This window comes from Lycorma delicatula, chromosome 2 (genome assembly GCF_047948215.1).
Source record: "Lycorma delicatula isolate Av1 chromosome 2, ASM4794821v1, whole genome shotgun sequence".
Lineage (NCBI taxonomy): Eukaryota > Metazoa > Arthropoda > Insecta > Hemiptera > Fulgoridae > Lycorma > Lycorma delicatula.
Window position 1 is genome coordinate 202,872,225 of NC_134456.1, and position 274,255 is coordinate 203,146,479.

General features: G+C 30.8%; 5 protein-coding genes across 7 annotated transcripts; 4 read left to right on the top strand and 1 right to left on the bottom strand.

The window, feature by feature from the left end:
* Positions 1-10,400: 10,400 nt before the first annotated feature.
* On the bottom strand, positions 10,401-89,894 carry MED16 (mediator complex subunit 16). The gene is made up of 14 exons (XM_075357037.1): positions 89,693-89,894; positions 74,202-74,348; positions 71,544-71,742; positions 66,641-66,884; positions 60,430-60,585; positions 57,876-58,051; positions 51,001-51,159; positions 49,642-49,810; positions 45,762-46,112; positions 39,558-39,728; positions 34,543-34,740; positions 19,863-19,972; positions 14,876-15,021; positions 10,401-10,695 (listed from the first exon to the last, which is right to left on the bottom strand). The coding sequence occupies exons 1-14, from the start codon at positions 89,752-89,754 to the stop codon at positions 10,575-10,577; spliced, it is 2,409 nt and encodes an 802-aa protein (XP_075213152.1). The 5' UTR covers positions 89,755-89,894; the 3' UTR covers positions 10,401-10,574.
* Positions 89,895-90,132: 238 nt separating this feature from the next.
* On the top strand, positions 90,133-126,279 carry LOC142319583 (activating signal cointegrator 1 complex subunit 1). The gene is made up of 9 exons (XM_075357038.1): positions 90,133-90,504; positions 107,546-107,674; positions 110,243-110,351; positions 111,673-111,782; positions 113,325-113,476; positions 115,583-115,743; positions 119,946-120,109; positions 120,807-120,943; positions 126,099-126,279. The coding sequence occupies exons 2-9, from the start codon at positions 107,557-107,559 to the stop codon at positions 126,210-126,212; spliced, it is 1,065 nt and encodes a 354-aa protein (XP_075213153.1). The 5' UTR covers positions 90,133-90,504; positions 107,546-107,556; the 3' UTR covers positions 126,213-126,279.
* LOC142320035 (CD2 antigen cytoplasmic tail-binding protein 2 homolog) lies at positions 90,663-91,466 on the top strand. Its single transcript, XM_075357715.1, has one exon. It carries the CDS (start codon positions 90,663-90,665, stop codon positions 91,464-91,466), a length of 804 nt encoding a protein of 267 aa, XP_075213830.1.
* An 18,901-nt stretch (positions 126,280-145,180) lies between the features above and the next one.
* On the top strand, positions 145,181-207,523 carry LOC142319584 (uncharacterized). Of its 2 annotated transcripts, none has more exons than XM_075357039.1 (4): positions 145,181-145,697; positions 164,810-164,994; positions 169,944-170,128; positions 203,324-207,523. In XM_075357039.1, exons 1-4 carry the CDS (start codon positions 145,613-145,615, stop codon positions 204,363-204,365), a joined length of 1,497 nt encoding a protein of 498 aa, XP_075213154.1. In that variant the 5' UTR covers positions 145,181-145,612; the 3' UTR covers positions 204,366-207,523. The 2 variants fall into 2 exon arrangements, with proteins under 2 accessions (XP_075213154.1, XP_075213155.1); XM_075357040.1 differs by lacking the exon at positions 145,181-145,697 and adding an exon at positions 159,632-159,828.
* Positions 207,524-228,358: 20,835 nt separating this feature from the next.
* Positions 228,359-255,459, top strand: eIF4A (eukaryotic translation initiation factor 4A). 2 transcript variants are annotated; one of them, XM_075357042.1, is made up of 11 exons: positions 228,359-228,513; positions 236,077-236,194; positions 237,472-237,619; positions 240,924-241,033; positions 242,387-242,552; positions 244,959-245,068; positions 245,609-245,717; positions 247,289-247,461; positions 248,169-248,338; positions 254,360-254,521; positions 255,184-255,459. In XM_075357042.1, the coding sequence occupies exons 1-10, from the start codon at positions 228,488-228,490 to the stop codon at positions 254,502-254,504; spliced, it is 1,275 nt and encodes a 424-aa protein (XP_075213157.1). In that variant the 5' UTR covers positions 228,359-228,487; the 3' UTR covers positions 254,505-254,521; positions 255,184-255,459. The 2 variants fall into 2 exon arrangements, with proteins under 2 accessions (XP_075213157.1, XP_075213156.1); XM_075357041.1 differs by having other exon boundaries at positions 228,360-228,513; positions 255,368-255,459.
* Positions 255,460-274,255: the final 18,796 nt, after the last annotated feature.

The window sequence follows — 274,255 nt, forward strand, 5'->3', positions numbered from 1 at the left end:
ACCATTTTTTTTCACTATTTCGATGTAAACAACACAACAGGATTTTTTTATTTTTCTAATTCAATAAAAGTAGGAAAAGTTATAAAACCAAACTGCCGTAGCAGATTTTTAAAAACATAGACTATATTTTTTAAATCAACAACCATAGGATGGGGAACAGATGGTACGTACTGGAAATCCAGTTCATACATTCCTGGGTGAAATATATACACTATTTATTTTTGTGAATAAAAATTTAACCAAAGTAAACAAATTCATAGTTACTTTGGCTACATTTTATTAAATGTTTTTATTTTAAAATTATAAATCTGCTACAAGGTTGTTTAAAAGTCGTTTTATTTGATTCGATTATTATTTAAATAGGGGTTTAATCTACAAATTTCTACCAGGGATCTCATTTAAATATTTTAAACCCCTCTCTCTTCTTCCGTACATAATACGATACTGGAGTTTATTAAATCCCCCTCCTACTTTCACATTAACGTAATTGACGGATGCACCAGTAATCATCACATACGAGTAAGCCTAATTTAATTTATAAATATTCGTAACTCTGTTTTTTATTTAATTTATTAATATTTCCATAAATAGTGACTATAGCCCAACAAAATTATATTACTTTTAATGGTTTTTGAATGCAAGTTTTATTGATCCAAGATGTAAGTTATTTCAACATCAGACCGTGAGAAGCTGCTGACATCAGCTAGCCACGAAGTGACATGTGACTCAGCACACAATAACGATTAAGATGTTTTACTCAGGTAGAAAACCTATTATTTTAAAACATATTACTAAAAAAATTACAACCATCTAAAAATAAAATAATTATTACTTTGTTTGACACCAGCACTAATAATAATTTTTATTTTGAGCTCTAGTACTTCAAATTATACTTATAACAGTGCAAAAAAAGTTTGTAATTTAGAGACTATCATAATTCATAATCTATTTAATTCAATAAAATTTTAATTCTTTATTTTTGATCGAGTTAGATTACATATTCTTATTTAAAATTAAATTTCCTATAGATAGGTTTTGTTGGCAATTTAACAGTATTTCAGTTACTTTTTAGACTAAATTTACAAAAACCTATCTTTTTAAAAGTTTTTATTAATTTTTATAAAAATTAACCAAATTAAGCTAAGGTTGTAAAACCCCTTTTATTTCATTTTTCAAGATTTGTTTTTGATAGAAAAATTTTTCGAATTATATTTCCCCCTTTCAGCCAAATATGGACCAACTTTAATATTGTGTTTTTTCTTTCCAGCCAATATTTTAAATCACTCACTATCCTTTATTCTGATTATTTTTCTTCTGTCATTACATATTGTAGATTCTTCTTCGTATAAAATCCTCTTTTTCAAGATTTATTTTCATTTTTTTTTTAAAGGGCAATGCGTGTTTAAAAGAATGTGAGCCCGGAAAAGAAATTCCAGATTAGCATTCTTTTCGAGATATTCATCCTTAAAATGTGGTTTATGAAAGTCAATTTCATCTTACTAAATATTTCTTTAAATTTCTGGTTCAGAATTTTGTGGAAGACAGTTAGTTATTTTTTGTATAAACGGTTATGCAAAAAAGAATATCGGAGTTTTAATTGATATAATATCTCTTGATGAGGTACACAGTGTTGACTTAAGGCAAGATCAAACAGCAAAAAAGGACAGTTTTAGTTGTTGCATGGCCGTAGATTGATTCCGCGGTTTGCTAAATTTGAATCTGTAGTTATAGTTCAACATGCGTTCCGTAGAAAGTTTGTGTTCCTCCGAGTGATAATAACATATCTTGATAGTAAAATCGGTTATCTGTAGGGAAGAGTATGGAATGACTGAGGGTGCTAGAAGAAACTTTTGAACGTGTCAGAGAGTCTCCTGCGCAGTCATAAAATATCTATTATTAAGGCAAGCAGCGAACCATATCGATAATGACAGTGTAGAATGTTTAAAACGCTTACATATGCATCCATACCGTTTACCCGTATCTAGGAGTCAAAAACTCTTACCCATGTCGAAAGGAACTTCCAAAAATTAAATGTTTTCTGTGCAACATCTCGACAGCAAGTTTACAGGCAGCGTTTTTTTTTTTTCGCTGAAGCGAGCGAAACGGGAGTTGCTTATTTGGATTTGCTGCATGCGTGGTTCTTTCCTCAAATGGAAGATGGACCAGAGAATGTTATTTCACACTAAGATGATGTACCCTCTCGCTGACAAACTCTTTACGAGATCGGTTGAATAATGTTTTTCCCGATCGCTAGATCGGTCAGCATTAACTCGATAATAGAGCTTGTTTGCGGTGGTCCTCAACGTCACCCGATGTGAACTTTTCCTTTGAAATTTTATAAAGGATTTTGTGATGCTCCTTCTTTACCTATTCTCTTCCCGATTTGAGGTAAAGGATTGAAGTATCTGTGCTTCCATTACTCCAGACATGCTGTTAAGTATGGGATGAACTCTCTTATCGGTTGGATTGTGTCCCATGACAGAACGTGCTCACATTGAACACTTGTTAGGAAAAACTGTAATAATCTTTCATTTTATTCGTGCTACTGTAAATGAAAGTTAAGACAAATTAAATAGCTTTAAAACGATATTAAATATTCTTTTTGAATAATTAAATATTCAAAAAAGAATATTAAATATTACTTTCTGTACCCTGTATAAAATGTATCGACCTTTATAGGACCAATTATTTTCCTTAAAAAACCTCTTTTCTTTCTTTAGAATTTCTTCTAAAAGGCCCGTGTTGATCATCTCCAAACATTCTACAGAGTGCATCGCTTCTGGACGAATCACCGTATTCCCCTGCCTTAATTTCTCATTGGTAGAAATGATACTTTTTTATTCATGTTCCATATTAGACGGTAGGCCAATTTCATCTTGTTCGTCCGAGTTCTTAGGGCTAGTTTTTCTAGGCCGTTCAATTCTACAACTTCTCCCAGATAAACCGTTTAAACAAAGTTAAAACTGTTATAAACAGTTTTACTTTTTTCTTTTTACATACCTGATTTTTTTTAAAAAACTGGACATCTTGATATTTATCATATACTGAGTTTTTCAAAAAATTACAGTAGGCCTGTTCTTTCAATTTATTTATAACAAACTATTTATTTATTTCTAGGCAGAATTTCATGCAAATAAGCTGGGTTTACTATTTTACAAAAGTATTAAAAAAAATAATCAATACAGAATGATTCAAAGAAACAGGAAATTTAAAAAATTAAATAAAGTTAATGAAACATTTTTTTTAGAAAATGAATTTTATTTCATGTACTTGTACAAATGTTGCCATTTTAGGATACATACATTTTAGTTTATTTTTTAAAGATGATATCTTCCAGGTGACCTCCTCTTCTACGTAAACACTCCCGAAGTCTCTTCGTTAAATTGTTCATGGTTTGACGTAACATCTCAACTGGAATTCCGCAATTGCTTCTCGGATCTTTGCCTTCAATTCTTCCGTTGTAGCAGGTCACTTTGTTTTTAAGGTGACCCCACAAAAAGTAATCGCAAGCTGAGAGTTCAGGCGATCTGGGAGGCCATCTAATGTCACCATTTCGTGAAATGACACGGCGTACAATTCCAAACAATCGGCGTACAGCTGCTATCGATATTCGTGCAGTATGTGACGTTGCTCAGTCTTGTTGAAACCAGGCTGTGTTAAGAATCGGTGGAAATCTCTTTTGTTGTTCCACAACAAAGGTTTCAAGCATGGCTACGTAACGAGCCGACGTCGCTGTAATCGCAAGACCGTTGTCATCCTCAAAAAAATAAGAGCCTATAATACCGTAAGATGACATAGCACACCACACGGTCACTTTCTGGCTGTGCAACGGACGCTGGTGTAGCTGCGTAGGATTTTCTTGTGCCCAGTAACTGAAATTTTGCTTGTTAACAAATCCACTGAGGTGGAAATGCGCTTCGTCTGACATCCACAGTTCGTGAACAAACTCTTCGTTATCATTTATCTTCTGAAGCATTACATTACAGAATTGTGCTCGCACAACTGCATCCTTCGGTTTCAGTTCCTGAACGATCTGCAACTTGTATGGATGGAATTGCAAGTCCTTCACTAACATTCTTCAAACACTTGAACTATGCAATTGTAAAGATGTTGAGAGACGACGGATTGACCGATGTGGACTTCGTGTGACAGTATCTTGTAAAGCTTGAACATTCTGTAGTGTAGACGGTTCGCTCACGGCCTGGAGGTTTCTTTTTCATTGCCGAACCGGTTTCCTCAAAATTGGATATCCATGTTTTAATTGAATGTGCTGATGGAAAACGGTCGTGCCGTCCCAGATTAAAATAACGGCGAAATTCTCTACGCGCCCCTCCACACTGCCATTGTTTTTGTAAGACGGTTTGATAGCAATGCACGTTGCGCACCACTCCAAGGATCCATGACAACTAAATGGCATGTTAGGTTAGAGAGGCTGGCGCCACTTATCAAGTGGTACCAATCGCCCACGGCTACCAACACAACTTTCAAAATTTCCCGTTTCTTTGAATCACCCTGTAGTTTCATATCACTAAGAACACCACTAAATCATTGAAAAAGTTATGTAGCTTTTTTCCATATAAGATGAAAGGTAAAAACAGAGAGTAGCAGGCCTTTCACAATAGGTAACATGCTTATTAAAAATGTACAGTTAATGATAATACCTTCATTATTTATAATTCAATAATATGTACTAGGCAAACAGATTTTAAAAGAAATTTAGGTACTCTTAGTTATAATATAAAAGAAAAGGAAACTAGTAGTATGTGAAATTCCATACATCAGCATTATTATTTATAAGTCATCTTATGTTAGGAATTAAAAGTTCATAGAGAAATTACCAAATGAAATTGGTACCTACTATGACATATTACAACAAAGCAATTAATAAATTATTGAACATGAAAATATAATGAAAATTTAATTTAATCCTATTAGTTATTCAAAATTTTATAAATGGTTAATGATTCAGAAGAAAAAGGAAATAATTTAGGAATTGACTCTAGAGTATGAAATAAAGAAGTGTTCATACATATTAATAACTTAACGAGCTAAAGCTAGTGAAAAATTTTGTCTGGCTCCTCGGCCCCAGTTAAGTGAGGTCCTCCTCTGAAGAATTATCTTAACGGTAGTTACCAGAGGCTAAACAGGAAAAGAGAGAGTTAAGTGAGGTCACATTGAAATTTTAAGATCTTATATAATGGGGTAAACTTGGTGGTTTCTTATATTTTTTAACTAAAAAATTGAATAAAACAGGTCCCAGATCTTTATCTCCCATAGTTTTCATGATATCCAACATAAAGCAGAAAAATTCTGTGACAAATATGTTTTTTAGGTTTGAAGTGCAACAATAGCATTGTTAAATGACTAGTAAATGCACAAATTTTATTATGAGGACTTGTAGAGAATTTAATTCTGAGAAAATTGATACAAACAAAATTCTTATAAAAAAAAATCAACTTTTATTATTAAAAACTAAACTTCACAGAAAAGTGTTATGAATTTGTAAAAATTAAAAACAGCTGTTTTGAGTACAATAAAATAATCAGATTGCCATTACTAACCCTATGCTTTAATTTGAAAACTGCTCATTGTTATAATAAAACTGTGATTTGATGTTAACAGTAAACATCAGGCAGTTAAGTTATTTTTGACATAATGTTAATTGTGTTTAATTATTTTTGAGAATCAAGGAATGTAGTGTTTTTGTATTTGTTCTCTAAACTGTACTTACATTTTTCCAATTAAACCTGAATTTAAATTTTTGTTGTTTTGTGACACAAACATTTAGATAATAAATTCATATAGTCATGTGCTAAGAATAAAATATGTTGACAGAATCATTCCCCAGTATATTGGTGGACAGAAGACATCGCTCAGAATAGCAGGGAGTGCCTTAGGGCTAGAAGGCTCACACATTTTCACCATTGAGGAGACTACAGCAGCAGTGAAACAGATGCCTCTGGATAAGGTGCTGGGACCAGACCTTTGGCCAAATTTGGTAGTTAAGGTGGCTGTTGGGGTGGACCCTGATACCTTTTTGAAGATTTACAATAACTGTTTAGATAAGGGGGTTTTCCTCAGGGGTGGAGACGGCAGCGCCTGGTCTTGGTTCCCAAGCGGTGGAGGGGCCCAGTGTTTCTGTCCTCTTATAGACCACTGGTGATGATCAACTCCTTGCCAAAGATACTCGAACGCATGCTGCTCCAGAGGCTGACCAGAGTTATTGAGGATGCAGGGGGACTTTCGGATAAACAATTCGGTTTTCACAGAGGAAGATCTGCTTTGAATGCAGTATTGGAAGTTGTTGATATGGCAAAGAGAATCATTGGAGGGAGGAAGATATGCATGCTCATGGTGCTTGACGTTCATAACACATTTAACTGTGTTACCCACGATGCCATTAGGAATGCGCTGGAGAGCATGAGAGTCTCCCCATATCTGAGAAAGATAATTCTCTCCTATATCAGTGAGCACAAATTGATCTGTGAAGAGAAGGATGGAGCGGTTGAACAGTGCATAGATAGAGACTTCTACAGGGGTCAATCATTGAGCCGGCCCTTTGGAATATAGTGTATGATGGCGTATTTCCCACTCCTCTACTGCCAGGTATCACTCTCATAGGTTACGCAGGCAACTTGGCCCTCGTGGTGCAGCCAACTACCCTGAGAGAGTCCACTGCTCAGATACAAGGCTCATAAACAACAATCAAAATCTGGATGGCCAGAGTCGAGTTAACTATGGCTCCAGATAAGATGGAGATTATTGTGATAACCAAGCGAAGGCCAACATTGAAGATGGTGCTTGAGGGCCAAAGGATAGTTTCAAGGACTGTGATAAAATATCTTGGAATATGGGTGGACCAGGATGCGTTTCGGCTTCCACGTCTTGGAAGCCTGCTTGATGGCCGAAAAGGTCATGCATCTGGTTGCCAGATGCATGACTGCCAAACTGTGGAGAGGATCAGGCAGCAGAGGAGGAGGCTGCCGTCTAGAGTAATATACTTCACGTTACTTTACAGTGCCGAGATATGAGGAGGGGCCATTAGATACAGCATATATAGTGGTGCTCTCAAACTAATACACAAAAGGAGCTGCTCTGTATTACAGCTACACATCGCACGATTTCTCGAGAGGCAATCAAAGTGTTGGCGGGACTATCTTCTTGTCGATCTGGAGATTACCCGTAGAAATAAGATTAAAGAGCAACAGGCATCAACACCTGCGGAAAAAAGCAGAGTGGCTAGCTCCATCATGGAAGAAATGAGGAAAAAATGGCAGATGCAGAGAGACACTAGTGATAGAGGCCAATGGACACACCACAAAATTAGACAAGACACTGCAAAATTAGTAGACGAGGAAGAGAAAGCATATCATGTCTTCTTTTGCTGCCCCCAATTTGAGGATGCGAGGAGGGAAATATTGGACACCATAGATAAAAGGGAAATGTTCCTCCCAGAGGAACTGCAGCAGATCATGTTGGAAAGTGCGGAAAACTGGACGGTTTGCTAGGAAGATCATGGAGGAGCTGTACATCTGGGAGGGGTCTCGCAGGGGTAGAAGAAGGGGTTGTAAAGGGTGTGGGACATGTGGAGATTGCCTGGGTGCGGTGAGGTTGCGGGCACTCCTCTCCCACGTCCAATGGTGACCTGTTAGATAAGAATACTATAGTGTTCGATTGTATGTGAGGTGTTTATGTGATTGGATGTGACTGGCTTCGATGTGATGTCTGGAGTGTGCGGCGTGAGGTATGTTTTCTGAATGATGATTGGATGTTGTGGAGTAAGTGATGCAATTTAGTCTGATGTTTGGTATCTTGTGGGTGTGATGTCAGTGTCTGTTGATTGTGGTGTCTGAATGTGTGTGAAGGGATATTCCCCCTTCCTGAAGTAATACACACCAGCTGTACCAGGTAGGGTGGGTAGCCAGGTGTGGAAGCTTACTCGATAGTGTGCAGGAACACAAACGCATTTAATAACATCTTGCAGAACCTGTTAGTGAGCCTGACACTGCCCAGGCACCCATAAATGGGGTTACTCCACCTCTTAAGAATAAAATAATAAAAACAAAATTATTTTTATTAAACACAGCAAAATAAACATAAGAAAAATTTTCAACTGAAAAAAAAATGTATACATCTTAGTTAACATAAGAAAGCAATTGGTTGATAAACAGTGATGATTTAAAGTGCAACAATGCTTTTATAAATGCTATAATCAAATAGTTGCAGGCAACCTTATACAAATCATACTCAAAAACTGGACAATTTTTTAAAAATAACACGCATAACATTCCAGCCTTATTAGGAAAGATGAGAGGTAAAGCAGTTTGGGTTTATACTGAGCTAAATTTACTGCCGCTCAACAGCACACAAAATGCATGTTTTCACTTCTGTCCATAGAAAAAATTTGCTGTGTAATGAAAATCGAAGATAGTAACTGACTAGTGATTGTCATACCTAAGGCAATTTATATGTCACAGTTACATGAAACAATAGAACAAATATTATTAAGCAACAAAATTATTGTAAACTTTCTGTCTTGTAACAATACATTCTACCATCCTAACTCTGTTCAGTAGAAAAATTAGATTTGATAACTAAAGTCATTATAACAATTTAATTTGCAATTAAAATAGTAAGCTTTCTAACTTAAATCTTAAATAGTAATTATACTTAGGTTTTTTGAACAGTTGTTAATCAAAAAATAAATTTTCTCCAGTTAAATAATTTTTTTTTCTGTTCTACATACACATAATGCCTAGTTTCTTTGTCCAAAACTTAAGTATAGTATACTGTCCTCTAATCCATTCTGAGCAAGTTTTATAATAATTCCAGTAGTATGTATAATGAAAGAGCCATGCTAACACTTTAAACTGTTTTTCAAAGTTTTCAAAATCAGTAATAAATTTAATATCACTGCATAAACTTACCTTTAGGTTCAGAGTAAAACAATCATCAGCCGATCCCTTTCAGCCTCATGGTTTCACAATACTTGAATGATTCAGTGAGTACCATTCTACAAATTGAAGGATAATAGGTAAGGGCAAATGCCAATCACCAAATTTCACTGGGGCTAAGCTGAGATGAAAGAAGGAAGGACCAGGAAAAAGTTAAAAAGAGTTTAACTTCTTAACTTCTGGAGTTTGAATCCAGAAATCCACTATTATTATACTGGCCAGCAATATTCCAACTTCCACATAACTGGTCAAACTAAATGAAATTATGTTATAAAACTGGAAGCCACAAGAAGCAATCCACAAGCAAAATTTCTATTAAGCAAAAAAATCTGAGTCTAAGTCAAACTGTCTCAGAATGTTCATAAAGATTTTGGTGATAAGACTATACAGGTATAAGACTTCAGGTTTTCCTGAAGCTAATCTTGTTTCTTGTAAGCAAAAACTTTCCCATTAGATTACCACTTCCTAAAAGACACACCTCAAAGATGTGGAGCATATTTTTTTTTAATAAAATTAGTTTGAAAAGTAATTAAACACAGAAAAAAAACACAATTGGGTCAAAAAAATTAGCTGTTTGCATCAAAGGAATTGCTAAATAGAATCCAATTAGTACAGCCGCTTAAATTAAAATTTTCTCTTACATATATATACATCTGACTCACCAAACATACTGCACTAAACTGTTTGCCATAGCCATAATAATTACATCACATTAGATCTTTACTATAGACATCTGAACTGTGTGGTTTATATCAGACACCCATATTCTTGAATGCTACGATTTGGCTACACTTGGTAAGAGGTTTTAACAGAAAAAATATTATTTCTAATTACCAAGTTTCACATGTTTAGAGATCAGTCTGTAGTCACACTTTTAGCCATGTTTTAGAATGTTATAAGCCATGCTTTCTCAGTACTTCTCATCAATATAGATTGAATTACATAGCACTAAGGCAACACAGGAAAGTAAAAGAGCAGACTTGGACAAAACCACGGGATCAATTACGTTTATTGAACCTGAAACAGTATATGTGACAGAGGATTTCTTATTAAAATTAAAATATATAAATGGTGTGTAAAAATGAGACACTAGAGAGCCTTTCTGGGCCTTCGACTTGTCAACATAGAATCAGTGGCAAACCTATACCTGGTTCTTATTTCTGTGGACAGAACTGGATCATAAGGGTTACAGATCTAATAAAATTGGATATGTAATAAAACTGATACCTTCTGATAGATATTATATGCAAAATTATAAAAATTAAAATATACAAAAAACAAAATACATGATATGTATCCCGTGTTTTGTAATGAGAAAGTTATCAATCTTTAAATCTTGACATAGGATTTAAATCTTGTAAGGATACTGAACTGTGCCAAAAGGCACATAGGAGAAAAATGAGGCTGAGTATTTTGGTAACACATGATCATAAAAAGAACTTTTTTCTACTTGAAACAATTGTATTATTTATTTACAATTATACAAATATTATTTTTACAATTTCATTAGAAAACAGCAACTATTGTCACAAGAAACACAATTAAAAATATAAATATAAAATTGAAAAAATAATCCTTATTTTACAATACAAAAATAGTTATAAAACAGAAGTTTGGTTTTTAAGATAACTTGTGAACTCTCCAATGGCCACCACACCTACATGCTCTAGCCCAACGTTGGTCCCAGGCTCTTATTGCCGCAGTTCTAGTGCAGCTCTGCAATTGTGCTTTACCCCCACATCTAAACAAAATGTAATGATATTTACTAAAAACTCTGCAATGTTCAGTAACATGCATAATACTGTTATACAGGTACATATATTCCTAAAATAAATTCTTTATATATTGTAGTTAAAAATAAACTAATCTAACTACATATACAAAGATAATAATATATAACTACGAGTTGATTAAATTTTATATTGATTTAATATTTTAATAATTAAAAGTTGAAATTGTTATTTTCTTCTGTTCAAAGCATGTGCATAAAATATATTCATAGCTTTGTTTCAGTAGTAAAATATTTATTCCAAATTTTCTGTTGAAATCAGTTGCCCTGTTCTCAAAAACCCAGACACAAATCATTGATAAACAGAGTGTATCACGTTCTCCCAGGATTTTCATAAGCTATTCTTCTTGTGAAAATAATGAAAAAAGTTCTTATGAAACATGTCCTAAAATATTTTGTTTGCAGGTTAAAGATAATGAAAGATTTCGCTTGGACTTCTAGTAGCTTGGTGAAATGAGGTCACACTGAAATTTTTAGGATGTTATTAAGAATTAGCAATTTCTTATGGTTTTTGACTTGAAAATTGAATAAAATATGTCCCACAATCGTATCTGCAGTAATTTTTGAGAAATCTCTGGTGAAAACCAATAAATTCTTAAAAAGACAGGGTTTTTTTAAGAATGACCTTTTTAAGTAAAACTTGTAGAGAATTTAATTCTGAACAAAATGTGGTGTGAGATAAGTTAAATAAAATAAAGAAAGGTTAAAAAATTAACTTACTACAACTTGATGTAAATAAAAACCAAATTCTTTTTTGATGATGTGAAAAAAATTGTAAAAACAAAATTTACTGATAAAAATTTTAAAAACTGCAAATTACACAACTATTGTACTATAAAAATTAATTAATTTCTTTATTAATGACAGAATACAATAAATTATTTGAAAAATATTATTTCAAAGTTGGCAATAAAATTGCCAACTAATCAATAATGCACAATATTGCATTAGTGGTTAAATCATTCTGTAAGTTACTTTAAGTATATCTGGTACTATGAATCAACTGTGCTTGTTAGCAAGAGGTTTTCTGTGAATTTTAGTTTGAATGTGATCATTTGCCATTGATGTAATGCCATACTTAGTTACAACAGAAGAATACGCTGATATGGTATTCATTTTGGGTGAGTGTAGTGGTAACGCAACAACTACTGCAGTAGAATATGAAATACATTTTCTGAATTTCAGGACTCCAGATCCCAAAACAATCAGCACAATTTTTCACAATCTTCAGAAAAGAGGATCTCTACCTAGAATTCATACTACATATGAACAATCTGTCCAACACGACGATGTTATTGATGAAATTATTATCGATGTAGTTCAATGTTGTCAAGGCATCAGTACACAATTTCTATCTAAGTGGATCAGAGTTTCACATTCAATGGTTTGGAGGACACTTAACAAAACAAGTTTAATCCTTATTGTAAACAGCCAGTTCAATATTTACACCCAGAAGATGGTCCACCTCGCTTGGAGTTCTGCAAGTGGTGGAATACAAATCGACAACTCAAGTATGTTTTGTTTACTGATGAGGTAAATCTCACTTCAGATGGCTTCAACAATTTACACAATGGGCATATATGGACAGAGGTAAATCCTCATGAAATAAAAGGCAATTTTCAACACCAATTTAGCATCAATGTATGGTGCAGCTTTCTTCGCAATCAGCTGTTTGGACCATTCATATTAGCTGACCGCTTAATCCTGAGGTCTACTTGCACTTTCTTCAAGAAGAATTGCTGCAGCTGTTTGAAGATATTCCTCTCAACACTGAAACGCAAAAAGTATATCCAACACGATAGTGCACTTCCCCAGTTCTCTTGTGTCATTTCCACTCACTTATATCATTTCCCTAAGAAACAGATTAGTCATGGAGGTCTACATTCCTAGCTACAAAGATTACCTGATCCAACACCTTTAAATTTTTGCATCTGGGGATAGATAAAAAATATTATACACAATACAAAAATATTGTCGTGAGGAATTAATTGTCCACATTATGGATGCAGCTGAACAACTTAAGGACAGCCCTGAAGAACTAAAAAAAAGCAACAAAGCAGTAGAGAAGCAAGCCAATAATTGTGTAAAACAGCAGGCTCATTTTTTGAACATTTATTATAAACTGGCACATAAAATGCACTTTGGTCTAATGTGCCATTTCTAAATAAAATTCAAATTTTTCTATCTTTTCTTTGTTTTATTCACCATTTTGTTCAAAATTAAATTCTCTACAAGTTTTGTTTAACAGTTTTATGTGTTTATTACCCATTTAACATTATTGCACATAATTACTGCATACAAAGTTCTGAGACCTACTTTATTCAATTTTTCAGGTCAAAAACCATAAGAAATCACTAATTTTGCCCCTTAATTGTGTTCTAAATATTGCAGTATGACTACATTTCATCGGGGTAGCTGAACTCTGAATGAAATTTTACATTAGCTGTAACTAGCAAAAAAGCATTTTAGCACATATGTTTATACAAACTTTTACAGTTATTTTCATGTGTAGAGTAGGTTGTTATTAAAGTCCTGGAAGAACTTTGTAATACACCCTGAATATTATTAATTTATTGTTTACATATATGTAAACGAAATAGGCTAAAATGAATTAGAAATGCTATAGGCATTAACTCATAAAATCCCTAAAATCATATTATTTCCTTCTCTTGCACAAATAAAATAGGAAATGGTTCAGGTATATCAGCAAATGTGAGGAATAAATATAGGGTATAAACATCTTAGAAAATGAAAATAATAATTTACATGAAAATTAATTTCAATAAAAATTTCATCCCAAATTTACTTTAAAAATCAATATTACCAAATAAGCTGTGAAAATAAATCTACACAAATAAAATTCAAGTAGTTAGGAAATAACTACATTCTCAACTCAGATCAAGTTAACACAAATGGCCAAATATACAGTTTAGATTATATTTATTTTATTTTATTTTATTTTCTACCTCCATATTTCAAACAAGACATTTGACAAATCTTTTCTTTTTATTGTTGGGATATATTTTGTAATTCATAATGAAAGTGAAGATTCTCTCAATTTTCTAATCAAAAACTTACTGCAAGTTAATAAATTCAAATTAATGTTTGTACTTAGAGGATGAAAGTGACTGCACATCATATAATATTAAAATGTTACATTTCAAACACCAATAAAAATTCCCCGATTCATATAAAATTTGTACTTTAAATACATACTTACTGAACTTGTAAGCTTTAATAAAACAACACTGGCATAAAAGTTTACTAAACTTTATCAAACTTCACTTAATTACAATGAAATTGCAACTAAAATTGCAATGGCCTCCTTACAAAAAAAAGGTTTTACAAAATCACAGAATGAAGTTCTGCAAGATAAATTAATAAATATTCTACAAGACAGATTAACGTTGTATGACAGATCCCATAACTGGAAGTGCTGTAGATATTCTGAAAAGGCTCACTAATAGAGTACAGTGGCCATTCAATCACAAGAATAACATCAACTGTTAAATAGCAACATCCCATGCCTGGCTTTCTAAATAAAATAAAGATAATGGTTTCCTATTGTGTTCTTCAATGCGCCAAATAAATAGCTGCACATCACTATCCCGAGCTCACTGAAATGCAGGCAATAATCACATGCTATAAATGATTTCACTTTGATCACTAATAACTGGGTGTACAATGAACATTGTTGCTCTTAGAGAAAGAAACTGACAACTGCAAGAGGCATCTCTTGCACTTCAGGTCTGTTCTTACAAGAAACAACACTTACATGTTGTATATGTTCGCGCGCGCGCCCGCGTGTGTGTATATGTGTATATATATATATGTGTGTATGTGTATGTGTGTGTTGTGTGTGTGCATATATACACATAAATACAAATAAAAAAATATAAACAATAACTAACAATAGAAGTACAAATTTAATTAATACACTGGCTTCAATAAAGCCATCTACATATAAAATAAAGGAGATATATCCTTTAGATAGTATTTGTACATGTAGATGTTGACTAAAGTTACATTTAAGGTAGGTAGCAATGTGACACATCATATTAGTTCTTCAAAAATCTTTATTTTAATACAAGGGGAAATGTACAGGATAGAAATATATAATATATATGAATACCTGCAGCACTGTTTCACAACAAGGGGTTGTTGTCCAAGATATATGTGGCGAATAGTGTCTACAGTCTGTTCAAGAGCAGTTGATCCTTCCAATGGATTCAGTTCAGGTATAAAAAGTAGACAATCTGGTTCAACTCCATACTCCAACTAAAAAATTACATCATATTTGAAAATTAATTTTCAAAAATATTTAAATATGAAAAAGTTTGTCAAAAACAAAAAAAAAAACAGTTATCCAAACAAATCAAAGTTATCACAAGTAAAGCAACTGACATAATAAAATGATTATTTTTTTATACACATATTTCTACAATTTTTTTGTTGTCAGCAAAACAAGATATAATGAAAATATTTAAAACATTTTCCAACAGAATGATCCTGCTGCAACACGGCCATCTGGAAACAACTATTATACCTGCACAGTAGGCTAACCATGTTATTTTGAAGAAAAAGTGATAAACAAAAAAAAACCCAATGCCAATTGAGTTAAAATTGTAACACAATTAAAATATAGCCTAATGTTACAGTTAAAAATTAGAATATTATGGAATAAAATAAAATGTAGAAAAATAAAAGTACAATACTGAGTAAATATTGTACAGTATATTGCACAGTACTGTACTTTCAAGGATATTTTATATCTAATGTTTTTGTCAATAGTGATTTACAATAAAAATGAGTTTCATCGCAACTGTGAATCTATTTGTCACTGTAACTATTTTCAGCTGTAATATTTTGCAAAGTTTCAGAAAATTCAATGGCTGCTGGTGCGTTTGTTAAACAAGATTCTCCTTTGATACTTATTTTGTTTATACAGTGACAGATTTTCGACTGAGATAACCCATCCACTAGATCCATTAAAGTGACCACTGTTGACTTGTGAATAAAATTTCAGGGCTTGAGCTTTAATAACAGGACCAAATAAAAATACAGCTTTACTACACTTCTACAAAGACCAAAGGTACAAACATTCATCAACAGCATTAATATCATGAAGATTTTTCCTATCCTACTTTTTCAGCACAAAAGAATGAAGTTTATCTTCTTCTTTCATCCAGTCATGATAGTTCCTGCAGGTACACCAAATTCCTGTGATATGCTAGCTTTAAACTGGTCAGCTTTAACTTTACCGATGATTTCCAGTTGTCTTTAACAAAGTAGGTTTTGTTTTAAAAGACATTTTAAAATTACAGAAATATATAAAAACAGAAAATTAAAATTCAGTATGAAACAAAACATTAACTAAAACATTGGAAAGACTACACTGTACATGGTTACTACCACGATTGTCACTTATACGGCTTACTAAATTAATTTAACATTAACAAAAATCTAAAAAAGAAAAGCTTTGAAAACAGAACTATAAAAGAAAAAACAAAAACATCAGCTGCAGCTGTAAATGATTCACAAATTTTACAAAACTGCACTTATGGTAGTTTAACTATGACAGTTGAATGTGAAATTGCTTTTAATTACCTAGGTGCATCACATCCTGTATTTTTACCAGATATTAATCATCAATGAAACATTTCTAATGAAATAATATCAAGACTATAAATATGAACTGTATTGAAAGCTGTCAGCTGTCATGTGGTAAATAATTTAAAAAGGAAATGCAGATAAGGAAAAAGATTAAGTCAACATAAATGTTTGATATCGTTATTTTATGTTTCTATCTTCCTGCTCTAACAGCACAGCTACACGTAAATTCACAAAGCTAAAGTATTAGATTTATTTTTTTCTGTTCAATTTATTATTAATTGCATACACACGCATATATATATATATATATATATATATATATATATATATATGAGTTGAAATGCATTTCTGTAATCTACTAAAAAGTAAAAAAATTTTTATATTTGATAACAGATTTTTTTTTTTGGACATTCTTCTATTCGTGTTACAATTATATCTGCATTATTTTCAATTGTGTTACAACAGGGTCATACTGTGGTTTGTGTTTCCTTAAGACATCTTCACAGTTGTGACAAGTTCATCAGTGGTGCTTACCTTGAAATGATTAAGAAACTGTTTCATATTTGGTCAAATACAAGGATCGTTCAACAATTAAAGAGAAAAATAACTGTAAAAAAAGAAATTATTCAATGACAATAAAACTAACACTACCTTTTTAACGTAATCCCCAGCTAAATTTAGCCACCTGTCCTATCTTTCATTGAGCTTTCTTATTCCAGCAATAAAGAAATGTTTACCTTGGTGTCTGAGACATTTTTGTACCGGCTCATTGTTGTCAAACTCAGTGCTTTATGAAAACTCTGCGAGAGGAACAAACAAAATTCTGATGGTGTGATATCAGGACTGTAACGTGAGTATGTGCAACACCTCCCAACCCAACTTCTGAACAGCTTTCTGTGTTGTTTGAGTGGTATGGAGCAGAACTATTATGCAGAAGAAGAAAACATTATGAGTGAGAACGAGAACCATTTCCTTCTTACTCCACTTTATTTTCTGGCATATCACAATAAATTGACCAAAACACTCAACATCACTTTACCAGCTGACACATAGGTTTTGAATTTTTCCTGGTGGGTAAACCCAGATGCATCTTGAAAACATTTTACAGTAATTCAGTTTATAATGGATAATGGAATGAACATGGCAATACTTGAACCAAAATTTTTAGCAATTTCCCAAATTTTTATAGTATCATTGCAAATAAGATTAATTAATGTGATTTTACAAAGCATCAGTCGTCAAAAGTTTTACTGGTCTTCTGCAATGATAAAAATAAGTGACACTTTTTCGGCCTGATTTAAATAGCTTAATCCACTTATAAAAATCTGCATCCATAAGTGAATGCATCTTTTTAAGATGTTAAAAAGATGCATTATTCTTCATCCTTTTAACATCCATAAGTGAATTTTGGTCAGATATACACCTTCAAAAAACAAAAACTTTTTCACAGCACACTTCCATGGTTAAAGTTCAATGAGACAATATTTTACAATAAATAAAACAGGTTCTAATAATGCACAGCCAATATTTTCTATGCCAGGGAAGGTAACTTACAAATTAGCTATTTTCTCTTTATTGTATGCATAACCCTTGTACTAAAAGTAATACGAAAATTTTTGTGTTTTTTCAAGTATGTTTAGTTCATGGCTTTACATGTTTTATTTTATGTTATAATTAATATTTTTATACATGTATACATTTTTATGCATGTACCCAAATTGTTCAGATGATTCTGTTACATGTTAAGTTTAAAGTGCTTTGTACCTATAGGTAAATATGAATCTAATTTGCCTTTCTTTCTTTCTTTTTTTTTCCTGTTTAGCGTCTGGTAATTATCATTCAAATAATACTTCAGAGGATGAATGAGGATAATATGTATGAATGTAAATGAAGTGTAGTCTTGTACAGTCTTAGTTCAACCATTCCTGAGATGTGTGATTAATTGAAACCCAACCACCAAAGAACATCGGTATCCACGACCCAGTATTCAAATCTGGTGTAAAAATAACTGACTTTACTAGGACTTGAACGCTGGAACTCTCGACTTCCAAATCAGCTGATTTGGGAAGACGCATTTTCACCACTAGACCAACCCAGTGGGTTAAATCTAATCCTAATCTTTCATTTTCTGCATTAAATCCAAAAGATGTTTTTATTTATATAATTCTACTATAATTTTGTGTATCACACATACGACCTGTACTTATATATAATTTGTATATCAGTCAATGTTAATTTTGGTTAATAAAATAACACTAAAAATCTTAATTGTTGTCTATCAAAAATTAAAAAATATGAAAATATGTTATTTTAGAAAATTTTAGGGGGAAATCTGAGACTGTATGAGTGATTAATTATTTGTAGTTGAATTCTCTCTGTTAAAAAAAAAATTGCTAACAACATAATATCAATATAATGAAACTGAAAAACAGAAATAAATACACTCAAACGTCAAATTACAATTTCAACAACGAAAGATGACAGTAATAACAGCTTTATAAAATATTTGTGTTTTATTGACTTTTTTTATTTAGAAATTTAATTTACAATTCTTACTCTCCTAAAATATACAAACTAACCAGCAACACAAGTAAACTTCAATAAGAAAACTGAATGACAAATTATAGAACTTTTTCACCACTGAATAGCTATTGCATTTTACTGACAAGACCCATTAGCAGAGTTTATTTATGGAACATGTCTGAACATATTTTTGCTAAGTAACATTTACAATGAAATAGTAGCACACACTTTTTAATGGCAATTAAAAGTAGTGCAAAAACAATTTTGCAGTTACCGTTCACATAACACCCCCACTCCATGATTTTCTCAAAATGTTGCTCACTAATGTTCACTAATTGAATTGTCACACAATGCTTATTTTTATTAACATTTTACTTACATTAAGCCTATAGTTTAAAAAAAAAGAAAGAAATCAAGACTACATTTGAAGCATTCTTCTTATTTGTACTGTTTATTATACATACATATATATATATACTTTATATAGTCGAAGGTATAAAGACAATAAAGAAAAAGGCAATAAAAATATATTGCCTTTTTCTATACTAGTATAGTATATTGCCTTAACTATACCTAGTATTTTTAAATAATTATAAAAATAATGTTAAGTCTAATAATATAAAATTAATAGTTAAAACAAAGGATCCAGTTTCTTCATGGACAGTGTTCATACAAAAGATTCATAGCAAGTTATGCTTTGATCAATCTTCTTTCTTCATCTATTTGCCGCAACACCTCTTCATTTGTCACTTAACAACCCATCTGATTTTTAACATTCTCCTATAGCACCACATTTCAATATCTGACTAATATTATCCACAGGTAGCTTTTCCTTTGATACAGTATGAAAAACCAATAAAAACTAACTATGATTTTTTCCATAAGACAAATGATATCAAACTTGCATGAATCTCACAAATTAAAGATGAAACTAAAAAATAATACATTAATTTATGTATTGTTACATTAAAATTGTTACCAACATGGATTGGAAGAGCTTGATAAAATAAAGAAGGTGAAGTGATGGCAGTTATTGCAGTTGCAGTGTTCAAAGGAGGGATCATCACTTGACTGGGAAGTAGACAGCATTCATCTAAAATTATTAGAAATCAAACATTAAGAAAAAAATCTGTGAAAACAAAAAACAAAAATGGCTCTACAGTCACTTTTTAGAGACTATTTTGAATTTTTTTAAAAAAAGGCTTTTATAGCCACTAAACCCACATAAAACAGTCTGTTACAAACTAAACAAAAACAGTCATAAAAAATAGCATCAATATTTTAATGTAGTGCCCAATGGTACTAATCCTAAGTTTTATCCTTATTTTCTCCTTATATTTTTCCAAATGAAACCCTCAGAATGTCCCATGTGATAAAAAAATGAAAATTTGCAATTCTACATGTCTTTTTGATTGAGTTCATCTTTTTCCCATGCAATGGCAACACTATCTATAATATACAGTGTTTCTAAAATGGTAGGCTAGCTATACTTTTTTGGATTCTACTTGTAAAACTAATCAAAAAATACCCTTAGGTAAAATGGCAATTTCTCCTTCATTCTTCCCCTGTCCATCATTTTGTTATTTTCATATAAAAATTTATCTTGAAGTTCAGATAGAGGAATCGCATTAATATTTGGTAAGCATTTTGGTAATAAAGTTTTAAAATTAGCAAAAAATCAAAACTTAAATACCTTCCAAAATGGCGGCCATGTTTATTTTTCAATCCATTATATCAACATTATATTAGTTTATCAAAATGTATGTTATGCTAAAGTATTAAGCCTTTTATTTTGAACAAAATGTCATTTTATTTTTTTTTACATCGTTTAACAAATAGCAGAGTTATGGCAGAAAATTGATGTAATTTTGTGTCTGTTTTCATATTCTCCATTTTACATTTAATTCGATTAAATATTAATTGTTTTTATTTATTGTTAATTTTAGTATTGAAAATTAGCATCAAATTAAGTAATATCACAATAATTATCACAATATTTATCACAATAAAATTTAATATAAATTTTAGGCTTATTTTAGCTTATTTTAGGCTTTGTCGGGCCTGGTTCTCTGTCGGGGGGGCTTGAGGCAGGCACATTAAAACAAAAGATCCAACCGGGGAGGCTGACCTGCTGTGCCGGACGTACAGCCGGCGGGTGGGGAGGCCTCCTTTGAGTTTAAAGGACACTTTCCCGGGCTGCACATACTTGAATGAATACCCGGCCCGGGGAAGTAGGGAGAAAAAAAAAAATTGGTGCAAGCATTTATGAATTTGTAATTTAGCATCCTAGCAGTGTGTAATAATTATAATCAATAAATAAAATAAAAAATATCACTTACTGCTTATTTTTCTTTTAAAAAATGTTTATATTATGCGCTTTCACATACTGCTGATATATTAAAGAATGTAATAAACAATATAATTTATAAGAAAGGATGTTATTTCTTCTTAGTCAGATTGTTAAATATTAATTTGAAGGAAATTTTCATTGATAATAATGTTTACTGCTACCTGTTAAATGAATTTATAATTTTTCTTTTTGTTTTCTTTCGTTTGACTGGTTTTATGCAGCTCTCCAAGATTCCCTATCTAGTGCTTGTCGTTTCATTTTAGTATACCCCCTACATCCAACATCCCTAACAATTTGTTTTCGATATTCCAAACGTTGCCTGCCTACAAAATTTTTTTCCTTCTACCTGTCCCTCCAATATTAGAGTGACTATTTCAGGATTCCTAATTATGTGGTCTATAAGTCCTCTTCTTTTAGCTATATTTTTCCAAATGCTTCTATCTATTTGCCGCAACACCTCTTCATTTGTCACTTTACCCACCCATCTGATTTTTAACATTCTCCTATTCTCCTCCACATTTCAAAAGTTTCTAATCTCTTCTTCTGAGATACTCTGATCGTCCAAGTTTCACTTCCATATAAAGCGACACTCCTAACATATACTTTCAAAAATCTTTTCCCCACATACAAATTATATTTCTGATTGAAGGGTCATTTCACCTGTGTTATTCGAGATTTTATATCACTCCTGCTTCATCCATCTTTAGTAATTCTACTTCCCAAATAACAAAATTCTTCTACCTCCATAATCTTTTCTCCTGCTATTTTCACATTCAGTGGCCCATCTTTGTTATTTCTATTACATTTCATTACTTTCGTTTTGTTCTTGTTTATTTTCATGGGGTAGTTCTTGCGTAGGACTTCATCCATTAGGACTTCATTCATTGTTTCTTCTAAATCCTTTTTACTCTCAGCTAGAATTACTATATCATCAGCAAATCATAGCATCTTTATCTTTTCACCTTGTACTGTTACTCCGAATCTAAATTGTTCTTTAACATCATTAACTGCTAGTTCTATGTAAGGATTAAAAAGTAACGAGGATAAGGAACATCCTTGTCGGACTTCCTTTCTTATTACGGCTTCTTCCTTATGTTCTTCAATTATTACTGTAAATGTTAGCAATTGTTCTTCAATCTCTGTACTTGAATCCTAATTTTTTTAAAATGCTGAACATTTTATTCCAGTCTACATTATCGAATGCCTTTTCTAGGTCTATAAACGCCAAGTATGTTGGTTTGTTTATCTTTAATCTTCCTTCTTTTATTAATCTGAGGCCTAAAATTCCTTCCCTTGTCCCTATACTTTTCCTGAAACCAAATGGTCTTCTCTTAATACTTCTTTCACTCTTCTCTCAATTTTTTTGTATACAATTCTAGTTAAGATTTTTGAAGTATGATGAGTTAAACTAATTATTCTGTATTCTTCACATTTATCTGCTCCTGTTTTCTTTGGTATCATAACTAAAACACTTTTTTTAAGTCTAACGGAACTTCCCCTTTTTCATAAATATTACACACCAGTTTGTATAATCTACCAATTGCTTCCTCACCAGCACTGCACAGTAATTCTACAGGTACTCCGTTTATTCCAGGAGCCTTTCTGCCATTTAAATCTTTTAATGCTCTCTTAAATTCAGATCTCAGTATTGTTTCTCCCATTTCATCCTCCTCAACTTCCTCTTCTTCCTCTATAACACCATTTTCTAATTCATTTCCTCCGTATAACTCTTCAATATATTCCACCCATCTATCGACTTTACCTTTCGTATTATATATTGGTGTACCATCTTTGTTTAACACATTATTAGATTTTAATTTATGTACCCCAAAATTTTCCTTAACTTTCCTGTATGCTCCGTCTATTTTACCAATGTTCATTTCTCTTTCCACTTCTGAACACTTTTCTTTAATCCACTCTTCTTTCGCCAGTTTGCACTTTCTGTTTATAGTATTTCTTAACTGTCGATAGTTCCTTTTATTTTCTTCAACACTAGCATTCTTATGTTTTCTACGTTCATACATCAACTGCAATATATCGTCTGAAACCCAAGGTTTTCTACCAGTTCTCTTTGTTCCACCTAAGTTTACTTCTGCTGATTTAAGAATTTCCTTTTTAACATTTTCCTATTCTTCTTCTACATTTTCTACCTTATCTTTTTTACTCAGACCTCTTGCGATGTCCTCCTCAAAAATCTTCTTTACCTCCTCTTCCTAAAGCTTCTCTAAATTCCACCGATTCATCTGACACCTTTTCTTCAGGTTTTTAAACCCTAATCTACATTTCATTATCACTAAATTATGGTCGCTATCAATGTCTGCTCCAGGGTAAGTTTTGCAGTCAACGAGTTGATTTCTAAATCTTTGCTTAACCATGATATAATCTATCTGATACCTTGCAGTATCACCTGACTTTTTCCAAGAATATATTCTTCTATTACGATTTTTAAACTGGATGTTAGCAATTACCAAATTATACTTCGTGCAAAACTCTATAAGTCGGTTCCCTCTTTCATTCCTTTTGCCCAGCCCCGTATTCACCCACTATATTTCCTTCCTTGCCTTTTCCAATGCTTGCATTACAATCTCAAACTATTATTAAATTTTCATCTCCTTTTATGTGTTTAATTGCTTCATCAATTTCTTCGTATACTCACTACCTCATCATCAGCATGGGCGCTTGTAGGCATATAGACGAAATCATTGTCGGTTTAGGTTTTGATTTTATCCTTATTACAATGATTCTATCGCTATGCATTTTGAAATACTCTACTCTCTTCCCTATCTTCTTGTTCATTACGAAACCTACTCCTGCCTGCCCTTTATTTGAAGCTGAGTTTATTATTCTAAAATCACCTGACCAAAAGTCGTTTTTCTCTTCCCACCGAACCTCACTAATTTCTACTACATCTACATTTATCCTATCCATTTCCCTCTTTAAATTTTCTAACCTACCAACCTTTTTTAAACTTCTATCCTTCCATGCACCGACTCGTAGAATGTTATTTTTTAATTTTCTGGTGACCCCTTTCTTAGTAGTCCCCACCCAGAGATTCGAACGGGGGACTAGTTTACCTCCGGAATATTTTACCAAGGAAGGAACCTCCATTATTGCTGTATGAAAATGCAGAGAGCTACATTTTCTTGGGAAAAAAACAGCTGTAGTTTTCCATTGCTTTCAGCTGCACAGTACGCAGAGGACTGAGTGATGTTGATATGGCCGTTTAAGTCGTCCTGACTTACGCCCTTAACAACTACTGAAAGAGCTGCTGCCCTCTTTCAGGAATCATTCCTTAGTCTGGCTCTCAACAGATACCTCTCCAATATTTATAATTATTTTATTATATATAAAATTTTATTGTATATTTATAATTTATAATTATATGTACTCTAATATGCTGAATCCATTCATCACACACCAACTTCAACCAGCTCATTTATAATAAATGCAGAGCGATTATAAAAGAAATCCTAGGTTTCAAGTATTATTTAAACAGCATTATATTACTTACATGAGTAAATATTCTGAAAGGATTAATTCTGAAGTTTTATTGGTGTTTAATACACTTTGATATGTGCACCATTTGTTACCCTGCACACGCCTAGATGGTAATCTAGCTCTTCCAATGTACTTGCCAATACGTTGGGTGTAATGTATGCTACTGCAACAATCCTCTTCCGCCTTGATGTCACAGGTTTTCTCCAATTAAACAATGTTTTTCACACGCCCTTACAAAAATAAATCTAGTGGGGTCATGTCTGAGCTACTTGGTGGCCATGCGATCAGCCCTCCTCTTCCATCAACTGTTTTGAAACCAAATGTTAAATGCAGCATGGACATGGTTAATGTAATGCAGCAGAGTACCATCTAGCTGAGAAAAAATTAATTTAGACCTTTTTCTTTCTTCAATGTCGTCAATCTGTGGAGAGTTACATTCAAGCACATCACAGAAAATATCCCCATTAATTGAGCTTACTACAAAAATGAACAGGCCTACAATACAGTCATTCATCAGTCCGCACCAAACACTGACTTTGGGAGAGTCACGGTGATGTTTGATAATTTCATATGGTAGCTTTGATCCCCAAATCCTGCAATTGTGCTGAATTACTGACTTACTAATGTGGAAAGACACCTCAGCTGAAAAAATGACATTTTTCAGGTAGTCCTCAAGTTTCATCAATGTTGTTAAGCATTAAATATACAAACTCCAAAATTTTCATTTTGTCATTGGGTTTGATTTAGTGTAAAAATTGTATTTTACAAAATTATAGAACCAAGCCTCTTATAATCACTTTGTACTGTAGATTTAGGTATCCCTAACTCTAAACTGAGCCTTGCTAATGACTTTTTTAGGCTACACATACAAGATGCAGATGGCCTGCCTGGTGACTTCCCCTTTAAGACACTGCCAATTTCCTTAAACTGATTAAACCACTGAATTATTTTTTATTCGTAGCTACAGCACTACCATATTCACACCGATTACAATAAACTGTGATACTGATCTTGTTTCAATAAACCAAATCATGCTCTGAGCTTTCTGCTGCAATGTCATCATGATTGAGAGCGAGACTGCTGACCGGATATGCAGTGAAGGTCAAACAGTGATGCCAACCATGACAAATATTTGCGATGAAAAACTTAATAATATAACAAATATAAATCTGAAAACAGGTTGCTTTTAACTGATTCCATTATTTCGTAAAGAAAGAAGTTATTTGTAACAACCCCCCACCCCCTTATTAAATCACTGTTTTTTATTATATTTATTTTTTCAAAAGACTGTGTTTTTAATTCATTATTATTTTATAATAATTTTATGTCCAGCAAATTTGAAAATATACATTTTGCACTTTATGTGATCAGCATAGTTTGATTTTTGTTAGTTTATTTAAATGGTTGTAACTGTCCTTCAATTTTTTTTTATGTTCTATTTGTCATATCTATATAAAATTTCTTACAATCCTTATTACCACAATTAATTCTAAATACACCTGGTTTATCATAAATATTTTTATTATCTGATTCATTACTATTAATTTTTTATTTCTTGTTATTAGATTTAGGAGCTCTTTTATAAGTGAGTGAGATGTTTTTTCAAAAAGTAAAATTTATTATTATTAAATGTTTTAGGTAGAAAATTTTTATTATCACTAATTAATAAGTGTCAAAAATCTTTTGTTCACTGCTGTATTTGTATTTATTTGTTACATTATTAATGATGTTTTTATAGTATTCATTTTCAATTGTTATACAAGTATATATAAATTAAACTTAATCAATTTTTTAATATTATATAATCATCAATGTATTGTAAAGCTCTGTTTATCATATTATTGCAGGCAATAATTTTTTGATGTAATGGATGAATGGAGAGTTTATTATAGCTATTATAAAATTATTATTGTAAAATTGGTTTCTAATTTTAATTTTCCTTTATCCTTTTTAATAATTATAACAAGAAAATGTATAATATTATTATTTACAATCTTTACAGGATGTGTTATATTTTTATGAACTCATTAAGTTAATTAAGAATTATTATATGTTCCAAAATTTATTTCTTTATTAAATACTACGAAAATATCACCTAAAATGTTATGTAGTGAATATAACATAATGTCTTCCATATTTAGTAAAAATATTACTTAATGGGGTCTCATTGTAAAGCTTCTTCCTGTAAGCAGAATTCATTATTAAATGTACAATAATTATTGTTTAGGGTGAGTTCCAGTCATGATATTAACTGATTTATTATAGAAATGTTTTATAGACACAGAACAATATTCTGAAGTTAAACCCAACTATGGAACAAAGAAATTAATTAAAATAGGAGTGAATCATAATGATATCATAATCGATAAATTTATAACAAAAAACTTTCAGAAGTATTAGAAACATAAAATTAAAAAAAACTAAATGTTATTTCTGTGAAACAGAAAATAATTAATGTTTATTTTTTTTATTACATTATTTAAATGTAAATTATTTCAGCTAATAAATACTAAATAAAAACAGAATTTAACAATAGCTTTTTTAAGTTTTTATTTTTTTTTAATATGAAAGCAGTATAAGTGGAGCATGTTTAATTTAAATAATTTTGAATACAAATAAAACCTTAGAAAACATCTGAAAATCCATAATTTTTTTTTTATCCAACTTAAACTAAAACCTGTAGTACCATTTACACTTTAAAAAACTTTTCCACATGTTTATAATCTTCACTAATCATAGATTTCCAACTTACAGTAATTTACAGAACGTAAACACTGCAAAAAGAGAGGGATTATTGAAATTATTTATCAGCTAGAGGAAGCTCTGAAAGCCTTTTTCATGGAATGAAATGCTGAAGCTTAGCATGTCATCTTTAGCTAGAAATGCATGGTGTTTGTTTTAAAACGCAAACCAATTTAAAGAAAAATAATGTGCTACATTTAATGTGATAAATTACAAATATTACAATTATTTGTGCAAAACAATACTGAGATCAATTTTTTTATAACAAATGCTGAAAGTGTCTACCATTTTTATCAATGCAAGCCTTTATCCTCTTTTTCATAATCTGTGCAACCTTTGGAAGTGTACCTCTTCCAATTTCTCATTTCTTGAGATACGTTCTTCAATAGTGTGTGGGTTATTTTTTAATACACAGCCTTTTAAATATAACCAGAGAAGAAAATTTGTAGGAGAAAGATCAGACCTAGCTGGCAATAAGCCAGAAGAAATAAAATTTCTCAAAAGGTCCATTGTTGCTCTTGCTAGTGACATGTGACCCCATCTTGTTGAACAACAATCTTTCTACTTAATTCTAAATTTGCAATAAATTGTGTTACAATTACTTTGTAGAGGTCAGCATTAAGTGTTTTTAGAAAATACGGGGCCAATTATTCTTTGCCTGGAAATTACACACCAAACACCAATTTTCTGTGGGTGTAAAGGTTGTGAATGGATGATGTGAGTGAGGATTGTTAGACCTCCAGTAGCAACCATTCAGACTATTAATGAAACCACTCAAATGTAACCAAGCCTCAACTGTAAAAAATACATTATCCAACACTTTAATGCTCTCTCAAACTGATTAAATCATTGACAGTTGGAGCCTAGCAACATAATCAACTGGGTGTAACTCATATGACACATGAATTCGGCACGGCTTTAAGTTAAATAGCCAGGTAGCTTTAAAGGAATTGTTCAGAGATATTCCTTTTTGTTACAAAAGTTTTCATAATGGTTTGATAAGCAAATTAAAAAAACGTACACTAATATTTTCCAATGTTTCATCATTAAGTACTGAACGTTTCCAGCTATGTCACTGATGGTAAACAGAATCAGTCCCTCTACATTTCTTTTTCAAATGACAAATTGAAGATTTATTTGGTACATTCTTACATGGGAACTGCAATTGACAAAACTTCTTGCCACAAAACAAAAGATTTAGTAGTTGAATAATTTTCCACAATAAAAACCCTTTCTTCCATGTTCAAATAACTAACTAAAAATAACTAACCATTCACAAAAAAATAAATAAATAAAAAATTATACCAGCTGATTACAAAACAATTGGTAGTGCTGCCAACAACCTCTTCACCTGAAATAATTGTATTAACTTTTCTAAAAAGTATTTTACTTATGTTCCATTATAAAATAAACACCCAGTAGATGACCAAATACAAAGAACTAGCTGAGACCAAAAACAACATCTACATAGCTTTAATACTTAGCAAGTGTCTACAACATAGGGATAAAAACCAAACCACACTACAATATTATGAAACTGCCTTATAAGTCTTCGAGCATTAAAAGTCCCATTCATGTTACTTTTTTCCTTATTTAAGACTAATATAACAAAAAATAAATAAATAACATAAGTTATCTTAAAATTTAAAATAAATATCTGAAAACCAATTAATTTTTCCTTACCTTGAAAGCAAACAATGAACCAAATAGAAGTCCTACAGAAATCTTTAAGTTATCAGCAGCAAAAGCTGAAGGCTTATTCAGTTACATATAATGTAAAAATACTATCTTACAAAAACGACAAAAAAATTAAAAAGCAGGCACAGATTCAAATGTTCAGAAAAAAAAAATAAAAAGATAAAATAAAAGAATATAAAATATTGTTTCAATTTTTCTTCACACCATTAGTTACATACAATCCAATTTTACCACTAAAATAAATTGGACATCTAAACTAACACTGATATTTATCACTTTTAACTTGTCAAATAACTAGTTTTAGAAATTAAATTACTAATTTATTACAAAAATATACAAATCATAAAACAGGTTTCCAACAAAACTTTTAAAAATCATAGTAAATATAAATCAAACTCATAAATAAAGCACATGAATAAGTTCCTTATAAATCTGTAAACTTAATTAGAATGTATTTTTAAAAAAATATTTGCGAAATAATTATTTACTGCTTGATAAATCAAACGGTAAATCATTTTGCTTGGTATATCATTTTTACCTCTGATAGAGGTAAAAATTTATCATCATCAGAAAATATATTTCCTTTGTTAAAATCAGAATCAACATCATCCACTTCTTTTGACTGAATTTCCTTTTCAATCCTTGCTTCAGGAATAGTTTCTAATTTATTCTCAGACTCTTTTTTATCTTTTAAAATATTTCCTAATTCAATTGAAGACCTACAACCTGGTTCTAATCTTTCCTGGGCTTCAGGTTTTTCTTTCTCATCAGCCAATTTACAAAGATCAATAAAAAACATTTCTCTGGGTGTTAATGGTGAATCGAGTGTAGCTAAATGCAGATAATTATCAAACTGGTTTAATTCCTGTAACCCACTAAAATTATCTTCAAAAGATTGTTTTCTTGATAATTGTTCTTTTTTTACACTTTCATCACAGGATACAAATTCTGAAATGTTCGATACACTCTCAACTTTCAAAATATCATCTTCCCACATTTCTTGTGTAGCAGAAAAAGTCGCACTTCTCGTTTTAAAAGCAGATCGTTTACTATCTGCATTGGAAGGGAATGATTTTAAAGAATCTTTTCTTTCATTATAAGCATCCAAATAGTATGGTCTGGAATAATTTTTTAAAAGTACTTTTTCATCTTGAACATCAAATGGACTCTCTTTAAAAACCTTTCCATCATTACTTACTTCCTTACCCACAACACCATCCTCCACTTTTTTAATTCCATTGTCAATAATTTCAAAAGAGATTTTCATAAAATATGTAATTGCAACATAAGCTATTAATATCCAAATTATTAAACAAACCAACCAAAAGGCAATATTTAATAAAAAAGAAAAATACCAAGCATTGTAACTACTGTCTTCTAACAAAGTTTTTGAATCTAAATACCACTGACCCCATATCCATAATACTGATACGCACGGTAAAAAGCCAACAATTAATACTACAACTGCATATAACACAAATATTTTCATTACTTTATTTTTATTATACATGCTGGCCTATAATAATGTTTTTCATTCACAATAACTAAAAAAAGACCTGTTTAATATTGCATAATAACAGCAAATACACTACTTTAGAAATTAAACAACCACAATAATGACACAACACGTAGAAGTAGAAATAAACAGTGCATCATGCACGTTTCTGTTTGTAAAAAAATGGCTTCATTTAACAAAATTAGTATGAAATACTGTAATATAAAACCAATAACATTTTATATTAACAGATAAAATAAGTTATCTAGCTCAACAGTATTTATTATTAATAGTATAAAAGGAAAAATATCAATGCAATTCCTAACCACATAATTCATATCAAAAGGAAATGGTTAATAAACAATATTTCATTATTCTGACAATTTCCTCAGTAACTGTATTGATTACCAAATAATAAATTTAATAAAAATTCATTAAAAGTAAGGCTGCTTTTTAATCAATGTTAACACAAAGTTTCCCCAATTATAAAAAATTAAGTATGAAAGAACTTCCTTCCTTTTATAATTTTCATTAAGAAATTTAAAAATAAAAGGATTAGTTATATAAATATATGTAAAAATTTTTAAGTAAAGCAAGTAAATCTAAACAACACAATAATTTGTAAATAGGAAACTTGTAGGAAAAAACAACATTAATACTGAAACTAGCTAATCTGTATTATTCAACAACTTCAAGTATTTTAATGAACCTATCATAAGATATGGATTGCAATTATACCATAAATGCATCTTTCACTTAGAATTAACAAGCTTCTAATACTTTTATGCAAAGGATTGGGGAAAAGGTTTCTTTGTATTTTAATGCAAAAGTAAGCAACGTTTTCTTTTATATTTCAAATGAAGTTTATTACACCTAATACGTATGATCATTTTGATTGACCACCTTTTGCCATTTTTGAGGTAAAATCACAGTCCTGTTACTTGTGTTTTCTGGATGAGTAACTGTAATAAGGGATTTTCACATCCTCTTTTGAAGCCAACTTTATAACTTTAGAAGTTCTGTAGGGATGGAAACAAATAGTAATCTGATGGTGGAAGACTATGTCTGATAGATGCATCAAAACTTCCTGAAAGACTATGTCTGATGGATGCATCAAAACTTCCCACCCAAACTGTCAATTTTTGATAGGTCACCAAAAATGTGTGGGCTCTAGTGTTGTCGTGATCGACAATGACACCTTTTCTATTGATCAATACTGATCACTTTTTCAGATTGCTTGGCATAATGTTTCTAGTTGTTGACAGTAGTTGTAAGAATCAATCATGTGACCAAGCAACAATCATAGTGATTCCTTTTCTTTCCAATCCAAACACATACACTACACAATTTTTGGTGTCAATCCTGGCTTTTTCATCATTTATGGAATTCTTTATATCCAGCTTTTTTCAAACACTGTTCTGTATTCAATTTTTAGTTTGTTGCTGATATCACAACTGCTAATGTACCAGTTTTTTTTTTACAAATATTTATCAATTATTTTAGTCTTTGGCCAAGCAGAATGAGGTACATCACTGACATCAAAATTTTCCAGATTTAAAACTGAACCAGCTTTGTTCCACACACACTAATACTGCAAGAAGTCCATAAACATAAAAAAAAATTCTAACAGGTTGAATAACATTCTTCCCTTTTTTGTAACGAAGTTTTCAAAATGTATCAAATTTCTTCGTACTTTTACTCATTTTCAAAACACACTAACATTTAAACAAATTAACTAATATAACTATAACATTTCTAAAATACTCAGTATAAAAATTATGTCACCTGCGGAGAGAAGAATTTTTTCCCCAACTCTAAAATATATAAACATATATATATATATATATATACACACACACACATATTAATATATAATATCATGCACATTAATCTGAACACAGATTTTATTTAATAAAAAGTAACTTATTTTTAAAAAAATCATTCCTGTACAAATGTGAATATCTAGTAAATAATATGGCCTCCTTTATTCTTAATCACTTCACGTACACGATTTGGCATCGAGTCAACAAGTGTACTACATATTTTCTTATTTATTTCATCAGGAGACCATACTGATATTATGACTTTAATGAGGTCAATTTGTGTGGTGCAATTAATTTTTGAGAATGTATAAGGAAATGTATTGTGTTGTATTAAATAATTAATTTTTTCAGCATGTTTTCAATTAATTTACTTCAATTTTACACTAGATTAATTTTGTTCACGAGAGAGATAATGGTACTGGATAGTAAGAGTACACGGGATAAGGATAGAGTAGGTTAGGTTACCACTGGATCCAGCCAACTAAAACATTGTTTTACCTCTCCAGAAGGTCAGTGATGGGTAGTTCTGGGTAAGCGAGAGGTACGGGTCAGAATGAGTTGCAGTGTTCCACAGGGCTTAATGTTGGGGCCAACATTATGGAGTATAGTGGTGTATGATGAAATCACATCCATTACACACTTTCTGTTGGGTCAGTCTTAACTGGGTTCACAAATGACTTGGCACTCATGGTGATATAGCGAGGTCAGAACAGGCAGTGATGGACACTAGAAATGAAGTGATAAATGTTATTGTTTTACATCTGCAGAAGGTTGGACTTCAGCTTTTGCCAGAGAAGACTCAAATGATCATAGTCTCAGATAAGCATAAGCTAATCCTGATTTCATTTGGGGGTCAGTACCATAAGGTGGACCTGGTATCTCATGTTGTAGATGGGAAGGGGTTTTAATGAATAGGCCTGCACAGGAGAGTCTCACACTATTATGGGGTACAAGACCACCAAATTATGCCTACAAAAGGTTTCCCCTCTTCCAGTGAAAAGAAAAACTACAGAACCAGTTGATGGCACACTGCTGTTACATAAAGATTACTCAATCACAGATAATATTTAAAAGTACGTTAACATTTTTGCATTCAGAGACTATTATTCACAGAATTTCAAAAATGAATTTCTTTGATAAAGTGTCATAAGGTTCTTGTGTTCTACTGAGAACTATTCAAGAGAAATTTAAATGACAAGAACCATTCAATTGGAGGCACCCAGTACTTACCACAGCAACCCAAGTTCACACAAAAGGGAACCCAATAACTAACTCACTAAACTACTAAACTAAACTAATTCATTACAAAACTGTTGAAAATTAATTGACTTCTCATGATTAAAATGTACTTTCTGCAAAGTTGAACCTACATTATGGTACATTAAATTTAAAGAACCAAAAAATTAAAATAACTGGACACATAAATTAAAATTTTGTAAATAATTAAAGTTGATATGAACAGTTGGTCAACAAAGATCACGGGACTACTGAGTCACTATTCACATATTCACTAACATATGGCCCAAATGAATGAAATTTAAATCAGTTTATTTTCATAATTAGCCCTTTCAAAATTCTGTTGTTTATGAAGTCAAGAAACAGCTGAGTTTTACTTTTCATAAAATTAAAATACACTAATAAGCTTATTTCCTTCACTCCCATGAAAACCTTTGCAACAATTTACTGCACTTCAAAAAAATAAACTTAAAAATAAGATAATAAAAATATATATCATAGTTAAAAAAAACTTTGCTAAATCCTCATAAAAATATTTTTTTACTGAATAAACCAAGAAGACAGTAAATAAAACATCACAACTTTCTGGATACAATAAAGGCATGTCATACTTGGAGTTACAGATTATCTATAGATAATAACAGTTACAATTTCTCATTCATGCAAAATAATCTCTCAAAAAAATAAAAATTAATTCTAGAGTAACTATCTACTTGTTCACTATCAGGAACTGACTAGATTAGAAATTTAAACTAATGAATCCTTAACTGAAGTTATTATTTAAGGATTGCAAACTGACAATCAAAATCAAATTTACTGACCAATAAGTGCATCATCACTTTCAGAAGACTGAACAAGACGAGAAAGTAACTTGAATAGAAGTCCCAAAACATCAAGGTTTTCTGTACTGCGAACAAATACAGGAAGGCAAGACGTTCGTAACAGTCCCCAGATTCTGATGATAACAAGAAGTTCTCTTAAACAATTTACAGCTTTATAATCTCGTACAAGCTCATAACCTGCATTAAAAACAAAAATATAGATAAATAATCTACATTATTAACCATTCTCACCATTAACAGAAATCGTTAACACCACTCTTATTACAGAAATCAAAAAACATTTAGTTATATTATTTTTAATATTTTTGTGGTAAAAATGTAAAATTATTTGATTAAGTGTCTGACACATGGCTTTAGCAAGTCATAAAAAATGCAGGATTCAAATAAAGGACAACTTAAAGAAAAAAACTCTTTTTTCAAGAAAACTGGTAAAATTTTGTAAAAATTCTATCAAAATCAAATTAAATAATATTCATGTATAAGCTAACAAAAAATTATTTTATACACTGCATATAACAATAGAAAGAATACTAGCAAAATAAAAATAGAGTAAAAAACTTAGTTGATGAACAAAACAATGATGAACAGACTCCTGTTGCTAATAACCAAACACTTACAGATTTACCTTCTAATATTTTGTGGACATCAGTTCCACCAAATTTGAAAAATATCCAGTTAACTTTCATTAGAATGGTTAAATTTATTTTTTATATTTCTATGTAATCTGTTTGTAATTAGGATTTGTATAAAAAAATTATAATCTTGAACATAATGAATAAATAATAAAAGTAATTGTATGTATTTATAATTTTACATATTTTTGATTTGTTTGCATAACAGTATTCAATAGTTTTTTCTGTATAATTATACAAAAAATAAAAGTGCTTGTTTTATGTGTAGATAGGTCATAATAACAAATAAAAGCGTAAACAAGCTTTGACTAATCATTATAATAATAATAATAACAATAAGCAGAAATACAGTAATAATAAAGAATAAGTTATATTGCCAACCAAGAACTACTAAACGATTGATGCCACATGTTTGACCACCTGCATAATTCTGTTATTTTATTTTAAACCAAGCGAATATATATTTTTTTTCACATAAATATACTTACTACACATAAATAAATTAAATTATGATAAAAAATCAGTTTGGATTTTTTGAAGACTTCAAAATATTCAAACCAGCACTAAAAGTGTTAAAGAACAAAAACAACTGAAACAATCCAGTTGTTTTAGAAATGTAAGAATAGCTATTACTTATACTGTATCAAAATCAAAAGACTGTAAGGCATCATATTTTTCATGATACGCTACTCTGAGACAAATTTATTCAGAATATGCTCTAGATTTAAAATATCACCTTGATTGCTTATGTTTCAAACTGGAACAACATATTCTAAATAATAATTCACCAATACTTCATACAGACATTACAGTGTTAGTAATTACAGATATGGCATTTGTTTATATCTAAAGAATAAACAAGTTCTAAGAAAGAAGCTAAATCTAACTTGACATCTCAACATACGCACAGACCTTCAAAGCAGTGTAAAAAGTAACTTCACCCTCAACTGCGCTTAGATAAAAAAAAAACCCCAAGTCATGTGGTACAATCTGTGCACTAATCATATTTACATAAGTTCTTTTTACATAAAGAATTTAACAATTACATATTCTATTTTACTTACATTACTTTGCCTCTTTTCCATCTTTAATGAAATTTATTCAATTAATTTACTACATTTGACATTTTTTGAATAATACATTTAATGAAATCAAGAGTTCAAGAAATAAAACATATTTCTAATACCATAAACTGAATAATATGAGATGTGATCAAACAGTATTCCACCTTGGCTCACAAAAACAAATGCTTAAATGCTATTTAGTTCAATGACTTTTTCTCTTCAAAGTAGGTCTCCCTTCTGATGTTAGCACACATATCCCAGCAATGTTACATTGTTGGAAGAATTTTCAAACTTACTTATAATGAGCACTATACCATAAGTCCTCTTGTCGCATTTCTTTTGATCTCATCTTTGTTTTCAATCTCTTTTTTAAAATGAATTTTAAGCTTAGATAAAGTCAAAAATGCTATGTATGGTGAAGTTATTTGATCCTGAATTTTGACAAGAAACTCTAGATAAGTTATGAAGCATGGGCTGCAGCATTGTTGTGATGAATTTTCCCAAAGCTATGGTCTATTGCATTCAGGGCCTCATTTACATGTTTTGCGCCAACGGGTCCAGGCAAAATTGCCTGGGTCATTCTGACAGACATAACCTGAATCTAAAAGTTCTTTATCTTACATGGCCTTGCTTTTGAAAACATCTAAAAAGTCTGATATGTGGATTCATTCACATTCACAACTCGAGCCTCTTGTTTGGCAGTAGACATAACAGGATCAACAAAAGTCGTTTCAACTCCATAGCGTTTCTTCATCAACCTTGAACTTTGTGAAGGTGTTGAAAAAGACTGGAAAGAAGTTTTCTCTGTACTAGGATTACTTTTAAAAATAGAATCTAATTTTATAAATTTATTTATTATTTCATTCACTTTATTTTTCCTCTGACCTGCTACTTTTCAGTATTTTGTACTACTAAGCATTTTGTATCCATTCATTTTTTTGGTTAGAATAACATAACCAAACATAACTTTAAACCAAAAGTGTACTAAATAAAATGAACAGAGTACTCACAAAATAAGTGCACTAGAGAACATGTACAAATACGATTCGAACTGTTAAAAAATATTGTAAATGTTATACACATGACAAAACTTTTACTGAAATAGCAAAACAGTGAAAATCGGAATGGCTCAATAATGACAAAACACCAAACACCCGACAGTCAGCTTCAACAGACAATAGACTTGAGGCATTTGTAACAGCTGACAGTAAGCTTTCTAGTTGGTAAAGATGCTTGGCTTGTCGAATGTAAGGAATGAGGCTCAAGGTGGTGGCCCATGCAAGCCAAAGCACACAGCATGCGAGACAGCATCTCCCTCTGTGTATGGCACCGTTCTACCCATGCAGAACATCATCTGCTGCTGCCTTCTCCAACAGATGTATGAGTAGCCAATCATACACTTACTAAATTTTTTCACCTTGGGCCCAGGCCCGTGTGGCTCATGCCTAAATCAAGCTATGCCTGCACTGAACAGCATCTTAGCTGATGAAGATCAGTTACATAGTTAAGTAACTATTTGACAGTTTATTTTAACGGTTATTTTTCTTTCTATTAACAGTTAATTCTTGAGAAGCATACTCATAATAATCAATAAGCATACTCATGATAATAAATGTGAAGCATAACCTTCTCACATTGCTGCATGATTATCCAGCTTTCTTTTGTTGCGGATAACTTTGAATTTTCCAATGGGATGACTGTGCCTTTGTCGAAGGGTCACAGTCATAGACTCATGTTTCATTTCCAGTTATTACTTTTTTCAAAAAATCAAGGTAACTTATTAGCATAATCCAGCATGTCCAGCATTAACATCTCTTCTTTTATGCCACCAAGTTTCTGACAAAATTTCATGTAGATATTTTATTCAACCCTTTTAACCAATTTTGAATAAGAACAAAAACTCAACAAGCACTACTCATATGTTTTATTTTCACGGCTGCTAAACAGCAACTGGTTGAAATGGCAGCAAAACAGAGAATCATAAACAACCAATAAGAGCCAAAGTTACCACAATGAAAAAATTCTCAAGATTAATGCAATAAGCTACAACTGGTTATCATAATAAAAAATAAAGTTTGATACTTTTTTATCACATCTCATCAATAACAAATGTAACAAAGACAATGTTATAGCATGTATGTTTTCATAGATCTCTAGTTACAGAAGAAAATCTATTCATTAAATAATAATATATTATGGGAATCAAAAATCCTTTCTGATTTTAAATGGTACCATACTTACGTATCACCTAGAGACAGTTTTTTTTGTGTTCTAACTTCAGAAAATAACTAAACGCACAAATTAAAAAAACAATTGGCTGTATTATTGTTTTCGACATTTTACAATAATACACATTACATGTTATTTTCCAAGGAATAAATAATAAATAAATTTATTGATATAGCAACAAATAACTCACAAGACTAAATTTATATTATACTTAACTCATTCACCAAATAAGTAAGCAAATAAGTTAAGTTATTTCTTCATATGTATAATACAGAAATAAGTAAACAGAAGTGCAAAAAAGTTAGCATTTTACAGAAACTTTTTTTTCTTTTATGAATAGATGATTTTATTTTGATAAGATTTTTTTCAAATGACGAGAATATTCTACAAAAATTTTGTGGCATATGAAAAATGTCACATAGACTAAGATTTAAATTTACACACTTCCAAATGAAACATCAAGATACTGCTTCTCTGGTAATAAAGTCAGCACAATCAAATGTAATAAGATCAAAGACATCAGCTCCGTATCTGATGTAACAAATTTTAATCATTTTAATACTTTATTAATACAGTTTCTCATATTTACTCACAAACTTCACAATAACAAGAAATCAGACATGAAAAAGAAAGACAGTTTTGTTATAAAAAAAAAAAAAAACAATGTTACTAAATAAAGTTATTTTGTTTTCATTCATAATCCTAATTTAACAATGCAAAAAAATTCCAGATTAAAGAAATTAATAAATAATTTAGACTATGAAACAGTTTTCATTAGCAAGTATTAGAAGACTGTAAAACAGACAATCTTCAGAACTGAACATTTGACAACAGATTATTTTATATGCAGTACATTACCATGTTAATACCTTTATTACCTTTATTATTACAAAAGGTATTGAAAAGTAGGTAAGGAATCGTAAAGTACAAATTTCTTTATTTCAACCAAAAATTACTTGAAAGTTTCATAGACAAAAGTAATTCCGTCTCTCTGCACAGCTCACTTGTAAATTTAAAATACCATAATTAAAATAATTTTGATTAATCAATATTACTTCTGCTTACTAACCTGCAGACTTCCTCTGTTCAGGTAATCGAGCCAGTAAATTTAGTGCAAGATCAGCAACCCACTGTATGAGCTGATGTAGTGACTGCAAGGTGCTTGGCTCAACAGTAAACTCCTTTGCCTCAAGATGCAAAAGAACCTTATCAACGTCAGTTCCTGTTTCACTCATCACACCTAAAATTAATTACAATTAAAGACACCAGGAGCAAAATACAAACATTTAGAATTCATTGATTCCATACTTATAACCTAAATAAAAATGTTTCAACCTAATGAAAAATTACACTGTGACACTGTATAAGCTACCAAACGTCAATGGACAACATAAAAAACCAATTCTATACAGAGAAATCTTATAGTAACATAACTCTATTTGTCTTCTTTTGTCCCATCAATCTGAATAAGTACATGTTAAAATAGATAAATAAATACACGTTAACTTAATTTTAGACCATAATTAATGAAACTTTCACAGACAGTAAACAGCCTGCATAATATTTCTTAACAATGTCATCAAAATGCTTCTACTCTCACACCAATTTAATTTTTGCACATAATTATAATTCAAATCTTACTTGGTTTTTAACAATTTATGATTATTTAAACATCAATACTTACAACATCTTTGACAAAGACTCTTTAAACAAAGTGATTTAATATTAAAAGTAGATAAATGAAAAAATAAACTTGTTCAAGATAAAACCTCTGATATCTTGATTAAATATTGGTTGACATATTCGAGAAATTAAATACCTTGAATCTTCAACACAAAGGAGCAAATACACTTATATTGGACACAAATGATAAAGTTAATGCTTTTTGTGTAGAAAATTGGAATTGTGAGGTAGAAATTTAAAGCAAAAAAACCGAGAAATGTTTGCAAAGGTGAATGAATGTGTTAAAATTTGTAACAATGAAGAACATGTGAAAGCTGTTTTTGTAACCATTGAAAATCATTTAGCCATGCTGGCAAAGAATTTAAAAAGTATTTTCTTGCTGATGACAAATTGGTAGAAAGTTATGAGTGGGTTAGGGATCCATTTCAAAATATTCTCAACTGGTCGAAGGGCTCTCAACTGCTGAAGAAATTTTAATAGACTTCACAGCTAGTAGCAAAATCAAAAGACAATTTAGTAATAAATCACTCTGAATTTTGGGCAGGAGTGGGTGATGAATTTTCTGCACTGAAAACAAGAGCATTTCGAATACTATTACCATTTTCAAAATCCTATCTTTGCAAAACCAGATTTTCTGTGGTGACTGCTTTGAAGACAAAATATAGATCTCAGCTATTTCTAATGAGTGTCTATTTCTAATATTAAACCTTCCTTTAAAAAACTTGTCCCAACAGAGTCGCTAATAATCATTAAAGTTTTTTTAATTTAATACTGATAAGTTAATTATTAATACATTGTGTGTACTGATATAATCATATTTATAAGTGTATTATATCAGTGTAAATGTATATACTATTATTTATTATGTCAGAATGTATTTTATTTTGCTTTCCTTTCAGTAAATTAATAAATTGTTTTTAATAATATTTTCCTTTCGATATCCCTGTGTCCCCCATTTGGTGTTATACCCTTTAGGGAGACTCATCCCACAGGTTGAGAAACACTCCTGTATAGGTATATTCCTCTCATCAGAATAACGAAAAAATCTCACATCAAAATCTCACGGAGATCTAGAGATGCTTTGTTTTAGAGTAACAACTAGCAAAAATTTCACTACTAAAATGCTTTGGACACAAATAATTAGTGGTTAAACACAATTAGTGGTTTTATATACAATTTTACATGAAAAATTGAAAACAAAATGGTCCAATAACTGTAATTCCAATACTTTCTAAGAAAATTGTAAAAATCGTAAAAAAGCAAATATATCGTAAAAAAGCAGACATTTTTAGGTTTAGCATAAATTTATATTTCATTAAATTAAAACTGAAAACAAAATTTATAAACAATTTGATTTTGAGAAAGTTGAGTTAATTGAAATAAGTGAAAGGCAAATAACATTTCTTTTAAATTAATTTTTATTGAAAACCAAACTACAACAAAATTATTAAAATTTGCACTACAAATGAGTAAAAAATTATTTCTACCACAATATATCTAATTTTTTATTGTCCTTTAGTAGATTGTTTAGTCACTACGAGCAATAATCAGCAAAATATTAATGGCCTACGTTTCACTGCTGAATGCAGAACTCATGTTAATTAGGTTGAAGTTCAATATAAAATTGAAAAGTATCAACTTTTATCAGCGATTTCAGTTTTTGTTATTCATATATTATCAGTTTTTGTATTTTTAAAATTATTGATAGTGATTTGGAAAGATATGGAACATAGAGAAATGCTCTAAAAATTCACAAATGAGGAGTAAATACATTTTATCTATAGTTCTGCAATGACAATGCTAGAAGTGTTAAGGAATAACATCAAAGATCTACTAACCAAATTACTCTCAGCACACAATTATTTATAGATATTCTTTTAAAAAAGTGAAAGAAAAAGGGTCATTCATAGGAAATTTATAATGAGGAAGTGATAGCTGTAAAGAAGATTGTACACAAAAATTATTTAGATTATTGTACTTAAAAATTTTTTGCACATTTGCAAGTTCCACACATTAGCATATGTTTATACCATGAAGGTTTTGATTCATACAATCTTTGGCTTGTAAAAGATCTGGAAGAATGCAATTAAAATCAGAGAATCAATTAATGCTAATGGTTATTAAAAAGTAATGCATTAACCAAGCAAATACTCTTCACTTACAAAGCACATTTACATGTAATCTGTTAACAAATCCCTCTCTATGAATCATGAGACCTTGCCGTTGGTGAGGGGGGCTTGAGTGCTCAGGGATACAGAGTAGCTGGACCGAAGGTGCAACCATATCGGAGAGGTATCTGTTGAGAGCCAGACTAAGGAATGATTCCTGAAAGAGGGTAGCAGCTCTTTCAGTAGTTGTTAGGGGCGTGAGTCACAGTGACTTAAACGACCATATCAACATCACTCAGTCCTCTGAGTACTGCGCAGCTGAAAGCAACTCGTTGACTGCAAAACTTACCCTGGAGCAGACATTGATAGCGACCAATAATTTACTGATAATGAAATGTAGATTAGGGTTTAAAAACCTGATGAAAAGGTGTCAGATGAATTAGTGGAATTTAGAGAAGCTTTAGGAAGAGGAGGTAAAGATGATTTTTGAGGAGGACATCGCAAGAGGTCTGAGTAAAAAAGATAAGGTAGAAAATGTAGAAGAAGAACAGGAAAATGTTAAAAAGGAAATTCTTAAATCAGCAGAAGTAAACTTAGGTGGAACAAAGAGAACTGGTAGAAAACCTTGGGTTTCAGACGATATATTGCAGTTGATGGATGAACGTAGAAAACATAAGAATGCTAGTGATGAAGAAAATAAAAGGAACTATCGACAATTAAGAAATACTATAAACAGAAAGTGCAAACTGGCGAAAGAAGAGTGGATTAAAGAAAAGTGTTCAGAAGTGGAAAGAGAAATGAACATTGGTAAAATAGACGGAGCATACAGGAAAGTTAAGGAAAATTTTGGGGTACATAAATTAAAATCTAATAATGTGTTAAACAAAGATGGTACACCAATATATAATACGAAAGGTAAAGTCGATAGATGGGTGGAATATATTGAAGAGTTATACGGAGGAAATGAATTAGAAAATGGTGTTATAGAGGAAGAAGAGGAAGTTGAGGAGGATGAAATGGGAGAAACAATACTGAGATCTGAATTTAAGAGAGCATTAAAAGATTTAAATGGCAGAAAGGCTCCTGGAATAGACAGAATACCTGTAGAATTACTGCGCAGTGCAGGTGAGGAAGCGATTGATAGATTATACAAACTGGTGTGTAATATTTATGAAAAAGGGGAATTTCCGTCAGACTTCAAAAAAGTGTTATAGTAATGATACCAAAGAAAGCAGGGGCAGATAAATATGAAGAATACAGAACAATTAGTTTAACTAGGCATGCATCAAAAATCTTAACTAGAATTCTATACAGAAGAATTGAGAGGAGAGTGGAGGAAGTGTTAGGAGAAGACCAATTTGGTTTCAGGAAAAGTATAGGGACAAGGGAAGCAATTTTAGGCCTCAGATTAATAGTAGAAGGTTGGCGTTTACAGACCTAGAAAAGGCATTCGATAACGTAGACTGGAATAAAATGTTCAGCATTTTAAAAAAATTAGGGTTCAAATACAGAGATAGAAGAACAATTGCTAACATGTACAGGAACCAAACAGCAACAGTAACAATTGAAGAACATAAGAAAGAAGCCGTAATAAGAAAGGGAGTCCGACAAGGATGTTCCCTATCTCCGTTACTTTTTAATCTTTACGTGGAACTAGCAGTTAATGATGTTAAAGAACAATTTATTCGGAGTAATAGTACAAGGTGAAAAGATAAAAATGCTACGATTTGCTGATGATATAGTAATTCTAGCCGAGAGTAAAAAGGATTTAGAAGAAACAATGAATGGCATATATTAAGTCCTACGCAAGAACTATCGCATGAAAATAAACAAGAACAAAACAAAAGTAATGAAATGTAGTAGAAATAACAAAGATGGACCACTGAATGTGAAAATAGGAGGAGAAAAGATTATGGAGGTAGAAGAATTTTGTTATTTGGGAAGTAGAATTACTAAAGATGGATGAAGCAGGAGCGATATAAAATGCCGAATAGCACAAGCTAAACGAGCCTTCTGTAAGAAATATAATTTGTTTACATCAAAAATTAATTTAAATGTTACGAAAAGATTTTTGAAAGTGTATGTTTGGAGTGTCGCTTTATATGGAAGTGAAACTTGGACAATCGGAGTATCTGAGAAGAAAAGATTAGAAGCTTTTGAAATGTGGTGCTATAGGAGAATGTTAAAAATCAAATGGGTGGATAAAGTGACAAATGAAGAGGTATTGCGGCAAATAGATGAAGAAAGAAGCATTTGGAAAAATATAGTTAAAAGAAGAGACAGACTTATAGGCCACATACGACTTATAGTCGCTTTAATATTGGAAGGACAGGTAGAAGGGAAAAATTGTGTAGGCAGGCCACGTTTGGAATATGTAAAACTAATTGTGATGGATGTATGATGTAGAGGGTATACTGAAATGAAACGACTAGCACTAGATAGGGAATCTTGGAGAGCTGCATCAAACCAGTCAAATGACTGATGACAAAAAAAAAAAAAAACTGTTATCAAAACAAGAAACAGTCTTGTTTGGAATGACAGCAACCCTCACATCCAATCTCTGAATCAAACTTCCAATGTAATTTTTCAATAAATATCTGATGCAGTATAAAAGGAAATATTCTGATCATACTTCTTGTCTTCAATTTTATGGAATGCAAGTAAATTTTCTTAAAAATAAGTTTCTTCAGCTTTTAGATGTCCTTTCCAATAATATGAACTTACATGTAATTCCACCAAGACAAAGAACATTTTTCTTGAGTTTGGATTTCAATAAAAATACTTTTTTAAATTTTACTTGGTTTTTATTGGATTTTTTATGTCTTTTCCCCAGATTTTAAATCATGTATAAATTTTATTTGGCTATTGGCAATTTAACAAAGTAAATTTACATCAAACCTAAAAATGTGTCCTTTTTAACTCTATTTTTCGAATTTTCTTGGAAACCAACTGAGCTACAGTTCTGGAATCCTTTTTTACAATTTTTGAAATAAACATCTATATAAAACCATTAATTTGTGTCCATAGTTTTAGTGCAGTATTATTTGACCTTTAGAACAGAAATCTGAACAACACAGCCAAAAGCAGAAACCAAAGGATTACAGACTTACACTTATATCACTCACCCAACCACTTGTGCACACACACGTGTGTATTTTCCTTTGGTAGATATTATCACAAAATATCATCAAAGGTTATGGATATAATCTGAATAACAAACAACAATTACAATAAAAATAAGGTCCTAATCATTTTTATAAAAAAAATTCCAATGAAGCAGAGATCTCTGGATACTTATGTAGATAACAAATAATTGCGGTAAGTGATAACATAAATTGTTAATAAACTAACCATAATACAACTTAAAAACCTTCTAAAGGCCAAAATCTCATTGAACTTTAACAAAAAAAAAAATTTTACAGGAATAAATTTTCAACAAATTTAATATCTACATTAAAAGAATAAATATATATAACACATACTCTGAAGGCTTTCTGCAGGTCCTTTATCATGACTAACTAAATCTGATGGCCGAAGAAGAGATTTAAATGCAGTAGCAACAGAATGTAACATAAGTAATGCAGTTAGATCCGCAGCACGAGGCTGTCCAGATAGACTAAGGCGGTATAAAGCACTTTTCAGGGCTAGGTATGTAACATAATGATACTGCTGCACAGCTGCAGGCTGACGATTAAAGTTTTCGGTAAGTCTATCACATACTGCATCTAGTATATTAGGACGTAACGAAATTAGAATATCCCACCAATCAAGTCCAGTAACAAGACAATACTCCAATAATGTAGTTGCTAATTGTATACTCATTGGTCCACCACCTAAGCATAATTAAATATCACACAAATAATATAAATAACATAAACAATCAAAATTAAAAACTTAATGAAATGAAGTACACAAACAACATTTACTACACATATAAATATGCAAAAAAATATTTACATACAGCAAGAATAAATAAATTTTAACAAAGAAGTAAAAAAAAAAAACAAATTTTAAAATGTTGAATCTATCAAACTAGATAATCAGAAAAATTATTAACTATAAAGGAATATAAAATTTAATAAACTTTAATTACTATATTTTATTCATTATTTTGATAACTTAACAAAATCAAAAGAAATGTAACCATTTAAGAGCTATGATAAAATTAAAGTGAAATCTCTCAAAATGAAAACAATGAAGTATGAAAATTGTCTGCTATGACGTGATTCTATTTCATAGACTGGTTTGAAGAAAAAAAAATCAATTAACATATTAAACAGACTGAAAATTGTCTAATTTATTTATTATCTTGTTCAGCTAAAATTTTACAACAGTAATTTAAAAGCTTACCCACAATGTACATGTTTTAAAACCATTACACTTGAATGAACAAGAGGATATAGATCAGCTGCTGTCACAGCAGGTTAAACCCTATGCTTCGAGGAATAAATACTGCTGAGGGCTAGGCAAGTGGTACAATGTGTGATAACATTCAAAGACAGCGTGCAATAACAGTTTAGCATATGAGCAAAGAATGTCTTATACATGCATATTCTGATTTATGACAAAAGCACGAAAGTGTTTCGTTCCATTGCCAAGTACAACAAACTCTTCAATGAGTTCATTGTAAACAGGGAACGAGTCATTATTCATTAACAAAAATATAAGCTATTACCTTTTTAAATAGTTTCTCAACCTCAGTTGGTGTTTCTCAACCTTTCAGTATTTGCGACCCAATTTTCAATCATAAATTTCATAGCGTCCCCTCCTTTTCATGCAATAACAATGTATACAATAATAATGTATTTTGAGTATATTGAAGGTAAAGCTACCCTACGACCTTAATTACAAAACTTACAAATTGCCAAGAACAAGTAAATTTATTGATAAATGGCAAAAAAAATATACTACACTGACAAAACCAGAATCATGCCTCTCTATTGCTCTCTTGTCTTATGTCCACACCATATCGAACATTCTTGCAGCTTCACGAGAAGTTCCAATTTGTCTCAAACATTCTGGAATGTCTGCACGACCATCTACGCAAATGTGTGTAAATGCTACACCTCACTCAATTCTAGCCAGTCTCAGTCGAGTCAATACTTCTATCGCTACTGAATCTTTTGTGTTTCGTGAATGTGTGTGTTGTAATTTGCATGTTATTTGCAATTCATGGTATTAAATATTCACGGCAATAGATTGACACAGAATGATAGATAAATTTTTAAGTGAGCATAAGCAAGCATTCGATAGTGAACCATCAACAAGTGCACAGAAAAGTATGGTTCTGAAAATATTCCCAAGAATATATTTTGGGTTTACCAGTACTAAAGTAAATGAAGAAGGAAGGCCCCTGTGTGTCATCTGCTCAAAAATTTTGGCAGCAGAAAGAATGAAACCTAATAAACTTAAATGAGATCTGGAAACACTTCATAGTGAGTATGTTAACAAACCCCAAGAATTCTTTGAATTAAAATTAAAATCATATGAAAAACAAAGAAAACATCATTTTAAAAAAAAACTTTGTGAATGAAAAAGCTTTACCTGCCACTTACAAAGTTTCACATAAAAAGCCTCATGCAATTAGTGAAGAGCTTATTTTGCCAGCTGTAATTGAGATTGTAACTATGTTTGGAGATAATTTTGCCAAACAACTGCAGTCAATACTTCTATCAAATGATACTGTTGCTCGTTGAATTGGTGATATAGCTGAAGATGTTCAGAATCAACTTTTCAGATAGTTGCATGACAAATTTTTTTCAATTCAGCTTGATAGGACACAGATATCAATTAAGACACTCATTTCATTGCCTATGTACGATTTTGTGAAGGTATGTCAGCAGTAGAAGAACTACTTTTCTGCAAACCAATAGAACTCAAATCAACAGCAAATGCATTCTTTGCTATATTAAATGATTTTATAAAGGATGCAAACATGCAGTGGAAAAACTGCAGTGGAAAAACTGCAATGGACTATGCACCGATGGTGCTCATTCAATGTCTGGAAGATTCCAAAATACACAAGTAGTTGTGAAATAAATATCTCCACAATGCATCTGGAAACATTGAATGATCCACAGAGAAACTCTGGCTTCCAAAGAAATTAGTCCTGGTGTAAATATTGTGCTAACGATGGTTGTAACCATAGTAAATTACATAAAAATGAGACAATCAAGAATCTTTTCTGCATTTTGTAAAGACATGGGTGTAGTACATTCAGCATTACTATTTTATTAAGAAGCACTCTTAAATTCGATCACTCTTTGAATTTTGGGCAAGGGTGAATGATGAGTTTTCTGCACTGAAAACAAGAGCAATTCATATACTATTACCATTTTCGAAATCCTACCTTTGCAAAACCAGATTTTCTGCGGTGGCTGCTTTGAAGACTAAATATAGATCTCAGCTATTTCTAATGAGTATCTATTTCTAATATTAAACCTTCCTTCAAAACCTTTGCTCTGCAAGACAGACCCAACGGAGTCGCTAATAATCATTAATTTTGTTTTTAATTTAGTATTGATAAGTTAATATTAAATACATTATGCGTACTGATGTAATCTGATTTGCAAGTGTGTTATATCAGTGTAAATGTGTATTCTACTATTTATTATGTCAGACTGTATTTTAATTTGCTTTCCTTTCAGTAAATTAATAAATTTTTTTTATTAATATTTTCTTTTCGATATGCTCGTGTCCCCCATTTGGTGTTATCATGCCTCCTAGCGGAACGCACCTCACAGATTAAGAAACACTGGCTTAACTAAATAATCCTTGTATGAGGTTTATTATTGATTTTATAATTGTAATTTCAGTGCAATACTCACTTTTTAATTTTCGTATAAATTTTGATTAGATATTATAAATTTTAGAGTAGAATCAGAATTATCATTTGTGGTGTAAAATTTATTTATTTTTTCAATAGTAAGATACTAAATAGTACAAATTGTGTTTGAAGGAATTTTAATATATGTAATTTCTCAATATGCTTTTTAAACTAATAATGCCCAGCAATATAACTTTGTAGTTGTAAATATAAAAAATAGTGTGCTACATATTAATAAATACTGCAGGCACTAACTGTTTATCATTTTATCAATTACATAATTACAAAACAATCAGTGTCAGTAACAAATAATTTTCATTTAAGTCTTCATTTCTATCCAGCAGAAATGAAACAAATAGTCATTAGAAAAGTTGATAAAACAACTGTTGGGTTATTCTACCGAGCAAAAATTCTCATTACATGAAAACAACCAGTTCTTTGTGAACAGAAAATTGTGAAAACCACTAAAATTCCGTATATTTTATAGCATTCTGAATTAAAAATAATACAAAAATACTTGTACATTAAATCTATACCTGGTTCAGAAATAGGATGCAGCCTGTAGACATAAATTTGACCTTTCTTATCAGCTACTATAAGAACACTGCTTAACCAAGTAAGGTCCATTGCTGCAATACTAATACTAAGTCTTTGGTGTTTAACTTCATCTTCTCTCCAACCAGTGACAATTGATGTAGAAGCCATCTATAAAATGAAAATTTTAGTTCATATAAGCAACTTGAACTACATACTCAGTTCTTATTTTTGCCAGTATATTATAGTATAGTAGTATAGTAGTAAAATATATTAAATATAGTAAAATCTTCCTAAAACAGAGATCACTGGAATATAAAAAATGCTTTGGTAGGACTCCAATATAAATAGGGGCTACTTTCATATACATCCAATTAAAATAAAATAAAAATCACTACAGTCAATTCAGATTTTTAGTAGAAATCACCTACTTCAATTTAATCAGTAAAATCATTATGAAATCTAAAAAGATAAATATATTTTCGCAAATATAGTAAATAACTATCCAATATATCATCAGAAAATTTGGTAAGATCTTAAGATTAATAAAAAAATGATTCGGAGAAAAGCAAGCCTATGGCCTGCCACGAAAATGTTACATGGTTTATGTTTCATTACTCATATGATTTTGTTAACTGTTTTTGCCAATTGTAACTAAATAACATTCATGAATTTAGCATACTAACAACAACAAAAACTTTTACAACGAAAAGCTTCTAAATCCTGTACATTTTTACCCATTTCTTGAGATGTGATTTTTTAACACAGCTCCAACCTCGATGTTTTTTCTTTTTTATTCCCCAAAACACAAATATAATTTTAGATAAACCATTCACATCAAGAAGTATACAATACACGAATGAATGAATCATTCGAGAAGTATAAATCATTCGTGCCCTGCATGCTGCCATCCGACGCACCACCATTGGTCTGCTCTGTGCGAATAGCAGCTAAAATAAAAATATAAATAAATAAAACAAAAATATTTTCATATAATATACTAGTGATAAGATTGCAATACAAGCAATAAAACTTAGTATTCATAAACTTAATATTTTCAAGTAAAATGATTGCCACATAGAAATAAATAATTTTATAAAATGTTTGATTTTAAAATACTGTATGAAGTTCACTAAAATTAATAAGAACTGTAATGGTTAGAAGCAAACCTTCATTGTTACTTCTTACGTGACTGATAGTTGTTATCTCTGACTGTCAATTAAAATAAAAAATTGTCCATTAATCTTCAGTTTAATCTTCTTATAAGATAAATTTTTTACTGCCGTTTTATGAAGAAACTATAAAAATCACTCTATAAAAATGAATGTCAATAGAAATTAAAAAAAAAAATAATAACTAACCTGTTTAAGAGAGTCTCTATAAAGGCAATGTATTGTTCCATCTGAAAATGAAACAACAACATAAGATGGAGCTGGAACACTTGTAGTAACAGATACTTTACATGTTGTGACACAAGTAACTGACATTGGGACTCTGTAATACGATTGATGCTGCCATAGCTAAAATAAGATTTTAAATTAAAATTAATCGCATACCAAACACATTAATTTTTTTTTTAATTAAAAATATGTGATGTGGCTAGCAAATTTACTCTCCCTTCACAATTGCCTATGGTAAATAATTTTTTTTTATAATTATTCATCTTTTAGCAGAAAGGATAAAGTAAAGCAACTTCAAAACATGTTCATTAATGCACTGTTAATAGTAACTGCTGTATTCCTCATTCTGAAATTTTTATACTGTTTTTTAATTCAGATATTTTCTTAGTACACAAAATAGATTAGTTTTTGTGAAAAAAATTCATTACAACTGAACAAGTACATCCTGTGTCTGATGCAATTGACACACAGTGCATAAAATTGTATATTTATTGCACATATATGTATTCCCCTGCCTCAGAAGTTACTTTTTCAGTAAATAAATAGATGTGTGCAAGTATGTGAATGGATGCACATGCTCTAAATAAATATCACACATTAGCTGATGTCACAGTGGAAAAAAGACTTGCAAGCACAGTCTTAAAAAATATTTTAATATGAAATTACAAAAAAAAAGAAAAAGTAATACAATTTTCAACATAAACAAAGAGAACAGAACTAAATCATTTTCAGCAATACTATAAAAATTGTAGCATAATTTTATATTTATAATTATTAATGATAATTCTTTCAACAATTTTTTCTGTAACAAATAGAAAATAAAATAGTATTGTATGGATAAGTACAAAGTTTGACATTAAAGTTCACAAATTCATCGCATTAGATCTGTTATGGCAGCACTGCACAAGAACATATTTCCTAATCAACATCATACTGGCATCTTACATATTATTATTTATTGTCATGAAAATGCCATTGCTTGAATTACAGCAACAAGCAAACATTAAATTTCTCATCAAAGTTGGTTAAAGTTATGAAGAAACAGTTTAAAAAAGGGTAAGACAGTTTTTAAAGAGTAAAGAAAGTGTTACTGATGATGAGAGGCCATGCATCAGTGACTAGAACTGATGAAAACATCGTAAACGTTTTCATAACTGGGATAAAATTGTCAACTAACAATTAGAAGTTTAGCAGATCACGTGAAACTTGATTGAGAAACAGGATAATCAGAAATAAGTCTTAATGAGAGTAAAGTATAGGAAAAAATTATATCTAACAGCTCATTGAACAGAATCAAAGTTGAAATTTGTCACGATCTATTATAGAGGCAAGATGACATTTTGAACTGTTTCATCATCATGAGGATTTGTGGAAGAAAATCTACAAATGATGTAATATAATGCACAATGAAGACTACCAATCCACCATAACTAAAAAAGTTTAACCCATCCAAACCAAAGTTAAAACAATACTCCTAACTATTTTTTGATATTAAACTTTTGTGATATTAAATTTCAACTTGGCATACGATGCATCAAGCTCTACATGAAAGTACTTAAATTTCACATTGCCTGATGTACAATTAAAAAAAAATTAATAAGTAATCTCAAATTTACTCTTTCATATTGCAGGCTTCATGAAAAAACTATATGAAAAAAGACAGACTTCACTTCAGTTTTACCAGCAACTCATCTATCTTGCATCAAAACATCATTCCTACTCTCCTACTAGCACAGCACTGTCTGAGGAGATTTTAACAGAAAAATCACTCTTTAATTAACCCCATTTTATACACAAACAAGATCTGGCAAGGTTTAAATTTTGTTCCCCAAAGGCGAAGGAATTGCTGGAAGGGATGCATTCTGATTATATCTAGACCAATAAGATTGCAGCTTTAAGATGATTACATAAGATCAATCCCAAAGCTGTTTTCAAAAGCAGAAGGCACTGGCATCATTGTATAGCTTCCCAAGAACATTATGTTGACTAGGGCCATAGTGATATCCATTCTAAGATGAACAGGAATTTTATTTCAGCAAGTTTATTTATGAGATGGACCTCTTAAATTAAAAATAATTAAATTTTTTTAATAAAAAACATACTAACTGGAAAACAGAGAAATGGATCAAGGAGTGATCTAGAACAAAAATGGCCGGGTAGAGAATTAAATATGATATTAACATTGTTATTGACGAGATAAAGCACCATAGAAGGATTGGAGGCTACTGGTCTATATCTTGGCCAAGAATTAATTGAATATAAGAGAATAACAAGTAAGAAACATGATCTACCAAAAAATTTGGATTTACTTGAGCTGGTCACAACTATTCATCTAGTTAAATAATTAAAATATAAGTACTTAAACACATAGTGAAAAGCTAAATATCTGCAGTAAACTTGCTCTGCAATACATACAGGAGTAAAAAAGCGGTATTATTAACTTGAATTTGAATTAATTTTTTTTTAAATATCTTATAATTTCTGGACTTCACAATGGCATTTCAACAAAGAACCCACAATTATTTACATCAATACAATAAACAATTGAAATTTGATCACTTAACTTTGTAATCCAACATTATTAATTGTAGCTAAAAGTCATATATGTTTTATAATTCTAATCTATTCTACTTCAATGAAATAATTACTTTTTTTTTCAGTAACATCAATCTCATTTATACCATTCATTGACATTGTTCCATCATATTTCAACTACTGTGGTTTTCATAAAACCACATAACAAAAATAGGCAAAATAAATCTATAATGTTCTGAATCTGAAGTAAACAGAACTAGATTTCAGAAATATAAAAGATTAAATCAATGAATACTACACAAAGAAAATTGAAGGTTCAAATACAGATGTTATCTAAAGTTAATTCCAAGTTAATTATGGTCATAACATGCGATCTCATTTTGAAGGTATCATTAAAGCATATGTTGACATTAACGTCAATAATAATAAATGTGTTTTCTAATACTCCACTACTGAATTTTTCTTCTGTATAAACTAGCACTTTTTCATATTAGAAGCTTCTCTTTTGATTTTCAGTCAATAATTACTTCCCTGGTTTTTTTGTATTTTAAACTCCCAAAAAAATTTCAGATGAAATAATGTTATTTGAAATGTTATCCCAAAATACTACTAAAACAATATTAACTAATTACTTAATAGAATTAAAATTTTACATCTAATAAGGTAAGGTAATCTAGATATAGACCAGTATGATATTTACTTTATGCAGTTATTTTTGTTGGTCGCACACAATTCCTATCTAAAAAAAATATTTTCTGTCTTTAGTATTTTAGAGTTTTTCAGTTATTTCCTGTTACAAGTTAAACTTTACTGATTACAATTCATATAAGTATTCCTCAACTTTCCTTATATTTTATATTCTAACTACAATTTACATACTTTCAGTTTCTTTATAACCCATGTAACAATGCAAAACTGTATGATAAAATTATTTTAATTTAAATCAATAAATTAGGCTTTTTGATATCAGTTGAGTTTTTGTCAATTTAAGTTAGCTATTTATTTTTTAACTCAAAAAAAATATATTTATTACAAAATATCACTTCAATTTATTTATTATTATCTTTTGTGACTGCATAGAATCACTTTAGTCAGTCCATTATCAAAGTCTCTTCAATGGGACTGTTTGGGCCTTGTGGTCCTCCAAGTACTTTTTCATACCTTCCGATCTTTGTGCTCTTTCTAGTATTTAATATGTTCATGTTGTGAGTTTTTTCTTGTGAGTGTGAAGTGAGTGTTTTTCTTCTTGATTTTCTTGTTTAATTTTATTTTATATGTGGTGTCTTCTGATGTAAGCCCAATTTCCTTCAGATTCTCTCTTATTTCTCTGATCCAACTGCATCCTGTTTTGGGGTTTTTGGAGTCGACAATGTACTGTACTAGCTGTTTCAGAAGTCTTAAATCTTGCATCCCCATGATATGTCTAAAGAATCCTAGTCTCCTCTTATGCATGATATCAGTGATGGATTCTAACTCTTTAAACACAACTTTGTTGGGCACAATCCAGCACTGCCCATCTTTCTGGTGCTTTTTATTAATGTAGGTTTTTCCAATCTTCTTTTGATTTTCTGGAGTCCGTCTGTCTTTGATTGCTCATTCAGGTGAAAGATGTTTCTGCTGCATAAGTGGCTTCTGGTTTTAAAACTGTGTCTTATTTTTTATTTATCGATAGGCATTTTCTATTGTAAATGTACCAAGTTAATTTTTGAGCTTTGGCTAGTGTGTTTTTTTTATTTGGATCAAGGTTTTTTCATTTAGAATGTTTGTTATTATTTCTGTAAGGTATTTACATTGGGTTACTATTTTGATTTTATTACTGCTAATGTTTACTTCTTTTAATCATGTTGGTTTTTGAAGTATAATTTCTGTCTTTTTGAATGATATTTTGAGGCCAATTTTATTTGAAATATTTTGAAGTTCTAATATCTGTTATTTAGCTTCAACAATGTCGTTTGCTAGCAGTGCCAAGTCGTCAGCAAAACCAAGACAATTTGTTTTGATTTTTTTGCCTACTTTTATTTTTGGGGGCATTTTTTGAGTAATTTCCTCATTACCATTCTAGGACGCAGTTGAATAATAGCATAATGAGAGCCCATCACCTTGGTGCAGTCCTGTTTTAATCTCAAATGGTTCTGAGAGTTCACCTCAGAATTTTACCTTTGACTCAGTGTTTGTGAGAGTCAATTTTATCATGTTTATTAATTTAGTATGTAGTCTGAGGTGTCTTAGAATTTTTAGTAGGGATTCTCTGTGGAAGCAGTCATAAACTTTCTTCAGAGAGGAATATCACTTCAGTATATAATGAAATTATTAATATACTATCCTGTATATAAATTATAGCATTCCAAAATGATTCTGATCAAATGATTCTATTCTGACATCAGAATGAAGGTCTAAAACCATGGAATCCCTAAAACCAGCAAATTTATCCTAACTTTTACAAGTACTCCAGGAATGATACTGTATACTGTACCACCAATGATACTGTAATAGTACCTCCACATAAAATCATATAATTTTTTTATCAAAAATAAACAAAAAATGTGATTATTACACATATTGTACACAAACATAAATAAGTAGAAGAGATATTTCATAAAATGCTTCATAAGATTGCAATAAATAAATAATGATCTTAAGATTAACAAAACACACTGATAAATACAGCAAATCAAGTGTCTACAAATCAGACTGAGTGATAGCACTAAATTCTATATCAGTAGGTTGGATCCACAATTAGTCACAGATACAAAGAACACATAAATAGTACATAAAACAGAATCAACTTTTGCAAATCATCCCATCATAATAAATATAACATATTAACAAGTAAATGTTATACATTAGCACATAAAAACCACTCCTAAAAACATTTAAATGAGATTAACAAGCATCCTACAATTTAACAAAAAAACAAATTACTCATAGATGAACAAAGCCAACACAGATTAAACATATTCAACCAAATCTAAGCAGTTTCGTGATCACTTTAAGATAAGATATCATTATTAATAGTGCCACCACTAACTCCATCCACTGATGATGCATAATTGGCTCCAAAAGAATACTCTGAAACCATAATTTACATAAACCATAAAAGCAAGTTATTCATTTCCTATTGTTTTATTAAACATTATATATTATCTTGTTGACAAAAACTGTTCCATTAAAATTTTGTTAAGTACAAAGTTACAACTTTTTATTTTTTTGATATTTTACAGACATAAAATTATAAAAACTTACATTTCCATCTACTAGTCATGTTAAACTGATAAATATAATTAATAAACAGAATCCTGGTTGCTTATACAAAATGAATTAGTACAGTTAGTCAGTATACAATTCAAAAGACAGTTACCATCTACAGTGCTTTCAAAGTGATAACTTCATCAGCAGTAAAAATTAACAATTGCATGTAAAATACATGACAATGACATGTCATGGCATTTAAAGTGTAATTTTCAATTTTATCTACTGATGAAAAAGTAATCAATTTGAAAACACTACAGTTCATAAGTGTCTTTTACTTTTAATATATTGTATTGGTAGTTTTAATTTTATAATTGATTAAATTAAATAATATAAAATTTATTTTATGTAAGCAGCTATTTATGCAATAAAATGTATGCTATCAGTATATAATTTTTTAAGTAAATTTGAAAAACATATCATCCAAATAAAGAATCAGCAGAGGGAATATTAAATATAACACTTTCAAATTTGTAAGCATTTAACCAAATATGACTATTTTAACTCCTCAAATTGGCATTAAATGTACAAATGACATGGAAATATATGTGACCAAGATGAATTTAACCATTCAACCAATCTTGTTTTCTCTGAGAGAAGCACTCTCAGAGAAAGAGACTGCATTGTACATGTAGCCCCTGTGATAAATGAAGTGAAGATTTCACTGGTAGGACTGAATATCACTGGTATTTTGATGGGCTTGGCATACTGATATGCAACCACATAATTGGTTCAGTGAAGAAGGCGCGAGAAACCACTTCCTCCTCATTTTCCCTACTGAGCTTGGCATGTAAAGTTATTATTCCTGAGTAAGGCCATACCATTTTCAGAAGCAATTTAACTCATGTCAACTCACCACCAACAACCATTACGATAATGGCACTTAACAAAAATCATCAGTAACAAATGTTAAAAATCAATTTTTTAAACATCAAAAATACCAGAAATTTTTTTAATGTAATCACCTGTAAAAAGAAAATGAGTATTTTCAAAAAAGGATACCAAAATAGAAAAATATACATTCATAAATAGATTTTTAAAAAAATACATACAACAGTCTTAAATGGTTCAGAAGGTTGAGTTTTTGACTGAAACAGCTTATGTACAGGTAATGGTTTTTCAAGAAGTTCCCAGACTTCAATAAGCGATCCACCATCTCCATTAGCAGCCACAACCAAAGAATCAGCGTCTTCTCTCAATATAAACTTTAATTGTGTTACTGCCTTATCTGAAATTTAAAAGAAAGAAAAACTTATTAAAAATACAAAATACACTCTAAAATTTACAAAACAATATTCAATAAGTTATTTTTATATGAAAGTGACTTAACATAGTACTTTATTCATAAACACATAACTCTACTTTTCTTTTTTCATATAGCAGAAAAGTAAAGAGAAATATCAAGAAAAAATATAATTCAGAATCCTTGGTATTTTGGATAGAAAAAAAATGTATACTGTTTGCGTTTTTGTACATTTCACAATGTTCATGTGCAATAAGAAGAGATCCTTTCTTTGTGCATAAATAGAATATCAAGATTATTATCAATGTTAAATTTCTGATTTGTGTCTATGAAATGGTAGCAAAATAACTGGCTATGTTTGTACAGAGTGCTTGTAAATGTTTATTGTATCCTTGTTTAAATCTGCATCCTGTTTGACCAATATAGAACATTTTATGATCAGAACAGTTTCATTAATACATTCCAGGGTAATTACCCTGGTGTTCTGAGTATAACAATTAGTCCTGTTTCATTTGTTTCTAAAAGCTTCAATGTATCCAAAAATTATTTTTTTTTTTTTTACACTGGAAAAAACTATTATATTATTATTAGTAGAAAGAGCCATCACATAATTTCTGTATCTTTAGACAATCACATATACTGAGAGTAAATTAATACATCACATTAATTAAAGAGTAAAAGTTTGTGAAATACTAGATAAATAAAATACAGTACAAAAAGATACTTGTACCTACCAAGTAAAACAGATGAGGGTTGGAAAAATGGAAGAACAATGAACTTACATCAAAACAGGCAGACACAGACACCCATACAAAAACAAAAACTCACATTTTGTAAACATTTAACAAGAATAAGCTCTAAGAGACTAACCAAGAGAATTTATGATAAATATAATGGAGACAAAACTAAAAATTAATGGTCAGATAGTTCAAACGAATCAAAAAAGGTCTCAGAATTGCAGGTGTACAACACAAACACAGAGAACAGAAACATATTCAGAAAGAAGGTATAAGATGATTGGAGATCCAGAAAGTAAACAGAGAGGTAGTAATAAGAAATGGTCAGAAGACAGAAAAGGAAAACTCAGTTGAAAATAAGGGAGTTGGAAGAATAGGAGACCAACCAAAAAACTATGGTCTTACATTAATGTCATGATCTAAAAAAACATACACAAAACACTACTGTACAGTTTAAACCATTTTTTTTTTTTTTAACAACAAATTCTTATTATGACTAAAAATTAGGATTTTTTCACTTGTACTACACTACTGCCAGGTTTACCTTTGAAAGTATATGATTTCAAAGAATATTATTATTTACTGAAATGAATGTATAAATTTAAAGTGTAGGGCATAATGTCAGTAAAATAAAAAATACAGTGTGTTGTACAATTCTATAAGTTTCTAGGAGTTATAAATTTTAAAATTAAAATAAAATTAAGTATTTATGAAATATTTCATAAAATTTATCATTTTTTTATGACTTTTAATGGATTTTCATAAAATAAAATAGAAATCTATAGAAAAATGTACTTGTTTAACCGTATTACATTCAAAAAAGTGAACCATGCAAGAGATCACTATCAGTAATCAGCATATATTTTACAAACTCAATTAATAGGAAATATGTTGCGTAGTAAATGGCAATATAAATAATATACTGTGTCACAGCTTTTTAAATATTACAAATTTATTTTACAGCACACTTTTTCATATAACTCATGTTAGATGTTCTGTCTTAAAAGGCAAACTGCCAATACCAATTTCACTTCTCTTTATTAAGCAAATCGCTTTTTATTTTTTTTAAATTTATAATTATATTCTTATAAACTACTTTTCAGTCTTCTTATGACCCATAAAATTTTTTTCTTTTTATTTTATCACATTTTATTACTTAGTTAACAAGATAAAGTTTGTTCACGTCTGTGTTTATTTTAATGACATCATTAATAAGTTTTATCAGAACTGTTTTACATGATATTACTACTGATATATTACATCAAAAGACTAAATTTAAATATTCAAAAACCTTGCATTTTTCTGAACAAAGGATCACACATATGCCATATCAAAATGTACAGTTTTTTAAAATCTAGAGGTTTGAAAATGATGTTGTATTAAGTTTTTTTTTTGTCTTGAATTGCCATTGGCACTAGGAAAATTTAACTGCGTTCCTACCAACAAAGGGTGCAACAATTACAATTACTGTTTAAAAAAACATGTGTACATAATAAAATTAAGTAATCAAATGTCTTTTTCATAACAGCCAAATGAATTTAATTTAAAACACTTCATTAAATAACAATTCTACTTATTTATTAGGATTAAAACAAATAAGATAAAAAGAGAATTTATCACACTAACAATGGTGGTCAGAAGCAGGACTCGCTTGTAAAAAAAAACTTGGAAGAGCCTGTGATATAATAATACATTTATCACCACTATGTGTAACTGATACTCTATAACATTGAACCGGCATTCGCACATCTCCACTACTGACTGCCACAAGAAAATGACCATCTGTTGAAACAAACATAAAATAACAATCAGAATCAAAGCATAAAAAAGTTCTTAAAACAAAAATTACATGTAAATCTCAAAAGCAGGAAATTTTATTAAAATAGAAAATACCTCTTAAAGGAAATCTAGTTAAGAGGTATTTTAAATGTGATTTAAACCTTGCAGTAATGGATGTAATGAAGTTAAGCAATTTTGGACAAATAACTCCTTCTTAATCATAAATAGCTGTACAATTTACTAAACCTGGTCTACAATCCCAATATAGCCATTTAATTCATATCTAGCAATACTAGCATGTAGTGATAAAACATTTTAAAAATTATTAAAATGCAGTCGACCCTTGATGAAACAACCTACATGGTTATAGAGAATTGTTGTAAATAGAATCCTTATCATTGTAGAAGTCTTGACTGTAAGAATATTTTCCCAGTATATTTTTTTTTAATAAAATTAGATTTCAATATTTAAATGGCCTAGTCAGATTCCAAATTTTTCTATGACGGATATTCAATAATTAACAAGACAAACTGTTGTAGAGAAAAACAATTTATTCAATGATAATGAAACTTGCACAACTTTCCAACATAATTTCCAGCAATATTTAGACACTTGTCCCACCATTCTGCGAGCTTTCTGATTCCCACAGCGTAGAAGTCTTTACTTTGCTGTTTGAACCCTTCGTGTACTGCTTTTTTGATCACTTCATTGTCATCGAACATCTTGTCATTTAAAAAGTCTTTGAATGGACCAAACAAATGAAAATCAGATGGGGTGAGGTCTAGGCTTTAAGGAGCATGTGGCAACACCACCCAACCCAACTTCTACCATTCTCTGAGTGATGTGGGGATGTGTGTTGTCATGCAAGAGAATCTCACCTTTTGAGAGAGCGCCCTGACACTTTCAACTTTTCACAGGTCTCACTTTCTGTTGGAGATGTTAGAATAGTATTCACTGTTTAGGTACATTATTCTTCTAAATAGAAACTAAAAATTGGATCTTGTGAATTCCAGAAGACCATCTACATCACTTTATCAGCTGATGCGTGAGCTTTGAATTTTTTTTTGTGGGTGAATCAGGATGTTTTCACTCAAGACTTTGCCATTTGGATTCAGGCTCAAAATGGTGTATCCATGTTTCATGACAGGTTATTGTACAATCTAGAAACCTTCTGCTTTGAACCGTTATTTGAGCTCAGAACAAATGCGAATCTAGGTATCTTTATGGGTTTTAGTCAATTGTCTTGGAACCCATTTTGAACATGTTTTCTGATAATACAGCACATCATGAATAATTGAATGCGCAGTTCCAACACTAATGTTACACAAACTAGCAGTAAGAGAAGAAGAGAAGAAGAAGTTTTGAGTAGCTTGTCTTCACAAATAAGAACATTTATGTGATTTTGCAGCACAGTAGTCAAAACTTCAACTAGTCTTCCAGAGCGATAGAGATCAAGTCACACTTGTTCTGCCCAAATTAAACTGTTTCAGCCACTTACACACATTACTGCACTTTAAATACTTTTCACCATATTTTTTCAACATTTATGAATAAATTTCCACCGGTTTCACATCTTCTGTTAGCAAAAATCTTATCACTGAACGTTGCTCTTCTAGCATACTCATTTGAAGCAGAGCTGACATTCTGAAATCAACAAAAGAGGTTATGTTTAGATTAATTATGATCAAACAACTGATTAAATACATTCCCAAGGCTGCCAACTTAACCCTCAAAAGGTTTCATTATCATTGAATGAACCATATCATTCTGCACATCAGTCTGTCTGGTTAATTACACTAGCGACAAAAACTATTTTTGTGTTTCTCCAAGTGTAACACCATTTCTTGAATTGCTTTTGTGTGTACATTACAGATCTGTAACAATTTTTCCATCATCCTTAGGTTTAAATGAATTACACTTCAAAAAAAAATTAAGGGAAAATAATTAAAATCTGTAAAATTTATAATTTTCAATGGCCCTACCTGTGTTAAAATGATTTCGCTGATGCTTTTCTTTTATAAATAGCCTCAGGCACACCCCGAATTAATGTCCAACAGTAACTGGCTAGCATGCTAGTACTCCACTTCCCTTTATAGCAGCTTTCCATCACCGAAATGTCTTGGTGGAAACGTTCACTATGTTCATCACTTACATCTCTGACGTTATCCGGGAAAAAATCCAGATGTGAGTGGAGGAAATGTATTTTCAAAGACACATTACATCCCACAGCTCTGTACGAAGTAAGAAGTTGATTAACAATATCATGGTAATTGTTGGATTATTGTTTGCCGAGTAAGGTTTTGCAAACGTCTTTAAAAGAAGCCCAAGCTGCAGTTTCTGCATTATTTAACACTAAGTTAAATACATAATCATTGATTAACTCTCTTATTTGAGGACCAGCAAATAGTCCTTCCTTAATTTTTCTTTCACCTACATTTGGAAAATCTGCCTGATGTACAAAAATCCGGGACTATCCTTCTTCATTGCTTTTACAACATTTTTCATTAGTACTAGCTTGATATGGAGGGGGTCAAAATATTTTTCTGAGTTCAACTAAGGGCTCTGAATAATATCTTTCCCAATTGGAATTAAGTTGTCTCTTTTCTTCCACTCTTTGGCAACATAATGTTTATCCCTAGCTTGGCTATCCCATTCACAAAGAAAGCACATTTACTTAGTATAGCCCAACTGCATACCTAACAAAATAGCTATAACTTTCAAATCACCACATATGTTCCAGCTGTGTATTTTATAATTTATTTTTTCAAGAACGTCTTTCATCACATCATAGTCTCTTTCAAATTAATACCATAAAAGATTAATATCAAAGAATATTTGCTTTCAAAACATATATTCACAGGTGGCTCAGGAACTGGAGAATTTCACTGTGAGATACAGGCCTGATTTCAGATTGCAATGAAGGATATTTTACAGTATTTAGATTTTTTAGAAATTCCAGACACACTTGTTTAACAAAAGTAACAGTCAGTTACATGATCCTTTGGTTCACGCCAAACCATAGGCACACCAAATGGCAAAGCCTTCCGTGTACCTTTTAGCAATCCTCTTAAATAGACAGAACAATTAGTGCATACTATTTGAGGAGCCCATGTTTTATACTGATCACCAATTTTACACTGAAAGTACAAATGATATGCTTTTTTAATTAAAGGTGTAATGTTTTTTCTATTGGATTTTACGGTAAACTCACCACATACATAACAAAAGGCATCCACATCATTTACACAATTTCGAGGTATTATGACACTGCACTGTAACAAACTTAAGACAGCAATAAGACTGAACAAAGTTAATTCATTCCTAAATCCAGTGCTTAATAAACAACACAGCTGTGTTGTTCAGCTCCATGTTTTGACCTGCACAGATATGATTAATCTTGTCCATGAAGGCTCAATCTTCAGTATTATATATGATGTCATAATATGTGACTATGATATGATTTAATTCTTTGTCTAGTATTGTTTATTTATAGCTTACAAATTATGTTAAAAAATAATAAGTTAAAACAATAAAATAAACAAAGTTAAACAATAAAAAAATGAGCAAACAAAATACAATATAGGAGCTTAAAATGAAAAAAATCCTTTTTTCAAAAATGATGGGTGATAGAATGATCTGAGTTCATATTTGTTTTCAGCATCAAAAAATAGATTAAAATCTTTTTGAGAAACAAAAATTATGTTTATGAGTGTTATTGAACATCCTTGTATGTATTGCATAAAAATAATGTTATACAGTCTAACAAAGTTTTAAAACCCAGTACATATTTTTCTTCTTTAGATCCAATTCTACAATGACTTTCTTAAAAAATACAAAAGCATTTTTCTTAATACAGATCAGAAACATTATTGATGTCATTAAGTACTTCTATCAAAATACGAGGATTATTTTTTTTTCAAGGTCTGATTGGTCGCGAAATAAAAACCCGCGCAAAAATCGGATGAACCTTTGCACATATGTGTTGTGCAGCGTCTCTAGTATGGCCTTCAATCAACCCGCGACACTTCGTTTAGTTCTGAACACCCAGCTAGCAAGTAAATCTGTCTAAAACAATAGCATCTCCCGCCAAGTGTGAAGTGCGTGTGGTAATTTGATTTCTTCAGGCTGAGGGGTGTAATGCAGCTGAAATTCATCGACAAATAAGTAATGTGTACGGTGAAACTTCAAAGAGTGACAGCAAAGTGTGACAATGGTACAGGAACTTTAAAGCAGGACGTACAGATGTTCATGATGCAGGCGGTCAGGGAAGGAAGCAAGTGTCAACTGATGATCTCGTTGAACGAGTGGATGAGGTAATTCGAGAAAATCGTCGGTTCACAAAAATCTGTATTGAGTGATTCGTTTCCTGAAATTTCAAGGTCAGCTCTCTACACCATTGTGAGAGAGAATTCAGTACCGCAAACTGTGTGCGGGATGGGTTCCCAAGATGCTGTCCGACCATCACAAAACAGTGAGAATGGATGCCTCCCTAACGTTTCTCTAGCACTACCACAATGAAGGAGAAGATTTTTTGAACAAAATTGTCACAGGGGACGAGACATGAGTCCATTTCAAAACTGAAGAAACAAAAGAACAATCCAAACAGTGGATGCATTCTCATTCTCCCAGTAAACCAAAGAAGTTCAAGCGAACCTACTCCAACAGAAAGTGTATGGCTACTGTGTTCTGGGAGCGGAATAGAGTTCTCTTGTTGGAATTCATGGAACATGGTACGACCATGACTGCAGCCTCATACTGCGTGACTCTTCAACGTTTACGAAGGGTAATTCAGAATAAGCGGAGAGGAATGTTGTCATCAGGCATTGTCTTACTCCATGACAATGCTCGGCCACACACTGCAGCTGTAACAAAGAAGCTCCTGCAGCGTTTTCGTTGGGAAGTGTTTGATCACCCACTATACAGCCCGGACTTGGCTCCATCCGATTTTCACCTCTTTGCTCACATGAAACGCTGGCTAGGAGGACAACATTTTGGCACAGACATCGAGCTGCAGACCAGCGTAGAAACATGGCTGAAAACACAGGCAGCTCCGTTCTATGACAAGGGTATTGGAAAGTTGGTACCACGCTACGTAGGCGACTACGTAGAGAAATAGCGTAACTATGTAAATACTTGTTACAAATAAAAAATTTTTTATTTACACTGGTTTTAATTTTGTGACCGATCGGACCTTGAAAAAAAAAACAACCCTCGTATAATCATATTATGAAAATATCATTTTTGTTTTAAAATTGAAAAGGAAGTAATCAGGAGTTACTGATAATTATTAGCACAAATCTAAAAAAAAATATTATACAGCAAGCACAACAGGTACTATTAGAACAGATTTAACTGTTGAGATGATGAATGACCTATGAAGAAATAAGCATACTATAGAGAAACATTTATAGTTCTACATAAAAAAAAAAATTCACTTAATCATGGATAAAAGAAGCTTTTTTTCAAGTTTAGTAACCAAATGTTTTTACCTCGTTTCTGCTCTAATGGTGAATTGTTAAACACATACAACTTAATATCTTGGGATACAAGTTAACAGGGCAAAATAATGATTTTTTATAATTTTCCACAAAAATTATTTTAAATGAGTCCCTAAATTAAATTTTCATAACTTTCTGAGAAAATTTAAGGAGGACGAGGTTTTTATATTTTTTAACAATTTTTTCAGAAATTATTGATTGAAAAACACAGTTCTGGAAAACAAACATGACAACATTTCTGATCAGTATCACAAAACCACTGATTTTGGCCTATAATTTGTACCCCAAAGAATTTTAATATAGCACTATTTTAATATTAGAGCAGGAATCACATTACAATTTTTTCCTAACCATAACTCAATAAAAAAGCATTTTCTGGTCTATGTTTATATAATTTTTTTTTTTCAACTGTAGAATGCAATACTGAAATATTTCCATTTCCTCATGGATCACTCTCGACAGATTCATATAAGTTCCAATAAATAATATGCTGAAAAATATTTATAAAAATTTACATGAAATATTAAGCAACATAAGACAAAAATGTTCATAAATCATACTTTTGCCATAGCAAATGTCTGCTGCTGTAATACGATGCCGGGTTGATCCCAGACTATCAGTTGTAGTAAGAAGTGATGATCCTTCTCGAGGAACAGCAATTGCACCAACCATACCTGTAGTACTTATAACTAAACAACCCTCTACAGCTCGACTTCCAAAATGTCTTACAGAAGGGGCAAATCTAATATGACTGAATTTTTCACTGTATAGTACATTGTCTTTTTTTTCTGCTACCAAACTTATCTAAAACAAATAAATAGTCAATAATAATACGAAGATAAATTTTTCAAAACTATTAAAATTATATTTACAAATCCTGCACAAAACCTCACATGTGGCAGTTCTGAAGAGAAAGCATTCCCAAATTCTAACATCAAATTAGAGATAAATTATAAAATTTATTATGTTTATCAAGTAATTATAATTTTTAACAGATCATAATATTTAGCTATACTAGAAAATTTGTAAATTTTACACTGTCAATTTTTAATCACAATGAAAAAATTTTATAAAAATTTCACAATAAAATTTATATTAGGCAGTTATTGAGAATTCTGATATGTTATTAGTGAAGACTTTTATGGCAAGAAATTTTATGAAAAATCGGCAATTTCCAGTTTTAGAGGTTAAGCTTAATTAATATTTCAATATTTGACAATTCTGTATCACAACTTTGAGTATTGTAAAATGACTTGGCCAAGTTAAGAAAAAAAGGCAATTAGCACTCTTTTTTTCTGTTCTCTAAATATCTCTAATATTTTAAGTTATTTAAATATCCACTTTAAAGCAGGTCATCTTAAATAAATAGTAAATAGTACTTATAGGCATAATAACCCTTTCAATAAATACAAATATTATTCTGTAGATGATAAAAAAAATAAAAACATTTCTCATCTATTGCAATTCTAAAATACTAGAAAAAATGTTTTTCCTATATAAGTCATTTAACATACAATTATATCATGAAATATCCTGATGTACCAAATTAAACAATGACAGGATATCATGCAATCATGGTATATTCAATACAACCTGAGAATATTTAATTTTAATTCCATGATATCTCAAGATTTTAATCTAATATGGCCATTTCAAATGGTTCAGAGTAAAAGGTGAAATCAAAAAATAATGAGAATTTTAATTCTTATCAAAAAAAAAAAAAGTACTTTTCTATAACTAAATTACCCCTTAAAGTGTAATCCCCCAAAGATGCAACACATTTAACTAGCATTTCTTGCAATGCTCAAAACATCTGTGGAAAGCATTTTTTGGTATAGCCATAAGCTCACTTGGCAATTTTTTTTCTTTATTCCATCTATCATCATAAATCATTATCCTTTTAAACTTTTGTTAATCACAGCAAATAGGAAAAAATTGTAGGAAGCCATCTGGTGAACACGGAAGCTGCACATGATGTCATTTTTGGCTAAATAATTGCAAATCAATAATGAAATGTGAATTGGAGCATGACGACTATGGTGTAAAGTTAAGTATTTTTTCTCTACATTTGTGGTCATTCTCATTGCAGATGATTAATAAATAACAATGTCCTATATTTGTCAATATTGCAATCGGTTGTTAATGTTTTAGGATCTTTAACCTTTCATCGACTTCAGAGCCTTCTTGAAACCACTTGTACTATTCATAAACCTTTAGTATCAACATAACTTCCTCTCCAAAAGCCTTCTCTAACATCATCAATTCACTGTTCTTTATTCAATTTTTAATGCAAATCCTTTGTTCTACCACTTTCATATAAAATAAATCAACACTTGAAATAAAATGTCTAAATTAATCAGCTACCAAATCGAACTACACTGTAAATATTAACATTATAGACAATTTACCGTCATATAGTAAAAAGAATAACACAGTCAAAAGACAAAGCACACAGAATTGAAAATTTCTAATTTTTCCAACATCTTTTATAAGTAAGTGAACATTTGTTTTTTTTAAGGATAAGACACAGTAAATAATCTTGAAATTTACACATTGTAAATCTTCAGTTAAAATATAAGTAATGTTTAAAACTTTCATAAATTTATACATTTTTTGACACTTGAAAAGCAAAGATACTTTTATTAGTAGTTTACTTTTAACATGGAAGAGTTTCTTTTATCAAACAATTTTTATCATTAAATATATTTTTTTAGAAATAATTTTTCACACTATTTCCTGTGTCTTACAAGCCAGTATAAGAAATCAACAAATGGAGGTCATATACATAATACATAACTTAACACATCCTTTTTCCAATTAACAGTAATTTTTTCCCCACATACATGCAGAAAAACTTTCCTTGGCTCAACACTTGCATGAACTAATTTTATCCACACAAGGAAACTAATCTCATACCAATGACCAGGTCAATTGAGGACTGAGATTTTTATGGCGCTTTTAATAAAAAATATTTTCATGAAAGTTACTTTATACTCAAAACAACTGTAAAAAAAAAATAGTTTAGTAACAAATACTGCTTGCAATAATAGCATCTGCATAGCTTAAAAAGAAACTAGATTAATGAAATTGATTTCATATGTTAAGCATTAATTAAATAAATAGTTATTTACATTAATAAATAACTACTATGCATTACATGAGAAATATATATATATATATATATATATATATATATATATATATATAATGAATATATATGATAATCCATGGTATGATATATTAAAAATGGATTTTTCAGCATTAACTTGAAAGGTTATTTGATTACAGGGAAAACCTTGATTAGAATAGTATCACAACATTTAAAGTACATAAAAAGGGTGGTTAAGACCACAACAATAGAAAATTGTAATAAATAACTGAAATAAAGGTAAATCAAACATCTGAAGATAAAAAAAAAAGAAGTAAAATCAGCACAATAACAATCTGAACGGCATTAATAAAAATTATTTTTTTATAAAATGAAGAAATAGAAAATTCAAGGTTATTTAATTAATCACTTAAAAACTCATCAGATGTGTCCCATTTTTAGAAAAGAAAACCTTTAATTTATTTATAAGTAAATAAACTTTTAAATACAAAGGCAGTTTATAACAATGACATTGGAAATTGGAAACATAATAATGCTGAAATACTACACTATGTTAACAAAAACAGATCTGTTGTCTATTTGAGGTGAATATTAGTATATTTTAGGATACAAACTGAAGCAATAGGATAAACATTCATTGTTTGAAGTAGCCCAATATATAACATTATATTGTGGGAGGGAATACACATAAAAATAATAAATACTTAATAATGATGCCAAGCTTAGTTTAGTTTAGTAAGACGTTTCAGAAAAAATAAAGATTCTGAAAAGAAAGAAATCAGTTTGATCACCTTACAAGAATTTATCACCAATGGGACACCAAAAAATTCAAAACTGGGCAACAGATATACAATCCATTTAATTAACATTGTTCCGTTCCATGCTGAGACGGTTGGTGCTGTACTCTAGCATCTACTAGTGTTGGCCGGCGAGTTAGTCTCGTACGATCATTCCAGTCGAGAATCCCACCTGCTAATGTCATGATGTACATTTAATCTAAGGTGACTAATGGATCTAATGTGACCATTCGAGAGTTGGATCCCGCTTGAAGCGGTCATGATTTCTTTAATGTAACATTTTATTCTAGCGCAGAATAGTTTTATTTTGTAGTCTGAAGTATAATGTGACGTCTAATAGTGTTTATTGATAATGTTCAATTGTATAATTTTGACTAATATTCATTTATTCATCAGTCTAATGTGACTTGCATTTTCAATATTCAAAAAATGTCTAATGTGACAAATTAAAATTTAACAATTCAAGAAGAATATGTTTTAGTTTATTTCATCATCTCAACCATAATTTCAAAATACAGTCCATACTCACTCTACAACTTAACAAACATGTTTCATGTACCTCCAAGAAGTTTGCAATTTAATCCAAATTTATGAGTCCCCTTTCATCCAGAAATTAAATATCAATGTTACAGCCGCTTCTGAAGCAGAGTGCTTTTTGAAGTAAATTTCAATGCATTGTTTTGATGACAGTAACCAACTGTCATCAAAACAATACATTTTAATATTACTGTACTGATTTAAAAAGCATATCCCAAAAATATAGAAATTACTAAAAAAATTTTTTTAAATATTTGGACAAGAAAAAGACAATGAATACACAAAGGTAATAAAAAAATAATCAGATGTAAGTAGATTCACGTTATTATGTTAGCAATGAATACACATCTGGAAAGAGAATTTTTTGTAGTCCAGAAAATACCCTTTAACAATCTAATAAACGAGTAAATGCTTCCTGCAGATGTATTAAGCTATTTAGAAACAATACATCTTCTAGTAAAAGCAAAGAAGTTCTGTAGAGAAAAAACTAAAAAACAGAATATTTACAAAAGAGGAACAGTATTCACAAAACATAAAACAGTGTTTCTTCAAACTGCATTCTTAACAGATTCATTAATACAAACTAATTAAAGAGTACAAAATCATAGCATAATAATAGGCATATTTTGCTTTGCACGTTTTGGATATATTTCTCATTTTTGCATATAAATAAAATGCAACAATGAGATTCAACAAAAGGTAATAGAATAACAGAAATGTAAATGCTCTTTGAAGAGTAAAATTTAAGCTTGAAAGGCCAGTAAATTATCATAAACACAAATCCAAATGCCGACCTCCAAGGCAGAGTGGTAGTATCTCACTCTTTCATTTGAAAGATCCATCCATTTCATCTACAACAAGATTTCCATTTCATAATTCAGCAAACAAGCTTCAAGCATAAAAGGTGGATTAATTAACAAGATATCCCCCTTCCAAAAAAGGGTTAGAAATTAATTAATTTCCAAGATTTTGTATTTGTAGTAATAAAATCACTGGCATTAAAAAAATAGAAAAAATTACCTTTTTACCATTGTGGAAGAATGCTGCAGCTATAATATGCTCACCAGGAAATGTAGCACTACTAGTACAAGTCCAGTCGTTCAAAACATACTCCTTAAATGTCCACAATGCAACATTACCACTAGAATCAGCCACTAACAGCTTATGTCCTGACAAATCCCACTCCAATGCAGTTATGACAGCAACACTTGACAAAACCCTAAAATTTATTTTACAGTAGTTGAATTCTGTGTCATAATCGCAGCAGAATAAGTATACAATACATCTAATACACATTTCAAATTCTTGACTCAGTAAAAATAACTCACTCTCTTAAACAAGCCCAATAATCTTGGCAGTAGTTTATCTTATGATGTAGACTGTCTTTAAGCCATGTTTAGAAGATTTGAAAAGAAGTCTCAAATCTCTTTAAAGATTTGAAACAGGAGTTTTCTTAAATATCACCAAACCTCAAAAATGGATATGAATTTGAAATTTAGAACTTATCCTCTCCATGAAGCTAAATGATATGTGCAAATATTTTCATTAACAGTCAGTGAGGATCAAGGCAAATAGGAAGGGGAATTCACAAATTTTTATTATGATATCAAATTTTTTTTGTCTTCATTGACTTTGAAATGATTTAAAACATTTGAGATCTAAATTTTACTTAAAAAAGACATAAAATAATCAATTCATGAGGATTTTACTCAAAAAGTAACAATATTTTCCCTCAACTAAAATGGAGCTATTATTTTTTAACTGCTTTTTAAATATACTTAACATTGTGGCTATTACTTTTTTTAAGTGATTCAGTGGTCGAATACCATCTCACGCAGTCAGGTCTGCAATATTTTTTTTTTTCACTAATGGAGCATATTAAAAAACACATGCATACTAAACATCACAAGACAACCATATCTCAAAACCTAACACTTCAAAAGAAATCTCTACTACCAATTACAGAAAAATCTAACTGAAATAAAGTAATTTATATTTTCTTTTTACTACATTATCTTTTTGTTTCTGACAATTCTGTTCATCTCAAGTATCCTTACCTTTGTTAAGTTTTGTTGGTTACTTAATTCATTTTATAAAAAATTAACACTTAAAGCATATTATGACTGTCATAAGTCAAAAAATTACTAATCTTAATACCAGTCTTTTTCACTCGTATATAAACCATAGAGCCTTGTACTTCATATTATGTAGGCACTGCCTAAGTTTTAGAAATTTTAACTCCCCCTTTTTCTTTCACATAAAGACACATTACTTCAGCTATTATGTTAATAAAAATAAAAATGGTATGGAGTACATCTCACAAACATTCAATTACCTGTTCACAATTGTTAATTTGCATCATGCTACCTATTAGAAATATTTTTAAAACATGAATAGTAAGTAATTAAGTACGTTTAAAATACACATATGCTTATAGATAAAGGCTAGTCTTAAGCTATGCTACGCCTAAATATTTCTAAAGGATTCCATAAACCTACACTTTTTGATCTGATCCACCAGTCTATATAAAGCAGCAGAACTAGCAAGGGGATTTTCACATAATAAAAACAAAATAAAAACTGTTTTAGAATTTTTTTATAAGGAAAAATGGTAGAAACTGAGGTTGAATTAAAATTATTATGCATATTTCATAGAACAGTTAAAAGGAAGCAAGAAAAGTTTTGTTTATCCTTTGAGAAGGCAAGACTCAATATGAAACACTATTTATTTGTGGATAGAAAATCCATTTTTTTTTTAATTCAAAATACTGAGAGGCATGTATCACAGTAACTGAGTTAATCACTTTGAGTTTAATAAATTTAATTCTTTCCAGATACTGAATTGTTTTACCTATGTTGTATTTAATTTAAATTTCCATAACTACATTCTTACAAAGCAAAGAGAGCTCTGTGAATGAAGGAGGGAATAAATAGGAGGTAAAAGATAATAAACATTAAGTACGTGGAAAAACTATTTTTAAAAAAACAATTACATTCTATTTTCTTGCTACAAAGCAATTTGCTAGACGATTTGCTAAATGATTAATTGTTTAATTACTTACTGTAATTTATTACACTAAAATTTAAAAAAAAGAAATTTTTAATTTAAAAGAAATTAAGTTTATATTTCGAGTGTTAAATAATTCTAACTTATTTTCTTGAAACAAGCAATTTTGCATAAAACATTCCTGGCAACATAAGTATTAAGGCTACTACGGTATAGTTTTTTTTTTATTTCTCTGCATACTCTCCTTTCATCAATAACCACTGTTTTGTTTTCACTTCCCAATACCAGAACAAAAAACAAATCATTTACTAAAGCAAGATAACAGCGCTGACCAATTTTTTTTAAAATTATTTTTATAAATTTCAATGTTTTCCCTTTATCCCAATCAATTTTTATTGATTGTGTGGCTTGTTGTACCTTTAAATAAATTGCCTATATTTCCTAATTGCTTCAGATAATAAACAAGAATCATTGAAAAAATCCTCACAGTTACAGGGGGAAAACTGAACTGCAAGAATTTGGTATATAATAAGTTTAATTGACTAATCTTTAGTCAACTAAATGACTAAAAAAAAATAATACTAATAATAAAATATAACACTACTCCAAGCTAATGTGTCTAAATACTTATACATAAAATTATACTATGTATAAAAAACACATCAAACTTACTTATGGCTATGCCAAGGAGTATTTAAATCTGCTACGTAAACATGTGAGCCCCATGTCTTAGCAGTTGCATCATCTAATTCTGTTCGTGTGGTAAATGCAATAATATTTTGACTAGAAACAACACATAATGTCTCACCTTCATGAAGACTGAAAAATGTAGAAGAATAAAATTAGAATTCATTTTAAATACATATATGCATATTTTTGTTAAAGCTTATTGAAACAATTATATATATATATATATATATATATATATATATATATGTATAAAGATGATATATTTTAAAATATTTTCAAATAAAGGACTAGAAAGTCGTGATTTTTTTTTCATATATCAATTCACCCATTTCAATTTCCCCATTAAAAAATGTGTTTATAAACAAAAATAAAATAATCTATAACATAAATATCAAAGTACCAACATAAGTTATCTAGAAATCTAACCTAACCTGGTCCTTGTCAATGCTACAAACTGTTTTTTTTATTTTATAGAACATAGATAGTATTGATACATATTATACATACTATGGCCAGGATTACAGGGTAAAATAGCTACTATTATCTTCTTTTTTCTCAAAAGCAAATAAAACCATACATATTATTTAATATACTACCAACAGATTAACAGATTTAAGTGTATGATAAAATTGGCATATATCTAGCATAGCTAAGTTCAGAAATAACTAATTGAAAATTTGAAGTTTAGTAAGGAAATCATTACACTGAAAGTATACTGTGTGACTACTAAGTAAATAATGGAAAATTGTTATTATTATAAAGCGCTTTAATCATTACTTCATTATTACATCCCAGGATATAACATGTACTTTAACAGAAAAGGTAAGATGGATGAAATAATAAGTGAAAAATTATCAGAACTTGTCAGAAATCATACCAGAGAACAGCTACTCTACATTTTTTTTGTTTGGGTTTTTCTGGACGAAAAATCCTTTCATGTTATCTCACCCTGGCACAATATATTTGTCATAGATAAATAGACGTAAAAACTGACGAATAAAAACTACAACGTACCAATGTAAAAATATCTTAAAACAAAAAAGCCTGTAACATATGTTAAAAGCAAAATAAAAACCACAGTATATACAACAATAAAACAGTAACTTAAAAGAATAAATATTACATCTGGCATATGCCAAATGGTATACAGTCGACAAGGGCCGTATGAGTAATTAAATTCTTAAATCAAGATGCACAGCCTTTATAAATCGCAAGACAGTCAATAACATCACTGCATTGTTCCCCAACATATTTTGCATGTCAACTACTAGTTTATGTGGCATTGCAACGCAATGTCACACAAACTAGTCACATAAATGTTAAGGGGGAGCACAAAAGGGTAGAGATATCAATGAGTAAGCCTAGTGTGCACTATTTGTAAACAGCAGATAATAACCTCCTCTCAATGGTTATTTTTTCATGAGGAGATCCACAGTGATATAGTATTCTTAACTGGATGAAGTTTATTGTTCATAGTAGCATCCCACTCATTTTTCCAGTCATCATGAACAACCCTCTTCAGGAAAATCGTTGGAAGCAACACAATTGGTAAAAGTAGGCTGAAAATAAGTATCTTTGCTGCACTATCTGCACACGCATTGCCTGAAATTTCTATATGGATGGTAATCCAGTTGGAGCTCACTGTTGAAGCTCATCTGGTCATTTGCGAAATAACAGACTGAATCTACCAAACAGGGTGTCTGGAGTATATGTTACTAATCACCTGTAAGGCCCTGACGGAATCCAAGCACATGTCGAAATGTTGGGCTAATTATATTTTAGGCCTTATTAATAGTAAACAGCTCTGCAACAAAATTGCTGGTGACACTGGGGAGGTCAAACATATATTGTCTATTGCCAACCACAAAAGCACACCCAACAGAATTATAGTTTTTAGAACCATCTGTATAAACCACAGCATCCCCTAAATCAAACTATTTATAATATCATAAAATATGTTTTGCAAAAAACCAGATTTGTGTTCTTTTTATTACACTGACATAGATCAAAGCAGTAACTGATCAAGAGATGGCCGCCAAGGTGGGTAATAACATGAAGCAACAGTAAGAAGTGGAGGCTAGGTTTACACCTAGAGCTGAAAAAAAGTGCTGAGCTCTGATCCTAGAGGAGCAGTATATCTCGCGGCTGTTCCTGGTATCGATTAACATGCTGGTTGGAGAATATCGCACCAAAGGTTGGATGAGTAGGCTGCGCTTTAATCCAAGCCACATAAGAGCATATAATCTACTTCTGCCTATTCTAAAAACATGACTCACCACTGTCTACCAAAGGACTTATCGTGGGGCTTAAGCAAAACATGCCTGTGACAAGACAGATGAATGAATTATGGACTGCATCGAGCATCCTTAGCGCAGTGGCTACAAGAGTATTCTTTTAAGAATCATACTCCTCTGTAATAGTACGAGTATATAAATTTAAAGAACTTGATCAATCTAAGTACAGAACTGTAAATAAAGTAGGACAACGCTTAAAATTGTAAATAAATTACACTTAGACGTTAAATAAATAAAAAGTTAAATGTTTTTTTAATTTTAAATTATTGATTTTTATAATTTATATTTAAAAGAAAAATTTTTTATAAAGTTTTTATTGTATTTTATAAAAAACAAAAAAAAAAGTTTATTCTTGATAAAGTTTGTGTGTAAATATGTAATTTGACGTGAACAATTTAAAAGAAAAAAATGGATTACAATTGAGGATGTGAGAAATTCACGAAAATGTCTTTGTATATATGATAAAAAAAGTTAAGTGTCATCCTATTTTATTTATTGTTCTGTACATCAAACGACCAGCCACTTAATTAATGAATCATAGCAAAATTAATTTATAAATAAGCTTAAAAGGATGAGATGAATAATTTTGTCAAACTTTGTATTGTAAAACAATAAAATATTTATACCCAAATTTTTCAATATCAATAAATATGCTTGCAAAAATCTTTTTAGGGCTATAACCAGTTTCTTCCTCTGTGATATAAATGATACTATTGTTAATGATGCATATCTTAAATTGGGCAGAAACCCAATTTTTATGTCATCAAATATTATATTTTGATTTATGTTGCGTTAGTTCACACAATATATTGTTTTTTTTTTTTTAATATATTATATAAATATATTATTAAATTTCACATTGTTGTAGCATAAGCAAGTGGCAATTATTCAAAGAGGTGACTTAAAAACTGATAGTAATACACGTAGTGCTTGTATGTTGTTAGTTGTATTTTGGGGTGGGGCGAATATACATCTGTCTGTCTATTGTATTACCTATAATAATTAGCAGCTATGATGACAACTGATAAAAACAAAGCTTGCTTAAGCATGAAAGTATTAATGTATCTACGCATGGTAGCTCCTGAAATGTGACCCTGCATCATACTAATATTTGTAGACTGCAATATTCAATTTTGCTACACATAATACAGCTGTATGCAATTACCAATGTGATTATATTAATAGTTGAAGGGTATAGTGATCTATATAAAGTACACAGTATATAAAATACAACTTTATTTATGATAAATATCTTGTTGAAAATAAGTATCTTTATTTTAAAATTAATCACACCAAGTGTATAGTTAATTGTGTTGACTAAACACAGCACATACAATATTTATTTACAAGCATTATCAATTAAGTACAAAATGCTGTAAAACAGTACATACTAGACAATTTGAACAGAAATTCATCAACAGATACAAGGACACATACATCAGCATTATCCATGTTCAAATTATCTCATAAAAATAGGAAAACATTCAAAGAAATTAACAAATTCATGCAAATTTTATAACATAGCATATAAAAGTTATGAACAAACTGAACACATTTGAACAACGCAAAACTTAACATACTAAATTTTATATGAAAAAAAAAAAAAACCAGTAACAAGAAATTAAGTAGAGCATTAAAACAGCTAAACACATCTAAACCCCCAAAAATATTCAACACAAATCAAATAAATTATTTGTGTACAAACTAAATAAGTTTCCTAACCCCTTCAAAACAAATGTTGCTACAAGTAGTATCTCTGGGAAATAGTCCTTATAAGATCTGGAATCTTTTGCAATTCAAGCACTATTTTACAAACGTATCGTCAGGGAGGTTTTTACATGGTGTCACTTGAATACATTTAAATAACATCCAGGCTTGAGGTTAATAATTAGATATAGTAAAAATATATAATTAATTTAAAACAAGTTGTCATTGTACAATTAGAATAATCTACTTCAGTTTATTAGGTAAACCCACACCAAATCATCCAATACAAGATTAAGATAGCACATGTAAATTTTTTTTTCTTTTAATCTCTTTCACATTCTTACCACATTCAGAGAATTGAAAAATGGGATATTTTTTTTATTTTTAGGACGTTCAATATTTTTTTGAGTAGCAATTTTGTATAAGTACATACTGAGGCAAAGCTCTCTTTGTTGTGCCACTAATGTGAGGTACCCATTTTGACTATTTCAGTTTGAGTAAGCAAATTTTACACAAATTAATATTTAGAGGCTTCTAAACAAAACAAGAAAGGGTATGACTCAATCTCAGTCGTTTTCAGAAAGTAATCTCATACAAAGCCTCAATCCAAAAAAAAAACTTGAAGGCAAATATTTAGTTCCAAAGTTGAAATTCTGGGTGGGTTAACTTATAAATTTGATTTTTTTTAAATCTATTTCCTTCAATACCCAAAATATATGCTTTGTATGTAAAATATGGTAAGTTTAATGTAATTTTTGTGTTAACTTGACATCATTAAAGCAAGGAAACAAGGAAAACATGCAAACAAGAATTAAAGTTAAATTTAATCAAAACGGCCTATACAAAATGGCTGCTCAAAAATCCACTACATCAAAAAACTAAAATAACCCCTGATTTCAAATTACTAATTGTGCTACGGACATTTGAAAAAAAAATAAATTTTAGCAGCTACCTTTAGGTCATTTGAAATGGATTTGCCCTATTCTGACAATACAAATATATATCGTAATTGATCAGCTATTACAATTAACTAACATCATTATTATTGTTGATATTAGCTGTACTCCCTCACTATTCTAAATTAGGTAGTAAGCAGTTTAATATTACAATCGTAGTCTTTATCACAAACACCAACATTTAGCTGGCGATTAATTTCAGACAATGGTTTTTTATAGCATCTTCAACTGTTCTAAAGTCCGTTCTAGAGTCCAACTGTTCTAAAATTCATGAACTAATGAAAAAATAGTTTGTAAGTGTTTTGTCAATTTTAATATATATACCGGGTGAGCAGGAATTAACTCCCTATTGAAAACTGTTTATAACTTTTTTAATACTTAACCAATTTTCATGAAAAAAAGCAGTTTGTTCCTAACAGTGGTAAAATTTATTACATGATATCTCATTTATTGCATTGCAGGTATCAGTGGTAGACCATGGTGTAATGTTTAACCTTGCACAAGCAGGCTCAGCTGGCATCCCAGTATGAAGTATGGCAGTCTGTGGTGCAAGTACAGATATGGTGGCAAGTGTGAAAGGACCTCGTACCTCGGTAGATGAAAAGACCATAAGAATTGCCACTCGAAGCTAATGGACACAGGTTCTGTAACAGATGTTTGGAGATCAGGCCACCCCTCAACATCCAGTACAAAAAAAAATGTGCAAGTGGTTCAAGAAATGTTCACTTGAAGTCCATAGAAACCACAGACAGGCATCTCGCAAAAGTGGTTTAACCTAACACACAATCCGAACTGTTCTGAAGAAACAGTTGAATTTTCATCCATGGAAACCACTTTAATGCCAAGAATTATCGCCAGAAGACTGTGATTATTGGTTCGAATATGAGGAGATGATGCTTGTTTGGTATGAAGACTGGTCTGATACATTCAGTAATATCCTATATCAGATGAAGCCGTGTTTCATGTTCGGGGTTTGTTACTAACACAATTGCTATTACTGGGTAACAGAGGATTGGGAGGGTAATGAATTGGAGAAGCAAATTCGCCAAATCCTCGGAAACATACTGTTGGATTATCTGCAGTAGTCTGTCACAAACATCCACCATCTGTCTACGGAAACTGGTGGATAATGGTGGTGCTTATGTGGAATATTAGCAATGCACAACAGTTCTACCATTGTAAGGAACAAAAGGTTTTTGTTTCATAAAAATTAATTAAGTATTAAAAACATTATAAACCATTTTCAATCGGGAGTAAATTCTCACCCTCTGTGTGAGAAATATACAAAGCACGAATACAAAAATGAATACAACATTTGGTAATACCAGCTAGAATTTTATTTTTATTTTCACATGAATTAATTTTTTCAAAGTTAATTTAAATTTTATCCCAAATTATAAAATTATATTTTAATTAAATTACTTTTGTTGTTTTTTTCAAATTTAATTTTTTTTTCATTTAAATAGGCCAGATGACAGTAAGGGAAAACCTGACAGAATTAAGTTTTCTACAATTGGTATTATTCTAAAAATTTATAAAATGAACCTAATTTGTAAATTTATTTACAATTATTTAATATTATCAAGAAATAAGAAAAAATAAACCCCTTGGTCACGTGACATAAATCAACAATCAGAGCGCATGACAGTCATGTCTTGCAAAACGTCAGATTGTTGTTTACAGCAATCTCTCCGGTTTGTTGATTTTATGCTCTAAAACACATTTTTTTGAGTGTTATACGATTTTCTGTAATAGTAAGACGACTAAAACAAGTCTTTGCAATGGAAAGTTTGGTTAGGTTATATTTACAATTTTATTTATTTTCTTATTACAATATAGCATTTCAGTGGCACCATTTAAGAACTAACTAATTATTGGTCGACAGGCTATTAATCAGACAACTATTAATCGAGCATATAACGGATTTTGACTGTATTGTTTTTGAGGTTAGTCATCAGAAGCAAAATATCTTATAATTAAATAATTATAATAATGGCTATTTGATTTTAGGTCCTCAAGAGCATCATATGGAGATGATTCTGTAAGCTACGTGCAGCTAAAGCCCAAAATACGTACAGTCAAATGTAAAATATGCCCGGAACATAAAGTTTGAGCGATATAGTATATATTTGTTAAAGAAGTATACAAAACTTCAAATAAAGTTTTATTGGTAGTACTTTCACACTGAGGCACTACACAGTACCTGTAAAACTTTGAATTCATTTTTGACTGTAATTTTTGAAATACCTGACACTCCACTAAACATCTGTTTTGTACGAAACGACATCTTGCGAGAGTCCATGGCAGTTTGGAACGTTTTAACAGGAAAATTTGAATTGGTTTATGAAAATGCAAAACACATCGTGTAAGTAGACCGTGAGGCTTAATATAAAGCGGTTTCTCAAAAACAGTCAACTAGCCCATTACAGAATATTTTTTTAAAATAAATTTTTATTTTATTTAAAACAGAAAAAAACACATTGCATACAAGAAACTCAAATTGTAAATTCAGAAAACTGTGCAAGAGGTATACCACAGGCCACAAAACTTGTGATATTTATTTTGGCAGTAAAAATGCCTGAAATAACTGTAGTTAATAATATTTTTAAGCTTCTTAACATCCAATGGCCAGACACAGTGCTTCCCAGTTTTAAACATCCTGCCTTTGTCAGGGACTTTACTATTAAAGTCCCTAAATCATAGTTCGTAGTGATACTTATATATTAATAATGGCAGAAGCCCTACCACCTGGGCTGAGAACAAAAAGAAGAAAGTAATAACTTTAATAAAATAGTACATGAGAAATGAATTATGTGCCCAATGAATTTAAATCTTGTAATAACCAAAGAGGCACATGCCACCATAAATTAAATTTTTAAAGCCTTTTAGGGAAACAACCTCAAGACAAAATATCAGCAGGATTGTCAGATGAATTAATGTGATGCCATTTGGCATTAAAATTATTAAACTGTTGCATTTCCAAACTAGATTAGAAATACTTTCCACCATGAGTCCAATGAAGTGCATTCATAGAATCGGAAAATGAGTTTAATAAATGAATTAATTCAAAATATAAATAATAAATTAATTTTAATGAATTTCATCTATTTGAGTATTTAATATTAATACTTGACTAAACAAGCATATAATTCAAGTCTTGGTAGTGAAATCCTGTTGTCTTTGTGAAACCCTAGACTTTGAACACATCAAAGTTGGATGAAATCTTTCCATTAGAATAGATGATTCTGACATAAATACAACTCACATAACCTTTCAGCGATGCATCTGTGAATAATAAATTTGAATATTCATTTGTCTTAATGGTTTTACATAAGATTCCAAATGCGCATACATTTTCATCTATGTTTAATAAAATGTTACAATTATCATTTAATGGAATTTTATTTGAATCATTAGAAAAACCATTTATGTAATGAAAACTTGTACACGAGTTTAATAAATTATGTCTGTTTTTAATATTTTTAATACATTTAAATTTTCACACCTTGTTATAAGATCATAGACATAAATCAGTTAATATAGTTTAACAAGTAACAAGGAACTGATCTTTGTTATCATTAACAAAGCTGAGCTACTGATAGTTAACTACACAGAAAAAAGGGTTGTCAGAAGACTACAATCTGCCTTAAATAATATCAAGAATGGCATATCGCAGCACCAAGCAGGATTTATGAAGAAGCATAGAGATACCATCGAGCAGGTAGCATGCCCTTCCCAAGTGATTAAAGAATGATTCCATAAAAAGCAACGTACACTAGCTGTCTTCATTGATTTTAAATCAGCGTTTGATAAAATATGGAGGGATAAACTATTGCACAAATTATTTTCTCTGGAAATCGATGGCAAATTAATGGAATGGATTAAATCATTCCTATCCTGTCAAATTAATGTGAAATATAGGACAAGCACCTCAGGATTCAAACAGATTAAACAGGGACTCCCCCAAGGCTCAGTACTCAGTACAATGTTCTTTAATGTTATGGTTAATGATGTTATCGATACTCTGATGGAAAAATCGCCTGGTACAGAAACCTTACTTTATGTTGACAACTTGATAATCTGGAGGACCAGCTGCAAGATCGCAGATCTTGAAAAGTTGGCTAACAATACTTTAGAGCACTAAGAGCTGGTCGGAGGAAAACAAAATGATCATCAATTCACAGAAGACAGTCTTTCAATTATTTATGCTATCTACAAAGCAACATGACCTTGAAGTGAAGTTTAACAATCAGCCCATACATAGGACTAACAAAGGAAATATCTGGGACTAATGCTGGATAATAAACTGACCTGGGCTAAAAAAAGTGAACATGCTGCAGTTAAAGTGAATCTAGGCTGAAACTGATGAAATGAATAAGCCATAAAATGGGGACCTACCACAGAGGTTTTAAGAACTGCTTTTGCACCATATATCTGGAGTATGGAACCGGAATTATGGTGACAACTACTGACTCAACCTTGAAGCACTTGATTTGGTTCAAAATAAGGCACGAAGAATCATTACCAGTACAGCAAAATCAATCCCTATATTAGCCATGCAATTACAGGCAGAACTTATTGCCTAAAAGGCAGATGAGAAAGGAATGTCATCCACCTTTATAAGCGCATTCTTTGAAATGGCAGTGACTACTGGGCAAGCAATAGAGATTCAACCCACAGGCTAAAAACACAAGTAACATTTAACCATGTACATTTTTTATCACCTCAAACCAAGGCCTGAACTCTGAATTAACAGAGCCTCTGCCAGACCTTTTTAAACATGGCTTTTGGATGTGTCCTTTTATGATTGCTTTAGATTTAATAATGCCCATCAACAAATCCTTGACTCCTCTGGAAGAAGAAAAGGCGGTGGCATTTGCCACTATAGCTGAACACTATTCTGAGCCAGAATGGGATTCAGATATACACAGGTAGATCAGCTACTGGTGCAAATACTGATTTAGGCACAGGCGTGTACATCAGCCTGTTTCAACTTTCAGCAGCTGTAGGAGAAAAATGACACAAATTTTGACGGAGAGGTTGCTGCTATTACACTGGCCTTGGAAAAGATGATGGATGCTGCCAAAAAAAAAGATAATGCTGCTGTCGGATTCGAAGGCAGCACTGCTTGCAATTGCCTCTAGTCAACCCCCGTCTACTTATGGAATTTTCGCAGGTCAAAAAAATATGGTCACCCTCAGTAAAACCGTACATGTGCTAGTGATGCAATGGATTCCGACCCACTGCAGTATCTATGGAAATGGACATGTGGATCACCTTGTGCAAGTGGGTACATGCCAACCACAGACCATCCTGCCTACTTCTTGGGCAGTGCAAAACAAATAGTCTGCAGTGCTATCATGGAAAGAGGAAGAGCAGCAAATTTTAGAGATTGTGGTGACATACACTAGGTGTCAAAACTTACCCTAAAAAACGACCTCCACAACTTTACCTAGAGCAGTAGCAGTGGCATATTTTAGGCTAGTCACTGGACATGATTATTTGTGATACCATTTAAATAGAATAGGACTAGTTGAGACTTCACAGTACGTCTTATGTAAAGAAGAAAAAATGACAACCGATTATATATTGTATGTCCAGCAACTTTATCTATGGTATCTGACAAGAGCCATGTTAATATGGTGGCTGTATATTGGGCTGTGAGAAATGAAATGGCAGAAATGCCTACTCTGATTAGAAGAAAAAAAAAACTTTTCTGGTTTCTCATTACTCCATGCGGCAAGCAAAAACTTTTCAAAGAAAAACGTTTTCTAGCAGAACCAAACTCTAAAGAGGGAAGAAACTCAAATCTGAAGTGATTGATTTAGTAATGAATTTTTTCATCACTAAATCATTGTTTGGAATTTTTTCCAAAGTGATGAACAGTCCACAGTTTTATCAAGTATGAAAGATGTTGACAACAAAGGGAAAGACCAATGATTTTAGGCAATCTATACAAAATTTATTCAAATTTTAAAACTGAATATCCGGAAATCAAAGTCTATTTTTCTAAATTCTGTTATTTCAACCCCAAAAGGTGTGTTTTAGCAGGTGTCAATGGTACCCATTCAGTATGTGTATGCACCATTCAGTATGTGTATGCACCATTCATCAGAACATAATTCTACTAATTTATGCTGCACTATTTGAAAAGAGCTATAAAGATCTTACACAAATGCTGGTATGGGAAAACCCAAACTGTGCGTGTATGATAAGGCATTATAACAATTGCCCAAACATAGAAAATCTAGCAGACATTTTGCTAACAAAATTTTAAGATTGTGATGAAGACAACACTATTGAATTTAATCAATGGATTTCACCTGACAGAACATGGATGATTAGATGTTCTGCAAAAATTGATAAATTTATTGATGGCCTTTCATCTTAATTGGGAAAATTACTCAATTATTATCCAGGACAAAGCCCAAAGATACCACTAGACATCTGGCTCTGGCACTATTAAAAGGCTAGAACAAAAGGAAAGTCTACAAAGACCCCTTCAAATCAAATCAAATATGTTCATCATATTTGTTTAAGTTTTGTAAAGTCAACATCACCAAAGTTAAGTTTAATTTTATTTCTGAACATACTGTAAATCAGATATGTTCTGACCTTGCAAAACACTTTAAAAATGTACAAGCACTTCCAGGAACCATAAGTTTCCATAACTTTAAGCCACTGATTGTTTAGAAAAACTTGAAAGCATGGAGGATCAGTAGTGATGAGAAACCCACTTACATATAATTTAAGGAATAAATTGACATCATTTGTGAGAAAAGAAAATTTGAATCAATCATCCTACATAGCTTGTAAATATGACAAACTGTGGTACTTTGGAATCATCACTGAATTAAATGTAGAGGAAGGTGATGTGATTGTTCAATTTTTGCATCCTGTAGAATTATCACCATCATTTTATTGGCCTAAACGAAAGGACATTTGTCCAGTGCCAAATCCTCATGTGCTTGCAATTGTTAAGCTTCTCATATATCAACTGGAAGAACTTAACAATTCTCAAAGTGTATGAATTCAATTCATTAAAAAAAAACATTCCATTAAATAAAAAAAAACATTCCATTAAATTTCTTTAACTGTACTGTACTTTACTGTAAATAACAAATACTAAAATGCACTTTTGATAGCCTTCCAGGCTTTGTTATCATGTCTTTACTAAAAGGACATAATATTAAAAAATATTTGATCTTCTGTGTCAACATTAAAAAAAAAAGTACTTTTACAAACCTATTTAGGTCAACATAGAATAATCCCTAATGATGGCAATATTTAATTATTTATTCTTCAATAATATTAACCTAGGCCTACACATCACAATTCAAAAGTTACAAGAAAATGCAATATGGAATTTTTTGAATATTGATTGATTAGGCCTACTTGTGGAGTTGTTGATACTGTTCTAACTTATATTTGTTTCAGTACAGAGCCTGTTTCTTTTATAATTATTTTATGTTTTAGTTTTATTAAAAAATATATATATAATCAAGACCCTTTCAAATTCCTATGGCTCAGTAAAATCACTCAATAAAAATTTTTAGAAAAACTTGCTTTTAACACTAAAAAACAAAAAAAAAGAATAGAAACCCCATCACTTTTATTTCTTCATATAACAGCCAATGTATTAAAAATTATTTTGAAAAAAACCTTTTTGTGATTATCACTTTCCCTTTCTGTGATATTCAATTTAATGTTAAAACTGTTTTTCACTCAAAAAAAAAAAAAAAAAAAAAAATCTATAAAGAAGGAACTAAACTTTTTTTTGCAGCCTCAGTAGTTTTAATTAAATGTATTGTATATTTTTCTAGAATCCTATACTTTAAAGTATATAAATATAAAGTTTAACAGAAATTGGATGATAAATAAAAAAGTTAGAAATTATTTTCAAGAGATTAGAAAATCTCATTTTGCAATCTAAGATTGAACGCCAAAATTTAAAAAATTTTAAAACCTATAAAATGAAAATGGAGAGATAAAGGGTTAAAATTTGGTGTGGAAATTTACCTCTGTAAGGAGAAAAAATGAACCAATTTTCTTCAAAATCTAAAAGGGCGGTTGAGATGATCAGGTTGAACTAATATGGATCCTGTTATCTTCTAAATTATTAGTCATATTTACAGGAATAATAAATAATAATTACCTACAGAAATTTTGGTAATCAAATATATTACGAAGTAATTAGTTTAATATTTACGTGTTAGGATGTCATTTTAGAGATGCGTTGAGTTACGATCCACTAGTATAACCTTTAATCACAGTAACATATTACTTATCATTCACAACACTTTATTCAGTTCTTAAACACAGATCCTTTAAACAAATCCAGCAAGGAGGAAGAACTTTCATATATAATTCTTGCCTTATATTTAATTGCTCAATTAATTCCTTGTACTACCTGGTGCCAGTTACTTAAAAGGAAAGTACACAAATGTTTTAAGTTTAAGTTACAGTCTATTTATTAATTTGAAATGTAATATTATGTTTATCTGTTCTTTGATTACACTGTAATTTTGCATTCTAAATTATTTTATACACATTAAAAACATTATAACAAAAATTGATTAAAGTTCATTTAAAGTTTACATAATTTACATTATATTTAGTTTAATGTTTATTCGTTTAATATTTTAATAATCTACAGTATTGCTTTAAACTTTAATAACATTTGATCCAATGTACACGTTAAATATGTGTGTGCGCGTGCAATCAGAAAGAAGACAAGTGATCAAAGGTGATGAATTTGATAGACAAAACTTCTCAAATGAAATACAGTCAAAAAAGTCAATCAATAATAGTCTTATTAAGTCTGTGTACATAGTACCTTTAATATATTATAAATACATTAATACATACATTTGCATATATGCATATGTAGTGCACACATGCATAGTAAAAAAATTATACATTTTATGTTATTAAATATTTAGCAACATTAAAATTTAGTCAATCAGAAAAATCTCAACAAACCAATAATTAAAGCAATAAGGGGTATTTTGCACATCCCAAAAGGTTTTAAACCAAACTAAAATTCACCATTAAATTACTAATTTGCATATTATGTGTGTATTATATTAATGAAATAAAGATTCACTAAGAAAACTATACATACAAAACTGCTATGATTAAACAAATATTTTTTCATGATATTGTATTAAAAACAGAAATGTATAAAATTATAATTATCACAAAATCACGGAAAAAATAATTTTTATCGACAGCATTATACATTAAACAGGAAGCAAAGATATTACATTTTAACATTTTAAGAATTCAGTCTTCAACTGGTACTGCTGACAAGCTTTACTTCAATTAAAGTTCTTATTCTGTTTTTTCATTGACATCACTGCTCAGTTCCTTCAAAATATTACCCACAAACTATTTTGCTGCCTTGCGATTCTAATCAGACTAATGCATCAAGAGCAAAATCCTTCTTCTTCCTTCAAGATCCTCAGATGTGGCATCCAACCAACTCTTTCCTCAAGTGCAAGTTACTTTAATAAAAATATGTAACCCAAAAAACACCATCTGAATAGTCATAATTTTAGACAGAAAGGAGAGGAGCTTTCCTATGCATATATATAATGCATTTTCTTATATCATAAAATAAGTAAATATAAGAATTTACAAGGTCTATTGAACCAGCATGAACATATTTACAGTGCTGAATTAGAAAAAGTTTTGCTGATTTAACTGGATAACTATACTAGTGACATACAGTAATCTAGTGATACCATATTGCTATACACCAGTATTCCAGTGATGTATTCTGGTAATTCACAATCAAGAAAATGCAAGAGCTGTGAAAAAGTTGTGATTTAAGGAATATTTAAATAAAGATGAGTATATTCTATGTTTTACAAAGAGAAAGGTATTGTACAGTAAATTAAAAGTGGAAATTATATGATTATACTCAAGTTAGTAAAAATTGTAAAATTTTGTAATGGATAATTATAAATAATAATTTGCCAAAGTATTTTATTATTATTATATATACACACACACAATGTTTTAATTTATTATAGTAGTAGAGAAGAAAAAGCCATATAAGCATAGAGCAAAATATAGCTACTATTTCTGGACAACATTTCTGCTTTCCACCGGATAGTGGAAAGCAGAAATGTTGTCCAGTGTTGGACAACCAATGCTGCTCACTATGCAAAATGATAACTGATCACTGGCCTACAACACTTGATTGACTTAAGTCTTAAACTGACCAAACACATTGAGCTGCCAAACTGAAGCCATTTTACAGTAGTAAAATATTTATTTATTAATGGTTAATAAATATAAACTACCTTCTACAACAAAATTTTTTTTTACAAACTGTAATAAAGTTCTTACACTAAAAAATAGTGGGCAAAAATACAACGGAACTTGACTAAAAATGGAAAGCGCAATTTATCAACTAGTTAATCATTATGAATCTAACACGCTAACACAATTATTGTGCGGGATGAAACCCATAAATTTTAATAATTTTATTATAGTACACAATACTAACCTATCAAAATCAGGCACAGTTTTAGAATTATGTTTCCTATACACGGCGTACGTTAAGTCCATAATGAACGCGAAAAATCACTCCGAAACAGAGTAAACCACGCAATATTTAGTGTAGAATTCATATACTGAAAAAAAAAACAGCCCACAAAAATCGTCCATGAGCATACACTTCTAAACATGCAGGTTATTATCTGAAGATACCTCAATTCGGCACTATGCTGCCACCTATAGTACTAAAATCATAGATTTTATTATTAAATTGGAATGGACTAATATTACGTTTTATATTCCATAATCTAAACTGTTTTAAATTAAAAACGTTAGATATGATTTCTTCATTAATTTATCGTAATTTTAATATAAAGTATGCCCTAAAATTTAGTTACTAAAATATCCAATAATTACAATTTACGTTGGCCCACCTGTGCGTCACGTGCTCTAAAACTAGAAGTAGGGTTATATTATTTTTATACTGATGAATGAATTTTTATAATGAATTTGTAAATATTGTGATTAGCTATTTACGCAGTACATTCCAGTTTTTCATTTACGGAGAAAAATGTTAAGTATTGCTATGCTTGTAATTATACTATTAAAAAGTTATACCGGAATGCGGTTGTCAATTGTTATTTCTATAGACATATAATGATTGTTTTTTTTTACATGTGATTGCCAATGAAAAGATATTTAAAGACTGCTCAGCTTTAAAACATATGGAAATTCATATATTACGTTACGAAGTTTTATTATAAAATCAGCTGCGTGAAACGTGGGGAACAAAGAAGGTTTTGCTTTTAAGTTATTTTAAAGGTAATGTGAATAGTGTTAGGCATGCTTTTCATTGTATAATTTTTAGTCTATATAATATAACAGGGTTGCATGTTAAATAGAAATAAATCTTTTTAGTTCTTAGCAAAAAAAAAAGAAAGTTGAATCAATTTCTAAACATTGTTTGGTGAAGTTTGAGTATGAACACAAGGCCCATATCGCTTGAAGAATTGAGTGCAAGATATAATTTCTGTGATGAACCACATAATATTAAATATAAACGTTCATTACCTGTTGATAATTCCGATGAGAGTAGCTCTACAAACTCTGAAGTATGTGATAATGTTGAAGATACAATGTCTATTCCTTTAACTCCATTTAATATGAAGGAAGAACTTAAGGAAGGTTATTTTGATAGTGATGGCACATACCACTGGAAAAAACAGCAAAATGATTTTGATGATAACTGGCTGGAGCATGTGAATTGGAACAATGTACATTCATATAAAATGAAAAGTTTGATTCATGATACTGCTGATTCTGATTCAGAAGATAGATTTAGCTCTGTTGAAAGTTACAAAAAGATATTAACATATTTAAAGCCCAAAGAAACTGTAGCCAAAGCTCTTTGTAGGCTTGGTGGGAAGAACATATTAAAAACATCTGAACGCTGGAAACTTAAAAAGCTTGGTAAATTTATAAATACTAATGCTGATAACTGCCAGAAAATTACAGATCTGACTGCTCTGGCTAACTGTGTGCTAACTAAAACAGGCAATGCAGATATTTATCAAGAAACATATGAAAGACTGAATGAAAGATTAAAAGAACTTGAGGCAACTTGCAAACAAGGCAATAAACAGGTTTCTTTAGCTGTAAACAAAAAATTGACTGAGCTAGACATGTATTGTGATGATTTTGAAGAAAAGGAGAAAGAGAAACTAGAAGCTGCTGCTAGTCACAGTATGTTAATTTGTTCTGGTAAACCAAGCTTGGAAGATTGACATCTTCCAATTATAAGACTATCCAAGACTAGGTAGTCTTCCAGTATTCAAGTATTGGAAGATTGACATTTGCCAATCTTGTAAACCGCTGATTTTTTTCTTACAGAGAAATATGCCATAGTTTTTTATAAGTGCTAAACTGCATAAAACATCTTCATTTACCTAGGAAAGCTATTTTTGTAATAGATTTTTTTTCTGAAAATTAATGAATTTACTTTTCCGTCTTTAAAAAAACCTTGTGAAATAAATATGTTTTTAGGTTTTAAAGTATGATTTACATCAATATCTAATTATAATCTAATCTGTAATCTAATTATATGTGGCTGATTATTGTGTTTAGTATTAAAATTTTCTTAAGTAAACTATAAATCTTGTTTTATGAAGAAAAAAATTGTGCAAGTTAATTTAGCACAATGTATATGCGCTTTAGAGGAGTTCAAATTGTGTTTTTTTGTAAGGTTCAGTTTTGCAAATAAATTTATTTAATATAACTTTGACAAAAAAAAATATATATATATATATATATGCATATGCTTCTAAAACCTTTGTTTTATACTAAGTGATTGTTTTTCTGTTAATAAGTGAATTTGATCTTTTTTTGTGTTAAAATAGTTTACCTATGTTATTTTTTAGTTTGAGAATAAAATAAAATATATTAATTATTTTTTGGATTTTGAATTCCAAGAAAATTATCAGTTTTATTAAAAAAATGCAGTACAAGTTTTATCCATTAAGAAAAGAGCACACAAAATTTTGATTTCAAATACCTATTACATCCTACTATTTAAAATAAACCTTTTTTTTAGTAGTAATGGAACTTAAAATATTTTGTTAATGCTAGGGCTATTGTTATTATATTAGCTAATCTTTCACAGAACTTGAAAGCAGAACAGTAACAAACAACTGTCAGGGTAAGTGAACTTGGGTAAGTGAATAATTAAAATATTAGTTATATCATTAAGGTCTGTTGTCATAAAACTTTTTTGGTTTTATTTTATCTAAAATTGCAAATAGTAGCTATATTTGTTTTGATTGCTTTCTGGTAAATTTTTAAAATTAGAGACACCTCCAATTTTGATGTAATTTGGAATATACTACTTTATTTAGGACTTAAGTTATTCATTCCAATTAAAATTTTTTTGTAGGAAATGTCTTACCAAAGTTATGTCGTTTGTAAGTTATACAGTACTCTCACCAAAACTTGTCATTCAACTCTGTGTGTAAAATATTTTTTTCTTATATTAAGTAATTTGATTAAGTTTGACATTTATGATGTGAAATAAAAAAAGCTTTTTAAGATGAAAAATGACATATTGTGATGGAAAATAAATTGTGATTTTAATAAAATTATGAAATCTAATAAAAAATATAAATGATTTAATGATAAACTGTTATTAAAAATTAATGTGAAAAATTTATTCCAAAATACATTAAATGAAAATTTAAACAGAAAACAAGAAGAAATAATAAACTTTATACCAGAAGTAGAAAGCAAACATATAATTAATGAGGGAATTAGATTTAATTAAATCATAAAATTTTGAAGATCTTGAAAGAAAAATAGAGGATGGTACTTACTATAAGATGTATATAGTATTATATAAAAATGGAGAGAGTTTTAAGTTTGTTCAGGATAAACAAAAAAACTACCAGATAAATCTCAACCAAATTTTTACCAAGTTTCTTGTCATAACTAAAAATGATTTTAGATATATTTTAACTAAAAAATATGTATGTAGTAGTGGGGATTTTTCCGGTTGAAGCACAAACTTTAATGAATTAAATTAATTAACTGTTAACTGTGAATCTTTATCACTGTATGAGCTGGTTGAAACTGAACGATTCAAATCATTTGAATGAATAATATTACAAAAATAATAGAATTAAATTAACATTAAATAAGATCTATCCATTCTATATTATTATATAAAGACAAAAAGGGTTTTTGTTTGTTCGGGATAAACAAAAACTACTCAATCAATCGTTTCCAAATTTTTACCCATGTTTCTTGGCATAACTGAATTAAGGTTTATTGATATATTTCATTTTGAGAAATCTCGAGATTCCATTTCTCAGAACTAAATCTCAAAGAATCTATCGCTTTCAAATTTAAAGGGATAAATTAGTATACCATGGAAGGTTTTAAGCCACAGACCGAGGCTCTAGCCCCTTGAAGGTTAAAATATTCATATTTCTTCATTCTCAAGGAGGTTGAAGTTTTAAATTAAAGATATTCGTTAAAGAAAAAAAGATTAGCCCTTTTACTTCATTATTATATTTCTGCCTGCAGGCAAGAAAAAGTAAATAAGTTATGAATTTTTCATCATCAGAGATTAGTACTTTAGTTGCTATAGCTACCAGTTACCACAGTAACCAAAGCTATAAAAGCTTATGTCAATTATTTTATAATTTAGTAATTTAGTTTCTTTTTCAGATTTCTATAAAGATGAATACTTTAATTGTTATTTATCAGTATTATGCTCACAATAATGAGGATAACAAACAGTGCAGTGGTCCAGGGAATGGAGCCCACTGGATAGACAGGAACAGTGACCAAGATGAGCTCTACAGGTGTCCAAGATGCTGTCTCCCTGCTAAGAATGGTGAGCAAAGCAAGCTCTATGGCCCTGAGGGCGGCCTCAAGGAGCCCCTGAGTTGGTTCTGGGGTTCACCTAGGCTGAACCCCAGAATATATATATACTGGTTGGGGCTCACCACTTTGTTCACCCAACTGTCTAACCAAGGGGCTCAGCCCCCTGGATCCCCATGGCCCAGGTTGGCATGCAGGCAAGCCTTGAGTCCTATCCCAGGGCCGCAGAGCTCACTTCACTCACCATTCCCACCAGGACTGGTGCAATGTTCATTACCCTCAAAGTTGTGAGAATAATCCTGATAAATAACAATTAAAGAAACCTGAAAAACTAATTACAAAAGCCAGAATAGTAGTAACTAAAAGTACACAGACCTTTAACAAAGAAAATGTTGCAACTTAATTTAATTTGTAATTATTAATTTTTTTCTTTAATATATGTTGTTAATTGACAACTTCATCACCAAGGGGGCTAGGACCTCCATCTGCAGTTTAAAACCTTACCTGGAATAACATATAAGTATCCTGCATATTTGAAAGCATTCTGTTAGTTCTCATGTGATGCAAGAACATACAGACAGACAGACTTTGGTTACATAAGTTTTTTCAAATATTTTTTCCTACTGTATTGAATAATATTATTCAATTATAAAATCAGATACGTACATTAAAAGTATGATACAGTTAATAACTGTTCCACTTCTGAAGATTTATTTCATTAGCAAGTAAAATTAGAAATTAAACGTAAAATCATCATACACTCCCTTGACATATAATATTAAAACTTTTTTCTCATACCATGGCATGTCAATGAGTGATAATTCTTATTGAAATATTATTATGTGAATTCTTATTGAAATAATAATTTTCTCATTGTCACGCCATTGTATGAGAAAGAGGTTTTAATATTATGTGGCAAGGCAGATTATGCTGATTGATTATATATATATATATCTTCATGTTATGGGTCATTTTTAATTTTAACTGCAGATGAAGTAAATCTTCAAAAGCACTGCAGTTTGTAAGTGTCTTACTTTTAACATACTGTGTATCTGGTAGTTTTGATTTTATAATTAATTAGATTATAAATATATATATATATATATATATATATATATATATATATATATATATACATATGCATATATTAGCAGCTAACCCCCCTTCTGGTTGACGTATAGCTTGAGCCCTTCAACGCTTATTTGTTTGATCTTCATTCTTGATAGTACTGGGTGCTGCTTAAAGTTCAGCTTGCAGGTTTTTTGTACTGTATTGTTTCTCTATAAATAAAAGATTAATTGAAATCACAATAATACTCACTAAATAAAGAAATTTGCATGTTCCACAAACTGATATTAATTTCAAAATTTGTTTGTTTTTCAAAAATTAACATATGATATCAGGTTTTATTAGCCATTTTGTTTCTCTATGAAAAAAATAATAAGATAAAAAAGATTCATCAAAATTGATGCAATAGTTTGTAGATGATTGACTAGAAACAAACTTTCAGATTTATATGTTAGTATGATATATTACAAAAGGGAAACAGAAGGCAATGTGAGATTAAATATTAGTTTTTACAATGTGTGGAATTAATTTATAAATTAAAAGAATCTATTCAAATTAGTATAATAGATTAATGGGGAATAGTTATGAATATTATTGAAGACTCGGTTAATCAATTTGGATGAGTTCATTGAACATTTATGTACTAAATCTTGGTCTGAATGTATTCAGGATGTTAAAAACAGTTTGAAATTTGGAAATCTTATTTATGCAAAGTATTTATTAAATAAATTCAATATTGCTTAAAATTTACTTACATTAATAACTGAAGGTAAATCAAGATAATTTTAAGTCAGCATTCTGAAGTGATTTAAACAAAGCTCAATTATGAGTTATAATTACTACTTCAGAAGATTTTATGATGTTTTCGATTAGGTTGAAGCAATTTTATAAAAATAAAGAGACAAATAGGTTTGGAATAAATGTACTAGTACAAGAATGCCAAAAATAAACATGGATGAGGTTTTAATTACAATAAAATTCACAATGCATACCAAAATGAAAATAATGTTTCAGTTTGATAGTAAAATGAAAGGTGTAATTTTTTTAATAGTAAGAAAAGTTTGGTGATTATTTATAGGCATAAAGGTTATGGTAGAAATAATACAAATTAAAGAAATAGTTCTAATGGAAATTTTTATAAAGGTTAGTAAGACATGATGAAGGGATATGATAAGGTACCAAAAGGCCTAAAATAATAACTGATGTTCACGCAGAAAAGCAAATTACACAATGTATAAAAAATTAATTTCTGTCAGTGTGATGCCGTCTGTATATGATGGAAATCAGTTTGTTATAATAATGAAAAAATCTATAAATATTAAATTTAAGAGTTGTTGGTTGAAGTACAGACATAAAATTAAGGGATACAATTTGGTTGAAATAAAAATAGAAAATAAGTTATATACAGTAATTATATTTATTCAGGATCTGAAATTAATGCTATTAATCAAATAAAATTAGAACAGATTGAATTTGAAACCCAAATTTAGGAAACTCCCATCACAAAATTTTGGTATCATTTTTAACTACCAAAGCATGAAGTAAAAAGTTAAACTATCATAGATCTAAATTTTAATATGATTATGTTTATACTATTTTTAATTGTTAATTTAGATGTGATTAAAATAATTGCCTGTGACATTTTAAAACAACATGGTGTAAAGATTAATTTTTTACCAAATTAATAATAAATCATAATCAAGTATACAATTTAAAAATAGATGGAAGAAATAATAATGTTAATGGGAATAAGTATAATAATTATTTGGGGGAAAATCAAATTAAAACATATACTCTATTATTAATAAAATAAAATTAAAATCCAATAACGTATAATTTTATAGCTACGTTTACTAAAATTTTGAAATACTTTTTATTAACCAGGAAGTGTAATTTAAAAAAATGTAATAGGTGGAAATGAACATTCAAAGTTGTAGTTGAAAATAATGCAAATAATTTGAATTAGAGGATGAAAAAATATAAAAAAGGATAGTTCTAGGTAGATTAAATTTAAACCGTTTAAGAAAGAATAACATCATATGTGGGTAAAATAAGTAAATTATGAAAAAGTATGAGGTGGCAAATAGAAATAAAATGATGTTTTGTTGTATTGATGATATTACGATATAATTTATAAAAGAAACTAAATAATTATCATACTGTTATTTTTTTTTTTTAACTTTAATATTATTTGCCGATTTATTAATGATGATTCAATTTGTTCTTATAGTAGTTTCGTTTATGTTAAGTGGATTGTAAATAAAACAAATACTGATTCCAAATAACAATTGTATATTAAAATGTTCATGATTTATGTCGTATTATATTGTTGAAAAATAAATATAATTTAATGTATGTACATGTTACTGTATGAGGTGTAAAATATGAAACTTCGAATGATAGATTGAGACTAGCAGATTCTAGTGCTGAGCCGGCTTATACAGGGCTTTTCATAATGTTCTTAGGAGTTACAAAAATTCAATACAAAAAATGTATTTCACTTACATAAATGAAAGTTGTACGAGGTGATGCAGGGACTCAAACAGTTTTTGTTAAAATCTACAAATTTTCAATATGAGCTCCTTTGGTGACACGGCACACATCAACACGAAAGTCTTTTTCAACTCATTTTGGATAGAGTTGATTGCATTGATTATGCGATCCTTTAGCTCAGCTATATCTTGCGGCATCGGTGGGATAAACACCTTATCTTTCACGTAACCCCCAGAGAAAGAAATCACATGGCGTGAGGTCTGGTGATCTTGGTGGCCACAGCATAATGTGTTGGTCTTCTTCAGACGCACGTCCTATCCAGCGTCGAGGTAATGTTGTGTTAAAGTACTGTCGAATCTCATTATGAAAACGGGCAGGACAACCATCTTGCTGGAAAATAAAGTCGTTTAGTAGCTGAAACATAAGCCATAATTGTAACATATCCAGGTATATCATGCCGGTTACTGTCGTTTCCATAAAAAAAGAACGGCCCATACACTGCTTCACGAGAGATCGCACAAAAAACGTTTACTTTCGGAGAATCCCGAATGCGTTCCACATAAGCGTGTGGGTTTTCAGTTCCCCAAACTCGCACGTTATGACTGTTTACTTTGCCGCTAATATGGAAAATAGCTTCATCGCTGAAAATTATCTTGTTTAGAAAACCTTCATCTAACAACATCTTTTCCTGTAACTGTAAACAAAAATCGAGCCTACGTGTTTTTTCTTCATCAAAAAGACGCCGGATTAATTGAAGACTGTACGGTTTACATAATAAACGTTTACGGAGAACTCTCCACACTGTTGTTTTCGGTACTCCTAATTCTCTGCTTGCAGCCGCAGTCGATTTTGACGGGCTGCGAATGAAACTTGCACGCACACGTTCGACATTGACTTCTGAGTTTAATGGACGACCAGTTGATTTTCGCTTGCACAAGCAACCGGTTTCACTGAAATGTTTATACCACGCATAAATTGAATTGTCACTTGGTGGCTCCTTATGAAATTTCAACGCAAACGCACGTTACACAGAAATTACTGACTTAGATAGGTGAAATTCTAACACACAAAACGAATTCTCGCTTCCCGTGGTAGCCATTTTCTCTATGTCGACGCCTAGTGAGCAAATGGTTTACTAACTGCCTACTATATGTGGAAAAAACTATTTGAAGTATTCTTTCGTACAGTACTTGTTTTATTCTTATGAGTGAAATAGTTTTTTGTTAATGAATTTTCGAAACTCCGAAGAACATTATGAAACGCCCTGTATAGTGTAGATGGAGCCGAGTGAATCGTCAGGAGCTGTGCCTCAACATACTGCCTGCCATAATTTAATGCATCTTATGATAATATAATACGAGTGAATCCAACAAGTTGGCGACTAAGCCGTATCGTATGGTTGCATGTTACCTTCTAACAATTAATGAATAAAAACACATGTTTAATAAAACGCAAACAAATTTTGTTGAAAAGAAGGAAAAACTAATATTTTACATCACATGGTGCCAGACAGCAGTGCTGCCTGAACATACCGCCCCCCAGAAATCAGTATGATTTTTTAAAGTTCAAAAACATGAAACTGAATATAAAAAATAACGAACAAGAATAATTACTAAATTAAACAACAATAAAAAATGTCTCGGTCATTGATGGGTAATGGGCATATCTTGGACATGAATCTTTGACAAATCCCTGTTGGTGTTCGAATTGTATATAACAAACGAGGTTGTCAGGTCCTTGATGTATATCATCAATAACGCCTAGTTTCGGCTGCTGTGGTGGCGAGTTATTCTATTTTAATAAAACTAGAGTTCCAGGTTGAAACGATGTATGCTCAGCTCTTCATTTGGAACGTTGTTGAAGTTGAAATAGGTAATCGGAAGACCATCGGTGCCAAGTGGTCTGAATACTTACTGGTTTGGCTGAACTAACTGCCTTCTATTAAGTCTGTTTAAAGGTACATCAGTTACATTAGAATTAGAGAAGTAAGAAGACATTCAGACACTTCTTAATTAAGAAGTATCGTGAAGTTAGAGGTTGGGGATCACATTAATTTGAAGATTATGTTCAAAGGGGTCGAGAGTTAAGTCGCTTCTATTTGTGTCAATATACGAGGTGCGCCTATTAATAATGATACTAATACTGCTACAGAAGAACTGTGCATGCGCCAAATTCGTACGACCGACAGCTGTGTAGCGTGAAACCTTCTCTTTCGATTGTTGTCACTCCGGTTTCTCTAGGCATGGTAGTCTCGCCGTGGCCTTCATTTGGATAACATCTGTTTTTTTATTTTACCAAAAAAATGACGTGTTATATAAAAGCAAAGAATTGTCGTGAAATTTCATATCAAACTTGTAAAAACCGATACTGAAACTTATCTTTTATTAAAAAAATGTATATGGCAACGAATAGTTATCACGTGCGCGGGTTTTTGAGTGGTTAAGCGTTTCCAAGATGGCTGAGAAGACGTTGAAGTGATGTTCACCCGGGTCTTGTTATTTTTCTATATTCATGGGATTGTGTATCTTCATTGGGTTCCTGAAGGTCAAACTATTAATCACCATTACTAACTTGAGGTTCTTACTCAACTCCCTGAAAAAAATAAGAAAAAACGACCCGAATTACGGAAAAAGAAGTGAAAGGTTCTTCAACAAGACAACTCACCGGCTCATTCTGCATTGTCTGTCAAGACATTTCCAGCCAAGTATAACATCCCAGTGTTAGACCATCCGCCCTATTCGCCTGATGAGGAACTATGTGACTTATCTGTTCCCCAAGGTGAAATCTGAATTACTTATAGTACTGAAGTACTTATGAACTGTAACTCGGGTGACTACACAGCCTTTATACTTAATGTGGGGGCTACGACTGTACGATAATTTGTCTGCACCCTTGAGAAGCGTGTACTTCGTCTTGGGCACACAAATCCTTAAATTTTGCATGTCCATCCAGCACCCCCGCGGTTGACAAAGCCGCCTGCTCTTGATCTTCTAGCTGCCGTCGTGAATTACCACGAACTAATAGGAGACAGTCATCGGCGAAAGCCTGGGCCGTGACCCCTTCTGAGAATGTCAAACCCAGAAATCCGTCAAAGACCAGGTTCTACAGCAAGGAACCGAGAAAGGAACCATGCGGTCTTTCCCTGGTGACGGATTTTTCCACAACTAGGTGCGCATTTTTAAACAGAGCCTTGCAGTTAGACAAGTAGTCACGTACTACGGCCTGTAGGGCTACGGAAAATTGCGTCTTTCCAACTCATAGGTTACAGAACTCCAACACAAGGAAGGAAATGCTTCCTCTGTGTCAAGAAAGGTTGCCATGTTTACAGTCTGCGCTTTCCACCTCGGCAGGAGCATTTAAGATCCAATCCTCGGTAATCCTCCCCTTCCATGAAGCCATAGTGGCTTCGATTTAGAAAAGAGTTCATATCGATGTTTTCCCAGAGCCGTTCCACAACCAGTCTTTCCAGCAACTTACCGATAACCGGCAAGAAGCTGTTGAGTCGATAACTATTGACCTCAATAGGATACTTTCCTGATTTTAAGAGGTGGCTCACCAAAGCCAACTTCCAGCAAGCCGGAACGAAGCCCCAGCTAAGGCACCCCGAGAACAGCCTGCCAAGCGGTTCTCTTATGACAGGCAGCAGATGATAGAAAATATCCGGATCAAGTTGGTCAATCCCTGGTGCCATTCGAGAAACCACTCTATCTATATCTGTGGGATCCATAGCCCGCACGCCAGGGAATGGTGTGTGAATAGCGACCCGAATCTGGAGTTCTTAGACCGCCTCCGTAATCGATCTCATAGGTTATAAGCCTATGATCGCTCACACTGGCCTCTGGTCAGACGGTCCAACTACTTGTACTCGCAGCAAGTCGCCCGTCACCAAATGACGTCAATGTAAACTTCTCCCCGTTCGGAAGAGAAAGTTGGCGGTTGTTCTGCATCATTAATCAAGTAGAGGTTCCTGGCTTCCACGAACTGTTCGAGACTGGGGTCAGTGAATAGTGAACCCCAGGTGGAAGACTTGGCATTAGCGTCCAGAGTAACCAGCACTCTGGTACCTGGGAGACCGTCCAGAATCCTGCCCAACTTCGCCAGCAAGTCATCGATACTTACTCCATCCAAGCTGGAAGTATCTCGATACTAGTACGACATCGAGCGTACCCTTTGGAATTCACACGACATGAATTTCTCATCTGACCAGTGGGACATCCAGAAGGCACCCGACGAATCTAAGCCAATCAAGATGGCGGAGAGCGGCATTCCCCACGAGAATGAATAACAACCATTCTTGGAAGCCGACCCCCCTATCCGCAACCGTGTACGGCTCCTGGACCAAGAGGATCTCGAGGTTGTACTCCTCAAGAAGCCTCATGGCTTCACTGGTGGCCGCCCGGGTATGATACAGATTCAACTTCCCCAGGCGCAAGCGTTCAACATGGTGGAGTCTGTTCTCAAAGACTTCCCCCAATTCAGGCGTCGCCATAAGCTGTGTTTTTTACAGCTCTTGTCCGTCCAATATTATACGTCCTGCACTGCCTACCCCCGACTCGGTGTCCAGCATCGCTGCCTTTCACCAAGGTACAGGCGGCGCACGTGCCAGGGCAATTGGCTGCCAAGCTTTTCTTCGCTCTACAGCGAAGAAAGGTGTAACCAAAGCGCTGACACTTAAAGCATCGGGCGATTTCTTTATGGTCGACGACCCTTCATGAGGTCCACCCGAAAAACAAACGTTCACCGGCCACCTAGACCTGCCGGATCTTTGACGAGGTCTCCAACATCCAGTGACTCTTTGGGACTTCCTTCCTCCCCAGCTGCCGAAACACCTTGGTTTCCCAATGGAAATGTTTGACGACCATATCCAATAACGGATTTTGACCGTGCACGGCCTTGAGGATTTCGGGCTCCTCTACCCTTGTCGCCCATTGCATATCATACACCAATATCTGCAGCCTCCGCTCGGCCAGCAACTGAGCCTTCAGCCCGTTCTTTATCAGAACGTCGGCCTCCAGCAGCTGTTTCGCCTGCCGCGCACTTACGACTTCCAAAATAACGCCATTGTACCTTGTTTTTGTAACCCGGGAGACTTGGATCCTTTCTCTCCTCGGGTCCAGAACCTTCTTAAGGGTTCGCTACGTCGCTACCAACGAATCCCCCGGACCAGGTTTTATTAGTACCACCTTGACAGTGTCCGTTTAATTTTGGCCGCCGGCGCCTGGGCTGGCAGCGGTGGACCAATCCGCTTAGGCGCAGACGCGGCAGCTACTGCGGCGAAGGAGACAGGCTTTTTCACCTTCTCCTCCAAGTTTAATAGACTTGTGGAGCTCGCCAAGAGCTTCACCCGTTACCGGCTTGAAACCCTTAACTCTCTCCACTACCTGGTCGACCGTGCCGGATAACCGTGATACAACCGAATCCAAGGCAAGGTTGGCGCCCTGGAGTCCCTCACATGTAAGTTCCAGACCCGAAACCAATAACCCAAATTCACTCAAATAGGAGTGAATTCGACTAACTAATAGGAGTGAATTGACTGAAATAGGAGCTTCGACTAACTGTCGAAGCTCCAGTGCAACCCTCGACTCCTTTTTAAAGGAGATTTTGGACCATTCTGCTTGCATCTCCTCTATCCGCCTAAGACTACCGGACCCAGAGTTCTCCTGCTGCATAGCAGGCTTCCCTCTGGCAACTTCCCGTTGAGGGCCGATCACCGCACCGCTGTATTCCGCCTTCCTAGACTTCGCGGGAAGCTGCCCTTCGGGTTTGGCTTTCCCCCCATTGCCGCGCACTCCCTGTGCGGATCCGACCGCAGTCTTCCTCTCACAACTCGTGACAGGTTTCAGCCGGATTTTTAGGCCAATCCGCAGCACTAGGCCGCTCCACTACCCCTGTGGAGACCTCCAAGACCTTGCTTGCGGAGGACCGGGGCCTCAAATGGATATGGAGCTGAGTGAATCGTCAGGAGCTGTGCCTCAACATACTGCCTGCCATAATTTAATGCATCTTATGATAATATAATAAGAGTGAATCCAACAAGTTGGTAACTAAGCCGTATTGTATGGTTGCGTGTTACACACTAACAATTAATCAATAAAAACAGATGTTTAATAAAACACAAACAAATTATGTTGAAAAGAAGGAAAAACTAATGTTTAACATCACATGGTGCCAGACAGCAGTGCTGCCTGAACAGTAGTATTAAGACAATTAACTTTATTTTATTGTTGTTTAATTTTGGCTTTTCTAGTAAAAAATTTTAAAATGTAATCTTTGCTGTTTTGAAAACTTACAATAATGTAATATTAAATCGGACTTACCAATCTATGTGGCGGAGTGCTAGTATCAGTCTTTCATCTAAGGTCTTGGGTTCAAATCCCCAGTCAGGCATGGCATTTTACATGTTACAAATTTTCATTTTCATAGGGCAAAACGACCAAAGCAGTTGATGCCTGTCATCTGAAAAAAAAATTAGGACTTGACAGTTTTTATTTAGATCATTATTGTCTGATTTTTTGTGTAAGAAAGGAGTATTGATTGTTTTGTTTAAATTTAGAAGAACATAGCTGTAAGAAAAAAAATGATTGTAAAAAAAACATAATTTTTTTTTTAATAACTAAAATAAAAATTACTATTATTATTACTATTTGTTTACATTTAATGTAAATCATTAAATATTAAAAAATTGTGTAAGACAAGATCTTTATGTTTTTTATCAAAACTATATTTGGTAATTACTGGCATTTCCTCCCCATATATATTTTTAGGTGGTTTTATAAGATTCAATAAAAATTACTGAAATACATGATAACTGCATTGTAGGATAAGGAGATAGTGAAAGTGGCTAGACATTTACATCACTGGAATTGTAATAAAAACTTCAGATTATAACAAACCAGGCAATTGTATTGCAGGAGAATCTTACAGAAGACACCATTGAGTTGATGGAGATATATATATATGTTTTTTTTAATATCTAACAACTTGAACATTTTAAATTTAATTATATCACTATTTTGCCAACTGATAGTTTAGATCAGAATAATTTTGAAATTGTGTTAATATTTTATCATTCTCATTTTAAAAGTAAATTAACTTCCAATTATACATTTTTTTGTCAAATTGCTTATCATAATTGTTGTAACTGTGAACGTTTTCTTTTTAATATTCAATATATACATATTGCGTTTATTTATCCAAAATTGCAACTCAGAACATTTGACACTTTAAGATAATATACAGACTTCAGATCATATCGCCACTTATTACATATTTATGTAATTTTTTATTTTAATTTTTTTTTTTTTTTTTTACAAAAAATACTCTGGTGCATGATCTTAATATATATTGTTTTAATCGTTTTACAGTAGAGAAAATTAGTTCGTTTTTTTTTAATTGTTAAGGACATGTTTTAAACAAATTGGATTCAAAGGTTTGTACTGATTACAAGAGAATCACTTAAATTGTTCGGAAACTGTTTGTCATAGGTTGAGCATATAATTAATATTAAAGTAAGTAAAGAAATCTGGTTTTATAAAAACTATTCAAAATAAGGTTATCATACATTAATTAACTACATTTGGTAATCATCACTAAGTTTGGTAAAGTCTTGAATTCCTGTTACCTCAATGTACAGAAAGCAAATAATTATTGCAGTTTATATATTTGCAGTATGATTATTGCAATATATATATATTTATTTACTGAATTATTGCAATATTTTAACCATTATTTTTCAAAAAACATTCTGCCGTAAGAGATAAGTAAAGAACTTGATAGGCAATTATTTTTACGTATAAATAGATTTAATATTTTTAATAAAAAACTGTTGGTGTATCGGTTTGTTATTGTAATTTTAATAATTATATGATTAGTAAATTAAAAAAATATATATATTCATGAACATATTTTATATGATAATCAAAATCTTAATCCAAGTTATTTATCGATTTCATTGTGATAACTGCTTTTTTTGTATCAGTCTAAAAACTAAGAGTCATTCAGTTCATTCCTTTTAACTGAATTTTAAATAGATTCCTACAGATCACACAATAGTTGATTAGCTGTAATGTTAAGCACTCAACTAACCAATGAATTGAATTAAATGAGTTTAATGATTTTTTTTTGTGATCTTATTTAATTTTTGTTTTTGTCCAAATTTGTAGTTTCATGTATTTCTATTAATTGAAAAAATGTTAGTAATCTCTCATAAATTCATCAAAGATTTCTAACTTGTTGCATATAAAAATGTTTATAAAATAATTGTTCACATGGTAAAATAAAATTGAACCCTGTGATCTAAACTTTTCTTGCAAATGTATTTATCATTGGATCAGATAATGACTCTTATTACACATAATTTCCTTGTTAATTATTCTTCATATCAGAATACTTAAAGGGATACCGTCCAGTGAACAGTATCATATTAACATAAAATGTATATTTTATGTTTACTTGTTTACTACTTGCTTAATGATATTATATTTAACATTTTCTAAAAAAAAATTTAAAGTCTTCACTCCAGTCCTATTAACTGTATTTTATTTGGAGAAAATAACAAAATTTCAGATTCTCAGTATCTAAATTAAATCGCTCCTGAAGATTCCCATTAATCATTTAAGGCAATAAAAAGATGAAAAACAAAAGAAAAACAGAGGATTTAGTTGTATCACTATGATTATTATTATCTTATATTTACACTTATTATTTTTTTGCTATTAATTTTTACTTTAAAACATGTGGAAATATTAACAGGAAAACCTAAAAAATTATTAATTAATGGTGTGTTTTTCTATCGTAAATCTAATCAAATTAAACAGAATTAAGAATTACAAAGAAATTCTTAAAAATATTTTTGTTGAGCATTGCACCTAGCAATGAAACATGGACAGTAGGGAGACAAGAAAAACAATGAAAGGCTTCAGAAATGTTACGTTAAAGAAGAATATTGATAATTAGGTGGTCAATAGGGAACAAAATTTAAACGTTGTAAGACAAATTAGAGAAGAAAGGAGTTTGTGGAAAAATATTGTGAAGAGAAGAATAAGGTGAGTGGACCTTATATTATGGCACCAGGATTAATAAATATTTTTTAGAAAAGAAGTGTAGATGATAAAAAGAATAAAGAGAGACAGTGATTAATGAAACAAAACTGCGAATTTGAGTTGTGGAGGGTATGTTAAGAATAAGAGAATGGGCATTATAGAAACATAAGGAGAAATGCACTAAACCAGAAGTAATGATAGAATAAATATTTGTATTTTCTTACATATAAATAAAAATGTAGTTTGTATTGTTATGTTTTAAGTAATTCATGAAACAATATTTTGTTTTCTGATTATGAGCTGCAGCAAGCTGAATTCATTTTCTGACATTTTTTGGTAAGCATAAGATTAAAATAATAATTTTTCACTTCCTCCTTTACGTTAGTCTTAGATATGTCTACACTTATGAATTTATTTATATTTTAATGAAACAAAGAGTAAAGATATTTTTAATTACAGTATGGATATATTAAAAAGATTATTAAATTAAATGTAGATTTTAGATTATATTTTAATATTACATAATATGTTCAGCTTACATATATATTTTTTTATGTTTACAATTATTAACTTTTAAATGTGAAATGAAAAATATTTATTTATACATGGCTGTGACCAATTGTTGCAAATTTAATTTATCATTTTATTTTATTTAATTTCATCATAGTTAATTTGTACAATTTGATAAGTTTATTAGCTAAGATTTTTTAATAGTTAGTAATACATTTATTATTTATTTTAATGAATAAATATAATCCATCAAATCTTTTAAAATTTCACTTTTTTGTTAGTTTTTTGTACACCATTTATAAACTTATATTAATTAGAAAAATCAGTTTTAAATAGACTTTAAATTTTTAATTTTTTTTTATTATATTTGTTTTCAGGATTGATCAGAATGGATGTGTTAAAACCAGATTTACTCTACATAAAAGGTCGATGTTTTAGAATAAATCCAATGAATATTAGTTTAAATGATGATTCATCTGGCAACAAGAAAACAATTATAACTTATGGTATTGATTTTTCATATACTTATTTCATATTTTAATAGCTTTGTCTTGAAAGATTTTACACAAATTCTGTGAAAGCTTGTATGACAGCCCAGTTGATTTTTCTACATAACTTTGTTTACATTTTTCTCTTTTAAAAGAGGGAGGAATGTTATACTGTCAAAAGAATTTTTTTAGCTCTACACTTGAGGTCCCTGAATTGTGGATATTATAATATCCGTACAATATTGTATGCTGTTTGTTCTAGCCTCCATCAGGCTTTATAAAGAGGTCTGTTCAGAAAATAACCGAACTTTATTTTTTATCTTTTATCATTCATTTTAGACTCAAAGTACTCCCTTCACCTCTTTACACACTTTTCCCAGTAGTGTTTCCACTTCACAGATAGCTTCATTTAAATGGCCTATAAAGTTCATGATGAATTTCCTTTGTCATCAATAGTCTCAAAATTGTGTCCTTACATCACTGATTTTAATTTTGGAAATAAGAAAAAAATCACAAGGAGCACGTCTGGCAAGTAGGAAGGCTGAGTGAGGGCAGTCATCTGATTTTTGGCACAAAGCTTGAGAGTGCAGGTACATTGTGGTGAAGGAACCATGAGTTGTCTCGCCAAAACTCTGGTCTCTTTTTGTGGATTTTTCACATAACCGTAGTAAAACGCAGAGGTGTTTTAAATTGTTATAAGACTGTGGCATATCAAGGCTATACAGTTGATGCCTTTTTTACAAGTATGCATACATGTCACTGTTTCACCTTGAGGCAAGAATTCAAAAGTCTACAATTCCATTAAAATATTAAAAAAACGTCACTTTGACATTGGATCGAGACTGACTTGACTTGCTTTGAGGTATGTGTAGATCCTTTGCTTTGCCAATCCATTTTGGTGATTGAACTGTTGTCTATGTCGCAGCTGTACACCCAGCTTTCATCTCCCATTATGATACTTGCATGAATGTTTCATTGTCATTGGCTTGTTCAATAAATTGCTAACAAGCATATTGTTTGTTCTGTGCTGCATGTTCAATTTTTCAGTCAAATATCATATTGTTCAATTGAGATGCTACTTCTGGAAGTTCTCTTAACAGTCAATTGACAATTTGCACCAGATCGTTGATTTTCTGAACATTGGTATTATCAGTGGAAGTCGAAGGCCTTCCCGGTCAAGGGTCATCTTCAATTGACTGATGATCACTTTTAAATCTTGAACCATTCCATAAGGACCCAGAGCATCATCTGTGTAAGCTTTTTTCAAACGTTGAAATGTTTCTGTGAAGTTTTCCCCAGTTCCAATGCAAAATTTTACGTTGTATGTTGATTTTACATTGATAAACTTGTCATCCCCCTAATGTCCCTAATTTTAAGAATGGAATAAAATGCATCACAGCATAGAACTTGTGCTGGGATATCTTCCAATTTCTTCACTCCCTTGTAAACGCTTGCTTTATTCATACAAGAATTGCCAAAAATATTTTTTTTAAATTCTTAAAATTTAGAACATTAGGGAGGGACAAGTGTATAAAAACAAAAAGTTAAATAGCTGAATCATCGTAGAGGTTGCTGATGTTGGCATATCATTTTGCTCAAGCCAAGAAATTTTTTTTAGATGTTTTGGGCATACAACATATGGCAGCAAAATTATTGAATTTTGACCAAAAGCATTGCTGAATGAACATTGCTCAGGAGAATGAATGAAGTGAATGACATTGCAGAACTGCTCAAATGTGCAGTTTATGTATCACTGGGTGATACATAGGTGTTTGGGTACGATGTCAAGTAGATCAATAAAAGCTTTATCACTGTCTTTGAGTGGTGTAATATAAAAGTTGCCATGCTGTTTCCATGAAGCAGTCCAAAGAAATGTCCAGATTTGTGGAAAAAGAATTCAGGGCTATTTCACTATAGTATGCATCTCCTCACACTTCCATGGCTTATTAATGAATTTTTGACACAACCATTTTTCATGATGCCTCAGTGTCTGTATTTGCTGGACATGGCTGCTTGGACTTTTTCTATTCCCAAAGCTGAAAAGAACCATGAAAGGATGACTGCCAACATTGAAGAGTTTCTGAAGGAGCTAAACTCCATAATAAAAATTAAGAGGTGCTTTTTGAAGGTTGAAAAAAGTGCTGGCACAATATATAAAGGGAGTACTTCAAAGGTCAACATAAATTAATGGCTTTTTTTTATAAAGCCTGTTATAGATAGCTAGCTTTTTAACATTTCTGCAAAATTAAGTGATCTTTTGTTTCAAGTTTTAAATCAAGTATTAACTTGATTTATTGTTTGACCGAATAGCACATAAAAAGAAGTTGCCAACAGTTTTGATAATAATATTCATGGTGCTGTAAGCAGTGTAGAATGATTAAGCTATGAGCACTTTTTTAATCCATTATGTATCAAATATTACTTGATGCAGTATGATTTTATTATTTTAGTACAAAGTTATCCATATACTAACATATTAGGATATCAGCCCCTGTCTTTCAGATGAATTCAGAAGTATCATAATTATATTACTTTATTTTTATTGTAAATTTTGTTTGTAGTAAAAATACCAACATTTTTTTGCAGAAGAAGATTGTAGTCTTGATTACAATGACTCTGAAGAAGAGGAAGATAATAAATGTGTAATTGAATCAATTGATGGGAAGCGATACAGAACTGCATTTCATGTTGCTAGGTATGTATGAAAAGAATTGTTTATTCATATGTGAAATTAACTCTTATACTCTCTATATTCTGGACTCTGCTGCATATTTTGCATCAGTTACATATTTTGCATTTGTTAGTTTTCATAGAAATAAAAATGTTAAAATTTTATAATTTTTTTTTTGATAATTTACAAAACTTTGACAATTTTCTGCAGTTTTGTTCTTGTACCAAAGCTGTATAGACATTCATGCATTCCTTGTACATAGTACAAGGAATTTAAAATTTCCATGAAAATTGGTCTATACAGCTTTGGTACAAGAACAAAACTGCATAGACCAATTTTCATGGAAATTTTTCATTCCTTGTACTATGTAAAACATCGGCAATATCAGAATTTTTGTTTTGACTTGGCAAATTTTCATTAATTTGCTTATCCTTAGTTTGCCTTTGCTTATCGTATTTTACCCTTTTTTACCATGACTGCAATTATTTTTAATAAATAACTGTGCATTTGGTTTTGAGGTTTAACTCGTGAGAATAATTTAATGCAATCTTAATGTCTTTTGTCTCAAGTGTAAGTAAGATTGTAGCTATGATGTAACGGGTAGGTAGGTAGGTAGGTAGGCAGGCAGGCAGGCAGGCAGGCATGCAGGCATGCAGGCAGGCAGGCAGTAAGTGGCAAGCAGCAATGCTGTTCTCTTACTGTTAGTCACATAATGTAAACATGTTACATATGTAATCTAAACATAAGTATAATCCTGTTAGTAATAATCCAATGTTATTATTACTAACCAAGCCAAACCATAAGCACAGGACTGTAGTAGTTGATGTAGCTAATTAGTCAACAATTCACATAGTAGTTCAAGAACTCCAGCACAGCAAAGCCATGTCATTTTTTGGCATTGTAAGTGGCTTACATATTTCATTTCATGATACACGTTTGATTATCTTTTCAAAAGCTGACTTGAGAAACTTGTACCTTCACGGTTGAATTGAGATTGTTGAACAGAGCATATACATGCTCTGGCATAGATTCAGGTCATCTTAATTATAAACTCTTGTTGCCTAGAAGTTCTTCACATCTGTGATCATCAACTTACACATATTAAGATCTATGGCAGCTGTGTATGGCTTTTGTAATGAGCCTTTACAAAGAGTTATACTATAAAGAGTACAAATTCCTCATATGAAGATTAGTTCCCAGTATCTCTGCCTGGGAAGTTCTAGTGTTTATATTAATATATAATGTATACAAAGATAAGAGGTGCAATAAAAGGGCATTAATAAAATATATTATGAAATGTACAATCCCTTAAAATATTTTTTTTGTACATTCTTTTGTTTTTTAGAGCATATTTCCCATTCATAATTGGAACAAAAGGAGCTACACGTAAAAGATTAGAAACTGAAACTAAAACTCAAATAAATGTACCAAGATTGGGTCAAGATGGAGATATTGGTACGTAGAAAAACTATATAAAAAACACCTTTAGTGTAATTTAACCTGCAATTTCAGTTCATATTTGCAGAAATATTTATGTACCCTTTGTTCTTGTAGTTAAAAGGTGTATTTTCAGGTATTACATAGTTAGTGAAGGTTGTAATACTGGGTGTCCAAAAATGAATTAACAGGGTTTTGAGAATGTATATATATGTATTATATAGTCTTTACCGTAACCTTGAAGCAACAATCTGATAGCAGTTGTTTCAACTGTTGCACAGGTCAAGCTGTTTTAAGCTCAGGCTTTTTTTAGTATCATGGTGTCACTGGCTTGCCAAATCAAAATCTGTGACTGTAAACATGAGAAGTTTGGGAAACCAGAAGCATTTTGAAATCTCACCAGGTAGACTGGTGTATTGACTCTCTCCAATCAAAACATTTGTAAATGTTCACTAGCAATTGAAACTAATCCATGAAATTAATAATAACCTAATAATTAACCTAATAGTTAATTTGCAGCAACCAGCTCTAAAAAGGAGCAGCTTTCTGAATCAAACTTGTCAGATTCAGTGGGAAGGGTAATCCAATATTTATTTACGAAGATAGATGTAAATTAATTATATCCAATTGCAATTCCCTTTCTCCTTCAATGCCTTCTAATTTGTGATCTAATTGTAGCAAGTATTCACTCCATTCCTCCAATGAAACACCTCTCGTTACAATTTTTTCAGCAAAGATGCAGGTGATTGTAACAGAAAATTGTAAAATTGTAGATATGATTGAATCCATGATTGAATTATTTTTGGGATGATTGCTTCTATGCTTGTCCACCAGCCAACAAGTTATATCAACATCAAATGCATTGCAATGCCGGCCTGCTTCTTCTAAAAAGGCAGTTATGATGTTCTCTGTATCTTCCTGATTAACTTGGATGTCAAGAATAGTGCTGGATGGCTTTAACTATGTCAAAGTGTATTTTGTGAGTCAATTGACAAGCTTTTATTGCTTGCATTCCTAAATTGTGTGAAAAGTAGGTTAGTGTTTTTAAGTTGATACATTTAATGAATTTCGAGACACGAAGAGGGAAATGCAGCAACAGAAAAAAATGCCTCAAATGCATGCGACAGCGGCATAAGTAGTCCACTATACTAGACTGGAATCTCACCTTCATTTTGAAGGTTTTTGTATTTGTTTCAGCCTGCATGACATCCATGTCACTGTAAACATCCCTCTGTTTTAAAAACAGAGGGTGAGGTTGTTACTTCCTTGTCTCATCACTGCTGCTGATATTTTTTATTAAGTGAAAATTTTGTTTAAATAAATAGTGTGACATATTTGGTAAGTTTTGTAAAAATTTTTTACAAAAAAAAGTATTAAAATTTTAATTGTGAAGGAGTAGATCCATTCCAAATGCTAGCTAGGGATCAAATAAGAATTGTGAAGAAATTTGAAAAATGATTATTGTAATTTTTTTATTGCTGCTAAGTCAGATGTACATATATTAAAAAAAGAAATTCTAAAATCCATTCATGTATTAAATCTGTTTTATTTAATTTACAGTTATTACAGGAAATTCTAAAAATAATATACTTATAGCATATAGAAGAGTAAATTTAATAATAATGACTGCACGTAGAAGACAACAATACACCCACTTTATATCAATTCCATTTTGTGGAGAACAAGTTAAAAAAAGATTTCTAGAGTTCAAAGTAAGTTGTATTACAGTTTATTATAATTATTACAGTTTGCATTCTCACAAAATTTTTTTTGTATTAAAAATTTTAGCTGAAAAAAATGCAATTCTGTTTGCTTATAAGCAGGCAATTTTATTTCTTAATTAAGCCATTCCAGATTTTAGTCAGGGAACGTGTTTGAGAAGTTGTATTTAAGCACAAAAATTTGTAAGAAAGATGCTAGTGTATATTTTAAATAGAGCTTTGTTCCCAAATTCAGATTTCAGTGATTTTAATATAAATATCAAAAAGCAATTTCTCAATTTATGCTCAAAATATCCAAATGAGATTTATATTTTAATATAAATCCATAGGTTTAAATATAAATTCATTTAATATACATTTCAAAATTGCAGACATTTTTAATTTATGAATTTCTTATAAAGCTTCCATCTGAACTTAAACAAATAGTTATATTTTGAAAATTTGAAGTTATGTTTAAAATATAATGGCCACAAAATAATTAATTTCATTGAGGACAATCTGTGAATGGGGCAAACTGGGATTTAGATATTCATACGTATTTTGTTGAATGTTTCACCAGCTTGTTGAGTGTACAATCCATTCCCCTATTGTGGTTTCAAGATTGTTGGAAAATGTTTTCATAGACGGGAACTTTAAAATATAGAAAATGTAAAACAATAAATAGTTATGTAATAAACCATAAATGATACTGATATCAAGGTAAGACACTACATCTCTTTTTAGAATTTTCTTTAATAAGCAATAGATATACAATAATCTAAGCATTACATTAACAATGAAATCATAATAAGAATTGTAAATTTCTATAAACGTGATACTGGCCAGTTTCACATAAGTAACAATTTTTTTTTCGTTTTTGTTTATTGAATGGAAATTGTATTTAAAGAAAATTCAAGATTTTATTCAAAATAAAATTTTAATAGAAATGTGCGTAGTGCCTTACCTTTTTTGACATCGGTATAGTTTAAAAACTATACTGATTTTTATTAAATAATTTAAAAAATTATCTTATTGAAAACAAATTGAATTTCACCCAAATATATTTTTTTTATTGATAATCATATCATTCACCTTTAAGAATCGAAAATCAGTGATGTAATATTGCACTTTAATTTATTCCTTTTTTATTTATACTTTTTTTTTTAATTTTTTTTGAGAATTTGAAGATATTAGACTTCAAACCATAAAGAAGTAAAGGAATTGTCACCCTGGATCTTGCTTTAGTCTAATCAGAGAAAAGTAGTGGAAGTAGTGGTAGTGAGTAGTGAAACTACTAAGAGGAAAGTAGCATATGTGTGCTACAAATGATGGAGAGAAATATTAAATAATACGAAATGTATTTGTGCTCAAAATCTTAAGCACAAATGGAGTAAAATTCAATTCATTGTTTCATCAAATTATTACTAGCATGAATTCTGCAAATTGAGTTCCCACTGGCTGATTAAAAAAATCCATTGAATCCAATCATTGAATTGAGATAAATCACTAAATCCTACTATGATTTTTTAGTAACATTCAACACAATTTCTTTAATTGGCAACCAATTGACGACAAAATTAAAACGTCTAGCCAGATCCCATTAAAGAAATCAATTGGAAATGAAATCAAATTGAGAAAAAGAAATCAGTTTGCACAATGAATTAATTCATTGTGCAAATCATTGTCAAAATTCAAATCAAATTGATTTCTTCAATGGAATCTGGCTAGACGTTTTTAATTTTGTCCTCAATTGGTTGCCAATTAAAGAAAATTGTTGTATCAGCTGAATGTTACTGAAGTATTCATGCTGGAAATATAAATTTATTATACTCTTATTTTGAATATAGATGGAGACTTGTATTCTCCTCCATCCCCAATTATTTTTATAAGCAAGATTAAATTCTACTGTGAAATTAGATTTGCATATTACATGGAGTCATATTGTAATATTTTCATATTACAATTGACCAACTTTACAACTTCAAATCATAATTGAATCATTTATTTCTGAAAACCACTATGTTCCATATGGACTTCATCCATAGTAATTTCATTTTTAATTTTCAGTGTAACATTTTTTTGCCTATAGTAATGAAGTTTAACATTAATTTTGTTTAGAAAGAAGTTTTGGAGCAGTGTAAAGATAGAGGAGTAGAAGAAAGTGTGTTTCAATCTGCAGATAAACTACACATGACTTTATGCACTATGGTGCTATCAGATGATGTTGAGAGAAATAACGCTGCTCAAATTTTACAAAAATGCAAGACTGATGTCATTGAGTTAGTATTTCCTAGTCTTTTTCTTTTACTTTCTATTTCATTACTATATCAGATTTATTTTTTATCACGATTATTTTACTAGTAAAGTATATCCCTTTTGTAGATGTTTTCTCAGGAAAATACTTTTTTCTTTTGACAAATGTCAGTCATGTTAATTTATATAGTCAAATGTTCATGATTGAAATGTGAATTTTATTTTTGCATGGATCCTGTGAAAGTATTTGTTTTTTGAGTACTGAATCTAAATAGCTTGTAGAACCATCTATCAGGTAAATTTTCTGGTGGAATTGGCACTGGTATGTCTGGACCATGAGGAACTGGAGTGTAAACCTAGGTCTTGTCACAACCTGTCTGTCAAATTGTCAAATTCCATGCAATCAAAAAGAGCAATGGAGAGAGCCAACCCTCTCCATCTTCAATCCAAACACCACCTGAACTTTTTTACAAATTTGCAATTTGTGAAAAATCCTGATGTGATGGGAAAAAATAGTTAGTTTTAAGATTCAGTGCTTTATCAAGTTAAAAATTTCACAACCACCGCTTTGCTTAAAAAACCCTTTTTTCAAGGAATCAGCAAACTGATTGCATTGCTTCAATACATGTTTAATATTTTACTGAGTAAAAATAAGTTTCAAATCTATTTGTTCATTTATATTGTATTTATTTATTATCTTTTACAAAAAAAATGTTATTCTCAAAAGATTCCATTCATATTTTTAATATTACTTTTTAGGGTATCAGAAATGTTAACAAAATGTACAGCTTTTTTTAGGTTTAAGTAATTGAACTTTTAAACAGATTATAGATTTGATGAAGCTCTTTGTCACAGTTATTGTCATTCTTGTCAATTTATAAAATACAATTCTGATTTTGTACTGTAAATGTAACAGATTGTATTGTAAATATTTAAGTAATAAATTAATGGAAAATTTTTGGTAAATTAATGGAAAGATAGACTTAAATTCAATTTCTTCCAGAGATATTCATTAAAAACAAATAACAAAAAACTGCCCCCTCTATGAATCGTGAGACCTTGCTGATAGTGAGGGGGCTGAGTGCTCAGTGATAAGATCAGAGTGGTATCTGTTGAGAACCAGACTAAGGAATGATTCCTAAAATAAGGCAGCAGCTCTTTCAGTAGCTAAGGGCGTAGGTCAGGAAGACTTAAAACAGCCATATCATCACTGTCTTCTGAGTACTGTGCAGCTGAAAGCAATGGGAAACAACTGTTTTCCAAGAAAAGTAGCTCTCTGCATTTTCATGTAACAAAGCTGGAGATGCCTTCTTTGGAAAAATAATTCAAGGTAGACTAGTCCCCATTCAGATCTCCAGGTGGGGTCCGATAAGGAAGGGGTTACCAGAAAACTAAAAAAGGGTCACCTGAAAACTAAAAAAAGGGTCACCTCTTCCTTAGCAGACCCCCACCTGTAGATCCGAATGGGGACAAGTTTACCTTGAATATTTTTCCAAGGAAGGCACACCTCCAGCTTTGTTAAATGAAAAAGCAGGAATTACATTTTCTAAAAAGAAAGTCTGAAAACGGTTGGTAAGTTAGAAAATGAAATTGGTAGGTTAAATGTAGATGTTATCAGAGAAGTTGTTGGAACAGTATTTTAAACTGTTCAAATAAAGGGCATGCAGAGTATTTTAAAAAGCAGAGTGCCCATGATGATGAGGTAGTGTATATAAACAGAGATTGACGAAGCAATTGCATGTAAAAGGGAATTAAAATTGTTTGAAATTGGAATGCAAGCATTGGAAAAGGAAAGGAAGGAAATATTGTGGGTGAATAGGGGCTGGGCAAAATAATAAGAAAGGTATATATATCATGGTTAAGCAAAGATTTAGAAATCACTCTACTGCAATGCATATTCAGGAGCAGACATTGATAGCAACCATAATTTAGTGATAACAAAATCTAGATTTTGTTTTAAACCTGAAAAAAATGTTTCGGCTGGAAGTAATACTTCCAGCTGATGGGTGAGAGTAAAATTATAAAAATACTAGTGAAGGTAAAAGGACCTATAGACAATTAAGAAATGTATGAATGGATTAAAGAAGTGTTCAGAAGGGGAGAGAAGTGATGATGATCATAATAAAATAGAGCATCCAGAAAAAGTGAATTTTTATGGTACTGAGATCTGAATTTAATAAAGCATTAAAGGACTTGAATGGGAGAAAGGCCTCCTGGGATAGATGGGATACCAGCAGAATTACTGTGCAGTGCAGGTGAGGAAACTATAAGTTTAGTAGAAACCCAACATAATGGCATTTATATACAGAAAAGGCATTTGATAACGTAGACTGGAATATTACTACTGTTGCAGTTTGGTTAGCAATGGGATACCAGCAGAATTACTGTGCAGTGCAGGTGAGGAAACTATAAGTTTAGTAGAAACCCAACATAATGGCATTTATATACAGAAAAGGCATTTGATAACGTAGACTGGAATATTACTACTGTTGCAGTTTGGTTAGCAAATAATTGCTAACATTTACAGGAACCAAACTGCAATCGAAAAGAAAATTCTAGCAGAGATCATTGTTTCTAATCTTTTAATCTCTGCTAGAATTTTCTTGGAGAATGGCATGGAGGAAGTTTTGCTTATATCAAAAATTATTTAATCAGTAAAACATAAAAGTGGAGCATAGCTTATATGGAAGTCAAACTTTTGAAATGTGGTGCTATAGAAGAATGTTATTTCAGATGGGTGGATAAATTGACATGAAGAGGTATTGCGCAACAAATTGATGAAAAAAGCATCTGGAAAAGGAGACTCACAAAACTTCATTTGTGAATCTCAAAATTTGACTCACAAATTTGGGAGTTATAAAGAAATGGGTATGCCCAAACATTTCCAGATTCTTGGTCAGAGGCTGATTGATTATCCTCATACTGAAACCTGGTAAGGATAAATCATGCCAGACAAGTTCTTGTCCGCTCCCCTTGACCAGTACCCTGTGCAAGGTATACAAGGGAGTATCTTGAGAGAAACTCCCTGATTATCTCAGAACGTGATTTTCCACCAGGACAGATCTGTTAATCACACATTTGCCCTGGAAGTTGCTAGTCAAAATCCAGGTAATCTCTTCTCGTCGGAGGGTTTTCTCAGTAGTCAGTCTTCAGAGTTGGAACGATTGTATCTGAATTTTCCAGCCTGAGTGTCTCAGGGAAGTGTCCTAAGTATTTGCTACAGCCATAAACAACTGTGTGTGAAAAATTGGTTGTTCTTTATATAGATTTTTCTATACATAACATATAAAAATTAGCTACTGGTGAGAAGCTGCTTCAAAACACAACCTGCTCAGAATTTTGGTGTAAATTTGCTGGATTTATTTTTTTTCCAGAAAGATCATGTATTTGCAGAAACAGAAAAAACCTGAAGAATCTAACACCCCCATTGAGAACTGACTGTATATGCATGTTGTACTTATACAGAGCTCTAGTCCGTTCCAGACCAGATTAGACTATGGGCCACCACACTAAAAATACTGGTGTAGTTCATCAGTCTTTGCCAAGGGTGCTTTGATGTGGTATTTTCAAACTAGCATGTGCCAATTGATACCTGGAGCAACAGAGATCTACTGCTTCGCTAGACATCAGAGTTCAAAGCCTTTTCTCAGCTCTAAATATAAAATTGCCTCCACTCCTTGGCAGCCTTTTGTCGTTAATTACTGCTTTGATCTTTGTCAGTACAATTAAAAACACAAATCCGAAACATAGCAAGAATCATTAACGTTTCTAGAGCTGTCCGTATAAACTGTAATGTTTATTGTGGTTTTGGCCTTCCCAGCATTACCAGTATTTTTGTTGCAGAACTATAGACCATTAATAAGGCCTTAAATTTGGTTAGCCCAGAATTTCTACATGTTCTTGTTTGCTCAGATTCCATGAGTGCCTTACAGGCAGTTAGTGATGTGTTATACTCCTGACATCCTGTTGGATTGTATGTTATGTGACATTGCATCATAAATTTAAAACTAGTGGTCAACATGCAATTCCTTGCAGAAAAAGGAATAAAAAACTGTTTTAAGACTACCATAGTTAGCTTACCATGGGCTGGTTAAATTTTGAAATTTGATTTTATTACCCTAGTCGAATTTATAAAATTCATTGTACCATTGAGTTTCATTGTCATTATATTTCACATAACTAATTCTAGCACTGCAGATTGTTATTGTTGATAGATTTTTCTTTACAGTGGATTACTAAATGGACAGTCGCTGAAACTGCGTATTTGTGGGATTGAGATAATGAATGATGATCCTGCAGAAGTTAATGTACTCTATGGTAGAATACATTGTCAGGATGAAGAATTGTTACAGACACTTTCAGATAGTATAGTCAGCTATTGCATTAAAGCAGGTGAGGATAATTTTTTTTACATGCTAAGATTGGCTTGCATACTTAGTTTTCTTTTCCTCTCTCTACTTTACTTGGAGGAAGAAACTACAAAGGGAAGAAAGGAGAATGGAACAGAGAAGGCATCCTGGAAAGGTGATATAGGTGTAAAAAAGGAAAAGTAGAGAGAAAAGAAGGTTTTTTTAAACTCTTTATTTTCATGGAGATGAAAACTTTGTTCATTCTTAAGGTTTTTGAAGTCACCTGTATCATGCATATCTTAGCCCTTGAAGGGTGAGAGAGAGAGCGCTCTATGCTCTCCTTGTTTCAAGAATTGAAATCTCAGAATTGTCTGAGTGAATTTTTTGGTCCTCATTTATTGATGCTTCTTGTACACAATCAGGTAATGATGATCTCTCCTGACATTTGACAACCACAGATTGTGGCTAGTCTAGCATAAGGAATCTTTAGCATAAGACTCTGCATTAAGCAAGTTATAAATAAGAACTCAGCAAGAATCACATTAACTATTAAGATTTAGAATTTAATATTAGAATTTTAAATATTTATTTAAAATTTAGTATTTTTAAATATGTATTTGAAGACATAAAAAAGAAAGATAGAAATTATGATCAGGTAGGATATCACTATAATAGCTAATATTTATATGGTGACAATGTATCCAATGTTTATATTATATAAAACAATATATATGTTTTAGGTATTGTTGAAAAAGAGCATGAAAGAGTCAAACTTCATATTACATTAATGAATACAATATTTCGAAAATCATCTTCTGAATTTGGTAATGAAAATAAAAGAAATCGTGATACTATTAATGCTTCTTCAATATTGAAGGTACAGTTCAAATGTAGGATTTATAATAAATTGCTATTAATTATTAGCTATTGCTATTAGCAAGTAATAGTGTTATAAACGATCTGCTATCCTCAGCACACATTGGCATGTTCCAAAGTAATTGAACAATAAAAGTAATATATGTATAGTATTTCCAAAAGAATAAAAAACTGGAAAAATTTATGTAAATTTTAAATATGTGGCCCTAATAAACAAATTATTTAGGAATTAAAAGGAGGTACATTAATTCAATGTATCAAACAAAACAGTCATGTAACCACTTACCTGAGTTCCCAAAAAACAAGCTGTAGGTTAGGCCATAAATGGCCTCTCTAGTTCCCACAGTAAAAAATAAATTACTTAAATGACTGGCTTGCTAAACACTACATACTATACTGCTTAATTATCCTGCTTGGTCATTTTTTTGGCAATCTTTGATCCAGAAGACTTTAAAGACTTTTTTTTTTTTTTTAAGTTTAACAATTAAAATTGTCTTAAATTGACAGTAAATAATAGTTAGGCAAAATAAGAGGCACTTTTAGGATTTTTTATAATGGCACCTGTTTTTTAGCTGGCACCAATCAGAACTTAGAACATGCTCCCCACCTAAATATACTAGGGGAGTACATTTACAATTATGAGAACAATTAGTTAATACAATTAATGAAAATTGTAACATAACACAAACAATATTAAATGAATTAAAAAAGTCCACACCAAAATAAATAAATGATAGGGTGCATAATTAATCATTTTCACACCAAAATAAATAAATATGATGCACAATTGTTCATACCAAAACAAATAAATAATAATAGAAGAATGTTCTTGAATGTGTTAAGACAGTTAACTGAGCGTTTCACGGTATTGTTGGGAGTTCTTAAGGTTATGACTTGCACTAATTCGTCACTACCAGGATGCACTTTCTGGATGAGTCCTGTATGCCATTAAGTGGTGGTATGTCATCTCTCATGAGGACCAGAGCACCTGGCTTCAAATTTGGGTGCTGGGAGGTCCATTGGGAACATTGTTGAATACCTGTGATAAGTGCTGCCTGTGATACTTGATCAATTTGAAGTTCCTTCACCTTAGGTAATTGACAATGCAGTGTTTCCCATTTTCCTTGCAATGTATCAGGGAGTTCATCATCCCAATGAAGTTTTTCCTTCCACAAATGTTGCATAATTATTTTAAACATAATAATTATAAGACCAATTAAACTTAAAAAAGATACAATTGTTGAAAGTGAAAGCCCATCCTTTTAAATTAATTTTGTGCTCCCTTCGAATAGGCTTGCTGATTGCTCCCTTCAGCCAGTGTCTGAATGCACTGTGTATCCAGGAAAGATGCTGAGGATGTCCCGTAGATGGCAGTTTTTAAATTAAATTTCTTGATAGGCTCATTTGAAGATCAATGCCAAAGAATGCATTGTAAGTTACAATATTCATTGACTCTGATTTGACTGTACATTTCAGCTACGTCGACCATAAGGATGAATTGATGAATATGGAATTTAAGTACAATTAAATGCAAATCTTTCTGTGTATTTGGCCCTACATGTAGGGGGCAGTGAGGAGGAGGTCTTGAAAGAAGCATAGAAAACTCTTTATTTTGATTGTAGAACTATTTTCCTTAAATACAGGATGATGCGGTAGGTAATTGGTTAAGATTGAATTTGTAGCTGAGTCTGAGTCTGAGTATGAAACTTGTGTTTCATAGCATTTTTTCATAGCTTCATATTGTAGTCTAATCTCAGTTGTGTTTCTTTCAAGTTGTTTTTCTAATCGAAGAAATTGTTTCTTCACTCCATCAAATGAATCGCCAAGATAATTACATTTTTGTTCAAAGGGAAGGCGAACAATAAATCTACCGGTATCATCTAGTAGTGTGCTTTCATCTTTGACGAAAGGGTGCTTCACAGTAGCCCTCAAAGTACTGGCTTGTTAATTTCAATTTTTCAAAATTGTTATATCTGTTCTTGAATATCATCATAACGAATTCAGTTTCTTTGAATTCTTGAGTAGTAGTAACACTGGAGCTTGGCATCATGCCTGATAGAATCCACCGTATATGAGTATTTAGCCTATTTTGCCTGAGTATTAAATGTTGGATCTGCTAATTCGATATCAGGAAGTATGTTCCACTCGTGAGTGTCAATGAGGGAATGTGGTGTATTACCACTGATTCTTGGTAGTACGGAACAACTAATCGTGATTGTACAAAGTGACTGTAGAGTTAATGCGACACAATGACTAGCAGTAGCTTAATGTCATTTGATTCCATGGATTGGAAAATTTTGTTTTTCTAGTCCTAGCCTATTAACAAGGACTTCGGTAAAGTTAGACTGAGAAGCGCTATCAAGTAATGCCCTGCATTTGAGTTTGGCCAACATGGTCTCTGACATGGACAATGGCAGTAGATTACAGTAGATTACACCTTTAAAAGAACAGTAACTAGATTTTCCTCATATTTGTATAAATTTAACCTTGTTGTTTGTCCCATTCTACCACCTTATTTTCTAAAGTTGTTTTATCCTTAAATCTATAAATTAATGTATGATGTCGTAAGCCACACTATGGCAAGATTGTTTTGAAACATTTTGGGGCTACGTGATTGCTACGTAGGCAATTGAAGTATAGCTAGCTGGTTTTTACCAATAAATGCTTCTCTTTGACTAATATTTAATTTCAGAAATTCAAAACACTTTGAACAGCCATATATGATTTTTTGGCTTGTTTGGCGGGAGTTGTCATTAAAGTAATGTAGTAAGAACTAATGTAGAACAAAGTCTCCTAGAATGGGAAGCTCAGCCCCTGGGGCAATATCTACATTGGCTAAAATCATTTGTAAATATCAGCAATTCATGCAATGGTATCCTAGTATTGCTTCAATGACACTTACACTTTTTTTCACAGGAGTAGTCACATCTTTCATTCTCCGTTGGAGAATTTTTCCATGGCCGCCTTGGTAGAGAAAAATTGCTCTTTGGTTAGTTCAATGTTGGACACATAGTTTGGTTCTGTGTCATTAATTTCTTTATTTTTTTCAAGAGTCTAATAAGGCTCATCCTAATCTAACATTAATATCATGCTCTGTATGTACGGTAGGATTGTATTTCTCAAGGAAATTCCAGGCACAGACTTGTGTACGCCTCATATTTGTAAGTTGGGAAATTTCACTGGGATGCATATCTGTAATGCAAAATAATAAAATCAAGATGAAATAGATCATTCATGCATGAAGATAAGGTGAACTACAATGTGAAGGCAGACATTTAAATTTTAATTGAGGTCATATTTAGGAATACCACACAATGCCTAACATTAACAATGGCAAAGTGGAACAAATTAAAATAAGAACTAATGCGCAATCTTGAATTCGATGAAGTGATGAAGGCAACATGTAAGTTTGCAGAACGAGATTTTATAGACCTAAGTATAGGTCTGCACACTGCGATTTAACTCACACTGCCTACTAACAAATTCATCTGCTTATAACAAGTAAGAACATGATGACCCTTTAGAGGTTCCTTTACTAAATCACCAATCACCTCCCCTTAGCACTACTAATAACTTTCGTTAGAGGATCTTAACTCTATATCACTATCTTGATATAATTATTCCTTGGGAATATGATGTATGCTTAGCTGTGATAACTGTGTATTCCTAAAAAAAAAATCCCCCAGCTTAAATCATTAATCCCCCCCCCCGCAATAAATATCCTCACTTGTTCCGTTAAATTTTTTATTTTGCTATATTATCCAGGTAGAAGTTGTCAACAGTTCCCCTGTAGTTTGTATAGCAATGTATTTTGTTCTCAGTCTGGTCAGTTTGCAATCATCCATTTTGAATATTCTTCATTGCCCTTCACTTTTCTTTAGAATAAAAACCTTTTTCAATAATGCCGTATAATTTCTTTAATTATAAATAAGGTAGTACTCTTTCTCAGTTTCTGGGAAGTCCCTAAGCCATATTCACTAAGCCAGTTTTCTTTACATGATATTTATTTCTTCTAGTTGTATTTTCCAAATTTAGTTTATAAAAAATTAACACAAATATATTTCAAATGAAATATTTTCTTTTCAAGTGAAAAAGAAAATGTTAATATTTTTTGAGACATGAAGGAAAAAATTACATTTATTTATCAAAATAAAATTGGATAAAATTGGAAATTTTGTTGGACAACAAAATCCAGTTTGCAGAACTAGATTGTTAGACAAACTGGAATTTCCTGGAGTTAATACCAAATAAATTTGAATATAAGATGCGTCTTATGTGCTTCTCTCAATTCCTAGCACAAATAAGTCATGACAGGGATGAATGTTGGTTGAACAGCAGTTCAGTCAATGGAGAACAGCTTCATTGCCCAGACCACTTAAAAGCATGGTAAGTGAAATCAAGTGAATTGATATTGAATTTGTGCTGAATGCCATTGCATGGGGCAGTAAAAGGAAAAAGACCAGTTTTATCAATATCAAGGGAGTTTGTTAAATTTGTGCTAACTGTGCTAAAGCCAAATGTGATGAATAAGGGACACTGCCTGCTTCACCATAACACGCCTGCTCACATAGCATTCAACGTGTTTTTCATTTGTAAGAATGAAGACAAACCTAAAGGAAAAGTGTTTTCAGCGTGCAACGGTATAACAAGCATATATTAACTACAGTGGACAGTTTGAAAAGGGCGGTTGATATCAGTCCCCTTCAAACTGTCCAGAGGATAAGATACCTAAAATAAAAATGGTTAAAAAAGATGAAATTAATTCTTTCTTTTTGGGTACCCTGTTGTAAATTGCGCTTAAATATTTAGTTGATAATCAAAATATATAATTAACATCTAGAATGAACATTCCTGTTTATAAAATATGTATATTTTAGTGATTGCTTCTGCGTGGGTAAATATGTTATACATATTTTACAGTATGGCATTAAAATGATTTTTAATTTATTTTTTAACCTTTTGTAATGATCTATTCTTAAAATGAATCAGAAAATCACTTTCTTTTAAATAAATAATGGGGGTTATATAATATGTAATTTATAACCCTCCCTTATGTAGTGTAAGTTATAACAGTATAAAATTGCTGTATTAGATTGCTAAGTATTAGTGTAAAAAAGAACAGTGAATTCAGTATTAATGTTGTATTTTTTTTTTAGTCATTTGAAAATTTTGATTTTGGAGAAGAAACGGTTACATCAATACATTTGTCACAGATGGGCACAGTTTCTAACAGCGGTTATTACAAAGCATCTGTTAAAATCAGCTTTTGATTTTGTTACATGGCCACTTTTCCTTGAATTTATGTAAATTGTTTGATAAATAAAGTTTTATACTGTTTTTGTGACTCACTTTGTGCAAAATTTGTTCACAAATCAAATGGCAGATTTATTGTTGCAATATCTAAAAGAATTATTATCTTTTCTTCATTTCTAACAATACGATCAGAATCATAAAAGGGGGTGGGATTATCTGTTGTAAAAGCATGTAATACATATATATATATAAGCATCAGAAGCACTTGCAGAAGTAGTAGACATGTGAGAGAAGTCACCCTATTCCAAAAATGTTATAAGAAAAAAATATTCTAAGAATACTAAAATAAAACTAATAAATACTAATTTCCACTGGGCTATTGATGTCCACTTTTTCAAAAAAAAAAACCACTAACAAAATAGCCGGCTCCCCTAATGAAGAAATAAAAACAGATTAACTACCAAATATCCAAATTTTCCCTTCTAATGTATGAGACTGAAATTCTGTGAACATGGAATGTTTTTATTTTTAAAGTAATTGTTTTGTATGCAAAAAGTCAATGGTGAAGGAAAAACAGAAGAAATTCAAATTTATGTTGGAAATTAAAGATAAATATACCTGAAACCCATTTTTTTATAAAGTATGTCTTTATATTGTGATAAGTACCAAATTGTTGTCGATTGGCCTCAATGGCTTATTGTAATTAATAGCCTTGTGATAGCCCTAGGGCTAAGGACAAACAGCTCTGAGAAGAGCCGTTTGGTCTAAAAGCTGGTCTCTGGCAAAGTTGACTTTGCTATAGTCAGGGAGTTGCAGCTCTTCCATTGAAATCAGACTGGGCTTCCCCTTGGTGGCAGTTGGCTCCCCCACTATAGCATGGCAGTAGTGGCCCCCAGAACCCTACAGTGTCAGGTCGGTGTCTGTCTGCTGGTGCAACTGAGGCAGTTCTCCCTGAGCAATCCCATGCTGGATTGGCTCCTGCTGCTGAGTCTGCCAGTCAGGGTGATTGAAGCCCAGCAAGCTGGAGCGGGAAGGAAGCATTCACATCCATCGGCAGGGATGTTGGCATCCACCAGGAAATCCCACATTGAGGCAGCCAGGGAACTTCTTCCATCTTCTTTTCCTACTTCTCCTTAATCATCTTGCAAGTGGTAGATGACGTTGAATTAAAAATTCACTCTCATGCACACACTTTTTTTGGAGCCTGAGTGTGGTGGAGCTGCAGTGCCGCTATGGTGGGAGAACTGTGCAGTCATCTGTGCGGCAGGAGTGATACTTGTACCAGCGCATATGTATACTGTGCTCCCATTGACATTTGAATTGCTGCTGTTGCCATCTGCCGATATTTACTTAGGCATATATGTGGTAACAATATTTAGGAAACAATACAATTAATAATCAAATAACCATACCACTGAAATCCATATTTACATTATTTTAGTTACTTCAGATTACAATTGGTATATGCCTGAAAAAGCATTTAGCAAAAAGTTTAGAGTTTCAGAATATTCTGTTTCAAATTGAAATGGATTCTATTTTTTTTTTTAATTTAACATAATAAGTTACTTTAATTTTTTTAAGTTGGATATTACTGAATTTGGTTTATAAAATGAACTTATATACTAAGTTACTTATATACTTAATGTTTGTAACCTATAAAAATAACTTATAAATTTAGAACCTTAAGTTCTAATATTTTTATTTATTTATTCCTAGTGACTGTTACATTGTTCAACTAGTGAACAATAAGCAATCCTTCCATGCCCCAATGAGTTGAGGATGATGCGTTTGATATGCAAATGAGATTGTAGCAAACGAATATCCACAATCTAGCATTCAGATCCATGTAAAAGCAACTAACTTTTACTAGGTTCTGAACTTTAGAACCTCAGATTTGAAAATCAGCTGTTAAACAACTGATTTGCGATGAGTTTAACCACTAGACTAGCTCGGTGGATGAACACTTTTATAAAAAATAAAATAGTTTTATTTATTTAGTAGAATTATGTATTTTGATTTGTTTTTCTTCTATAGTAACTTGTTAAAAGAATAAATTTACTAAGCCATAAAGTTTAAATAGGATTATTAATTTATCAAGAGGAGGTGTGAAGAAAAAATTAGAACACATAAAACAGTGCAAATATATTGAGGTAGAAAATTATTGTATAATGTAAATACACACTGTACCTCCAGTTGTATAACTAATTAAAAAATTAAATTAATCCTGTTAAAAAGAAAAAACTTTGGTGTGAAACTATTTATTATGCCTCTCTTGTTTGTTAAGTATCACCATATCTTAAAGTTAATACTGAATTATAAATTTCATCTGTTGTGCACAATATCTTGTCACAATAATCATATATAATTTCTTTAATTCTATAATTGTATCAGTAAAAACAAATTGCTTTATCTTGTGAAACTATTTTGTGTTTGCTACATAAGAAACAATATTCATGTATTAATCAGTTAGTAATTGATAAAATAGCAGTCATTTAAATGACTCAAGTCTTAAATTTAGTAAAATATTATATTAATACTTTAACAACATTTAAAACCAATGTTACATTGTCATATACATCATTTAACTTGCTACACAATAAACATTTAAAATATTGTCTTAACTAATGCCCTAATAAACTTGATTGTAAGTTTTTTGTTTAAATTCATTATGCATTATTGCATCATATTTTTACATAGTAAATTATAATTACATAAGTTTAGGGCAAACAAAAGCTAAGGGTTTTACAAGTGAAATATTTATATTTATTACTTCTAACTGCTAAAACACGTGAACAAAGAATAAACTGCTAAGTATTACATTTTTAGATTTACATATAGTTTATGATTGATCATTGTATTATATAATACATGATTTTTTCTTAAAAAAAGAAGCTCATTAACTAAGAAATATTCTGAATTATTTTCATATTACTATTTACAGATAATTACTATTAACAGTAACAGATCATTACTATTTTCTTAATTATTAGCCTTTTTATTGATAACCTAACAGATTTTGGGTAAACTTTAACCAAAGTTAAACCATATAAAAATTCTAAACACGGAAATGTACTTTCAGTAGATCTTATTGAAGCTATTACACAGCTAATATTATGTAGTGTTTACAAAGCGATTACATAATATTGTAGCTTCAAAATAAACTCTGGAAACAAATTTTCATAAACATTATTTAGATGATTATTACACATATTTACAAATGTTAACAAAAATTTTTAAGTTTGAAAACATTATTTACTGGTACTAGTGCAAATTGTAAAGTAAGATTAAAAAATTCAACTTCATGATTAACAATAAACAGGTCATAAAACTGTAAAAAATGTATGTGCAAAGATTTTGTATTATGTTTCTGCTTTTACAGTACCATCAATAGTGTTAAACCAAGGTTAAGTCAGATTCATCATCACTAATGTGTAGAATGTTATATGATTTTCAGCAGGAGATCTGGTGATATACTTTTGGTCCAATGGAAATGAAGATCAATTTCCATAGAATCCTTTGTTTGAGAGATATTTTCTGCCCCCTATCATAAACCAAGTGTCTTCCTAAGGAACCATTTTGTTAGAAAGCTGGAATTTTTTAACTACCAATGTAAAAAAAAATTTTAAATAAAAACTCAGAAAATTTGTTTTATTTACTGACTTTAAAAAAGGAGGAGGTTCTCAATTTTATGCATATGTGTTGTTATATATGTGCATTGATTACTGTTCAATGGCTGGATGGTTTTAATGTACTTTGTCTCATTTTAATACAAATGATCTCTAGTTGGTCCCATCCAAGTTCAGTTTACATTGGTTGAGTATTTCTCTACTAGTGAAGTCATTCAAACTTGTACATATAGGTATTTAATAGTAATAATGATGAAAATTATTAGAAAGAGCTTAAGTAAGAGTGACTTGTTATTCAGCAAAATTTTTCTTTCCAAGATCAATTACAGCCTTATTCAAAGTGATGCCTTCAAGTTTGTGCACTGTAATGTCCAGCTTAAAATTAATGGTAGTATTCTTCATTCAACATCACCGCAGCCTTTATAGCTCGAAATCTTGCATGCGTTGTCTTAGTATTGAACTAAGCTATCACTGTCTTTTAATCTTGCTTCAATCATTTCATCATTGAAATGAATATATACTGCATCAGGGAATTCACCAGTTTCTAATTGATTTTGACGGAGAGCAGGCTTTGAATCTTCTTATATCAATTACATCATTCACAAGCCTTTCAGAAACAGATATGTTATGTCTTAGCATTATTCTAGATCCTACCACTGTTTTCATGGAATGCCAGAAGTCCCCTCAATTATTTCTTAAGAGCAGTCTGCTTTGAAAATCTATCCTTATTTCAGCTTCAACAAAGTTATAAAACTAAAAAGACTAAATTAAACATTTTTTTTTAAATTGAATCGACTTGAAAAACTAAAATAAATATTTAAAAAATTGTGCTGAAAAGAAAAGAATAATTTTTTCTCTGCTCCCTCAATACAATCTTTGTAACTTAGTTTGGTGGCAAATTTTAAATGAATTACAAGTATAGAAGACAGATACAAAATTTGCTTAAATTTGGTATCAACTTCAAAAACTAATTTACAAATATTGTATTGAGGGCATAATGAAAAAATTATTTTTTTTCCTTTTCAGTGCAATTTTTTATGTATTTTATTTATTGGAATCAGTTCAATTTTTTTCAAAATGTTTTTATCTTATAATATTTACTTTTTAAATCAGTTTGCTGGACCTTGCTGTAAACTTACCAACAAAATTTGATTATAAAAGTAAATATTGCATTTTTATTTAATTTGATAGTGAACCTTAACACCTTTTAAATCCACTTCTTTTTTTTTTTTATAATAAACTAGCTGTCTGGACCAGCAGAGCCAACCTGGCAGCTAGCCCTTCAGGGAGGTAAAGTTATATTATAATTGTTAAAGTTGACTGGGTCGGCTTTGCCATCCTGGCAGCAGTTGCACCAGATGGCAGCACACAGCTCCCACTAAAAGCAGTCCGTTGTCAATTAATAGATTATTAAATTTCTAAGCGTAGATTATTTTAATTAATTTTTTTTAGCCGTGAATATAATTAAATTAATTGAAACTTATTTTGACTTATATTCATCTCTAGCCCTTGAATATCGACCCTTTAAAATTTGGATTTTAGATGTTAAGTAATGCAACTGCTAGGCGATGACAAACATATAGGAGATAATTTAATGCATATATATATATATATAATTTTTTTTTGTTTTTTGATGTTGCCATATATATCGATGTTGTCAAATAGCGGAAAAGGGGCATTCTTTTACCTTTTTTTTTTTTTAGTTGTAACTTTTGAATTTTTGTTTTAATACAATGAATATCTAATCATAAAATATTGCAAGTTAGTTGTCATTGTGTAAATTATTTTCCTAACAGAATTTAGACATAAAGTATTAATTCTGCTAGGCTGTGTTTTACCATTTGTTTTTATTGGGCATGAATTAACATTTATTATTTATAACATTTATAAGTTTAAAAACAAAAAATATAGTTTTTAATGACTTAATTTTTTTACAGTTGATTTACTCCATAAGCTTAAAACATGAACAATGGAACACAACTTTGAAATTTTTTGGATTATGAAAATTTAGATCTCAATTCAAACTTTTGAAAAATTTCAAACCTGGGAAATTTCAGTTGAGGCTAAAAAAGTACAAAAACACATACAAATATCTATTTATAAACTTGAATTTATGTGTACCAGTTATGTGTTTTTAAAATTTTCAATTTTTATAATCATTTTTCCAAATATTACAAATTTTACTTGATAAGGCTAAGTTCAAGAGAAAGTGTTGTTTGTATATGAACTAATTTCCTTAAGTATCTTATTTACATATAATTTTTTATGACTAACCAATTATTCATTTAAAACACAATTACATACAAAACAGAAATTACATCTGTTATATTTTACTACATACTACTTACACATACATTATCCTACTTGCTATATTTAAAAGAGAAAAATTTCTGACATTAAAATTTTAAATCTTAAGCTTGTAGGAAGCAATCAGATATTCTCATTATTTTAATATAACATTTTAAACAAACAAATATTTTTTCACAGAGAATCAGAACCAAACTGATTCTCATTCAGAAATTATAAAATAAATATTTAATATGGAATAACTATGCAGATAAGATATTACTTTAACCTTTCTTTTTCCTGTTTAGCCTCCGGTAACTATCGTTTAGATAATACTTCAGAGGATGAATGAGTATGATACGTATGAATGTGAATGAAGTGTAGACTTGTACATTCTCAGTTCGACCGTACCTGAGATGTGTGGTTAATTGAAACCCAACCATCAAAGAACACCGGTATCCACGATCTAGTATTCAAGTCCGTGTAAAAATAGCTGGCTTTACCTGGACTTGAACGCTGGAACTCTCGACTTCCAAATCAGCTGATTTGGGAAGACGCGTTCACCACTAGACCAACCCAGTGGGTAGATAAGATATTACTGTAAGTGCTTAACCACACTTAAGACAGTTGTAAATGTCCTAATTGTAACAGTTTTCTCAATAGTGAAGAGTTCATCTTCAGTTACAAAGAAAAGAAAAAAAAATTGTAAAAAGAACATTATAAAAAATAGAAGTGGAATTTATGAATATGTATGTTACATGCATATTTTTATTTATTGTAATAAAAATTGATGTTTAACTAGTGTAACATAAATAAAAATAACATATAGATTCATAAAAACTTATAGATTGCATTGTACTTAATACTTCTCTTTGAACTGACCACTATTGTGCGAGATAATTGTTCTACAGAATCTTCTTAAAAAGAGCATACTTCTGCTTTTAAATATCTAGCTGATTTTTTTTTTAATGAAATATCAATATTTCCAGTAAATTATAATTGTAGCTAAAAATTACTGATTAAATTTATAGTTTTAGGAAGATTAATAAAAGCTGAGTAAGATTTTAATTCTAAAACTTAAAATTTTATGTGACAAGCATGAATAAATTAATTATACTTTTGATGAAATTAATATTTGTTGAGATTATTGTCCATTGCATTTAGTGAGATGAATTAAATAAATCCTATTAAATTAAACCACCTAGTGCCTAATACTGAGATAAGAGATATCTTACTGTAATATTTCATGAAAGTACTTTTGCAGTTCCCACATCCTCAGTAATGAATGAAATAATTCAACTGAATTATTTTAATTGTGACAGGATGCAGTATCCTGCAAAAGTTCTTTCATGAAAAATTAAGGTTGGTAAAAATTAAGGTTATCTTAATATTCTGTACGAAGTGGTTTATTTTAAAAGAATTTAAATATAATTTAACAGTAAAGGGAATAATATAAATCTTAAAAATATTAATTCATCTTAAATTATAAAATGATTAATTAATCTTAAATTTAATCTTCCTCTACAGAGGAATAATATGATATAATATAGTCGGAAGGCTTTATATGCCGATGATACGGCATATTACTACACATCCCGAAATATGGATTACGCGGTTCAAAAACTCCAACGGCTTGATAAGTGGAGAATCAACGAGGAAAAGTCCTTGTTGTTCAAAAAAGTTAAGTATCTGGTAGTAACCCACCGGGTTGGTCTAGTGGTGAACGCGTCTTCCCAAATCAGCTGATTTGGAAGTCGAAAGTTCCAGCGTTCAAGTCCTAGTAAAGCCAGCTATTTTTACACGGACTTGAATACTAGATCGTGGATACCGGTGTTCTTTGGTGGTTGGGTTTCAATTAACCACACATCTCAGGTATGGTCGAACTGAGAATGTACAAGACTACACTTCATTCACACTCATACATATCATCCTCTGAAGTATTATCTAAACGGTAGTTACCGGAGGCTAAACAGGAAAAGAGAGAGAAGTATCTGGTAGTAGTCCTGGATAAACGGCTAACCTTAAGGGAACATGTAAAATATGTTAACCAGGGGGCAAAGGCCACCTGGGCTTCCCTAAACCCAGTACTTGATCGAGCCTGCCCCATTCGCTAGCGACTAAGATCATATACTGACGCTAGCGAGATCACTCATGTACAGGCGCTAGACTTGCCAATTCTGACATACGCCTACCCGTCATGCGGGGGCTCTGTTATGCTCTACGTTCCAGAAAAATATGGTGGCCGTTCAAAACGTAGCGTTGCGCACAATTTTCGGAGCGCCGTGGTTTGTCAGAAACGCCGCACTTCGCTACGACGCGGACATAAAGACCCAGTCGAAAGTGGACGTGGCACAGGCGCGCGGATTGTTCGGGAGAGCAGCCGTAACCGAGCACAGCCATCTCAGGGACATCTGCCGAGGACCCTACACCGCAATGTGTGAGGAAAAAGCTTCACGCCGTGTTAGATGAACAACCTTGAAAAGGGTTTGTGTATGATAAACCAGGCCAGGAGCCTCTACATCGGGTGAGCCAACAGGGAAATCCCAGATCTGATTGCAGGTCATTAAAAAGAGATGTGGGCGTAAAGTCTCTTATTGAACTTAAAGTTGTTGCAGCTCATAAATTTATAGACATACGGTTTCTTTTTGACCACAATTAAATCAATTTTATTTACTCCATTTCAATATAATACAATACTACTGAATTAGAACATATAATATAACACCCTTACAAGTGATTAACAATTAATTAAACATTTAGATGTGTTGTATTTTATACAAATTAAATGTAAAATAAATACATCAACCAATATTAATTTAATCTACCCCCATTATAATATCCTACATTAGTATAGATATAGATAAAATCTAATGTCCTAATGAGTGCTTAATAATGATTGAACATAGGTTTTGTTGTATTATGCTCCAAAGGTGTCCTCAACAGGAAATAGATACGACGCTGCTACCTGGCCGGACCCTTTTCATTGTCTACGGTCAAGTTAATGGAATTCTTCAGTTAAATAAAAATAATTTTAAACTTTTATACTAAATACATTGACTTGGTATTATGTTGATCCCAACCTAATTTAATAGTCACTGTTACTAACGGAAATATATCTTACCTGACCAGTGTTAACTACTAGTAGACCACTTAATTATTCAAAATGATAAATGAAATACATAGTTAACTTTAAAATTTTATTGAAAACATCTGAATCTAAGCCCATACTATCCTAATTAATATTTTTCAACATTATTAGGTTTTTTTGTACGCGCACAAGCGGGAACGTTAAGAGCGATTTTGCTGTGCTTCATAAAAATTTAATATTTAGGTAAATTGAAACATGAGAGGTTTGTCATATTGTCCTTAACGGAGTCTGTTATATCTTTCTTGCAATATAGAACATCATGCCTCCTTTTTATGTCTGTTTCAGCCTTGTTTCAGGTGAACCAACACAATAACGGTAGCCATGCGATCACCCCAAATCCTTCCCGAACACAAGTGTGTCTGGAAGCTTCCTCCAAACACCAGGGCCCCATGGAAAATAGGTGTGACTGAAAGGCTCGAGCCTTTCACTCGGACTTCAGAGGACGGACTATTGCCGGAAGTAAAGAGCTCATACACGCTTAGTCTCCCCGTATCAACACCAGTCAATTATTTTTTATTGGTCTAAAGAACCGAAACGCAAATACCAAATCCGTCCGTAAATAAAATAAAACAAAATTTATAACCGCCACTAAACAAATAACCCGCCAGATAAAATAGAAAGACACAGGAACAAGGAACATTTGTCCAGGTTCTGCAATTAGTAGGGAGAAAACAAACTCCCGCTATCCTTGCGTTCCGTTCAGATGCAATATTATTGACATATTATTCTTCTGTACTGTTAAATTTTATTTAAATTCTTATAAGCAAACCACCTAGTACAGAATATTGAGATAAAAAATATATTACTTAAATTTTAAGTATTATAAACGTACATGTAATTTTGCTGTCTGGTACTGCAAATAAAATTTCATAATAGAAAATATTCATTTCGAAAAAACGAATAATCATTAAAGAATATGTTTTAATGTAAATGCTGAATTTAATACCAACTGAAGATTCGGGGTAACACAAAAACCGGTTTTTGGAAATTAATATGGTAAGTTTAACTTATCTAATTACTGTGTTTTGGTGTTTTTATTTCATTTAATTTATATATATATATTCTTAGAGGTTATTAAAGATTATTATTCACTTGAATATACAGAATGATTCCAAATTCCACACAAATCTCTTGGGATATGATTCTATAGCCAAAAAAAAAAAATCGTATAAACATAGGTCAGAAAACGGTGATCCAGCGTTCAAGTCCTAGTAAAGCCAGCTATTTTTACACGGACTTGAATACTAGATCGTGGATAGCGGTGTTCTTTGGTGGTTGGGTTTCAATTAACCCCACATCTCAGGTATGGTCGAACTGAGAATGTACAAGACTACACTTCATTCACACTCATACATATCATCCTCATTCATCCTCTGAAGTATTATCTAAATGGTAGTTACCGTAGGCTAAACAGGAAAAAGAAAGGAAAAGGTCAGAAAACGGTTCGTTTGCAAGTAACGGCTCGCGAAACACTTAGCCTGGCTTTCTGATTTAGATTAATTACTAGTAAAATTAGTTGCTAATAATAAATAAAAACCATAAAATACTTGTTTTTTTTAATTTTTATTCATTTATTTCTGTTATCATTTACATTATGTTGTTGAAAAATTGATGAAAATTGTTCTTAAAATCGTATCACTTTCCCGATCCAGTTTGTGTGTTTTGTTTCTAATTAAAGTTGAACTTCCCAAATTTGTGTTTAATTTTAATAGACGTTATTTAACATCAATTTTCTCCGAATTAAATTCTCCGCAAAGTTAACTAGAAATTTTTCTTTGTTTATTAATAAATTAACATAATTAGTTTATTACAAATCTAAAAAAGTGTATTTACCGACAAAACGTTTTCATGTTTTACTCCGTTTTTTCAAAACGTAAGAGAAACAGAGGTCTGGGACCACTTTTATTCAATTTCTAGTTCAAAAAACCACAAGGAAGCACCAAATTTAACCCTCAATTTTTACCCCAAGAATTTTAGTATTTTTAATTTTACAGAGGGAGCAGAAAGCAGGGCTAAATGTTTCGAGAGCCGTTACTCGCAAAGTAACCGTTTCCTGACCTATGTTTATATGATTTTTTCTTACTTTTTGGTTAAAGAATCATCTCTCTAGAGATTTCTGTGCAATTTGGAATCATTCTGTTTATGGATATAAGATAGTCACATTATTTATTATTCACAATAATCTTGGAAATAGTGGTCAAAAGCATAATTATTTCCCAGAGTCATTAAGTAAAATGTGATATCGTAATTAGAATTTTACAATTACAAACCTCTTATAGTTTTATTTAAAAAAAACTCTAGTTGAACTGAGAATCTGAAAAATTTGTATCTCATAAATAAATCAGTTGAATGAAAGTGGTAATTTTAAAAAAATCATGTAACTACACTTTTAAATGTAGAGTTCTAATTGATAAAGTGGCTTATTAAAAGATCAAATATCTTGAAATTTGAGTAATTAAGAGTATTTAATATTGCGTTTAAATTAAGTCAACTTATGGTGTTGTGAGAGTCCATGGTAGGCTGATTTGAAAAGTTTTGTTTGGTTTCTTTTAAATATTACAATTAACATATGTACATAGAAAGCAGTATATAGTGTAGTGTTGAATTTACTGTAAGTTGCTTGTTCTGTAAGTCTCAAAGTCAGAAAGATTATATACGAATAATTCAATAAAATTAAACAAGATTTTTTTTTTTTTACAAGATTCATTTAAATAAAATAAAATAGAGATACTACTTAGGTAGACATAAACTGAAAATAATATTTACATAAGACTTTTTAAATATAATAAATTTATTTCATAACCTCTTACAGTTTAGATTGCTGTTTTCTATGATATATCAGTTTACATTAAGGGTGCAATGTACAATCTTTCCCAGAATTTAATCGTTATTGTTTATCTTTTCATGAATAAGCATAGACACATTCTTTACCCCAAATAATGTGGTATACATACAAATTTGTTCTAGCTTTGTTAATTTAGGATAAACATTTTTGTTAAAGTTTATTTAACCCAGTATATTAATCCTATTATTATATATTATCTATATTATAGATAATGTGCAAAGTCAAAAATGGAGAAAGTTGTAAGAGAAACAAAGATTTACAAACAGCTTTTGTATCATAGCAGTTAGGGTTAGATGAATCCAGTGTAATCCAACTTTAAAAGTAAAAATAGCAAACAAAAGAAAAAAATGTTAATCTCATAATGGGTAATAATGCTGTAGAATTGCCTGTAATATAGTTCTTAGGCATACTTTTTTTTTTTTTTAGGGCGAAAAACGATTGGTCGTTATCATCGCCCGGAAAATAGATAAATAAATAAAAGTAATTAAAACTTAAAACTACTATCACAGGAAACCAAATCCGGAATGGGTGTAAAAGGCCCATTCTCGGATAACAAAAACACTAACATGTAACTTAAAACTATGTTAAAAACTATCATATTAAAACTAAATAAAACTTAAAACTAAAAAAGGAGATAAAACTTACAACTAATATCACAAAAATCTTACAACTAATATTACAGTCAGTCTTTAAAATACTAAAAAAAAATAACTTATAAAATTTAACAAATTCCGATAAGGAGTGTAAAAGGCTCCTAATCGGATAAAAAAAAATCAAACATTCAGAGAAAAAAAAATAAATAAACTTATTTAAAAACTAAAAGTATTAAAAAATATAAGCAACAATATTAATTTTTTTTGTATTAACCCTATACTACGCAAAAACAGAAACATCCGGTTTAAAACCTCTTTATCATTACACAAGATACCACGGATGTTTCTGGGTAATTTAAATTTACGACGCAATTCCGCATAACATATGCAGTCCACGAGTATGTGGCGCACAGTCACGCGGTAGTTACATCGTGCGCATAGAGGTGGTTGTCCTCTTGTAAACAGGTACTCGTGTATGACCCTCGTGTGTCCTATCCGCAATCGACAGAGAACTATTTCTTCACGCCGGGGTTTTCTGTATGAGGAGTCCCATGGTAACACAGAATCTTTAATCTGACGGAGTTTATTATCAATGGTAGCCGTCCAATAACCTTGCCACCTTGCTCTTAATAATTGTTTTACATAGTTAATGAAATCAGAAGTAGAAACTCGGGTGGTGAAAGGAGGCTGGTTACATGCTTCTTTGGCAGCGGAATCTGCATTTTCATTACCTGGAATCCCTACATGGCTAGGGACCCAGCAAAAACTTAATTCTGTGTTGCGATTATTCAACTCAGCGATTGCGTTGTAAATTTCAATGACGATAGGATGTTTGGAATAAAAGTTTTTTAAGGCTTGGAGAGCACTACACGAGTCACTGCAAATAAGAATTTTTCTATATTTAGGGTTAATGATGTTTAGAGCCTTATTTATAGCGTATAGTTCAGCGGTAAACACACTCGTAATACCGGGTAGACCAAACATATAAGTTCTCTCAACAAATGCACACCCAACTGTATCGTTTTGTTTCGATCCATCAGTGTGTATACAACCGCGTCTGGTTTCATCTGGAGAGAACACACTGAAACATTTGCTGAAAGACAATAGATGGTGTTGATTGTTTATTGTATGTAGTCAGGTCAAAATTAAAATTTATAAGGTTTATTCTCCACGGAGGATATGAGCAAGAATACATAGGAAAGAATGACGGTGTGTCAACATTTATATGCTGCAGCAGACGCCAGGTACGGATACCTACCGGTGCAGTACGACGTGGATGGTCCTCATACTTTCCTAGATTAGGATTTCTAAAGACTGACTCAAGAGCCGGGTGATTTGGTTGTCCTCTGAGACGAGCAAAATAAGATAATAAAAGCTGGTCTCGTCTATCCCAAAGTGATGGTTCACCACAGTCTACAAGTAAGCTTGCGACAGGACTTGATCTAAACGCGCCTGTGGCAAGCCGAAGGAAAGCATGATGTACACTATCCAGCATTTTAAGCACGGTTTGACAAGCTGAAGAGTAGGCGACACAACCATAATCTAATTGGGAGCGAACAAAGGAATAGTAAAAACGTATCATACATGATCTATCAGCTCCCCAGTTGGTGTTAGTAAGGACTCGCATCATATCTAGAATTTTGGAACATTTTGTTTTCAATTCTTTTAAATGTTTGACCCAAGTAAGACGGCTATCAAAAAATAAACCTAAAAACTTGACGTAAGTAGAGATAGTAATAGTCTCTCCGTTCAGAAAAATTTGCGGAATATAAGGGTTTCGTAGCCGAGAAAAAAATACACATTTTGTTTTTTGGATGAAAATGTGAAACCAGTAATCCTGGACCAAGCTTCAAGGTGAGATATAGTGCTCTGCAGTAGTCTCTCTGCTGTAGGTGCTGAACGGCTTGCAATGTAGATAGCAAAGTCGTCAGCAAATAGAGAGCATGAGACAGGAGCCTGCACACATTTGGTAATATCGTTTATGGCTACAGAAAATAAGGTGGCACTTAATACACTACCTTGGGGCACTCCATTCTCCAAGATGACACTATCTGAGAGCGAATCGTCCACACGAACACGAGCAGTTCGGTGATTTAAGAATCCCCGGATAAAAGCAAGCATATTGCCCTTGATTCCCCATTCTTTGAGAGTGTTAAGAATACCACGTCGCCAGGCTGTGTCATACGCCTTTTTTATATCGAAGAAGATAGCGACGAGGTGCTGCCGATTTAGGAAAGCGTTTTGTATGGCTGTTTCTAGTGACACTAAATGGTCAACAGAAGATCGTCCTTGTCGAAAACCACAGTGATCTGGAGATAGAAAGCCATGTTTCTCCAAGTACCATGTAAGTCTGCGGTTTACCATTCTCTCCATTATTTTACACAAAACGCTTGTTAATGAAATAGGGCGGTAGCTTGAGGGGTTCGGTTGGTCTTTACCAGGTTTTAGTACTGGTATAATAAATGCTTCTGACCAGCCGGGTGGAAAGACTTGTTCGGAGAATAAACCGTTGAAAATATTCAAAATTTGTTGTAGTGCCGAATTAGGAAGGTGTGAAAGCATGGAAAGGCGAATGTTGTCCGGTCCAGGGGAAGTGTCCCGTGAATTTTTAAGTGCATGTAACAATTCTTTAAATACGAATGGAGTGTTTAATTCACCAACCGAATCACTAATGTTTAACGATAATACTTCTATTTGTATCTTGTTCCGTTGAAAATCGTTATTATATGATGAGGTGAGAGACACCGAGCGGAAAGATTTTGCTAGACTATTTGCCACTTCCGAGGATGATGAAAGGAGTTCTCCTTCATCAATAAGACCGAGAATAGATTGTTTCGGTGATCCGAAAATTGCACGAATTTTCTTCCATACAGTAGACGTGGGAGTAGTGCGTGAGATAGTGCTCACGTATTTCGTCCATGAATTCCTCTTAGCATCCAAAAATACTCGACGGCACACCGCTCTAGTCCTGCGGTATAAATTTTGATGTTCTGTTGTAGGCCTACGATTAAATTTGCGTAGTGCATGCCGTCGATTCCTAATAGCATTTTTGCAATCATCGTTCCACCATGGAACGAAAGGACGTCTAGGATTACCCGATGTTTGTGGGATATATCTGTTGGCATTCTCAAGTATCATGGACGTAAAAGAAGAATATTGGTCGAGGATGTTCGTTCCATCGTCATACTGAGATTGGAATGTTTTATGGTATCCGTTCCAATCTGCCTTTTCAACAATCAATCTCCGTGGCCTTCTTTTAATCTCGCAGTCTACACCGAAACCAATAATAATTGGTCTATGATCACTGCCGTGAAAGTCATCACAAACCGACCAATTAAAATGAGGGAGCACATTCGGTGAGCATATGGAAAGATCAAGGTTAGATACAGTACCAGTTGATAAGGACATGAATGTATGTGATCCATTATTCAGTAGGCAAAGGTCAAAATCTTGTCTCAATCTGTTTATCATATTTCCTCGAGTGGAGCAGAAGGTTGAGCCCCAGGAAATATGATGGGCATTGAAGTCTCCTACTATTAACGATGGAGATGGTATTTGCGTGAGGAGATTTGAGACATCTAAAGCACTGAACTCAGTGTTCGGTGAGAGATACAGATTGCAGATATGCAATTTGAAGGGAATAGAAACCTTTACTGCAATAGCAGGAATGACAGTAGTTAGTTGAATTCTTGTAGCTGACACCCCATTCTTCATGAAAATCGCTACTCCACCACTCTCCCTACTGTCTATTAGGCAGTCGTATCTCTCTCATAAGTATCCTCTGAGTGTAATTCGGTCATGTTGTAGAAGGTGAGTTTCTTGGAAACACATGATTAGTGGATCATGTGTGTGCGCTAGTACTCTAATATCTTCAATGCGGGACCGAATACCTCTAACATTCCACTGAATAATGTTCATAAGTGTAAAAAAATAAATAAAAAAATTAAATTTCGGAAATTATATAAAAATTAGTTGTACGTGATTCGGTTTTTCTTTTTTGTATTTTTCTATTTTAAAGAACTCCGATGCCCTAGGGTCGGGTGGTTCTTCAACCATATCCTCCAGTATATGAGGTGATGGTGGAGGAGATTTATTTGAATGGGATGCTGTAGTTGACATCCCAGAGGAGATAGTTATGTGGGTTCCCTTTATGGGTGCTTATTAGGTGGCTTACTGCCAGCTGTGATAGTCGCTATTCGTGCCGGTACGACTTTGGGAACAGGAACTTTCGTATGTATCATAGTGTTTGATTCACTAACTGCGACGGAGGACTTTTTATTAATTTTTGTCAGCTCTGAGATAGTGGCTGTAAGTGAAGCTACTTGATCAGATAGCATCTGAACAAGATGCTATCTGATCAAGTAGCATCACGAGTACAGATCTCAGTTTTCGTGCAAGATGTTGTAGTGTGACCAAAACCTTGGCATCTGAAACATCGCCGTGGGTTGGGTATGAATGGTCGTACCCGAACCGAGAGGTAACCCACTTTAATCTTTTCTGGTGGAACAGGGAGATTGATGTTAATATAAGAGACGGTGTTGGTTCTTCTGTTCCGTTCTGCCGTTTCATTATACGTTTCACTTCAACAACATCTTGGTGGCAAAGCTCATCAACTATTTCCGAGATATCTATATCTAAAAGGTCTCTACAAAAAATTACACCCCGGCTCGTATTTAACGTTTTGTGGCATTCTGCACTTATATTTATACCACCCATATTACGGAGACGTAAGATTGATCGACTCTGTTCGTCGTTGAATGTTTCAACCAGAATCGATCCGTCGCGTAATTTCCTGATATTCTTCGGGAAGCCACTTGCACCTGTTATGGTTATGTTAATTAAGAAAGGTGAAACCTTTTGGAGGGAGCCACCTTCCTGACTATTTCTGAGAACAACGAATCTAATATTTTTATATTTCGATTCTAACAAGTTGTGGTTCTCTTCAGTAGGACTTTTATCCTCGTCAGACAAAGCTGACCGAGGTCTCTTCACAAGACTGTATTTGGTGGTTTTTTCAGATGGACCACCAACCATCATTGTGTTTATTGTTGGAACTGAAATTTTGGTCCCACGATTACCGGCGAAAAATGGACCACTCCAGCAGAGCGCACGCGTACTGGAGCTAGAGCTAAATACAACTGGGTTCGCCCCTGTTGCCCAGAGGACATCGTTCGAGACTCACTACGTAGAGCCATTCACCCATCGGCACGATTTGTTCCCACCTTGGGTTACGGTTGCGTTTTGTAAGATGTCGCAACACCACCGAGTGTAAATGTAAGAAATATCAGTGTAGGTTGTTGTTGTGTAATTGTGTATGTGTGTATGTTGTAATTTATGTAGTGTTCTTGGTGTAGTATATGTGTATAATGTAAAGTGTTCCGCAGCTCATTGTATAGTGGGAAGGAAAGCTGCGGAGGCTAGGCCCGTGGGGACGCCAACCCCCAAAGTCTTAAAGAATAAGACTCCCCGTCGGGGTCTTAGGCATACTGATTGGTTACAAGCTCTCTTGGAATGATCTTATAAGACTACATTTGTAAATAAGCTAAAATATTACTGTTCTCAGAATAGTTAATAGAAATTGCTCTAAGAATCAAACAAAATTTAGAAAGAGTTTTAAAAGGCTTTAAATGTTTTTAAGACTACTGAGAATTGCATTATATGTATGTTAGGAATAAGAAAATATGTGACTTGTAAGCAATTTTTTTAATCTAAAATTATGACAGTTCCTTCATTATTTATTTATAAAAAAAAATTGTTTTCAAGAATTAAATTATTATAGAAGAAATTTAGACTCTCATAATTATAACACCAGAAATAGATAAATACAAGTAGTCTTATGTAAATCTATTTGAAAGTAATCTATTCTTATGTAGAGCCAAAGTTCATGTAGAAATTACATATGACTACAGAAAGATTTTATTTTTTAAAAACCTACAATCTTTAATTTAATAATACATTACTTCGCCACTGAATGCAGATTGCAGTTGTAGAACTGATAAATAGCCTAAAATCTTTCATTTAAAATGTTTTTCCTCTACTGCAGAATTCCTTTCTTCCTAAATAATAAATAATCCTGGTAGCTGAAAAAATGCACTAACCGCTTTACCTCTCCCACTGAAAATTTTTACTACAATTTTTTTTTTTATTTTGTATATTTTTATTTGCTGTATGTATACCCCACATCTACAGTTACAGCTTCCACTTGTACAAAATTATTCTCAACATTCACAAAATGTTTTTTGCCAATGCATTTCAGACAAAAATTTGTTTTTAATAGTGATATATGTTTTTAATAGGTCAGTTTAACTGTTTACATTTAACTATTATAAACCATATGTTTTTTTATAATTGATTAATTATCTGGTACAGCAACATTTTTTTAAGATAAATTAATTACTTATTATATTATTATATAATAAGTGCTTGTATTTAACTGTATATGATTATTGATTTTTACTCCCTTCCGAACTACTAAGATTACAAATAACAGCCTAAAATTTTGTTTATTCAGTTTCAATTATGACAACACTCACACTGGTGTAATTGAAGCCTTGATAATAGTTGAGCTCTGTAATATGTAAGTTGTTTATCAGTAAAAAGTTATCAAGGCTGTACTAGTACCACATGTCTTTCAGTCAATAAACTGGAACACAAGATGCAACATAACTAAGTGATTATATTATAATTTGTATTGTTGTATATTTTAACTCTATTTAATTTTTTTTAAGAAAATGGTTTCTTAATTTCATTTTAAATATGATTACCTATTTCAGTTAAAAGTAAATATTTTGTAAAAATGATTATATTCAGGTAATTTTAAATTTAAATTGCTAATGAAAAACAAATGTTAAGTTAAAAACATTAATTTTAGTGTTGACAGTTTATTAGTTTTACAGTCAGCGATATTAACAGTTTAAAAATGTCATCAACAGTAAAATCTTCACCATATGACAATGTTGCCTTTTATCATCCATGCAAGTACAATTCCTTAACTCAACTACAACGTAAGTGATTTAATTTTTTTTTTATTAAGAAAATGTGAAAAAATGTTATTTTGTATTTAATAGTTATGCAATTTACCACTACCTCATATCAGTCTAAATTTTAATAATAATAATCTTAATAACCATTTATAGGAAAAGATCTGAATCCAATATTTTTGAGTTTGTTTTTTTAATAGATCAAAGTATAATCATTTAAAAAAATTGTATTTTCTGTTTTAATTTTGAGTTTGGTGTAAATGAAGAATCTTGTTTATTATCAACTTGAAAAAAATTCACACCTACAGCCAAAAAAATGTTTCTCTCAATACCAGTTTCAGTGATATAACACATCAATTAGAAAATATTTCTAAAACATTAATTTTATTTATGATCATTTACATTTTTTTTCTGAAGATTTTCATAAAGTATTTTTACAACTATATCCATCCATGTTGGTACTCTACAAGAGCCATGTTGTTGACAGCCATATCAGGACCATGTAGATAGCTGGTAGAGCCATGATGGTTTTTAAGGGTAGATTTACTCTGATTTCAGGGAGGTACTACTTTTCTTATTTCCATGAACACAGAACAGTGACCACATGTAATTACACTTGGTACATTTCCAACTTTAAATGTTACTTAAAATATTAAGTCATTTTCAATGTACAAACATTTCATCACTCAAAAGTCATTTAATAATGCATAGTCTATTAACATTATTGACCTCAAGCATAAAGTTTTATAATGAAAGATGGAAAACTTTTAAGGCTAGTATAAAATAAGCAACAAACCTGTTTTAAGTTAAGATATTTTTAATTTGTTTTTTTTTTTTTACTATGCTGAAGTTATTGATGTTATTATAATCTTTCAAGAAATATTGATTTAAGCTTCATTTTTGTCTAAACAGACTATTATTTTATTTATTTTAAATGTGTTTTTTTTAATTATTGAATAACTTAGAGAACTTTATAATGAATTACAAGCAAATGTAAGTACTATCATAAAAGTGTTGCTGATAACGTTTTTGTAATATATAGTTAATATATCTTAGAAATCAGCTCTTTATAAATACAAGCAGCTAAAACCAATAAAACTTTAAGAAGCTTATTTTACTGAGCATTATGCTACTTGAATATAGAATTAGTGATAATATGCTATCATTAACTCATAATCCATAGGTTGCTGTTTATCTCTCTCTCTCTCTCTCTCTCTCTCTCTCTCTCTCTCTCTCTCTCTCTCTCTCTCTGTGTGTGTGTGTGTGTGTGTGTGTGTGTGTGTGTGTGTGTGTGTGTGTGTGTGTGTGTGTGTGTGTGTGTGTGTGTGTGTGTGTATATGTATGTGCATGCCTGTGATGTGTGTTTTTAGATGTGTTAATCATCTGTATTAAAGCAGTGTAAAGAGCAATTGTAATATAAAATTTATGAAATAATTACTTAATTAAAACTGAGCGGGCAGATGTTGTTCTGTTTACTAAAAAATAAAATTTGTTTTGCTTGTTTTAATGTCATTTTATTGAATATTAACAAGCTGAAAAACATTTTTAGTTATTCACATTACAAATGAAAATACTAATTATTATATTCATTAAACATCATGACAAACCATAATAATACTTTAACGTTAACTTATTCAACTTATTTTCAAACTCTTCTTCTTTCTCTTGCTTATTTGTGCCCATTGTGGTGTTCCTTGGCCATTTCAATCACTTCCCATCTCATCTTGCTTCTTTACCAATCTCCTTATCTCTCCAATCCTTTGCTCTCTCTCTCCCTCTCTTTTCCAACTGTGCAATATGTTTTTCATTCAAATACCTCATTCATCCTTTAGCTTCATTTCCCTCTGTCTTCATGTTCATATAATATTTTACCTTCTTAGCCCCCATTCTCTACTTTCTCACTCCCAGCTTTTATTATATTTTCAACTTCTGTAGAATACTTCTTCAGTAAAAGTATCAAATAAAAATTTTAGGAATCTATACAAAGATAATTTTACATCTAAGAAAGCCAAATATAATTTCTTTTCCTTTCTCCAAAGATTTGGAACAAATTAGTCTTAAGTGAACAAATATGATCCTGCATTCGCCTATTGAACCCTAAAAGCACACACATTGCCTTCCTCTAAATCTTTTTAAACTACACTATCTTCCTTAATCGTTTTTCTACTATCCAAATAAATGACTTTAAAACATCCCAATCTGCATAGCAGAGTGGTAGCACTTCAGCCTTTCATCCAGAGGTTCGGGGTTCAAATCCCATTCAAACATGAAATTTTTTTTATATACAAAAATTCCATTATCATATTCTCATGTACAAGCATCATGTTTCTACGGTAAATTAATTTATCAAGCAATAAAACGACTTATGATAAGCATATGGCTATATAATTTTCACAGTTGGCAGGAAATCCTTTTTTTATGCAGAGAAATAATTATATTGCTCTTGCACTCCCTTGGAATTTTTTTCTGCTTCCCATTTTTGTAGCAGCTCAGTTATTTAACTCTCTAACTTATCTCCTCCATATTTTATATACTCTGCCTGTATGTCATCTTGTCCTGCAGCTTACCAATTTCTCAATTATTTTCCTTTAGTTACTGTAGATATAATCCAAATCACTAATTCCTTTTCCCTTCCCTACCATAAGAAACATTGTATTCCTCCTGATTCTCACCACCTCTAAATTTTCTCTGTAAAATTCCGTATATGTAGCCAATATCTGATTCATATTCATAAAAAAACTCTCCTTCACTGTTCATTACACTTATAGACTGTTTTAAAAAATTTCCTCTAGTTCTAAAAAATTTTCCTCTGGGAGGTCCCAAATTACTTATAAATTATTATCATAACTCTCTTTTATCTTTCCTTCAAATTCTTGCCAGGTTCTTACCTTTTTCAATTTTACAATTTTTTTTTACTTATCTCCTCATCTCTATACACATCCTTCAGTCATCAGCATTTCTTATTTTATATATTTTTATATGCATATTTTTTCTCTTTTACCTTCTCTTTCACCAAACCTATCTACAGCATTCATGATTGCCTCTTTTATCCACTTCCTTATATCCTCAACATCCATGTTAGTTTTTTCTATCATGTCTCATTCCTTCATGTAAATCCTTCAGCCTCCATTCAGTATTCTCTCTATGTATTGCCTTTTTCCTCCACTTTAATAATTTCATACATCTTTTGCTCAGATGATCTTTTTTTCTTCTGAATCTAGTATCTTCAATTATGGACTGTGGTTTATATGTTAGGAAACACAGTTAGGAACAGTGTTTCCTTCTGAGGTATAATCAAACTAATCTAAAATACTCTTTCAAAACCTCTAATCTCTTCTTCAAAAGTTATTTTGTGGATTTTTAAAATAAAACCGATGTTCCCAATTAGCTTATTGTGGTCAATATTAAAATCAATCAGTCTGTTTCTGTTGTTTGTACAGAACCAATTGCCTGCTTACCATTGCAACTATAACTAACTATCTCATCATTTTCTATTTTTCCAATAAAATTTCCCATAATAATTATTTTCCCACAGTTCTCCACTAATGCAATTTTCACAAATCCTCCCAGAATTTATCCTTCTCTTTGACCAAAGTATCATCAGTTGGGGCACATATTAATAATATTGTTATTTTCTCTGGCAGTACTAAATGCATTATTATAATTTTAGAATTACTGATTTCCAATATCTGACCAAAATGTTTGTTTTGCATCCATTATAAATCCCACTCTACCTTTTCCTTCTCCCTTCTATTACAGCTTCATATCTACACACAAAATTTCATACATATTATTCTCACTCTTCTTCAAAAATGAAGAAATCTATTTCCAAGAGAATCCTAACATTCCAGTTTCCAAATTTCTTATATTTTTTCCTGCTTTCCATTCAGTAAAGTCTGGTCCTTTCTGAAGCTAATATTTTGAATTTTAATCGGCTACACTGTGTGTAGGATTCAGTCCAATGACAGAGGATTAGGTGAAAAGGCTACCTCTCTTAAGAACCCTAATGACTCTTATTGGGAATGATTTAGTCCCATTTCTCACTTTACAAACTCTTATCATTTAAAAATTGCTACTCCCTGAGACACCTGAGATGTTAAGACTATCAGTTTGCTAAGACTCAGGTTTCATTTTGCCTTTTTTTATTTGTAAAAATAAAAATTTTCACTTTTTTCTCATTCTTTGTAAATTTTCACCCTTTCTTTTATTCTCTAAATTCTCACTTTTTTGTTACTCTTATTAAATGAATTTATCTAATGCTCTATTGTTAGTCAGTCTTGTTCCATCCTTCAAAGACTAAACATGTGTTTATTATGAATGTATAATTAATACAATAATGTTATATATAAGAATTACAAGTTCAAAGATTATAATAAAAATAACTTATATTATGAATGAAATAAAGACTTATTTATTTGAATGAATCAGCGAACAATAAAATATTTAAAATAATTAAACCTAACTGAGGTACTGAACCTAAGCGGCATATTATTTGGACAGGTTATGAGAATAAACTGAGGATTGAATCCCTAGTTCTAATTTATTTGCTACCCAACCCAATTTCCTGCAGGTGCTGGTTTTCCTATCTTACACAGGATAATTTGGTTAACAGAGGGACCATATGTTAAATGTTGGAATCGGTGTGCGAAAGGATAGGAGGAATCTCTTCTTGTTTGTTTCCTTATATAATTGATGGTGTTGAACTGCAGTTATTCATCACTCTTCCATTTACCAGATACAAAGCTTCCTATTATTTATTAATTTAAAATACTTGTAAGACATGAAAATTCATAATTAAACTTTTTTTTAAACTATTATAGAAACGTATGATTTTATAAGTTGTTTACACATTGTAGTACTAGCAAAAGTATAATTTTATCAGTTCAGTACACTAAAAAATCTGGCTCTTATTTTACATTTTTGTAAAGATACAATTTCAGCTTTATGATGGACAAGGTTCAGGTTCAAACTCAATCAGGCATGACAATTTTCAAACATTACAGAATACATCTCTGTTGGGAAAAATTAACAAAAATAAAATGACACATAGCTCGTTTTTGCCAAAAGAATTGGACTTTAATTTATCACACAAATAAACTGCATATAGGCTAATAATATGAAAATCTGCAATTTAACAAAGCCTGAAAACAAAGAACGTAAATCACCTTTTTTACAATCATATACTTATAAACATAACATCAATAAACATAGTGTAACTGGAAAACTGTTGCATTACTGACATATTCTGTAATAATAAAAAATTAGCAATGAACAAATGTCATTAACTTAGAAAAATAAACCACAATAATTCTTATCATTGGCACTGGTCTTTTCTGATTTATGAATATCTTCATACTTATCATTAAATAATTAAAACTTGCATTTCTAGTTTGTTATAGAAAAAAGGCCACGATAATATTCCAGTATAAAAAGAAAGTTAATTACAATATAATCAATTACGTCCAAATTTCATGCAGTTAATATTATTCTACATGTTTTATTCTTATAAACTAGGTATAAAGCTAAACAAAAAAATGTATTTAAATTTAAACAAACAACATAATAGGTTTTGAAAAATATGTTATCTCTATAGTAAAAATTCACAACACAATTATCGTGACACAACTAAATCACATACAGAGCTTCTAAAAGCAAAATACATAATTCTGAATTTTCAACTTTTAGCAATGCCATCTCTTAGTTACAAAATGCAATGAGACTGAACATCATCGCAGAAATTCATAAACATTACGCAAAAATGTGACAACCACTGCACCGTTTTAATATTGTGCGTTAATGTAAGCTATGTATATATTAACATATTGAAGAACAGTAATAAATCAGACAGTCTTTATTTTTATTTTCATATGCACAATGTTAACATGAGCTCAATTTAACACAAATACATAATTTTCAGCTATTTTGCATAACTATAAAACTACATCATTACGTCAAATCAATAAATAAAGTTTTAATTATTATTACTATTAATTATTGTTATCATCATTACAAAGATACGAATCATATGTGTAGACACTTTATGGGTTAGGTACGCAAGAAAACAAACATCCACTTATTTCATCTATTCCTAACATGTTCTTGCACTGAAGAGCTTAAAATATGCAAGAAAAACTTCATCAATATTTTTAAAATGTATAAGATCAACTGGCTTTTAATGAACAACCAGGAGATTATTAATAATAGTTATTCAATGATCTTAATCACACATTAATATTTGTAAAAAATTAACAAGTGAATTAAAGTACACATATATACATACAGTTTCTCCTTGGTGTAATCTACAGTGGTGTATCAGAAAATACAGAGATAACATTTTGTTACTAGAAATTGAATAATATGGAGCATCACAAATTTGTAATAACCAGTTTGGAAAGATGGTGTTTCAACAGAGTACAAGACGATATGGCGATTGAGTATTACCACACTAAAACGAGGAAGAAAACGTGACTTATTTTCAGAAACTTCTGTAAGATCGAAATAAGCATATGTCCAATATTGATTGTATAACACATAAAAGGAAGTGTTAGGAGAAGACCAATTTGGTTTCAGGAAAAGTATAGGGACAAGGGAAGCAATTTTAGGCCTCAGATTAATAGTAGAAGGAAGATTAAAGAAAAACAAACCAACATGTTTTGCGTTTATAGACCTAGAAAAGACATTCGATAACGTAGACTGGAATAAAATGTTCAGCATTTTAAAAAAATTAGGGTTCAAATACAGAGATAGAAGAACAATTGCTAACATGTACAGGAACCAAACAGCAACAGTAACAATTGAAGAACGTAAGAAAGAAGCCGTATTAAGAAAGGAAGTCCGACAAGGATGTTCCCTATCTCCGTTACTTTTTAATCTTTACATGGAACTAGCAATTAATGATGTTAAAGAACAATTTAGATTCGGAGTAACAGTACAAGGTGAAAAGATAAAGATGCTACGATTTGCTGATGATATAGTAATTCTAGCCGAGAGTAAAAAGGATTTAGAAGAAACAATGAACGGCATAGATGAAGTCCTATGCAAGAACTATCGCATGAAAATAAACAAGAACAAAACAAAAGTAATGAAATATAGTAGAAATAACAAAGATGAACCACTGAATGAGAAAATAGGAGGAGAAAAGATTATGGAGGTAGAAGAATTTTGTTATTTGGGAAGTAGAATTACTAAAGATGGACGAAGCAGGAGCGATATAAAATGCCAAATAGCACAAGCAAAACGAGCCTTCAGTAAGAAATATAATTTGTTTACATCAAAAATTAATTTAAATGTCAGAAAAAGATTTTTGAAAGTACATGTTTGGAGTGTCGCTTTATATGGAAGTGAAACTTGGACAATCAGAGTATCTGAGAAGAAAAGTTTAGAAGCTTTTGAAATGTGGTGCTATAGGAGAATGTTAAAAATCAGATGGGTGGATAAAGTGACAAATGAAGAGGTATTGCAACAAATAGATGAAGAAAGAAGCATTTGGAAAAATATAGTTAAAAGAAGAGACAGACTTATAGGCCACATACTAAGGCATCCTGGAATAGTCGCTTTAATATTGGAAGGACAGGTAGAAGGGAAAAATTGTGTAGGCAGGCCACGTTTGAAATATGTAAAACAAATTGTTAGGGATGTAGGATGTAGAGGATATACTGAAATGAAACGACTAGCACTAGATAGGGAATCTTGGAGAGCTGCATCAAACCAGTCAAATGACTGAAGACAAAAAAAAAACACATAAAAACAACGTTTCTAGTACGAATACGTTTATGAATGCACAAAGGCAACGGATAACCACACTATATGAGAGAGAGCGACGAGGGCGAGTTGCAGGCGTCCATACATCGTGGAAATTTTTTTTGCACTATACGAGAGAGAGAGAGAAGCGAGAGCGAATCGCAAGCTGGTCCCCGGGCCGGAGGACCAGCCTGTGCATCTACACATCATGAAAGTCTGTCCTGCACTGAAGAAAAAGGTGGCGTGATGAGAAGAGGTGGAAACAAACTAGGCCGAAGACAGAAGAGATGTGTGTTGATGACAAGAGGTAGTGTGCAAGTGTTAGTGTGAGAACGATTAGAAAAACGTGTGGAATTCGGGAACGAAGACAAAACAAAAATTTTACAAGCAAGCAGACCATTAAAAGAATTACGTAAGACTGATAAAATAATTTCTGAATACGCACAAGTTGAAGAATGACATCATCGCTAACAAAGAAAATTAGACTTGCAGGAACTATGACAATATTAAAATTGAAAATAACAAAAAACAGTTAAGACTAATATGTTAAGACTAAACAGCAATAAAATATGCGTAAAAGAAATTCGCTGACACTATTAAGATGACGCAACAGTCAGTCAGACTGGAGCCGAGAGAGTTGATAATGAAAAGAATATGCCAAAACAACCTATTCTAAAAGTACACATATGATAAGCCTTACAAAAGTGCAAAAATAAATTTACCAAGCCTATAATAACTACAAGACACAACCATAACCTTGAATTTATTGGATTAAAAGCTACTTTACGCTTTGGCGTAAACAATCTCTTATTTAAAAACAAACAAAAAAAATCCCTTTAGGCACACCAGAAGGCGGAGGTAGATTTCAGCGGTGCTAAGCAGGGGATAAAAAATATTTCCACCTTAAAGTTAAGAAAAATTCTAATTTACTCTATATGACAATGTTTGGATATGAAAAATTTGAAAGTGATTGGTGCAAAATTACGGCAGTTGTTGTGTCCACAAGAAAGTGAAATATATATAGATAGATATAGATATAAGTGTATATGTAAACTTTTGAGCTGACAGTGGTTTTGGGGTGTGGGGGATGTGAAATGCGAAGATATCAAAATTTTCTGGAAGTCGAATCATGGTACCCATGACAATAGGTAGCTTTCTTATGAAATCTACCTAAAAATCAGAAGGGCAGCTGTTTTTGAGAATAAGTTAACAAAGAACAGATAAATAAAAAGTATGGAAGTGTAAAGGAAATTCTTTCTGCTTGTCAGTTAGTGTAAATTATTTTTTTTCATTGTTTCATTGAATTGTTAGTGCAATAGATTATTGGTCCCACTCCTTAAAAATAAAATTAAAACTAGACTCATTGAACTCCTCTTGTTCAAACTCACAATTATAAATTACAAAATTTCATTAGAAAATTGCTTCAACAATAGAAACTTTATAGTTTCTCATTAGTTAAATTAAATAAGAAAATGTGTAGGAGGGCCTACACATTAATCAACTTATATTTTGCAAATTCCCATCAAAACTAATACTGTGTATAGTAATTCAGTAGAGCCATAGCATATTCCATGGTTCCTGCTTTCCTAGAAAGATAGAGTGCTTTATGTTTAACTGTTAATTTGTCATAGCATATAAAAAATGAACTGAAGATGGGCCAGATGCAAAGAAAGCTTGCTCCAGTACACACAACATTGTTCCAAGATGACACCAGTTGTGATGAAAATATGTGCAGATCATGGTGCAATTTATTCTTTTTGGCTATTTCACTGTTTCAAACATATAAATATTTTCTGGAGGGTTCTATGATGGAATTTTAATTGTTTAATAAAAAAACCAGAATGAAAATTTTTGCTTTTATTATTTAATTTGAACTTGTTATTTCATACATTAGCATGTACTACATGAATAATATTTTTAAATTGCTTCATATTTATTAAGGTTAAATGCTAAACAGGCTTCAAATGCCATACTATAAATTTTGTAAAGTCATTGACATTTCTATAATATAAATAAGATAACAATTTTTGTAGTATTTGGAAATTTAATTTATTTACGGTTTAATAAATATATTTATTAAAAATAAAATATTCTACTTAAATTACAAAAAAAAGGCAATATTGAAATCTATAAACTAATATTTATTAATCATTCTATTAATTCAAGAATTGAATATTAATAAGGGTTTCAATATTTTTTTTACATTTAAAAAAATAATATGTTACATTTTAATAATAACTATTAATGATAAGATACAGTTATAATGTAAATAAATATAAAAGGAATAACAAATTACTTCTGCAACTGATAAGGTATTATAAAAAATAAGAACAAGTCTTGTTCTTGTTTAATCACTCAGAATTTATTTTTTTATGTTAAGAAATGATTAAATTTTTAAATAAATCATCTCAATTTACCCACCATTATGATTCCAAGTAAAAAATCTGTGATTAAAGGCTTACAAATTTCTCAACTTATTTTAAACTACTTATCTAATAGTTTCAAAAGTATATGCATATCTTGTTCTATTTCCTAATTTTAAAACATTATTTGAGTAAAATTTCTTATATGTTGAATGTCTTTTATACAAAAGATAAAATACTGAAAAAACATTTTTTTAGATAAACTATAATTTAACAGCATCAAGATAATAAAAAACTGTAACCTTGCATTTTATATAAAATAAGAATAATAACAATCGCAATTAAATTAAATTCAATCGTAATTAAGATAGCCTTTAACTTGGAAGTCTTACTTCAATTATTATTTTATCCTCTTATAATTATATTTAAATTAAACATTTCATAAATGAGACATTATATATATATATATATATATATGTAATCTACACCAATAAGTTAGCTATGTTAATGTTCATGCCAGTATTCACTGAAGCTTGTAAATCAATACTTACTAGCTCCAACAATAAGTAACAGTACTACATTACAATACAACAGTCTTCTGTAACTTATTACAAAATACAGATTAATAAATATTTAAAAATAAAATTTAAATATTTATTCATTCTCTAAATTAAATTTTTTTTTTTTTATATAATTTAATCCATTATATAACCAATATAAAATCGATGATATATAGATTAAATTAGTACAAATAACTTACTCATATTTTAATTTTGTTAAATACTTATATAACTTAATATGTTAATTAAATGTACATCTTTTACAATTAATAATTTTGAAAAACTAACGATTTTTGTTTTTTTATGACAAACCAAACCAAATTTATTCATTAGAACAGTTTAAAAACTCACACCGTAATGTTTCCAGTCATATTCAGTGACTGTTGCCGTTTTCATACTGGCAACATCTGATGTTATTGCAATTGATTCAAGTAGATAGGCATGCATTTGGAGTACATTCAAAATATTTGTTATATTTGAATAATGTCTGTTCATTAAGCGCATTGTTTTTGTTTTGTTTTTGAATATAAATAAATATATTCTATTCTAATTGATATATAGATCACATTCTTCTTGGTGTTCTAATACATTATATAGATCACCAAGAATGTGTAGGAATGCTTCTCCACAAAACAAGAAAGGAACTGTCCAAGAATTTGTATTGGTGGATCAAAAGAAAACACGGTTAAACTTTGATTGGATCACTGTCACAAAATAAACAACTAATTAAAAATAAACTAATAAATTAAAAGTAGAACTGGTTAAAGACTATATTATAATTTAAAATTCAAATGCATGAAATAATAGTAATTAAATACATTAAAATAAATAAATAAACAGCTACAAAATAAATAACAATTCAGAGGGCATTAATAAAAATGAATTGAGCACATATTTATGTATAATTAAATTAAGATGCAGCAAATTCAGATTTTTTTAAAATTAGCATTACTTAAAAACTCAAAATAAAATTGTTTTTGTAAAAGAAAATCTGTTAATTTTATTTTTAATAAAATAAGGAAAAGATCTTTTAGGTGGATTAATTAAAAATGGCAGCTGAAGCATATTAACTCACTTCTTCAAGTTGAAGTATTGTGTTGAGTTATTTGAAAACAATTCTATTTTCTGGTTTAAGAGAGATGGATATAGTTTATATATATATATCTTATTTTGTTTTATGTGTGTATGAAAAATGAGAGATTATTGTTTTAGCAAACATTGCATATTCATGAGTATAAACACACGGATTATTTATTTGTTTTTCTAATGTGTACATTGCAAACTGTTCAACTAGAGAATAATAAGGAAACCCCCCCCCCCTACAAAACAATGTGATGAGGATGATATGTATGACATGTAAATGAGGTATAGTCTTGTACAGACTCAGGCCAACCATTCCTGAGATGTGATGTTAATTGAACCCCAACCACCAAAGAACACCAGTATCCATTGTCTAATATTCAAATCTGTATAAAAGCAACTAACGTTCAGTAGGATTTGAACTTCAGAACCTTTGACTTTGAAAATCAGTTGTTAAACACCTGATTTGCGAATCATGCTTGTGGATTCCAAATAATGATCTGATACTCATTTGTAACCTATCTTTGCAATATATTTCATTATGTTTGAAGGAATTAGGGTATCCTCAAATATTCCTGAACTCATGTTATATAATCTAACTAATGAATATACCTCAAATGATTCTGTTTTATGTATTTAGAAATATCGCCATTAATACTGGTAGATTTGAGATTTTTGTCTATGAATTGGTCTTCAAATGTTGCTACGAGTGCTTTAAATGTTCTTCACCTGTGTCTGTTGTGAGTCATTTGTCTAGTACAGAACTATTTTAGTCAGAGCAATTAATTTTGTACACTCTAGGGATATAGTGTATGATGGTTTATTTTTTTTTTTTGTTCTGAAATCTGCATTCAACTTTATAAAATTTTTAATTATTTTTCCAAAATCTTTGATTCTGTATGTGATATATTTTTTTATTTTGTGTAGGAATGAGTGTGCTGTAATGCCCATTTGTGTGTGTTAAGTATTTAAGTAGTATTATATTAAGAGTATTAAATTCTTTGTTTTTTTTTTTGTGATATGATGGTAGCAGATGCTGGATCATACTTCTAAAAGCAAATAGTTTGTACAAGGCAGGATGATTTGAGATGATGTGAATTTGTGCAATCATCATTGTTAGTTTTCTGTGTATTTTGGGAATGTGCTTCTGTTGGTAGCTTTTTTGTGATAGATTAATAATAGTTAGTTAGATTAGTAGTAGTACTTGTTTATTGTATTTACATTCAGCTGTAAAGTTTACTTTTTCTTGTATAATTAATAGTTGTTTACTTATTTTATCTGTATCCTTTGGTTTAATGAGATGGTGTCATCAAAATATCTGTGTTAGTCGTATAATTTTTATGTGTGTTAGTTTATATTTATGTTTGTTCCATGTTTCAAAAATATTTGATATATATGAAACCCATGATGACATCATGAGATTCTATAATTTTTGTTTTTAATAAAGGAAAGTGTGTCTCCAAATGGGATGTTAGTGTACATTTGTAGTATCAAATTATGTTTAATTATAATAGTAGGTTGATGTTTATTATTCTGTTTATGAGGTTTTTTCTGTTTTTATATATGTGTCAGAATTTATGTTATTTTATGATCTTGTCTGTGTATCAGGTAAGAATGGGGGGAAAAGGGGCGTTTGGTAGTGTACAATGATTACAAAAACGTTAGGTTTGTATTTTCTTAAAAGGATTTAAAGATGGGGCTCCCCAGGAAGGAAATTTTTTAGGCATTTTTATTTCTTATTAGTTTTTTAAAACCCTAAGTATGTGAACTAACATGGGCAAAAAATGAATTTTTTCAAACAGTAGATTTAACACAAGAAAGCGTTTAATGGAATACTGTTAAGACTATATAAAAGGGTTTGGCAATAGATCGCGGTGTAGCTACGACTTTTTAAAACTTTAGATAAAAAAAAAATAAAAAAAACAATTATTGAAAATATGAAATTATTAGAGAAATATACTATGCATTTAGATGTAGAAACACATTTTTTGTATGGGCAAATTTTTACGATGCGTTAAAACGGTGATGTTAAAGAATTTTTTTAATTTACTGGTATAAATGAACGTTTGAAATATCTTAATTTATGCCATTTAAGTAGTTATTTGTTGCTTAGAAAGATTATATATAATGTTAACATTGAAATAATATCTGAATATGAAAAAGTACTATTCCTTAATTAACGGGAGAAAAGAGAAATTTACATTGGAGACTTTGAATGTTGTCAACCTTATCTATTTTGAACGATTTGGCATGGCGATTAATCTTCCGTTGTGAAATACTTTAATTTTGTTATTGTGACTGTATTTTTTAATGTAAATTTCTTTACATATTTAACAATTTATGAATTATTTTCCTTAAAATACTTTATTATCAAATGGAAATTTCCCTTGATTATATTACAAAATATCAAATGTAAGTTAACCTATTTGTTTATTGTGGTATAAAAATTGAAATTTTCTTTGTTTTAGGAAACTTGTAAGAGTTACTAATGATTAAAATTTATATTTTAAACGACTGAATTACCTATGTGAATTTCATATTCTGTGTAATAATTAAATTCATTTTTTACAATCTTGAGCAAAATTATTCGAAATGAAATAAAGATATTTGTTTCTCACTTATGCTTATCCAGAACAATATGATTATTTTTATGAATGTGTATTATGATTATTAACAATAGTACAGTATAATAAATATTTCACTTACAACAATAATTAATTAGCCTATTGAAGCCTGTTAAATAAACTGTTTTGTAGAAAGAAATTATTTCAGTTGAAATATGTAAAATTTAAATCTTTTTATACTGTGTGGGGCATTTGTTAATGTTAATTAGTTAGTAAAAACACATAAGTATTTGTATGTTTGAAAAAAGTTAAAATCTTTCTGATAATTTTTATTTATATAACATTATGAATGATACAGAACATCATCCAGATTTATATAAAATAAATTTTAGATATTAAAATTTTCATCTTATGAAAATTATTATTTTAGGGACTGGGTATTGTTTTAAATTGAAAAAGCAGACTACAAATTTTTGGTCGAAATACCTAGGTGAATTTTTTTCTTCTGGTTAATAGATTTTCAGGCTGTGTGAATATTGAATCGGATAAAGAAAACGCAAAAGTTTTGATACTCTTCTTTAAAATTTTATGTTTTCCTGGGTGTTGTCAAATTTTTCCCACAGCTACAGAACTTTATCTTAAAGAAAGAGATATTTAAAAAGTAAGCTTACTTTTTTTTTATTAGTCGACCTGTAGTTGGCTAATTAGAGACTTTTTAATGTTATTTACAAATTATATCATATCTGGTTTATGTGATGACCAAAATAAATAAGTTTACATAAGTTGCAATTCAAACAAAATTGGGCATACAGTTTCAGTGTTACTTTTGAATTGTGTTGCTTTTTATGTTTTAAAATAAAAGTTCTGGTTTGAGTACAAATCTGATTGCACTAGTGATAGCCAGTGTTTGCAATCAATTACAGGCGTTGACATAGAAAACTGGATAGAAGTAGTTGCTTCAAGTTTAAAGCTTTAATTTACATTCAGGAAAGCAGCTTTCTGTGTTTTAAAGGAGAGTAGTGCTTTCAGGTGATGAAGGTAATTTATTTTAATAAAAGAATACCAGAGTGAAACTATTTTACAAGAAAACAGGATTTGGCCTCATTAATTGTGAAAGAAACAAGATGTAAGCATGACAGAGAATAAAAAAAATGCTTGTTTAAATATTTATCCTCTTTCCTTATAATCAGAATGTGCACGATTTTAAAAAGTTCCCAGATGATTCCACTTATTTATTGATTGGCATTTACTTTTATTAATTTTATAGCAGATCTAGGTTGTATCTCTAGTGTGACTGAGAAATTTTTCTCCCGATTGATTATGATAATTGGGAAGAATTGTAGAGATTGTGAAGGCCTCTGAAACTGTAGAAGCTATAAAGTCTTTATATGAGTAATTTAATCCAGTGTTTATTTTCAAACTGCCTTGTCAATTTTATGTGTAGGAGAGGGTCATTCAGAATGATGTTTATCACAAACTTTAGTCTTTTTTCATTTAACGTAATCCACTCATTTCTTCTTACATTTAATCCTTTCATAACTTTTTTTTGTCTTCAGTCATTTGACTGGTTTGATGCAGCTCTCCAAGATTCCCTATCTAGTGCTAGTCGTTTCATTTCAGTATACCCTCTACATACTACATCCCTAACAATTTGTTTTACATATTCCAAACGTGGCCTGCCTACACAATTTTTTCCCTCTACCTGTCCTTCCAATATTAAAGCGACTATTCCAGGATGCCTTAGTATGTGGCCTATAAGTCTGTCTCTTCTTTTAACTATATTTTTCCAAATGCTTCTTTCTTCATCTATTTGTTGCAATACCTCTTCATTTGTCACTTTATCCACCCATCTGATTTTTAACATTCTCCTATAGCACCACATTTCAAAAGCTTCTAAACTTTTCTTCTCAGATACTCTGATTGTCCAAGTTTCACTTCCATATAAAGCGACACTCCAAACATGTACTTTCAAAAATCTTTTCCTGACATTTAAATTAATTTTTGATGTAAACAAATTATATTTCTTACTGAAGGCTCGTTTTGCTTGTGCTATTTGGCATTTTATATCGCTCCTGCTTCGTCCATCTTCAGTAATTCTACTTCCCAAATAACAAAATTCTTCTACCTCCATAATCTTTTCTCCTCCTATTTTCACATTCAATGGTCCATCTTTGTTATTTCTACTACATTTCATTACTTTTGTTTTGTTCTTGTTTATTTTCATGTGATAGTTCTTGCGTAGGACTTCATCTATGCCGTTCATTGTTTCTTCTAAATCCTTTTACTCTCGGCTAGAATTACTATATAATCAGCAAATCGTAGCATCTTTATCTTTTCACCTTGTACTGTTACTCCGAATCTAAATTGTTCTTTAACATCATTAACTGCTAGTTCCATGTAAAGATTAAAAAGTAACGGAGATAGGGAACATCCTTGTCAGACTCCCTTTCGTATTACGGCTTCTTTCTTATGTTCTTCAATTATTACTGTTGCTGTTTGGTTCCTGTACATGTTAGCAATTGTTCTTCTATCTCTGTATTTGAACCCTAATTTTTTTAAAATGCTGAACATTTTATTCCAGTCTACGTTATCGAATGCCTTTTCTAGGTCTATAAATGCAAAGCATGTTGGTTTGTTTTTCTTTAATCTTCCTTCTACTATTAATCTGAGGCCTAAAATTGCTTCCCTTGTCCCTATACTTTTCCTGAAACCAAATTGGTCTTCTCCTAACACTTCTTCCACTCTCCTCTCAATTCTTCTGTATAGAATTCTAGTTAAGATTTTTTATGCATGACTAGTTAAACTAGTTAACTAGTTAAACTTTCATAACTAAATCATATAATTCATTTAATTTCAAGTTTATTTGTAATTTTCCTTGTTTATTTGGAGCAAAGTTTTCTTGCATTTAAAAACAAAATCATGTTTCAAATTAAGTTTTATTTTTCACATTCACAAAAATATAGTAACATATTTAGTCACAAAAATTACCTGAATCTGAAGTAACACAACAGGAGTCTAACTGAGCCTGCATTGTTGGTGGGAGGCCACCTGATCAAGTGTTATATATTAAGTTCTTTAATCTCTGGAGGGCCTACATTCATTGAACTAGTCATTCAGGATACAGTTTATGTTCAGCTGTTAATTTAGATTATATGTTTTAAAATTATCGTAGTTTATAGATTTTATATTATTTAGATAACAGCCTGCTGTATGTTTACCACATTGTAATTTGACCATTAAAACTTCTCATTTTGTAGTTTTTAGTTTGAAATTTGTCTCCTTTTTACATTTTTTCAAGGGAAAGTCAAATGAAAACCTTAAAGAGATTTTATTGTGTAATTTTTGAGTGCAAATGATATAAACTTAGATCAAATGTTTTGAAAATAGACTCAATTGCCTACCTCTTCAAAACTGGACTCCCATTGTATTTTTCAGTGGTCCAAAAAAATATTAAATTCTCTAGGGTAAGGTCTGGCAAGTACATCCCAACCCCAAAGGGCAAAGACACCCACCTTGTGATATTACCAGTCGCCACAACAACCCTCCGTTCCAAGCCCTGAGGGGCTTTACCGGAGGTCGTCTTTAGACCCTCTAACTGATTACATCTCACAGTCATCAGCCAGGCCTTGGTTGGAATGCCACCTGTATAAATGCCTCGGCAGACATTTGCATCAGTAAATACATATTAAATTTCGCCCTCACGTAGGCCTGAAACGGACATATTTACATCCAACCTAACATGATTCCCTGAAACTAACTAACTGAAACCACGGAAGCGCGGACTCCACGCCTAGTACAGATTTGACAACTATTCATGACTGTGAATGCCTCAGAAAATGAATGAGTTTAAAGTTAAATCAGTGCTACACTCATACCAATCAAAATTGTGTTTTACACAACACAACAGTCTTGGATAGTTGTAACAAATGATTGGACAGTATGGAATCAGCTATATTATCATGTTGCAACGAAACACCTTTACTTAGAAGACAACATTGTTTGGCTCAGTTGCAAGATGCAAGTGAATTTTAAGAAAAACTGCATACATTGCAAGAGTAACAATCACCCACCTACATATATCCAGTGCTCCAAGATTTCCTTTTGTCCACTGCAAAAGAGAGTCAGCATAAGCTTTCTCACTAATGATCATCTGAAGAAACTTCTTTTTTTTTTTTGATTATGCAATCAGTGCTTCTTGGTTTCTGGTTTGTGTTAGTAGGTCCTTGTATTATTTCCAGTGACATTTTATATAGAAGCCATATATCTTCTACTTCAAAATATTAAAAAATTTCCTCACATGCATCAACATTTCATTCTTTCAATTTACAAGCAGATGCTGTTGCACTTACCTTGTAAATACTTTATTGAATTGCATCATCATAATGAACTTCAATTTATCAATGGATTTTGTAAATTTCACCCTTTCATACCTTCAAAAAGAAATGACAGGTACATTGCTCCTTTTTGATAAGCTGCAAGTCGAGCCACTGCCTTAAAAAAAAGGTGCTTTGGCATCATGCTGTCATTTGTTAGCCTTGTACATGAAAGAAATGACAGGAACATTGTTCCTTTTTGGTAAGCTGCAAGTCGAGCCACTGCCTTAAAAAAAAGGTGCTTTGTCATCATGCTGTCATTTGTTAGCCACTCGTACATGAATATCATGGTCCTGTTAACTTAGTGGAGAAATATGCTAAAGATCTGAAACACTGAATACAGTGTTTCAGATCTTAAATTTTTTTTTTTTGACTCCCCCTTATTTACAAATTTGAACATTTCATTCTAAAAAGATTGATTATTGCATTTTTATAATTAAGTTTTCCCAACTATAGGTTTGGGCAAAATGCATGGAGCTCGCAGAGTAATATGTTTCTGCTTCTTAACAGCAGTCTTACCAACTATATTAGTAATAGTGCCTCTTTACCTACGTCATAGCGTTTATGCAGATGTTACATATGCTGTTGCTGAGTCTGATGTTCTAGAAATGGTTAATGGAGTGTCATCTATATTCTGTCAAGTGAGTATTTTATATCTTAGTTTTGTTTTTGTACTTGTTAAGTAAGTAAACTTAAGGATCCATGTATTCATTTCTGTCCAGCTGATTGTACAGTATTCCTTAAAGCTTAATATCTAATCCAATAATTGTGGAACTTTCAGTACAGTGATATCTCTTCTTGTTTGAGTTGATATAAGTTTAATTAACTCAGAATTCAGAATTTGGTTTAACTTGAGATATATTTGCTGATAAAAATCACTTTTTTTTACTCTTTAGTTCATTTAAAATTTTACTTAGCATGTGTATTTATTTACAATGTTAAGAAAAAATATGTTGAATAAACTCAGCATAGTTGACAAGTGTAAACAATATACAAAATGCATGCATTCACTTCCAAAATTCACTATTGGATGTATCCATTTTTTCTTCATTTCATTCAGTACACGACTTTGTGTAAAAACTTAGTGTTTTTTCTTCGTTTTTTTCTTTTTACCCATGAAGTAAAAATATTTTGATATTATACAATTTACAATTTTATTTATATTTTGCACTAGATTATTATTATTTGTTTGTTTGTTTGTTGTTGTTATTCTCAGATCCTTCTTAAACTTTAATAATTTTTTGTTATATGTTTTATCTGTTACTTCCACATTTTGAGTAAAGTTATCATTTTTAGAAAACGTGTACTTAATTTAATATTTACATAGTTATCTAAGTGGGAGTTAAGTAATTATGAAATTTGTTAAGGTGTGACACAAGATTGATGTATACAGTAATTTCTGTAAATGAACAAAAAATTATTTTAACTATCTGGAAATCATGTCATATTGACCATCATGTATAGATAAAATGTGGGTTGTTTTGAAATTGTACTGTAGGCTGTAAAAAATTATATATATCAAAGTGGGCAGCAAATTGGTGATTATCAAATAAGTTGGTTAACCTTCATCTGTAAATGTTTTAACTTATAATCCCCTTTTACATTTCTCCCATGGAACTCAAATATAGAACATAACAAATTATAACTACCCATAATTGTGCTAGAAGTTATATAGATTCTTATAAATGAGATGTATAGGAAAGCTAAGGTTGTATTAGTATAGTACAATTCGTGTTTAGAATAGACATTTCATAGCAATATACTACTATTTCCATGATTCAGTTGTGCAACAGACCCATTACTGTGAATTAATGTTTTTTAGGGAAAACAATTAGTTAGTAAGGTAGAAAGACAGGCAGACAATTGATACATCATTTTCATTCACATTTAACTTTTCTTTTCCCAGAATCTGTATTTTATTTTATGATGAAATCAATCAGTCTTCTGCTAACAGAAAAAACATAATGTTTATTAGTGTTTTATAATTAATCATATTAATATTTATTATTCAGTTTATGGATTTGATCTTTGAACTTGTTGTTAATTTATATTGCTTGTGTGACATAGTGAGGAGTTATTTTTAGCCAGGTACTTAGAACAATTCATAGAACATGCAATATGTATAAAAGGCTATCACAGATTTAACTTTGTGATAACGTTTGTAATAATTTACTCTGAACTTTAAACAGTGTAATCTATATATTGCTCTAACGGTTTAATAATTTACATACAAGTCTTTGTTGTCTAGATTATGAAACTTTAATAGAAATATTAATATTACAAAATTATATTTCTCACTTTTCTTTTCTGTGATCAATTCTGTATTAAGTTTAAAAAAAATTGTAACTGGTCTTTAAAAATGTATCTACTAGGACGGTTTAGAAAGTAACCTCTGTTTGGATAAAAAAAGAAACCTAATAGATAAAAATATTTTATTATATACATCAACTTAAAACTACAGTGTTGAACTATTTTTCAACATAGTTGCCATTTAAATTCAAGTGTTTGTCATAATGTTTCACTAATTTACAAACACCTTCATAAAATTCAGCAGATTTGTCATCATCGAAGTGCTGTGATACAAGCAGATACTGCAGCAGTCTACTGTGAAACTTTGGCAAGCCATTCAGAGCAAACATCATGGTATGCTGTCATCCACTGTTGTTTTTTTGCATGACAGTCCTCATCCTGAATCAAGAACTTCCCGCTTTTGATCATCCCCCTTATTACCTGGACTTGACAAAGAGTGATTTTTATCTCTTGACTCACATGAAGGCTTACGTCATACCACTTCAATGATGTGACAAACTTCAAAATGCTGTGAAAGTTTGGAATTTGCCTGGTACCTAGGTGACTGAATTTTATGATGGTGGTATTTGTAAATTTGTAAACCGTTATGACGAATGCTTGAATTTAAATGGCAACTATGTTAAAAGCTGTAGTTTTAAGCTTTATGTAATAAAATGTTTTTTATCTAAGCAGGTGTTTTATTTGTAGCCAAAAGGATGTTACTTTCTGAACTGCCCTCTTGTGTAAACATAAAAACTAAACTTTAATTTTAAAAACTAAGAAAATTTGGAACACAAATTTAATAACATACAGCTACAGTAAATATAAATGAAAAACCTTCTCTGCTATTGTGAGCATCGAAAAATGTAATATTGAAATTTCTAAAATCATTTCTGATTTTCCAAAACCTGTTGTTTCAGCTGTAAGTTCAACCAACCTTTTTTGGGATTTTGATTAAACTTTACTTAATCCAGTATTAATCTTGAGGATTTTTCTTAAACTGCTTAGAAGCTAAACCAATCAAAAATCGGTAAACTTTAATGTTCGTTCATTTGGGAAAAGAATTTTTTAACCATCTATTAGTTCAAGAGAAGGTTCAGTTTAGTTGATTGATGAAAATGAAAATATAGTATAATGTTTTTAAAAAAAAGTTGTATTGGAACTATTTTTACAACAATATTTAGTTCTAATTTTGAGCGTTCACAGTGTACTTTTTTTACAAAGATTTTAATTAAAATGGGTGTCTTAGGTAGAAGTGGAGTAGGTGGAGGAATGTATTAAATATGGGGTAAGGAAGATGAGGACATTTTTGATAATTGTAGTTTTATTGTTCAATTACATTATTTCCCTCTCCCCCTCCTACAGAGACAGGTAACCTCTATATATGCGCCTCTTTAGCTATATTAAGCCTAACTTTAGCTATAATATCCCTAACAATTTGTTTTACATTTTCAAAATTTTGCATGATTGGACAACTTTTCCCATCTACCTGTCCCTCCAATATCAAAACAACTATTCCAGGACGCCTTAAGTTGTGGCCCATAAGTCTGTCTCTTCTTTTAGCTATATTTTTCCAAATGCTTATTTCTTCATCAATTTGCCACACCTCTTCATTTGTCACTTTATGCACCCATCTGCTTTTTAACATTCTCCTATAGCACCACATTTCAAAAGCTTCTAATCTTTTCTTCTGAGGTACTTTTGATTGTCCAAGTTTCACTTGGACATATATTTTCAAAAATGTTTTCCTAGTGTTTAAATTCATTTTTGATGTAAGTAAATTATATTTCTGACTGAAAGCTTGTTTCGCTTATGCTATTTGGCTTTTTATATTGTTCCTGCTTTGTCATCTTTATTTCATCTACTGTATTTCTGCTACATTTCATTACTTTCAATTGTTCTTGCGTATGACTTCATCCATGCCATTCATTGTTTCTTCTAATTTTTTTTTTTACTCTCTGCTAGAATTACTTTATCAGCAAATTTTAGCATCTTCATCTTTTCACCTTATAATGTTACTCGGGATCTAGAATGTTATTTAACATTATTAACTGCTAGTTGATGTGTCAGGGATAGGGAACATCCTTGTCTGACTCCCTTTCTTATTACTGCTTCTTATGCTAGTCAATTATTACTGTTGCAGTTTGGTTCCTGTAAATGTTAGCAATTGTTCTATCTCTATACTTGAACCATAAATTTTTTGAAATGCTGAACATTTTATTTTAGTAAATGTTATCAAAAGCCTTTTTTAAGTCTATAAATGCCATGTATGTTGATTTGTTTTTATTTAATCTTCTTTCTACTATTAATTTGAGTGCTAAAATTGCTTCCCTTGTCACTATACTTTTCCTGAAACCAAATTGGTCTTATCCTACCACTTCTTCCACTCTCCTCTCAATTCTTCTGTGCAGAATTCTAGTTAAAATTTTTGATGCATGAATAGTTAAGCTAATTGTTCTTCACACTTATCTGCTCCTGCTTTCTTTGGTATCATGACCATAACACTCTTTTTGAAGTCTGACGGAACTTCCCCTTTTTTGTAAATATTGCACACGTATTTTGTATAATTTATCTATCATTTCCTCACCTGCTCTGCGCAGTAATTCTGCAGGTACCTTGTGTATCCCAAAAGCCATTCTTCCATTCAAATTTTCTATTAAATTCAGATCTCAGTATTGTACCTCCCTTTGCATGTTCTTCCTCTATAACACCAGTTTCTAATTCATTTCTTCCATATAATTCTTCAGTTAATGCCACCTATCTATCAATCATTTCTTTTGTATTATAAACCAGTGTACCATCTTTATTTAACATGTTAGATTTTAACTTATGTACCAAAAACTTCTCCTAACTTTCCTGTATGCTCTGTCTATTTCACCAATGATCATTTATCTTTCCACTTCTGAAGACTTTTCCTTAATCCATTCTTCTTTCACTAATTTGCACTTCCTGTTAATAGTGTTTATTAATTATCGATAGGTTCTGAGTAAGCAGAATGATAAACTTATATTAAAAATGTCTTTAATAGACATTTTACAAATTATTTAATTTGTAAAAATAACTGCTTTATTTTTATGAAAATAAAATTATTAGTTCATCTGTTATTCTATGAATGGTATTAGACAATGTATGAATCTTGTAACCCAAAGTGGTGGTTTGTTGCCGTTGTATAACATACTATAATTGCAAATGTTTACAAACATTAATATATTATGTGTCTGTGTTCGATCTCTAATCTTTTATGAATCTTATTCTTTGAAAAAAAAATTTTACATATTGTACAATTATGTTATGATTGTAGGCTCATTCATTAAAAATGAATTCAACCTTCAGTGCATTTCAAGTAAGTGGAGAACCAGAAATTTCTACTACAAGCAGAAAACATATCAGATTAAAAAAGAGTATGTCTCTTCCTGATGACACACTTGAATACTGGGGTTTCTTTTTACCAAAGGGCTCAACTGTCCATCTGTCTGTTTGTTCAAGGTAAGTTTTCTTTTGTACAAGGTCTGTTCAAAAAATAATTAAACCTTTTTAAAAAAAAAAAATTTGTTGAACTTATAATTAATCTCCTTCAAAAAGTTCCCTTCTCATGTGCACGCTTTTTGAAATAGCTTTCAGGACACTTTGTGAATTTTCTTGTGTGGTGTTTGGTCTTTGTCTCAAATCTCTGTTTTTTCATCCACAATTTTAATTTTTGAAGTAAAAAAATTCAATCGGGGAGTACACTGGGTAAGGGATGACACTGAGTGGATTTTTTGTAAAAAAAAAATCTTACAAATTAGCAGCAACACATTGTCATGAAGGAATTACAAATTTTCATTCTAAAGTTGAAGTCTGTTCTTTCTCGTATCTTGATATCTGATGACTTCTAAATACAGTGATTGATATTCTGCCATGCAAGTAGAAACTCACAAAGAAGAATGCCTTTGATGTTAAAAATGACTCAACTTCATGTTTGCATTTGAGTGAATTTTATAGAACTTTTTTGTCTTCTGTAATGGTTTTCCAACTATTACAACTGATACTTTACTTCTAATCATATCCTTACATCTGTGTTTTATCACTAATTATTATCGTTGAAAAGAATGTTTCTTTATCATTTGCTTGATTCGAGTTCCTGATAGTTCTTTACATGATGATTTAGCGTCATCTTCATTATATTCTTAAACACTTTTAAAATGTTTGAATCGCTTATAACAGTGTGTATGAGTCGGAAAGTCCTCCACATAAGTCTCTTGAATTATTTTTGTTTTGATAAAAGTTTTGCTCTGTTTAACACAAAATTTCACTGCAGTTCTCTCTTGTATAAGTCACTCATGACTAAAATTGCTAAAGAAACCTAAACAACATGTACTTTGAATGAACACTATGCAAAAACTAATTGTCAGACACAGGTTAGTAGAGGATTATTCATTAATATCTACACTACACAGTCCTTCCAACCACATGTCTCAGATTATTTATAAATACCAGTGAAAAAAGTTCAGTTATTCTTTTAACAGACCTCATATTAAACTTTTGTATCTTTTTATTATTGGCATATTTACTAGTGAGTGAATTTGTAATTGTAAAAAAAAATATCAACATCATAATCATCTTTGTGTGGATTTTTTATTTTTGGTTAATGATTTTGGACCTTCATCTACACATTTTAATGAATAAATGTATACAATTATATATATTAAACTTAGTTCTTTCTTCTTGTATTGGCGAACTTAGGACCATAATAAATATCTTAATAATTTTTCCTCTTTTGACTTCCTTTCTTCCCAATATCTCTTCATTCTTTCTCCATGATTTTCTTTTCTCTCTTCACTCCATTTGTAGTCATGCTTCTTTTTCAGTTTTTCCTGGAAACTGTTGTTTCCTAATATAATATTTCTAAATTTATTTACATTTAAGATTATTTTATGTGATATTTAGTTTTCTTCTTTAAACCTTCATTAAACCAGGTGCTGTGAGTTTTTTGATTATAGACAAAATTAAAAATTCTTTTAAAAAAATATTTTTTTTCCATTCTGAAAAGATGTTTAAAAAACAAAAAAACAGTCTTCTTTTTCTTTAAACATCTATAAGTATGTCATTAAATTTATATAAAGCTCTCATTTTTTCTAGTCCTTATTCTTTTAATATTCAATTTTTATTCTCTCAATACTTATTCTCTTCAATTTTAACTGACTAATATTTTCCTGTCTTTCTTCTCTAGCTCTTCCATGTCACTTGTCTTACTCAAACATAAACACTACAAGCCATATAAACATCCAGGTCTAATAACTGTATTATGAGTGTCATTCTATAATTAAACAGACAAATAGCTGTTCAGCAAAAATGGTTTACTAAATAAATTCAATTCTTTTTTCTACTCTACTTTTCCACATAATCCCTACCAACTTCTCTGCAATTGTCCCATCTTTTCACGAGTTCTTATCCCCTCAGCAAAGAATTCTTTACCTTGATCTTGAAGCCAGCTTTGTACTTTTTTTTTTACCTCTTCATTGTTGAATTTGATCCCACGCAAAGCTTCTTTTATTGGACCAAATATAAAAATTCAAAGGAGCAAGGTCAGGGGTGTAAGCAGGATGAGTTAGGAGCTCCTAACCATATGAGGTCGAGCATTGTCTTGAAAAAGAAACACACCTTTTTCCTCTGCCATCCCGGATATTTCCTCTTTAGTATAGGCTTGACTTTGTTGTCAATCCTGGCTGTTGATAGTGCGTTGTTCCTCCAAGTAAGCACAGAAAATCGGATCATAGGCACTCCAAAAGATGGTTAACATGACCTTGCCAGCTGATGGTTGCATTTCCTTGGAGTACGAGTCAAGAGAGAGTAGCTGGTTGGTGGACTCGGGACTTGACTGCGATAAAGCAGGCCATGGGCCGACTCAGGAGAGCCGCACAGCGTGCGCGTGATCCTGACCGGCACGAGGTCCTGTTTGCGGAGTATCGTCAGAAAAGGAACGAGTATTTTCATAGAATTAGGACTTTGAAGCGGGATTCCTGGCGCTCTTTTGTTCAAGAGCAGGGGAATAAAGACCCTTGGGGTGTTGTTTATCGAGTACTTGGTCACAAGCGGAAAAAGGACAATCTTCTGTCGGCTCTCTCGCCCCAAGACGGCGTTGTAGTTGAGAAAGATTGTGTTCTATCTTTTCTGATGGGCGATCTGCTCCCCGATGATACCGAGGTTGGTGAGACCTCGTATCAGCAGAGAGTTCGAGCGGCATTGTAGATTTCAACACAGACTCTCTGTCTTCAGTGATTACTGAGGCGGAAGTCCGCCAAGTAATCTGTAGCCTGGCTAGGAACAAAGTCCCCGGATGTGATGGTATTACGGTGGAACTCCTTGTTCGCACCCTGCCTGTAATTCTTGGCCCATTGACTAGGATGTTCAATAGGTGTTTATTCGCCGGCTTGCTGGAAGCGTGGTATTTTGAAGTTATTATTCAAAGGTGGCGACAAGGACCCCACCGTCAGTTCTTCTTACCGTCCTCTGACACTCTTGCCAGTTGTTGGAAAGGTTTTCGAGAAGGTACTTTACCTCCGCATCAATAGTAGGCTGACTTCGAATCACATGCTGATGGACGACCAGTATGACTTTAGACCTGGTAAGAGTACAGAGGAGGCAATTCTTAGGGTCCTGGATCTGGCTTCAGGCAGTGAGTACAAATATGTACTCTGTGTCTTCTTGGACATATCTGGGGCATTTAATAACTTGTGGTGGCCCTCTGTCTTGTTTCAATTGCAGAAGCGTGGTTGCACGCGGGATGAAATTAGGACTCTCTCGAGTTACTTCAGCAAAAGAACTGTTGTCCTTCGTGACGGCAGTTCGCAAGTAGGAAAGACCCTGTCAAAAGGATGTCCACAGGGCAGTGTATTAGGTCCACTCGTCTGGACCATCGAGTTTGACTCTCTCATGCGGCTACGTTTGCCCGGTGGCTGTCGCGTTGTGGCTTATGCTGACGATGGGCTGCTGTTGGTTGAGGGTGGTTCGCGTGCTGAGATTGAGCTCAGAGCGGCACAGGCATGTAGGGTTTTGCGGTTGTGGAGTCTTCAGCATAAGATGGTTTTCAGTGCGGAGAAAACCACTATGATGTTTTTGAAGGGCCATCTAGCTCCAACTCGGCATCCGCGGGTTGTGATGGACGGTCGTTCAGTTAGGTATGTCACTCTTCAGAAGTATCTGGGTGTTATCCTTGATGAGAAGCTTCTCTTCAAGGAGCACGTGGAGTATATGGCGAAGAAGGCAGTTGATGCTTTCTTCAGCGTCCGTAGAGTAGTCCATCCCGATTGGGGGTTGAATTTCCGTACCATGCTGATTCTTTACAAAGGTGTTTGCGAGGCCATTATGTTGTATGCTGCGCCCATCTGGGCTCATCGTTTGCGGTACCAATGTTATAGGGACATTCTATTACGAGCCCAGCGTCTTCTTTTATTAGCGGTTGTCGGCGGTTACAGGACTGTCTCGCGAGAGGCAGTAACTGTGATCGCAGGCATCAAACCTGTGGATATTTTAGCTACGTAACGTAGCCAGCTGTATGTTGCAAAGAAGCTGTATGTTGCCTTCTTACTTCAGGGCATATGCGTGAGATCGAAGACCAAGGTTTTGACTCTTGGCAAGATAGATGGAACGATTCCATGAAGTAGTTCTATCCAAAGAAATTTCAATCATGCTTAAAATATTAAATTAAATTGTGAAAAAGAAATAAATTCTTTTCAGAGTTAAAACTAACATTATTAGCCCTATGAAATACAGCCATCCCTAACATGGGAGACAGATGCAACTGGGTTTTAGGTTCTATTTGGTTCTGTTTTGGTGTTTTCCTACCTATCCTGCATATCTGCAGAGCTTTCCACTATCCATTATTTGAGAACGTGCATGGTAGAGGTCAGAAAAACCCCCATCTTTGCTCTTAATAGGCTTGTTATAAGTTACTTATGACTCGGTTAACTAAATTTTAGTATGTTTTGCAATACTCAGAGGTGGAGGAACCCATTTATGGGTGCTAAGGCAGTTTTGGGCTTGCTAACAGGTTCTGCAAGATGATATTTAGTGCGTATGTGTTCATGAGAACTACTGACTAATCCTCCCCTCTGGCTAACTACTGGAAACCGTTTATGTGGCATTACTTCAGGAAGGGGGAAACGCCCACATATACAATCAGTCACCATAAACACAACAGGAAACACCCAAACAAACAACACTCACCACAAAATGAAAACAAAAGTCACATACAGACAACAAATTAAGCCAAAAAGATTAACAACCACTTTCACAAACACCAAACATGCCAACAGATCAAAGAACAACTAAAACACACACACATCACACAGACAAAACTCAGGACATGCAAAACAGCAACAATAAAGCTACAAAAAATACCCAACAATACTGTCAAAACACAGTACTTACCAAATTGAGACTATCTTTCTCTGACGTAACAGCGAGAGATGCCATTGGGCACAAAGAACGAACTCCCTACGGCTTCATTGCATCAAGGTGATATCCAGATGCTCAAGAGACCCTAAGGCATTCAGCCGCAAGCCTGTCCAACCCGGCACCTTCCAACGTCTCCTTTCCTTTCAAGACTCTTCTGCTGCATATAGTTTCATCATCACCTTCATAGTGAAGTCTTCCACAGCTCTCTTCACCTTCCAACAGGATCCCTTGTATTTCATTAGGCAAGAACATACGATCACAACCTAGCACGTCTTAACATTTCCAAGCGATCCTGCGTGAAACGCAGGCACCAGAAATATATATGCTCTGGAGTCTCTTCTTCCATGCACTCTGGGCAAATGTCAGAGTGGTCCAAGTTAAACTTATAGAGATATGATCTACAGCCACCATGGCCCGCCAGGAACTGCATAAGACTTCCAGGCTTGGGCTAAGTCATGAGTCAGTTGTTTAATTATACCTGCATTGACTAGACTATTCCTATTATAAAGATATAATATGAAATATTAGACGTTCAAACCATCTAAATCAGATATGCCTGTCTTAATTTAATAAAGTAAAATGTTTAGAGTGACTTGATAAAATTTTAGTATCTGAGAAGCAATTGTATTTTTATTGTTTTAATTGGGAGTGACTGTTATATTCACAATTAAGTAAATTTTCACCACATATTTCTCGCTACTAATCAAGTTATATCCAGCATTATTTAATTTCACTGATATATGGGAGTTGACTTATTTCAATTTAATTTTGCGATTTAAAATTTATTCTTGATTAACAATTAAAAACAAGAATAGGAGTTCGGTTTTACAAGATAGGAACCTCAGCCACTAATTGGGCTTTTATGTCAATAAAAAGGATTGGAAACAAAGCCCCTTGGATGGTTCCTTGTAGGCACTCTGGAACAGTATCCCTTCCTATAAGCGTCTGCAAATAAGCAACTTTCCTACTAGCTTCCAGAAAATACTAACATGGTACCACAGGCAGAACCAAAGCAGTTAGTCTAACTCCCTTGGTAATTGTCTAAACCAGGAGGAATTGAGAGATAAGGAAATAAATGGGGAAGAGGAAAAGGACAATTAATTCACAGAGGGACTACCTCTGATCAGGTGATACACAGCCTTGTCCACATTTCACCCTCATCTTTTTATTTTAGGATATTATTCCCTAAGAAATTCCATGTGTTTTTAATTAAACCATTAATTTGTCATGCCTTTCCAAGGGTCTTATTTACACCATTTTTTTTTTTTTTTAATGATAGGTTAAAATAAAAACTGTTGTGAAAGTACTTATTAAGTAAACATATGTCAGATGCTGCCACCAAATACTCTTTATTGTATTTTATGCAGAAATGTGGGTTATGATGCTCTACCCTAAACATACTTTGTTTATTTAAGTAAATTGTACTTGACCAGATTTCCTTATGTTGCAATGAGGTATACAGTTTTATTAACAGTTGTCCATCCAATCGCATTAGACTTTCTTGTTCAAAAATGGATTTGTTTTCAATATATCTCTATCTGTCTTTCTTTTTACATGAAATCTTTTATTGGTAAATACATACTACAACTTATCTTTTCATTATTTCTTATTATTAAAATAATACAAAAAGGTTTAAATTATTGATTATTATCTTTACAAAATTGAACTAAAATTTAAGAAAATTATTTTTGTGAACCCGTCTTACAGACTTTACACATAATCATCTACAGTTATAAAATTTTATCAATTACAGTGGCAAAGTGAAACTTGATTCTTTTCTCGTTTTCTCCCTGTTTCTTTGCTGTCTCCCTCATTCCCTCATTGGTCAGAGAGATTCTCTGACTGCCAATCATAGTTTGTGTTTGAAAAAATGATGTCATTGTATAGACCTCTTTATATATAAGATTATTCACAGAGTTAATTTCTTTATAATATAAAAAATCTGACAACAAAGTTATAATACTTTCCTGGCATTGGTTATTTATTCTTGTATAATGGAAAAATAATTATACATGCAAAAAGTTACCTAAGATTTTTTTTGGGGTGGGGTGAATTTATGATTAAGTTTTATTGTAAAATTATCTGTATAGTTTAAATAAACCAAAAAAGATTTAAAAATTCAAAAAATTGTTTTGTTTTCTGCTCCCTGACCTTCAAAATCACCTTCCAAGAATTTTTTTTTGATTTTTCTATGTTTATTGTTAAATTTTCTATGTTAAATGGAAGAAACTAAAAAAAATCCACTAAAAAATGTACAACCAGTAAAAAGTTATCTAAGATTTCTTTTTTTTTATTGTTGTGGAGGGGGTGAATGATGAAATTTCATTGTAATATTGTTATTAAAAGTTTATTATTATTTTTTGGGGTTGCTTGCACCACTATTATTATGTCTAGGAAGACATTTAAAAAATGTGGTTAAAACTATAGTAAATAAAAAACTTTTTTCAATTTTTGGGGAAGGGGTAATAGTGAAATTTAAAAAAAAATGGTAAGATAAGCATGTACACATGTACTGAGATTAAAATAAAGTATGGTTATGTTTTCAAAATTTTGAGAAATTGATTACAAAATTTTACCAACAAATTGCCCCATATATATGTGAATCTCTATATAAAATTTCATCAAAATCAGTTAATCCAGTCAAAAGACACCAATGGACGTACATATTTAAGAACATTACCACCGTGTTTTTTCTTTATTAGAGTCCCTGGGTCATGAAACGTCAAGAAACGTCAGTCTATATCATATCAACCAGTGGGTGCTGCTGACATATGCTATTTTATTTTTATTTGTACTTTTTCTCTTTGTATGTATATCTGAGAGCACAAAACAATTTTTTTCATAATTTTATCATTAACACCTGGACTGCTAGCAGTCATTTTGTTTAAGAAGTTTTAAGTTTTTGTTTAAGAAGGGTTAGCAATAAGTTAAATAACTTTATTTATTAAAATATCAACTTGAAACAAAAACCATCTTATTCTAAATGAAACCATTTACAATTCGTGTTATAACTAAAAATTTGATAGGTTTTAAGGAAATAACCTAAAACTTAATTCGAAAATTGTGTTTCGATTAGAATGAATTAACGACTTCAGGAATTTTTTTTTCATAGAAACTATGAATTAAAATTTCAATATTTTTTTTCCCACAAAGTTGCAATAGTCTACTAGAGTCTGTAAAAATTTGAGACCTTTCACATTCATCCTTTATTTAAGTTTTATGAGCCTTCAAATATTGATATTTGGCCAAAATAGCTGATTTTGAAATTGGTATATGTCAAAAAGGATTGAATAAAAAGATCTGAAATATTCTCAAAATGCACTTCCAATAACTGGTAATTAGCATATAACATTTCATCATTGTGTTTTGTGCAGAAGTTTTTTTTTTTTTTTTTAATAGAGAAAATACAAAAAGTGTAATAAAAAGACAATGACACAGACATAACCAAGTTATTAAAATAAAACAAATATTGGGAAATTGAAGCTAGTAAACATTTAACAGCCTCTGGGACAAATTTGTTGTTCATAACAATTTATTATTTTTATTATTATTCATTATTGTTCACTTAGCCTAAAACACAACATGATCTAACACTAATTCTAAAATAAAATCATTTTATAAAATAGTCAAGTACAGTGCTTCTCCGAAACTGTTAATTTTGTTTTCTGTGTCCTCTCCATGTTCTTCTTCTTCTGAACTTTAGTTAATCTTGCTAGTTTCAGAGAAAATAATTTTATCTACAGCCTGAAATCCTTCTTCAGTTGCCAAATCACTATCAATACCCATGTAATCTTCAGCATGAACCAATGTTTGACCACTTCCTATACAACAGAAATTCAACTTCACACAGTATTGTTGTTGTACTGCGCAAAGTACATGTATCAGGAACATAATCATTATTGGTTTCATTGCAGAAAACAGCTTCTTTTAATGCATTTTTAACACAGTTATTTGTAATTTGTTTTTACGATGAAGAGAGCCACCTTACTGCATCCAGAACAGTTATGTGTCAGTTCTTGAACAGATGAACATGAATCCGTATTGGTGACTAGCAACTGCTGAATGTGTTTCCAATAATGAATTTTTATGATTTAATAACCCCCCTGACCCATTTTTTGAGTTACACTAGTTGTTTAGTTTTTTGTTAGAATAATTTCCAAGAGGGTGACACGACACATTGTCTAAAAACAGTAGAATATTTTATTTTCACTAAGCATTTTTTCATTTAAATTATTTAGCCATTTTTCCAAAGACTTTTTATTTGCATACCACTCCAGTGATAACTGAATGACATTTTTGAAACAACGAGGCTTCCAAGATTTACTTATCACCAATGGTTTAAGCAATGTGCCATCTGCAAAACCGCACACTGGAACAGTCTTTCTTTGGATTGTTTGTCTCCAATACACTTTTCATTTTTGAAACACAGTGTTTTGTTCAGTAAAGCTTGAAAAAATTAACCAGTTTCATCACAATTACCAATATATTTTGGTTCATAGCCTGCGGTTATTTCTTTAATTCTATTTTTCCAGTCTATAATTATTTCTTATGTCTACATCTTTTGTTTTTTGTTTAGAGTTGTGATTTTTTTATTGTTATTATGTCAACAAAAAAGAACAATATGGAGTGTTCTGTTGGTATATTTGTTAATGAAGTTTGTCAAAAAATTATTACTTTCCATTTTCTAAAGAGGTTTTTCAAGTAAGTGACCTACCTCCAAATGAACAAATATTGATCAAGTAGAGAGTTCATCAAAATACCACTTTTGTCAATACTGTAAAATTAAGTATGTAGAAAAATACAACCAGAAAAGCCTGCTGTAATTCTTACCAGTATAGTAACATAAACAGCCAGTAAAAAAAGTTTAAGAGAAATTCAGCTTGATTATCTTGAAAGGCCAAAACAATTTGAAGTTCTCTTGATCCCAGGCAAATCCCTTTGTCCTTCATGCTACAAAAAAATATTTACTGCTGCTGAGAATCACTCAAGACATGATAATGACTTTGCTAAGACTGATTCACTGAAGTTGTAGTTTCTTCTACCAGTAACTGTACTGGGTGTGAATATGATAAATTAATAGAAAAACTTAGAAAAATGTGCCTTTAAGTAGTAAAGAAGAAAAAATTGAAATAATTAGTTTGCTACCTGAGTCTTGGTCAAGGAAAAAATTTTTGATGATTTTAATGTAACATTATTTGGTACAACTTTAAAGAAATTTAGTGAAACCTCAGGGAATTCTTCCTGATTTGACCAAAAAAGCGGGCAATCCTTTGAGTGAGGAGGTTGTTAATGCTGTGATAGCATTCTATCAAGAAGATGAGAATAACAGGGTCTATCTAAGAAAGAAAGATTGTGTTTCTGTTTCTAATAAAAAGTATAAGCAAAAGAGGTTGCTTTTATTAACACTAAATGAGTTGTTTGTACAGTTCAAACAGCAATTTCTTCAGTACATAATTGGGTGCTCTTCATTTTTTGCTTTGAGAAATAAATGGTGTGTGTTGCCAGGAGCTGTGGGTGCGCACAATGTATCCATATGTAAACATCACCAGAATGTGAAACTTACGACTGAAGGCTTGAAAATAAATCTGAACTTTAAAAACTTACTGGATTTTATGGCCTGTAATACTGAAAAAGAAACTTATATATTTGATGAATGCACATCATGTCCAGGACTTGAGCTATTAAATGAACTAAAAGACATACCACATGAAATATCATTTAAGACAATCGATTAGCACTGATAGAGATAACTTGATCACTGAAGTTTTACGTTTGGAAGAAATTTTTGAAGTTCTAATGGAGAAGCTATTATCTCTAAAGTTCAGTCAAAGTACTTAAAAGATCTGACAGATTCAATGGCAACCAAAGAAGTCTGAATAGCTCTGGGCAACTTTGCTGAGAATTTCACCTTCATCATTCAAAAAGAAATCCAAAGCTACCATTGGAGTAATCCCCAAGTTACCTTGCACCCTTTTCTGTATTATTATGTAAGTAATGGTGAAATTTGTCGCCAAAGCCTTTGTGTTATAAGTGACTGCTTAGACCATAGTACCATAGCTGTGCACTGTTTTCAAAAACATTTGACCAAATATGTCAAAAAAACTGCTCCTTCAGTTAAAACAATTATTTATTTTACCGATGGAGCTGGCAGTCAGTATAAAAACAAAAAAAAACTTTTTGAATCTTTGCAGTCACTTCAAAAATTTTGTCTTGAAGCAGAATGGAATTTTTTTGCTACATCTCACAGAAAGAATGCCTATGAGGGTAGTGGAGGGTTTGTTTTGATTAAATTAAAGGGATTGCCCATGTATTAGTACCTTTAGAAGAAGTAGAATCAAATGAAGCAAAACTGAGTCAAAGATTTAAAACCTGTCAAAAGGTTCCAGAAACTAGAACATGTCACAAGTTTGTTCCAAAAATCCTAGCACAGTATGGTTTATGTACACTAAAAAAGTAACACTTACATTGACCGTAGTGTTTCTGTTGTACCATATTTTGAAACCGGGTCTTTCAAAATAAATGACATTGTAGTATGTGTTTATGATCGTAACTGGTGGATTGGCGAAGTTAAAGATGGGAGTTTGGAAAACGGTGACTTGATTCATTTCTACCATCCACACAGTTTTCAAACATCATTCAAAATTTCAAAAACTGATAGAGTGTGGGTACCAGTGACAAAGATTTTGAGGAAGTTATCACAAATGGAATTGTTTACAGCTATGTTAGGTCAAGGCTACAAGGGTAGCCGACAAATTATCTCAAGAAATACTACACTCAACACAGTGGTTTCTCTTGGACAGCTGCAATAAAGTTCTTTTTATCATAACCCCGAAGGAAATATACTCTTACTTTATTATTGTAGAATATATTAGTCCTACTAAGTAAGTTGGATTAGTTTTACTAAGTTGCAGTAGTTGTGTTAAAATTAAAAATTTTTTTAACTCAATTTCTAGTTAAAACTCGATGAAATTTTATATGCTAATTACCAGCTATTAGAAGTATATTTTGAGAAAATTTCAGATTTTTATGTTCAGTCGTTTTTGAGATATGCCAATTTGAAAATCAGCTATTTTGGCCAAATATCAATATTTGAAGGCTCGTAAAACCTAAAGGATGAATGTGAAAAGTCTCAAATTGTTACAGTGTAGTAGACTATTACAACTTTATGGAGGAAAAATATTAAAGTTGTATTTTCATACTTTCTGTGAAAAAAGTTCCCAAAGTCATTAATTTATTCTAATCGAAACAGTTTTCTAATTAAGTTTTAGGTTATTTCCTCAAAACCTATCAAATTTTTGGTCATACCATGAATTGCAGATTGTTTCATTTAGAATAAGATTGTTTGCGTTTCAAGTTAATTTCGTAAATAAAAAAGTTTTTATTTAACTTTTGAAAATGCCAAAAAAGGCAATCTTCTAAAACAAAATGGCTGCTAGCAGCCTGGGTGTTAATGATAAAATTGTGAAAAAATTGTTTTATGTTCTCAGATATAGACACAAACAGAAAATGTACAAATAAAAATAAAATATGTCAGCAACAAATTATTTTGTTATTTGTTGATTTCATTAATTTGTTTTACAAGTTATAAATCCAGTTAATTCTTTTAAAATGAAAATTATTGCTTACAATTGGATGGAAAGACATTTTGAAATTGATGTCTTATCTACAAATATCATTCAATAAGCTGTTACTGTTGTAACATTCCTGAAATATGACATTTATAACCATTGAGTTTAATATAATACAGCAATACTTTTGCTATTACACACACACACACACACACACACACACACACACACACACATATATATATATATATATGACTGAAATTAATCATTCGAAGATTCATATTATTCCTCTCTACTATTAAATTATATTAAATAAACCATCTAGTACAGAATATTAAGGTAAGATATATCTTACCTTAATTTCTCATGAAAGTACCTTTGTGGGATCGTACATCCTTAGTCATGGTTGAAATAATTCTGTTATTGCATAATAAAGATTTAAAAATAAAAATACTATGAAAATTGCATATTAATTTACACTAGTGCTGCTATCTGTTGCAGTTTTTAAGATTGTCTCTCTCAAACACTGCCTGATGGTTTATCAAATTGAAATTTTGTTTGTTTTTTAAATGTAACATTTTTCTAATTTATTTATAACATTATATATATATATATATATATATATAATATTATTTTATAATATTATATCATAAACAGAATGTTTATTGTTTATTAGATGATCTGCCATATTAGATGAACCTACTTTATTGTTTTTATAATGTTCAAGAAATGTAATTTTAAAGGATATATTTGATTTTCCTGTATATAAATCCCACCAGAATCATTACATTTAATTTTATAAATTTCACACAGATTGTTTGTTTTATTATTATTTTTGTTTTTAAATATTCAGTTGTGTGGTTATTAGGTTTGTTTGCCGGTTTAAATATTTCTTTAGTGTAAGTTCTAGTAATGTTTTCAGTGATATTATTGTATAAATACTTTACAAGTTGACAAAGAGTAAGTTCATATTCATAAAGGAGTGCAGCACTGTTGTTTTGTTTGGCTGTAGACGGAGATGGAATTATAACACAACAGTACAGTCTGGTCTTAGTCTTACTGAATAAAGTGACATGCTTGTCAATCCATTCTAAACAACAAATGTTTTCCATTTAAAATAGGTTACTTTATTTCATTTGTTTTTATAACGCTTAACATGTCTGCAAATTACATAATACTTATAACTACACACCTATTTTAAAATTTACCCATAATTCTATTACTCACTCTTATCTGTTCATTATATCATACTTAAACCAAAACAATTGATGTAAGAAATTTATTCTTTATTAACATGTATATACTTTTTTTAGTACAGTATTTTTTCGTCATGCTTGTGTTTTAAAGGACATTGTCTAAGAAAACAATTGCTCTAATTGCAGAATAACTGGGCAAAAGATAAAATTCATTATTTATACAAAAATAGCCATAATTAAGCAGAAGAAGAACCAATGTTTTATTATTGAATATTGAAATTAAAATTATATCAGTAATCATTAATATGAAGTTAATATAAGTAAAGCCTAATAAATAATATAATGTGTAACACTATCATAATATGCATCTGCATCCATACGCACAGACAATTATGTTTAAAACAGCAATCTAATCTCACTGCAGAAGCACACCTATTTTAAAATTTACCCATAATTCTATTACTCACTCTTATCTGTTCATTATATCATACTTAAACCAAAACAATTGATGTAAGAAATTTATTCTTTATTAACATGTATATACTTTTTTTAGTACAGTATTTTTTCGTCATGCTTGTGTTTTAAAGGACATTGTCTAAGAAAACAATTGCTCTAATTGCAAAATAACTGGGCAAAAGATAAAATTCATTATTTATACAAAAATAGCCATAATTAAGCAGAAGAAGAACCAATGTTTTATTATTGAATATTGAAATTAAAATTATATCAGTAATCATTAATATGAAGTTAATATAAGTAAAGCCTAATAAATAATATAATGTGTAACACTATCATAATATGCATCTGCATCCATACGCACAGACAATTATGTTTAAAACAGCAATCTAATCTCACTGCAGAAGTTGCAATACTTTACTAATACTACTAGAATGTGACTTATACAGCAGTAGTTCGTAAACTCACCGAATGAACTTCTTTTTATTGACTAAGTGTATATATATATACATATATATTTGTTTCACTCTTTTGTATCTTATGCATTGGTTATAAGATAGTTATTTTGTTGTTGTGTTTTGATGGTTATTTTTTATAAATATAGTATCATATCCATTCTCAATTACTGTACATTTTACAATGTTCATATTTCATTATTTACCTTTACTTTATTATGTGTGTAGTTGATTGTTCTATTAATCATCTATATAAATAAAAGACAATTTTCATTTTGCGTGTGCCCTAATAACTCAAAAACTACTTGACCAATTTCACTGAAAATTTCCCAATTTATTACTTTTTGCCCTGGCAGTGTTTACATGTTATTAGTTCCATATATTTGTTAGTCTGGCATGAGATATTTGTTATGTATAAGAATCGCAAAAAATTTCATATATCCCAGAGCATTGCAATGATTTTGATTTATTTAATTGTAATACAATATTGAATTGATATTGTACATTTTATTATTTTTGTATTATAATATTGTCAAATATAATACAAAATTTATTTAATTCATACACCCAAATTTAGCAATAACAAAGCATTGACGGATCCTTAATAAAAAATAAATTTAAAAGTAACCAAGAAGATCCAAAATTTAGTAAAGGTTTCATCACTATTAGAAAAAATATAAGTCAACAAAGCTCTTTTGAATTTAATAACTAATATACACTGTGGCATTTCTACTATCAGCGATTATGTCAGAAATATAAATATTTACAGAATTTTTAGAGTAAATTAGTACAAGGCATCACTCAAACATATAAAGTTTAAATATGGATATAGTATGTTGATGATATTCTCATTATATATATCCCGGTAATAAACAATGAACATTTAATAATATTAAATTAAATTCTTATCTTCTAGAGCGAATTGAAACTGATCCTGATTTTCCAAAAAAATTTATTACTGGTGATGAATCTTGGATATTTCAGTACTACCCAGAAACAAAACGCCAGAGCAAGAAGTGGCACACTTTAAACTCACCACGTCCCAAAAAAGCAAAAATGAGCGGAACGGAATGCAAGAATAGCGGGAGTTTGTTTTCTCCCTACTAATTGCAGAACCTGGACAAATGTCCCTTGTTGCTGTGTCTTTCTATTTTATCTGGCGGGTTATTTGTTTAGTGTCGGTTATAAATTTTGTTTTATTTTATTTACGGATGGATTTGGTATTTGCGTTTCGGTTCTTTAGACCAATAAAAAATAATTGACTGGGGTTGATATGGGGAGACTAAGCGTGTATGAGCTTTTTACTTCCGGCAATAGTCCGTCCTCTGAAGTCCGAGTGAAAGGCTCGAGCCTTTCAGTCTAACACCTATTTTCCATGGGGCCCTGGTGTTTGGAGGAAGCTTCCAGACACACTTGTGTTCGGGAAGGATTTGGGGTGATCGCATGGCCACCGTCATTGTGTTGGTTCACCTGAAACAAGGCTGAAACAGACATAAAAAGGAGGCATGATGTTCTATATTGCAAGAAAGATATAACAGACTCCGTTAAGGACAATATGACAAACCTCTCATGTTTCAATTTACCTAAATATTAAATTTTTATGAAGCACAGCAAAATCGCTCTTAACGTTCCCGCTTGTGCGCGTACAAAAAACCTAATAATGTTGAAAAATATTAATTAGGATAGTATGGGCTTAGATTCAGATGTTTTCAATAAAATTTTAAAGTTAACTATGTATCTCATTTATCCTTTTGAATAATTAAGTGGTGTATTAGTAGTTAAAACTGGTCAGGTAAGATATATTTCCGTTAGTAACAGTGACTATTAAATTTGGTATCAACATAATACCAAGTCAATGTATTTAGTATAAAAGGTTTAAAAGATATTTTATTTTTTTTAATTAACTGAAGAATTCCATTAACTTGACGGTAGACAATGAAAAGGGTCCGGCCAGGCAGCAGCGTCTTATCTATTTCCTGTTAAGGACACCTTTGGAGCATAATACAACAAAACCTATGTTCAATTATTATTAAGCACTCATTAGGACATTAGATTTTATCTATATCTATACTAATGTAGGATATGTTTAATTAATTGTTAATCACTTGTAAGGGTGTTATATTATATGTTCTAATTCAGTAGTATTGTATTATATTGAAATGGAGTAAATAAAATTGATTTAATTGTGGTCAAAAAGAAACCGTATGTCTATAAATTTATGAGTATACATTATAAATATAATCTAACCAAACTTAACCTTTCTTTTCCTGTTCAGCCTCCGGTAACTACAGTTTAGATAATACTTCAGAAAATGATATGTATGAGTGTGAATGAAGTGTCGTCTTGTACATTCTCAGTTCGACCATACCGGAGATGTGTGGTTAATTTAAACCCAACCACCAAAGAACACCGGTATCCACGATCTAGTATTCAAATCCGCGTAAAAATAGCTGGTTTTACTAGGACTTGAACGCTGGAACTCTCCACTTCCAAATCAGCTGATTTGGGAAGACGCGTTCACCACTAGACCAACCCGGTGGGTTGATGTAGAGACTTCTGGTCTGATTTATCATACACAAACCCTCGTCCCGCCTTTTCACGGTGGTCATCTAACACGCGTGAGGCCTTTTCCTCACACCTTGTGCTGTAGGGTCCTCTCGCCGGGCTGGAGTGCGGGGTTTGTCCCCGGCTCCTGCGCGGACCAGAATGAGGTTACGTTCTCCTTGTTAAGTGACTTATTTGGGTGTAGGGCTGAATTTATATGTTGCGTAAAACATAATTATAGTTGATATGAGTGTAGCACTGATTTAATTTTCAACTCGTTCGATTTCGGTTAGTTAGTTTGAGGGAATCATGTTGGGTTGGCTGTGAAGATGTCCATTTAAGGCTTACGTGAAGACAAAATTTGATTTGTATTTTACTGATGCAAATGTCTACTGAGGCCTTTACATCGGTGTCATCCCGACCGAGGCCTAGCTGATGACTGCGAGATGTAATCAGTTAGAGGGTCAAAAGACGACCTCCGGTAAAGCCCCTCAGGGCTCGGAACGGAGGGGGTGGTGTGGCGACCGGTAACGTCACAACGTGGGTGTCTTTCCCCTACGGGGTTGGGATGTAGAGTCCTCTCCCCAGATGTCGCTGAGATGGCTATGCTCGGAGACGGCCGTTCTCCCAAACAGTCCGCGCGCCTGTGCTACGTCTACTTTCGACACGGTTTTTATGTCCGCGTCGTAGCGAAGTGTGGCGTTTCTGACAAACCGCACCGCTCCGAAAAACTTCCGCAGCTCCACGTTTTGGACGGCCTCCAGCTTTTTTCTGGAACGTGCAACAAAACAAAGCCCCCCCCCCCCCGCCTACACCATGACGGGTAGGCGTATTTCAGAATTGGCAAGATGTAAAGTCTATATGAGTATCTTAGTCGCCAGCGGAATGGGGCCGGCTCGATTAAGCACTTGGTATAAGGATGCCCTGGCAGCCTTTGCCCTCTGGGTCACATATTTTACATGTTTCCCTAAGGTAAGCCAGGACTACTCCCAGATACTTAACTTTTGCCTGAAAGGGTATTTTTCTCCTGAGATTTCCAGCTGTCTGGCCGGAGCGCGTGGCTTGAATGTGAATAGCACGGGCACGGACTTTTCCCCGTTGACCCTGATTCTTCACATAACAAGCCACGGCCTCACTAAATCTAGCTGCCGTTGGAGTCTCTGAACCGCGTAATCTATATTTCGGGATGTTTAGTAATATGCCGAATCATCGGCGTTTAAAGCGGTGTTGCCTTCCGACAATGGCATATCGTTTGGTCAGATCCAAGAAAACGGCTGCGGTTACCGCTTTCCTGTTCAAGCCTCTGACAAGGCTATCCACCAGTCGAACTAGTTGGAGGGTCGTCGAGTAACCCTCTGTGAACCCGAACTGCTCAGGTCGAACCTCCGGCCCCAAACATCACCGAAGTCGCTCGAGGAAAATTCCTTCGAACAACTTTGACAGTGCAGGTAGAAAGTAGATCGGCCGGTAATTCTGGGGGGAAATAGACTTTCCCCCCGGTTTGGGCAGAATACCACGTTCGCCGATTTCCAGCATTCTTGAAAATACCCTTCGTACGAAATGGACGTGAAAAGGGTGGCCATGGTCGCTGTGAGAGCGAGGGAAACGTCTCTGTATGCTCGGGCCTTGATCTCGTCCACCCCTGGAGGCTGTCAGGGCTTGTGGCCTTGATAGCCGCAGTCACTTCTGCTTCAGTGACGCAATCTAGTTCGCTGGGGGCATCCTGTACCTAAGCGAAATATTCCGCGAGGAAAGATTCCACCTCGGTTGCATGTTCGTTGTTCAGGCCGACTGGGTTTGGAGTGAACTGTGCCTACAATGTGTCCGTGAAGACCTCCGCCCGGTCCGACTCTGAATAAGTCAAAAAACCTCATCGTCCCAGCACCAGGTGAGAGGCTTCTTTCCTTTCAGTAGCCGTTTATTCAACCTGAACACCGAAGAGATGCTCTGTCATGTTTGTCAGTAATATAAAACCATTCCCCAAGGTCAAGGGTCAACTGCACATATAGTTTGTTAGATTTAGTGCACACACTTCTTTCCAATCACACATCTTAATTTTCATTAATTCATGTCGATATTGAGTTTAATTAATCCTTCCTTTCTTCCCTATTAGACAACAGAAACAGGAATATTTATCTACTACTTCTTGCTATTCCCTGTAACAACCATCATTGTTCACTGTTGCCAACCACTAGCATTTTGGTAATCTGCATAGTGGTAATTCTAAAATTTTTTACATGTAATTTATTTGTAAGTTTCTAGGACTGCCCTATAACACTGGTTTCCAGATAAGATAAGAATAGTTTGGTGTATTCATAGGTAAACCAAATATTTTTTTAACGGTATAATATTGAAAAACTTCAAATCCTTTAAAATTTGTGTGCCATCGTATTCTTATTCTCCGTAGGATAGTATCACCTTACAAATTGTATTTCAATCATCAACATGTAGCTAAGATGGAACTACGCAAACAAACATTACCCCAGTCATTGCTCTAAATTAATTTTTTAGCTGATTCTTTGTCCATTGTGCGTGTTCTTACTAGAATAATAAATTTACTAACTATTCATATTCTTTACCCTGCCTAATACTATTTTCTTTTTATGAATTAATTAATATATGGTATATATTAACCAGAAAATTATATTTCTAAACACAAATATAATATTGCTGTTAAACACTTCGTCTAAAATGGTTAACTTTACATATTATCAGAGTAAGATACATTAAGCATTTGCTTTAATGTAGTTATTAAAAGTTACTATAATGAACAAAGATCCTACCGTTGATCATCCAAGTTGCCTATAATGAATTTTTTGTACTACATTTTTAAAAATGTAAATGTATTAAATTATAATGTTTAAAAATTTAGTTCATGATTGCTGTCAGATTACATCATATAATTATTGTTTTTAAATTTACAACCCAGATTTTATTATTTTAATCTTCTGCAACCTTTCTTCCTTTTTTCCTGTTTAGCCTCCGGGAATTACTGTTCAGGTATTACTTTAGAGAATGAGTGAGGATGATATGTATGAATGTAAATGAAGTGTAGTCTTGCACAGTCTGGTTCGACCATTTCTGAGATGTGTGATTAATTGAAACCCAACCACCAAAGAGCACCGCTATCCATGATCTAGTATTCAAATCCATATAAAAATAACTGACTGTACTAGGACTTGAATGCTGGAATTCTCGACTTCCAAATCAGCTGATTTGGGAAGACGTGTTCACTACTAGACCAACCTGGCGGGTTAATCTTTTGCAAAGAAAAAATTCCAAAAAGAAAAAAAAAATTTTGCTTAATTTTATTATAATAATTCAATTATATTTTTTTATAATAATGAAATAATGTTTGTAAATAGTAGTTGATGTGTATATATTGAACCTAGATCTTTAAATAAACCTCAGTCACTTAAGTAAAAAAAGAATTTTAATAAGAGTATGAATTTTGTACATAATAAATATTAGTATTAAAAGTACTCTGTCTATAATTCTTTAAATATTGGAAAGATTTTATGTAGGTTTACAGACATTAACATTTGTACTTTTTTTTTTTGCAACATAGAAAAGAAGGTTAGTGTTAGTATTTTACAGACATTAAAGTTTTTACTTGCCTGGAATGAAAGAAAGAACGTTTGTATATTTGAATTCCTTTTGATGTCGTAGATCCTTTTCTATATTCTAAAACGAAAATAAATCAGCAAGACACTGAAATTAACATTTTTATTAAAACCAGTCATTCCAGATTTTTGTAGGTATGCTACTTGCATAATAATCCAAATTAGGAATAATTGGTTTTTATAAAAATGTTTAGTACATCCATTTTTATTTTTACTGTACCCTGTTACCTGATTTATTTTTACCTTACAATGCACAGAAGGGTTCAAGCCATCAAAAGGATAGAACTGACAGTTTACTTAATGATAAACTCAGTTATATCCTTTCTCATCAAGCTGGTAGATTGGCTCACCAACCAGGTATCTACCTATTCTCTGATTGTTTCAAGAATTGTCATATATTTTAATAATTTTAAGTTATTTATATAAAAAATACTGAATGTAGTCAATTGCATTCATACATCCTTACATCAATCTTCCAACAAATCATAATAACATTATATATTATCAAAGACCCCAGTACATTCTAATTTTTTACAAACATTATGTAAGAGACTAGTAAAGCTAAAAATCCAAGCCAAATAAAAGTTAAAAATCCAGTACTGTTGGGAAAACTAGAACATGACAATTACTAGGAGATTACTAGTAATTACCAGTTTTCCAAATATTTATTTGTTTCAAAATTATAATGATAATATATTTTACATAATCTATATTTATGTAACAATGTGAGTACAAAAATATTAATTGTTATATCAATGTAATGATGAAACTAATCTTTTATAATGCAATTTAAATTTTAGTTTTGAACATTACTTTGGCAGTAAATGTTAGTTAACGTCTTTCAGGTCAAACTAAGTTATTTATTTTCTTTCATACTTTTTCAATATAAAAAATTCTTACCCTTTATTTGATGAAAAATGTGAGGTTTACACGATAGAATTTAACATTATATTGTCATGGGTTCGTGGCTCGACCAGGATATTGAGAGACTGACAAACTAAATTAGATTTAATTAATATAAAATATAATTAAATTGTATTTCTTGTTAATATAATTTATTACTCTGAAAACATAGAAAATAAAATAAATAATAGTAATAATAATGATAATATAATAGTAATAGTATTAGTGAATGTATGACATACAAAATAGTAATTCAAAAAAGGACAAGATTTGTTTACAGACAGTTAAATTATAAAAACCAAAACACCATCTTATTCACTAAAAACGTTATAATGATCGCTAGTTTTAATACTTAATATTGCATTAATAACAAGGTAAGATAAGAAAGTCTGAAGTTCATACAATTCAATTCTCTGCAAATATTATTTATTGCTTTTACTTTTTACAATGGAACTACCCTACACTTTATGAATGAATATAATACTGTCACTTTCACTACTGTTTGCCAATAACTTACCGAACAACTTTCTACATTCACCCACTGACCCACAATAGAATGCTTATGACTTATTCTTCACTCGTTAGCAAATGCTTACTGATGATGCCATCACACAATCGTGTCAAACACAGCCTCACAGAACTATTCATTGTTGTCATGACTATGCCAAACACTACTTGCTTAGCTTCTACTGTTCCTGGCAGTATTTTTATCACCTGGCCTGCAGATCCAGTACCTGCCTCATTCCTTAATTGTTAAAGCATAATAATTATCATAGTCCACGCCCTTACATTTTCCCATAAATTCTAATTCTGGTCCAGTAATCTTTCTTGTCAGACAACAAATTGTTAAACAGACCTGTTAGCCTGAGAAAAGGATCCCTTTTAGTTCCTAATGGGATTCCCTTTATTATTATTTTCTCATACTTCTTAATTGGAAGGAATCCATTACCCTGGTCCTGTTACAAACCTAAAAAATCTAGTCCTGATATTTTTCAGTAGTCAACTCAATTGTTGCTGTCCAATTAAATTTTATGCATAGTCAAATTTGTGGATAAAATCATGGAAAAAATCATTCGATTTTTATAAAATACGTATAAATAAAAATTTAGCATGTTAAGTTTTGTGTTTATTAATTGCCCAAATTAGAACCTGTTTTTAGATCTTTGGAAATGAAGGCCTTGACTGATTAAAATTCATTATCATAACCTAATTGTTCTAAATGTAGAAGCATTATTCCTCATATTGTTTTTCTTTTACCTCCTAAACCTGAAATCGTGTTTATTCTTTGCAATTTTTTATGCTTTTAAAAGCATGGTATCACTAAATTATAACTTACAGAGAATACGGGATTCATGGTCTTAATTTTATTGTAAATCTAGTTTATTATCTCAATTTAATATTTAATTTGTAGCACTGAAATCATAATACACTGCACTAGTACAGTCTGCACAAGTTTTAGTTGTGAAAATATCACATCTTTGTCAGAAAAATTTTTAAAGGAGTCCAGTAAATGTAAAACCAAGCATTCTAGATCTTTTGGAATACCCAGAAGTCTTTTTTTCAATAGTTGATTGAACTTTTTTCAATGTCAATTGCATATAATACCTATTTGAATAGCGAAATCCTTCTGGCTATGAAATGGAGTTCTCAGGTTAGCCCACGAGTCACTAACCCACTAAGTCTCAGTTAGGATCAAATTGGGTCAGTGCCATACAGTGGCTGATTTTTTTTTTTTTCATTTTCTTGTACTAGAAAGAAAGTATCAAAGATGTTTCCTCAATAGTAGAAGCAGGAGACAATCATTCCAAAGAGGGACTGCTTCTAAAATATGGAGTATATATATATATATATATTTATTATCAGATGAAATATATACAAGTTATATATATATATATATATATATATATATATATAATGCACAACATGAAAATTTTGTTCCCAGGCTGACACTATTAGAGACTTAATTATTACTCGGCACTAATGGTATCTTTTGGGAACTAGTGTTAATAGTTTGAGAGAATATGTCTTTTTTATAAGTTTTGCTAGTTCCAACAGGTTTAAATAATAATACAAGTTGCATAATATGTCAATAGTTGACATATTACAAAAAAAATTGTTATAGTTAAAATATTGTTATTGTTAAAATTGTTATAGTGATGATGTTATAGAAGTGATGATTCAGTTGACTACATTTCAATTCATTCTGCAAGAGCTAGGTTTATAGAAAATGGTTTTGGCTTCATAACAATGCACCATCCCACAATTTACTTATTGTGTTTGCCTTTTTTTTTACTAAAAACTAATCTTGTGGTTATCCCATCTACTTACCAGATTTAGCCCCATCAACTTTTTTTTTTTTTTCTTAAAATAAAAACTTACAAAAGAGACAAGATTCAATGATATCTCATTGATCCAGAAACTATGGGCAAACTGAAGAAAATTCTAATGAAGTGTTTTTGCAACCATTAAATTCATTGTATGAGTGTTGTAAACAACTTACAAAAAAGCAGGTAAGAGTTACAATGAATGATAATGTTAAATATTTTTTATTTAATGTACTTGATTTTAATGGCCTCAGTCCAGAAACTTAATTGTCATATTTTATATTTTAATATTTAAATCAAATATAATTTGATTTAATATATAATATTAATGTACTCTCTTTTCAGTGTGGCTGCTAACTTATATAAAGGGATAAGGTCAACTGGAAACCATGTCACTTGCAAGATCCAAGAAAAAACAAAAATTTTCCATAATGTGTTATTCATTTGACTGAAGAGGTTGCCAAAAATTTATTAAATCTTGGGAATGTAGTGAAGTATTCATAGTGTGGTTCCCGAGTTCACATAATCAGAAATGATTCAGAGGGAGAAAGTGAGTGAGGCTGAAGATGACCACAACCAGGTAAATTAGGTACATCCACCTTCCCCATCAGTCTTCAGTTCCCCAACTCCAGGATTGATAATTAGTTCCTGATGAGTTACCAACTGCTCCTCCTTTTAAACTTTTTTGTCTATTGACTTAGTGATGTTGCTATCTTCTCTACCCAAGAGTGCAATACATCCTTAGGAATTTTTTTCTATTAGCCAGTTCACTTTTTTTTATATTACCAAAAAATATGTAATTGCAATGGTAAAGCTATCTCTTCTATGTTAATTCAGTTTTTTAATGCCATGAATTCTTTTGATGATTCAAGTAAAATGACTTCTTTCTTTTGATTTCACCTCGCTCTTTGATAATGATTGCTTTTTTTTATATTTTAGGTGCCATACTCATAATGATTTTAGAGAATCTGGCATGAACCACAACAATTCTGAAAATGTCCTTCTCAAGAAATAATGATCTCCACCATGCCAAGCATACTGGAAAACACCAGTTTTCCAATGGTTTCATTGCAGAATTGAATATACTGTTGAACTTCAGCTTTCCAAGCTCACTAAAACATTTGATATTCATTCTTAAAACCAAAAAAACAGCACCTTTATCTTTTTACCACTAGCAGTAGCTGTTTAGTAAAAATCTTTAGTATCTGGGAAAGAAACCTTTTATCTCAGGTGTTATACATATGTCACAGGCATACCTAGTTAGGGATAAATACAGTATAAAGCAACTATTAATTTATCTCATTCTGTCACAAAGCAACGCGTTATCTATTGCCTCAGTATATATATATATATATATATATTAAAGATCGATATATACATTTTAAGTTTTCTCTATAAGGAAACTTAAAAATGTAAACTTTATCTGATTTTTTTAAGTATATAATAGATGTGTTCTAGGTAAGTTGACATTTTTCTTGAATGGATAGCTAAAATTCTGACAGAATTCAAAAAATAGTCATAAATAAATCATTGTAGTACATTTTGCCACTTATTTTCACTGTATTAGATTAAATAAAATGAAAAACAAAAAAGATTGTTATATATACGAGAGGTGGATCAAAAAGTAAGTTACACCCTTGCCGTGTTCTTGAACTGAAAGAGATACATTATTGTCTTGTGGTGGCAGATGGCATGTCTTCTGGTTGCATTGTCTTCACACTCCCCCAGCAGTAATTCTGTATGACATTCATATGTGTGTAGTATCGTTGTTGGTATGGCGTGTCCTCTAGAGGTTTCAGCCAGCATAGAAGTGTATTCATTAGTCCGATTTTTGTGGGCAAAAAAAATTACAGTTGTGAAATTCATCACCATATTGTTGAGGTATACAGTGAGAATGCAATGTCATGCCTGATGATCACAAAATAGTGCCAAACATTCAGAAACGGAAGAACAAATGTAAGTGACGAACTGCATGCTAGGTTTCCTTCAATTGCGAACTCGAGGGTAACGCAGAATGCATGAATAAAATAATCTTGATTAACCGGCTCATTAAAATTAGAGAGATTGAAAGTGAACACTTAACATCAGTTATGGTGATGTGTTTGCAATTATTCACGATCACCTTGATTTTGATAAGATGGGTGCCACATCTGTTGACCGACAACCATAAACATCAACCTTTTGTGTCTGCTCTTTCTTTTCTTCAATGTTACTCCAGTACTGGTCCACAGTTTTTGAAACAAATCATCACAGGGGATCAGAGCTGGGTGCTTCATTTCACTCCTGAGACTAAACGAGTATCACATGAATGGAGACATAAAAATCCGCTGCAGCCAAAAAAAGTGAAAACATCTCCACATATTCGAACGGTTATGCTGACAGTCTTTTTCGATTTTGAGGGAGTTGTTTACAGTGAATTTCTGCTGCGAGGAGCAACAATAAGTGCCGTACTGTGAGACTAAAAAAATTGCGTAAAGCCATTAAAGATCAAAGACCTGGAAGATTGAGAGATGGGGTCGTTTTTCTTCACAACGCTACTCCTCGTTCAGCCCCATGTGACAAAGGAGTTACTGCAAAATTTCAATTGGTAAGTAAGTGTGGTCTCATCTGCCTCACAGCCCTGACGTAGCACTCTGCAACTACTACCTGTTTGGTCCTCTCAAGTGAGACCTGGGAGGGGAGCGTTTTGCTAATGATGATGAACTTAAGGAACCGGTCCTTAAATGGTTGAAGGAAATTGGATAAAATTTTTATGAGAGTGGAATTGAAAAACTTATCCAGGGTATGAAATGTGTTTAGAAAAACTTTGTGATTATGTCGAAAAATATATAGGTTTTTGTTCAATAAAAAAAAAATTATCTTATATATATATGCGTTTGTTTTATAGAGTGGTGAACTTATTTTCTGATCGTTTCTCATAGTTGATAGAGTTTGATAGTAAATTGTACCTTCATGCCTTTTAGGTGAATACACCATCATCAGAGGCATAATTTCAAAATAAAAATTTTAAATTAATATTATGAAAGAGAATACTGTTTCTCTTTAGTCAGATAAATTAAAACTGAACATTAATGTTTAAAAGAAATTATTCCCCTTATAGGGGCAGTAGTCATAAAGTATTATGTTCATTTGTAATATTAATTTCCGTTTAAATTTAAATGAACAAATATGTAAAATATTTCCAGTTTTTCAATATATTTATTTTTATTGCAGTTTTCTATTTTACAGCTGGCATAAAGCCAGATAGCACTTCAAATTTGAAAATTGCACCAGTGTGATAGTTTGTTGTGGTTGGCAGAAAGGAGTTTGTTAGAAAAGTGGATACTATTTCATTTAGTTAGTCACAGTGAGTGTTGGATTTTACTTGCATGAACAGCATGTTACTTGTGTTCATAGTTATTACAAAGCAAAGACAAACAGAAGTGTAGGATTTCTTAAGAGAACAATTCAGTGTTGTTCATCATGGTTATATACAGTTTTGGAATATTTTATTGACTTGGGTAAAGAAATCTGAAGAAGCATGTTTAAGTTCTATGAACAGAATTCCATGAACAGTGTGGATATTAGAGGACCTTCAGAGAGTGACAAAAGTTTTTGAATGCAATCCTTAATGCTCTATGTGCCAGCACTGAATAGAAAAAATTTATTACTAAATGTTCAAAGAAATTAAATTTCACTCATACAAAACTGCAAGTTATGCAAAAACTTTACACCAAAGATGAGAAAGTACAAATTTCTTTCTGCAATACCATGAGCAGTTTGGTATTGGAAAACTCGGAAGTTCTGAATAATTTTCTAAGATCGTCAAAGCCAAGTTTTCTTCTCTTAAGCTTTGTAAACAAGCAGATATCCAATATTGTTCACCAGTGAACTCTTAATTAACAATGTAAAATGTCACCGAACTCTCCTAATGTGATTGCTTGATGCAGAGTTGATGTTTTTAAGATTGTATGCTTGCATTTCTTTAAAAACAGCTATAAAGAAAGTAATCAATAATTAAGAACGTTCTGTTACTATGTTTGAAGGTTTTATTGAACCTCAGCTATGATGACTCTGCATTGCTTCTAAAGCTCTTCATTTTGAACTGGATGGAGCAACAGTTCTCACTACACGTAACAGTATGGTCGTTGTTCAGGAACTGTTATCTCTTCTGGTAATATCGCTTGGCCTGCTTGGAGATCCAAATTTTTTTTTGTGCCACATCCCATGATGTAAAAATTTTTTTTTTTAAAGAGCATAAAAATAGATGTGATGTATGTAAAATAACTTCATACATTCTTTTCGTCATATAAAACAATGAACAATGGAGACATTAATTTTGAGTTGGGAAGAATGAATTAAGTGATTAAACAATATAATGTTGCCACATGCTGTGTTTACTATCAGCGAGCGCGATAGGAAGTAGATGTTGGGGAAACTTGCAGTCCACCTACGTGCCTACACATGCGTCCCTCCCACCACAGTGACACTGAGGCCTCACACTTGCAGGCACCTACAAAAAAGAGTCGAACGAAGATGGAAAGCATTCCATCACCAACCTCCACCAGCAGAAGAAGAAGAAGGAAGAAGTCCCTTGGCTGGCCCAGCATTCCCACTGGAGCATCCCAACCCCATAGGGGAAGCACCTGCCTTGTAACGCTTTCGGTCGCCACACCACCTCCCCCTGTTCCTAGCTCTGATGGGCTTTAACAGGAGTCATCTTTTTACATCTCACTAGTAAGCCAGGCCTTGTTAGGATACCACTGATGTAAATGCCTCAGCAGACATTTACATCATTCCCACTGGAGCAGCTGAACTGGCATGAAGCCCACTAGCACCAGTGCCGAGCAGTGAAGATGGAGCCAGACAAACTCTGCTCTGGGAGAACCGCCTCAGCTGCACCGGTGAAAGACAACTGATGCTGCCCCGGCACTACGAGGCTCTGGGGGCCACCATTATGTGGATGCTGTAATGGGGACCCAACTATCACTGAGGGAAAGCTTGGTCTGATTCCAGTAGTTGAGCTGCAATTCCCTGACTACCACTTGATGGGCCAAGCCGATTTCACCAGAGACCAGCTTCCGGATCCAACAGCTCTTCTCAGAGCTATCTCACAAAACGCACAAATGGTCCTTTTCAAGGTTATCAGTCCAAAATTCCAAAAAGCACTTTTCAGGTAAAGTTCAAAGGTACAATGTGCTGGCAAAGTCATTCGGCAACAATAATAAATATGGATTAAATATGAAAAATCGATAAAAATAATTATCATATTTAAAAATTGGAAATATTTTATATAAATATGATCATTTAAGTTAACACAGAAATTAATATTTTAAATCAACTTATTCAGTTGGAAAATTATACACTGATTAAAATTCTCTTTCTTATCTATGGTGATGAAGATATTTCTATTAAACAAAAACATTCAGTTTTAATTTATCTGAGAGAAATGCTTTTATCTTATATATTGTTAATTTTGAAATTATTTTTTTTTGATGATGGATTCACTGAAAATCACATTAAAGTATCATTAATATTAAATTTTAGCAACCAAAATATTTTTCATTTTATTTTAATTAATATTTCAGATATTAGAGTCAAATTTTACATAATTAATAAATTATATCACTTCTCAAAAAAATTTATTTCCTACTTGTAATTTTATAGAACCAGATCAGACAATTAACAGCCAGATTTAGAAAAAACTACGGGATTTAAAATGATCAAATCCATAGGTGTAAACTCTGTACAAAGATTATATAAATATTTGTTAATATGATTAAAATTTAATTATTATATTGTATATTGTGGAAAAAATTAATAAATAGAAATTGTTGTTTAGTTTATTATAAAAGTAGTAATGAGGTAATTAATATTGTCTACAATCGAATATAGTCATCTGATATTTAATGCATATTTTAAGATCAAGATTGATTATGGAATGGTAAAATTGATGCCATTATTATTACTTCTTTATGGAAAATAATTTCTACCATCTAAGGAGGAGGTTCTTTGTTACTTTTTATTGGGCGTGCAGCTGGAAAGATTACTATCACCTAGACAAAAAATTTGACTCATTTGCTTTTAATTAAAACAATTACTACCTTGCAAAAATACTGATAAGAAAAATTCATAGAAGTAAAAGTTTTTTTGTAAAATCGTCAAACAGCAAGAAAGAAACTATTTTAAGGAGTGGTAAAGGAGCTTATCCTTAGAAGATGGATGTGAAAAATCTGTTTTGCAGAAAAATATTAAAGAAATATTTTTAAATTATAATAAGTAACAGAATTTGTATGCATAAACTGAAAATACAGTAATCAAGTGAAAGTGTGAAACTTCAAAAATGTGTACTACATTTTTAACAAAAGACATAAAAGGTTTAAAAAAATTATAACTATTTTGACTACATCATCATCAACAATAATGTTTGAGGACATGATCGACCATCACATACGTACTAGAGGGTAAATTGGACTAGACCTAGCAGTATGAAATATCCCGTCATTAATCTGTTGTACCCCTATTGTAAGTGGGCAAGGGCAACCTCTTCATGGCAACTGTTTCACACTCATGACTTTCATGGCGGAAAAACAAATTTGCTAAAAGCAAATATAACAGTTATCATATAATAAAATGGGTACTTAAAGCAATTTATGCTTGTGTGTAAATATATATATATATATATATATAAATATTGTGAATTAAATTGTTTTGATGTTTTATTATTTGTCAGTTTTTAAACAAACTAAGGGTACAGAATAAAACAACAGATACAGCAAAACTTGACTAGGTTTGTACAGAGATGTTCCAGTATGACACGAGTACTTCCTAAAATATCATCTAAGTTAAAATTAAATCTAATATTCCAAGATAATCATAGTCTATTTTACATATTCTCCTTTTTAAAAAAGTAGTTTTTTAAGTAAAATAAATGCATGAATATTATGTTAAGTAATTTGAAAGATTTTTGTAACCATTTTTGAATTGTGTAAAAAATATTTTATAGAATCATTTCAAGTACCTTCCTTCTTATTAATATATTTACAAAACTTGAATATGTTAATACTTTGATGTAACTAGTAATAAAATTTTACTTAAAACAAAGTCTCTTAAATATTTATTTGAATCCTTATTCCTTGTTTGTAGATTATCTGGTCTAAAAACATATTGTTTGAAATAGAAACTAATTATTTAAAATGTATTGTAGCTGTGATATAAATTTTAACATAATGATATTTTGTTTATGACAGTTGGGTAGGAAAATTATTTAAAACTATAATTCTTTAGAAAATTATATTTTCAGTGTCTGAACTGATTTCATGCTAACATTAGCTGATGTTATTGCTGACAGTTTTTTGAATTGGCTAAACATACATTTAGAATGCAGTCCAGAAGTACGTTTTATTTTTATTAAGTCTATTTTTCTAATACATTATAGTTGAGTATATATATTTATATCTTTCATAATGTTTAAATATGGTCATTTTTTTTTCATGAGTAAAATTTCTAGTTTGTTGTCAATGTTGGTAGATTTCTGTCTACGAGGTGGCTGGCAAGTGTTGACAATGTTACTAAAGAGAGCTTTCAAGTGTTCATTACATTCTTGTTTTGAAACTGTATCCTGTTTAACCATTGTGGAACACTCTAGTGAGAGTTTTTATATATGACCGAGTATTGAGTTCTTTATATAATGATTTATTGTGTCTGTCATTGTAGATTTTCTGTACATTTTGAAAGTTTGTTTTATAATTTTTTTCTAATCTTTTTAAAATAATAAAGTTAAGAAAATCGTTAAAAAAATTTTTATTGTATTCATATTCAGATGTAAAATTTAATTTATGATGTTTTGTTACTGTACGTTAATGTTCCTTCACGTCACATCAAATGCCTAGCCTCACATAAACTATCGCTTGTAGAAAAATTATCCAAGAATAATTCTTTCTTTTTTCTTTCTTTCTTTTTTCCTGTTTAGCCTCTGGTAACTACCGTTTAGATAATTCTTCAGAGGATGAATGAGGATGATATGTATGAGTGTAAATGAAGTGTAGTCTTATACATTCTCAGTTCGACCATTCCTGAGATGTGTGGTTAATTGAAAACCCAACCACCAAAGAACACCGGTATCCACGATCTAGTATTCAAATCCGTGTAAAAATAACTGGCTTTACTAGGACTTGAACGCTGTAACTCTCGACTTCCAAATCAGCTGATTTGGGAAGACCAACCCAGTGGGTTGATCCAAGAATAATTGCACTCATCTTACCTGAAGTCCATTTACAACTTACTCAAACCTGTAAAATAACTACCCCATATAAACACTTAACAACAACTACTAACACATTCCTATGCAAAATTAATAACAAAGTTGAAAGGTAAAGAAAGAAAATTCACAATGTTAACATATGCAGATCTTTATACACCTACATAAACTTGGTACTGAACTACATATGAAACAAGCTCTTCAGCTTGTTTTTTTTGGCCAAAAAAAGCACTTGAAAATAGCTCATCAATTTAAAATATCTAATCACAATGTGCCTTCAGAGCAGCAAAAAAATAAGTAAAATCATCACACAAAACTGATTTCATTATGAGAGCAGTTTATAAAAATTATATTTATAAATTTGGTTCAGTTTGTTGTTTTAAAAGTTTATAATTTTAAGTAATGCATTTTCAATTAATTCTTGCCCCAGTAGTCCTCATGATCTACATTGAAGTTTGGGACAAACTGGAGTTCTTATCAGTGTGTTAATTACAGTATCATTTAAAGTGATTTTCAGATTAGAATATTTTACCATAATTAAATGACTGGGTAGTGAGCAACTAGCTGCTATTGTATGTAAATCTTTTAAAGATTTTTTTTTTTTTTTTTTACAGAAGTTAGCAGAATTTTGGCCTGCATGTTTTTTTTTACAACTTTGTAGATAGACTAATTTTTTTAGATTTTTAAGTAAAAAACTTATTAAGATGCAAAATCATTTACTATCTCAGTGATCAATTTTTTTTAGTATTTACTGTATGCACTTTTTGAGAAAATCTGTTAGTCCAACTATTTTGTTGAACTGAAAAAACATGATTGGGAGAGTAATAAGAATTCAAATTTACACTTGACCAGCATACTCTTCTATAAAAGATTGCTCAATTTGAATTTGTGGCTGTACAGTCAAATGATTTATTTATTTTGTTTCATACTGTTTTAGATTTGATGGCTCTCGTATACTAGTTGTGAAAGGTGAAAAAACTTTACGTAGTTGCGGTCTTACACAGCCAGATAAACTTGGTTCTGAAGCGCATATGGCACAAGGTGAAGGTAAAGTATTAGTAACTTTTGAAACTGCCCAAGAAATTCTACCTTCAACATTATCAGATAATACAGATGTTGATTTTGAAGGCGAAGTTACTGAGAACATTAAGGTTAGTGATATTGAAAAGAATACTTTGACGTCTGTTTTAGAGAATGGTAAATATCAGTCTGATGATAAAGAAGCAAGGCATTATCGACATGAGAAAAAGAGACAAAAACATTTAAAAGAGCATGATGGTTTAGTTACGGATAAATATGAGAACATTGTAGAGAGAAAACGAAAATTGCAGGAATCACTTAATCCTGATGAATCAAACTGGAATAAAACAGAATATATTAATGGTGATCATGAGAATGATGAACTATTAATACGAAAACGAAGAGTAGCTAATGCCATACCAAAACACAAACTTGATGGTGGTATGGTACATGGAGGAAATGCAAGAAATTACACTGAAAGAGATAACGATTCATCAGTCTCCAGTTTTGAAAATAGTTTACTAAAATGTTATGATGGAAATATTCTTTTATCAAAAAGCTTTCCACCTTCTAATTTATGCAATAATGTTTCATACCTTGAAACTGGACAGCGAATGCATACAACACATGAAGTTGTATCAGATGGTTATTATTATTATATATTTTATAGCGACAATGATTATGTTCTTAATGATATACATGCAATATTTAATATCCATAAACCGACCTTTCAGTTCGGTAACTATACCAAAGGTTGTATTAATAAGACAGAGTGTACTTTTCAAATTCCTTTCTTATCTGATGATACCGTAGTTGTTGAAGTTCCAACCAGGGATGGTATTGAACACGAAGCAGATGATATCACATTACTTCATTCCACTTGCCATCCAAGAATGGCTGTTTATGCCATATTCCCTATTACTGTACTTTTTCTTATTCTTGGTTGTGCTTTTCTGTAGAAGAAAAGTTAGTTGAATGAAATGGTCTGCCCTTCCAGGACCCTTTTTTCTCACTTTAAAGCTTTTTGTGAGCTTAGTTCACAAAAAGAAGAATAATTATATTTTTTATAAGGTAATTGCCTAATTGTACTTGATGCAGAATGAAACTGAAGTTTAATTTTGTCCATCATGTAATTCATTTTATCTTTTTTGCCAAAATGATATGGATGGAATTGAAAACTGAGGACAACATTGTATCATTTCATTGCATGTCTTGTGTGGATCCTGTCTGTTATTATCTTTATTGCCATACTTTTCCTTATAGTTGGTTATGATTTTTGATGAAACTGTTTTATTTAATTTGTGTTAATATACATTATTATAAATTCATCTAATATTTGTATATTGTAATTTTCCTGTTGTAGGGTAATTTGTTTTCATTTATTATTTAAACCATTAATCTTCACCATTAAAATTCTTGAATCATAAAAATATATTAAATGGATATTATTCTTTGTTTTTAATTTCATATTTTTTCTTATAAAATTGTTGTTGTTGTGTTTATATTTTAAGCTATTTAATTATAAAATTACTTGACCAGATAGAAACATTGCATAGTATAGTATTTTTTTTTATTTTAATTTTATTGAACTGTTCTTTCATAAATTTTCATTTTCAATTATGCTTACATTAAATATTTCCCTTTTAATTTGGTAACTGACCCATAATATATGTGATAGAAAAATAGTTAATATTTTTTTATAAGATAATTGCCTATTTGTACCTTGTGCAGACTGAAACTAAATACTTAGGTAGAATGTATTATTGTGTTGAATATTTTTAACAGTAAGATATTTATATTATATTTAAGACTTAGAAATATTGTTGTAGTTGAATTATATTTGTGTAAACATTAAGCAATGTCTTGCAGTGAACTATATTTTATTAAATAATTTAGTTTATTTGTAATCTTGGGTTGTATTTATAAAAGTAATATCCAGAATTAAATAAATAATCTATAGCTGTTGTTAATATTAATTAGCATTAGAATTATATGATTATTAAAATGTAGGAATAGTAATATATTTTATTTTATTTAATGATTTGTTTTAATATCAATTTTATATATTTTATGTTGTTTTGAAAATGAAGTTATTTTATAGTAAACAAAATTGTTTTTTAATTTTTTAAAAGTGAGTATGTATCCTTAACAAAGTTGTTTATTTACAGTTTTTTATTAAATTAATTTTTTACTCCTACTTTGTTACTGGGTAAGCATCAGTTAAAATTATTAGGTAACTATTATAGTAAACTCTGCCCATAATAGAATATCATGGAACTGACAACCTTTTCTCTATTCATAAGGTTTTACCAAAAATTAAAACTGCTTGTGTACCTATAATATAATATATATATAATTGCATTTTTGTTTTTTATAAATATTCTCTACTTTTATGGACTACACATTCAGAATGCTTATTAATGATAAAGCTCATGTTTCTTTTTTTTAATTTATATTTATTTTTATTAAATAAAGGCGTTTTTCTTCATTAAGGACATTGGTAATTTTTCTTCCTGTGATGCATAAAAGGTATTATTCAATATTAATTTCTTTTGAAATACAGCTTAGTTGTGTCACAGAAAGATATATTTATTTTTGTAGATTTACAAAATCAAATTTGTTAAGCTTAACCTATAAATGATTTTTTTAAGCTTGTTATTGTCACATAAGCTTGAAGCTTGTCCTTGAGATATGGAAATGGAATTTTTGTAGCGTATGAAAAATGCCATGCCTGATGGGGTTTCAAACCCAGGATCTCCAGATGAAAGGTTGACATGCTCTACCAATTTTCCGTAGATCGGCAAATTTTTAGACAAATTTTTCTTAAGATTTATTACCCACATCAAAAAAATTTTGTTTTTTGGCTCTTAACTCTTTTAATTTTCATTATTAATAGGGCAAGTTACATAATATCTTGCCAGCTTTTATATATACTGTATATGTATGTAAATATATCTAGTTTATATATACATATAGTGGTTTGTAAACTGTCTCAACTTGTTTCATAACTTCTAGAGGTTAAAAAAGATTGTATTTTTTATTGCTTTTTCATAAACTGTATTAGGTAATAAATAGATGTTGTATTATGTAAAATATAGATTGCTGGATTATGAGGCAAAATATGTATGTTTTACAATGTATATGTTTATTTATTTTTATACTGACCACTATCCCATCACATTTTTTTAGTTTTCCATTTATAAGTTGGAAAGTGTTTGTTAATTAAGGTTGTTTTTTTTTCTCATTGACTGGGAAAATTTAAGATCTTGCATCTAAATCAATTCTAATTCCATTTTGGACTGGTTTTTCTGTTAGGAATTTTTCATTTAGTAGCATCTTTATGTAGTATTATTCTTTTATTTATATTTACTAATATGTCTGACATTAATATTCTTTTTTTTGTTTTAAAGAGTTATGGAATTATGTTACCCACATACATTTTAAAAGTACACATTTGTTTTCGTGCATGCTTAATTACTACATAATTATGTTTAGTTTTATGTAAATTTCTTGTTATGTAATCCAGGCAAGAAAAGTACCATTAAAGTTTTATAGAAAACTATTTTGAAGATTATAATTTGTAATTTTTTTATGCAATAAAAAATATTTCATTTCGTTTTTAAAACAATCAAATGAGATTTATAATTTTTAATTATTATTTTATGTTTTACTTTTAATTATTACATTATTGTTTTACTGTATTTCATGTTATATTAACTATAGAGAGTGATATGAAAAAGGGTAATTAGATTAAGCAGTAAAAAATTTATTTAGGTTAGTAATTTATTTAATAAATTACAATGTTTAAAATTTGAGTCTTACAGTGACAAATAATTCATAAATACAATAATCAAAAAAATATGCATGGAGTGAATTTATTTAATCTTAAGTAGTTTCAATAACATAATGTTCAATGAGCTTCATTTAAAAAAAAAATGATTGAAAAATTTGATTAATTACTAGTTTTGTAAACACAAATATTTTTTTTTTTAAATGTTTTCCCTGGGTTATGTTAGGTAAATATTTTGTATATTTTTTCTTATTAAAACCTAAGTTAATTTTAAATGTTTTAAGTGTTATGTTTATGTTTAAATGTGTTGTTTATAAAAAAAGAAAAGTGTACTTATTAAGCTTCACAGTAGATTGTTTTTATTTATGGCCATCAAATTATTAATAATAAAATTGTGATTACTAATATAAAGTGAAGAATATTAGTAAAATATTTTATACAAAAAATTATAGTGTAGTAGTCAGCCTGTATGAAGAGACTAAAATAATACAATAAAAAAAATAAATTTAATATATTCATTTTGACATTATTTTATGTTGATGCTTGCAGTGAGTCCAAAATGAGCAATAGGTTTTTTTCACCATAGATTGATTATGCAGGCACCCAATATATTTCAGGCAATGTTTTTCTTTTTTTTAAATGGAATGAATTAATAATATAATAAATGGTTAAATATTGAAAATTTCTCATTAAAATACATATTATAAATTCATAAATGTACATCAGTAACCAGTTTTATTAATAAATTATTAGAGTTATGAAAATTGTTTTTATGGATGAAAGGGCCCTGATGCTAAATAGTAATCAGAAATATCACAAAAATGTTTAATTATATTATTGAACTATATCCTTCATAATGTTAATAGTTTACAGAGTGGTTTGTTTCATTTTAAGTGCTTTACATTTGTTTCTCATTTCTTTCTTCATTCTTTAGGTCAGGGGTTAACTTTTACAGGGAAAATATACATTTTTTTTTTTTCATTTTTAATATGAATTTCTGTAGATTATATTTTATATTTTTAAATTTATCTTGCCAAGGATTGCCCTGTTTGTGTGTATATATATATATATATATATATATATATATATATATATATGTAATATCATTGTGATTATTTTTTTAGATATAAATTTTTATAAACATAAGTGAATACGTAATCATAGTTCTACAAACTAATAATATATTACCAAAAACCTGTGCTATTAAATTAAAAAATATAGAATTAAAACTTTATTGTGCAGGTTAAATACACAACTATTGTGCAGTAAGATGATTTTTGGCATCCACCCAAAGCTAAATATTACATAAAAGATTTTGAGTAGATTAGTTCATAATATACAAAGGTACTTAGTACATGTAGTTAAGGATCACAAGAAAACCAGTCAAAAAAATTAGTGACACTCATAATTACATTTTTATCTTGCAGTTTTATTCACTAAAACATCTACAAATCCTTCAGCACTTCACGTACTTGAATGATAGTACTTAAAGTTTGTATCCATTAATTTTTAACTTAAAGAAGCTAGCAAACCTTGACTTTTTTTTTACAAAAACCACCATTTTTCACCCTTAATCACAATATATTTTCTGCTATACATATATTCTAATTGTGCTTTAATTTTGCAATCTTTAAAAGCTACCAGTTAAATTATATTGTTAAAAATTTTTAAAATGAATAAAACTGTATTGTTACACCAAGTTATGTAATTATTACAATTCTGGGTATTTTTAAGTTAGTTCATTGTATATGAAATCTTTCATTCCTGAAACATGATAAAGATTCTTGTATTATATTGTGATATTGCCATTGAAGATTCTTGTTTATGTTGTGGTATTGCCATTATTTAATTTAGAATACAAAGTATTCTGTTCATGTAAAGTGGAATATTCTAATAACAAATTTATATTTCGCCAAGCTATTGAGTTTACTTCATATGTTTTCACATAATTGCCTGTTTCTGCTTTCCAATGATTTCTTGTAATAATCTTTTCTCAATAATTCTTCTTTTTTTGTGTATGTACCCTCAGTAATGATTTGTGTACTAGATGCAATATATTTATGTTTCTTCTCTTACTCATTTGACTATTTAAATCTCACTCCACACCAGCACATAATGTTAAGAGCTTCTTCTTAAGACTGCTCTATATACTGGTTTGTTTTTCCTTAAAGAAACCAAACTGAAAGAATTAATACTTCCTTATCAGCAAATGTTAGTATTTTAAAATTGTTTTCCTGTTTTATGTTATAAAAGAACAGAATTTTTTGTAGGCTAAAAAACATAAAAATACATACACAATATTACAAGTTATTTATCATCTTTTTTATTACCAGTTAAGGAATAAATACATGGACTTGGAAAAGTAGTTGTTTACAGTCTATTTTAAATTTTGGCCTAAATTTAAAAATTGTAATTTTCTTGTTCCATTTATGTAAGTGTAAGTTTATTCATTCATACCTACCTACCTACCTCTTTGCCACATTCTTTTTCATTCTTCTTTTAATATTTTTTTGCATGAGATTTTTTCCATTCCCCTGCTGGTATTTTACTGTGTACATTTATAATATAAATTTCAGTGTTTATCTATATTTAAAGATTAATTCTGTCTTGAACTTTTCACTCAAATTTTGCAGATGATATTTAATGTCTTCATTAACTGAAAAAATTTAAAAGCACTTTGTAAGCAGTTAACACTTTATTTAAAAACTTTAATGTGTATTTAAATAAAGTGTAAACTGTAACACTGTATTTAATGTGTAATATGATTTAGTGTTACATAATGTGAGACATGGTAAGATGCGTAATTCTAAGAATGATATAATTATTTTATAACTATACTACACTTAATGTTATCAAGAGATCAGAATATTGGAATTTTACAAAATATTGCCATACGCAAAGTCTAAATTCTTCTCATTGCCTGGAAAGAATCCCAATAAAATTTAAACTGGATTGTATTTGTCTAAAAAATCTTTGGTAATTTAAGATTGGTAGCATTAATAGTTAGGCGGTATCTGTTTTGGGTTGGACTTTTTCTATATGATCACTAATTTTTGCTTTAATGCTTTCAGAATATCATTAAAAATTATTATTTCATTAAAATAGAAAAAAGTTTTGTTATTAAATCTTATACACAATATTATCAGTTGCAAATCAAAAAATGCATTATTATTATTATTATTATTATTATTATTATTATTATTATTAATCCAAAAATAGCAATAACTGTCAAAAAAATGTAAAAAAACAAGATTTTTTTTGTGTTACAAGTACTTCTTTATTTTACATAAGACCTTTATATTTTACCTTAAAGAACTTTTTGATATGATAAAGCTACACGTCAAATTTCAACAAAATTGGTCAGACAATTTTTGCACAATAATTTTGCAATCCAGATTTTAAAAAACCGTGATTTTTCCAAATTGTGTAGAGCCTGAAATAAAGTGTCTAGATTCTTGAAAATTTAATCACATATAAAAAAGAGCATTCAAACTTTCAAATAAATTTAAAAAAATTTAAATCAGTTAATTAGGAGAGCCTTTTCAAACATTGTTTGAAAAATGGAAAAAAAAAGTTTCATTTTTTTGAGTTACTGCTAATTTTACATCAATAATAACGTATTTTTCGATTTGCAACTCATGATAATATGTGTCAAATTTAATAACAATTTTTTTTTCTCTGTAGATCTTTTCTCTAAAATAAAGAGTTATTGAATTATCTAAAGAAATAGGAAAAAATGGATATTTTAGCGATTTTTACATTTTGTTTAATAAAAGTTTGAGCACACTTTTTCAACTGGCGCATAACGAAATAATCATTTCTGATAATATTCCAGAGGCATAAAAGCAAAAATTGGCGATTATATAGAAAAAGGCCCATCAGATATGCCCATTTTAAAACAGATACTGCCTGGACTATAAGAACTTTGTTGGAAGTTTGTTTATAAAATGATTAAAATATATTCTAAGTTGTTGGTATTATTACTATTATTATTATTATTATTATTATTATTATTATTATAATACGCTTATAATAATTCCTGTTTGGACTGATTACTTAATAATAGCAGATTTTACTACTGCATTATTTTTAATTAAAAGAATTAATAAGTTTTATACTACAATTGCCTTTTATTAGTCTTCCTGGTTAATAAAAGTAAGTATAATGCAATTTTGTGATCCCCATTCTTGACCATGTTGGGGAATCTATTTATTTTTATCATGAGATGTACATATTACTGACTTTACAGATTAGATTATTAAGTCTTAAATGAAGGTAACTTAATAATTTGTGCATTAGGTAAGTTTGACACCTATGGATTTACTTGTGCAATAATAAAAATATATGTATGTGGGATAGAAGTTTTTACTAAAATCTGTGTGCATCTACATAATTAGTATAAAAAAAATATATGTTTTAAACTAGGAAATCAGAAGTTGATGTAAAAAGAAGAATAATGTATAAATTTTTAACCATTTAGACAAACATGGAGACTGCTTAACCTAGTGTAAATTTTTTAATAAATATTTTTAGTTAAAATCTGTAATTAGTAGATTATAATTATAGCCAACTAACTACTTATTTATCTGTATAAACTATAGTAGCTATTTATATATTTTTATAACTGGCTATTTATTTAGATAGTTATATTTACAGTTAGTAGATTTTTATTGCTCTTGTTATAACCGAAAATTTTATCTTAAAAAACTAAACAATAAATAATGAAATATTCTCTTTTTTGCGTAGCAGGTAATTTAGCCGATCAAATTAAATGAAGAGTACAATCAGCAGTGATTACTCTGTTATATCAAATTTGTAATTTTTTTCCTAGTTGTAAAACGCAAAGAACTATTTTTTTCTTTTCTATCAATAATCCCTTTATTATCAGTTGAAACATTATGTTGTTAATGTTTATAAATTTCAATTACAATAATGTTATTTAAACTAATCACAGATCTGGTCATTCTTAATTTAAATGTTGACTGCAGTAAATAAAACATAACAATAATTCTTATTATTACTAACTTAAATTATTGTTGAAATTTTTTTATTATAAATTGTTCCATATTCCTACTCCTAAAACTATGTATTCCTAATCATCCGTAATAATGAAAACCTCTGGTACTTCTAATTATAGAGGTTTCATTACTAAAGACCTTTCTTTCTTTTCTTGTTTAGCCTCCGGTAACTACCGTTTAGATAATACTTCAGAGGATGAATGAGGATGATACATATGGGTGTGAATGAAGTGTAGTCCTTGTACATTCTCAGTTCGACCATACCTAAGATGTGTGGTTAATTGAAACCCAACCACCAAAGAACACTGGTATCCACGATCTAGTATTCAAATCCGTGTAAAAATAGCTGGCTTTACTAGGACTTGAATACTGGAACTCTCGACTTCCAAATCAGCTGATTTGAGAAGACACGTTCATCACTAGACCAACCCGGTGGGTTCATTACTAAAGACCTAAACAAGCAAAACAAAATACTTAAATATATTTGTCATTTATGGAAATTGGTTTTTATAAATTTTTTAAAAAATACATTGATATTAAAAGCTTATTAATGCTGTTCAAATAAATACAGTGAACATGAAACAACAAATACGGAAGAAGAACTGAAAAAACATCATTTTCATTACATTATTTTTTGGTGTATTATTGATAAGAGAAAATTGTTTTCCACTGATAACTAGAAGTGATTTATTTATGTACTTTTGTTATTAAGGTTCAGTTTTCAGTACTGCCTGTTATAGTGATAGTCTGTATCAAGAAGACAATACCAAGTCTTGTCCCACATTTGGTTTAATATGAATTAATACAGATTGAGCAACTTAAAATCAGCCCCCTACAGAAGCCCACCCAAACAGCTAATCTCATCATTTTTTGAATAGATTAAAAAAGTGAAAACAAACAAAAAAATTAAATACTTAAAAAATGTTTGTGAAAGTTATTTTTATTCTAACAATGGAACTGACCTTCCTGCTCAGCCATGCGTTTTTCAGCCCAAGTGATCACATTTAGAGATTTTTGACACAAAGTGTTAGTCATAGAGTTCAGTAACATGTTGAATATTCACCTCATTTCTTCCAAAGTGTGGGAGACTTTGTTTTATAAACATTATCCCTTTCCTTCAAATAGATAAATATGGGCAACGTGGAGGTCACAGACCTTTTTGCTAACTGTTTATTCTTATATAAAAGCCATGTGAACAGGGCCAGTGAACTGCAGGATATGAAATGTTGCTCCAACTTAAAAAAATAAGTGGTATTCGAGTTCATCATCATTCACTTGAGCATAGAATTCTTTGGAAGATATGAAGTATACTTCTGTATTGACATTTGTATCAAAACATATTATCACCATGGTATGATTATCAGACACAGTATATCATTTACCAATTTTCTCATTGCGACGTGATTTCTCAAACAATTGGTGAGGATTATCTGGAAACTGATATCTGGTGTTTTGCAAACTGACATCCTCAGAAAGATTGAACCGTGCTTCAAAAGTTATAAAATACAGCAATGCGGCTGATACACCTTAAACAATTTTAATGAGATACTGGTTGTATCATGACATGTTCTTAAATTTAAAGGATGCAAAATCTTATGGAACAATGTATATTCTACACTGCTTTATGGTGATAATTTTTGTGTACATTTTTTCAGACTCTTGGAAATTTTTGTGTTAAATATAAGCTACAGCCTCGGAAGTCCTAATGGAAGATAACTTTTCAATGAATATTTACTACTTTTCCTTAAGTGATTCTGAATCCACATAAGCTTTTACTATAACCATTCTTTCTGCACAGAATAAGACATTTTGGAAAATCACAACTATGAGATATAAAACATATTGTACTGAACACAGTGTTCAACTGGTAGCAATAGAAAAGGTTGATAGCTGAAACAACCAATAATAGCACTACAGTTGTGGTACAGGCAGTAATTATAAAGATATGGGACCAGTTTTCAGTCGCTCATCTTGTTAACATCTCACTGTTAGGTGCTAAAATTAATGTTATATGCACTCATTTATGATTCAAGTTGGTACCAGAATTGTGTAGCTATTTAATGATAATAAACATCCCATCTCATATTTAATAGTAAATGAAAGAGTTAAATAAAATAAACATTAAAACATAAATTAGTGGACCAACATTAATTTAAATAGAATGATTTTTAATTTGTTGACAGTAGAAGTCTACCATCATTTATAAATCTCTTCTAAACTATTCATGATCAAGAATAATGTTTCAGAATTATAATGTGGTACTTCTCAAAATATAACTTTTTATGAACAAGTTTTATTCTATGATGGTAATAGATGCCAGCATCCAAAATGTACTTTTAAGATAAGATTGTTATACAAAGTGTAGGCATTTAATAAAATATTAATACTTTAAAGTTATATGTATAGTATACATACTTCAATCTGTATTATTTAATATTTTTTTAAATTATAACACAAAAACCCGCATTGTTTTAGTTAACAATAATTTTACTTCATATAGTAAGTAGGAAGCAACTTCTGTTCTGAGTTTCTACATAATTTAAGTTTTATGTCATAATTGAGGTGCTGAGCAGAAAAGTGGCCTAACCCACAAAACAGAGTTACCACAAAATGATTTTTAAATTTTTCATAAAATTCAATTATTTTTTATTCCATCTTCTTAAAACTAGAGATATGAATTAAGTTATATACTTAATAATTTTTTTTTGTTATAAAACTATTTTTTATAAAAATGTTTAACTTTTACAAAAATTCCTTTTGAGAAAATTGTGTGGTTGTGACATACAAGTGAAAATAATTGATAAATTTAAAAATATATATTTCCCAGTTACAAAAATTGCAAAACATAATACCTTCCTACAAACAATATTAATCAATTATTACGAAGTGAAAGCACAAAATAAAAAATTACTTAAAACAGCAATCTAGTGAAATTGTTTCGTTAATGTTCTCATCACCAATCCTATGTCGACAACCAAGCCACTGACTTTCAGAGTTTAATAAAAGTTATGATATAGTAGAGGAATATACTACATAAGTGACATTAAGTCAATGAACTTTTCACGGGTTATTGGTTGCCCATATTCATACAGAATTGGAAGGTGTTCAGTTGCAGTATTTATTATCATTTTTAGATACATCCACACATGAAAAAGGAACAGTGTCATTGTTAGAATACCTGAAATTATTATGTATGGGACATGTTAATTTTTTATTTATTTTAACCATTATATTTTCGTCCACTGAACGTTTTCCTTCTCTGCTGTTAACTTTCTATTTGTTATATTTCCTTCAAGTGATTTAGTGGTCATAAAATTTTTGCTAGTCATCTAATTATCTAAAAAGGATTCTTTTTCGTGGCTGTTTCAATAACTTCAATCTAAACATCAGGTGCACATTTATCTTATAGTTTTTATATTTTTGTATGAGTTCAAATCCTGATCACAAGGCAGATAAGAGTGTCCTGAGACCATGAATTTATGATGAATTTTTTCAACAGAAAATTCTTCATGAGTTACTACATAATTACATAGTGCAACTATTTTTATTTCCTTGTTCGAAGTAAAGTAACTATTGTGATCGTGAAAAATTTGGTTTCCAGATTTCAACAGAAGTATCCATTTTGACCATCCCTGAATGCATATGTATGTATCTCGCATAACTCAAAAACAATTAGCCGTAGTATGTTGAAATTTTGGATTTAGGACTGTTGTAACATCTAGTTGTGCACCTCCGCTTTTGATTGCAATCGACTGAACCAAAAGTGTCTAAAAAAAAAGGCTTTCATAGTTGTTAAGTTGTAGAGCATATATGGACTGTATTTTGAGATTATGAAATTAACTAAAACATATTCTTCTTGAATCATTAAATTTTAATTTGTCAAATTAGACATTTTTTGAATATCGAAAATACAAGTCAATTAGACTGATGAATAAATGACACATTAATCAAAATTATACAATTGAACATTATCAATAAACTGTATAAGTCACATTAGACTTTAGACTAAAAAATAAAACTATTCTGCACTAGACTGAAATGTTACATTAAACAAATCATGAGTGCACCCAGCAGGATTCTTGACTGGAATGATTGTACGAGCTGGCCAGGACTAGTAGATGCTAGATTACAGCACCAACCGGCTCAACATGAAATGGAACAGTAGTTAAGAAAAACGTTTTTTAACTGCAGTAATAAGCCCTCATTGAGAGCTTTTAAATTATATATCATAAGTGGTACTTATTTTCACTGGTTCCAAAGTTATAGCTAAACGAAACTTTAATTAATGAAATATTTAGATCTTAGGGAAAGGCACATTGGTCCGAATCAAACTTCATCTCCTTTTTTTTAAAAATATATTGATTTATTAATAATTAACCTCTCATTCCAAAAAAAATTTTACGTTGAATATTAATTCAATAATAACAAAAAGAAAAATATATGAAAAAATATCAGAAGTTTTCAATGAAATAAAATTTTATCTACTTTTCATTTTAAAAGAATGTGTAAATGTAATTTAATAGGCATACAAGGAAGTCATGTGTTGTTCGCATCAGATTTTTATATTTTGATTCTGACCACCGCATTGGTCAGAGTACATTATAAGTTTAGATGTTTAAATATTATTTTTAATAAAATTGACAAGACATGATCCAATTTCCTGAGGCCCTCTTCAAGCATCCACTTCTCTCCAGAGATACATATAGCTATCATCATTTACTAGATTATAGATTGCAAAACAGTAAGTCCATAACTGTTACTTGTAATAATTTATTCCCACAGAGTTGGAAGTGTTTTCATAAGATCAAAAGCGATTACAGTAGTATCATTAGGACATTTCTATCCATCTGGTTCCGTTTCACTTTTTGCAGTCAGTTTTCAACAAATGAAGCTGTTTTTAATATTAATGGAGATAAGTTCTTCCCCAGTAAATATATTTAATTTGATGTCAATTGAATCACACTTTCTGTAAGTGTCACTCAGTGAAGGGTGAAGGACAGGTTAAATTTTGTATTAAAAATTCTAAAAACTAAAAGGCCAACAGATTCTGACTCTACATTCATCATGATACAAATTGTACATTATAGTCAAGTTTAAGTCCTGAGAGTTATTTTTTTGTCTGGATTTAATGAATCCTGCTGTAATGAGACTTATATGCAGGGAATTTAGAAATAAAATCCACCACTCTTTCTTTCTGAAGGTCTAATGGTGACTGAAAGTTTTGATACCCCCTTTTATCAATTGGAGGGAGTGATCTCTCAGGTTTACCAGATAATGCCCTTGTAAGCCTGCTATCAGGTACTTGAAAAAGTCCTCATACTTTCTCTCTATTCCATTTTTATCTGGTATATTATAAATTCTAGTAAACTAATGTTTACTACTCCTGTCCTTTGTGTAGTTTCCTTGTTTTACAGACACACTACCATGGAACATAGATAGATGTCTGAAGATTAAAATCGCCATTGCTATAAACCTTCAAGAAATCGCAATTTCTAAACCTTTTTTTCTAATCCTCAGATTATATTAAAGCATTTAAGAGAAGTTGGACGATCTTTGTATTTGAATTGTTTATTAGATATAATTTTACCTTTAGATGTATTTATTAATTTCTTGAAGTTTTATTAATGTTCTATAATTTTTTCCCCCATAAATGTTTCCTACTATTTTGTTTGCTCACAGTACATACTAAATTTTCACTACTGGAGGTTGATACCATGTCAGCATTGTGGTCTAAGATAATAGATGATAGATGAGCCCCCCATCTTCAGTTCTTGGCAGAGAATTAGAAATATTTTGGACCTTACCTTGATTTACAAGTTTTCTTTTTATTGGAGGACTTTCATACTCTTCTGAACTGATATCACTGTCCTCTGAAGGACTGTTTGTTGTAGATAAGTACAGGTAATTTAAAATGTCAGGCTCATCTATTGATGACTGTTCTCTTGTAATTCAAAAAATAACAATATAAAATAAGTGTATGAATTAAATATGCAAAAATTATTATGTATAAAGTTTAATGCAGTGTATTAAGTAGCAAAATGCTACTTAATACACTACAGCAATCAGTTACGGTTTATGGAACTTGTTTGATGATAAATACCTGTTATGTTTTTAGTATCCTATGCTTTAAGGTGCCTGAAAATAACAATTATTTATTATTTCATTTAAATATTATTTTAGTGTCATATCAAAAGAACATTGTGAAAAAATTATTAAACTTACTTAAGTATAAAATATGAAATATTTTTTTAAGCTACTAAACTTAAAGCTAGGTAAACAATAAATTGCCTAGATGCACATGGGTAGGTAAGAAAGGTTACTTGGGTAAGATTACAAATATAATGTATCAGTTCAATTAATAAAATGCAATATAAATAGCAAATATGCAAATTTAATTAGCTAAAAATATTTTCCATGAAATAATTACATAAAGAATAATTTTATAATATATTGTAATACTTAATCAGTATTTGAAGCTTGTTTCTAAAAAAAATGTTTGCTTTTATAAAACTAAAACTACATGCAATGCTCACTGATTTCCTAAGATATCTGATTCTGTTTTAGAATATAATAACTAAAATAAGTAACTAGTAAATACAGAGTTTCCTACCTTCAGACATACTGTAAAGATATAATACTTTTCAAATGTGATTAAAAAATCTGTAGTCAAAACAATGATAAAACATACATACAAATAAGTAAACCCACAGTTTTAGAGGTTAGATGGAAATGCTAGGAAACAGTACTAGTAGCAATGATGGCCCCACTCATCAGCAATAAATTTTAGACCACTTTTACTATCAAAAATTGTATGAAAAACAAAATCAGACAAGCGCCATCTGTTGAAAAATGTTAGTAGGTTCTTATGCCGCTAAAGGTGGTAAAATTATACTAAATACAATATTTGGCCGAAGTGTGGGTTAGGCCACTTTTCCACTCAATGCCTCAATTTATATATATATTTTATGTTATGCTTCTTTAGTTATATGAATTAGCCAATGTTTGGTGGTACTTTGATTTTAATGTTGAAATATGGCAAGTATGATGTTGCTTCACAATAAAATATTACTATATTGCTTAAGTAGTTATGAATATAATTAAATTCATTTTTTGGTCCTTTTATAAGTAAAATATTTATCTTTATTCATGATTTTTTAACAATATTGATTAAATAAAACGATTAATATATGAATATTTTATACAGATAAAATTAGAATCATTGTAATATGATTATTAGGAGTATAGTGTTTTGTTCTATATATATTGCAGTTACAGATTAGTTAATTAGGATCTAAGTTTTTGTATTTAATAGTCAATGCATTTTTCAATATTGTAATATAGTTAATTACATGACATGATTGCCTCAAAAAATAGAATTTTTTAAGTATCGTCATTTGTTATTTAAAGTGTAAACATTACCTGTGCCCAACAAAAAAATCACCTGAGTCTTGAGTTGTTATTTTCTTTTTAAATAATGACAAAGATATTGATGATTTAAAAAAAAAATGGACTAAATACTAATTTTGATTTTACTTCAAATTAAAAATTGCCTGTTCTTTCCTTCATTATTCTGTTAAAGAGGATTTTAATTTTTTTTTATTCAGAAACTGTAATTCTGCTGCTTTTTGTGAAATAAAATAATAAATAGTTCAATCTGTAATGAAGTAAATTAATTCTAAAAAAATATATAGTTTACATAGATAATTACGTAAATAAAATTAGTCTTATGTTTACTCTTGTCAGATTCAGGGCATTTGATTCATTATTTAACTTACTAGGCCTGTGATGAACATCTGTATTGGTAATTGAGAATGGTGTCTGGTAATTATTGTCCTGATTCATTTTTAATCGTGTTTGGTGCTAAGAATTTTGTTTAATTAACAGTAAAAAATATTTTTAATTAATAATACTTGTTCATTGTGACATTTCTTCTTTAAAAGAAGGTAAAATTCACTTATCAGGAAAGATATTAATTTTTTTAAGATTTTGGTCATTATAGCTTTGGATAATAATTTATTAGTATATTTTATTGTGATATAATTACTTCAGTTGATTATAATTATTATTTCATGACTATGGATGTCCGTTGTAGTCCATTTGTAAAAAAAATGAAAATAAAGAATTATTACATATATCAAAAAGTTGTTTTAAATTTAGATACCTAATATTTAAAAAATTATAACACATCACAGGATAAATTTCAGATATTTTATGGCAGTGTTGAAAGTATTAAAAATATATAGATAGATATACCTCCATCACCAGGCATTGTATTCAAATGGTTTTTCACAGTAGTAATCAATTGTATAACAGAAATTTGAAAAATGCACCTGATTAACAATTTGCACTGGTGATTGTAAAGGAAGAGAGAAAAATTGATTCATAATGTAAAAAGTAATTCATTTAAAAAACACTCAGTCAACTGCCCATTATTCAAGCAACATCATACTGCACCCTTACACTTACTACTTGATAAAAATATTTACTTTTAAATGTGTTATTTCTCTTGTCATTTGTGCATTCTCTCCTGCATGGAAGGAAACCTCAAAATCATTATAACTGTTTCAAAATTGTTTTTAATTTTCTTAGAAGATCTAAATTTATGTGTGACTAAATTATTCAATTTTTTCAACAAAAATTCCAGACAGTGTGAATTTTTTTGAAGATGGTAAGATGAAAAGTCATTTTTAACTGTATTTATTTAAAGAAAATTTTAATCGTATAGTACTTGGAATCAATTTATATATATATTAACAAAAGACATAAAATTGAGTTTTTTTGACAATTTACTACAGTTACACGTCTTTTATATATAAATGAATTCTAATTAAGCTAATGCTGAAAAGAATAGGGTTTTATTAAATACATAACTTGATGTTTTTACAAATGCTGTTTACCAGAATATAATAGCTTTCATCAGCCAAAGTTAAATAATTTTTAGGGATTTTACTGATGAAGTCACTCATTATTGAAGTTGTGCTCTTGTGTGTATGCCTTTCATAGAATTATGATGTATTTTTTATTAATATGTTGTATAATTGTGTATTTTTTATTAACCTGTATAAAATATAATATACCTTGTCTTTCATAATTTTATGTTTGATTATTTAGTCTTTTAAGTGTTTATACTTATGTAATATCAGTTGTATTATTTTTTTAATAAATTGACTTGCTAAAAATAAAACTGCTGTACATGAATACTGTTTACATAAATAAATGTGGGCACTATTTCAAGTTGTTCTCTTCTGATTCCTTAAGTTGAGTTCTAGTCTTAGATTACAAGTATTTAATATAGTAGCATGAAATGTCAATCCTTCAATTTAATTAGATATAAGTTCTGCTGTGGGATGTCTTATACAAAAGTAGCGCAAGAAAACATGCTAACAAATCACAGATAATTTGATTTTTAAAACCAACCACCAGCCTTTGGTAAAGTTTATTGTTTTGTGTAAGTTTGTTAATATGATTTGTTTAATGTTTTGCAACTAAACAAACTTATTATCTTCTAACATATTACAGTTCTTTGTTATATTATCTTCTGTTATAATTTTACAAAAATTATTTTTCCTAATTAAAATTTTTTGAGATATAATTAGTAAATTTCATTATAAAGAAAACAAGTTTAATCATAGATGAAACCGTTTTGAAACAGTTTAGTAAATTATTATGTATTATAGTCTAAGTAAAGAATGTTCATAGAAAAGTTCTGTGAATATATTTTTTAAATGCCCCACAAGAACGAAACTCTTGTTAAAAATTTTATAAAACTTTTACTACATTTATTTACAAAAAAAGGCAGCCAGCTGTCAGAACATGTTTTTCTTTGCGTGAAATATATTGATATATAAACTGCTTCACTTTAGTAATTAAATTTCAGTGATGCTTTGTATCAAGAATTGTCTAATTTCTTTTTTTAAATTCTCTTATTTCTTTATAGTTATTACAAAATATCATCATTTTTGCATTATGATTTATAATAGATAAATTAAGATATTATACCACTGTAATGATAAAAGTTTCTGATGTAAAGTATTTTGGAGTTAATAAATATGCCAGAAGAGTGAGTTATTTGTATATTCTTTATAATTTTAAGACTAAACTACAACAGTACCTCACATACTTAGATTGAAAAATATTTCATAAAAATTGATTTTATAAAATATATTTTGAGTGCTAGTTCTTTGTAATAAAAATTATTTCATTATTGCTGAAAAATATTCGTTTATGGATTTTGGTTTGATTAGTACCTAACCTAACTCATTTTTTTTTTAAATCTGACAATTTTTTTAATTAATAAACTACAATCCATTTTCATTTTGAAAGGTAATCTTAAAAAATCGACTATAAAAGTTTATTTTCACAAAAAAAGAGCTGCCCATTAATTTAGCAATATAAATATGAACAATCTCTTGCCTCCACATAAATATTCTGTTTGATTTTAGAAACCACCCTCCTTTATGTTAAATCTAGATTCAGTTTAAGAGCAAAGTATTAAAGCTTGATTGATATGTACAATATTCTTTAATTACTTAGCACATTGAAACATGGGTCATAGGTAGCTGCATCCCTTTCTCGTGTATTGATAATACCATTTGCTTATTAACTTCATAGATTACCAAGCCCAGATACAATGGTAACATTTACATTAGCTGCAACGAGGAATGCTGACACTCCTTAGTTGTTCTAGTTCTTGGCCCTGGCAAGAGGGAAACCATGTTTCCTCAGTGAAGTTTTAATATTAATACACAAATTGATCTATTAATATTGTTTTGTATCTTTGAATCTAATGCCATCTATTAGAAGATGACAAAAACATTAATCGTGATTGCTTTCTAATTAATAATTGACTGTTTTCTATTTGTTTACAACTGATTTTTGATTAATTTTTATGTCAACAGATTATAAAAAAGGCAAAAGAAATTAAAGAATCTGTTGAGTATGACCCTTTTGCACCCAAAAGATTGTTAGATTTGTTACCACAAATTGCAATTAGTGCAACAGATTGATGTGGACGCAGTGTTACATAAACAGTTGTATGTACTTATTATTATTATTGGTTGTTTGAAATTTTAATCAGACATTCATAAAATGCAATAATTTTAAAACTATATTTAATGTTTTTTCTCCATAGGATGATCCCGGCTATATTATGGTAATTGATGTGTTGAACAGTTTGTAGTAAAAACAAAATACTTTTATTAAGTCATCTTTGGAAGTGACTAATTCAGTCATTTAATTTTTTACGTTAATTAAGAGAATTATGTTCTTGTTTACCAAAAATAAAAAATTGTAGGTAAGAACCAGATTGAATGCTCAAATCATTATTATCTGACATTTTGTGCATCAATTATTTTTGCTAAAAGATATTCCTGTAGATTAAATCCATTTTCTTATATCGATTTTTGCAATTACCTTTTTTCTTAAGTTATCATTGGTCAATGTCAATATTTTTGATATGAGAGATTATTCATAAAGTTTTTGTCAAGGTAATTCAGACACAAAATAGATTTGTTTGATTATTTTGCCTCCAATATTTATTTATGTTTTTACTTTCACATACAACTGCTTATTTTTACTTTGTTTAAAGACTTCATCATCATTAGGCATAATTCTAGATATTTCATAATTTAGTATCATGAATTCTCATCATCAGTATTGACAATTGGTTCTTCGCCTTCTTCATGCCTTTGCAATTCCCAATTTACTATAATCATATTTACTTTTTTTTCTTCCCTTTCAACACTACCCAACAACTTAGCTATCGGTATCCACTTCTTACAGAAAAACTTGGTTATTTTATGAAATGAAAGAATACAGTTTACAAGTCACAAGAAATGAAAACTTGCTCCTAGTTTACATTATGTAATAGTGTTTTTGTCAGCACAAAAACACATTTGATAAAATAATAATAATATGAAATAAATATAAAACAGGGAAAAAACAAAGTGGTCAGTAAAGATAATATTTTGATATGCTTTAATGTAAAAGTGAGAATTTATTTTATAATCATAAAAAGTAAGTGTTGTGTATATATGTAATTCTAGTATAAATAATGACCGATCAAGAATAGTTGTTGACCATTTCAAAATAAAACATCACTTCTGATTATTATATCATAAAAAAGTGACTCATAAAAGATTGCACTCAGATAGAGATATTCTGATTACTTTTAAATTTGTGTAGAGAAGTCCATAATCCTATAAAACCATTGTTTAAAATACTACTGTAAAAATGCCCTATTTTCTAAATATGTTTCCAGAAGATCATTTTTGAAACTATAATGTAGTTCTTTATCAGTTTTATTGTAGATGGAAAAATTGTTGGTGTGCTTGATTGCTCCAGTGACAAAGAAATCTGTTTAATAAGATTCTTGAAACATTTTATGTTTTTCATATATGTGTTGCTTTTGTCACATTTTTGACTAAGCACAGTATAGGTGGAAAGACTTATCTGCTGTAAGCACATATAAAGATTATTGACATCATGATGTTCAGAATTTGCCACTGACCACAAATATATATTCTCTGTTTATAAGATAAAGAACTCTCATTTTCTTATATATACTGCAACATCTATATCAAGGTTATATAAGAAAGTGTGTATCAGTACAAAAAAGACCTGTTGATTTGTTAACTGTCTCACACAAACACATATTCCATTCTCTTCTCTCAGTATATGCTACAGAGAAGTAGCAACTGTCACCCTACCTTTTTAAAATCATTCTTTTTTTTACATTCATTAATTTCACATAATTACTGTTACTAATTTATGTGCTGTGTTTTTTCATTTATTTTTCTCTTACTAATATATGTATATGCTAGTTAGTTTTATTTATTTTTCTCTCTCACAAACAAATTACTAAAAGATGCAAAATCTTTCTTCATGTAGGTATTATGTCATTGATAAATGTACCCATTACTGATTGATTGACTAATTATTTCAAGAACATGATTTTTTACAAACAAAATTATGTACTGATAACAGAAACTCTTAACAAATTAATCAAATGTTTAATTAACATCTAATGTAGCATTGAGCCCATTGATATTATGATGCATCTTTCTTAATGACACAGAAAAATTTTTATTTAATACAATGTAAATTAGTTTTATTATTAAAACCAAACTAGTTTTAAATATAGAAATTACACCACTATCTTTCAGGATGTTGTAATTTTGTTTAACCATATGTGTCTGAAAACAACACACATTTTAGATCATAAAATAAATATTATATGAAGTTGTCATACATAAAGGTTTATCTCTATGGTTATATTAAATGTGTGAAATTTTTTTTTTACTGGCCGAAAAATGCTTATCGCCTGGACATGATATATTGGTAGAAAAGAAAAAGTCTATCTTGGTTAAAATTATAAAATGTATGAATAAAATAATAAAATTTGCTTTATAGCAAATGGTACAAATAGCTGAAACACTCTACAGTAATTCAAATGTTTGAATATAAACAGACCACCCTAAGAAACTGTAAAACGTAAGGTAACATTTCATTATTCCCTAGAATACTTTGCATGATAGCCCCTAGGTTAAACTTACAATGCAATGCCACATAACAGATGTAATCCACAAGGATGTGGTACACTTATCTGGCAGTTGCAATGTGTACAAATGGGTGCATCTGTTTACGTCATCTGATATCCATGAGCAAGCCTAGTGTGCCTTGTTTGCAAACTGTAAATAATAACCTCTTCTCGACAGTTATTTCTACATGAGGAGCTCCACAGTGACACAGTGTTCTTAATTTAATCAAGTTTATTGTTAATAAAATGAATGGGATGCTAATGCATCCCATTCATTTTGTCACTCATCATGGACCAACCTCTTTAGAAAACTGACAAGATCGTTCAAAGCGATACAATTGGTGAAAGGAGGCTGGAAACAAACCTCCTTATCTAAGATCTTATTAATAACACAACGAAAATACTGGCAATGCTGGGTTGGCCAAGCATGTATGTTCTGTTGCCAATTTTAGAATTAATGTTTCTAAAACCATCCATATAATCAATCCATTCCATCAGGATTCACACTATTATAATATTATAAAATTTGTTTTCAAGATATCCGGATTTGTGTTCTTTTTATGATACTGACAAAGATAAATGCAGCAATTAATGAGAGAAGGCCGCCAAGGAGGTAATAACATGTAAGGACTGGAGGTAATTGTATATTTAGAGCTGAGAAAAGGCAGTGAGCTCTTATGCCTAGCGGAGCAGTAGATCTAGGCTGTTTCTGGTAATGATTAACATGCTGGTTGGAGAATACCACATCAAAGGTTGGATGATTTCTTTGCGCTTTAATGTGAGCCACATACAAGCATATCTTTTGTTCTGTTTATTACAAAGAGATGGCTCACCACTGTCCACCAGCAGACTTACCAAGGGGCTTGACCTAAATGTACCAAGATGGATAAATGAATGATGAACTGCATCGAACATCTATAGAGCGGTGGCCTGTCCTGACGAATAAGCTACGCAGCTGTAGTCTAAGCAGGAACGGATCAGAGCTTGGTAGAAGTGCATTCGTACCCCAACAGGTATTAGAATGAACTGTCAGGGAAAATGTGAATCCAGTAGATTTACACCACGATTCTAAGCAGGTTATTGTGTTTTGAAGCAGCCTCTCACATTTAGCTAACGTTCTACATGCTATGTAAATAGAATATCATCTTCAAATAAAGGACACATAACGGGTTTTCACTTGCAGTTTGTAATAGAATTTATGGCTACAGTAAACAAAGTAACACAGGACACTTCCCTGAGGTTCTCAGTTTTCCAATGTGAAAGTCTGAGATACTCTCCGTTCCAACTCGAACTCTGAAGGACCGACCATTAGGAAACCCCTGATAAATGCGAGGATATTTCCTTAAATATTCCTTAGGATCCCTCTCCTCCTTGACGTGTTGTATGCCTTTTGCAAATCAAAAACTACAATAACCAAGCATTGGCAAAATAAAATGGTATTTTGAGTAGCAGCTTCCTGGACACTACAGGATATAAGATCTATATATATATAAATCTACCCTGGCAGAAACCACATTGTTCTAGTACAACTAAGATGTTTCTCTCAAGGTACTACATTAGACATTGGTTTATGATTCATTCCTTCACCTTGCAGAGAGTACTGGTCAAGGAGGTAGTACAATAACTTGTGGGGCATGATTTATCTTTATCAGGTTTCAGTACGAGATCACCAGTGCCTCTGACCAAGAATCTGAAAACATCTGGTCAGATTTTATTCTGTTATAGATAAACAAAAGATGTCATAGTGCAGTATATGGGAGGTGTGATAACATACTGCTCCTGATATTAATATTTCCGGTGGAAGTGTCATGAGAATTATTCAAGGTGTACCTTATTTTACTGTAGAAAAGGGTATGTTTAATTCATTTTGCGAGTCTCCAGTCACAAACGGGACATTTTCTACTTGCAACCAGTGCCGGCCCGAGCGTTTTTGGAATCTCGGATAAACCCAAAAAATACCGCCGCCAAGCTTTAAATTTATGTTATCAACTGAAATCTAACAAAATGAGATGAAGGCGTAAGTTATGAATACATAAATTAAGTGTTTTTATTTGCCAAACAAATTAAGAAAAAACAAACATGATCGGTCATAAATCAATTTCTAGTTTTGACACACTGAACCTTAAAATAAGATGTAAGGTGAATTTTCGTGTGCGCCTAAAATTCAAATACAGGAAGTTTGATATTACCACATTTCTTCCTACGAATAAGTTATGATATTCTTCGCCTTTAAAACATTGCCACTTAGATAACATAGAATCGTTATAAAATTTTATTTATTTTAAATAATAGTGTTAATATATTTATGTGGATAATAAAAAAAATGGTTTCGCATTTGTTTTAAACGCTTTGTAGTTTTGGTAATTTAACAAATGTAAATTTGTCTAATCTCGTTTTCCGATGTTTCTAGAAAATAAACGAAAAGAAGGTAATTGTTGTTATAAAGATTAGTAAATTATTCCAAACGCATAACTTATATCAATTTTCCTACAACCAAACGTTCATCCGCTGAAACAAATAGATAAAGAACGGTTTCGATATCTTAAAAAATAATCCTGACAGTTCATAATTTCATTCATTTTTTCTTTAGATTAAAAATTGTGTTTAGTAATTTGATTTAACTTTGGAAAGTTTTTTGCGAAAATTAATATTTTTTGGGACATATGATTTTGGCGGATTAATACAAGACGATTTAAGGGAGTTCTTGTCCTTTCTTCCGCAGATACTAAGTGGAATATGTCGGTGACTTCGCCTGATCGACGGTAATTGTGGTTTACTATTCATTTTCTTAATTATATTGTTTTAGATATTGTTATTTCAATATATATTAGATATGTTATGTTTTTACGTGTTTTAATGGTATACTTTTCGTTGTTTTACGTATTATGTGCCTGCATTTTGATTTTGTCTGATGTATTGGTTTGCCAACATGGCGTGGCGTGTGAATTTTACTCGGTAGTTAAGTTTTAGTTGAATTAAGCACGTGTTCATTTCCGATAAATCGTGATTATAAGTGTCCCTAATGCCATCGATATGGTTCAATAGTTGTGCAAAACAATTTTCGGGATATTTGTTTTCAAAATGTTTCTACCACGTTTCAAGGATAGTGCTCGAAATTTCAAAGGTTGGATCGTTAGTCAAGGTCCTGAATTTTGTAGTATAAGGAAGGAATTTCTATTAGAATATCTAGAAGGTTAGCCAATCTGCATACTGTTCACCTGGTTCTTCCAAATTTCAGACTTTTATTATTTTTTACATCTTGTTTGAGTTGTGGGATGGTTCCTGTGGATGCCGATCTAAGTTTCTTGGGTTTTAATCTTGTGTACTTTATTTTTCTTACTGTAATTCACTGCAACATTTATTTTTGCTGATTCAGTAATCATGCCTGAACCACTGGAACTATGTGGACAATTTATTAAAATATAACATTGGTAATTGTCTTGCTGTTTGCAAACAGTAAATACTTAACTGATGGGTGACATTTTTTATTTTATTGTATAGGATTAACAATCTTTTATGTGACAAAGGCAAAGAAATTGCTGCTCTTATAGCTTTTCAGTTTTAACAGTTTTCATATGTATTCCCTTTTTTTCTTGTAGGATAGTCTTAAAACCCATACATTTTATTTTCCATTTGATTCAGGTGGGGGTGCATACATAATACTGCAATCTTTGCTTAAATATTTTTTCTCCAAATTTTGTATTTGATATCCATATAATTATATTAAACTTGTTAGAGTATAACAGAAAAGTTGTACTGGTAATAAAAGGTTGATTACACAATTATTAAATTGTGATTTTACACAACTGATGTTTTTTTTTTTATAAAGCAGTTAAATAATGCTCATCTAAAATACTATTCGTAGTCAATCCCATTTGTTAGTTAATTCATGTTCTCGATTTTCATTTATTTTGTCTGATTTAATTCAACAGATTATTAATCACATTTTTTAATAACGTTTGAATTTTATAACTCTGTCACAATTGAACAAATTTCAGGATGCATTTTTATAGCTGTTATTACAGATGTACTAGTATAAAACCGTATTCATGTTACTGTTTATTGGTAGACTTAAATAATTGCATTTAATGTACTTAAGATTTATCTGGATTTTCCAGCTAAAACCTGCCCCAAATAAGAACACTTTCCCATTTTCAAGTAATACTTACTGTGAATGAATAATGTTTGTCACTTAAAATGCAGTTTCATTTGATAAGGAATCTTAGATATGGAATAGATGTATACAGTTACTGACATTGGTGTGTTAAACTATCAATTCTATTTTTATCATACCATGTGGACAAACCTTGACCCTTGAGCTAGTCAGACCATACAATTTAAAAATGTATTAACAAGTTAAACATTAACTGTGAATTCCTATTGATTAAATTATTATTTTTTGATTACTCTTTGTGTCATATATTTTTAGCAGAAAATATACCTGTTCTGTAATAAATAGTTTTTAATGTTTTATGTTCATGTTTGTTTCTGGATTTTTTTTTTAGACTTTTTAAAAAGAAACTGCCCTAAAAGTTTTTTCGTTGTTAGTTTTTGGAAGAACAGTCCACACACATCATAAAAATTTTCCCCATGTTTGAGGACTTTCTATTTTTATTTTTGTTTGTTTGATTTGTAATCTATAACTATAAACCTATTAAGAAGTAGTTCAACTTTAATAATATTTATTTGGGATATTTAATTTTAGTATATGTACTGCTTTATTAATTGAAATTGTAATTATGTTTGAAGTATTTCAGACTAAATGAAAGAAACAACTGTTGGTTGTTACAATTATTGGGAATTTTGTTATTTTTTTAATTAGTTTTATTAATTCACATAAAAATGTTGCCATTTATTTATTTTGGGGGGGGGGGTTGGCAAGTTAGTTTCTGATGTTAACTTCTGTTAGGCTTCTGTTACTTTTTGTGAATCAATACAGATTTAATGTTGTTAATTTCTTTCATATTCAATTCAAACTATAATTCGTAACTTAAAAAATTATGGGAGAAAGTTGACGGTCACACTACATTATTGTAAAGCTATTGAAATAATCCCCCCCCCCCCCTACTTGTTTGGACCATGTAAGGATCATGATGAATAGCATTCTGTTTCCTGGCCTTCCAGTATTTTTCTTCCTACTGACCATGCTAGGCTTTTTAAAATATTCTTTTCCTCCGGAAACAAGAGATCTGTTGAGTATATGTTCTTTTGATATCTTAAGCAGTTTAAGATCCTTCCTGACCTGAAACCATTTGGTTTTAGTTTTCTGTTTTCAAAAAATATTTGTTTTATTAATTACTGTTTTCCATTTGACACAATGTCTAAAATTTTAATGTTTTCCTGAAATGATGATCAGTTCTTTGTTGTATGAAAAAGGATCTTTTCTAAGTTTATAGATTCCTTCCTCTAACAACACCAATTTCCCACTACCTTTCCATTTTTTCTTTTCTGTAGAAATTCAAGCATTCATATCCACATAAAGCTGCAGGTAGTTACTATCTAATAGGGTCTTTAATTCAGAATTTCGTGATTTTTTTTTTTATTATAATTTGTGCTGTTACATGATTTTTTCCATTCTTTCATGCTACTATGTACTATTCTACTTATGGAAAGCATTCTTTTAGATGTTCTTTTAACATTTTTATTAGGAAGTACTTTTACATTTGACTGAACTTTTATTGGAAATCAATTTAATTTTTTTGTGGTATTAGTAATCCTGTTTCAGTAGAACATTTTTCTAATTGTTCTAGTTTAGTTTATCTTAATTCTGAGTTATTTGTAGAATTACTAATCTGCGAAAGCAAGATTGGTAGACAGAGATTTATATTTTGATCCATTCTCTTTATAACACTTTCCAAGGCACAAACATTAAGGAGAGACCAATCTCCCTTTCAAACACCAGTTTTAATTTCAAAATGAACAGAAACTGCTAGAAATTTTACTTTAGAAAAGGTTTTTGTTAACATTTCTTTAATAATATTTAGTTTTTTTTTGTTTTTTTTTTAATAGAGTTTAAATTCTAGAATTTGGAAAAGCGATTCTTTATGAATTGAATCAGGCTTTTTTGAAGTCAACAAAAATTGCTAGAAAATTTTTGTTTTTGTGGTGCTGCAGAATTGTTTTAAGACAGAATTTGTTTACAACTTTTTTCTGGTCAAAAACTGTTTTGATACTTTAGTAATTCATTTTCAGTGGTTGGTTGAATTTTTTTTTAATATGTATAATTTTGTTTAGAATTTTGCATGGTATTCCCTCTGTTATTATTTAAATCTGCCATATTAATCTATTTATGAAATTGATGTATCAGCACATTCTTCTATTTGGTATTTTTTCTTTAACTGAGATTTCGGGAACAAATTTAGACAACTGTAAACCAATCTTATTTTCTCTGCTTTTTTTTTTAATCTTGTTTTTCTGTGGTGGTTCTGAATGTATTCTTTATTTAAAAAAAAATTACCACTATTAAATAAAGTTATAGAATTGTTTTTTAACTAAGTCCAATGTTTTGTAAAAGAAAGGTCCTTGCATACTTCAGTTGCAATTTTTAATAGGTTGTAGACAATGTATTTACAATGAAATCAAAAAAATTTCTTTTACAGAAACAATATTACTTTGAGTTTTTTAATAACATTACTTTTAAAAAATTACTTTCATCTTTTGCATTTTCATTTAACTAACTTAACTTGTTACTAGATATATTAACTCCTGAATTGTAATGAAGTTTTGTTTCATTTTATTAATTTACTTTCTTTACATATTTATTAAATCAAATGCCAGAGGCATTCATTTTTTATCCATGGAGTAGCATATTTCTACCAGTTGTGATATCAGCTTGTAGATTTTGTATTGAATGATTAGATTTGACTTTCTATTCAGAATGAATATTTGCATTAGATTTGACTTTCTATTATTCAGAATTAATATTTGCAGACTTCTTGCACGTTTATTAACATAGTTTAGTGAACTATGAATTTTATTTATATTTACTTAACAGTAATATTTAGTAGATTAGTTTAGTTTTATGAATTTCAAATACATTTGACCTACAACTTTCAGATAGGGTTACTAAACGTTTACTTGCATATTGGAATAAGAATTTTTCAGCTAACAGCATTAGTGAATTTTCATAAAAACTTCATTAAGTTGGAAAAATTTTGTTGCAATATCTTGGGACTGAGATAGACAATTTTTCAAGTGGCTGCTGTGATGAAATAATTGATGTAAGAATGAGCAAAATTTGATGAGAGTAAGCATAAAAATTTGTATTCTGATGTTTGTTTAACTAAGGTTAGAAATTTGTGTGGTACTACGTATTAACCCCACCGCAGCTACAGCTTTATTTAAAAACAAAATGTAAATCTGATTTTGGTGGGAAATGAACAGTCTCTTTATTAATTTTAATAAATGGTTATTTGTATTTATTTATTTTATAAATATAATTTAACAAAACTTAACCTACGCTCGATTCGCTCGCTAACCTTGACTAATTAACACCGTAATTTTTTGAGTATTTATTCAATAAATTCAGTAATTATTGCAATTATTTGTTATTAAAATTTATTATTTATTAAAACACTCCTGTTAATTAGTCAAGGTTAGCAAGTGTAGGTTAAATTATGTTTATAAAATAAATAAATATAAATAACCATTAATTAAAATTAATAAAGAGACTGCAATGTTAAACTCTTATATCGCTCCATTTTCCACCGAAATCCGATTGACTACTTTGTTTTTAAATAAAGCTGTAGCTGCGGTGGCATTAATACGTAAGTACCTTTGGGTTTTAAAGTAGGAATAAAAGTAGGAAGGGGTCCAAAATTGTTACAAAACTTCATAAAATTCTAGTGTCTCAATTGAGTTGTTAACGTAATGGTTGATTAATAATATAGTGTTGTCAAAGTTCAAAAAGCATGATCTTAATGCACAGTATTTCTTTATGGTTTGTCTGAAGGAGTGTTGACACTGATAATAGTATAATGAAGGGAGATAAAGTACCATAACAGAATATCCTAAACAGCAATGTGCCAGTTATTGGTTCAGAAATTCACTTCCACCCTACCCATCAACTGAGCTATCCAAACTATAGATATATAATTTTGCTTCACTTTAAATTAATTATGAACTTAAAATTCTGAACAGTTAACTTGTCACAGTGAGATTTTTTGTGAGGAAAACTGCATTGATTTACAACCCAATTATCTAATTCAAATAACTGCGTAAATTAAAAGAATATCTGAATGTTTTTACTAAAAATAACTAATTTTTCCTTGTGGTATGATGGAAACTTGGTCTTTTTAAAATTTCACCAAAATGATTGAAATTTTGTAACATGTTTTCAATGTTATCTCGCTCTAGATATTGGTGAAAGTTTTTGAATTATTTTTTACTGAGAACTTTCTTTAATATTGCTTCGTAAGCAGTGTTGTAATATTTAACCATAATCCCAGTAATAGGCAGGGCTAGATGAATCATCAAAGAAATATATTGTATACACTTAAAAATAAATAAAAAACTTACATAATTTTGCACTAGAAGACTGACTTTTCGTTAATTTAATGTTGTTTAATTTACTAACAATATATACGTTATTGCAAGAAATGGCAGCGTTCCACCTTGTAGCATTATAACGAACCATGCTTCTAACTTCCCCACTCAAATTTTTTTGATCTTAAATTGATTGCATCTCAATCATTCATAAAATTTTCACAACTTTACATACTACAAGATATTGAAATTTCAATGAAATTGATCCAGTATTGGAAATTTTCAAACAATTTGATACATAGGCCCGCTTACACGTGGTGCCCACGAAAAAAGTAAACCTGCCAGAATATGGAATATTGAATAGAACATTAACATCGTAACTTTTCACACAGGATATTGACATGGAAAAATGGAACAAAGGAAAGAAACAATGTACATTTCTACATAAGAACTCCCCTCCCATGAGTCTCGTGATCGTTCCACACTTCCATGCTCCAACTGTCAGTTGTCTGACAGGGCTACTTTTTCATGGCTCATATATATATATATATATATATATATATATACTAAAGTATACTAGTATCTACATAGTATGCTTGTAAAAAATATAATGATAAAAAGTACTCCTAAAAATTACAGATTCTATTTAAATAAACACATCAGTGACTTTTTTCATTTATTTTAGTAGTAGCATTTATGTCAACATGTCATTATTACGTGATAAAATGCACAATTAAGGTATTACACTGTTCCATGCTTTTTTTTCACATGCTTAAGAATAGGTCATATTACTTACCTATTCCCATAGCTATCTGTATAGAGATAGGGATGGCTGTGGGATTTGTGAAAGTCATAAAAAAAGAATTTTAAACATGAGAGCAATTGCTAAAATTTGATGCTTTCCATTCTTATTCTGTGTGGAATCTTCTCTGTCAAGCTTTCCATTTCTTCCTCATTACATTCAACATTTTCATTGACATTCCAATTCACATCTTAAATTTTAAATTGTTCATTTTATATCAATTTTTGTACAAAATATGCATTTAATGTTTTACAAAATATTAAGAAAGCCAATTAAATTAGGATTGTTAAATTGTCCTTAGACTAGACTCATGACCTAAGTATCCTTTTCTTCAACTGATGTCTGTACTTGCGTATTAACGCCACCGCAGCTACAGCTTTATTTAAAAACAAAGTAGTCAATAGGATTTCGGTGGAAAATGGGCCGATATAGAGTTTAACATAGATTCAAAACAGTCTCTTTTAATAAATGGTTATTTATATTTATTTATTGTATAAATATATAACCAAAATTAACCTACGCTTGCTTCGCTCGCTAACCTTGACTAATTAACAGGAGTGTTTTGATTATTTAAATAATAAATAATGTAATAATTACTGGATTTATTAAATAAATACTAAAAAAATTACGGTGTTAATTAGTCAAGGTTAGCGAGCGTAGGTTAAGTATTTATAAAATAAATAAATATAAATAACCATTTATTAAAATTAATAAAGAGACTGTTCATTTTCCACCGAAATCCGATTGACTTCTTTGTTTTTAAATAAAGCTGTAGCTGCAGTGGCGTTAATACGTAAGTACCCTGATGTCTTTTCTATGACAAAAATTTCATGATTAGTTCCATCACAACAGAAAAAATGCATTCAATTTTAATGCTATAGGAAGTGCGCGTGGTGTGGTTATCTATCAAGTGTAATAACAAACCTAATGATGAATTAAATTCAGAATCACTGTTTTTGTTGTGTAATGTTACTTTTTGTATCTGTTTGTAATGTTTAATTAATTATTTATTCATGTAAATGAATCTGTTTTGTTTAAGAAATAATGATGAATGGGATGGTGACAAAAATGGGCCTAGCATAGATGAACAACAAACATTTGATAGAGGCCCATTGGGAATGGACCCTGATGGGATCATTGAGTCGAATTGGGATGAGGTAAGTTGTTAAATAACATTGTTTTAATGATTTCTTTTGCTGTAAAAATATTTACTGCAACAAAAGTAAGTATTTTCTTCTAGAAGTAACTTTTTTAAAAAAGAAAAAAATTATCATAAATATTGAACTAGCCTAGTTCTAACAGTTTTTTGTTACTGAGATTTTCATTTATTGAGATTAAAAGTGCTGCCACACATGTGGAGCTCTAGACCACATCCACCGATTGTTTACCTATTTTATTTATGTAAATGTAATATTGCAATAAGAATTTGAATTTACACTTTTGTTTTATTCCTTGAGAATTTTGATGAGAAGTATAATATTAGAGATATTATTTTTAATTTTTAACAAAATAATAGCTTGTATTATACAACTTGTTAAACTAAGTTAAAGAAATTCTGTTGTCTTAAAAAGAGAATGTTAAAATTTTAAAAACATTATTTAACATTTAAGTGTGTGATTATGGATATCGGATTTTTTTTTTAAAAATTCAGTATTAATCTAGTAGGCAATCTACTGCTGCAGTTAGTTCTTAGATGGTGCCACTGAAACGCTATATTGAAATAAGAAAACAAGTAAATAAATCGAATTATAAATATAATTAACCATACTTTGTGCGCTAGTGAAGGTTAGCAAGTGTAGGTTAAGTTTGGTTAACCCACTGGGTTGGTCTAGTGGTGAATGCGTCTTCCCAAATGAGCTGATTTGGAAGTCGAGAGTTCCAGCGTTCAAGTCCTAGTAAAGCCAGCTATTTTTACACAAGAGTTGAATACTAGATCGTGGATACCGGTGCTCTTTGGTGGTTGGGTGTCAATTAACCACACATCTCAGGTATGGTCGAACTGAGAATGTACAAGACGACACTTCATTCACACTCATACATATCATTCTCTGAAGTATTATCTAAACGGTAGTTACCGGAGGCTGAACAGGAAAAGAAAGGTTAAGTTTGGTTAGATTATATTTATAATGTTATTTATTTTCATATTTCAATATTGCTTTTCAGTGGCACCATCTAAGAAGTAACTACAGTGATAGATCGCCTACTGCATTAATAGCCAGCTTCCTTTTGAATGTTTACTTTCTACTTAAATTCGATAATTAAGAACTTTGTATGAAAATATCTTTTAGATTTCCAAAATATGAACTTAAAAATTTCAGCAAAGATTGTGAACTACAATTAAAAAAATGACTAGTTAGTAATTAGGGTTTCTATATTATTCTCTAAATTTTATGTACAATTTACTTTTTTCTTAGTTTTTTAAAATGTGTTGTAGGTGGTTGACAATTTTGATGATATGAATTTGAAAGAAGAACTTCTTAGAGGTATTTATGCATATGGTTTTGAGAAACCTTCAGCTATTCAGCAGCGGGCTATCATGCCATGTGTTAAAAGACATGATGTGATAGCCCAGGCACAATCTGGTAAGAACATTTGTAAAAAGATACATTAATGTTAGTTTTTTTTTTATTAAGGATGTATAGTAAATACAGTGATTTTTAATTGACTATTGGGATTGTATTATTTTTATCTTATTCTTATATTTCACTCATTGTAACATGGACTGACTTAGTTATTTTCTTTTGTGTATACATACAAGTGTTAAGATATTATTACACTTGAAACCGCACATCATACGCTTATTTTTTGTGGGGCTAGGGGAAATAAAAAAAAAAGGGTGGGTTTTCAGTGTCCTAGGTCCAGTAGTTGACTATTAACATACCCACCAAGCTGAAACCATACTTCATCTGTGAAAATCACTTTATTTGAAATAAAATATCAATTAATGTTGCTTCTGATGAAGTTTTTGATTCATTGACAGTTTTGAACCCTTTTAGCATAATCTGCATTAGTTAGCTCATGGAAAACCTGCATTTGATGTGGATAACATTTCAGCATTCTCCTCGCACCAGTGTGGGTTGAACCTAATGAAATGTTCTTTTCCCCTGCTTAGTTTCCATAAAGGTTTATGAGGGGATCTTGTAACTGCTGCCTGTATGACCTACATTGATAAAACTGACCTGTTGGGCACGTTTCTGGTCTAATACTGAACCTATTTCATGAAATTTTTTATTATACTTATAAATAACAATTTTCAGTGATGCTTCCTTTTCAAATTTCTTGCTGAACTTTTGAGATTTCATCTAAAAGTTTCTATTCCGAATGAATACATCATGTTTTCAACATTTAACCTCACTTTAACAAACACATGATTATTCAACCTTGTTCAAAAGCCAGTTGCTTGACACAGTCTGACAATATTCAAATGTGCAGGCAATAAACAGTCCCCACTTCAGTTCTAGTCGTACCAACATCTTCCACGTTATTTTACCCATCCCAATAATATACGTATTTAAAAAAAAAAATGCATCTAGTATAAACTAGTGAGTGATGAGACCCCTTTGAAGCAACACAGTGTATTTACATATTTGCTTATATCTAAATAGCATCATAATAAAAATTAAAAAATTTTTATCACGAAGAAATTGAAATTTATTATACATAATTACTAACAGTTTATATGCTTGATTAATTTTATAACTAAATAGAATAGTGAAAAAAATTGCATTAAAATATTCAGTTCTTAAAGTGGTGCTTTCATCATCATTAGTGTCATCTGAAAATAAAAAGTGTTTTATTTGATTTTTCCTTCCTCAGAATTCATATTCAGTTCCATCTAATGCATTGCTAATGTAACAATTTTTAAATCCTTGTCCCTTGTCTAATGCTCTATACTGTTACAGAGTTCCATGACTTTGTAATATTCTCGCATAATAAGCTTTTCATTCTTCCAGTAGGATTTAGCTGATATAAATTATAATTTTGTTAAGGTTATTTTAAAAAGGCTTGTTCTTGACATCCAAAACCTGTAACTGTGAAGTCATACCACCAGGCATTATAACTAATTCTGTGGACATTCTTTATTTCTGATTTTGCATTTTCTGTTAAATGACCCCTGATACCACCAGGCATTATAACTAATTCTGTGGACATTCTTTATTTCTGATTTTGCATTTTCTGTTAAATGACCCCTGACCCCTGAATGCACCTAATATTAATATGGATCACTGTCTTCCTTGACCTAAGTTTTTCTGGCCAGACTGTTTTAAGCCAATCATTGACCAAAGACTCATCCATCCAACCTTTTTCGTTAATAGTAACTGAAGGTACTTATTACTATAAATAAAAACTGTAACAAGCACAATGTAAATACAGACTGGTATAATCATAAATTATAAACTAAAATAAACTATGAAACTAGTTCAGGTTAAGTTCAGTGTAATCCAAATCTAAGTTGGCCCCCCACCCATTTTATTGGAGAATGCAGGAAAAAATCTCAACTTATATTCAGGTAAATACGCTATGTAAGAAATATTAATAAATATATTTTTAGATAAATGTAAACAGTACTTGCTTTCTTTTAGTATAAAGTTGTAATATATAAGTTTATTTGAGAAATAGTGCAGGTTGTCATTGTTTTATGTATAAAAGTTGCAGAATGACTAGAATCTCTTAAATTTAAAATAATTATTAGCAGCTTTATTGCAGTAATCCTCTTTTCCCCACACATTTCTTATATCTTGTATTTGCTTACTTATCAACATCTGGTTTATAACCATATTATTTAATACTGCTTATATCAGAGAAGTTAGTTTACAATTTGATAATCCTTGTACAGAACACCACAAAAGCAGTACTTTGATAAGAATTATGTAGGTATACAGTTCTATTTGCTTGAATTTTGGTTCAGGAAATACATAATTCTTAAGTAATTATATCAGGAGCTGCACTTGATGTACTAGCATACAGTACATTACAGTTTTGCATTTTCCTAGAGATCATTTTATGTATAAGGATTTAGAATGAGCTTAGGAGAAAAAGAGATAAGCCAGAATTATTTTTCGTAAAACCTTCCATTTATCAAACTGATTAATAATCTATAAAACAGTGAGGTAAAATGCAGAAGCTCTTTTCCAGATTGATTCTCATTGTTGTAATTTTACCATAAATTTTAAAGTAATAATCCTGAGAAAATTAGCAAAATTAATTTAGTAAAAAAATGAAGTTAAAATCACTCTTATACTGAAGTACTAACTAGGAAACCGTGTTCAGCCCAGTTTGTACATCAAAAAATTTAAGCTTACATTTTAAATGTTTGACTTATACCTCTTAAAAAAATGTTACTTTTTTCAATGATCAATTAGGTAAAAACTCCAAAGTAATTTTTGTAATTAGAGTGACCTCTTTAGATCTTAATTCTAATATGGTGGGAAATAATAGCTTAAACCTTGTGTTATTCAGTTCTGTTTAACTTCAGTTTGTGTTTCAGAAAATAGCTAACATGCGTAATCCTAAAAAAAGCATAATTTTGAGGTCCCTTTCTTGAAGCTTTCTACAGATGTAACATATATGGCATAGAACTTTTGAAAAAATTGCTTCTATTGGTATTTGAGGTTTTACAGAATTTTCATATTTGTGTTTGTCTGAATATTTATTTCTGAATTTTAGAATTTGTGTGTTGAGTATGTGGCCCTTAAATAGACTAGACCTTGTATATAATTCACCTTCATACTATACAATGTTTGTTTTTAGTGTTGATTGAATAAACATTTCATTGAATCAGTGTTAAGGTTAATTTTAATTTTGTGTGTTATAGGTTGCTTGTATTGTTTACATGTGATATCGAGATTATCTTCTCTATAACCTATTATGTTTGTCTTATTTTAGGTACTGGCAAAACTGCCACTTTCTCCATTTCAATTCTTCAACAAATAGACACCAGTATTCGAGAATGTCAAGCATTGATCCTTGCTCCAACCCGTGAACTTGCTCAGCAAGTAAGTTTTTTGTATGAATTTTGTTAAATTTCTGCATAGGTGAGGGGCATTAGATAACATTTATTATTCAGCCTTATATTAATAATTTTTAATTAAATATATATGTATATACACTTCTTGTTTATCTTGGAACTATGATACCAGCTGCTCAGTATTTTGTTAGTCAGCAGGGAAATGCATATGAAATTGTGTTTTGCTGATTGCAGAGTATGAACAACTTGATCATGCTCTGAACAAGTTATTCATTGTGGAAAATAAATATATGTTGTGCTGAACGCAACATATCTTTTAAGTTCAGGACTGTTACACAACACATAATAGTTGGGAGGCAGAAAGTTTTTTGCAATAAAATTCTATTGATAAAATAGTATAATATTTATAATGAATCTACCATGGTATTTTTTTAGCCTCACACCTGATTTGTAAATGGTTTAATTACAAAAAATTATGTCTAATGAGAGGTGTGCAAACTTTTTTTTATTCTTAAAAGTATAAGAATAATAAATTAATTGGTAATGAGGAATATAGTAACACTCCAATCCTTCCAATATCTAGAAAAATATTTTTTTAATTGCTATTGTCCATATTAAGAATGAGACCATATTAAATCCCCCGTGTGTTAACTATAATGTAATTTTAAATTCTAAATATTTTTCAATAAATACTTTTATTGAAGAATTGAAAAATATCTAGATGTTTTGACTTCAAAAATATGTTCACTCTTTTTCTTGGTTTGTGGGAACCCTTTTTCTTATTAAATTGTTGAAAGCTTTTTCTTCAATAAGTTAAGAACAGGGTAGATTGAAACAATAGTGTTTGTAATATTTTTAAAAACATTGAACAATTTGATCTCTGAAAGGATGCATCTCTATTACTCATTTATAGGGCACCAAAATTTTAATAACTGCACTTGTACACAGCCATACTATTTAATCGGTTATAAGATAAAGTGTTAGTAAACTTATTCACTAATGACGAAAAATTTTCACAATTACAAGCTTAAAGTAATATTTTAAGTTAATGAGTACAGTAATATTAGTTATGTTAACATAAAATTTCAGAATGTTTCATTAAGTTTTTATACTGAATAGTAAAACTATGAGCTTTTATCAGACTAGATATAAAATTTCAAGGTTAAGTTAGTGTAGGGAGTAAATGATGAGTTTGTAGAATTATGTTAGTATGAATTTTGTATACTTCCAATGTTTAAAAAAGAAGATCTGTGTTAATTATTATGTAAGTTAAATAATAGAAATTGTTAAGTTTATTAAGTAATTATTAATTGCATGATAAGTGAACAGATTGATTTTTCCTTAACACATCATTAGTAAAACATCTGTGTTCGTTTTTCAGATACAAAAAGTCGTAATAGCTCTGGGAGATTTCATGAATGCTATGTGTCATGCATGCATTGGTGGAACAAATGTTAGAGAAGATATGCGCAAATTGGAAATGGGTGTTCATGTTGTTGTGGGTACCCCTGGTCGTGTTAATGATATGATCAATCGTAGAGCTCTAAGTAAGTATTATAATAAGGTTATTTTATTTAATGTACAAATTCTGTACAGATGCAATTTTATTTACCACAATTGAAAATGGGTTGTAATAAATAATTTTTACATTTATTATGTTAATTAGAAAATATTGTTAATGAACAAAAAACCAATAATAAAGAACGCAACTAATAAATTAAAATCTGCTTTGTAAAGATCAGAAAAAATTAAATGCTTATCTGATTTCAGTGGTTTTAAAATTTGTGAAATGATGAGCATTTTTTAATGGGGGGTCGGTCATTGAATTATGTTAAAATGTTGATTAATGACAAAAATCTTTTGCCCAATAATAATGTTTTCTTTTTTTATTCAAATGCTAATTATAAAATTTCTGGAAGTTAATTATATATGAGGTCTGTAAATAAAGTATTAAGACTGCTCAAAAAAAAAATTTTTTTTACAATCCATGTATTTATTATACATCTGAAATCACCTCTGAAATAGTTCCCTTGGGATTCAGAAACGAGAATATCCTTCAGATGGTCGGTTACATTTTTTTTCTACAGTTCTAAAATGGTGTCCTTTGAGGTGTTTTAGTCGGGAACAGGAAAAAGTTGCAGGGACTCAAGTCAGGTGAATAAGGTGGTTGAGGAACTAAAGGAATGTTTTTCTTTGCCAAAAACTCATTAATTGAGAGTGCACTGTGACAAGGTGCATTATCGTGATGCAGCACCCAGTTAGTTGTCTTTGATGGCAGGTCTCACACGGGCAACTCTTCTATGCAGTCTCAAGAATTTCTTTGTAAACATATTGATTTACAGTGTTCTGTAGGCAAAAACTCGTTATGTTCAATGCCATCCTTACAGTTTTATACTTTCTTTACAGTACCTTCAAAATAGACTGTTACAGGCAAATTATGATATAAATTTACATATAATTTTACATTAAATTTAATTTTGAATTGAAATTTAAATGTCTATTACTATCAAAGAAACAAATTAGCATGGTTTTGATATTTGATTTTCTCATTTTTGCTTTTTTGGGATGTGGTGAATTTGAAGTATGCCACACTCCTTGCTCTCTGGCATTTTGTTTCTGGTTCGTACTCAAATATCCAAGATTCATCACCAGTAATAACATTTTTTTAGAAAATCAGGATCAGCTTCAATTTGCCTAGAAGATTGCAGCACACTTCAACCCTATTGTTTTTCTGTTCAACGGTAAGGTTTTTTGGGACCAATTTTGCACAAACTTTTTTCATGTCTGATTTGTTTGTCAAAATCTGATGGACTGTGGTACAGTTTAAACTCAATTGTTTTGCAATCGCTCTGACAGTTTTATCGGCAGTTGTACCGTATCAAGCTTCTTATTTGCTGAACATTGTCATCACTTTTTGACATTTGGGTCTTGCAGAGCATGGATCATCTGCAATCGATTCCCGGCCATCTGAAAATGCTTTAAACCACCTAAAAACTTGGGCTCATGACACAGCATCATCTCCATATGCCCTTTTCAATATTTAAAAAGTATCTAGAAATCTCACACAGTTTAACACAAAACTTGATTGTTCAACGTCACTCATAATTAGTATCACTCATTTTTATAACGCGCAACAAAAACTTCACAAAAAGTTTGTTTACGTCTTACGTGGCTACAATAGACCAAAAATATTAATACCTAATATAAATCAGCTGTTCATATAACCATATGTTTACTAGTAACGTTATAGTGTTGCCACTTTGGCTGTCAAAACAACTCATTACTTTATTTACAGACCTCGTATGTCATAATTTCATTGGGCTTTAAACTGATTTAAAAAAATAAAACACGGGTAGCTGACAAAGAAGATGCAAATATATCAATATGAAGATAATTGACTAAGGAACTGTTTTCACCATATGTTTTATAAATTTAACCATATTTTATGGTATTTTATGCTTTAAAAATTTAATATTACACAAAAAAGCATATAAAGGATGAGGCAATTCATAAATGTCATTTTTAAAATAAAATTAAGATAATATTGTTTTTAATTTACCAAACCTGGGTAATACTAAATACTAATTGAATTATGTAAGTATTCTCCATTATTATCCCAAGGAAGTTGGAAATTGATTGAAAACATAAGTTTTATGGTTTTTCTTTATTAATACTAATCCTTAAAATACATTCTGAAGGAAGTGCATAATGGAATATTAATGATACCTAATAGATTCAAATGTCTTTTTTAATAATCCAGTTTGCATAGATTACTTAAGGTTAAAAGAGTTCTCCGTTGAATGAACAGTGGGAATTTATCTTTGCCTAATGACTGCAGGAGTCACACAATTAAAATTAATTATAAAAAATTTAATTGTTTATACTACTATAAAGTATTGTTACAGTTTTCTTTTTATTCTAATTTAGTTTTTTCTCTGTACTTTTTTTTACAGAAACAAACAGTATAAAAATTTTTGTACTGGATGAGGCTGATGAAATGCTTTCCAGAGGTTTTAAGGAACAAATCCATGATGTCTTCAAAACTTTAACAACAGATGTTCAGGTGACAAAAATATGTTTTGATTGCAATATTATTTTGTGAAATTAACGTTTACAGTTGTGAAACGTAGCTCAAAAGCAGTTTTAAAAAACACTTTTTTCATCGCTGATTTGCAATCCAGACAAGTAACTTGTTGCAGCTTTTCTTGTTACATAAAGCTTGCAGTTGTCAGCAGGCTCCAAATCATGACAACTTCTTCCTTTACATTTCTGGAATATCAAGTAATCAGTTAAATGCTTAATTTCTTTATGTCCAAATTATAAATATTCTTTAACGTCAAAATCTGGGAACTCAACTATATATTTTGTTGCTATATATGTCTTTGAAATATTAATTTAGTTATATTAAATTTATCTCAAGAGTGTGAAGTATCTTAATATGAGTTATCCTATCAGTCTTCCTGCCGTTATTAGACTATTCTTGTTATTAAATTATAATTTACAATTAGTATTTAGTTAACTTTATTAGAATTTTTCAAAATCAAATAGTAGTCGAATGTCAGTTTGAGTAATAATCATTTATGGTTGCTTTCTTTAATTTCAGATTATTTTATTGTCTGCTACAATGCCATCAGATGTATTGGATGTTAGTAAATGTTTTATGAGGAGTCCTATTCGAATCCTTGTTAAAAAAGAAGAATTAACTTTAGAAGGTATGTATGGAATTGAAATACAAATAATTAAAAACAACCAGTGGGAGCTTGACTAAGAATTTTATTTTATTTTTAACAAAGCCATTTTCGGAAATATGCGAAGTAAACAAATTTTTCTAGTGGAAATTTATTAGCATAAATCACTTTACTGGATACCAGGTCTTAGATTATCTAAAAATGAAAAGGCTGATCCTGAAGCAAGAGAGGTCATAGGTTTTCTGTTTTCACAGACATGATGAAACTTATCCATGAAAACTGGCAATATCAGCGATTGATATAGTTAGGGACAAATTACATACACTTAAGCTTTATATTTGTCAAACTTCTTATAATTGATGAATTAGTTAATTTTAATCAGTATTCTTTTTTTACCTTGTTGGGTACATAACTTTTTGTCATGTAAGCTGTTTTTTCTTTCGTTTACATTTTTACCTTTCTTTGTTTATGTGTTTAGATCAGAATTTTTATACTCTCATCTTAATCTTTTAACAAAAGTTTGAATGTTCATACATATATATATATGTATGAACATTCAAACCCAATTATTAAGGTTTCCTTTGAAGTCAATTGTTTTGGAATTAACAATTTTTCAGATAAAACCTTTTTACAGAATTAACCAGTTACTTATGTTTATTTTTTAATATTTGGATTCTATTTACAAACTTTGATTTTTGGGTGATAACCCATCTGTAGATGATTGACTTCCCTTAAAACATATCTATTGCATGAATAATATTTCAAATTAATAATAAAGTAGACTTTTTAATAAATAATACAAATATACATTTTAGTAGTTCATGTAGTAATTTACTTATCTCTTTTCTCCCTTTCTGTTTGTCAAAAAATATTCAAGATATTAGAGATAAAATATTTTTCATTGCGTAACTAATATATTAGAAAAGTTAAGGAAATCTAGCTTTACCCAGTAGGCACTTCAGTCATAATTCACTACAATTTTAAATATTGTTCTTTTTATTAAATATTATTTTTTATTTAGTTTTAATTATTACTTATGTTAATAATAAGTTGTATATAATTTGTATATTCAATGTTAAAAACAAGATTAGTGGGGTGTTTAGATTATGTTGATATAATACAAAATTCAGTACCTAATCTACCCTTAACCTTTATCTACACTTAAACCTAACAGATATTTTGTATTCACCTAATACAAAACCTAGTTAATTAAATGAAATAATAATACAGTATGTATGAGAAAATATATATTTTGGGTAAATGGAATAGAACTGAAAAAGGAACTACAGGAGATGAGAAAGTATAATCTATCTACTAAGTAGCATATATAAGTATTCAGCTGCCAAAATTATTTATTCAGACCCTCTTTGCAGGTAATATTTAAAAAAATGTGAATAAATTAATGAACAATAACCTAAGTTAATAATTTAAGAAAGGCCTGACTGAATACCGCATTTCAGCTTCTCTATGTGTAATGTGACATCAATTTTTTTATATCATTATTTTGACTTTGAAAAGTATTACTTTTAACATATATTTCAAGTGTTTTTCTTTTCATTCTCTACATGAATAGTTATTAAGAATAATTGTTTCAGGTATCAAGCAGTTTTTTGTCAATGTAGAAAAAGAAGAATGGAAATTAGAAACATTGTGTGATTTATATGATACATTAAGTATCACACAGGCTGTAATTTTCTGCAATACCCGACGTAAAGTAGATATATTGACTGATGAAATGCATAAACGTGATTTCACAGTGTCAGCTATGGTAAGTTCTTTTTTATTGTCAATTACATAGTTATTTTTTTTAAATTGTATCTTGTAGGGAGAATTCAATTTCCCATAATTATTTTTGTCATTTTATTTATGATTTTTAAGTTGGTGTATAACAAAATATTGTGAATTTTAATCACTTTGATACAAACGGCCAGCCATATGATATTTTTTTTTAACTTGTACCGTAAAATGTTAGAGGTTTATATCTTAGTAAATAATATTCAATACAGGAAATAGAAGGGGTATGATTGTTTCATTCATTGCAATTTCAGTTTTTAAGTGGCATTACTATAGACTGTCACTGTCCCTTGTGAAAGTAGTCAAGAAATACATTGTGCCAGGTAGTAGCCTGAATAAATTTTGTATAGTTGCATCAAGTGTTAAAACATTCATGTTCCTTTGTTTAATATTATTTCTGTTTGCAGTAGTAAATGCTGTAAGTTGGCAGCTTAGTACTTTTTAATTTAAAGCATCTGATTATTGGAAGACCAACAGCTTAGTTACTTGCTGTAGTGCCCACCTGAACGTTCATACCATACCCAACTTGCCATTGTAGTGAATATAGATGACCGTTCTCTTTATCGATTAATAGTAATATTACAAAAATAGAGGATAATTACTTCCTAAGAATAAAAGAATTTTTCTATGTAATTGAAAATTATTTTATCTCATAATTAATGAATGTGTTTTATGTTGTAGCATGGAGATATGGAACAGAGAGAGCGGGACATTATTATGAGACAGTTCCGTACTGGTTCCAGTAGGGTCCTTATTACCACTGATCTTCTAGCCCGAGGAATCGACGTTCAGCAGGTCTCCCTTGTTATAAACTATGATTTACCGTCTAACCGAGAGAATTATATTCATAGGTAAACATTAAAGAATAATACTTTTATATCTTCTTAATATCTCTAATCTCTATGGCAGAGTGGTAGAATCTCTGCCTTTTTATTACCAGAAGGTTCTTAGTTCAAAATCATAGTCAGGTGTGGCATTTTTCCATGTACTGCAGTACAAAATTATTTTCTGTAAGAAAAATAATTAGGGTAGCTATAAATTCGGCATAGGCATGATTTTATTGGTGGAAGAATAAATTCAATTTATTATATTTTAATAATAAATACATTAACATAATCTTTGCATTGTTTGCATTAGCTTAATACCAGGGTAGATCTACTGTTACCTCAAATTGAAAGAATCATTCATAAGGTTTAAGATAATTGCAAAGAGTAAATAGTGACGTTTTTACTCTTTTATTGTTGAGGCTTATTCACCTACTGGATTTTCCCTGTCCGGTGTAGTGCTGCCATATTCCATTCTGGAGTCAGTTGCTGTTTTAGGAAGATGAATTAGATTTGAACTATATGCTTCAATTTTATTTGTTTATATATAAATATATGTATATATTTACCCATAAACACAAAGCATTTCTGAAAGCTGAGTACAATTTCATTCTACCAGCACTGTGATTTGAGCTCTTAACAAGTGTATTTACATACGCTCTCATTCATTGACTTTTCGATAGAAGTCATTACAGCAACAGTTTTTTGTAGTTGTATAAACATTGTTTATAAAAGTCAATTGAGAATCTTAGCAATTGTAAAATTAGGGAAGTTATCAGATTTTTAATGTGAGAAATTCAAACCAGCTGATATTAATCAGCAAATTAATGAAATTTATGGTGAAAAAGTTATGAGTGACAGAATGGTTAAAAAGTGGTTGCGGCAATTTAATAAGAGGCAGTAGTACTCACGGCGAACAAAAGAATTGGTGATCTTTGTCCTGAATAACAATTTGATTACATGAATGATTGAAAAAGTAACTAAAAGAAAGTAAACTGTTGAAAATTTCTTTTTTATGTATTGAGTTGCCTGAAATTTTATGTGCAGTTCTGCATGAAATCACCAACTACTATTGTTGGGTGCCAAAAATGTTGATGGAAGTTCAAAAAACCAAATGGACTTTTTGTTCAATCATTTATTACCCGATATAAAAATGAAGGTGATTATTTTTTTAGCCAGATAGTGTTTGGTGATGAGACTTTGGTTTCACATCTCCATAGAATAAACTGTAGTTGTGGATTGGTGGTGACACATGTCTTAAAAAAAGAAGTTAAAACCACCACTTTTCAACACAAGATCCTGGCAGCGCCTTCTTGGATAAGAAAGGAATTTTGTTTTTTGACTTAATGCTGAGAAGTGAGAATATAAAAACTTCATTGTGATACTAAAAATGAGCCATGCAAAAAAAGGGAAAGGCATGCTCAGTTTTGGGATTTTGTTAGTTTCACAATAATAATGCTGGTCTGTATGTTGCCAGTGAAACTTGTTTGATTAAATAATTTGGCTGGAAGCATCCACCTTATAGTCCCAACACAATGCCAAATGACTACCACTTGTTTCTCCATCTGAGGTGATTCATTACTGGTCATCACTTTGAATGTGTTCATGTGAATAATGCTGTAGAACAATAGTTACGGCAGTACAGTATATTGTATTTTTATATATTCTATAATCAATTCGGTTAAGATGCCTTGTAGCCTGTATAAACATCTGTTTTTACACTTTTGCAAATTGATCACATATTGCTTGTTATGGAAGCATTAGAAAAATTCAAAAACATAAGTAATAACAAAACTATTACTATTATAGTAAAAAAAAAATTGCATAAACAGTAAAATTGATTAAATTAAAAGTCAAGTGTGCAGATGGGAAGGTATTGCATCTCTATTCATAGATATGTTGCTATACATGTGGCAGTTCAGTATAAAAGCAGGCTTATTAATAGTGGGGTTAACACATAGAGAGGTTGTTTCTATTTTAATGTATTTGCATATCTGTTTATACAAGGGTTATTTTTTTTCAAGGTCTGATTGGTCACGAAATTAAAATCACAGTGTAAATAAAAAAATTTTTATTTGCAACAAGTACTTACATAGTTATGCTATTTCTCTATATAGTCGCCGCTCTGATTTAGACATTTGTCATTGCGTGGTACCTACTTTCCAATACCCTCGTCATAAAATGGAGCCGCCTGTGTTTCCAGCCATGTTTCCATGCTGGTCTGCAGTTCGATGTCCGTGCCAAAATGTTGGCCTCCTAGCCAGCGTTTCATGGGAGCAAAGAGGTGAAAATCGAATGGAGCCAAGTCCGGGCTGTATGGTGGATGATCAAACACTTCCCAATGAAATCGCTGCAGGAGCTTCTTTGTTACAGCTGTATTGTGCAGCCAAGCATTGTCATGGAGAAAGACAATGCCTGATGACAACATTCCTCTCCGCTTATTCTGAATTGCCCTTTGTAGACGTTAAGGAGTCACGCAGTATGAGGCTGCAGTGATGGTCGTGCCACGTTCCATGAATTCCGCCAAGAGAACTCCATTCCGGTCCCAGAACACAGTAGCCATACACACTTTCTGTTGGAGAAGATTCACTTGAACTTCTTCGGTTTACTGAGAGAATGAGAATGCATCCATGGTTTGGATTGTTCTTCAGTTTCGAAATGGACCCATGTCTCGTCCCCTGTAACAATTTTGTTCAAAAAAATCTTCTCCTTCATTGTGGTAGCGCTGTAGAAACGTTGGAGGCGTCCATTCTCATTGTTTTGTGATGGTCGGACAGCATCTTGGGAACCCATCTTATACACAGTTTGCAGTACTGACATCTTGAAATCTCTCGCTCACAATGGTGTAGAGAGCTGAGCTTGAAATTTCAGGAAACGAATCGCTCAATACAGAAATTGTGAACCGACGATTTTCTCTAATTGCCTCATCCACTCGCTCAATGAGATCATCGGTTGACACTCGCTTCCTTCTCTGACTGTCTGCATCATGAACATCTGCACGTCCTGCTTTAAAGTTCCTGCACCATTGTCACACTTTGCTGTCACTCATTGAAGTTTCACTGTACACATTACTTATTCGTCTATGAATTTCAGCTGCATTACACCCCTCAGCCTGAAGAAATCGAATTACTGCACGCACTTCACACTTGGCAGGAGGTGCTATTGTTGTAGACATGTTTATGTGCTACCTGCTTGTTCAGAACTAAACAAAGTGACGCGGCGTGATTGAAGGCCATACCTGAGATGCTGTGCAACACATCCACAAAGGTTCATCCAATTTTTGCACGGGTTTTTATTTTACAATCAATCAGACCTTGAAAAAAAATAACCCTCGTAGAAACTTAGCTCACATTATTATTCATAATTTACAAAATTGTATTCACAATTGTGAAGTTGTGATTAGGTTGACTTCAATGTCTGTTGTAATCTTAGCTCAAAAGAAAATTGAATTTTTATAACATCGCAATTGTACAATGATATTAAAAAGTAATTTTGGTTAATGTAAAGTAAAAATTACAGATTGTATAAAATGGGATAGGTCACTGTACCTAATCCATTATTGCTTTTAATATACTATAATTTGTTTCATGAAAGCGTGCAGCCAACCAAAACATAAAAGTATGATGATTATAATTTAATTTAGCATAATCCATCTAAGAAAAAAACAACACTTCTCTTTGCTTTTAACATAAAAATGAAGTAAAAATAACTTGTAATAAAAAAATTAAAAAATTGTGATAAAATGATACATTTAACTTAAAAATAAATATTTTAAGAAAATTTTACTACATAAAAATTTAATCAAATAAAACAGAAAAATTATTTGGGTATTTCTTCAATACCCAATAAGCTACTACTGTCTGTTGAACTGTCATCATTTCCCAAATTTATCATATCTTCAGTATTTTCATACAAACTGTCTGCTCACTTCCCACGCTTTCTTTTTTTCTTTAATTGGATGTTGAATGCAATTTTTCTAACCATCTATCTACTAAACACCTATCAAAAAAATTTTTATATCATTTAACGTAATGTATTATTTCTCTCAATGTAGTCTTCGATTTTTGCTCATATCAATTCTGCCTGGTTAAAATGGCACTGATATGGAGGAAGGCTGAGCATGATAATTGAGATATTACTCATTCATTATGAATTCATATTTACATCTGCTGCACAGTTTCGGGAGACAAGGATTAGGTCATGATTACAAACGCCACTAAACGAACTTGTAATTTACATTTTTACAGCGACAAAATTTGGTTAGAAAGTTAAGCAAACTGTTAATTTTTTAATAATGTTTAAAAATTAAACATAATAGTGCTGTTTTAATTTAACCTATATATAACTGCTGGGCCAGCAAGCTCATTGGTGTACTACATTATTGTAGTGTACCAAAAGTTGGTTTAGTTCAAAATGTTGCTTTAGTCTTAAATACTACACTAGTTTTCTATATATTTTTGATAAATTGCAATTTTGACTTATTTCTAAATTCCATTTACATGAATCTTTTCCAAGTTCCTAGAAATAAGTTAAACTATCTGTTGTTATTATTAAAATATAAAAATAAAGAAATTTTTACTTTTTTTTTATAATCTTGTGCTAAAATTCTTGTCATAGTTTTGAAGTTACTCCTAGTAGAATTCATAACTACATTCTGAGTGAATTGCAAAATTCATGATTTGTATTGAATTAGAGTAATAAATTAAACTTGCTCATAATTCAACGTTTTGAATGTCTAATTTAATGTTGAATGCACTTGCATTTAATGCATACAGGTAACAAAATGAAATAAAACATGTTTTAATGTTTATTTATTCATTTATGTTGTTGATTTTCGTAGTATATTAGTCAGTTTGTTAAATTATGTTCAATTCTATTAAATTATTTGATTTTCTTGCAAAGAACCCCCCCCCCCATTAAGAAAGATCTTTTAACTAGTAACTTTCTGTAATGATAAGATCTTAAAAAGAATGTCTATAGTTTATAGCAGTTTACAAGACAGAAAAAAGTTATTATTAAATTACATTAAATATGCCAACTTTTTTATTTGAAAGTTGAGTAAATTAAAATTAATTCATTTTCCCAGTTTGGAGGAAGTGAACTAAATGTGTTAATATTCATTTTATATTGGTTGTGTTAATGCAAATACATTCCTAACTATTGGTTAAGTATAGACTGAAACTAAATGATGCTTAAATTTATTTTTTACTAGAAATAAAACAAGAAAGGTTTGTATATATTGTGAGACGAGTAGTATCAAGTTGTAATGTGTAATGTATACACTACTTCACTCCATTAATAAGTAGACATTTGCAATCTTTACACTCAACCATCTCACTGTGGATTTCTGGTTGTATGAATTTCAATAAGAAATTGTTCAAAAAATGGAAATTTAAAATGCTGCTTTCTTTTTGTTTCCCAGAAACCATCATGTTTTCTTGAAGAATCTCCATAAATTTAAAATTATTTATATAATTTGTTAGCATTATGATGTATTTGAAAGGTGGTAGAATTACATATAAGGTTGATTGCAGGAGTTGAATATCATAAGCTCTTATTTTCTTATTCATGTACAAAGGATTTCACCCTGCTTATATTTATTTACTTTGAATGCTGCTTTTACATTCAAAAGAAAGCTTTTTGTTTATTTTCTCTTGTCTCATTGTCAAACCAAGGATTTATGCTTTATGAAGATTTTTTTAGTGGAATTTAAGTTTATGTAGTTACCATTAATTTTTACATATTTTTCTCCCTTATAATTTCTCATTTAATACACAATTCAATTTTTAATTTTATTTAAAATTCTTTTTTCTCTGCTATATTGTGCACATTAATTGTTTATTTATAAATAAATGGAAAAATTTTTTTGTAAAAAAAAAAAATATAGTTAAGAAAAGTAGTATTACTTTATTCACAGAAAAGAAAATGCTCTGTTTTAACATCTGTAATAAGTAATAAACCCATGATTCCATTGTTTAAAAAAAAAAAGAATAAGCGGGTACTTTTTATGTTGGTTTATATTAAAACTGTGTATGATGTTTGTTACAGAATTGGTAGAGGTGGAAGATTTGGTCGTAAAGGTGTGGCAATTAATTTTGTTACGGAGGAAGATAGGCGTACACTTCATGATATTGAACAGTTCTACAATACCCATATAGATGAAATGCCTATGAATGTCGCCGACCTCATCTAAATTGAATTTGAGTTGGTGTGAGTATTTGATGAGACCCGCGCTCGTGATATTGTGACGTGCGTATTTTTTTGACTTTGTTAGCCGATCAATCTGCTTAAAATGTGCTCTTGATTCTACTGTCAGACAGCGGAGAAGTGGCTATTCTTTAATATTTTATATTGAGGACTTATAAAAGGTTGGGTTTTTATTAGCCTAACCAGTTTGTCAGGTTAACTGACAACGGGTCTCTTGTAAGGGACAGTTATTATTAAATTGATAATTGGATTTGGTGTATTGTTTATTTAACATTATTATTAATTATTATTAACCATTTACATATATTATATTTCTGTGCTAGATATTTATTAGGTACAATTTATATAAATATATAGTGAATGTTAATTGTGCATTTTGTAGGGGCTCAAGTAGTGTTGAGCAAACTGCTCCCAGCAGTTTCCTTGATAACACCTTACCATGAATATTATTATTATTCATTTATTACAGTATTTAGTGTTCCTTTTATGCTTCTCTTTATCTGTTTATTGTATGTTTTGTTATGTAATATATTATTGTGTTAATACAGGCTGGTTTAGTTTCCCAAGAGGTAGAGTGAGAATTTTTCAGGAAAAATATTTTTACTATATGGTTAATATAAAGACATTTTTTAGTTATATACCATCTCTTATATTTTGTTGTTTAGGTAAATGCTATGTGGGGTTATGGAGAGGTTTCTTTAATCAGAAGAGATGTAGGAGGAAAGAAATTGTTATCAAGCATTATTATTAATTATTCATTTGTACATTTATTTAGTAAAATAAAATTTAATATTTAAACATTAATGTATTCAACATTCTGTAAAATATAATTCTTCTTCTGTATTACAGGAATATCAACCAGTCCATTCATGGGGCGGACTTTTTAATTTTGGAGGAAATAAAGATCCAAATTCCAAAAAATTCTCAAGCTCATCAAAATATTATTGTTTACTCTTTTCTCCTTTGTACTACCTTTATTTCCTGTCCTAAATTTAAAAAAAAAATATCTCGTCTTAAAAAATTTTTGTCTTTATTTATATTATTTAAACTTTTTATTCTTCTGAAACTGTATTTTAACCGCATATTTTTATACATGTAATAGCTAAAGGTTTTTATTTATTAATAAAACTTTAATAATATTTTGTTTGCAATTAATAACAGTCCCTTCACTGTTTTTAGCTTTATTTCTGGAAAAAGTTATAATTTTATTAAATGAATTAAGATAGTGCAAATTGCAATTTCAAACATTTAATCAATTATATTGATTCATAACCTTAAAATGTGAAAGATTTTAATGAGCCATTTTTGATGTTAAATAATTTATTTTTATGCCAGTAGATAAATTATTCTTTTCCAAATCATCATCTATAGTCTTCTCTATAGCACTTACTTCCTTTTGATTTGAGTTAATAAGTTTAGTTTCTGATAGCCTATTTTGTATATCGTGTTGACTGTTGTTTTTTTTTGTACATCATGTTGTTTTTTTTTCGTACTTTTTTTCTTGTTAAAACAAAACTGTTAACATTGTTTTGCTTCTAAGTTTTTTTTCTAATTTGTAAAGAAGTTATTCTATAATTTTGAAGATATTAGAAGAAAACTAATAACCAAGGACCCATTTCAGGGCCATTGAACATAACATAGATCTCTTTTTTTTCTTTTTGTTTACTGTTACTTCCACTGTATTCTCACTGTAAAGCAGTTTTCAAGTCTGCTATGATTGTGTGATATTAAGTGCATCCTTAACAAATATGTTTTTATTTGCTTTTTTTTAAATTCCTAGATTAAACTGAAGTTGAGCTTGATAATATTCCCCCATCAATTAAAACCCCCATGGATGGATGGATTGAATTCTACAGTCTACTGGTTTCCTTCCTCATTAATCCTTTTTAACTTTCCTGATGTTTGCTTAAATAACAATCATAACCTGTATATAGAATTAATTATAGTTATCTTTTTTTCTTTCATGTAAATTAGAAGAATAATTCTGTTAACACTTATATTTTATAAAGCATTTTATTTCTTAAGAAATATTGTTTTTGATGATTTTGATTCTTTTTCATTGAAGATCAGTAAGCAATATTTAATAAACAGGACATGATTTTTTTTTTAACTTCATGCCCTAACCCATGTATTTATTATTTGTTTTAATAATTCCTTTACCATTTCATGAGAATGATTTTATTTGTATTGGAGTAGTCTGTAGATCAGAGTTACAAATATTTTTATTGTTATCTTTTTCTTTAGAATTTTGTAAACGCGTTTGGTTATTAATTTATTTATTTAATTTAAAAAAATTTTTAATACAGTAATGTTAATTAAAATTGTATTTGTGAGATGTACGTTAGCCTTTATAATTTTTATTAAATTATTTGGATTAAGTAATAGTTCATTTCATTTTAAACCTTAAAAAATGTATTTATCATCAATGGCTTATTAAAGTTAAATGTATCAGTATCAAAATTATTATTTAATATTATAGAGGGAATTTTACTGATTTTATGAGATGTAAAAAATGAACGCTAAATGAAACAAAATATTGCAGTTTGCACATTCTTTTGTGATCTGATAATATTGGAATTAAAATTTGCCCAGAAAATTACTTCAGAAGGACTGTTATGAGTTGAACATTTGCTTTGTTTGAAATATTGTACTTTATCCAAAATTATGTTGTGATTTGTTTTGCCCGTAACTATCACTTAACAAAATATTAATAACAGGTTTTGTAAATTATAATAAATATTTATATAACTTAAATTATTAATTCTTTTTGCCCATGAATTAATTGAATCGTTTTTCTCTTTAACTTACAGCCATTATATGATTAATTTTGTTGGTTGTGGCAGTTTTAAAATTTTTACTACATCGTGATAAATAATGACTCTGAATACATATAATTATGTGAATTTAATGTGAGGATTAAGAGACCTAATTGTTTTTCTCCTTCATCAGTTTCATTTCCTTTTTTTTGTGTGCTCAAACTATCATTAAAATTTCATATATAATTTAAATATAACTGAATGTTTAATTAATACTAGATCCCAGTAATATCTCCTAACTTAACTAGTGTTAGTTTTACAATTGTAGCTAATTATTACATGATATATGAGATTTTAAACTGAACAGTAATGCATGTTTGGCAAGCCTATTGGACACAGTCTTATTTTTAGAAGCAATATTAAAAGTAGGATTGTTATTTTGTAACAAAAACTGGAACAGTGTTTTCACATAGCTTACTTAACTTTATTACTAAGCTATTAATACGTTTATCTCTGACTTTGAAAATCGTACAAGAAATCTATAGTGAGAAGAAGTAGCATTTCATATCCAAATTGTGATATCTTATAGGCAGTTAATTTTGTGTCATCTAACATTTTTTTTTATTGTAATAGCTTGATTTTAGCAACATAATTGCTGTGGACAGTACTATATTGGGTTTTCAGCAAGACATGCTATTCATGATTAAATATAATCTGCTGTGGCTATTCCTAACTTTAACAATAAAAGTGTATAGTTGACTTTCCATCAAGTCTATGTGTAATGTCATATTAAACATTAATCATTTGTCTCATTAAACATTATAAAATCAATATTTAAAAAACTTCACGTAATCAGCCAAATATGTTTTGAATTTAAAAAAGTATTTAATCTTTTATATTTTTATCCTGTTAGCTATTCTGTACATGTCATGTGAAATATAACTGAAGTGTACATCTAACTAAAACTTTAATAGTTTGCAAATGAAAAAAACATGTTTTTTATCCTTTAAGAATTTTAAAATATTCAGATTCAGGTCATCGTTGTCTACATTGGCTATTTGAACACATTTAAAACTGTATAACTTAAATTTTAAATTGCGTAAATGGAATTTAGTATATAATGAATGTTCACTGGTGGTGTTTTTAGTTACTGATGACAATTTTCTTCATTTAGTCAATACAGCAAATTGTTGTGTAACTGAAAACTGTTGTGTATTTCTTTTAAGAGTGTGTGTTTATTATAGTAAATATCAAAGTGATAATTATTTGAAATTTATTTTTATAGACATGATCGTCTCGCACCATGATTCATATTATATATCATATAGATACTTGATTTTGGTGGACTATTATCTTTCACTGTATTTATATTCAAAACATTTTCTATAATTTCATTAACTAGTGCTTTTTTTTGTAAGTTTCTTGTGGAAAAAAGTTTTCCTATATATAACTGAACATTCTTAATAATAATAATAATGGGTTATCCAAATATTTATTATATAAAGTGATAATTAAAAAATATTTGGATAAATATTTTTTATGGGTACAAGTTATACAGTCAACTCCCAATTTTCTACAAGCGGCTTAACCATGATGGCCTTGGAAAAAATAAAGTTTTTAAAAATTTTAAGTTTTTGCATCGTTCTGTGATAGGTTTTATTCCTTCATTCATTTGCTACTTGAATTGTGCTTAGTTTTGAATATGATAATGATGTAATATAGTTCATTGTGCGATTGCTAGGCAAATTATGAAGTTTAATTAAAAGAAAGTGTTTTCAGTCGTTAAAACAATAATCAGTATTCAATAAAACAGTAAAATGCATACAATTTATTAAATCTTTTTTTTTTAATGTGTGCATTTTTTTCTGGTTAGCTACTGTAGTTTTAAGCGTTTGTTAATGCATTACTTAGTACGTACACTACTGTATGCACATTTATTTATGCACAGTAGTAGTGATAGTGAAAATTTGTTATATGTTAATGCATATTTTCAATAAACTTCTGGATATTACTTTTACCAGGTACGTTGTAGTATAATGTACTAAATTTATTTTATTATTTACTGTTATACATTGATATAGTAGTCCACATGTATACTGTACTGTGTATTACAAATATTATTTTTGGATTGGCAATAGTTTGTCTATAATTTTGGATTATCCACATCCCAGTTATCGGGAAAATCAGGAGTAGGCTGTATTTACAAATAAATTGTGTATAGAATTGCCAATATTGGAAAAATAAACCATCTTTCAAAGTAGTTAAAAATTAGAATACTAAATATTGGGTAGTTTAGAGGTTTAAGGGAAAAAATAAATGGCAAACCGTATTTGATCTTTACAAGTTAACCAAGAATAAAAAAAAGAAATATTTTATAAGATTGCAATGCATTTTAGATTTCGTATTTGAACTTTTGTGTCAAGAATACAGATTTAAAGCCCTTAAATCACAACATTATGTCTTGATGGAAAGTAAATAATCCACATTTACTCGTACTTGTATATCCACATACATATACTGGTTCCACTGTTATGTTAACATACCACAAGTAACTTTTTCTGGTAAGCAAGTGCTAAAATTACAATAAAGTTGCTTTGTAATGCATGTATTGGAAACAAATTTTCTACTGTATACTATCTGAATATTATGAGCTTAAAATATGCTTTTCATAAACAGTATTCCTGGTAGCAGCTAATATCTTACATAGTTCATCTCTGTAGCAGTGCAGTCAAATTAAGTCTTTTACATCTCAACAATTTAATACACGACTGGCCAGCTGGTCATTTATTAATATGACAAAAATTTTTTTTCAAGTGGTGTCTGAAATTTTATATGCATTAAGAAATTTAAAGAAATAATGTTTCCTAAAATTACTTAAATATGAAATTTATACAGATTTTGATGATTTATATTTCTTGCATTTAACAAAGCCTGCAGAGAACTTGCAGTCCGCTTGCAACCATCGCTGTATGTCTTTTTTGTAACATATTCTGACAAGTTACACAACTAGTTTTTCTTGGATGCATGTGTTTTCTTACTCCCAGATTCATGTGTACAGTAGTATTTCCAGTGTAGCATTGGTTCTATACATAAGAGTTGTGATTATAATAGTAGTATTAAACAAGGCAAGGTGATCGACCAACCATAATTCTTTAGGAATTATTACAGCTGCACCTGTTTTAGTGATATGTCTGTGTTATTAACTGTTGGGCATGAATTCAAAGAATAGAAATTCAATTAAAAAAAGATTTGGGATTTATTTCTCTCCACAAACCATATTTCCAAATTAAATGTTTGTAGACACAGTGGCTTTAAAGAATTTGGTGTTAAGACATTATCAAATAATATGGAAGTGAGAAAATTGTAGTAGTTTTCCCAACAATGATTTAGAAGAAGCAATGGATGAGGTCCTATATAAGAACAAAATGAAATGTGAAAAGACTGGATAAAACAGTAGATATAAAATGCGGAATAGCACAGGCGAAAAGAGCTTTCAGTAGGAAATATAATTTGCTTACATCAAAAATTACCTTAAACACCAGGAAAATGTTTTTGAAAATATGTGTTAGGAGTATAATTTTATATGGAAGTGAAACTTGGACAATCTGAGAAGAAAAGTTTAGAAGCTTTTGATAATGTGGTGCTGTATGAGAATATAAAAAATCAGATGTGTGGATAAAGTGACAAATGATGAAAAAAGAAGCATTTTGAAAAATATACCTAGAGACAGACTTATAGGCCATATCTTATATGGCATCTTGAAATAGTTGCTTTGATACTGGGGGTAACGGGTAGATGGAAAAATTGTGCAGGCAGGCAATGTTTGAAAAACAATTGTTAGGGATGTAGGGGTTGTACCGAGATGAAACTATTGGCACTTGACACAGAATGTATGAATATGTTCATAGAATCTTAATTTGTCAGCGAATAACAAAAAAAAATATTACAAAATATGACTAATGTATAAAATTGCTTGCCAACGTAGTGTAGTTCCATAAATAATTTTTACTTTTCTTTTTCCTAGCCTCCGATAATTACCATTCAGATAATACTTCAGAGGATATGTATGAGTGTAAATGAAGTGGTGTAGTCTTGTACAGTCTCAGTTTGACCATTCCTGAGATGTGTGGTTAATTGAAACCCAACCACCAAAGAGCGCCAGTATCCATGACATAGTATTCAAATCCATGTAAAAATAACTGACTACTAGGACTTGAATGCTGGAACTCTCGACTTCCAAACAGCTGATTTGGGAAGACATGTTCACCACTAGACCAACCTGGTGGGTTTAGTCATTTTTAATAGACTATCTAAACTTAACTCATCAGGAACACACAACATTTAATTTCCACCCAAATTACACTATTTATCAAACTCCACTGAAATGAGTTTAATGTAATTTTACAATAAAATGATATGAAATTTCTTTCATCTCACAATAACATTAAAGATTTAAATAATGTCTTAAGTTTTGCAAACTGTCTTTCAGAAGGTAGGTTACATTTATTTCTCTTAAACTTTTCTATCTCCAGTTCTGTTGTATCTTCTAAATTGAATATTAACATTCTTTGGGCAATGTAATTTTTAACACATGCCCAAACATTCTCAGTAACATTTAAGTTGGGATGATAAGGTGGTAATCAGACAACAGTATGTCATTTTTCAGCAAAGAATCTATTTTGTATGTTCGAAATTGTGACTTATGTATTTTTATCAGCGTATACTATTCAGGTTGAACTTTTCATGTGAAAGTTGAGGATGCATTGTTTTTTGGAATTTGAATTAGAAGCTGGATTTATTTGAACATTGTGATAAAAGTGCATCACTATAAGAGATTCAATAGCAATTGAGAACCAATTTTTGAAAATTATTAAAATTCATATCGTCATAGTAATAGCCTGTTTTTTGACCCAATTTCTGAGCCTTTCTGAAGTCCATGCTTTACCATTTGTGTGGGAAGAATGTATATAGGTTTTATCTATATATATATATGTATGTATAGACTATTTTCATCTGTGTACTCCATTAAGGAGCACAGATAATTTTAGCCTTTTATATAATTTTCATGACTATTGTTTTCTCTTTTACTAATGGCAAAAGTTAACTCAGGAAAGGGGGTATTCTTCATGCTGCGAATGTAACTCATTCGCTGTACTTCAAAAAACTGTCCTTTGTTGAAATCGAGATCAGTTACTTCCTAGGTCATTTTTTTTTAGGAATACTGAATTCATTTCTTGTTTTTGTAAAATGTGCTGAAGGGATCTAATGGATACACAGGTCTGAATTTGTTTTAAATTTTTTACTGCTTCATTAAATTATAAATATTGAAAGTAATTGCTTAAGTCTGACATAATCTCCCTCAATTTTAAATTACATTAAATTAAATTTACGAACAATTCAAATATGTCACAAAAAAATAATATTTTTTAACAAATAACAGTTGCAAACAAAGGTCAATTATGTAAGTATAAAATCCAGTTATTGGTTATAAAAATAAAGTACTTAAACATGATGTTTTCATTCAGAGTTCTAATCTCAACTGATAAGTTGTTTGCCCCTTGTACAAATTATTGCTGCGAAGCTATAGCCCAAAAGTGTCAGTAGCCAACAAATCTGGAAAATCAGTTCAGGTGTGCAACTTCAACTATCAAAATAGATTTAGATAAAAGAAATGCAAATATCACACTAAAAGAAATAGCCATTGATGTTTGTTTTTTATTTGAAATATTTTTGATTTATGTGACGACAAATTTAACACTGGTCAACAAAATTTAATTTGTTTGTTAAATGAGTGTGTGTACCTGATTCTTATATTTTTATGCTGATTTCATATATCTTAATAGATTTTTTCAGGCTATTTTTTTTGTAATTGAAATTTCTTTTGAAACAAAAAGTGTATGGTGAATGTAATATGACAATACATTACATCCATTTTGTACTCTCCTAAACCTGTTTATTTTGGATTTTTCCCTCTTCAGATTCTGACAGTAATTGGGTTCCATTTTCCCTGGTATGTTTCCATTGTAGATATCTCCTGGTGAAAGCGTTCTCCATGTTCATTGCTGATAGCACTGAAATTGTTAGGGAAAAATCCAAATGTGAATGTAAGCAATGAATTTTGAGTGACATGTTACACCTAGCTCTCTGTAGTTACTGATCTTATAGTTTCCAAGGAAGTTGTTTATCACATTTTGAAATGATTTCCATGCAGCAACCTCCAAGTTATTCAAAAGTCACTTATTAGTTTTCTTTTTTGTAGTCAAAACAAATATACCTTTATTTTAGATTCGCTTATTATATTAGGGAATTAGTTTATTTAGAAATTTAAACCATGATCCATTGCTCTAGCAAAATTTTTGAATAAACCTAATTTAATGTGTAGTGGTGGAAGATAAACTTTTTCTGGTTTTACTAATGCCTGAGTAGCAACATTCTCCTATAGTCAGTATTTCTCTGGCTATTGTTCTTTTATGTAATGGTTTTTCCTAGCCCTGCTGTCCCACTAACACAAAAAGCAACAGAACTTAGTGTACCCAAGTAAAAGTGCTATTACTTAAGATCTCAATAAATATTTCCCACACTGAATCCTGCTCAATACAAGCTTCATATTTTCATAAGACTCCATGTGAACAACGTATGCTAATGGTACTGATGTGAAGTAGACCAGCTTTCAAACTAAGCTTTGATAAGTCAAAAGTCTGCATTTCTCCCAAAGCTTCCAGTAAAAAGTCCACATCATTACACTATATTAAGTTTTCATAGTGAGAGAAGAAATGTTCTCTCAGAAGAAATTCTGACTCTGTCACGGAAAGAACTTATTTTAGTGTTTGGTTGTAAAAAATCTCATCCTTTCAGTCTTGATGCTAGTATTTTTGCTTGATTCTTTGATAAATTTAGATCACAAACCAGATCATTTAATTCTGACTTGATTAATTAAATGGGGTTCTAAGAATTTTGGTTCTCTTTCTTCGTCATCTGATTTGTCAGCACAAGATTCAACATTTTCATCTAAGTTCCATGTATCTGGTGGTGCTGGAATTGGAAGCTCTTGGCTATATGGTAGAGGGAATATTTATGAACCTAGTTACGTTCACAAAATGCTATGCTGATTGAGTTCATGATGCTACCTGAAAATAAGAATGGTAGTTATAAAAAACCTAAGCCTGATAGAAGAATTCTGATATCATATTTGCAACCAGCATGAAAAATACTATAAGAATCCGTTATTCACTCTCATTTAATAAAATCAGTGTAATTTTTATTATTAAAACTATTTTTAATTTTATTAACCATGGCCCATTGGTATTGATATATAATAGTTTCCACTTACCAACATTCTTTAATAGTATGTTCAAGCGCTTTCAGATTAGTAAACCATCCCCAGGAACATTGATATGTTATAATTATTTACTTCACATATCATTAATTATACTAACTTGAATTTTAAAAACAAAAATTATAAATATATTGATCATCTAAAGGTCAATGTTATTTGTCATGTCAGTATGACGGTCTCTACTTTTACGTTAGCAATTGAGAACTTTATACTGACATGATGAATAACATTGACACTATTTTACCTTTTGACGATCAATTGTTATATTTATAATTTTTGTTTTTAAAATTCAAGTTAGAATAATTAATATGTGAAGTAAATAATTAGAACACATTAATGTTACTGAGGATGGATTGCTAATCCGAAAGCGCTTTAACATACTATTAAAGATTGTAAGTGGAAACTATTATCTAAATAAAACTATTCTTATTTTATGGTTATTACCATATAAATACATTTTGTTAGTTAAGTGCGTGTTTCTTTTCATATATGATCTATTGGTTTTTTTCGCATTTAGAATGATTGAACTCTTTGTCTTTCTCTGCATTTAATCATTTCAACAAAAAAAATCATTAAGTATGAAATTCATTTTAGTCAGATTTGAAAAAAAAATCCAATTCTTATTTATATGTGGCCTCTGGAAAATTTTACGTCATCAGTATAAACCATGGTACAATTTGGGTGGGCCAGGCCTGATTTATACAGTATTTCTAGGTGAAAACATGAAATAACAAGTGCAGTAATCGGATGTTAGAAATTAACAATATAAGAGTTTTTAAAAAATATACCAGTTTTAGAAAATGTATAAAAACTTTATTTTGTAACAATCTGATTTATTTGAAATTTGCTAAACCTTCAAAAATTCTTGATTGTAGGATATTTGATATAACCTTGATTCTCTCTTTTACTACTACATTTCTTCTACTACTATTGTTGAAGTACATTTATCACTTCCTTAAAATGTACTGAAGTGAATTTTAACTTCTATTATATGAAACATAGTGTACAATAAAATTATAAGACTGGGAAAAAAATTAATCATGTCAAATAAAAAAATTGTTTTTTGTATTTATCTAAAGTGAAGGTAAGTTTTCTTAATGTTAAACGGTCACCCAACTTTTGAATAGTAAATTGTGACAGCTGAAGTTGAATTTTTTACTTTGTTCTTGGAGGAACATGGATGCACTTTGTATAAAGATAGTGTACACAACTAAAATTGGAAAAAGGAAAAATGATTCCTTGATGGCCTGTAGGTGCAACACAGAATTTTATAATTTTTGTTGCACTTTCAATATTTAATAACTTATTACAAAATAATCATATAAAACTATTAGGCAATAAAATTTTTGTAATGCTCAATTCACAAAAAGTTCTATTCTGGTCAAAATGTTGTTTTTTTTTTGTGTACTTAATGTAAAGTTACTATATTGCAAACATTTTAAAAATTGCATGAATTTGAAAAAAATATTAAAGTATTTTGAAAAACACAATTGCCCTTGGTAAATTAAAACTAAATGTAACCACTTTGTATGAAAAACATTAAAACACATTTTTCACACCCTAAGACAACACATCACAAACATTGTGAATAAAAATTTTTTTTTCTATGAATTGATTCAATGCATTTGTTTATTTGTGAGGGGCTGGGTCTATTGTCAGCATATTATCGCATTTTTGTTTGCGTAATGCCTGGTGTATGGATATTCCTGTAAATTGTATGTCTGTGTAAATTATCACACTAGTTTTTTTGAGTGTAAGCTGATTACTAATAGTTTCAAACTCCAATAGTATTTTGTCATTCAATAGGTCCTGCCATATTTGTTGTTCACTTCTGTACCTAGTTGTCGATTTTGTAGGTTATTTTTGTATGGGTAGTGGTTAAAAAGTGGAACTTCCAAGAATTGGCAGTATTTTACTTTCAAAATATTAATGTAATTTCATAAACAATATTAGAAATTAATTAAATATTTAAAAGAAAAAATTCTGTAATTCGTAAAAGCATAACATTGTTTACTCAACCACATGAACAGATTGAAGTTTGCATTAAATTCAGAGTGATTATTTCAAGTTGCATTTTTACCAATTATTGAGATGGTTATACTTTGTAGCTGCCAGTAATTGAAAAACGTAGGAATACATTATGTAACTACTACCCATTCAAAAGATAAATTAGGTAGTTACACTATGTGATTCCTGCTCCTCAAAGAGTTAACCCTCCTTACCTTGCAGAATCCTTATTAATCTAAGAGACCAAAATTTCTATGCAAGTATAAACACAATTTGTTGCTTGTGGCTTTTAATTTAATGCATACTTGTACTTTTATTAATCTTATTAAATTGCCTTAGATACTGGACACAAATTTATTCTTAAATCAAGACTCTATGACTGTTGTTTCATTTATAGTAACATTCTGTTAGTAGTATGCTTTATTGAGGTAGTATACATCAAGGTATTTTAACTGAAAAAATGAATACAGATACTTTATAAGCAGAAAAAAAGCTTTTTTCTTCATTAAATTTTTATCACCCTTCCTCCCAACACTGATGCACGACTCCAATTGATCGTAAAGGAAGAATAAATCTGTTCAGTCCTGCAAAGGGCTTTTTTTAGACATTAAAGATATAGTGTACTATCTCCTCTTAAATTCAATAACACTAATATATTCTAGCAAAACTTTTTGCCAAATTTCTGAGCAAAGTAGGTCAATTTTAAAACCTGTTTTCATAAAGTTATTGATCGAACATACAAATTTCTCAGTTTCAAGAAACTAGTGAAACTTTCAGAGTTTCTTGGCAGCAATTTCAATGAAGTTACAAATAGCACTGTTGTTAATGGTACCCATCTTAAAGATGTTAGGAAGATCTCTGTAAGTACATAATTTAATAATACATTAAATCTGTGTTGTGGGTTTGTAAATGTTTTACTGTACAAGTTCATTGAAATTTTTGTTTTAATGCAGAGTGTAACACACCCATATGTACTTTTTATAGTAGGACAACATGCCCTGTAAAACACCTGATGACAAAAAACATATCACTAATTGAATATACTAATAAATTTAACAGACTGATGTACATTCACCCATAGATACAAGAACAACAGAATCAAATTTTGCCAATTTCACGTAAAAATTAAAAGATTTCGCACAGTGTGAAATTTAGATACAAAGATAACTGACTGGGTATGTTATTTGATTGCATTCCTAATGTTTAAGATGAGTGTTGCTGACAACCTGCAGCAGAATGTGCTACTAATTAGCTACAAAGTTCATTTTGAAGAAAAAGAACCTGAAAGGTGTCTTGAAACAGAGTTTAACATTGTAGCTGCTCAATGCTTTTTATAAATATTTGTAACATTATCAAGATTTATTTCCTGTACTTTTCTAAGCTTATTCTTGATTGCAATGATTTATTTATCTACAGTAAGTGCAGTTCTATGCCTAATGAAATATACTGTAATTATTTTTTCTGAGATAAATTAATTTTGTGTAGCATATGAAAAGTGCCAAATCTGACTGGAAAGCAAAGCCCGATCCTTCCAAGTTCTGAAGCAACCTAGTCAGGAGTGATTGACAAAACATCCATCCCTTATGAGCTGACCTCATAAGAGTTAAACCTCTGATCTCTTTTCAGAGATATAACAGACATTGTGTGGTATAAAGTCTTTTTCAGTGCTATTTTTGAGCTGGTGGTCAAGGGAGTACCTTCCCCAGTTTCACAATCTTGCTGTCTGAGAACTGTTACAACGGTTTTGCACCCTTACTATTTAGATGATTTGTATCCTTTTTGCAGGGATTCAGAGGATTAGGTGCATGATTTGTTCGAGCACCTGCCTCATCTTGGTGAAAAGAGCGGCAACGACTCCTGGTCGCAAGTCCCTGTTATAAACAAAGGGGCCTTTACCCTTAGTCCTGCTTGTGCTCTTTTAGAGTGAGGGCTGTAATCTGTAACTACGTGTTAATCTTTGATTTCACACATTTGATCCAGTAGCGGCAAAGAGTGACAGGAGAATACAAAAGGTCTCCAGCTGCCCATGGCTCACTGCAGGTAGTTGACACGCTTGTGGGCTTGTGCCCAATATCTAAGTAGAAGGAATACAGCGAGCATTTTCTGTTCGTATACTGTTAGGTCAGGGTATCTACGACCATGACAGATGTCAGTGAGATAGATAAGAAGCCTCATCCTTGACCTCCCCAAACTCTGGTCCTGACAACAACAGTTCAGAGGTAGATTAGGAGTGACCACTCAGGAGGGTATGAACCCACTTACTGAAGAGTTTTTGCAAGCCGGGGGCAGCTCTGCTTTGGCTCGTGATGTTTTGGCAGAACTGGGTGGCTTGTCTTCCTATTTAGCAAACCCGAAGTGTACTAGTGCTGCTACCAAGAAAAGATTATTGGCCCTACTCGAATCCGAGCGGCTTTCACAGCCCTCGTCAAAGGGTTCGAAAATCTTGACTCACGGCCTGAAGTAACAGTGTCGCGGCAGGCAGTCTGTGTTATAGCCGGAGTCAAACCAATAGACATCTTGGCTGCTGAGCGTAGGAACGCTACATTTCCAAGGTAAACAATCTCTTGACATTAGAACGAAAGCAGGAGATTGAAGACCGGGTCCTTGCGTCTTGGCAGGTCAGGTGGGACGAATCCCACACAGATCGCTACACGCGTGGTATATTTCCTATAATGTCTGATTTAGGAGCGATTGGATGGATCTCCCACAATCGGTATATCATACAGTTTCTCTCCGGGCATGTTGCCTTTCGGGCGAGTTTGGTGGATTTGAGTCAATACCCGTATTGTGGTTCATATGATACAGTAGATCACGTCCTCTACGTCTGTCCCCGATACGACGTAGAGAGAATACATTTCTTTCTGTATCTCCGTATTAACTGAATGATCCTCGAAGAGTGGTCTATAGTGGCTGGTTTCCTTCGCGCCCTTGCAGTGTGTAGGTCTGCAGAGGGAGTTTAATCGAGGTACTCGATCGTGGTAGGATCCCGGGTGGCTAGGGTTGTGGCTTAGGCATTGGATTGGTTGGAGGTAGGCGCATTGGCATCGTACCACGGTTATATTGGTATTGTTTGTGATTCGCTTTGGGACTTCCGCTGGCTGGGGTGACCGTGCCTCCGAGTTATGTTAACACGTGTGACCGGGGGTGTGGCTTCCCTCCGCCGGTGGCGGTCCTGATCGTGACTTCGTAATAACACGCGAGACACCATAATCGTACCGGGTGGTGGTGCGGGGTTTAAACTGGTCGACTTATTTGTAGGTCTGAATTTCTATTTTTGTATATTTTAACTGTTGCGTAAAACATAATTTTGATTGGTATGAGTGTAGGACTGATTTAACTTTAAATTCGTTCGTTGACTGAGGCATTCACAGTCATGAACGGTGTTGTCAAATTTGTACTAGGCGCGGGGTTCGCGCTTCTGCAGTTTCGGTTAGTTAGTTGAGGGAATCATGTTAGCGTGGATGGTAAGATGTCCATTTGAGGCCTACATGAAGGCAAAATTTGATATGTATTTACTGATGCAAATGTCTGGCAAGGCATTTACATTGGTGGAATCCCGACTGAAACCTGGCTGATTACTCAGATGTAATCAGTTAGAGGGTCTCGTCTAAAGACAACCTCTGGTAAAACCCCTCAGGGCTTAGAACAGAAGGGGTGGTGTGGTGACCGGTAAGATCACAAGGTGGGTGTCTTCCCCCTATGGGGTTGGGATGACTAAAAAAGTATGAGTATGACTATTTTCTTTGAGGAACAATATTGAATCTCAGCATTTCATCTGAAACAGATTGGTTTCACTTTTTAATTTATGAAGAATTCTATAGTACCAGTGATGACTCTTTACCGCTTTACATTTCAAAGAGGACAATTATGAAGTCGTAACATAATGGACTATTAAAAAGAAACCAAATAGGATATCTTCAACAGACAAGTACCACAACTACCACACTCTGAGTTTCTAAAAAATGTGTAATGAACAGTACTACAGAATTCTTGATTAAATATCTATATTAAAGGTAAAGTAAAAAATAAATACCTTTATTAAAGGAAATACCAGTATGAGGATGATTATTTTCTTTGAGCAGTAATATTGAATCTCAGCCTTTCATCTGAAACAGACTGGTTTCACTTTTTAGTTTTATCAAGAGTTCTGTAGTACTACTAATTAAAAGTTTCCTATTAAGAATGTGGTAAGTTGTGAAAACTTGTCTGTTGAAGATATTCTGTCTGGTTTCTTTTTAAGAGTCCATTATGTTACTACTTCATAATTGTCCTGTTTGAAATGTAGAATGGTAGTCATCACTGGTCAATTAAGAGTTAAGAAACTTTTCTCCTCTGAAAATTTTAATCATAGCTATGAAATATTTTTCCTTGTGCTCCCATGTAGCTAATACTGTTTCATACTTTAATTTCATGTGCAGTATTCAGTTGCCAATACAAACACCAGTTTCTGATATAGTTTGTAATATTAATTCACTAATTAGAACAATCTGATGTCACATGTAAGAAGACATTCTCAGCTGCCAAGCATGAGGTTCATTTTCACACAATTTGTTATTTCATCTGATTTATACTCTCTTGCCTGTCATTAACAGAAAATATTCTTTTACATTCACTTTGACATTATTTCATTTCTTTAATGTATTTTAGCATTTTGTTATGAGTTAACCAAATATAGAGGATTCATGTTTATGTACATTAAAATATGTTCTAAGTATTTGAAATGGACTATATATGCTACTAGTAAAAAAAAAAGTTGACCAACCTACAGAAGATGTATTTGTAGTTATGTAAATGATTTCTGAAAACCATAATATTTTTCCTATATTTATAGACTTAAAAAAATTCAGTACACCTTATTTTATTACATTTTTAGTTGCAATGTAAAACTAATGAAATCCAAAACACGGTAGTGTGAGTTTAATGAATTAATCTTTCAGCCTTTTGAAGAGAATGGGAATCAGTCTCTTAAGAATACTATAAGCATAAAAATTATTGCTTCTAATTTTTTAATCTATTTAGATATGTAAATAAAATTAAAAAAATTGAGACAATTCAGTCTAATTATCAGCTGGCCCTATTAGCTAAAACTTACTAAAAGTAAATATTTTCATTAAAAATGGAAGCTTGCAATGTACGAGTAAACACAGTGAAAACATGAAACTCAGAAATATGCAGTAATACCTGTTCAATAGTATTGCACAGTTTTTAAACTTGTAATGTACTATCAGCTACACTAGCTTTTTTGCCATTCATACACATGTACATTTATTTAAATGTACATCATTATATTTAATTTCAATTTAAACATTAAATTTTATACTGCTCTAATTTTTAAGAAAACCATACTTAAAATAGCAAAATTATTGATTATTATATCAGGAAATATATTTACCAAGTCAGGACATTGTAATAATGCATTAAGTAAAAATTTAAAAAAATGGTTGTAATTAAAATGATTTGTATTTATTTTTAATGATTTAACTTATACTTACTTATGAAGTACTGTTCTTGAGATGAGAATATAATTCTAAATGTTCATCATACCTGTTTTATGTTTATGAGTGTTAAGTATACACACACAAAGCATGAACAATATCAGTTGAGGTTTTAATTTAATTAATATCTTATGTAAATAAAGCAAAACATTTCTTGATTTTTCTGTTACCTTTCTGATTTATTTTTATTTTTATTTTAGGAAGAACCAGTCTAACAATCTTTTTGTGAGATTTATAATTGTTTAATTAAGATACCTATTGCTTGTTGCAGTTAAGTATATATTAAAAAATTAAGATTTTAGTGACCATTTATATTTGTTTCCTATCTCTCAAAAATTAACATCCTTTTATGATTCATGATATTAATACAAGAGGTAGAAAAATAGATTGTGCAAAGATATTTTTATCACTACCATCTCAGCTAGTGTAGGGCGGTATCCCTTGTTCCACTACTTATCCAGCAATGAAATGGTTAAACATACTCTGCTATTAATGAAGTAGTGTATTTAACAAGACTATGGTAAATAATTACAATAGCTCAGTGACTTATAACCACATTACATTTTGACTGACCAGACATAAAATAATTTGATGCAAGTCAAATAAGTAAAGTATATGGAGTGTATTAGAGACAAGCACAAAATGCTAATGTAAAAAATACATCATCATTTTAAGGTAGGCTTACCATATTTTTTTTTGTATCCAACCCAGGACATATTTTTGAAATTACTTAAAAGTCTTAACAGTTTTCTGAAACATTAATCTTAATTTATTCAGTTGTATTTTTCACTAGACATGACTTTTTTTAGAAATGGTTTGTTGTTTTAATTACATCATAAAATTCACAACAAGAAAGTTCTGAATTAATTTTAACATTTAACAGATGTCTAACAACTGATACTGAAAGTCTACCCCTTAATATCCCAGGCAAAGACATCGGAAACTCAACCATTTTAGAAATATTGAAACACGAAACAACAGTCTTTTGAGACACCTTAAAAATTGCTTTCCACTTCTCTTCAATAATATCTGGTACTTTTTCAGAACTTGAACCACAACCTACCCTTTGGTTTTGAATTACCTGGTTTAACAATGTACGTTCATCAAATAGGTCATCAATTTTTATGGAAATTTTATAATTTCATCAACAACTTGTGCACTCTCTTCTAAATCATCCAGGCAATTTCAATTCGTAAATTTATCCACTGAAACTAACCATCTTTATCAAAACTGGTTCTCCACAACTCAACAATTATTGGATACGAGAATTATAAAAATTGTCTATGCTTGAGAATAATTTCTGTTCCTAAACATCATTATTTTCTTTTCGACTGAATAGCAATTCTTTGGCAGAAGGTGGTATAAATTTGTGGGTTTTTCTTTCCTGAAATTGACAAATTAATTCAGAATATGTCTGAAATGCTTCTGTTCCTTCAGAACTACATTATTAAATAACTAGACTACCAAAAATTTCAAAACTAGTTCACTTTCTACATTTTCAATAAAATCAATTAATAATTTTGGGCATTTGTCACAAATTATGAAGTATGATTTTAGGCAATCAAAAATGGAAATAATTCTTTCCATTGCAGGTAACAAACTAAGGTACCTTCTGCTGTTATGAGATAATACTTTTTTGCAATCTGTTTCCTCAAATTCACAGAACTCTTTTAATTTTCGTTACTCTTGCTATATATAAGTGAAAATATTTATTCATTTTTATAACAATAACTTCTATATCCAGGGGTAGAGAATCACATGCTTTTTGTACTGAATTGTGTACAATGTGGGCTGAACAACCAATTCCTAAAATGGTCTATCTAAATCATTTTGAACATTTCTGAACACATTTCATTCCCCTTTCTCTTCACACCACCAAAATTACTGTTAGTGTTATCAGTAGTTTGACTAACCAACTTTTCTTCAAGTTTGTATTTTTTCATACTGCAAAAGAAACAGTCAAAATTTGAGCAGTTCACCTGACACTTCATCAAAATTTAAAAGTTTAACTTGAATTCTTTCCTCCAGACTATATCTTAACAGTAATCGGAACAAGTTTTACTCACTTCTGTTTGAGCGATAGCTCAAACGATCGATAGATCGTTACTGTTATATAATTAATGTTGTTCAAAGAACACAACAC

What these genes read in the sequence shown, in the direction of transcription:
- eIF4A (XM_075357042.1), top strand. Translation starts at nt 228,488, where the DNA reads ATGTCGGTGACTTCGCCTGATCGACG. An exon ending in GATCAATCGTAGAGCTCTAA is followed by an intron (nt 242,553 to 244,958) that starts GTAAGTATTATA and finishes TTTTTTTTACAG; the next exon opens with AAACAAACAGTATAAAAATT. An exon ending in ATTTCACAGTGTCAGCTATG is followed by an intron (nt 247,462 to 248,168) that starts GTAAGTTCTTTT and finishes TTTATGTTGTAG; the next exon opens with CATGGAGATATGGAACAGAG.
- LOC142319584 (XM_075357039.1), top strand. Translation starts at nt 145,613, where the DNA reads ATGTCATCAACAGTAAAATCTTCACCATATGACAATGTTGCCTTTTAT. An exon ending in TTCCTTAACTCAACTACAAC is followed by an intron (nt 145,698 to 164,809) that starts GTAAGTGATTTA and finishes TCCCAACTATAG; the next exon opens with GTTTGGGCAAAATGCATGGA. An exon ending in TGTCATCTATATTCTGTCAA is followed by an intron (nt 164,995 to 169,943) that starts GTGAGTATTTTA and finishes TTATGATTGTAG; the next exon opens with GCTCATTCATTAAAAATGAA.
- LOC142320035 (XM_075357715.1), top strand. Translation starts at nt 90,663, where the DNA reads ATGAACACAAGGCCCATATCGCTTGAAGAATTGAGTGCAAGATATAAT.
- MED16 (XM_075357037.1), bottom strand. Translation starts at nt 89,754, where the DNA reads ATGGACTTAACGTACGCCGTGTATAGGAAACATAATTCTAAAACTGTG. An exon ending in TCCTGCTTCTGACCACCATT is followed by an intron (nt 58,052 to 60,429) that starts GTTAGTGTGATA and finishes TTTAAATTTCAG; the next exon opens with ATAAGGCAGTAACACAATTA. An exon ending in ATCAAGCTCTTCCAATCCAT is followed by an intron (nt 15,022 to 19,862) that starts GTTGGTAACAAT and finishes GTAATTTTTTAG; the next exon opens with TTGGAGTATGGAGTTGAACC.
- LOC142319583 (XM_075357038.1), top strand. Translation starts at nt 107,557, where the DNA reads ATGGATGTGTTAAAACCAGATTTACTCTACATAAAAGGTCGATGTTTT. An exon ending in CAGCTATTGCATTAAAGCAG is followed by an intron (nt 120,110 to 120,806) that starts GTGAGGATAATT and finishes TATATGTTTTAG; the next exon opens with GTATTGTTGAAAAAGAGCAT. An exon ending in ATGCTTCTTCAATATTGAAG is followed by an intron (nt 120,944 to 126,098) that starts GTACAGTTCAAA and finishes TTTTTTTTTTAG; the next exon opens with TCATTTGAAAATTTTGATTT.